This window comes from Xiphophorus couchianus, chromosome 14, assembly GCF_001444195.1.
Source record: "Xiphophorus couchianus chromosome 14, X_couchianus-1.0, whole genome shotgun sequence".
Lineage (NCBI taxonomy): Eukaryota > Metazoa > Chordata > Actinopteri > Cyprinodontiformes > Poeciliidae > Xiphophorus > Xiphophorus couchianus.
The window spans coordinates 8,634,294-8,922,651 of record NC_040241.1 but is presented as its reverse complement, the minus strand read 5'-3'; the positions used below and the strand labels follow the sequence as shown (position 1 = coordinate 8,922,651).

The window sequence follows — 288,358 nt, the reverse complement described above, 5'->3', positions numbered from 1 at the left end:
TCCAAACTCCCATCTGGGTGTTTTGGGGGTTTTTTACACTATAATTTCATGCTAAACACACCAGTCTGACTCTCCTCGCTCATTTTTTCATTCATGTTTGCATTGTTGACAACAGAACAAGACCCTGTAACGCGCTGCTGCTGTGAATGAGGTAACCCTCAGTGGCAGAGAGGCTTTTAGGTCAAGATAGGAAATACAATTTATCTGATTATGCAATATTAGCACCTTAAAATGTTCAGATTAACGTTGACAGTTCTAATATTTACACACATTTATGCTGTAACGTTGTTCACGGGGCATTAACAAATATTTTTACACAAAAGTTGACAGTGGAAAGCTTAGAGAAGATCCCTAAAGAGCTTCATCGCAGTGTTCAGTTAGCACATCAAGTTCATGGCAGGAATGCTCGAAAATGATTTCAAATTGTTGGAACTAGCCAATCAAAACGCGTCGCCGTGCTCTTGAAAGTTTCTCAACTTGAAGACCTGCAGCTCCGCAGCGCCTGTGACTGACTCATCCACATGATTCCTGCCTGAGAGAACTAAACTCATAACCGCAAACTGTCTTTTCATAGAGGGGTCGGGGAAAGCGAGAACAAAATGTAAATTTGGTGTCAGCGAGACCTGGGAGCTCGGCCGAGTGCTGACTCAGAGCAGAGAAGCTGCTGCAGCAGATCACCCCGCCAGCCTCCTGTGATCCTGCACGGAAACATGGAAATACACCGGAACCTCTGGGCCGCGGTACCTCCTCTGGCACCGTGACTCACAGAGCCGAACCGCGTTTAGCTTTGCACAAATCCGTCGCCAACTCAACCCGACGAATGAGCGGAAGAGAGAGAGAGAGAGAGAGCTGGGCTCAAACGCTGAGGCGTAGCTTGGAGGAGCTGAGGTATAAATGAACCTATCAAGGCAGAAAGACTTGATAGAGAAAAAAATGTATTTTCCCCAGAAAGGATCAGTTTCTTCTAGACTCGCTCTGTGTATTAGATAAAGGATCTCCAGATTTTAGTGATGATTCAATTAGCTTCATGTTTAGGTTTTTTGTTTAAGTTATTGGCCATAACATCAAGACCTTCAGGATGCTCTTCCCAGATAGAAAATCTCACTGAAAACCTGATTTTCTTTGACTTTTTGTCTTTATTAATCCACCGATCGGCGGCAGCAGGATTTGTGACCTGCTTTCCGAACCCGCTTGAAAAGCCTCAAGCTTCACAGCGACGATGAAGCGCATGCTGCTGTCTAAAGGAAACGATTCGAACAAGCGCCGATCAGAATAAATCGAGCTTGAAGATAATAATCGATGAAGTGTGAAGCGTTTTCTGAGCTGAAACTGAAATCATCCAACCTTTTATCATCCCATTCATTCATTTAAACCCTTTTCTGCCAATCAGTAACTCAGCTTTAAACGCTAACTCCAATACTGCAATAACAAAAGAAACGTGTGCATAAATGATTGATTCATTTAATTCACGTTACATTTTGATGTAAAGAAGAGTTTTGAATGAAAAGGAGGGTAAAGAAAAAAAATCCTGCATCGTCCAGCCAAAACCAAAATTCAGAGAACAAAAGACAATAAATAAGTAAGAAAACAGACACAAAGGAATGAGTTTATATGAAAAGACCTTCCTAACAATAATAAACAACACAAAAATCCAACATTAATGTTACTGTAATGGTCGTTAATTGATATTTATGGATATTATATATTTTCACTACCGTTTTAAAACCTTTTAAAAAGGTGTTAAAACAGATGGCAACAATATAAAATTAAATATCTGTTGTTCACATCGCTCCAGTTTCATTTATTGGATCGAAACCGATATGTTCATGCAAAAAAAACGAGAAGCGAATAAAAGCTGCAAAACAGCCAAAACAATGAACTCCTTTTAAATCAACCCACCTGCTTAGAGTTGCCTTTGATTGATGACAACTGGAACTTTTATCAATATATTTGATGCGTATTTGCTTCATAATTTTAAAAAATATGTGTGTTGTTTGTTTCATATTTGGTTATACTACATGTTTTTACGGTGTAAAGCAGTTTGAGCCGCCTTATTGTTGAAACATGCTAACTAAACTTGACAAATAATGTTGACAATATTCACAGTATTATTGGTGCATTACGGTTTCACTGCAGCCTCATGGGGTTTGGACTGTCTGCTCGAAAGAGTGGAAGAAAAAAACTGAAAAGCTTAATAATGCAACTTTTTGTCTCTGTCCAGGATATAAGTTATCCAAAATGGATAACTTAGCAGATCTTAGAAGAATGTCTCTTTGGAAAACCAAGCATAGTTGCTGTTTTTCTCTTGATCTGACTGTGTTTACTGCCACGCCCTTTTTTCTTAATTCACCTTAAGTTGCTACAGATCATTGATAAATACGGACACTGCATTTTTACGCCCTTTTTAAATTGCAACTGAGATTTTTTTTTTTTATCAAAAATTGATGCGATCACAGAAAGAGAAGGAAAAACTTGATAATGAAACTTCCTCATCTACTTTTCTACAGCACTGCTTGTTATTCTTCCCCTTTTTGTCTGTTTCCACACTCTAATTAAGCCACTAATAACTGCAATTTCTCTTAAAATGCCATGGCAGCAGTGAAGCGGGGGGGGGGGGGGGAGAGGAGGAAGAGTGATGAAGCACAGAGTCTGAAGGACCTCCTAAGAACAGGCACAGCCATGGCAACAAGTGACCTGCAGCACGCCGTTAAATGGCAACACGGCGCCATGACCGCTTCAGTCACATCAAACACACTGCTGCGTTTCTGTTGTTTCTTTCTTCTTTTTTTTTTTTTTTTTTACTTTCCCAGAAGCAATTTGTTCCAGGACTTTTAGTCGGGCATGCAGAATGGAGGTAATTTCAAAGAGAGCAATTACGGGCTGAATTGCTCTGATCCCTCAGGGAAAGAGAAAACGCTCAGAACCCGTCTGTTAAAGTGAGCGACTCTTATTGTGCGGTATGGACCGCCGCTGTTGAAGTGTGAGCCGAGGCTTGATGTGCCGAATGATTCAAGTCAGTGCACTTCTGAATACGTCTGCAAAGCAGGGGGCATTTTTCAGACTCAAAAACAGTCTCTCACAAACGAGGTGAAATCGTTCTCGCTTTATTCGTTACATTCACAATCCATCACCACGAGGCTTTGGAGCTCTGATTGTCTCCTGCTCTTTTTTCTTCTTTTTTTTTGTCCCAAGCCCCGTCATTCATTCACACTTTTTCACCAAATCAGAAAATATATATATATATATATATACATATCTTAATTCACAGATAAATCCTAAAAAAAAACAGGAAATGGGGAGAAATAAAAAGTGTCCAGATCAAAGCTAAAAAGGACAACATGGGTCAGCAAAATGACATGTTCTATAAAACCCTTCACTTTTCCTTGTTCTATTAAACACAAACATATTCTGTTACCGAAGGTTCACATTAATAAAAATAAAAGTTGCTGATGTGAATGTGAGATTTTACTGTAGATATTTTTATAGTGCCTTTCACATTTTTTAAAAAACAGAGGAGCACAACATCATGACCATTACATGTTTCCATTAAAAAGAAAAAACAAGGGCTGCAAATGCCTCTTTCAGACAATAGAGCACTTACAGCAAATCACTGCCAGGGAGAAATGTTTTATAAAAGAATAACTAATACAGGAAAAAAAAAAACCTGACACATTTTTAATCTGAATCCTAGTTAGACAAGAAATATTTCCACACGTCGGCTTTGATCCGATTCCTTACCTTCATCTCTATATAAATTACGCTGGACAGATGGCAGAAAATCTGATTCAGTAGTTCAGCTTTAAACCCTTTACACATATAATGCGATTACTCAAACGTCACTGTTTTGTACAAAACCTGCAGGACGCAAGGAGTTCAAAATTACTTCAATTTCACATTATGAAATGAAAATCTACAAAAAAATCCAAACATAAGATCATCTCGTAATTGTTTTTAAATTGTGAAATGTACTTTTCCCCCAAGCCCAGTACAGAATACGTTAAACTACAGACTTTATGGTTCGCTTTAAAAGAATTAGAGCGTAATTTTGACAACAAATCCAACAGGAAAGTAGTGATGATAAAGTTTCTAGATCAAATTGCAGCTCATAACATATTTATGTCATAATTTATCCACTGAGGACGACAAAGTCACAGATTGGAGCCCTAACAAACCAGCAACCCTGCCAGGGTTTAAAAGCAAATTCTGATTAGCTCAGTCGGCCTTCTAACTGGCCGCAGTAGCAAATCACCTTGTGTGATTCCAAAGAATTAAATTCTGGCAGTATTCAGACCTGCTCTAGCTCTGAACAACATTGGTTGGATGCACAAACGCATGCATCATCTCTCCCTTTTTTCAACAAGCTGTGTGACTAGATTAGTCTAATTATTACTTGTGAGCGGGACAGTGGTTGTAGAAAACATTACTATTGTCAAAGGAAGCAGGTAAAAGTCTCAGTTATCTACAGATAATTACTTAGTGTGCTTATTTTTTAGGGTTTGACCTCACTGCACTAACGTAGCCGTGTTCTGAATAAACTGTTACACCACTCACACTCTGCAGGTCCCTCTACAACTAGTTTTCACACAACATATAGATTGTCCCTAAAAATTCACTTCACGTTTACATCAACCACACTGGAATTTGAAAGGAAAGTCAGAAAACTGACTATCATTCATTTGGCTCAGACAGTGAAAAAAATTGTCGCTGCTAATTTTCTTGTGTGAAGATAGAAAGAAAACTTTGTTAAATCTATACATAGTTTTATATTTATGTTATTTGAGTAACTTTATACAAATAACGCCCAATTGTATATGATGGCATTTGCCCTTTAAAGTACAAAAGTGTGTCGGGTTCCAGAATTTTTTGTTTTTCTTTGTGAGTTTTTTGTTTTGGGTTCTTTTGCTGCTCCACCGTTTCTCCACCAGATGGTGCCAGAGGCTGCTTACCTGGAGAGGTGTTCCCACAATTCCACACACCTGTCTTCAATCCTCTCATTATCTCCTGGAGCATAAGAGAAGCTGACTGCCAGCACTTCGATGCCTGAGTGTTAGCCTTCCATGGTACTCTGAGCCCTAAAGAGTTAGCTCCCTGTGATCTAACAGAGCCGTACTTTCGCAAGTCTCTGACCTAGATAACAAGATTCATCCCTGTGCTTTCTTTTCTCGTAGATTATCTCCCTCTGAACGCAACTATGATGTGGGGGATCGGGAACTCCCAGCTATTAAGTTAGCCCTGGAGGAGTGGCGGCATTTGTTGGAGGGGGCCGAACAGCCAGTGCTGGTGTGGACTGATCACAAAAATGTGTCGTATCTCCAATCTGCTAAAAGGCTAAATCCTCGTCAATCCCGCTGGTCATTATTCTTTTCCAGGTTCAATCTTTCTATTTCTTACCGTCCAGGAACCCGTAACACTAAACTAGATGCTCTGTCCCGCCTTCCTTCCCCTGACGATTCTGAAAAGACTCCAGCCACCATCCTTCCTCCATGTTGCTGCCGTCACATGGGAGATCGAGGACCTAATTCGACAAGCCCAACAATCTGAACCAGTGCTGGACTCTTGCCCACAGAACAAGATCTATGTATCCACAGCCGTTCGAGTCCGGTTTATCAACTGGATCCACTCGTCCAAGTTTTCCGGACACCCAGGTATCAGCCGCACTATCTCCCTCATTAATCGTAGATCCTGGTTGCCATCAGTTCACAAAGATGTTAAAGAATTTGTTCTAGCCTGTTCAGTTTGTTCAAGAAATAAACCATCCCATCAGCCCCCGTCAGGTCTTTTACAACCATTACATATACCCAAACATCCTTGGCCCCATATTTCCATAGATTTTGTCACAGGTTTACCCCCATCTAAATGTTTGACCACCATTTTCACCATTATCGACCGTTTCTCGAAGGCTTGTCATTTAGTTCCTCTTAGAAAACTTCCTACTGCGTTTCAGACCGCCCAACTTCTTGTTAAACATGTTTTCCGCTTGCATGGCATCCCACAAGAGATACTGTCAGTCCGAGGACCCCAGTTTATCTCACAGGCTTGGAGAAATTTCTGTTCTGCACTTAATGCAAAAGTTTCTTTGACTTCTGGATTCCACCCACAGACTAATGTTCAGACTGAGAGAATGAATCAGGAACTAGAGTCGACCCTCCGTTGTTTCACCTCCACTAACCCTTCCGACTTTAGTCATTTTCTTCCTTGGGTGGACTATGCTCATAACAGCCGTGTTTCTGCTGCTACTGGTCTGTCTCCATTTGAAGCATCTCTAGGCTATCAGCCACCACTACTCTCCACCGAAGAAAATAACATTGCCGTAACCTCAGTTCAACACCATATCCGCCGCTGTCGGAACATCTGGAGAACCACCATCAACGCACTCAACAACACTGCTGAACATAATAAGCGCATTGCTGACCATAAAAGGACTCCCGCTCCCACCTACACCCCAGGACAGAAGGTTTGGTTATCCTCCCGAGACATTCCCCTTCACTCCATGTCTAGAAAACTCTCTCCCAGGTTTTTCGGCCCGTTTGAGATTGAAACCATCATCAGATTGTCTGCAGTTCGCCTTCGCCTCCCTGCCTCTCTGCGCATTCATCCGCAGAGAGGCCCGTCCAGACCAGCATGCTGCGCCCTCCTTCCGAGCCCCCTCCTCCCGAGCCCCCTCCTCCCGCCCGTGACATTGATGGCCATCTCGTCTATTGTGTCCACCGGATCGTGGACTCCCGTCAGCGAGGTCATGGCTGGCTGTACCTCATCGATTGGGAGGGCTACGGTCCGGAGGAGTGCCTCTGGGTCCCCGGGTCTTTTATTCTTGATCCCTTGCTCATTGAGGACTATCGTTCCTCGCTACCCTCTTGTTCTTCCCGGCCGCCAGGTGGCGACTGTTGAGGGGGTGTACTGTCGGGTTCCAGGATTTTTTGTTTTGGGTTCTTTTGCTGCTCCACTGTTTCTCCACTAGATGGTGCCAGAGGCTGCTTACCTGGAGAGGTGTTCCCACGATTAGACACACCCGTCTTCAATCCTTTCATTATCTCCTGGAGCATAAGAGAAGCTGACTGCCAGCACTTCAATGCCTGAGTGTTAGCCTTCTATGGTACTCTGAGCCCTCCAGAGTTAGCTCCCTGTGATCTCTTCCTTGACAAACATTTTGAGTAATTCCTCGTTGTCCTCTTTCTTCAGGTGGTTCCCTGTGAAGCTGTGGATTCTCCTCGAGAAGACCTACTCCTGGCTTTTGGATTTCGCTCCCTTCATGACGCCGTGGAACTTACCTACTGGTTGCCCGAGTTCCACCTCCTTCTCTCCTGTTTGATCCTCAGCGTCTCCTATTTTCTCCCCCCGGGCCGAGATCATCGTCTCCATAAGTAAGATCGCTCTAATTCATTCTCGCAGCTCCCATTTTCAAGAACTCAAAACTCACCGTCTCTCCTTGCTGTCCCATAGTGTGCCGACGCCTTCAAGAATCCTCCCCTGGGACCACATACACATTCGTTCTGATTTATCTTTGAATTTCAATAAATCGTCTTTAACTGATTTCCTGTTCTCCTGTGGTGTTCTGCATGTGGGCAAAGAAAATAGACCCAAACATGACAAAGTGTGTATTTCAATGCTTAGTCCTGTTTTTCAAATGTCTTTGCAAGACTTCAGTGTTATACACACACAAACCTGTTATGCTTTTGAGTACTTTCAAAGCATCTCAGTTTATTTTATCATCCCCATGAATAGATGCAATTAGCACAACATGTTTTAACACAAACTGATTCAAATACAATAGAAAATCACTATTGGCTGTCAGCTGTTTTAAAAGGTGAGTCCTTGTATGCATTTTCTACAAACATTTAAGAACATATACAAAGATGAGATTATCCTCTAATGCATCTTTGGTGGGTTTGTAAAATGAAACCGACCATTCGTCACTCTGCTATTACAGTGTTATGCACCTTCAAGAAATACAACATGTCTCTTCAAATGTAAAATTACTTCAAAAAAACAATATGCATTGCAAAACTTGAAAAATGAGGTCACCTGGTATATTCAAGGTCTTTTATATGACTTAAATATTCACACCCTTCTGAAAACATAAATTATAATGCTTCGTTTATGTGCTTTGTTATACGTCATGTAATAGAGTCAAACAAAAAAAAATATTGGGTGATTGGGCTCGTTAGAGCTTCAGAAGTGATCAGATCAGAATGAATATTTTATATTGCTGCTCTTTGTCTTATTCCATCTGCACTGCCTTAAGAGGTTTGCAGTAGACACAATGATAATGTGATGGAAATGCAACCTTTCCTCACTACAAACAAAAGGCGAAAATACAACACAGCACTGGGAATACTTGATCCCTGATAATAAATAAGACATTTAATGAACTCACACAAAATATATTTTTCGCCCTGTTTACATAGGATTAAACCAGTGTGGTAATTTGTTCTAACACCTTTTGAGCGATTACTGTTTGTTCCGCAGCTGCATTGCATTTCTCAGTGTTAAAATGCCTGTCCATTCCTTCATTTTACAGCTAAGCCCAAAAATATTCCTACCAGCAAGTTTCTTTTGAAACGTTGGAGCTAGCCAGCCAGAGTCCCAATTTAAATCTGATGGAGGAAGCCACAAATTTGGGTGATGGCAAGGAGGACTTCCTACCTGCAAGACTTGAAGATCATCTCCGAAAGGAAACGGCCAAAATACCAGTGGGTGATCAACAACTTTAGGAAGGGTTTACTAACTGTCATGCCAAAAAAAAGCTTCTATGTTGTTTGATAACTTGTCATTGTGTAATTAATTTATTATTTTATCAAGGTTGACACACCTATAACAATGTTACCATCAATCTTTCTTTTTATTTTTCATCCGAAACAAACTGCTTGTTGCGGGAATGAATCATTTTGGGCTTAACTTTTGTTTCCACTGCATCCTCATAGCTTACAGTGTTTAAAAAAAACATCCACAGACACAAACCCAAATGGCTCAAAGCTGGTTTTGTGGTAGTACACATTAGTCTAATATTCCTTACAATCATGTTTGCCATAGTGACACAAACCCACAAACCCACACACCCACACCCACACCCGGACTCCCCATACATACTCAAAATACCAGCCACGCTGTTGCTGCTCTTTCAACATGAGGCAGAGTCATTTCCGGACTCACATGTGCAACTCTTATGTAATCTCTAAAACGATCTCCTTATAACTTAGCATTCAAGTTACGTTAATGGTTCCTCTTGCCATGATGTAAATTAAATTACAGCTTAAATATGAGCAGACAACCGTTCAAGTGGATAAGGTTTGACAGTTCAAGACCCCAACAGGTTCACCGGCCAACCTGTCTTACTGGGTTTTAAGTCTGCCTTCTCTATTATTTCAGATTCAGTTCAGAATGAGCAGCTTTTCATTGGTCGAACATGTCCCCAATGAAAATGTACAAGTGTGTAACCTTAGAGCTTTTGCCATAGGCTGCGTCTTCACGTCTTCCCCCTGCGTTGTTCGTACGTAGGCTTCAGTTGGGGCAAAGATGTTCTGGCTTGATTGAAGAATCCATGCCTTTAATATCAAAAGATTATGAATCTTATTGCAATAGCAGCCATGTTCACATGTCAGTCTCCAATGCTGAAGCCTTCACTTCCACAGGGCTTGTTTGAAAGACGAGATGGCCAGTGGCATTTGGGGCCAAAGCAGATCTGGACAGCACTAAACCAAGACGTTGGTGCTTCTGTACAGATGTAGGGTATAACAGCAAGGGCGCCTGGCTGAGAAATGGAGAAAAGTATTCCAGGGGGAGGCAAGAGTGGTCAAAGGTTAAGGAGGCACAGATTTTACGCTGTCTCTGGGCTCTGTCTCTGTGTGAGTCATAACAATAATGGGTGGCCAAAACTCAGCATCCAGACATCTATGTAATGTCTGAGTGACTCTGCCATTTCTCTGCTCTCTCTCTCTCTCTCTTTGCTGCTTTAGGTTCTGGACCTTATAAAGAAGAAAGGTTAAAAAGGTGAACTCAATGTGGGTCTTCGAAAGCCTGACAGTTGATCCACAAGTGTCATTGTGTGTCCGAAAGACTTTAAGTAACATATATGCTAATTAGAAGGCATGGAAACCAGAGCTGAAGAAAGGGAAAATAAAGGAAAGTAATCGGATACAGAACTAGTCTGGTGCACACAAAGTACACTCTGTGCCTTACAACGGAGCAGATTATCAGTACCTTGTCATTTGTTCCAGGACTTACATCAACTGGTTTAATTTAAACAACCACTTTCACCTGAAACCAGCTGCAATCAGTTGCTGTCACCATAGAGTCTAGCTCCAGTTTAGTCCTTGCTATTTGGTTTTCCATCACTTTTACTGTTTCACACATCAAAGGAGGAGAATGTGGTTGAAGTCCAGACGTGGTTAACCCTTTGTCTTTCATCAGTCATAATAAAAAGGGTTTTCAGAGAGAAAACCCAATTTAGTTTGCTTTCCTAAATACAAATTTGACTCCCAAAAGGTTTCATTAATCGAGCATCATAGTCTTTATTTCTATCAGGATGAGTCGAAGTGTGCAGTCTGCTGGGCTCCGATGAGATTTTCACATTTTGCTTGAGAATTAAAGCCCTAGCTTCGTAGTTCCTTCACTTCGCTTCACGTTAGATTTGGACTCTGTTCCTGAGTCTGGGCTCTGATCAACAGAGGGCGCTGGTTGGCTGAGGCGGACCTGAGAATGCCGAGGCAGGGTTGTGCGCATGTGATGTTGGAGGATGTGTGACTTTTGTGGAGGCCGATTCTGATAACTTCGACGATGTCGCAAGGACTGGGAATGTAGAAGGATGCGCGTGTATGAGATCTCTGGCATGATGTACTTGAGGCAGTGCTCCTGTGCCTCATGGCTTATATTTACCGGGAGGTCATAGCCGACGATGTCGACTTTGTCGCTTGGCTGCCATGGACGGAGATCCTTGTTCTTGATCTCTGCAGCTGGGCGTGGAAGTGGCATTTTCCCACCAAAGCAACTTCTCATTAGCTTCTCTTGTACCTGTCGAAGAAGTTGGACCTCCTTCGCCACACAGTCTAGACCCAAATCTGACAGTTTGAGCCAGAATGAAGCATTAAAATACTCATAAAGATATGTATCTATGGAATTCCAGGCACGGATCTTTTCAGGAAGACCTGGAGACAATCGCTTCTTGGAACTTTCAGTCCGCATATTTAGCTTGACATACAGGATGTCCTCCAAATCCCAAGAGAGAAGATGGCGAAGAAGAATAAGTGACTCATCAAAGTATTCGGAAATCATCACTAGGGAGAACACTTTTTCAACCTCCGCAACAAAGTTTTGTGCATAAGCCAAGTCTTTTGATGGATGATCTTTGTCTCCACCCAAGTCGAAGGTCAAGGTGTTGCGTGCATACATGGACTCTACCTCTTGTGGCCTGTAGTAACGGAAGGGCTCCGCCAAGAACGCTTCCAAAGAGCCATTCGGGACTCTCCTGAAACTCATGCAGTGTCGGCTGTAGTATGTAAACAAGGATTCAAACATGGAGGCTGGTTCTCTCAGGATTGTAATGTATAGTGTATCATTTGGCATCAGGCGCTGCAATGCCGTCTTATTGAAGCGCATGTGGTTGGTGATCAGGTTTGGTCGCAGCGTGTGCAGATGGACGAAGTGAGAGGAGAAGGAACGTGGGTAGCAGAACTGATGACCACATGCTTGTACTGGCAACGCCACCATCAGGTTGTTGCGCTCTGCAAAACGGAACAGGATGTTCTGCATGGTGGTGCTGGCCGTTTTGTGAGTCTTCAGGAAGACAATGTTGGTGTGTTTCGGCTTTGATCCTGGGTACTGGTGAGAGCAGCCAAAGCGGAAGGCCTCCATGTTCCTAAAGGAAAAGGAAATGCAATTAATCTCAAAACTAGCAATTCCAACCAAAAATAATTCACTTTGGAGATATAATTCCTCTACTGGAGAGTATAAGAGGCAAAAGCAACGGTGTGAAAGAGGAAAAGGTGCAAAAACACAAAAAATAAATAACCCTAAACAATAAATTCAGAAATAAGCCATTGTTGCTAGCTTTCTGCAGTGCTGTTTAAAATTTTATGAAATCTTAAATTCTACAGTTCAGCATAAAAATTCACCTTTTCACCACAAACACTTGCAGGACAATAACAAAAATCAGTACAGTCCATACTCTGTAGTTTCTTTAAACCACAAAAATATATGATCACAGATTTTTAGATGAAATATGTTCAAAGTCATCGTTTGATGGTTGTTGAAGTAAAACCTATAACTTACACTTTAGCGACTGGCATAAAACATTTTTAACATACCCTTTAACACAGATAGCAAGGGTACATTGTTTCTTTTTTTATTTTGATTTTTTCACATATTGTTGGTTTTTACTTCAGTCCTCACCAGGTGAAGTGGCCCCCATGGTGCAGCAGAAGACTGACAGTACAGATGACAATGAGGGCCAGAAATATCTTCTTCTGCCACTTCATTTGGCCTGTGGAAGAAAGGGAGGGCCAGTCAGAAGATTGACAACAAAAGCAAAGGAAGTGCAGGAGTGAGGTGAAAATTATAGCAAGTAGAGGTGATAAAGAAGCAAACAACATGCCAAGAATGAGTTTAAAAAGGTTGAGGCTAAGAATGGAAAGAGGACCGAGAAGAAAAGACGAAATTGGAAGAGAGAAACCAAATAGGAGGAAGACATGAACAGTCAGATATGCATTAGTTTAGCAGGAGTCATTAGTAGAAAAGTAATGTGATCCGGCTTTGGTTACTCAGCATTAATATGTTGAATTATGCCATAATTACATCCAAAAGCAATAATTGTCCCATTTACTGTTACAACCTCTTGCCTCTTATCGGTCTGATACTAGAAAGGCCACACACCAGGTCCAAAGTCAAAGAATCAAGAGAACATGGATGGAGAAACTTTATGCCACTTGATTTATGCAGCTGTAATACTAAGACACCAATGGAACCTTGGAAGATCTCCAAACCTTTCCTTACAGCCTTTCACCTGCATAACAATGAGAAATGTTCTCTTCTTGATTACACTGTCCTGCCACCATCATCGTCAGCTGATAACAGTAGCTCACCTTACATCTTGTGTATGGCACTGGGGTTCATACACTGTAAAAAAACAACCTATAGAATTTACCCCCCAAAAACACTCAGGTAAGAATTTACAAACAATCTGGTTGGGTAAAATTAGCCAAATATTTTTACTAAAGATTATCTCAAGTCAACAGATTTGAAATAGCAAAATCTACCGAAGATTCCAGAGTACATTTTTATACTAATTACCTTTCAAATTTGTGTAATAATTATGCTTATTCGGTTTCATTGTTGATGTACCTAATAAGTATACCTAATAATTAATAAAGTTAGCCCCCAGAAATGGATTTTCAGACAATCAAAATCAGACCAACCTTTATTTAATGAACCACACGCTCAACAATATGTGGTCAATTTCAAGCAGCTTGAACTACGCCACATGTTAATAAACAAAATAATTGTAAAGATAAATGTCTCTTCAACAGTTTTTTTCACACTGCTACCCAACAGAGCTGCACAATCATTGGCAATCAAAAATCTAATTACCATTTGTCAAGTGCAACATGCTTTGGTTCGGCTTCCACACAGGACTCTGCTTCCCTCGATCACAATCCAATTCAAGAATACTTTATTTATCCCAAAGGGAAATTTAAATTTTGTTGCAACTCATTCAAATAAATCATTATCGTAGATGGTGATGGCTGTTGTTGAAAGGGCTCTGGTAGCGGACTGTATTACAGCGAATTTCAAGAAGCCTCCGACTGAAGACACTTGTTTTTCTAAAACAGTCTGGTGAACTGGACGTTCAGGGTTGCTCATAATATTCTTGAATTTTTGTAAACTTCTTCTTTGCATCATCATCTCCAGTGGCTCCACAGTAGTCCCCAGAACAGAGCCAGCCTTCTTTAACAGGTAGTTGAGCCTTTTTAGGTCCCTGGTTGTGATGCTGCAGCCCCATCAGATGATGCTCACAACAACAGACTGAAGGATCTTGGCTTCCTCAAGAAACCCAGTCTGCTCTGTTCTTTCTATGAGTCGGCTTCCCTGCTGAACACAAATCTTACAGCTACTCTACTTTTGCACCGACCCGGAAGGTAAAAGTCTAACAGATTGTGCTGAGGATGTGTGGGGTCAGCAGAGGAGCTTCCTGACCCCAGACCTATACAAGTCCTGAGTGGAGGGAAGGTCAGCGCTGATGGTCCCCTCTGCAGACCTGATTGTTCCTTGCAGTCCGGTAAAACCACAAAGTGATGGGAAAACATAAGAGACAGAATGGTGGCTGAGTAGAAGATGATGTCGCAGTAAGTGGAGTCTCTGCTGGGCCTTTTCCCAAACAGTGTAAAGTGTGAGGATAGTTCCCAAGAACCAGAAGTGATACCCAGTAGACAGTGTTGTTGAGGATGGTGAGCATTTTTCCTGAAGTCCACCATCATCGGGTGAAGTCTAAATATTAACAATATACAACACTTACCTCATTAGAGATAGAAATGTAAAATTTTTTCCACTTAAATTTAATGACAAGCAGTAGAAATGGGTCAAAACTAACATCAACATAGACGATAAAATAGAAGAAGATCAATTTTATATTGCGATAAATGATGATGTTGTTTTGAGACCATTTTCAAGCAATATAATGGTAATGGCATAATGCAAGAACACATTCTCAAAGATCACTAAACTTTAAATGCTAATAAACATTTAACACTGGAGTCGGGAAATATTTTAAATATCCCAAATAAACAACAGAAACAACAAATATAAACAAACAAAATGAGTTATGAAGTCCCTGTAAACAAAACAAAAAAGGGATTAGTTGTGACCAACACACCAGACTGAAGACTTTTGCCATGCAGTTTTTGGTAGAAAGAGAAAAATGATAAGTCCAGCAGATGGAAATTATTGAGCCTGTTTTAATTTATAATGCTATTAATTGATTAATTGCTTATTGTGACAGGCCTATTAATTTTAAAGAGTCAAAACTGACTTTGAATTCAGTGTGTGTCACTTATTCTCAGGTGTTCAGTTTATCCACTCCTTTAACATACGGTGCTTTATGTAGCGTTTAGAGGCTTTTCTTCCAGCTAATCTAAGGGATTATGAGAAAACAATGGGCTAAATCTACATGATAACCTTTGTTGTTAAGTTTTAACTGCAAATGTGGCTCAAAGTAAGCTATTAATTATAAAATAATGAGAAAACCATCATTTAAATAGTGAATGACCAAGAAGATGGTATTTCGTTATTGAATGTGACAAGAAATGTTTCTTTTTGAAGAATCTGCGGTGGGACGACTCTAAGAAAGTAGGAGCAGTATTTCAAGGGAGTAAAAAAAATCCCAAAATGTTTCTCCGATTAGTAAATATAAATAATTTTAGTAATCAATTGTAAAAGGAAAGTTTTGGGGGAAAACGATTATTTTACACAGAACGTCTTATTACAAAGATTCTACCCCACTTACAAGCCAGAAACAGATGACGTTTCAAGACGTGGATGAATGGACTTGATAGCCACATCTTCGCCGTCACTTAGCTTAGGAGAAAATTGCAAATCCTCCTTTGGAAAAATGACAGACCAAATTAATTGCGAACCACTGGGTAATGACTGCTGAGCAGTCGATCGGTGTTTGGCAGCAGCGTTACGCCGGGCGGAAGAGAGGCAGTGTCCGTTTCTGGTCCTCTGAGGAACTGGTTCATAACCCGGTGTGTACGTGCGTCAACGGTGGTAGATTGTCTGTTGGAGAGATAATAAGAAAATGGATTCGAGGGAATTTTGGCAGGCAGACCTTTCCCCCTCCGTCGACCTCATCTTCTCCTCCCTTCACCTCACCTCTTCCTGCTGCAGCATTCAGGGCCCTTTAATTAAAAACGGTCTGTCTAGGTAGCACTGAAAGAGGAGACTTGATCCCTTTGCTGGCAGACCATTGATTTAAAGGATATAAACAAATAGGAGGGTGTTGTTTCTTCATTGATCTGGTGATTAATCGAGGGATTTTCTAAAACCGATTAGAGTGGACTTTTTAAAGGATGGAGCTGATGCCCCATGAAATGCAAAACTGTCCTCTTGTTTATTGAGTTTTGTTAAGTAAGAGTAAGCAACAAGGGGGAGAAAATAATTTTACCTGAGCAATATAACGACATTCATAACCATTTCTGTCAAAACAACAATATTCATATTGTTGTTTCAGAAATAGAAACTATGGCTGCATAATAAAAGGATACAAATCAAATTCTAAAATACTAACTTGATCCCAGAGGGAAAGAAAATACAATGTATATAAACACAATAAATGTAATGGTAACTTCACTAAAGATAAATCCACATGTTTCTGTTTTCATCCACTTCTCCAACATTGCTGTGACCTTTATCATTTTTGATCATGTAAACAAACGTGTTCTTTGACATCTTTCATTGTAGAGTTTAGGAAAAAAAAAAAAGTGACAAAGGTTGGGAACACATAATTAATGCGTTGAGTAAAATGAATGAAAATAGAGGGGGTGTAACTAAGCCCGCCATCTATTCTGTCACATTTTAATTGAACTGTATTGTCATTCAAATTTAAAACTTAAGCATTAAAAAGTCGCCTCTAATTTTAAGTCGACTTTAAAACCTCCCCTTGTCTCATTAATGAAGCTGTTTTAAATAAAGTTCTTTGAGTTGCAGATTGGGGAGCAACACTGGAAACAAAGGGAGTCTCCTCTGTGCCTCTTTGATTCAAATGAAGCCAAAAATGGCTAAACGAATGTTACTAAGTCAGGAATCAATTACACTAATGTGTGTCATGTGAGGTTTTGCTTTCAGCACTTCAGCGGCTTTGTTGCTACTTGCTGAAATGACATTATTGGATTAGAATTAACGAGAGAACACACGTTTGTGGTAATTCAAGTAATTCAAACTTTTTTCTGCTGTTGTTCATGAACCACAAACTAATAATGAGGATGGTTTCTGTTTTTGCTTTGCTTCTTCTTTGTCTTCACCCCTTTGATAAAACGTCAGGATCTCATGCAATTTTGTACAAGAGTCTGAAATAACTACATCCATGCAGAATAGACTGATTCATGTAGCAGCACAACTCTGATCTCATATTTTCACAGGTTATCAGAAAAATGCCTATGTAAAGGGAAACTAACAGAAACGTCACGCTGAAGCCTAGTCATTCGTCTTGTCATGTGATGACCTCTGAGAGCTTTCATCGCAAAATCTCGTGTAGTTTCTGATAAAATCAGCTACCACAGCACATTTCATGCTCTGTTGCAGATTCAACGCGCACGTAAACCTCAGATTGTCTCCCAACAGTACATATGCAATGATAAAGCTCCCATTTGAAATGCGCTCGTTCTCATACCGACTGAAATAAAAATAAATAAAACAATAGAGAAGCAATCAAACTACCCATTGAGCATGAGGGGCTCAAAATGATCCACACAAAGGCAATTTTGTTTTACTTCTTTTCCGCTTCATATTAAGAATTTTGATTGCTAAACCACATATATATTCAACCAGAGTTTTGCAACTATTTTTCCCCGTAATCCTTGTCTCTGCTTAATATGATAGCTACAAAAGTAGCAAAAACTAAAGAATACTTCCTGGCAGCAAACATTAACATGCTGAAAAGGCAGAGGCCACAGCGCATTAGTCATTTTCAAACAGTTTTATTTCAATAATATTGTAATTTTTTTATAGTATCACCAAAAGTAATACTATAAGGCAATTCCAAGCAACATTCCAGGAACTCCTGAGGTTCAAAAAGTACAATAAGCAGATAAACTACTGACACTGGTTTTCACCCAGTGTCCTTCATATGTTAGATGAGTCTCTTCTCAGGCACATCTGAATCAAATGATTGCATTTCTGCCTTGGCTGCCATTTAGCACCGCAGAAGCTTTTCAACTACCTGTTCGTTCAAGGCAGGAAAACACCTCATCAGTAAACCTGATCAAAGAAAGTGATTTGCTGCCAAGTTACTCCAATGCTTTTCATATCACAATATGTCAATTCATTTTTTGAAGAATGAAAACTTAATCCCATTTATAAGACAATCCTGCAGGGTAAAAATAAAGAAAAGCCCATGGATTTTGCACAGTAGTTTGAGCCTGGTAATTAGCACAATGACTGCTGTTCGCACCTTCTCTTTTGCTGCTTCAAATGTAACCACATTCCAGTGTTAGACTCTTCACTTCAAGTGTTAATAATCAGGAGAAGTACAGTGCTGGAAGAACAGTAGTTTGCCTGGTTTTATATCCTTCAAGTATCCTGAGTATGCAAATAGAGCTCCTAGCATAGGACCGCAGGATTTTTTGTGACTGTCATCTGACGTCTTCACTCGCATCAACAAGGACTCTCAGTTTGCGTAACAAAATTACTGCAGCCAAAAGATTTCTCACATAACCAGATTTAACACCAGAGGGGAATCCACTCAGCGCCTTGCACATTTTGTCACGTTACAACCGCAAAGGATCTATGAGACAGATCAAAACAAAGTAGCCCACAAATGTGTAGTTAAGGTCATATGCAGACTCGTTGCCATGGCAACCAACAAACAACAGCCCCAGATCAGCAGAGCAAAGATTAGTTCAAGTGCATCGAGAATTAATACTTAAAAAAACCGCAAAAATATTTACCACACAAAAAATTTAAAAGCACCAAACAGAACATTCTGTCCGTTGCAGATTTGTTTTAAAATTTTCATTTTGCATCATTAGGAAGTGATCGCCAGAGCACTAGCGGTGGTTGATTAGCTAAATTACACACTTGCACTTCTGATTTTCTGTCAGAAAATCTATGTGGGTCGCCTTATTTTTGTGTTAATTGAACCGCAAAACTACGAACTGCACAGCAAGAGTACATGTTAAGGTGATAAAAGTTTACCTAGCATAACTAACCTACTCTCCACTTTCTTTATATATATATATATATATATATATATATATATATAAGCTTCTTTACTGATGTGTAAAAAAGCCTGTGAAATGTGATCCCTTTGGACCTTGTTATCTTGCTGCTGTGGCGTTGACAATTAGGTGACTGGAGAGAGCTACCATTTTGCCGACACCAGTCCTTCAGGAAGTTACGCCTATGATTCCAATGTTACGCAAGAGAAGAGAGCCAATCTTTGGTGGTTTTATAAGTTACTTTCCCACCTAACCTGTCATGAAGATTGTTTCCCAGCGTTATTGTCATACAAAGTTGTGAAGAAACAAGTCAGAGGAGTAATCACATTTCCTTACTAACTCTCTTTGTTAATGACCTCTTATATAATTATAGGAGTAGGTGCCTCAACATCAAAATGTGAGATCTTCTGATCTTGAAAAGTGGAGCTCAATGTGGTTCTACATGAATCTGAATCAAACAGGTCTTATCAATTGGAGGCTTAGAGGGAATCACAGCTTCTGTCTGCAAAGACTATTCCACTTTTTACTGAAACCCTTGGGTCTCTTTTCCACTGTCGTAACATTAATGCCTCCTCCTCTTTCTTTTTACTGATACTGCAAGTATTTTTGTCAATCTTACAATTACAAACTACACCCTGTTTTTCCAGAGCCTAACTGCCATGGCTTTGTAAGCTCCAGGCAGGTAAACTCACTAAATGAGAGCACTGTGGATGTATTTCAAGACAAAATCCTCAAACACACTGTTTCCTTGTGTTGCATCATGGGAAATTCAAAAGAAGTCAGATATGAAACCTCAGCAAGTCTGGTTCATCATTGGTCCGTGTCTTTTCAGGCAGTTTGTATTTTTGTTTGAAAAGACAAAATGAAAAAACAAAAATAGACTCGTTTTTTCGTTTATTAAACCAAAATTGGATAACGGCTCGGCTCAGCTCAACGAGCGCTGATTTTCGATTTTTCATGATTTCATTTTTGACAAGTGGTCTGACCTGGACGTTCTCTCTGCCCTGCACACTTGGCAATTAATACAAGTACAATTAATTTCATCATGATACCTTCACAGAGCTTATATTCTAACTTTGTTTTGTATTCAAAGCTAATGTTGGCTTCTCAAAGTAGCTTCTGATTCAGTTAATGATTACAGGGCTACTCCACCCAATTTTTTATAACCTTGAGAGTCTTTAATCTGCTCTAGTTTAAAAACTACAATTCAAGACGCTCCAACCGCGACAAGAACATTCTGCCATTCATACAAACCCTACAGTTTTAATGACTGGAATTTAAACTTTGACTGGCATAAAGGTTTTCCTTTGAATAGCATTAGCATACCTGGAACTAAATGCATAGATGAAGCTATGAGGGCTGCTTTGTAGCCTAAAAACATCTTTATACAACTTTTTGTGTCTAATTAATAGTGCATTTACCTCTATTTACCGCTGCTGGTTGCGCAGTGCAATGGAAGCCATCTTGCCGGTCCGGAAACGACACAGGTATGGCTGCAAGCTGCTGTGGGAAATCATGCCCTCGCGCTTTGGCTTTTCAAAATAAAAACTCAGGTTGATCCTTTTTTTCAGTGACCAGATGCCCGGTTTTGTTTGTTTCTCGCAGGAGCATTACTTAAACTGACTTGTGGTTGGCAGGAAATACTACAGCGTGACAAACGAACAAGCTTGTCTGTCCGCAGCCTGTATAATCTCTACGTGTGAGACGGCCCCTGTGTAAACCGGACAGAGAGAACTTCCGAGGAAGACCAAAAGGAAATCATGGAAATCGAAATTGATCGCTCGGGTGGTCAGTGTATTTTCAGGCAGTTAGTTTTTTTGTTTGAAGTGGAAAAATGAAAAAACAAAAACTGGTGAACAAATACCCTCAGGAAGATGTTGCATAGTCTCAACTGTCTCAAGTCACAGAATGAAGACGTCTGAGAGTGACTCCAACTTTTGCCTGACAGAAACGTCCCATGAGAAAAAAACGAAAAACGTCAACATAGTAATATGAGATTAAGCAGTCCTGCCGCGACAAAATTTAAGACGTGTGATTAATATATTTAAGGCCAACTTACGTTTTAAAATGAAGTTAAGCCATTTTAAGGCCTTAATTCTAGAGACATGGATTTAAAACTTTTTAAGGATGCTTTAAAAAGCATACACCCGCTTTTTTGGGAGAAATAGACCAAAAGTTCTCGCAAACTATTGTGAAAAGCTTTTGGACAAATACCAGGCAAAAGTACGTATATTCCTCAATTTAAAGAAAAATGATCAATCTTTCTCAATTATTGGCATTAATCCAATAGAAATCCTTTAAGTAATCCTAACTGACCAGAAAAGTTTAACTTTTCTGGGAAAAAAAAAAAAAAAAAATTTTCTATAGCGTATGTAGACCTCTGGTTTTAATTTCAGATATATGTATATTTGTCAGGCACATATGTGTTTCTGCATGAGTGGCAGTGTTTCCGGATCATTATTTGCCTGCAGGGTAGACTCCCCATCCACCCTCACAGATACAGCCTCTGTCTCACCCTGTACAACCCCCGAGAGAGTGTAATGAGAGAGGGTGAGAGCAGTGGGGAGACAGAGGTGGGAGAAAAGAGGCAGCAGGGGGAGAAAGAGAACAAGATTACAAAATGAAAGAGGCCTAAGACTAAGCAGGCACGCAGCACTGACAGCAGTCCTTTTAAGGAACGTCCTGATTGATAAAAATCTTTCTCATCACCTGCAAGCGCCTTAAACTAAATCCCTGCAGAAAGACGGAAAACATCAGCAGCACAATGCTGCCTTTGGCAAAGTCAGAAGCTCGTCTTCTGATTTCACTAATAATTAAGAGTGGTATCAACAGGAAACAAGAAGATAAGTGAGTTATCATTGTACATTTAAAGCTTTCAGGTTTTAATAGATTATGATTTCTAAGTATGTTTTTTTTTAAGTAAGCAGTATGTCTGCTACATTGGCTAGCTACAGTCCCTGTAACAATTTTACTACTTATAATTCAAGTAATTAAAAACATTTCAACAAAATGCAACAAACTCTGTTTAAACTTGTGCTGTTTCTGCTCTTTATCTACTGGGTAGTTATGCCCACAGGTCAGCTGTGCTTGTGTGTAATAAAACTCAGTTGGGAGCACTTTGAAAGGTTCACACCTTTTTCTCTGCAGTAATGCAGAGAGAATGCCGAGTGCTTTTAGAGCTTAGCTGTTTGTTTATATAAGGCAGGTCTGCTGAACGCAACTGAAGTTGAAGCGAAACAGCGTCCAGCCGTCGTCGTCACAATACGCACAAACACGTCAGCTAAAATCATAATTTTGCAACAATGTTTAAATACAAGTGGAGGGGATGTAACATTTCAGACAACCAATGAAGATAAAATAAAATTGTGCGTTTAAGTATGTAAAACTGCTATTAAAAATACGTAAGTTTTATACTCCGACTGCTTTGCAAAGCCATCTGTTTGTCGCCGAAAGCCTCCGGAGCGTTCCAAGAAGTGTATTTAACTGGAGAGCTTCGATTTTGCCTGCAACGGAGCTGGGAAACAAAACAGAGCTGCCCGCATGCTGCAATTAGGCTCTGATGCTGTCACAATGGGAGAGAAAGGAGGCGGATAAAAAGCCTTCTTGTAGCTGTGGAAGGACATTTAAAAGCTTGCTTAAAAAGCCTGTCGGCTTTCATCAGCAGGTTGCAAACGCTGCCGAGGTGGACAGAGGCAGGGTGGCCCGTGGTAATTACTATGTAAATGAGCCGCCGTGTTTGAATCAGAGGCAGAGCGGCACTGGAAAGCACTCCGACACAAAGTGATGGAGGATGCAGCTTCGGCGAAGGAGGAGGCGCGTGTCAATATGAACGCTGTGATTGTTTGCTGGATAACTGTTCGGTTCAGTGGATGAGGTTGACCGTGGATAAGCGAAGGAGCCGTTAGTCACAAATCCTGAAGTGGGAAGGAAAAAAAATGAAATCAGCCTCTCTGGAAAGCGTGTAGAAAGTAGGATGAAGTGCGCTGACTTTGGATTTGATAAACACAGAGGAGAAACACCAAAGGAGAAAATGACTCCCCTTCACACCGGCTTTGCTTCACATTCATCTACAGGCCACAGCAGGGGCAGGCGATAGGGACTTGGAGTTTTATCACGACATTTTGTAGTACTATTGTGACAAAAAATAATTATGATAAATTAGGTAACTGTATAGTGCTACAAATGCAAATATTATTCTAGAAAAGCATTCTTATTTAACATTTTCTTTGTCGGGATGCCAGTTACCTGAAGAAGCCCAATCTATGTCACTAAGCTGCACACAGTAACTGAATTTAATCATATTTTTGAATTGAATGATTTTTATTGGTGCTCTTATGAGACAATGGTTGGAGAAAATAGTAAAAATTAACATTCCCGATAATGCTGTCAGTTTGTTTTCTTTTAACATCATTAATTGGAATTTATCAAGACAACAATAAATCACAATTCTTTTCACAATATGAAATTTTTTATGATAAGTGATTAATGTCCATCGCTAGGCTAAAGTTCTCTCTGTTTCTGGTGCTACACTTTTTCCTTCCACTAAACTTAACATTAATGATCCTGCATATGAAGCTTCTTTAGTAGGGTCCGTCAGCTGGCCAGCAGCCTTCTTTATGCTTAGCTCATAAAGTAACATTAGATATTAAAATTTCACATTTTTTAAATCTTATGTAATATTCTCACTTTCTGAGACACTGAATTTTGGGTTTTCATTAACTGTACGTCATAATTATCAAAGCTTACAGAAATAACCATCTGAAATATACTTGTCTGACTGAAAAAGAAAATCACCCCAGCAAAGCAACTTTTTTTATTGAAAAACGTCGAGTTCTTTTGAAATTGCCGTGTTTCCATTAAGCAAATTTATTTTCGTGAATTCAATATTTGCGCCACAGTGTGGTAAATGGAAACGCTGCTTGGTTTTCCCTAGAATAATTACATTGATCATAAATAGCATCAGTACATCCAGTTCCCAGTGACAAAGGCAAACCGTAGCAGAGCCAGTTTTGCCTCGGTCCTTGCCAAGCCACAGTGGCAAACGGCTTGGCAAGGACAACAGATCATTTCTGATCACTGTCTGGCTGTGGTCAGGAGGGAAACAGAATAAATAGGTCACGCCCGCACGTATTAGATCAGTCACCTGATAATGACAAGAGAGATTTTACTCCTAAAACAGCATCGCACGCACAGTCTTTCTCCAGGGGTGTGCGCTGAATTCACGCTCCCTCTTTCATCCCATCTAACAGAGCAGCGATGCAGAAGCCGTCCCGCGGAGAAGAGACAGAAAATCACCTCGCAGTTTAGGTGAGGCGGCGCTGCGAGGTGTAAGACTGTTATCTGATTTAACACAGCTCTGCGCTCGTCGGGCCAGCGCTGCTTCTGCAAAACTGGTTTCTGACATGAAGAATGTGTGTGAGGGCAGATGAGGTTATGCACATGTTGCCACTGCTTTCATAAACCGACGGTGTCCTTGTGTGCCTCTATGAAAGTCTACTCCCTTGGACATGTGAGCTCCATCTGTGCTTACTTGCATCGAGGATGAATTTGTGTCCTTTAAAATTTGTGAATGCTGTAGTTTTTTTTCTTTGAACAGGGTTTTGACATATTTTTGCTCCTCTAAAGGGCATCTGGCAAAATCCTAACTTGCTTTTAGAGTCAGTAAGGAAAAACCTGAGTTAAAGAAGGTGGTGCACCCTGTGACCATTTGTTTTTCACTTACCGGTATTTCTTTAAAGATATGTCTGAGAAATCCTTTGACATCATTCACAGACTGCAAACAGAACAACTGTTCTAGAGAATTTAGTTATGGACAAGTGATCAAATCCATTAAAGACAGCTGGATCTTTTTTTTTTGCTAATGGACAAGCATCCCTAATTAAAGCATTTTTTTTGCTACCTCTTAAAGTGAAATCTCAACATTTTCCTTGTAAGACCAAAAGGTCCTGGAAAAAGTGAAGTACATACTGTATTTACAAAAAGAGCTTGATAAGAGTCTCAAACACAGCGCGGATAAAAGTCAACATTTGTGACCAAAATAACACGAGACCTAAACAGCCACATTTAGATGAAAGGAGACATGTTTGCTTAGCAACAAACCAAGGAACCACTAAGGCTCAAACCTTCCACAAATTGAAAACTGGAGCACCAGTCTCGGTCCAGAGTGAAGAAAGCCACAACGTCAACAAAGAACGCGAGGGGTCAGACAAAGAAATGCTACCGTTCCAAAATCTTGTCATTCAAGTCAAAAGTCATCAGGGAACATTTTGTGATCACATGAAGCATGGATTTAGCTATTTGAAAAATGTGACAAGAATGTGAATAGGGGAATTTCAACCCAAGAACATTGTGCAAACTGTCACATCATGTTGGAACGCATTTCGCTACATGTGATTCTGCTGTGTCAGCGTCTGGATGGTACAAGGGTGTTTTCACACCTGATAGTCCGGTAGAATTGGTTCACTTGTTACACATTCAAAGAGTTTCGCTTTCACACTGCACTGTCAAACAGCCAAGCCCTTTGGAAAAAGGGTCACGCCCCTCGCCTGTGGTGGTGTTGCACCAACAACCACTAGAGGGAACAACACCTCTGAAGAAGACACTGAGCCCAACTTCCTTCTTCATGAAATGTAAACAAAATTGGAGGAGCATCAGGTTTTATTTGGTAAAAAAAAATTAAAAAACACAAACCATTTTTCCCGCTAACGCTGGACTTGCACATACAGCATGTTTTGGTTGTATTTACCCAGAACGCTCTGGGCTATAGTCCACTTCCTGTTTTAGGAGGGTTCTATGGTTCGCTTGGCATTCACATGTGCATTCGAACTGCGCCAGATTTCGCTTCAGCCAAATCGAGATCTAGGTTTTTAGACTGACCACAATTAAATTTCTTCGGTCCACATTAGAGTTCACAACTCCCCAAAAGAACCTGACTTTCTAGGCAAATAAACTAGAGTTTAATAGCATTACCAGGGTTTTCGACCTCCCCCCTGAAGTCCTGAAAGAGGGTCAAAAGACCCTGGACTCTAAGGCTGAGACCCTGGACTCAGCCTTATTTACATTACTGTAAATAAGGCCAGTAATGGCACAAAAAAATGGTACAAAATCGCCTGTTCACACCTGCTTATAGGATGCTTGCTAAAATCCTTCAGGTCAGTCGACCCGTCTCTGGGCTCCAAAGGTAGAAATGTTAAATGACCCTTCTCTGGTAATGCTAGAGTTTAAACAGGGTTGATGCAACCTAAATGTGGTCACAACTTTAAGTTTCAACAAGAAAGTGATACTAAATGCACATCACAATTTGTTTCTAACAGGTAATGGAACCTACCAGGGGACTTCTAAAATGGGCTTGACATTTTATCATTTTTTATCTGCGAAAACTCTTTATGCATCATAAAAAAAAAAACCCTGCCGTTTTGCTCTTCAGAGGAGCTGTGTGTTTCTGCATCTGAACAGAGCTCTTTGCACTGTGCTGTCGGGATGCAGACAGCCTCTCTGTAATAGCCACAGACCCTCTGACCAGAAAGCGGATTAATTAAGAGGCCAGACAAGAATCCCCTCGGGTAGAACGCCGCCTGCACCTCCCCCTAATAGTGGTACACACCACAAGGCCACGCAGACACTAAATTAATTAATAAGTAAATAAAAGAGAGGGAAGCTGTGTGCAACATTCACTCACACAGAGATGCAGGTGAATTAAAAAGAAAAGCTGGTCTCAGTGGTGGGTTTTGTACCAATCAAAGGTACTTCAAAAGAGCCTTTATGCACACAAACTGGGAACTCAACACTCTCCTCATGTTTGTTGCATTCAACAAATAACTTCTTTGCCAATAATAATGCCGATTTATTAATAACGCCCACATGATCTGGTTGGATCAAAGGGCTGCGCAACAAGGTGAAACAAAGAACAAAAACCATGCATCATTAAGAATACAACACAAGAAAAGAGATGAAATGAAATGTAAATGAAAGTATGATAAAAACAGACTGAAGTATTTAACATTTTTAAAAACAAATTAAACACAGGCAGATTACAAGGCCGCAGGGCAAAAATGGGTTTTTAGAAGGCTTTTGATCTTCCTGAATGTAAAAGATGTGACAAAGGTGTTTAAAAATGGACTAATTTAAAAGTTGTGTTAAATTATTTAACCTTTTTAAATTATTTTTCAAGGAGTGGTTATTCTTGAACTTATTATTTAGAACTTATTAAAAAGTTCTAAATAATTTATGACAAACATTACCTGCAGTTAGACATTTGTATTCACATTTTATATTTTTTTTTACTCCAGGGTTTCTCCCAGTGTATTATAACCCAGGCTTTACTTGTTTTATTTTTAATGTTTGCATTTTTCAAGACTTTATAGTTTGTCTACAGATATTAATCTTCCAATAACACATAATTATCAAGTGATATTTTAAAATTTCCTGTCAACTTTAAACATTTTTTAACTCAAAAACACAACGGGCCGCTGGATGAATGACTGCCTCAACACCCAACCACCGGGCTTAGCAGGTTTTCTAGAGAAAACCTTATTTCTCCAATACTTAGTTAAATGACACATATGTGACAAAATATGATATGATAAATAGCTTGCAAACCTGATCCCTGCATTGTTTCTCTTATTATCTTCACTCCAGTGTTGATCGGTCTTTCCACATCAATTTATTTATTTCAATATTCTATTCTTACTTGATGATGATGATCTATTATTATTACTTTTGTGTTAGTATTATTACTATTATTTTGAATAAATGTACATTTTATTATTGTCTGCCATCAGTTTGTTTTATATTATGTGTAAAACTTGTACTTTAATTAATAATCTTTTTCCTGCCACTGTATATCAGATGAAATGTACTCAGACAAACTGTTAAATTTAATATATTCATATATATTTTTTTTTTACTGGAGTTAAAGTCCAGGAAAAGAAGAGAAAGTGTTCTCAGACAGACATCTGTCAGCACGCTTCAGCCTGTGCCGGTGCTCTGTGTCAATCGCAGTCCATCTACTTCCACTTCCCTCTTGTAAGCTGGTGAATAGGAGGTAACTGGATCCGGTAAAAAGGAAGCACTGTTTGAGGACATTTAACAAAAAAACCCCCTTCAACTCCTCTAACAATTTTCTTATAAAGGCAGGCAAGAACGAGTAATGTCTTTTTGCCGCGCTGCACCTCATTAGAAATCATCTCCTTAATATGTTTAATTATCCGATGTGGTCTTTGGCCAAAGTGGGCCCTGAAAAGGGATCTTCAGTATCTGATTTCTGGCTCATTCTATGTAACTGATTCTATAGATAACGTATCAAATAGCTTGTTGTTGCAAACAACATGAGAGTCGATATGCGACAAAGTGTGCTCTGACTGACCAGTGTCAGTTATTCTCCTGGAAGATGGCGCGGCGCTTGGTGGGGCTTTTTGTGCAGGGCGGGCCTTGTGTTTCCAGCCCTCGGAGGAGGTTAGAGTTTCCTAGAGGGGTCGTGAGAAAAAGGCCCACTCGGAGAAGAAAGGTTTTTGGCGTTAGCGCCACTCCGGAGTTTACGGGTTACAACTAAACATCAAGATCGGAGAAAGTCAAACCTGAAACCCGAACCTGGCTCGGTTACACTACGGTGAGAGGCATGACAGGGACAACTGAGAAAACATCAAAACACTTGCAATTGATTGAATAAATGAACTTGAACTTGATGCAGGACATATGCTCTTACCACCATCTACTCTTATTCTACCCCGAAAAATAATTAGCTTCGTGGAGCTCAGAGAACAGACTTTAAAAAACTTTCGTTAGCTTATAAGTGAGTGGCTTAGCACCAACATACATACACCACAAATCTGGAACAAACTTCCAGAAAACTGCAAAACACCCAAAACACAGAGTTCCTTTAAATCAAGGCAAAAAACTCACCTGTTTAGAGTTGCCTCTGATTCATAATGACTGGAACATTGATAAATATATTTGATATGTCTTTGTACCAACTGCACAGTGGCGCAGTTGGTAGCACTGTTGCCTTGCAGCGAGAAGGTCCTGGGTTTGACCCCAGCCCAGGGTCTTTCTGCATGGAGTTTGCATGTTCTCCCTGTGCTCCCAACCCCACGAGGGACAAAGGTGTTAGAAAATGGATGGATGGATGTCTTTGTTAGATGATGGCATTTTACAAAATGTAATGTGTATTACTTGTTTCATAATTGGTGACTGAATAATTTTTTTAATGTAAAATGCCTTGTTGCTGAAATGTTTTATACAAATAAACTTGACTAACTTGATAATGGTGTCAGTACAACATGTGAAGAACATTTTTTATGTCCTTCCTGGCTGTATGAAAAAGTGCGTCATGTTATGTCAAATCATTTCTGCTTCATTTGAAGGTACACCCACTCCTGTGTTAAACCCTGAGTGAAAATCTTTTAATAATGAGATGGAGAAATTTCAGACTGTGAAAAAATGTGAATATCCTTGAAAAAAAAGTCTTTTTTTTCTTACCATTACTGTGTCAAATCATTATCTAGCTGAAGAAAACCAGAAGAAATTTTAAGTGGCTTTGAAAATATTCATACTTCTAGAACTTTCCCACATTATGTCATGAAGGACCACAAAACAGTGCAGAGTTAGAAGTGTTAAGAAAAAAATGACGCTTATAAGTAAGTTTGGACAGTATGGCTGAAAACCGTGTCACAATATAAAGGTTTTGTATCAGTCGATACTGATAACTATTGATTAGTTTTTTGTTTCAAATATCTGAAATGTTGCCAAAGTGGTGGTGTGACCTTTCCTGTTTTATACAGTTTTCACTCTGTGTCATTGTTTTTTTATTTTTAAGCCAGTTACTCAACAGGTTGTTGCTAGGTAACCAAAGAGAGAGTGAGTTCATTGATGCCATCAACCTTGCTTAGCTGACCATGAGACGTTGAGACTTTAAAGCCTGTCCTCTGCCTACATCTCCCAGAATGCTGTGAGGCTCTGGATCGTAGTTCAACGAAATTAATTAATATTCTATCAAGCGTATTTTCTATTGATACTGATCACATGTCTATTGCAATATATGTTGTTATTGATTTATTATTTAGCCCTAGCAAAGAAATCCATGGTTACTCTGGGGGAGCTGCAGGATTCCACAGCTCGGGTGGGACAATCTGTTCACGGGACAAGCTGTGCATGGCACAAGCCTGGCTTTTATGGAAGAGTGGTAAGAAGAAAGAAATTGTTGAAAGAAAAAAATATATTTAAAATGTATTCTTTTGCTGAGCATTTTCAGAAAGGAGACACACCAAGCATTCAACACACGGCGAATTTGCATGGAACAGTGGAGAGACAAGGGGACACGTCACCAAATGTGTAGCCAAGGTCTGTTTTAATTTATGGCTCCGAAACAAACATCCATGTTGTTAATTGTACGTATGTGGAAAATTCCAGTGTTATAAAAACCAGATTTGAAGGAACTGATTGTATAATAAGCAATACCTGCAGTACCGTAGCAAATTTCAGGCCCTGATCAGAATATTGAGCTGTTTATTAGTCAATAATGAAAAAACTCATGAGACAAATATAACATTTTTGCTTTTAAAAAAGGATTTTAAACTAGAAATGGTGCTAATCTGATTCAGTGACCACATCAGAGTCAATACCGATGTAACAATTCTTCATTTGGTGTTTGATAGGAACAGCAAGAAAATATTAGTAATTGTCTTATAAATATATCATAATTTTATGCTCATTGAGAAAAAACACTTTTTTTGCTTCTGTACTATCTGAGGAGCTGGTAGTGACTGGATTAAAGAAAACTGTCACAACAGAGAGTTCTCGTGAGCCGGAGTTTGTTTACCAGCCCCAGCCGCACAAACTGAGCTGCTGTTGCCATTAATAATGAATAATGCATTTTCGGCAAGGCCATCCAGATACAGGACTTTTGCTCACATAATCTTCCTTTCCCCAGTCGGTTTTTAATCCACCGTCTGCTGGAATCTGGCTATCGGACATCTACAAGTAGATGAAAACGTTCGCACCGGGGGCGGACTCCTGGAGCCGGGCCCAAACCCCGACAAAACCCTCGTCCATCTGTCTGCGTCTGGCAGCGGGGGCTGCGGTCAAAAGCACACTTAGTAGTCCAACACAAATGAAAGCTCTTTTTATTTTGCACATGGGATAAAGAGCTCCTCACAATTAATTTTTCAGTAATGCTTTGAAGCCTCTCCTGCTGCAGAAACAAGCTCTCCTACAAATCACTAATACAAAAGTGACTCTTCCATCTGCTGACGAATTTAATCGGACCCGATCATATTTATCTTTTAGTTCTGAAATAGTTCACAAGCTCTTTTTATTACCCCTTTTAATATCACTTTTGAGCTAAAAAAAAAAAAAAATGCAGCTGTTTTTCTTTTGGTATGTATGAAAGGGTTTCCAAATTAAAATCAGTCAAATTCAAATTCACAAAATTGGTTTGTAAATGACAGATGGTAAGTACATGGTTTTTCACCAGTGTTACACATGAATATGGAATAGTTGCAGTTGAAACCAGATATTTAACCACACTGTAGAAAGAGACCTTTTTCGTAACGGTTCGACGTTAAATCAGACTAAACCTTTACCGCAGCATTTTAGGTCACATTGGGGTAACTTTTTTTTCACTATGTCCTTCAAATTCACAAGTTAACATACATTAAAATTACAAATAGATGTGTGAGAATAACAACATTTCCTGGACAATAAATTGTTCCGGAAATTATTACGATAAACAATAATATTGTTATTTTGAGACGATTTTCAAGTAATGTATAAAAGTATATCAGCAATGGCATGACAACATAAGTTCCCCCTCTCAAAGATGCATTTTGTAAAGAACACTTAACACTGGAACTGGAAGGTATTTTTTTAAATGTCATCAAAAACGATAAAACGGAGAAAAAAAAAACTTACAACAAAAACCAAAAATAAAATGGATTATCGTGTCTCTAAACAAAATTGCCCTTCAAAAAATGTTAATCACCACAATAATAATGAGCAAGCTCATTTTAATTTATCATTAAAATTAACTGATTAATTGCTGACAGGCTTAATTACAATGCATTTACACAATTTAAAAAAGCCCAGATTACGATCACATAGCTTCACAAGCTTCCAGCAGAATAATATGAAACAACTGAGTTAAATGGATGGAGGTACACCAAATATCTCAAACACAACACTTCCTTGTGTGACATCATGAAGAAATAAATTTAAAAAAGGAATCAAGCATGATACCAGAAAGAGAACAATGAACTCCACTGTTGATCCTTGGGGATCATTTTCAGATATGTAAACGTTCATCTATTCAAACTATTAAATGTACAATGACGGAAATATCCAGGTACCGTACCGTTCAGGAAGGAGATGTGTTTTTTGTCCCAGAGGAAAACATGTTTTGGTGTGCGCATCAATCCCTAGAACAAAAAGCAAAAGACTCTATTAAGATGTTGGCCGAAGCTGGAGAGAGAGCGTCATTACCCGCTCGACTTCTTTGTGGATGTGGGCTGAAAAGCCGCTCAACGACAAAGAAGCCAAAACTTCAAAAAACTGATTAGAGTGTGGAAATACATGCAAAGAAAAAAAACTTTGATTTTAGTCTGATGAAATTGAAGTTTAAGCGTTTGGCTGTAATAACAATTGATACAAAAATGTGAAAGTTTGAAACAGCATCCAGCTGGTGGCAAAATAGATGGCATAATCTGTAACCTTTCCCCAAGACATCAGCAAGGCAGATAAAGCTTAGGCACAAATACGTTTTCCAAATGGACAATGATCATAGGCATTCCACTAAATTAGTTACAAAGGGGCTAAAGGACAACAAAAACAATGTCTTGGACTCTGATCTCAATCCCCTGGAAAATTTATGGGAAGATTTGTGAAAGTAAGGTGGCCTACAAACCTACAAACCCACAAACTGGACTCGGTTACACCAGTTCTGTCAGAAGGAAAGGGCCTCAGCTCAAAACACTTAACCCAAGCCAGACAGTCCACAGGCAATACTACCAAAAATATTCTCTTTGCTTTAACATGAGAGTAAAAAAAAAAAAAGAAAAAAGGTTACTTGTCTATTTACAGATTTCAACTACAACCTCACACAACTTCTCAAACGTCCTCGTTTCTTGGGAAACAATGAGTTTAATTTCCCAAAAGTAATTTTTCTAATCAGTCTATTTAATCACGGAGGCTTTTTATTACCATCAGGAGCTACCCACACTAAGAAAGATGGAGCTGACCGGCCACCCTGAAACGCTGCAGTCATAACCGATGGCTTATGATGAGACGTGTGCACACAGGCAGCTTCCTCTCAATCCATGGAGGACCACAAAAAAAGACATCACTCACCATCTGTGCTCCAGTAAGATTGTCTCTTTATTTTCCGTGTGCGGGCTTTCATGTGAGGCTGAGCTTTGTTTTGAAAGCACATTTGACCTCCAAAAAAAAAGAGGAAAAACAAAGATGCTGCCCTTCTTTTCCCCCCAAATCCTTATCTGGAGGATTTCATTTTTTTTTCCTTTTATTTTTTTGTTGCTCATCACTTTTCATCAGTGCAAGTCCAAGTTTCATCTTACTTGCCTTGGCAGGTTAAATAACAAATCAAAGTGGATTAAGGAAGTCATTTTGGAAAAAGGAAAAAAAAAAGCAGGTTATCTGAGGGGGTTTTTTAACTGTGGTTTGTAGGATTTGTAGCTTCACTTGCAGTTAGTTCTGTGGTTAAAACGAACACTTTTTTGGGGGGGATTTCTTCCTAATTAAACTCATTTAGAGGTCACAGGATTTTCACTGATCTTTTTAAAAAATATTAATGCTCAGATTTGCCTTATCTGACCTCAAAACCCCCAAAACTACAACTTTAAAACCGCATCTTTAAACAGCTCCACTGGGACTTTGATGAATGGCTGGAGCTTGACTATATGCTATCTAATCTGACCGGTTTTGTTCTCGGCGAGGCAGTAAGCACTGCAGTCTGGCTCTGGGCCCTTAAAACTCAGATCCTCAGGGTCACCGTGCTCCTTGCAACGCACAGGACTGTATGTCTTTGTCTACTACTGTATAAATAAACAGTTTTCTCGGAGAGCTGGCCTTTAAAGGGCACCTAGAGTCTGATAACGTCTCACACCAGCTGCATGGAGCAAGAACCAATTCATTTTCTTTTATGAAGTTTGCCGTGCTTTTGGGTCTGGACGGGTTTTTTTGTAGCCTTGTGTTCAAATGTTTATAGAAAGGCCATAAACACAAACCAGCAAAAATGTTTGTGAACTGCGACTCTGCTGAGCTTATTATATGAACTAGTTGAAACGCTCTGAAGAATGTTTGTAAATGGCTTAATGGAGAAACGTTGTGATGACGTGTTGAAGGCGGAGTGTCGGAAAAGAGCAGGAGCTTCTTAAAGAGACAGAGGCCCAATTTCAAGGTGTCAAATTGAGAAGTTGAATTTTGTTTAGTTCATGTTTGATATATAGCATTTTGATAATAATGATATCAAAATGCTATATATATATATATATAAACTCAATATCTTACCAAGTATTTTCTCTGATTTCCAGAGCAAGTATCTCAGTACGCTTGAACTAAAACAAAACTAACTTTTCAGAAAGAAAGAAGAGTTTGTTTTCAATAAGTACTTTTTTTTAAAGTACTTATTGTACTGGCAGATTATTTCACTATTTCATTTTTCACACGTTACAAGTGAAATAATATTAAGGATTTATTGATTTAAAACAAGCTCTCAAGTTTTGTCTTATTTCAAGTGTAGTAGGATATTTGCACTAGAAACAAGATCAAAAATATTACGTAAGATGTGACATAGTTCCTTAATTGTGCTATAAAATGGAAAAAACATAAAACTGTCCCTCAAACTAGATATTATGTAAAGCTTATTCTGTATTTTATCGCAAGCTTGAGTCTAAATAACATTTAAATATGGCAGTAAATGTTAGGGCTGGCAATAATTCTTGCTTTTCTGTTTCAAATAAAAGCACTCCACACTTATTTGTTTAAAATTTCTGCGATATTATTGAGATAGAGAAAAACAATGGTATTTTTTACTCAAGGCTGACTGCTCTATCTCCTTGTTTTCAAATTCATTTCCATTTCAACTGTCTAAACAGAGAATTTATCACTCTGTCTATATTTTCAAGGACTTCTAAATAACATGCACTTGTTAGAACAAGTTTCCTCCAGCTCTTTTTATTTATTTACTTTTTCTTTTTTTTTTTTTTTTTGCTAACCTGAAGTCGCAGCGATGCAGACAAAGAGATAAACCAGACTGACCGGAGAAGCAGTGGACTAGTTGATGGAGGTGGAAAAAAAGACACACAATGATCAACCTAAATAGATAAATCTGGTCAGCTAAGGTGGTAAAATCCTCATTGGAAAAGACGAGAAAACTAGTACAGCGTTTTATTTATCGCAGATTGTTCTCTGATACCACTGCTTATCTATGTTACACACAACGTGGAACGTTCCTCGGAGCAAATCCATCTGTATCTGTTTAATCCTTACACAGACACAGGTGCTTCCCTACAGTGTTCAATAGGCCATCACAAGGCAGCACAGAGATAAACAATAAATACACTCAGACTCAAAACCTAGGTGGTTTCAGACAGTAGAAACTGAAGAAACAGCACATGCATGTGGCAACCATGCATCTTCATTCTGCTAAGCAAAAGTCCTAACAATTGCACCAACATGCAAACAAGATCTATACAGCATAAAATGGATATAAAAGACATTTACATGTAAATGTCAAGTGAGGAGACTTCTAAATAGAGTTAGAAGTTTTTTCTTCTAACTCTTTGAAGGATGCAAAGTGACAAAGAGCGAAGGGAGCCAGGTGGGCCGCCACTCAGAGTCAGCTTCTCTCCTATTGGTCAAGATTCGAGCTTGAAGTTGTGAAAGTTCTTTTTTTTATTGTTTATTTGATGCAACATTTGCCAGAAATTTATTGCAGAACATATATTGTTCTGGAAAAAGACTGAGCGTTAACAGATGAGGGAGAAAGAAGGGATGGAGGCAGGAGAGAAGAAAAAGGCACCAAAATTATTAAATATGCAACTAAAACAGTTGCAGGAAAGAAGCAACAAAAAGCAAAGCAAACAGTTTAGTGGTGCCGTCTCAGCAAACACAGAGATGATCTGAGCAATTTAACTGCTTACGACTATTATTTGAACAAAGCTGTTGCTATGGAGAGAGATGCAGCTGAGAAGACCGAGAACTGACAGAGAAAAGAGAGCCATAGATGAAGCTACACAGAAAGAAATGTCTTCAGCTACATGTGATAAGATATATAGATAATCTGACAAGTACTACTATGTATTCCTGAATACTTTTCCATGCTTACATGTAGGGTGGAAACGATTCCTCGAGTGATTCGAGTACCTCGATTATTAAGATTCCTCAAGGAAAATTCACCTGCCTCGAAGCTTCATTAAGTTATGTTTTATTATTTATGCACCGTGTTCCGGCCGGGTTGATATTAGCGTTGTTCAGCGCGCTCACTTCCGCCTGAGTTGTTGACGAAAGCTAACTGTTAGCAGCACAACGTCCAATTTTCAAGTTCGCCCTGGGAGGATTTTACTACGGAGCCCCTAAGGGGACATGGAGAGGAAAAAAAAAGGAAAGAAATCCCGACTTATTATCTCGAGATCCCGACTTATTATCTCGAGATCCCGACTTATTATCTCGAGATCCCGAGATCCCGACTTATTATCTCGAGATCCCGACTTATTATCTCGAGATCCCGACTTATTATCTCGAGATCCCGACTTATTATCCCGACTTATTATCTCGAGATCCCGACTTATTATCCCGACTTATTATCTCGAGATCCCGACTTATTATCCCGACTTATTATCTCGAGATCCCGACTTATTATCTCGAGATCCCGACTTATTATCTCGAGATCCCGACTTATTATCCCGACTTATTATCTTGAGATCCCGACTTATTATCCCGACTTATTATCTCGAGATCCCGACTTATTATCCCGACTTATTATCTCGAGATCCCGACTTATTATCCCGACTTATTATCTCGAGATCCCGACTTATTATCCCGACTTATTATCTCGAGATCCCGCGACATTTCTGAAAAATCGCGAGTTACTTTTTTTGGGGGGAAAGGCATGTTTTTATGCGGTAAACGTGGGGGAGTGTGTCTACATTGATTATGGAGGACGACTTATATCATTTTCTGCGGTCCAGAGATGTCCCAGAGGAGGATATCATGCACATGCAATTTAGCGTACATCCATCGGTAACCGTGAAGCTGTCCAGAGGACTGTAGCTGGTTATTAATGAATTCTACCAAAACTGCCAAGTCGGAAAAGGACTTGCGCCGAATGAGTCCCCGCGCTCTGAAAACTCTCTTCAGATGTCTCTCACTAATACTAAATCCATGTCTGCTGTCAAGCACTGATTTAATGTGTTTATACTCAAGCCCAAGCTCGAAATAAAAATCTATATATCTACCCCATGGGTGGGTGTCCTCCATCACTGTGATTAGGTCGTTATGTACTGATGTCGGGATCTCGAGATAATAAGTCGGGATCTCGAGATAATAAGTCGAGATAATAAGTCGGGATTTCTTTCCTTTTTTTTTTCTCTCCATGTCCCCTTAGGGGCTCCGTATTTTACCGATTCATGATAACGTCCGGGTTTTTGTAGTTTTTCGGGGGACCAATGAACATCCTTAAAATGACGGGAGCGATGTCTGGAGAACGGAGCTGCTGGTTCAGAGCGAACAGCCGGGACGAGCACGGCGGGATTATTTATGCAGGTGAGCGGATAGACTGAACACTGCGGACGGTTGTGCTTTAGATGCGTAGTTTTACAAACGAACCGGAAAACAAATTTGATATCATCCCTGTCGCCGGTAGATGTTTCTGTGTGTGACGAACGAAGGTGCCAAATCCCGTCGCTATTATTGCTGAACACAAAAGCTGTAAATGTCTGGGCAAGGTGAGAGTTCATCTATTAAAATGACTGAAGATGAATACATAAACCAAAAGCTGGAGTATAGACAAGCGTATTTGTCAGCCTGCCTCTTTATTAAGAAATTTAATATAATTTCAGATCTTTGTACAACTTTTCTTCAGGTTAACTTAGAAAATGAGCTATTATTGTTACAAGTTAATTTTCCAAAATACAGAAAAGTTATTCTTAGGGAAGCTCAAATGTGAAAAATTGGACTGATGTTGATATGCAATAGTAACACTGCTGTTATGTTAGATTTACCAATGTTTTATTTTTTTATCCGATTACTCGATTACTAAAATATTTGTTTACAACAGCCCTACTTACATGTATGTTTTTCCTTTAAGCTCTGAGTTATTTGGTGGAAGACATGATGCAGAGAAAACCAAACAGGTAGAGAGACAAGAGAGAGCAGCTAGAATAGCAACTAGGAAGGAGAGTGCGTGAATCCTCCTCATGTGAAGCATGTATTTCAAACAGTGAATTTCAGCCTCTCAGCGCCATATAAAGCATTCTTTGTCATAGCACTGCTGGTTACAATAAAGATATGACAAACTGAAAATTCACACCAGATAACAGGAGAAACCATAACATTGTATCACATAAATTAGAAAATGAAAACTGCCATTAAGTGTTATGCTTGACTTTTAAGCACTGATTTTTATTTTTTTTAAAAACTGTGAGCACAAACTGCATACTGTTGACAATCACCAGTGACAAAGATCAGGTTGAAACTAACAAGTATTTTAGTAACAGATTATTCTGACAATTTACTGACCAATCATATTAAAAAATGACACAATACAGATTTTTTCGTTTAACCACATAAGCCTTTAGAAATACAATAAAATATTGAAATGAGTAAGAGATCCAATTCCTTTTTTAAATAAGAAATTAAAAAGTTTAAAGGTAATTGAAAATCTTTATTCCTTTAGTGAACACTTGATTATTTGCGGCAAAGGATGTATCTGCGGCCAACTCTTCCCCCCCAAAAAACAAAAAACACTTCTGGCATCAACATGTGAAAAGCTTCGTCTTTTCTGCTCGACTTAACTTCAGTACTGTGTAGGGTTAATCTGTTGTTAATTTTGTGGATTAACCAGTTAATGATTGGATATCTAAAGGTGCTTAATAGGAGATTCTTTTCAGAATTTGAACTGGGTGAAGCTAAAACTAAGCCACCTGCGGAGTTTTGACCAAATGTATTGGCCTACTTACAGTATTTGCACAGTTTTAGCATTAGTGTCATTGTATTGTTCTGTCAGAAAATTGCCTTTTTTTTCATCTGTATACTCCAGTTAACGATTAATCAGTTAATCATTACTGTAAATTAGTTGGCGATTATTTCAACACTCGATTAATCACGATTAATTTGATTAATCGTTCTAGCCCTATAATGTTTTTTCTTTTTTTATATATTAATAAAACTTTTCCTTAAAACCAGTCCTGGCACAAAATCAAAGCAGTTTTAATCTAGAAATTATCCAGATGTAAGCAGTAGTGGCTTCTTTAGCGTACTCTATAACAGAACACCCTGTTATAACATGGCCTGTATCGCTACAAAATGAACATTTGTTAAATGTGATTATAAAATAATATCTGGCTGACGGACTCTGAAAATAAGTGTCATTAATTTAGATCTACTATTCTGCTATAAAAGAATAGATTTCAGAATATGATGAATAAAAGAATCCCCTCTTTCTTGCTGAGAACGGAGTTTATTGATCGTTGAGCTTGCGATGCGAAGCCGAACACGCAGAGAGCATTTCACGGGTCCAGAGAATAAGTGAAATGAGAAGCAGCAGAAAAAAAGGCAAATATCACACCATGAGTAAAAAAAAAGCCGAAGATGAAAAACAGAGATATCTCAGAAAACAGTGTCAAGAGAAGTGGAGTTTTGATGACTACACTGAGCCCTCTGTGAAAACTGAGGATGAAGAATCTGCATCTTCACATCCCAGACGAACCTCTTCTCTTTCTAGTGGATGAGGACGGCGAACTGCAGGAGGGTGATGGACTCCCAGCATGTGAAAGGTCTGACCTCGTGGAGGGGGTGTCAAGAAAATCCGAGCTCATCCCACTTCCCCATGCTAGAGATTTTAGTTTAACAGTAATAATAAAGTTATCTTTAAAATGAATCACTCAAGTGATATCAAGGCCCAACAGTAGACTTAAGTGTCAATAAAATAAATCTGGTTGTGTGTGTTGTTTTTGTCTCATGCAAACTTTGCTTTAATTCTACTTTTTTCTATCTAATCATAAGAAATCATAGTCAGTCAGAGAGAGTCATTAAACAGGAAAAGCAGGTTTCCTGGAAAAAGAGGAAGTTTCCAGCCTGCAGATTTATAAAAATAGCTGAGACTATTTTAAAGCATGAAAGTTTTAAAAAATTAAATCTAAACATTATTAGTAATTGGATAAGATTCAAAGTAAAATACTTATATGAATATTGGTTTACTTGTAATAATACACTTATATTTGTGGGAACTACAAGAAAAACAAGTAACTGTAACTTTAGTAGTAAATAATTAGAATCATGTATTATTCTTGGTTTCTTTTCAGAAAAACATCTGTAATAACTCACATTAAGATTATAATAAGAATAATTAATAAGTTATGGTTATAAAATCATAAATGAATGATAGATCAGAGAAGCTGAAGAAAATAAATGTGATATAAGTTATGGTTATAAAATTATAAATGAATGCTAAATCAGAGAAGCTAAAGAAAATAAATGTGATATAAATGTGATTTTGACATTAAACTTGAAATGGTGTAAGAAGGTGTAACTGCAATTAAACATCACTGATATGTTGGAGGTAGAGAGTAGGTGAAAGGTTGTGCAGGCAAGGGACACAGGAGGTTGAGCAACCCTGAGACATTGGCACAGACATCAGGAAATGTCTGTAAGACAGTGATGGATATGAGATCATCTGTCTAAGCAGACAGCAGGCGCACCAGGGGGGTGGATGAACCCTATAAAAGGTGGGTGCAAAAGAGGAACCTTTCGTTGGATCCTCCGGGCAGCTTCGAGCCAAGATCGAGATGGACAAAGAACTCTGCAGCTGAAGAAGAGCCGGGGCCACGGAGCCGGAGACTGTCCTGCACATGGAGACCAACCCGTCTGGCCCACAATCTGTGGCTTCGAATCGCACTTCTCTCATCGGCTGGGTTCTGACCCCAAAGACAAAGATGAAGACAAAGACAAGGAAGAAGAACTGGTGCCTTTTTTCCTGCCAGCACCAAGTCCTGTGTGACCTCAGCATCCATGCGGAGAGGAGGCTCATCAGACCTGCGGAGATCCTGGCCTTCATCGATCAACATCTTCCTCCTGTTGCAACACCTTCTTCATCATCGTGCCAGGTCTGGGGTTCGAGGCGCCAAACTCCGTCCGTCTCTCTCTAAGGTTCCCTTTTTTAGTTCTCAGTATCAGCAGTAGGGAAAGATAGACTAGATGATTGATTTTACTTATTTGATTATTTTTGCTACTGAATGAAGCTGTACTGACCCTTGCAAAAATGCCTTACTAATAAAATATTTAGCATAAAGAAAATCTAAAGATGTTGTGGACATTCAGTTAATGAGTCACCTTAAAGTTCTTTGATGGTTGTAAAATAGCTGTGATGTTTGATTCTGGAGAGGAAGAGGTGGAAAATGTTTTTAGGTTGCTGGTAGCCCATATTTAAAACCTCATACTTGGGACTCGACCGAGTCACTAAAACCTACCTGGTTCAATAACAAATGCAAGTTGCAAAATAGAGAACGAGCGACCGTTAACAGGTGTGCTCTGTGAAACTAGTTGGCTGTAGGCTGCTCAGTCTGGCTAATTCACAGGGGGAAGAAGGGTGGGACACCTGGATGTAGGCCGTCAGATAACCAGGCGAATCGTTTCTCGAAACCAGCTTAAACAGAGTTTACTTCAGTTCTGGACAGGGTAAATCCCAGCAGATTTAGGAAACTCAACGGACCCGTTAGACGGAGAGCTGGTAGCACATCTCCCCTCTCAGAAGAGGAAGTACGAGAGTGAGAGAGTAGAGACAGAAAGGAGGGGGGGGGTGTTGCGCAACAACAAGTGGCGCCCAACGTGGGGCCCAGTCCAACGGAGTAGGAGGGCCCTATGGCCAAGTTAGTAAAAACAGATGTGAGGATCTGAATAGCTCACTTGGCTTGTTAACTCTTAAGGAATAGAGTTAATGGTGACTGATAAGGCCGTCAGTCACAACCCTTGCAGTAACTGTATGGCATACAGGTGAGGGAAGGCTCCTACTGAGGATAAATGACCGGATCCAGACAGTGAAGCTAGTAGCCAACATAGTCTAGACCCATCCCTGCTCGAAGGCTAAAGAGAGGCTTTGGGGGATAGACAACTCGAACCGACAGAGAGACGGAGTGATGGATGATCACTTCGAGGAGGAAAATCTGGGGAAGAAACCGGAGGAAGCCGGCCGTCCAGATCGTTTGGAAAAGGAGGAGACCTCAACAGAACTGCATCAGCTTCTACACAGCTACTGTGACTCAGACCTGAAGCAAGTGGGGAAGTTGGTTCCAAGAATGAGGAACTGAAACATCAACCCCTGACAAAGGAAAGCTGGCTCACTCTTGCTGGAGTGGTTCGTGATGTAATGCTGACCAGACCAGCCAGCAACCATGCAGAGGAGACGGAGAAAGGTGTCATCAGCCGACGATGGATGAGGAAGCACACCGCGTCCTCCACTGCAGCCATCGAGAAGACATCCGGCAACAGAGGAACAAACACCAGCAGCTGACATCATCCCACAGACGCAGACATGGTTAAAGTCATCACACAGACCCGAGAGAAGCAGCTTGAGAGCGCGAGAGGGAAACAAGTAGCTCATCACAACTTATGGAAGAAGAAAGCAGAACTGAGGCTCCGCCCGAAACTTGAGGTGCAGCGACAAGGCGCACACCTGAGAAGAAGCCCTATGGAGGGGCAAAGATGACGACCTTTCGTGCCACTAAGAAAGGTTGTCTCTGCCGGTGTCGAGGTGGGACAGAACACCTAAGGACAGGTGGTCCTAGAGTAGCACGGGGAGCAGGTAGTACGGTGCGTGCATAAGGCCCTCGAATATGCAGGCGTGCTACACCCCCGTGAAGAACTGAGCAAGCAGGACTGCTGGATGTCCCTTCAGCCCATCCGATGCAGCTGTGTGACTTTGAGGTATGTGGTCGATACGCAGGGCACCCAGGGCAGCGGATGGAAGGTTTGTTCATCAAGAGCACAGTCCCATGGGGTTCAGTCTGCATGGACGTAGCAGAGCCAATGGGGACAACAGGAAAGAGAGGTGAGAAGTACCTCTTGGTGCTGATGGACACAGTGACAACTGCTAGAAGAGCAGGTCTTCCCCTGCAGAGGAACTCCGTTCACGTCACAGAAAGCAGGGAGGCGAAGACACTTCTCCTTTTTGCTTAGGAAGGAAAAGGGAAGTTGCAGCTTGAAGTGTCACTGAAAACAGGGCAGAGAGTTTGGATTAAAGCTCAAGATCGGCCTGCAGCTACGGGGATCAAGCTGAGATTCAACGCCCAAGATTTTGTAAAGTAAGTACTGAACTTCAACACAGTACTACTGATGAAGAAAGGGGTCCATGAGGAAGCAGTGCTCAAGCCAGTTCTTAGCTACAGCGAACCAGAACATTACGAGAAGATGGCCAGAAAATCAAGCACCATGCCATCCTACATTAGACTGGCCACTATTACGGGAAGGTTGCCGTTCAAAGAACAACTTCAAGGCTTTGGACTGGGAGGGCCGTGAAGAAATTGGACTATGCTAAAGAAGAACTCCTGTCACAACCTGATGGATTAAACTGGAAAAGGGGCTGAAGTCGTGAGGAAGAAGCGGCGTCATAGAAAATCACCAAGATCAATTCTGTAACAAGGCATTGAAGTCAGACCCAACACCTGGAAGGTATGGATGGAAATCTGTTTTTTAAAGAAAAGAAGATGCCACTTGTACACTGTGAAACATTTGAAGGTGGTTTAATTTGAAAATGAGAGTCCACCTGCTGCCTTGAAAATGTAGTTCAAGTCCACAAAATTGTTTTGGTTTTATCTCAGAAGTTAGTTTATGAAGTTGATTTAACAACAAGAGACAAGTTATCTAGAATTTTTTTGTCTTGAATTCTGCGTTTTACTTAATGCCTTAAATTTAAACAAAATAGTTATTTCACAATAGGAGGGAGAAAACTATTGTCACCTAGTAAAGGAGCAGACATTTCTCTGTTAGTTTCATTCACAATATTGAGTTAAAGTAAATGCCTATTTTACTTTAGAATTATTTAGATTTTTGTTTCAAATTGCATTAATAAAATTTCTGATCTGAAAAAATTTTTTGTACATCACAATGAATTCTGCTCAGAAACATCTAGTATGAACAGGGTTTTTTTTTTTTTTTTGATGACCTAGGAACTCTAGTTTATTCGACTCTTAGAGGATTGCAGAATGAATAAATGCTTAAAACAACTTACGATTAAATTTATCTTTAATGGACTCACACATTTAGATTTAAAATCTAAAACTTGCTGAATCTATTTGACTTAACAAATAGAAGATAGTAGAAACAATTGAAGACGGCTCAAATGTTTTACAGTCTATGTGTGTTATCAAACCAAACGCAAGCTGAATTCACCCCTCAATGCATGGCATCAGAAGCTTATTTTACAAGCCTACAAGCAACCGGAGGACTTAATTGTGTCCCACACGATGGATTGCATCCACAGAAGGAACTGTTTTGTTTTTGTGTTTTTTCCACCTTCATCACACTTCAACCTGGCTGTAAGTTTTGATGAACGGGTCCAAAGACTGCAGTTTTTTAATTGGACAATTCCTGATGCCTCTGACAACTCCAGTACCCCTTAACGACCCCAGCTATGGAATAGGATCATGATTACGGATAAAGCGTCATGATGCTTATGCTTTTTGCTTTGCTCTGCTGAACACCCAGAAAAGTTTTTTTTTTTTTGAGGCCTTCTGTCTCAGCCCATCTTCCCTAAAGAACCATTCCACATCCTGAAGAACCGACAGTTCATCCAGCGAAGGTTCCTGTAGAAGAATCAGAGCGATCCAAGTTTTCTTCGACATTCATCACCTCATGGGGGAAATCAAAACTCCAAAGAGGGGGTGTCAAGAGAAGTGGAGTTTTGATGACTACACTGAGCCCTCTGTGAAAACTGAGGATGAAGAATCTGCATCTTCACATCCCAGACGAACCTCTTCTCTTTCTAGTGGATGAGGACGGCGAACTGCAGGAGGGTGATGGACTCCCAGCATGTGAAAGGTCTGACCTCGTGGAGGGGGTGTCAAGAAAATCCGAGCTCATCCCACTTCCCCATGCTAGAGATTTTAGTTTAACAGTAATAATAAAGTTATCTTTAAAATGAATCACTCAAGTGATATCAAGGCCCAACAGTAGACTTAAGTGTCAATAAAATAAATCTGGTTGTGTGTGTTGTTTTTGTCTCATGCAAACTTTGCTTTAATTCTACTTTTTTCTATCTAATCATAAGAAATCATAGTCAGTCAGAGAGAGTCATTAAACAGGAAAAGCAGGTTTCCTGGAAAAAGAGGAAGTTTCCAGCCTGCAGATTTATAAAAATAGCTGAGACTATTTTAAAGCATGAAAGTTTTAAAAAATTAAATCTAAACATTATTAGTAATTGGATAAGATTCAAAGTAAAATACTTATATGAATATTGGTTTACTTGTAATAATACACTTATATTTGTGGGAACTACAAGAAAAACAAGTAACTGTAACTTTAGTAGTAAATAATTAGAATCATGTATTATTCTTGGTTTCTTTTCAGAAAAACATCTGTAATAACTCACATTAAGATTATAATAAGAATAATTAATAAGTTATGGTTATAAAATCATAAATGAATGATAGATCAGAGAAGCTGAAGAAAATAAATGTGATATAAGTTATGGTTATAAAATTATAAATGAATGCTAAATCAGAGAAGCTAAAGAAAATAAATGTGATATAAATGTGATTTTGACATTGAACTTGAAATGGTGTAAGAAGGTGTAACTGCAATTAAACATCACTGATATGTTGGAGGTAGAGAGTAGGTGAAAGGTTGTGCAGGCAAGGGACACAGGAGGTTGAGCAACCCTGAGACATTGGCACAGACATCAGGAAATGTCTGTAAGACAGTGATGGATATGAGATCATCTGTCTAAGCAGACAGCAGGCGCACCAGGGGGGTGGATGAACCCTATATAAGGTGAGTGCAAAAGAGGAACCTTTTGTTGGATCCTCCGGGCAGCTTCGAGCCAAGATCGAGATGGACAAAGAACTCTGCAGCTGAAGAAGAGCCGGGGCCACGGAGCCGGAGACTGTCCTGCACATGGAGACCAACCCGTCTGGCCCACAATCTGTGGCTTCAAATCGCACTTCTCTCATCGGCTGGGTTCAGACCCCAAAGACAAAGATGAAGACAAAGACAAGGAAGAAGAACTGGTGCCTTTTTTCCTGCCAGCACCAAGTCCTGTGTGACCTCAGCATCCATGCGGAGAGGAGGCTCATCAGACCTGCGGAGATCCTGGCCTTCGTCGATCAACATCTTCCTCCTGTTGCAACACCTTCTTCATCATCGTGCCAGGTCTGGGGTTCGAGGCGCCAAACTCCGTCCGTCTCTCTCTAAGGTTCCCTTTTTTAGTTCTCAGTATCAGCAGTAGGGAAAGATAAACTAGATGATTGATTTTACTTATTTGATTATTTTTGCTACTGAATTAAGCTGTACTGACCCTTGCAAAAATGCCTTACTAATAAAATATTTAGCATAAAGAAAATCTAAAGATGTTGTGGACATTCAGTTAATGAGTCACCTTAAAGTTCTTTGATGGTTGTAAAATAGCTGTGATGTTTGATTCTGGAGAGGAAGAGGTGGAAAATGTTTTTAGGTTGCTGGTAGCCCATATTTAAAACCTCATACTTGGGACTCGACCGAGTCACTAAAACCTACCTGGTTCAATAACAAATGCAAGTTGCAAAATAGAGAACGAGCGACCGTTAACAGGTGTGCTCTGTGAAACTAGTTGGCTGTAGGCTGCTCAGTCTGGCTAATTCACAGGGGGAAGAAGGGTGGGACACCTGGATGTAGGCCGTCAGATAACCAGGCGAATCGTTTCTCGAAACCAGCTTAAACAGAGTTTACTTCAGTTCTGGACAGGGTAAATCCCAGCAGATTTAGGAAACTCAACGGACCCGTTAGACGGAGAGCTGGTAGCACATCTCCCCTCTCAGAAGAGGAAGTACGAGAGTGAGAGAGTAGAGACAGAAAGGAGGGGGGGGGTGTTGCGCAACAACAAGTGGCGCCCAACGTGGGGCCCAGTCCAACGGAGTAGGAGGGCCCTATGGCCAAGTTAGTAAAAACAGATGTGAGGATCTGAATAGCTCACTTGGCTTGTTAACTCTTAAGGAATAGAGTTAATGGTGACTGATAAGGCCGTCAGTCACAACCCTTGCAGTAACTGTATGGCATACAGGTGAGGGAAGGCTCCTACTGAGGATAAATGACCGGATCCAGACAGTGAAGCTAGTAGCCAACATAGTCTAGACCCATCCCTGCTCGAAGGCTAAAGAGAGGCTTTGGGGGATAGACAACTCGAACCGACAGAGAGACGGAGTGATGGATGATCACTTCGAGGAGGAAAATCTGGGGAAGAAACCGGAGGAAGCCGGCCGTCCAGATCGTTTGGAAAAGGAGGAGACCTCAACAGAACTGCATCAGCTTCTACACAGCTACTGTGACTCAGACCTGAAGCAAGTGGGGAAGTTGGTTCCAAGAATGAGGAACTGAAACATCAACCCCTGACAAAGGAAAGCTGGCTCACTCTTGCTGGAGTGGTTCGTGATGTAATGCTGACCAGACCAGCCAGCAACCATGCAGAGGAGACGGAGAAAGGTGTCATCAGCCGACGATGGATGAGGAAGCACACCGCGTCCTCCACTGCAGCCATCGAGAAGACATCCGGCAACAGAGGAACAAACACCAGCAGCTGACATCATCCCACAGACGCAGACATGGTTAAAGTCATCACACAGACCCGAGAGAAGCAGCTTGAGAGCGCGAGAGGGAAACAAGTAGCTCATCACAACTTATGGAAGAAGAAAGCAGAACTGAGGCTCCGCCCGAAACTTGAGGTGCAGCGACAAGGCGCACACCTGAGAAGAAGCCCTATGGAGGGGCAAAGATGACGACCTTTCGTGCCACTAAGAAAGGTTGTCTCTGCCGGTGTCGAGGTGGGACAGAACACCTAAGGACAGGTGGTCCTAGAGTAGCACGGGGAGCAGGTAGTACGGTGCGTGCATAAGGCCCTCGAATATGCAGGCGTGCTACACCCCCGTGAAGAACTGAGCAAGCAGGACTGCTGGATGTCCCTTCAGCCCATCCGATGCAGCTGTGTGACTTTGAGGTATGTGGTCGATACGCAGGGCACCCAGGGCAGCGGATGGAAGGTTTGTTCATCAAGAGCACAGTCCCATGGGGTTCAGTCTGCATGGACGTAGCAGAGCCAATGGGGACAACAGGAAAGAGAGGTGAGAAGTACCTCTTGGTGCTGATGGACACAGTGACAACTGCTAGAAGAGCAGGTCTTCCCCTGCAGAGGAACTCCGTTCACGTCACAGAAAGCAGGGAGGCGAAGACACTTCTCCTTTTTGCTTAGGAAGGAAAAGGGAAGTTGCAGCTTGAAGTGTCACTGAAAACAGGGCAGAGAGTTTGGATTAAAGCTCAAGATCGGCCTGCAGCTACGGGGATCAAGCTGAGATTCAACGCCCAAGATTTTGTAAAGTAAGTACTGAACTTCAACACAGTACTACTGATGAAGAAAGGGGTCCATGAGGAAGCAGTGCTCAAGCCAGTTCTTAGCTACAGCGAACCAGAACATTACGAGAAGATGGCCAGAAAATCAAGCACCATGCCATCCTACATTAGACTGGCCACTATTACGGGAAGGTTGCCGTTCAAAGAACAACTTCAAGGCTTTGGACTGGGAGGGCCGTGAAGAAATTGGACTATGCTAAAGAAGAACTCCTGTCACAACCTGATGGATTAAACTGGAAAAGGGGCTGAAGTCGTGAGGAAGAAGCGGCGTCATAGAAAATCACCAAGATCAATTCTGTAACAAGGCATTGAAGTCAGACCCAACACCTGGAAGGTATGGATGGAAATCTGTTTTTTAAAGAAAAGAAGATGCCACTTGTACACTGTGAAACATTTGAAGGTGGTTTAATTTGAAAATGAGAGTCCACCTGCTGCCTTGAAAATGTAGTTCAAGTCCACAAAATTGTTTTGGTTTTATCTCAGAAGTTAGTTTATGAAGTTGATTTAACAACAAGAGACAAGTTATCTAGAATTTTTTTGTCTTGAATTCTGCGTTTTACTTAATGCCTTAAATTTAAACAAAATAGTTATTTCACAATAGGAGGGAGAAAACTATTGTCACCTAGTAAAGGAGCAGACATTTCTCTGTTAGTTTCATTCACAATATTGAGTTAAAGTAAATGCCTATTTTACTTTAGAATTATTTAGATTTTTGTTTCAAATTGCATTAATAAAATTTCTGATCTGAAAAAATTTTTTGTACATCACAATGAATTCTGCTCAGAAACATCTAGTATGAACAGGGTTTTTTTTTTTTTTTTGATGACCTAGGAACTCTAGTTTATTCGACTCTTAGAGGATTGCAGAATGAATAAATGCTTAAAACAACTTACGATTAAATTTATCTTTAATGGACTCACACATTTAGATTTAAAATCTAAAACTTGCTGAATCTATTTGACTTAACAAATAGAAGATAGTAGAAACAATTGAAGACGGCTCAAATGTTTTACAGTCTATGTGTGTTATCAAACCAAACGCAAGCTGAATTCACCCCTCAATGCATGGCATCAGAAGCTTATTTTACAAGCCTACAAGCAACCGGAGGACTTAATTGTGTCCCACACGATGGATTGCATCCACAGAAGGAACTGTTTTGTTTTTGTGTTTTTTCCACCTTCATCACACTTCAACCTGGCTGTAAGTTTTGATGAACGGGTCCAAAGACTGCAGTTTTTTAATTGGACAATTCCTGATGCCTCTGACAACTCCAGTACCCCTTAACGACCCCAGCTATGGAATAGGATCATGATTACGGATAAAGCGTCATGATGCTTATGCTTTTTGCTTTGCTCTGCTGAACACCCAGAAAAGTTTTTTTTTTTTTGAGGCCTTCTGTCTCAGCCCATCTTCCCTAAAGAACCATTCCACATCCTGAAGAACCGACAGTTCATCCAGCGAAGGTTCCTGTAGAAGAATCAGAGCGATCCAAGTTTTCTTCGACATTCATCACCTCATGGGGGAAATCAAAACTCCAAAGAGGGGGTGTCAAGAGAAGTGGAGTTTTGATGACTACACTGAGCCCTCTGTGAAAACTGAGGATGAAGAATCTGCATCTTCACATCCCAGACGAACCTCTTCTCTTTCTAGTGGATGAGGACGGCGAACTGCAGGAGGGTGATGGACTCCCAGCATGTGAAAGGTCTGACCTCGTGGAGGGGGTGTCAAGAAAATCCGAGCTCATCCCACTTCCCCATGCTAGAGATTTTAGTTTAACAGTAATAATAAAGTTATCTTTAAAATGAATCACTCAAGTGATATCAAGGCCCAACAGTAGACTTAAGTGTCAATAAAATAAATCTGGTTGTGTGTGTTGTTTTTGTCTCATGCAAACTTTGCTTTAATTCTACTTTTTTCTATCTAATCATAAGAAATCATAGTCAGTCAGAGAGAGTCATTAAACAGGAAAAGCAGGTTTCCTGGAAAAAGAGGAAGTTTCCAGCCTGCAGATTTATAAAAATAGCTGAGACTATTTTAAAGCATGAAAGTTTTAAAAAATTAAATCTAAACATTATTAGTAATTGGATAAGATTCAAAGTAAAATACTTATATGAATATTGGTTTACTTGTAATAATACACTTATATTTGTGGGAACTACAAGAAAAACAAGTAACTGTAACTTTAGTAGTAAATAATTAGAATCATGTATTATTCTTGGTTTCTTTTCAGAAAAACATCTGTAATAACTCACATTAAGATTATAATAAGAATAATTAATAAGTTATGGTTATAAAATCATAAATGAATGATAGATCAGAGAAGCTGAAGAAAATAAATGTGATATAAGTTATGGTTATAAAATTATAAATGAATGCTAAATCAGAGAAGCTAAAGAAAATAAATGTGATATAAATGTGATTTTGACATTGAACTTGAAATGGTGTAAGAAGGTGTAACTGCAATTAAACATCACTGATATGTTGGAGGTAGAGAGTAGGTGAAAGGTTGTGCAGGCAAGGGACACAGGAGGTTGAGCAACCCTGAGACATTGGCACAGACATCAGGAAATGTCTGTAAGACAGTGATGGATATGAGATCATCTGTCTAAGCAGACAGCAGGCGCACCAGGGGGGTGGATGAACCCTATATAAGGTGAGTGCAAAAGAGGAACCTTTTGTTGGATCCTCCGGGCAGCTTCGAGCCAAGATCGAGATGGACAAAGAACTCTGCAGCTGAAGAAGAGCCGGGGCCACGGAGCCGGAGACTGTCCTGCACATGGAGACCAACCCGTCTGGCCCACAATCTGTGGCTTCAAATCGCACTTCTCTCATCGGCTGGGTTCAGACCCCAAAGACAAAGATGAAGACAAAGACAAGGAAGAAGAACTGGTGCCTTTTTTCCTGCCAGCACCAAGTCCTGTGTGACCTCAGCATCCATGCGGAGAGGAGGCTCATCAGACCTGCGGAGATCCTGGCCTTCGTCGATCAACATCTTCCTCCTGTTGCAACACCTTCTTCATCATCGTGCCAGGTCTGGGGTTCGAGGCGCCAAACTCCGTCCGTCTCTCTCTAAGGTTCCCTTTTTTAGTTCTCAGTATCAGCAGTAGGGAAAGATAAACTAGATGATTGATTTTACTTATTTGATTATTTTTGCTACTGAATGAAGCTGTACTGACCCTTGCAAAAATGCCTTACTAATAAAATATTTAGCATAAAGAAAATCTAAAGATGTTGTGGACATTCAGTTAATGAGTCACCTTAAAGTTCTTTGATGGTTGTAAAATAGCTGTGATGTTTGATTCTGGAGAGGAAGAGGTGGAAAATGTTTTTAGGTTGCTGGTAGCCCATATTTAAAACCTCATACTTGGGACTCGACCGAGTCACTAAAACCTACCTGGTTCAATAACAAATGCAAGTTGCAAAATAGAGAACGAGCGACCGTTAACAGGTGTGCTCTGTGAAACTAGTTGGCTGTAGGCTGCTCAGTCTGGCTAATTCACAGGGGGAAGAAGGGTGGGACACCTGGATGTAGGCCGTCAGATAACCAGGCGAATCGTTTCTCGAAACCAGCTTAAACAGAGTTTACTTCAGTTCTGGACAGGGTAAATCCCAGCAGATTTAGGAAACTCAACGGACCCGTTAGACGGAGAGCTGGTAGCACATCTCCCCTCTCAGAAGAGGAAGTACGAGAGTGAGAGAGTAGAGACAGAAAGGAGGGGGGGGGTGTTGCGCAACAACAACAGGTATTGATCCAAATTCACAATGGAAGCCTGCACACAGCCGGACCAAAGTTCCTGTCGTGACCTTTTATGGAGGCTGGAAGGATTGCTGGAAGTCAGCAGAAAGTTTCAAGAAAGGCACACGGGTTGGGTGGAGTGTATCACTTTTATATGGTGCTTTTATAATGTTTCAGATCTTAGAGGTCTTTTAAAACCTGCGTGAGCTCAGACTAAAGCAGCATTTTGCTGGGAACATTAAGAAAGTGAATAGTCTTTTACTTTGTGCTTTTTTTTTAAACTTATGGCATTACTGTCTTAGTCAACAGGCACTAGGCTTCAATTTGCTGTCTTTATCCAACTAACAGTAATAAAAAATATCCTCAGCAAAGAGAAATAAATTGACTTTCTATCCGACTCCTAGAAATTGGATTTACTGCAGGATGAAATATCAAATTACTCAACTGAGAAATCATAAAGTCTATTTATTTATTCACATTTAGTTTCTGGATGTGGTTCTAAATAATTGTCTTTAATTGATTAGTTTAATTGATTGGTAGAATTTATAACTGATTTGTATGACTACATAAATCACTTGCTGATGTAAGACATTTCAAGCAAACTAATCAAACTTGTTATCCGTTTAGAACTTAAAGATGCAACTACAGGTATGTTGGGGGTTTTTTAAGAAAACATATCTAGACTGACTAAAACACAGCTGGATGATAGGCTTTGGTTTTCCAGATGAAGATTTTACAAATTAAAAAGATTTTAAGAAAAACCCTGCTAAATTGGCTTTGTGTTTGTTTGGGCTGATGACATCACAAAAGGCAGAAAAAGAGGACTTCTGACATTATGTGTTTGAGTTGGATTTTTCCAAACTTTAACTGGTATGAACCTGTTTATAAACCTGCTTGAACTTTTTGTTTTTCATCTCTCATGGTCTTTAACACTGAAATGCAATGTTCAAAAACCACTTTCGTGTGCTTTCCTGCTGACAAATGTATCTTCAATGCAAGCAGCATTCTCAGATACGGCTAGTTAGTTTTGCTGCACCCACACAAAAAGACCATTGAAGGGCGGATTTGATTAAAAAAAAAGGCAACATAAAGAGAAAGAAACAACAAAAATACAAACGGACAAAGCAAAAATAATAAATAAACCTGTTATCAGCTTCCTTTTACCTCATGTGATGTCACCAGACAAATGTGCTTGTGTGGAAGCTTGATTGTGGGAATTAAGATTTTTTTCACAATTAAATAATTTACAACAAAACAGCAAAAGAAATTTTAAAAAAAGGTCAATAACATGCTATTGTATAGTAGCTATAGGCTACTTGATTTTTACGGAAATGTCTAGGTACAGGCTTTAACTCACTAAGAAGTATAACCTCCAGGAGAGTAGATGGAAAAAGTCCAGTCAAGCTACATCTATACATAAACCCATCAACTAATGGAAAGTTTTCACATATGCGCGGTGGAAAATATTGAACAGTGAGAGCAGGGGGAGCCCGACAATAAACAATTTCTTGTTAATTGTCCTCCGGGTGCAAAGCTGATTTCCACTAATAATTTCTCCTTTTTGCAGGAGGTTCTAGCGGATTTAATGTTTAAACACAGGTGTTTAAACATTGAGGCGCAGGACGAACAAGCTACATCAATCATCACGCCACAAGCTCCGGGCACTGAAGGAGACGGTCACCATCCACCGACTGACGGCGCTCCGTGTACAACACAGAGAGTTACAGGACAAAATAAACATTCAAATTCCCCTCCGGAGGTCTCACTCCACCAAATCTGGGACACGCCAAATTGGGATTATTCTTTAGGGTAAAAAATCACTCCGCCGCCAATCTCAGGCAAATGACACGCATGTCCTCTGGAGGGGAGGAGAGGAGAGGAGAGTGTCAGCTCGGATCCACGAATCCGCTCTTATTCAAACTGCCCTCAAACGAGTTAAGTGTCCCGTTTTAAAAAAAAACAGGAAAAACACAAAAAAAAACAAAAACGAAGCAACACGTCTAAATGATCCCCATCGCGTGTCCCACCGGACCCTTCATCACATCTACATCACATTGAGAGCGGCTACAGCAGCAGACATGGAGGGCAGAGATGCTGTCATTACACAATGGGAGCGAACCGTTACCCACCTTCATCCCGCGGCGGCGTTCACATATAACGGCCGTGTGGCGGTGATTCCTCCCGCCGGTGCTGGACGTCCCTGCCCGCTCCTCTCCTCTCCTCTCCTCTGCTCTGCTCTGCTCTGTCTCCGGCTGGCTTTAGCCTCCGGTGCTCCCCCGGAGTGTGTCTGGTTATTGTTCGGGCGTCTCGGCTCTGACTCCTCGCAGCGGTTGCCTCCCTCTGACTGGGCTGTGGGTGTGTGTGTGTGGATGTCCCTCCGTCGTAAAGTAGCCAATGCGCGCGCGCTGGTGCTTGTGACGCGTGGTAGCGTTCAGTTGGCACGCGCGCTTACACGTTCACAATAAAACAGAGGCAGAAAAAGCGCATTAATACGTGAGGGAAAGCGAGGGAATACTAATCTAGTCGGAGGGGTAAAGTGTTAAAACCGAGCCGAAGTAAAAGGAAGGAGCTCAAATCGCTACTCAGGTTATAATTAAAGGATGCTTATTTAAAATATGGCCCGAGGGCGACTTGTAGTGTAGTAGCCGCTTTATTATTATTATTCCATGTTTTGCATATTTGGCTGTGTGATTGGAAATAGTACGTTTGGTTTGTGTGCAGTGGAGTGAATTTTAGTTTGTTTATTTTGTCTAGTTCTTTTATGTTTAAAGAACAAACAACCATGCACAGACACACCCACTGGATATCGCACCCAAAAATTATATTCAGTAGTAAGCCCGTACTTCAATGTATTTTTATCCATTTAAAACTTTACTTAAGTAAGAGTATAAAGATGAATAATTACAAAATAGTACAGTTAGGCAGAATAAACACCTTTTCTCAACATAAAGTTACTAAATCAAGACTTAAAGTAGTGTATATGCAGTGATGGCATAGTTACTTTGAAAAAGTAACTTTAATCGGATTACTGATTACTCCTTGAAAAAGTAACTTTAATCGGATTACTGATTACTCCTTGAAAAAGTAACTCCGTTAGATTACTGACTACTTGATTTGGAAAGTAACTAAGTTACATTAAAAGTAACTTTTTTAGTTACTTTCAGCAGCTGCTAACAACAACGCTGTGAAAATTACATTGATCTTTGCCAATATTTAATTGTAAGCTATTTTATAACGGTAACATCAACAATGTGTCTCCACTTATAAGGTTGAACTGAAGGGGAGATTTTTTAATGGTTACAGTACAAAAAAAAAACGTTAGTAATTTGTGCATGTTTTTGTGTGGTCCACTATTGTCTGGAAAACTAAGAAGGATTTTAACCCCCCCAGCCTCCAGGTTGTGCGTTACGGCCCTGCGTTTGGTGTCAAAGAGCAGCGCACAGAGCTCCTCCTGCGGCTCCACAACTCAGATGGCTGCTGCACAGATTTGTGACACTTATCTTAATATTAATAATTATATTGGCGTTTAGTTGCACAACTTTACGGACTCGTTCATTCATGGCTGTTTTCACGTTTATTGCTCTGTTCATATTAGTCTCGATGTTTCCAATGTTCTGGATGGCTCAACGTAATTGACAGGTAATATATTAACTTGACATTAACAAAGACACAGCGGGACGGATCATCCGGGAAACGATGGACAGGGAGAGCCTGACTAAAACTATCTGGAGGTCAGACACATTCTGGGGTTTATGTCTGCTTATTTCCAAGCCCAAATGAGCAACTTCACGTTCAAAAACGAGCTCAAAAAGCGCAACCCGCAACTTATTAAATTTGCTAGCAACTTTAAAAAAAATTTTAAAAAGCCCACAGCCGCTTATAATAATCGGACTTGGCGACAGGAACTCAGAATAGTTCCAGTTTTTCCACCCACAAAATGTAACTGTGTATATGTCACTGTGTATATGTCACTGTGTATATGTCAGATCGGAGTAAAGTAAATCCAGTGACAATATCTACTGTTTACTGTATATTCACTTGACCTCCACAAAGCAGGCTCAGCAGGTAGAAAGTAACATTAACATTTGCCACACAGCTTGTGTACATACAAGACATCTCACTTTAAGATAAACGGTAGATGTGTTTCTGCCGCATTTTTTTGGTTAAAACATCCATCCATCATCTCACACGCTTGTCCCTAGTGAGGTTAGGGGGGTTCTGGTCCTACCTTCAGCAGTCAATGAGCAAGAGAGGGGAGTACACCTAGACAGGTCGCTAGTCCATTGCAGGGCAACACAGAGACGCACAGGACAAAGAATCATGCACACACAAATCAACACCTAAGGAGAATTTGAAGAGACCAAGGTTTTACTTTTTTTGAGTTTTAAAGAGTCATATGCCATATCTGCAAATCTTGATTCAGTTTAAGGAAATGCTAATCGAAAGACTTTTAAGTGTGCCCCATTTGTCATCACAAAAGGCTCTTTGAGGTCGGTTTTCTTCAAAATAGGGCCAGTGTTTCAATCAGTTTTGCCGCCTTCTCTGCACTGAAAACTGTTTGGTGTGAACATACATAAGGACAGAGAGATATTTAGGAAGTGACATGTGAGTGATTCCCGGCAATGCTTGTTGCTGTAGTTAATCTCTGCAGGTTGAGCAGACAGGAAATGCCACATTATTGCACAGATATTATATTTGGTTCAGAGGAGCTGGAGGACTTTGTTGCCCCTGTGGTGCAGGAGGTTAAGGGATTTTCTCTGCAAAGACAAACGCTCCGATTTTAAATCTCTCTAGAAACAACATGGCTTATTCCTGCACGTGTTGTACTTGTACTAACTTGGATCGTAAAACACTTATAGTACTTGACAAATCTTCTCGGGCACCAATCACTGCTGCTTGGAGATACATTTATATACAACATGAGTTCAAATATTTATACTAATGCATCAGTACATGAGTTGTCAGTTGTGTGTGAACAAAAAAATTTTAAGATCTACGAGAATCCCGGAGCGTGTAACAAGACATTTCATTTAACTCAACACTAAAATAGACGATTACTCCCGATTAAAGCTCAAAACATGTCAACAGTTCAATCAAAGCATTTCTGAAAAATGTAGGACAGTGTTCTATGTGTGTGTGTGTTTCTGAAGCATTATTCTCGCAGGGCTTTGGGAATGATCCCAGGAAAGCGGTAGGATCATACATTCTGCATGCCGCCCTTGTTTTCACAGCATACACAATAAATATTAGAAATACTGTTTATTAGAAGCCAGAGACTCTGTCGTAAACTAATGATCTAATATAATAGGAAAGTCTTTAGGTCTACTTGCATGTCCTCTGAAGAGTAGAGAAGTGAAAGCAGAAGCTTGTTTAAATGTGCAGATGAATATTTAAATTTGAAGCAAAATGGGGTGTTTTGTAATTCACAAGCCCTGAAGGCAAACCTGAGAACAAGGCCTCCATGCATTATTCGAACCCTTTGTGTGGTAAAAGACTGTTTGGGATAGCTGAAGATAGCCAACCAACCAAGCAACAACCCTTTTCTTACCCCATTATTCTTAGCCTTGTAACTGAGAAAAATGGCTGTACATATGGAGGTTTACATATGTAGGTGGATTAAAAGGTTTGTTTGATACTTAAAACTAATATAGATTTTTTTTTCACATTTTGTGTTATTACAGTTAAAAGCATATATTTAATTGGGATTTTAATAAGGATGCACAAATGTGAACATTTGAGCTGATATCAATATCCGATATTAATATTGCTGTGATAGTCAATAACTAATACTTACCGATGACTTATTTCTCTACACTTTCAACACCTCAAAAAAACGACCACACAACCGGTATTGATTCTCTGTTTCTGTTAGATGCACCCAAATCCAGGAGTACACTGGCTGTACAGCGATTGTTCAAGGTTCACCTTCCAGCTTAAAAAAAACCAACCCTGAACATACAGGCAGAGCTCCCACGAAATGGGTTTGGTCAAACCATATTCATTTGTTTATGTGGTTTAGCAAAAGGCAAAACCTAAATTCAATTGAGAATCTGTGGCATGAAGTATTTAAGCACCTCATTCTCAGTCACTCCTTGCCGGTTCCTCTTGTCCACTCCTGTTACTTCCCGTCAGCCAGTGTACTCCAGGTTCTCATTGTTGGTTTTTTTTATAGTGTTGGATTATTTTTGTTTTACCATGGCTCTCTGTGATTTTTGTAAGTTCTGTTGATCATTTTTTACGTTAAAACTACAACTTAGTTGAAGTTCAAGATGAATGTGGAATAAAAATCAGTTTATATATATGCAAAGCAGGTAGATTAAAAACAAAGGTTCAATCAACTATTCACTGACGAGGTTGAAGACAAATGTAATACCAGGGTTTCCCTCAGTGTATTCTAAGCCTGGAGGGTCACCAGGCTTTACTTGTGCCCCCACCAGGCTAAACATTGCTTATTTATTTAAGTCTTTTTAAAATATTTGCATTTTTTCAGACTTTATAGTTGGTGTTCAGGTATTAAACTTCTAATCTTTCTGTAATACATAATTATCAAGTGATATTTTCAAATTTCCTGTCAACGTTAAAGATTTTTTAACTCATGGTTGGGGCTTATTAACCGGGGCTTATTACGTTTTCAGGGGAAAACATTGTAACACTTTATTTGTAAAAACAAAAAATGAAAAAAAATCATGCATCTTTTTCCTTCCCATGAACAACTGTGTGACTTTGCATTGATCTAGCTCACAAAATCCCAATGAAACACATGGAAGTTTGTGGTCGTGGTAAAATCTGAAAATCAATATCAGAACCTTTTTTTTTTTTTTTTTACTTTTTCTGCAGCGTTTTTAAAAATACCTGCATTGTTTTTTAAAATTGCATCCAATAAGAATCCCACAGGTCTATAGAACATGCGGTACAAATTTACTCTCCCTCTTAATGCCTTCCTTCCTGGTAATCCCGTAGAGATTGAATCCTGGAAGATGATTTCTTTTCATCATGCTTTCCTACACTCATTGCCTTTATTTTTTTACCCTGATGAACATTTTTAAAACTACTAGGTATAGTTTGGTTCCCCCAGTGCCCTGCTGATGTGCAAACATGCCAGAAAGATTGAGGAATGATGTGTGCTGCAATGACTTATTGAGCTGTTGTGTTTGGAGCTGCATGCCGGTGCTGCAGCGTTATTGGCTCTTCTGTATGGGTTATTATTCTTGGGAAGAACATTAGTCTTTTATGAGGCTGCACTGTCTTTTCTTCCTATTGATCCTCCCTGTGATGAAGTGTAGAGTTTGTCCACTGCTTGTTAAACACCCTGCCGCTATTACCATATTACACTTAGGATTTTTTCAGGTTGTTTGTTGGTCAGCAATAATGCACGACACCTCTTTGCTAAATGGGCAAATTTAGCTGAATGGGCCGATTTTTGATCGATTGGAGGATTTATTATCTGATTTAATGAAAGAGATTTATTATCGACAAGACTAGGCAATATATTACAATATTGAGTTTCATGAGACTGGACTGTGAAGGGGTGTCAAACTCATTTTCATTTTGGGCCGTTTCAAGATAATAAATGTTCTCCAAGACCCATTAACAAGCCTTAAAAATATGAATAAATACTCGATGAGTACTTCTTAACGGCCCTGTTTTCCTCTGGTCCAAAACAGTGCCATTCTGGAATCGTTTTTAGTGTGTGGTCTGTAATAGATCTCAAACTACTAAGGCAGCCAGCAATTCCAAGTGCCATTTTTGTCATGGTGAGTGTGTTAGAGGACAAACCAAAATGCAGAGAGGAGTTGGGAGCACGGCTCATGTTGTGGTTTTAACATAAAGAATGATGAGTTAAATTTACAAAAATCACAGAGAGCCAGGGTGAAATTAAATAATCTAACACGAAAAGAAAAACCCAACAATGAGAACCAGGGGTACAGGGATGATAAGAAGTAACAGGAGTGTATGAGAGGAACCGGCAAGGAGTGACTGAGAATGAAGTGCTTAATTACTGGGGAGATTGAATGCTGAACAAATGACCTGGGCTGATGAGCTAATGGGTTGCAGGTGTGAGTGGAGTGAGCAGGAGACAGACTGAGGAGAGGGAGAGAGAACGTGACTACACTTGAGAAACGTAGTAAAACTGGAGTAACAAAGAACAACAATAAACAAGAAATAATCATAACTAGAAGCACTAAGACGAACTGAAGTAAAGAAAAAGTGGAACAAGACAGCAGTAATCAAAATAAGAAACTAACACAAAATAATAATGAAAGTAGAATCAAATGAAAAACCAAAACAACTCAACATTTGAGTGATTCTAAAACGTTTTTTAATACCTGAGCACCCCTGGCCCTTCAAATGTCTGTGCACGCCACTGCTTCTTAAAGTTAAATAAAATTGAACAGCTTTTCACACTGAAGTAATTTATACAGATGAAAACTGCTTTGATTTCATTGATAAAATATTACTTAAGCACACAACCTTCATCTTTAAGGTTGTAAGGCAACAAAAATCTTTGAAAGGGATTCTGTCTCCTGTGCAGAAGTGGGGGTGTGCCGTGCTGATGCCGGAAGCGTCCCTTGACATGGTTCACTTCGTCTTCCATTCGAGCCATCCCAGTGCAATCAGCAGGCATGAAGAACACTCTGACTGGGCGGGGACATTACTTTGACCTCTGCAGGGACCCTATGCTGCTCTCTGGCCCCAACGCCCCTGCCCTCTGGAGCTGAATGGTTCAGTGTCATGAGGTCTGTGGGGTCTGATGTCAGTAAAACAGGAGAGAGGTCAGCTGAGCTCACTGTAATCATTTTCCTATACAGTAGTGATTTGCTAAGAACGGAAGTATTTGCACCCTGGTAAAGATATGCAGAAATCTCTAAGATGAAAGGATGTTTTATTGCAGAAGCATAATCTCACACTGAAAACTTTAGAAACTCAAATCCCATTTGCCAACAGGGAAACAATTAGCCTTTTATAACGTTTGACAAGATTGGAGCACACAGATTGTAGGCCGCCTCGCTCTTACATGCCATTTTAGACCTACAAACAACTTCTCTATAGGATTGATTTCAATGTTTTAAGATGGCCACAACAAGCATCTTTGCTGTTCTTGCCAAATTTGGCAATTTGAATCAAGTCATTTTCCATTCAGATGACCCATCCATCCATCTTCTTCCGCTTATCCGAGGTCGGGTCGCGGGGGTAGCAGCTACAGAAGGGAGGCCCAGACTTCCCTCTCCCCGGCCACTTCTTCCAGCTCTTCCGGGGGAATCCCGAGGCGTTCCCAGGCCAGCCGAGAGACATAGTCTCTCCAGCGTGTCCTGGGTCTTCCCCGGGGCCTCCTCCCGGTGGGACGTGCCCAGAACACCTCACCAGGGAGGCGTCCAGGAGGCATCCTGACCAGATGCCCAAGCCACCTCAACTGGCTCCTCTCGATGTGAAGGAGCAGCGGCTCTACTCTGAGTCCCTCCCGGATGACTGAGCTTCTCACCCTATCTCTAAGGGAGAGCCCAGCCACCCTACGGAGAAAACCCATTTCGGCCGCTTGTATCCGCGATCTCGTTCTTTCGGTCATGACCCAAAGCTCATGACCATAGATGAGGGTGGGAACGTAGATCGACCAGTAAATCGAGAGCTTCGCTTTTTGGCTCAGCTCTCTCTTCACCACGACGGACCGGTACAGCGCCCGCTTGACAGCAGATGCTGCGCCAATCCGCCTGTTGATCTCCCGCTCCCTTCTTCCCCCATTCGTGAACAAGATCCCAAGATACTTAAAACTCCCCCACTTGGGGCAGGACACCCCCCCTGACCCGCAGAAGGCACTCTACCCTTTTCCGGCTCAAGACCATGGCCTCGGATTTGGAGGCACTGATCCCCATCCCGGCCGCTTCACACTCGGCTGCGAACCGCTCCAGCGAGATCTGCAGATCACGATCTGATGAAGCCAAAAGGACCACATCATCTGCGAAAAGCAGAGATGAGATCCTAAGGCCACCAAATCGGATCCCCTCAGCACCTTGGCTGCGCCTAGAAATTCTGTCCATGAAAGTGATGAACAGAATCGGTGACAAAGGGCAGCCCTGGCGGAGTCCAACTCTCACCGGAAACGAGCCCGACTTACTGCCGGCAATGCGGACCAGACTCTGACACCGGTCATACAGGGACCTGACAGCCCGTATCAAAGGGCCCGGTACCCCATACTCCCGGAGAACCCCCCACAGGGCTCCCCGAGGGACACGGTCGAATGCCTTCTCCAAGTCCACAAAACACATGTAGACTGGTTGGGCGAACTCCCATGCACCCTCCAGGAGCCTGCTGAGGGTGTAGAGCTGGTCCCGTGTTCCACGACCAGGACGAAAACCACACTGCTCTTCCTGAATCCGAGGTTCGACTATCCGACGGACCCTCCTCTCCAGGACCCCTGAATAGACCTTGCCAGGGAGGCTTAAGAGTGTGACCCCTCTATAATTGGAGCACACCCTCCGGTCCCCCTTTTTGAACAGGGGGACCACCACCCCAGTCTGCCAATCCAGGGGAACTGCCCCCGATGTCCATGCGATATTGCAGAGTCGCGTCAACCAACACAACCCTACAACATCCAGAGCCTTAAGGAACTCCGGGCGGATCTCATCCACCCCCGGGGCCTTGCCACCGAGGAGCTTTTTAACCACCTTGGCGACCTCGCCCCCAGAGATTGGAGAGCCCAACCCAGAGTCCCCAGGCTCCGCTTCCTCAGTGGAAGGCATGTTGGTGGGATTGAGGAGGTCTTCGAAGTACTCTGCCCACCGGCCCACAACATCCCGAGTAGAGGTCAGCAGCACACCATCCCCACTATAAACAGTGTTGGTGCTGCACCGCTTCCCCCCCCTGAGACGCCGGATGGTGGACCAGAATCGCCTCGAAGCCGTACGGAAGTCTTTCTCCATGGCCTCTCCAAACTCCTCCCACGCCCGAGTTTTTGCCTCAGCAACCGCCCGAGCCGCATGCCGCTTCGTCCGCCGGTACCCATCAGCTGCTTCCGGAGTCCCACAGGCCAAAAAGGCCCTATAGGACTCCTTCTTCAGCCTGACGGCATCCCTCACCGAAGGTGTCCACCAACGGGTTCGAGGGTTGCCGCCGCGACAGGCACCGACAACCTTCCGGCCACAGCTCCGATCGGCCGCCTCGACAATGGAGGCACGGAACACGGTCCACTCAGACTCCATGTCCCCCACATCCCCCGGGACGTGTTCGAAGTTTTGCCGGAGATGGGAGTTAAAGCTCCGTCTCACAGGGGATTCCGCCAGACGTTCCCAGCAGACCCTCACAACACGTTTGGGCCTGCCAGGTCTGACCGGCTTTCGCCCCCTACCACCGGAGCCAACTCACCACCAGGTAGTGGTCAGTGGACAGCTCCGCACCTCTCTTCACCCGAGTGTCCAAGACATACGGCCGCAGATCCGATGAAACGATGACAAAGTCAATCATCGAACTGCGGCCTAGGGTGTCCTGGTGCCAAGTGCACATATGGACACCCTTACGCTTGAACATGGTGTTCGTTATGGACAATCCATGGCGAGCACAGAAGTCCAGCAACAGAACACCGCTCGAGTTCAGGTCGGGCGGGCCGTTCCTCCCAACCACGCCCCTCCAGGTCTCACTGTCGTTGCCCACGTGAGCGTTGAAGTCCCCCAGCAGAACAAGGGAGTCCCCAGGAGGAGCACTCTCCAGTACCCCCTCTAAGGACTCCAAAAAGGGTGGGTAATCTGAACTGTCGTTCGGCCCGTAAGCACAAACGACAGTCAGAACCTGTCCCCCCACCCGTAGGCGGAGGGATGCTACCCTCTCGTTCACCGGGGTAAACCCCAACGTACAGGCGCCGAGATGGGGAGCAACAAGTATGCCCACTCCTGCCCGACGTCTCTCTCCCTGGGCAACTCCAGAGTGGAAGTATGTCCAGCCCCTCTCAAGGAGACTGGTTCCAGAACCAGAGCCATGCGCCGAGGCGAGACCGACTATTTCTAGCCGGAACCTCTCGACCTCACGCACTAGCTCCGGCTCCTTCCCCACCAGAGAGGTGACATTCCACGTCCCAAGAGCCAGTTTCTGCAACCGAGGATCGGACCGCCAGGGTCCCCTCCCTTGGCCGCCACCCATCACACAGTGCACCCGACCCCTTTGGCCCCTCCCATGGGTGGTGGGCCCATGGGAGGGGGGGCCCATGTTTCCTCTTCGGGCTGAGCCCGGCCGGGCTCCATGGGTAAAAGCCCGGCCACCAGACGCTCGCCATCGTGCCCCCCCTCCAGGCCTGGCTCCAGAGTGGGGCCCCGGTGACCCGCGTCCGGGCGAGGGAACACCAAGTCAAAGGTTTTCCTTCATCATTGGGGTCTTCCTAGGTCCCTCACCTAGGACCTGTCTGCCTTGGGTGACCCTACCAGGGGCATGAAGCCCCAGACAGCATAGCTCCTAGGATCATTGGGGCACTCAAACCCCTCCACCACGATAAGGTGGCAGCCCATGGAGGAGGTTCAGATGACCCATTGGAAATAAATATTTTACATCCTGGTTGATGCCTCTAGATGTGGCTTCAACATTTCCAGACAATGTTCTTTCCTTATCATGATATCAATTTGCTAAAGGGATGGTATTGGGTAAAATTTACTTTTTTGAGCTTTACATTATGTTATAATGTTATTCCCTGGAGTACCGCTTTCATGGATGTTTGAGAAATCCCTGAATTTCCCGTGGCAACCATTCAGCTGTGCAAAACACCTTTGCTCCTCCTCAGAGCTTAAGTTTCTGAGCTTCCGCCTCGCAGAGCAGCCCTCAACCGCGACTCCCCCATTCAGCTCCTTCAGACTAGCCAGCAGCAATTAACAGACATCTGGTGAAACAGCGCATCTGCTGAGCACATCTCAGTAAAACATTGAAACATTATTAAAGGGTTAATAGGGGATCGCTGATTTAATGGCTTCCTGAAGCCAGAGTTTCAGAAAGAGCAGGAATTTTTAAAGGGACAGATGCCCAATTTCAAGACATTAAATTACGAAATTAAATTTCTTTTAAGTCATATTTAAGATGTTTATATATGTAGCATTTTTATAACAACTGACGTTTACGTAGTTACTTGATTATCCTATAAAACGGATCTATGTACCTGGAAAATATATAATATTGCCCCTACTGACCCTTTGTAATACGTCACTTAATCATTTGAGGTACCATGACGGATGTCGGAAGTGGGGAACGGGAGTATTGAACAAAGTTGTTTTTGTAGTTTACTGCAGCTGCAGCAGCATTAAATTTAATTTATTTACTTACTTTTTATTGTGTCTCTTCTCGCGTATGACAAGCTGACGACTCCTCTCAATATCGCGGACCTCCTGCAGAATGCGCATGCGCTCTTACCATATGTATGCTATTCTGACATGTATGGCTATCTGATAGAACACCCGCACTGACGCGGCTCAGGGATTACGTCACACGCAGCGCCGTGCGCAGTGCCCTAGTGCTTGTAAATTTAATGGTCCAATGAAGGAAATTTAAAAACAGGACATTTCCTCACTTTCTAAAAAAAACCCCGGACGCCCGGGACAGGACGTGAAATACAGACGTTTGGTCACCCTAGTTTCAATCCTTTCCTGTTTACATCCGGCAGCGCAGAGCCCTGTGACCATGTCTAAAGTGAAACTAACTAAATAAAAGCGATATTAGGCTGCCAGATATCTGTTTTTTTGACTAGCTTTAAAGGAGCGCATTGGTTGTGTTGACGTCAGTCATGATGGCGGAGTTCTGAAGAGCGTGACGTCACGTGCAAAGAGTCAATAAAGTGCAAAGAAATAAAGTAGTAGGTTTATAAAAAGATTTCCAAATGAAGATTGTCTGAAATTCATATGTTTATTTATTTGTTTTTTTCTCATGAAAAGTATGAGAAAGCGAAATTCATCTCTGGCTACGCCACAGAAATATTAAATAGGCTGATTTAATTGGGATGTTCCCAGAGAGAGCAGGCAGACAACACCCCTTCTCTCCTGAGTACTTGATTAACTCTGTCTTGTTCCAGGTGTGCTTTAGCATATGTATGATCTCTTAGGTTTGATTATTTGAGCCGTCAGCTTGGGGCCTGGTGGGTCTCAGCACACGGCTCTCCTCCATGAAGGGAACCGCGTCTTTCTCGCTCTAAAAATAAAGTGTGGTCAGCTTTGCTTCTCCGCTCGGTGACTGAAACAAGAGTTGCGACGTTCTCCCTGAGCATTTAAGACGGGTTTACAGCAGACCCCAGGTCAGTGGCTCGTTTATTGGTACAGATAAAACCTCCACTGTTCTGAGCACATCTGTCATCGCAGCCTGTCAGCACTTCTCGACTTGTCCCCCAATATACACGCACTCACACTACTCATTATCAACTTCTATTTTTTTCCCTTCCTCTTTTATGTTCTTTTTTCCCCACTTCCTCCGTCCACCCCAACTCAAATCTTGTCCCCAATCCACCCGAATATCTTCCCCTTTTCTCCTCTTTCGTTCCCTCTTTGGCTCCCTTCTTGGAGCTAAGTGCAGTGATTAGGTTTCACTTTCCAGCATTTTCTGTGAGTGTGAATGTGTGCGTTTGCAGGTAGAAAACCCTTCCCTGTCCCCTCAGAACAGAGATCAGTGTAGACTATCTAGTGGAGGACAGAAGTTTTTGTTCGTTTCCTATTTGCTGAATAGAGTGAGAGTGAAATGTAGCTCTTGTGCGTTTTGCGCCTGTCCCACGGCAAGCTCAGGCCTCTCGCAGCCTGTAGTCATGTTACTCAGGATGGCAGGTCAAGGGTCAAAGCCAATGAGCCATCAGATACAGAGGAGGCTGTGTTCTGACTGAGCAGCTGCTCCACGTACCTCAGTGTAAAACATTCGCCTCTAGGTGTTGTTTTGATGTAAAGGCATTCCTGCGCCGATGTAAACGCTACGTGACAAAGCACACCCCCCGTTATAAAACAGTTTGATTGAAATGGGATCAGAAGCCGTGTTTTAATCTGCAGATCAATGTAGTGTTAGCGTGCATTATGAGATTGGACTGTAGGACTCTCCGTGAATCAATCATCATTACTCTGCGTATATCTGCTCCTCTCTAGCTCACTTCCTGAGTGGCTTAAGCCACTGTGCTTTCAACGATTGTATGAAATGATTTCTCCCCTTTAAAGTCTACTTATGTTTTGTTTTTTTGTCACACCTAATTGTTTCAGATCGTCAAACCAATTTTAATGTCAGATGAAGATAACTGAAACAGACAAGAAATTGATCCAAAGGTAAGTGACTAAATCCGATGACTGACTGTGCCACCTTTCGAATCGAGTATTCCCATCAGCTGCCAGGCTTCACCGCCAAAGCCGGCATGTTCTAATTCAGCCACATTGCAAGATTTTCAAGCAACTTAATGACATTTAAGTCCAGACTTTGACTTGGCCACTCCTTTGACTCGTCCAGATGCAGAACTGCTGGTCTGACCCCCATCACTTTGCTTCTGATAGGCTTAAGATCTCAAACTGTACTGTTGGACATTCTCTTTCACAATTTTCCGATAGAGAGCAGAATACATATTTCCATTAATTACACCAAGTCACCACAACCCAGAGAAGTAAAGCATGACCGCTTGGATGAGTTGGTGTTGCGCTCTTGGAGATACAAGGAAAAGCGAAAGTGCTTTGAACTTCGAGAATACAGTTTAAAAATGTTCCTACTATAAATGTAGATGGCAAGAAAAAGTAATAGCGAGTAAACTTAGTAAAGCTGTACTGCTCTGGAAACTCTGGAGCACATTTTAAAGTAGCCTGACTACAAAGATGAAGCTTTAAAAGTCTACTTGTTTTGCCAAGAACTTTCTTCTTTTTTTTTGCAACAAATTAAATAGTCATTTCAAAACAGGAGTACATTATGTGCTCACTCACCTTCTCCATTTTCTGCTGCTGCAATGCATTTTGGTATACACCAATGGCCAATCCGCAATGTCACATAATATCCTTACATGTTACTTCAAATGAACTAAAGTCAATGTCGTAACTTCACAATTCGCCCAAAAGTTTAGTGAATTAATGAAACTTTGACCAAAATCGAGTTGTCTCCACTCATCTTTTTCAGTTACGTACAATGTTACAAATTACAATATATGCCAATACAATTTCCACCAGCTGCTTAAAAAATCTAAAATGTTAAGAATTCATAAACTTTCTGTAACACTGTTTGTTTGAAAGTTGTTTGACTTTTTTGTAAAGTTCTCCTTGTATCTTCTGGTTGTGTTGGGTGTTTTGGGTTTAATTAATATGTTACATTGCTTCCTGTCCTGGATTGTAAGTGATTTTCCGCTGAACCTCCTACCCCTGCAGTGTTTTTGTTTACTTTCCATAAATTCTATTTAACTTGTTTATTAGCAATTTCCTGTCCACTTGGTTCAGTTTTTTGGATTGTTTCTCCGACCTTGGAGAATGTTATCTCACAGGGGAGATGTGAGATACGTTTACTGTTTCTTTGTGTCTCCATGTGGAGCAACCAATAGCACAGACTTATCTAAAGAAATAGACTAGAAGAGAAGCCTCCACCTGCAGTGCTCTGTACGGTAACATTGAGTGTGATGGCAGAATATCTATTAAGTCAGTAGAGATTTTAAGATGCTGCTCCGTTTCACTGTGAATTCCTTTAATTAAGTGAATGAAGGTATCGGAGGCATTCCTTTTGAAGATTAAAACACAGTTCTGCACGGATCCAAAGGCGTCTTTGATATTTCCAGCCGTGTGATGAAAGGCATGCAAACTAGTTACGCTTTTCAGCTGACGGAAACTCAGAGGATGCAGCAACGAATGGGTTTTGTTTACATTTTGACCAGCTGCAAAGTATTCACTTCCTGCTTTTATTAATGGTGCAAGACTAGAGACACAGGAATAGATTGATCTGTATCTGTATTTGTGAACCCCTAGAGATATTTCTGCTGACATTTTCTTCATTCTTCCACCAGTGATGTGTTTCTTCCCTTTTTACATAAAACATTCTCTTTGAAATAACCATGAAGTTTATATATTCTCCTTTCAGTAGAACATATATTATTCTATCGATAAAATCAAGAAGGCAAGCCAGGCCCCAGAAGATCTGAAGAAGTAGAAAACAAAAATCAGTGACGGATTATATATTGCTGTATTGCTTATGATTATGATTTATTTAATAAAGCCTGTGTTAAATACATATCCAGTGTGTTTAAAAAACACCTTATTTTCAAGTGAATTCAAAATGGAAGTATCAGCTAGGTGCTGTTAACTAATTGCAATTTTACTGATCATCAGCTAATCTGCTCATATGTTTTAAACTGTTTTAAACCATTATCTCAGAAAAGTTACTGTTGCTATAAAGACATGGTTTGTTTTGGGGTTTCTCTTTTCTTTTTTTTTGTCTTTTTGGAACATTTGACTAGATTGGAGCATATGTGCGTTTTAACACAATGCTATGAAAGAAAGCCACCAGTAATGAAACTGTTACCACATATTAGCCTCTTCTTATTTTTAGAAGAATAAATAGGTTGTCTGGAGGTCTCTGAAACAATTTCTTTGTTTTTTGCACAATTGTCTATTCTGAAGAATGAAGGTAAGTATTAGCACAAACTAACTCTAAGGCTAAAAGGTCATCAGAAATGACCTTTCAGAAGGTGTTCTTGTGTGTTTATGAAAAATGTTATGTTTTCTCTTTTTGCTTAAGTATTAATTTCTGACACAAAACCTGTTCTCTTCCTTGAAAATGTGAGTGTGGAACCTTCAGGCATCTGGAAAACAGCTCCCAAGGGTTAGCAAAAATGTATAGAGGTTTTGCTATATTGAAAACTCATGACATCACCGTCTGGGTTTTCCCAACTTGTTTAAGTGTTATCATTTTTGATTCTTAAGGAACCAGTAAAAATAATCTCTCTTCAATTACTAGAGAAATTGATAACACTAACGGACACAAAACAGGTTTAGTCCGACTTAATGTAAGACAGGAAGGTGGAAAACCGCGGTAACATCTTAACACAATGCTAAACATCGTATCTTTGCAGTAACACCGAATCGACGCCTGGTGGAAGCAACGTGCGCGGATGTCTCTCTGACGTCACAAACATGGCGGCGCCCGTTAGCTTGGCCGGTAGGGTCATTTCCGTTTCCAGAAAACTCTGCCTTTTACTGACTAATTCAGTGTTTACCGCTCGGACGGGGACAGTGGTCCACAACATGGATACGGAAAGGCCAGCCAAGGTTCGACAGCGATGCTCATCACGCTTTTGCTTCGTCTTCTTCTGTTGTTTCGGAACATTTACTACTCGGAAAAACAAAACGCGCCTTTGTTTATAATACGCAGCCGAGATGAAACCTCTTCATTTTGGTGCCGTTTTGTTGCGCAGCTGCAATACAACCGTCATGCTCACACAGCCGCTGGTACAGATCAAAATGTCTGTTGTTACGTTTCTCCTCCACAGCTGGAGTTTGCAGTTCAGATGACGTGTGAAAGCTGCGCGGAGAAAGTTAGAGCTGCTCTGCAGGGTAAAGCAGGTGAGGAAGCTCAAACTGTGAAACTTACTGCTGACTTTTTTTTTTTTTTTGTAAATTGAAATTCTATTATTTCAATCACCTCCAGTGTTTGTGACTGTTAGCTTTTTGTGCCTACCAAAGAAAATGTGCTCAAAGAACTCCGTGCACAAGAAAGTCAGGCTGGTTTGTGGTGCACAGAAACCAGCCTGTCCTGTTTCTGTGTTGTTTTCGATGCAAGTCGTTTCTTACAAAGCATTTTTGCATTTCCAAACCAAAAGAATAAAATCAAATCCAAGTGATCTAAATATTTTTCTATGCTGACTAAAAAAAACATAAGAGATGAAGCAAAAATTCTTGGATAATTTCTGTTCTTGGATTTACATTGAAAGTGAAAATTAGTGACCCCAAATTACCAAAAGGAAAACGATAATAATTTAAACCTTTTTTAATAAAATTGGTTTTATTCTTTTTATTCTGTGGTGGTTAAAATAAATGTCAGCTAATCGACATTTAACAATCCATTTACTGAGCCAAAAGTTCATCTTTGTTTATGTGTAATACATATTCATTGTTATAATAGGGGCAGATAATATTCTTCCTGAAACAACATTGAGCCATTAATTTGTAATTGGCTTATTGTTAGAGACACATATTATTTCAAATGTTCCATTAAAATTTAACATTGCATGAGCTAATTAGGCATGCTTCATTTATTTATCGGTAAATATGTACTTAGGAAACATTAACTTGCAGACAATTAGCATAATTTAATAATTTCTCCAAATGTTTTAGCAAGCTAAACAAGATTTTGTGAGACCAAAGCTTTGCCTCTAAGTATCACCATGTCGTTAACAGGAATGGAGGAGAAAATAATATATCATTTGAATATTTTGTTATCATTGAAAATTCTTAAAACTACATCCCTGAACAGAAACTAAAAAGCATTTTTTTTTAAATCGAGCTAACTAACCATTAGCACAATCGCCATTTAAGCAGCTGGAACGCAAATTGCAGCCAAAATTGTTACCGTGTTCCTTGACAGTTTTTAGCTGTAAGACACACTGTCCAATGTGTATAGACGGTATTAAATGACAACAGTAATAAATTTCCATCCATCCATCCATCTTCTTCCGCTTATCCGAGGTCGGGTCGCGGGGGTAGCAGCTTCAGAAGGGAGGCCCAGACTTTCCTCTCCCCAGCCACTTCTTCTAGCTCCTCCGGGGGAATCCCGAGGCGTTCCCAGGCCAGCCGAGAGACATAGTCCCTCCAGCGTGTCCTGGGTCTTCCCCGGGGCCTCCTCCCGGTGGGACGTGCCCGGAACACCTCACCAGGGAGGCGTCCAGGAGGCATCCTGACCAGATGCCCAAGCCACCTCAACTGGCTCCTCTCGATGTGAAGGAGCAGCGGCTCTACTCTGAGTCCCTCCCGGATGACTGAGCTTCTCACCCTATCTCTAAGGGAGAGCCCAGCCACCCTACGGAGAAAACCCATTTCGGCCGCTTGTATCCGCGATCTCGTTCTTTCGGTCATGACCCAAAGCTCATGACCATAGATGAGGGTGGGAACGTAGATCGACCGGTAAATCGAGAGCTTCGCTTTTTGGCTCAGCTCTCTCTTCACCACGACGGACCGGTACAGCGCCCGCTTGACAGCAGACGCTGCGCCAATCCGCCTGTCGATCTCCCGCTCCCTTCTTCCCCCATTCGTGAACAAGATCCCGAGATACTTAAACTCCTCCACTTGGGGCAGGACACCCCCCCTGACCCGGAGAAGGCACTCTACCCTTTTCCGGCTCAAGACCATGGCCTCGGATTTGGAGGCACTGATCCCCATCCCGGCCGCTTCACACTCGGCTGCGAACCGATCCAGCGAGAGCTGCAGATCACGATCTGATGAAGCCAAAAGGACCACATCGTCTGCAAAAAGTAGAGATGAGATCCTAAGGCCACCAAATCGGATCCTCTCAACACCTTGGCTGCGCCTAGAAATTCTGTCCATGAAAGTGATGAACAGAATCGGTGACAAAGGGCAGCCCTGGCGGAGTCCAACTCTCACCGGAAACGAGTCCGACTTACTGCCGGCAATGCGGACCAGACTCTGACACTGGTCATACAGGGACCTGACAGCCCGTATCAAAGGGCCCGGTACCCCATACTCCCGGAGAACCCCCCACAGGGCTCCCCGAGGGACACGGTCGAACGCCTTCTCCAAGTCCACAAAACACATGTAGACTGGTTGGGCGAACTCCCATGCACCCTCCAGGACCCTGCTGAGGGTGTAGAGCTGGTCCAGTGTTCCACGACCAGGACGAAAACCACACTGCTCTTCCTGAATCCGAGGTTCGACTATCCGACGGACCCTCCTCTCCAGGACCCCTGAATAGACCTTGCCAGGGAGGCTTAAGAGTGTGACCCCTCTATAATTGGAGCACACCCTCCGGTCCCCCTTTTTGAACAGGGGGACCACCACCCCAGTCTGCCAGTCCAGGGGAACTGCCCCCGATGTCCATGCGATATTGCAGAGTCGCGTCAACCAACACAACCCTACAACATCCAGAGCCTTAAGGAACTCCGGGCGGATCTCATCCACCCCCGGGGCCTTGCCACCGAGGAGCTTTTTAACCACCTCGGCGACCTCGCCCCCAGAGATTGGAGAGCCCAACCCAGAGTCCCCAGACTCTGCTTCCTCAGTGGAAGGCATGTTGGTGGGATTGAGGAGGTCTTCGAAGTACTCTGCCCACCGGCCCACAACGTCCCGAGTAGAGGTCAGCAGCACACCATCCCCACTATAAACAGTGTTGGTGCTGCACCGCTTCCCCCCCCTGAGACGCCGGATGGCGGACCAGAATCGCCTCGAAGCCGTGCGGAAGTCTTTCTCCATGGCCTCTCCAAACTCCTCCCACGCCCGAGTTTTTGCCTCGCAAACCGCCCGAGCCGCTTCGCCCGCCGGTACCCATCAGCTGCTTCCGGAGTCCCACAGGCCAAAAAGGCTCGATAGGACTCCTTCTTCAGCCTGACGGCATCCCTCACCGAAGGTGTCCACCAACGGGTTCGAGGGTTGCCGCCGCGACAGGCACCGACAACCTTGCGGCCACAGCTCCGATCGGCCGCCTCGACAATGGAGGCACGGAACACGGTCCACTCAGACTCCATGTCCCCCACCTCCCCCGGGACGTGTTCGAAGTTTTGCCGGAGATGGGAGTTAAAGCTCCGTCTCACAGGGGATTCCGCCAGACGTTCCCAGCAGACCCTCACAACACGTTTGGGCCTGCCAGGTCTGACCGGCTTTCGCCCCCACCACCGGAGCCAACTCACCACCAGGTAGTGGTCAGTGGACAGCTCCGCACCTCTCTTCACCCGAGTGTCCAAGACATACGGCCGCAGATCCGATGAAACGATGACAAAGTCGATCATCGAACTGCGGCCTAGGGTGTCCTGGTGCCAAGTGCACATATGGACACCCTTATGCTTGAACATGGTGTTCGTTATGGACAATCCATGGCGAGCACAGAAGTCCAGCAACAGAACACCGCTCGAGTTCAGGTCGGGTGGGCCGTTCCTCCCAACCACGCCCCTCCAGGTCTCACTGTCGTTGCCCACGTGAGCGTTGAAGTCCCCCAGCAGAACAAGGGAGTCCCCAGGAGGAGCACTCTCCAGTACCCCCTCTAAGGACTCCAAAAAGGGTGGGTAATCTGAACTGTCGTTCGGCCCGTAAGCACAAACGACAGTCAGAACCCGTCCCCCCACCCGTAGGCGGAGGGATGCTACCCTCTCATTCACCGGGGTAAACCCCAACGTACAGGCGCCGAGATGGGGAGCAACAAGTATGCCCACTCCTGCCCGACGTCTCTCTCCCTGGGCAACTCCAGAGTGGAAGTATGTCCAGCCCCTCTCAAGGAGACTGGTTCCAGAACCAGAGCCATGCGTCGAGGTGAGACCGACTATTTCTAGCCGGAACCTCTCGACCTCACGCACTAGCTCCGGCTCCTTCCCCACCAGAGAGGTGACATTCCACGTCCCAAGAGCCAGTTTCTGCAACCGAGGATCGGACCGCCAGGGCCCCCTCCCTTGGCCGCCACCCATCACACAGTGCACCCGACCCCTTTGGCCCCTCCCACGGGTGGTGGGCCCATGGGAGGGGGGGCCCATGTTTCCTCTTCGGGCTGAGCCCGGCCGGGCTCCATGGGTAAAAGCCCGGCCACCAGACGCTCGCCATCGTGCCCCCCCTCCAGGCCTGGCTCCAGAGTGGGGCCCCGGTGACCCGCGTCCGGGTGAGGGAACACCAAGTCCAAGGTTTTCTTTCATCATTGGGGTCTTCGGGCTGCACTTTGTCTGGTCCCTCACCTAGGACCTGTCTGCCTTGGGTGACCCTACCAGGGGCATGAAGCCCCAGACAGCATAGCTCCTAGGATCATTGGGGCACTCAAACCCCTCCACCACGATAAGGTGGCAGCCCATGGAGGAGAGTAATAAATTTAAATGATTAAATATATTGCAAATATGTAGCAGTTGTTATGACGTTTTGATGGAGTGCTGCGTGTTTTGCAGGAGTAAAGTCAGTAAGCATCGATCTCAGTAAAGAGGAGGTCCTGGTTGAGACTGCGCTCACCAGCACGGAGGTTCAGTCTCTCATTGAGAGTACGGGGCGCCGGGCCGTGCTGAAGGGCATCGGTGGGTCAGAGCAAGGTGAGAACGACGGGAGAGAAAAAAAATCTGATGCCTCTGGGGGAAAAAAAAGAGAGAAAAACTGCCACAAATGTCCACAGAGGTGGTCTAGCTAAATAATTTAACTGAAGCACCAGTATGTCAATATCCACCTAACTTATTGTCAGCTGTGTATTTTTCAAACAATCCAGGAGTTTTGATACTGTGAGTTCAAAACACTGTAATTCTGCGAGCATCCGGACTGAAAGGAAATGTAAAAAATAATTCTATTATCCAAACTATAATAGTGATGCACGATAAACATACAATAACATCGGTATCGGTTCAGTCAGGATTACATCGCTAAAAGCCCAACAACAGAAAAAAGTAAAGACTCGCAGCAGCGATAAGGTCTGGACTCTGATCTCACCACAGCTCTTTGATTGTTGGTGTTTTATTGTACCCACATCTTATCAGCTCCTTCATTTTTACTCTAGCTTTGATCCAATAGGAAGTATTGGTACACTTCTCTCCTGGAGTGCATTTGGAATTGATTTTGCTTTTATCTATGAACTGCAGAGAAAAATTCTGGCTGCGTTGTCACATGCTGACATGAGGTCTACGCCCTCAGTGGCATTTCCAAGACAAGTTTTGCTTAAAAACTGAATGCAGCCTGTATTTGAGACAAGTTATTTTCCACAGTACTTTTGTAACAATAATAATGATAAAAGTATGTCAAACACTAGTGAGGCGAGGGCTAATTACATTCTCCTCGTCTGACAAGTAGGATGTTTGCAAAGATCCACCCTTTTATAATTACCTTACCGTTTAAGTGAATTGGATCAAAGACAGAAATGCTCATTAATGTCATGATATATATGTAGGCGGTTAATAGTGCAGACATGTGTGCTGTAATTTGTGACAGATCTCGTAAAAATGAATTATTATTATTGTTACAACTTATTTTAAACGCAGATTAGCAGATTATTTTAGTAGCTTTGGCTTCCAGTAAGGATGTGATCAAGATGAAAATAGACCTGGATCTGACTTTTCATCCTCTTTGACTGGGCGGCTAAAGACGTTTGTAGACAAATGATTTCTAAATGATAATTTGCAGATAACAGTAAAGTGAAAAACATTTGGATAAAACATGTTTTCCACTGCAAGTCTGAGCTGTTATGGAAATGGGAAATATTTAAACTCAAGTGGCTCCGTTTAAAAGAGGAAAAAGTCGAAATAAATCAGCTCTGACAACTCTTACAATGTGTGGGTGTGTTTAACAGATCTGGGTGCAGCCGTGGCCATGCTGTCTGGAGCTGGATCCATTCAGGGCGTGGTGCGTTTCTTGCAGCTGTCCAGAGAAGACTGCCTGATCGACGGGACCATCGACGGCCTGGAGCCCGGGCCCCACGGTCTGCACGTCCACACGCTGGGGGACCTCACACAGGACTGCCTCAGGTGGGAGCGCTGGCTCATTGACGACCTGTCAGGCGAAACCACCCCCCGCTGAGCGAGATATTTCTACAAATGCCTGATCTGACTTGATCCAAGGGAGACATTTGAAGATGTTTTTTTTTTTTATATAAAATGAAAATATATATATAGGTATAAACAAACAGCCATCCCCTGAAGAAATCTGCAAGGACGTATGAAAAATAAACTGACCACAGTGGCTCATTTAAATCCTTTTATTTATTTGATGTTATGATTTAAGTTGGTAAATTTGATCAAGAAAATTAAAAACCGAGCCTCCAGGTGAAGTTTCACAGCTCTGCGCCAAGTTGAGATTTGAGTTGCAAACGAGACTCTGAGACATTTTCTGAAGTTATTCAGTGGTATGATGCATCTCCGTTACCTTAAACGTCAGATCCAGGCGGTGAGGCCTCGTACGGAGGGAATCTCTTGTTCCCGCAGTTTGTCCCAGGTTATTTGTTTTACAAAACAAAGCTGTGGACATGAATAAAAAGATTGGTGATTTTTTTTTATTCCTCAAAACAAAATACGTAAGCCTCCACAAGGGGTTTTACGGCATATAAGCCATTTTATTCTCCTCATCCGATTAAACTGAGTTTGTCCTTCCTCTGCAGCTGTGGAGAACACTACAACCCATTTGGAAAACAGCATGGAGGTCCGGAGGATTCTGAAAGGGTACAATCCATTTGTCAACTTTTTTTTTCCTGTTTTATTTATTTATTTATTTATTTTTCCTCCCAAGCTTCCTAAACAGACTCGCTGTGTAATCCTTCCATTTTATAAGTGGATTCTGTGACGTGCTTCACGTCCACCTGGGGCAGAGCTGGTTGAAATGAAGTTTTGAAACAATAATAGGAAAAAGTACCCAGATATTGATTGGATCCTTCCTGGAATACAGCAAATGCGGTGTAGTTTTCTCAAACTGCTGTTCTGCTGTAGATTGTGAATGCAGCAAAGTGAGGAGGATTCTGGCTTCGTTACGTATCTTTGCTTTAACACTTCGTCTTTAGTATGCACAACGCTGAGGAAAAAAGGTTTGTTTGTGCATTTTTATCACAAATAAATGCTCGTGATTAACAAACTTTAATACCAGACAATGATGGCCTGAGTAAATGCATCACGTTTTCAAATGAGGGTTTTATTTATTAAGGAGTAAAGCCATCCAAAACAACCTGGCTCTATGTAAGAAGTAACTGACCTCCGTTGTAAAATCCGAAATCAACTAATTTGATCAATTTTTTATTCTATTTCACAAACCACACCCTGGCCTATTTTCTACCAGACCCTCAGCTTTTTATATTTACTCAGGTTTATTTACCTTTTACTTGTATTAAAACTTATGACAAAAAATTTCTTCTCTTTCTTGCAGGACTGTATTATATTTCTATAGACGACTTCCACTGTGTCATCTGTTTAAATCTTCTTACACACTCTGCGTGTTTTTGCAGCACGTAGGTGATTTGGGGAACGTCGTGGCTGGACCAGATGGCCGAGCTTCATTTAGATTGGAGGACAGACAGCTGAAGGTAACACAGGAGCAAACATGACATATTTGACAACGGCAGCACATGGAGCTAATCGGCTCCCCTTTGTCCTGCAGGTGTGGGACGTGATTGGTCGATCTCTGGTTGTGGACTCCGGGGAAGACGACCTGGGTCGAGGCGGTCATCCTCTCTCCAGGCTGACTGGAAACTCTGGTGATAGGTTCGTACTTTGAAGGTCAGACTGATGTGTAAAATGTTTGAAGAGGTGGACAGTGTAGCAGAAATGTTTTAATTTGTTGCTTATTCATCAACCAAACAAGGAACACCTGCTCTGCTCAAAGGTGCTTTATTGTTTTTACTAGATTTTTGGAAACTTTATTTTCGGTGTAATTGAAGTCATTTTTTTTCTGAAAAACGTTATCATAAGCGATTTAATGCTCGCCATGTGTTGGCAGTAGGAAGGACTAAATAAAACAGGAAATGTGGAGGTAGCGTTATCTGTGCTACGGGAGCAGATGTTTGAAGAAACATTCAAGCAATCCAGAATAAGAAGGTCACATCAATTTGTATGTTGTTAATGGAAAGCTAATAAAAGGACCGATTTTTTTCGGCAAAGATGTCATACAAATTTGTAGTTAAAAAGCTAAAGAGGATTTGACAGCGTAGAACAGGCAAGTTCGGTTATTACTGGTCATTTAAGAGTTAAACTTAATGCCAAGATTACAGTAAAGTAAAATCACAGTTCTTATGTCTCGAGGATATTGCTAAAGTAAAGTATCTAATAGGATTAACGCTGTAGGATATGAGGAAAACTATTGCTATTGCAATGACAATATAAGTTATGATTAGCCCACATTGGCCTCACTACTATTTTCTTTCCATCATTGTAATTTCCCCATTTTGGTGGCTGAAATTTATGAGTTGTGGACGTGAACAAGGCTGGCTCAACCATCGGGAGGATCCGGAGGTTTCCCGATGGACCGGCCTGTTTGCAGTTGGACTGGCCGGAGGTTAGAATGTGGGGGGGGGTTTGTGTTTTTTTTTTTTTTTAACTCCATAAAGCGCAGCACCAGACTGAGTCAGTATGATAGTTGTGCATGCTAAGGGGAGAGATGAGTGGCCCCTCGTAATTTGAAAAAGAAAAGAAAGGATGAAGGAGGAGTGGGTTAAAATAGCCAACATGCCAAAAAGAAAGGAGAAAGAGATGGGTGGGGCTGAAAGGGTTACGGAGAGGTAAAAGTAAGTGCAGGATGAAGCCAAATGAATTGATTTTTGCGTGGTGGAGGGGCCAAGGTCATGACGACACCTCACCAACCAACAGGACTACATCAGGCTAGCAAACGCCACCTACATCACTCTAGCGTCCCAAGCTTGGCACATAGTGTGTTTTGTGTTTTTATAAAAAGGCAGCCTATCAGCAATGTTGGCCCATATGTGCATCAATTATGAATCTGCTTGATCAATTAAAACGAGTCCCTGCTGTCTGACCGGGAAAAAGGCTCACATTTCTTCATTGCATTCGTTTCATTAGATTTTTTTTTTTTACCAGCTCAAATAAAGTCAGTAAATGACTTCCTGTGTGGTTTAGCGCTTTTCTTAAGTTGAATTTTGAAGTTTATCATTGTTTCTGTTGGGTAGCACATTAGGACGGTGTCAGCTGAGGACATTGTAAATGAGGGGCAGGATAATGGCAGCTGGAGAAGGAGTGAGAAGGTGGAGATGGATGCGGAGGGACAGGAAAAGGAGGTGGGAGAGGAAGTCGGGAAGCAGGAGCCACTGGGCGTTACGTCCCACGTTGCGTCCCGCACGATCCTCTTAAAATTCTGGTCCAAGTCAAAACAATTAAAAAAAATATTGATTTCCCTTCTAGCACGTAAATGAAGATGATCCAGAGTGGATTTTCTGCACACTCGCTAACCCGACGATAGAAACTAGTTTTAGTCATTTTGTTCATGTCCACAAATGATCTTTGATTACAAACTTGAAAGACTCACTATGAATAAACAAATTTTGCCAGATCTGTCAGGAGAAATTTAGGTCTATTTTTTTTATGCATCATTTGGTAAAAAGAGGGCGAGATGCCACTAAATGCCACTAAAAGAGGGCGAGATGCCATCATCTATTTTTGCTATCTAGATGAAAGTGATGCCATTTTCCTTTTGTTTACAGGCTGACTTTATTTTTTAATTTTGTCATTAAATACATAAACGCGCACAGTTTTGATTGTTGGAAGAAGAAAAACATACTGCAAATACAGATCTTTTTGTTTTGAAATCATGGTTCCACCTTCATCTGCTGACCTGCTGATAATTTTGGTGAACATTGCGATGATGACAGACATCAGTTCCGGTATATTCCTTCTTTCCTCTCTTTCTCGCCTGTGCTCCTATTATTTTATTTTGCAATTTTTGGAGTTTTCGGTTCATGACCGATGAAAAGTTGGCGCAGCAGAATAAACTCAATGCTGTTTAAAATATATATGTATGAAAAAAAAGAATGCCTAAATACAGTGGTGACATGGATGAGTTTGGGTTGTGACTGGAAGCATTTCTAGTGTCGAAACCCAGCTCTGATTTGAAAGATTGCAACATTGTGTAACAGAGCAACGTGGATTTGTAATTATTTATGTTTGACAGTTTGTTGCGCATTAATCCGATCTTTTATCTTTCGTTCCTGAAATTTTCTCTGTCACTTCTGTGATGTTCGCAGGCTGGCCTGTGGGATCATCGCCAGATCGGCGGGCCTTTTCCAGAATCCCAAAAAGATTTGCGCGTGCGACGGGGTCACGCTGTGGGAGGAGAGAGACCGGCCGATTGCCGGGAAAGGTCGGAGCAAGATAAACCCAGAGACGCCGGCGGCACACCTCTGAATCGTCACAAAAACATACCGCCTGGTGTTCGGACGCAGGAATTAGTGTCTGCAGAGACACAGGCTGGACATTTTGGTGACAGCGGTTCAGCTGAAGACTGAGCACTTGGAGAGTAATTTATAAAAGTCTTGAAATTGCAATAACCATGTCGTCCTCTGACTGCTTCTAATGCACAAAGGCAGGTGTGGCAATCATTATACTTGTCAGTGTTTCAAAGCTGTTATTTTGTAAAAGGTGGATTAGGAAAACCTCCTAAAGCATAGAAAAAAAAACACTTTCCTGCAGACCTTCCTTCAGCTCCAGCATTAGATAAATACCCATCCTCGTAGCATGTTCAGTTGTGAAGCTTCGTCGGAGAGTTTTGCTGAAGAGATTCGAATCTGGAACACTGACTGCATTTGGAGCGAACCCATTTTGCGTCTTAATCTGTTCAGCTTAAATCCGCAAGGGCGATGCGAGTGGCTGGAGTCGGAGATTAAAGGGGCAGCAGGGGGAAGTCTCCAGATTGAAAGGGCAAAAGGGGCTAATTGAGAGAGGAAGGCCTTTAGGGACTGCGCTCTCAGCAGTTTTTTTTTTCTTTTCTTCCAGCATTCAGTACGGAGTTTCTTTACTGCTGCTGCTGCCGACATCAGGGCCATAAAACTCAAGTGACATTCCCATTTCTCTTGTCTTGTGACATTTTCTTTGACAAATGAATGTATTATGATAACCAAACTACAACCTGCTTACTGTCGGTGTATATTTTTGCTTGATTAAAAAATCCATATCAGGACATGATGGTGTGTGATGTGTTGGCTATGTGAGTGCGTGTAGGAAAATTTGACATTGATTTTTTTTTTTTTTTTTTTTTTTTTTTTACAAATTGAGCATTTGTCTTGTTCTGCTGATGCCTGAATGGGCTTATTGAATGCCCTCCAAAATGCAAAATCGCTCTCTTTTTTTTTTCTCCATTTGTTTCTGTGCTGCAGTGCCATCCAAACATACCAGAAGTATTCGTACCCTTTTCCCATGTTTACAAACTATTTTTGTGGATTGGAAGGAAAAGAATACGTTCTTCTCAAGACATTGTACAAATAAAAATCTGAACACGTGAAATAAATTTTAATTCAGCCCCATAAACCATAGAAAACGCTCTTTTATTATTTCTTTATTTTGTTTACTGTAGGCTAATTCTACATGCATGTTTTTAAGTCGCATCTTGGTGTTGGACATTGTCCATTCTTTGTTACAAAATAGCTCAAGTTCGGGCAGATTAGACTGACTGTGTTTGAACATAGGTTTTCAAGTTTTGCCACAGATTCTCCATCTTGTTTAGTTTTAGACTTTGACTAGGCCTTTCACATCAAAGTGCTTTACCCTAAAGCATTCTTTTCGGATGCCTTCAAAAGACGGTGTGATTGTTTTTTTATATGGTGTCGACCGGGTAGGGAAATATATATGAAATATATGGGACATAACTGCAGTATCTGATATTAAAATCGGCCCAAATTTTCATATCAGTGAATCGCTACTAATTAGGTGACTTGTGGATGTTATTGGTACCACTGACTATATCAGAAAATCAAATACAAATCAATAAAGTTCATTTGGATAGCACATTTCAGCAACAAGACAGTTGAAAGTGCTTTTATATCATAACAAAATTAAGTCATAAGAAGCATACAGTCAACAACTGAGAAAGCATTAACAAATGTTACAGTTTGACCAATGCCATCATCAAACTCCTCATTTAACTCTAAACAGTCAGAGTTTGACTCTAGATTTAAAGGAGCTCAGTGTTCCATCTGTTTTGCAGATTTCTGGAAGTTTGTTCCAGATTTCTTTGTTACTCAACACAGAAACTGAATGCTGCTTCAAACAACTTCACATTGCATTACTCTGTGTCGGTATATCACTGGCTACTATGTCATTTTACTTTCTTAAAAAAACGAAGTGTGTTTTTGATGACAAAGTTTGATTTTATTTGTAAACTTTTTATGAAACACATTGTGGAAAAAAAAAAGAAGAGACTTTTACACATCATCAAAAGTCTATTTTTGCTCATATCCATCAGTCTTCTCTCACTTGTTGCTCTCCCTTGAGCCCAGCACAGTGGCTGTGAGCCATCCTTTTCCACTGCGGTAGCTGTAATTAACTAAGCATGCTTCCAGGAGCTGTGTGTGTGTGTGTGTGTGTTCTCGGGTTATTTCATGAGGATTCAGCATCCTCCGGGTGCAGCAGCAGCAGCAGCAGCAGCCCCCCTCCCCCCGCTGCAGCTTCTCCAGCAGAATGCCCGACGTTCAAACGGAAGCAGACGCTACCATTTTGAAACGCAGCACCGCTGAGGTAAGATGGTAGCTCCTTCGGTTTTAATCGCGTTTTTCTGTTGTATTATCCCCCACACAACCCCCCGCGGGCGGTAATCGAACCCAGACGGTGTCAAATAATACGCGTTTTAATGGGAAATGCCGGTTTAGGAGCAGACTGTTACTGGCCGTGTTGTCGCTCAGGACGCTCTCGTGCTGCAATGCACGCGCTCCTGTGCGGAAAAACGCGATTGTTCTGGACTACGTTGATATATTTTAGAAAGGCCGCTGCTCTGGCTAATATTAGGCGTTTATTCAGCTTTCGCTGTTATGTGAGGTGGGCTAAATGTGCGGGAACGCGTTATTCGCGTTGACCTTTTTTTTTTTTTTTTTTAACGCTTGTTTAGCTTTAGACGAACCCGCCAGCATTCCCGCTGCTCTCCATTCACAAGGAAACCTGGACAACCAGGCGTGTGAGCCAGCTAACAAACCCAACATGCGTCTTTTAAAAGTCTTTTTTTTGTTGTTGTTGTTGTTGTTGCGCCGAATAATGACGGCAGCGGTGAAAATGTGTTTACTCGGCGTCGTGCTGCGTCATCAGCAGCCAGGTTCCGCTCGGTTGTTCCACAATGGAGCCAGTGTTAATGCAGCCGCCATGCTGCCTGACTCATGCAGTCCACACACGGAGGGAAAATGCGCTTTCGTTTGGAGGAAGACGTGTATTTCTTTGTCAAGTTGTAACTTACTAGAGGCGAAACCAGAAAATAGAAATGCCCCGCTCTCTGGTTTCATGTTCCGCTTTGCCCTTTGATTTACAGCCCACCATAAAAGGCTGTTTGGAGAGAGGGGGGGAAAAGAGAGAAGAAAACGGGCCTGTTTAACCATCTGTTTTGGTATAAATTGGGGTTTTGTACATTAAAGGCAATGCTTAAAGCATAATCACAATTTGGTGCCATAAAAGTGGTTATTACTGTGAATCCAGGCAGACTTGATAAACACTGGCCTTCCTGAACTCCAGCCGCTCTGAGTGTGACTCATAGCTGTGGGGGAGATCAGTCTGCTTTTAAATAAAGAGGCCAGCTTACATTAAATCTTTCTAATCTGATCTCTTTTTAAAACAAAACGAAAATCTCCCCAGCTTTGTTGTATCTAATTTGACTCTGTATCTGTGGGACTTTCAAAGGTGGGTGTATGGTCTTTGTGGTTCTGTTTTGGTTTTTTTTTGTAAATTTGAATATTAATCTTGCGTCCATTTGGTTTTATCATTCGTTGCTAGAAGGGAGACCATATGTTATTTTTTCAGATTTATGCTAAACATTTAAGTTAATCTGATTGGATTAACAAAGTTGTTCATTTAAGAGTCTTAGTCAATCTTTCAGTTTAGTTTAATACAGTTCAGCTCTCCTAGTGAGACTTAGGGTGCAGGTATTCCACTTTGAATATTTGTCCTGTATTTGAGAAAAAAGAAAGGAGAAAAAGACGTTGACATCTGGAGTGGGTAATAATTTTCCTAAACGGCCACCTCTGATTGTTGATGGCTGAAGTACAATAATATTAAGATATGTTTTAAAATTATCTAAAAGGGATTTTAATTGAGTGAGATCTTAGCTTGTAGACCTGGGCTTCTTTTGGGCCAGGTCTATTCTTCTGAATTGAATTGCAATTGAACAAAACAATTAGTCATGTTTTTGTATTTCTGTGCATGTTAATCTGAGCTGTTATTCACAAACGGAGCAGCTTTACCTTTTACTTTAGAAAATAACTACTAAGAATAGAGCTGTGCAATATTACGTCATTGGATTAGGATATTGTTTCTTCCAACAATCTCAGTGACCTTTACTGTCTTGGATGCTGTCATTTGTGGTGAGGACATTCATTGAAGTGAGTTTACCAACAGACTAAATATCCTATTGGCATGTACAAAATATATTTTATTTCAATATTGTCACACCGGAGTGTGCTATTGTAGCTACACAAATGAGACGGTAAAATAAAAGCCCTTTCTGGTAAAAAAAAAAAAGTAAAGAAATGAACCCATTAGATTGATGCATGTTTAATTCCAGTCTCTGTATTGACCACCAGGCTAAGAATGATCCCAAAAATGTTTTCTGTGATGTCATATATCCTTAATTTTGTTATCAATTTCTTTACCTTTTAAAGTTTTGGTTTAATGGAAAAAGACTAGAAGCAGAGGGAAACAGAATACCATGTTTTGGTTGTCAACACCTGCCATTTTGGACCTTTCTAGCTAACCAGTTCATACCCATGTACTTAAACCATACATATCACTTTATCTACCTGTTCAAGTCTTTTATTCAGAATAATTGAGAAAAATATTATAAACTGCTCAAAACTCATAATTTTCTTTTTGTTGTATATTATTTTATATTACACAGATTTCAGTTGATCATGGCTTTGATCCCCTTTTGGGACAGTCTGAATGACAAAATATAAATTCTGATAAAAGCAGAACTGTTCGCAGCATCCTGCTGGTAGGTATTATTATTATTATTACTGGAGACACGTGTCTCATTTTCATATAGCAGATTGTAGAAAAACATGCACCATTTGTACAATATGTGCACCAAAACCAACATTCACTAAAATACGCCCAAAACTGAGGTTTTATGAATCTTAACTTTGAAATGCTTTCCTAAAAATCACAGTGCATGTGTAGAAGTGCTAAAACAGCAGAAAATGTAGGACTTTCATCTGTAGGATGTAGCTGTTACTGTCCAATTTATTCCAGTTTTATTTCTAGCATCAGTAACGTCATCCCTCCGTTTCTCTGCAGCGCTATGGACAAGAGCCACACAGTGAAGCTTTTTGTGGGAAACCTGGCTCTGGACACCACCCAGGAAGAGCTGTCAGCCATTTTTGAACCGTACGGCCAGGTTGTCAGCTGCAGCGTGCTGCGACAGTTCGCCTTTGTTCACCTGCAGGGCGAGGGGGCGGCCGATCGAGCCGTCCGGGAGCTCAATGGGAGAGAGTTTCGAGGACGGAATCTGGTGGTGGAGGAGTCGAGGGGGAGGCCGTTGCACTCCACAAAAGTGTTTGTGGGTAATCTGAGTGGGATGTGCACCACTGAAGACCTTAAGCAGCTGTTCCAGACATTCGGGAAAGTCCTTGAGTGTGACAAAGTCAAAGGTGAGCAAAATACCTTGTAGGTATTGTGATTTATCTTCCATCAATTTGTAGATGTACCACGTTTGGTTGTTAATATTTTTGATTTGTTTAAAAAGATTCCTTTGGAAGTTTATTTCTTCTTTTCCCTCATGTGTCAGAACATTATTTTATAAATTTGAAAGTTTGGGTCTCCCTTCCAAAGAACGGATATGTTTGTCCATTTCATGGTATAGGAAGTAATAAGTTGCAGGTTGCCTATGATTTCTGTAAGCAGTACATCGCTCGTTTCTGTAGAACTAGAGTCTAAAGCAGGGCCATCTCTTGAAGACTGGAGATAGCCACCATGCTATAGAGAGTCTGTTGAGGCCATTGTCATAGTGCCACGACCTGGAGCTTCTAACATGTCATTTTGAAGCAAATATAGCATTAAAACACCTTGACGGCCTTTGAAGGGAATGCTCCAGTTGATTCTCAGTATGTGGTTGTTTGATGTAATAAGAAGATAAACTTTTATCTTAGTTACTAAAGAAGTTGGTCTTGTACCGTTTTATGGTAGGATACCGTATTTGTTGTTCAATCTTCAAATCCCCAAGACAGTATTTTATTTAAAGCCCTGGTAGTTTAAGCATGAACATATAATTAGACTTGATATTATTTATAACCAATTATCTGACCAGTCAGAGTGAACTTGGCCTTTTAGATGTGCACTGTAAAGAGACGGGAGATAAAAGTATTTAGGAGAGGAGACTTTGTTTCTTTATTGAAGTTAAACTACTAATTAGGCACTTTAGTACTTTAATGTTTTTGTAGATGTTGACTTATTGGATTTTTAAGCTTATGTTTTCTCAGCTCTTGCAGTAATCTTTTAAACAATATCTATATTCCTTTTCCATTGCAGTATAAACCCAAACACCTTTGCTGTGCCTAACGATGATTATTTTCCGCAGGCTATGCCTTCGTTCACATGGAAAACAAGGAAGACGCTCTTCAGGCCATTGAGGCTTTGCACGGTACTTCGTTTAAGGGCCGGCCGCTGTCTGTAGAGCTATCCAAGGTCCAACCCAGCAAGCAGACACCCACAGGGAAAATCCCATGTGTTAACTGCGGGAAGCAGGGCCACTATGCTGGAGAATGTCCTGTGGGCAAGCCGTCTTTAGAGCAGTACCAGAGCCAGGCAGCAGTCCTGGCCGCTGCTGCCGCCGCAGCAGCCGGCCTGCCTCTGCAAGTTCAACAGAGCGTGCACAATTCAGTCTACAACACATCCACCTTTGACCCCACATACGCAGCTCTCACGGGAATCACCACTGGCACACGTACTGATGGAAACCCGGTGAATCCAGCTGTCTACGGCGCCCTTGCCAGCCAGGTATATGGTGCTAATGTGGCCAACCAGCTCTATGGGACCGTGGCGAGCCAGGCAGCTCTTACATCAGGCGCCACACAGGTGTACAGCTCAGTGACGCCCAATATCTATGGCCAGGTGGCTGCATCTCCAGCTGCTGCTGCTGCCGCCGCAGCGGCAGCTGCCGCTTACACAACTCCAGTTTACACCCCGACTGTAGCCAACCACCCTGTGTACCTGGCAGCAGCTCCTGGAATAGAGATGCCAGCAGCAGCAGCTACAGTGAACCCTGCTTACTCTGTAGCTCCTGCGATTTATGGTGCTGCCACCCCAGCCTACGCTCACATCACCGCCATGGGAGCAGCAGATCCAGCCTCAGCCCTGTTTGAGGCTGCAAGGCAGGCTCACTACTTTGCCCAAGGCCAGCAGGTTGTGGCTGATCAGCAGTCGGCTGCTGTGGCAGCCGCTGTGGCCAAGTCAGGAGAGAGAGACCGTAGTCCTTTACGCAGGTCGGCACCACTTCTGCCAGACCCGGTGATGAAGCCATTCATATACCAGCGGGCCAAGCCCCGCAGACCCTTGCTTCCGACACCAGCTGGCCGTGCAGCAGAAGAGGCGGTAGAGGCACCGGAAGACCCGATGGCCAGGTGGGACATGACTGTTGATGATTAAAGGACTGCATACTTCATCCGAAGCCGAACAGTCGACAGTCACGTGGTTTCAGCGCCTTCGTATTCGCACACACCTTTCTGACAACGGCACCGACCACCTGGGGGCAGACCCCGCACGCTTCAGTGTCTCACTCCTACGGAGCTAGTGCCACACTTTTCTCCAGACAGCCTCATCCTTGAACAACAACAGTATAATTTTCTCATAGGAGTTATTAACCATTTTCCATTCTAGTAGTTATTTAGTGAAGAATCGTACCAATGTACATAAACAGCGCTATCGGAGCGAATTTCCTCATAAAACATGGCAACAAACTTCTGGCCAATCACACAAGTCTTTTTTTTGTAAACTTTTTATACTTTTATTCTCTTGCTTTTCTTTTGTTATTTTGTTTGTATTTCCTCTAACTCATGTAAAGCATATGAATTGCCTTGTTGCTGAAAATGTGCTATGTAAATAAAATTATCTTACCTTACCTTACCTTACAACACTTTGCACAGAGCTCTGTCAAAATAGTTCGACCCAGGCCTGTTGTCGGGTTCGGCAGGCGAATATCTCTTTGCGAACAAACGACGCAATTTTTGTCAGGCGTCAACGTCAATGACAGCAGATTTCGGCACTCTGGATGAAGTATGTCAGGGCCTTTGACCTCCGCCGTCTGTGTCTGCTCTGCTACCTATGTCCTCTTCTCCTTAATGCAACCTATGCCTCTTGATTTTCACCCTTTTTTTGGGCTAGGTACTACGCCGAGTACTACCAGCAGTTGCAGCAGTACCCTCAGTTCCAGTATGCCTACCCATCGAACACAATGGCAGCCATTGCTGGCATGCCTGGAGTCACGGGAGTCTCCGCGATGTCTGCCCAGCCAGTCGCTACGCTGGAAGCCCTCAGGCCAGTGGTCCCCACTGCTGCTGCAGTGGCAGCTGCCATGGCTGCGCCCAGGGTGTATGAGCCGCCGTTGCCGCCGCCTACGCGCAAGGAGGCCATCCTCCACCGCCCCGAACTCTCCCTTCACACGCCTGAGCCCCCCTTCCGATAGTTGCACTCAACTGTCTGCCCCCGCCCCCTCTCCCTCTTTGCCCTGATCCCTCACCCCTACATACCTTTTCCACTCAAAACTTGACCACCTCTGTGTGTATGTGAGTGTGTGTGTTTGTGTGCCTGGGGACTGGCTGGGGGATTTAAAACTGAGGGCTGATGGGCTTAATAACTTGCTTTACGACGGGGCTGATCGGCTAACCTTGGTCCAGTTTGCATGACCACAGTGCAGCTTTGAAGACAGGCCTTCATCTATTTTTATGGGCATTCTGTGTGCTTTTCTGTTTTAACTTATCGTGCCAGTCTCACACTTGTGCCAGTATTAGACTGACTGAGTCAGTCGTTTCTTTTGCCTTTATTTCTGCAACCCAGTTATGATTTTCTAGGGCCAAATCTCCAGTAATTTACATCAACCATTCTACTTAGGCCTAGATGATCAGGTAGGGCAGCTAATTTGAAACCTTTTTTGCCTTATGTTGATGAGTATCAATTTGTAATGTTCTTAGATGAAATGTACACTTGTTGTGTACCAGCTGCATTGTACTGTGTCCAACAGAACCAAGGTTAAAGTATTTTGGGGAGATTGTTTGTCCTGGATGTGATATGGATGTTGTACGTGTGATTGCGTGAGACGTGCGGGCTCTTGATTTTGCAGCGCACAAACGCAGCGGCAGCAGCTAAGTCTGCGCTTTGCAGAGAAAAAAAAAACAATAAACGTAAAGCACACATAGACGTACTGTAATGTTTATTCGTATCTATCCTCGCCCCCCTTCTCTGAATCTCATCCTCACCTTTAAACTACAACACTGAAAGACACTGCTTCACCTTTTCCTCTTCCCAACTACAGCTGCCTACCTCTTATTGTAAATTTCATTGTAGATTTTACTCTGTTCTGTACGTCTCCACACATTTCACCCTATCAGCAATTGCAGCTCCATGTAAAGCTACATCAGTTCAAAGTCTGGGTAGCTGGATTTAGTTTTTTTTTTTTTTTTATGTATTGTATTTGGTCCTCTTTCATGTTCAGAGGCCTTTTTAAAACACAGAAAAAAGTGTAAATAGTTTGTTTCCAACATTATAGTTTACATGTGATATAAGTCAACCTATGGGATGTGATGAGTTTTCAATGGGAAAAACAATGCGCAACTACTGAACAGGTTTACAGAAGATCTTTGGATTGCATCCTTTTAGAAACTATTATATGTGACAAGGTCAGTCATGTGCCTCAAAGCCTTTAGTGAAGTGCATTAAGTGGAGAGATCTCCCATTTTAAGTGCTTTTTAAAAAAATAATAATAATTTCAACTAAAGCAACAGGAGCCTCAAAGCTCAGAATCCAGAGGGCTACAAGTGGTAAAGCTTCCACGCCTCCTACTGGGTCTGTTTATTGCAAACGTTTTTTTTTTTTTAGAAAAGCCACAAAGTGAGCCTCAGAGGTTCATTATATAAGCCTTTGGTTTTAATCAGAAACAGCAGTGATAGCACCAACGAAGTGAGAGATGGGGCAGTGTCTTCCAGTGGCCCCAAAATATCCACCATTTCTCCATCAAACGCCAGATCTGCTTTAGATTCTGATCCCAAAAAGCATATTTGAGAATGTTTTTAGTTTACTTGTCAAGTCCTCTGCAGTTCCTTGCAAAAAGAAGCATTTCTACCTTTTGCAATCTTGTCACTTTACAACCATGAGTGTTGATGTATTAACTGAAAATGAGCGGATAAATTTCAGCACATAATTGTGAAGTAGAATGAAGAGACTTCATGGCTTTCAAATTTTTAGCCACAGATGCTCAGTTAAATGTTGGTCGGGTCAGTGTGAGACATAAATATGCTTTGATCTAGTGTTCTACGATTGCCCTGTATTTGGCTCCATTCATCCTTCTGTCAACTCTAATTAGCTGCCCTGTCTTGACTGGAGAAAAGCATGGCCACAGCATGATGCTGACACCACCATGTTACACTGTGAGAATGGTGTGTTCAGGGTGATGTACTTTCGTTTAGTATTTTTCCCCATGCACAGCATTTTGCATATAGGCCAAAATCGGACATTTTGGTCTCGTATGAACGGAGCACCTTCCTCCTCGTGTTTGCTGTGTTACTTGCATGGCTTCTTACAAACTGCAAACTGGACGCATTATGGCTTTCTTTTTGACCTTCTTCCCTATAGAACAGATTTGTTTAATAGTTGTTTTATCAACAGATTTTCCCATCTGAGCTGTGGCTCTCTGCAGCTCCTCCACAATAACCAATGAGCCTCTTGGCTGCTTGCTGATCGGTGCTCTCCTTGTCTGGCAGTTTAGGTAGGCAGGTTTTGCAGTCGTGTTGTATTCTTTTTACAGAGAAGCTGTGTCTATGATGGGATTAAATCAAACAGTTGTTTACTGATTACCAGACTTCTGCGTTGGATTTTATGAAGACTTATGAAAGAGAATGTGGTTGAATATAGAGGTGTCCTGATTCCATACTGACATGTACCAAAAGTCCTCCACCCAAACCTGTTGGTTAATAATAAATGGGTCAGTTGTTCTCATATCAATTGTTATTGACTATTGTTCTCTGAGTAACATCACTTGATCAAACCTTTTCTAACATTCCTAACGTAGGTTTGATTCGTGCTGATATCGTATCGTGTCAGTACCCGTATCAGCCAATACTCAAAGCTGCAATATCGGTATTGTGTTGGAAGTAAAAAAAACAAAAAACCTTTAGCAGGACACCTCTGGTTGATTATAAATGTTCAAATTTTTATCTTTACACAAATCCTGTCCTTCCACTTTACAAATTATGTTCTACGTTGCGTTGATCTATCACAGAAAACCCCAATAAATTACACTGAAGTTAGTGGTTGAAAGTGACAAGATGTGAAAACGTTTTAGTGGCATGCAGTATGTTTGCAAGGCACTGTAGAGAGGGTTTATGAATTATTTGGATACTGATTTATTTATTTTTCATTTTTTTCTAAATCTGGAATTGGATTTCTTGATGCGTTTCACATTGATGCCAAAGTCCAGAGTGGTGACTTCCATCCATTTACAATCAGCCCTTTTGTTTTGCAGCTAGTATTTGACAGCAGACCAATGCACAAACAGAAAAGACCTGAAATCACCCGACTGCCTCATTGTTTCCCGCTTCCCCGCTCCTTCTGTGGTTTTTAGTGGTTATAAGTGACTTTTGCATCTCAGAGTGTAATCTTTCCGTGTCGTATATACAAACACATACCGGTTGCATCCTTTGTAGAATTATGTGGTTTGCAAAATGTTTTGTTTGCCATGTATTTTTTTAGAACAGTATTTTTAATTTAGCCTTTTTTTATATATAGAACAGTGAAAAAAATCAGCATGCCTTTTATTGAGAAAATGTATACTTTAAACCTTATACTGATAATAAAGAATGTTTGGCTGACTACTGTGGTGACGGAAAGCAAAGGGTTTGGACATTTCGCCTTCTTCCTCTTTATGTTCCTCTCCATTATCTGTCTCTCTTGTGTAAAAATGACCACCAGACTCATTTGACTGGGGACCCAGGGGGAGGCAGGTGTAGATGCTGGCCCAGCTATGCTCACTTTGGTCAGGGTAAGTCCGGGTAGGAGCTCCTTCCTCTCTCCAGCCTCTCAAATGAGAATATCCCAAATTTAGAGTGCTGAGAGCGGCACCTAAAATTGATTTTCATGCGTAAGATTGCATTGTACACAGTGAAGCTGCTGCGAGGGCTGGGGAGAGGCTCACAGATAGAATGGCCTGGGTGCATTTTGATCTGTGGAGCAGTCCCTGTCTTGGGGTTTGATGGGTGTGCGTCTGGTCTGGTCCAAGTCTGGTCTCTCTCCTTGCTGCACCGAATTCTCCCTTTTCCGTGTGTCTCTGTGTTCACTAAGCTCTCAGACCTGCATGTGTGATAATCTGTAACTGTGCCGCAAGAGAAAAAAAAACAGCCCAATTCGACAGTCCAGCTCTGAACTAACTATCTCAACTGAATTAGGTCACCGTGCTACCTGGAACACCCTGTGTGCTGCCTCGCGTGAGCCGTGGGGACGACTTTTAGCGCGACGCCACCGCAGTGGAAACTTGTTGTCTCTCTTTCTCTTCACCACCAAGGTAAATCGACTAAATGCAAAAGAAAGAAATCATGACAGCACTGACATCTCTTCTCCCTAATTGCCCCATCCCCCTCCTCACTTTCCTTTGACTGTGGCTTGACACAACACTCCTACCCCTCTTCCTTCCCTCCGCCATTACTACCTCCTCTTCTCTTCCCCCCTCCCCCGAGTCCGTAATCTCTCTTCTACTGCATCGGCAGTGTTTGTACCTGTAGCCTGGGTCTTCTCCTCACTGGGAGTGATGGGCCGGCTGGGGTGGGGCAGGGTTAAGACCCCTTAGGAGTGATCCTGTCCTGCATCAGCATATTGAGGTGCCCTTTGTTCGGTTGTTGTGTGAGCTGGCGAACAATAAATGCGATGTGTCAGGGTGTGCGTGAGTTTGAGTGTGGGTGCTAAAAAAACGGGATACTTTTTGGGCGCCATTTCATTGGTCAATGAGGCTTGGCGTAAGTGGACACACCCCAAACCCTTCCCCTTGCCAGCTAATCAACTCCTGTCCACCGCCGTATTCGCCGCCCTCAATCCTCTTCACTCTTCCTTCCTCCTCCTCTCCCTCCTTCACCCCCCGCCCCTGCTCTCCCTCTTTGCGCATCTCCTCACCTCTCCGCCGTCCACGCACACAGCGCTTTTTGTTTTTTTACCCGCCGGCACCGCCGCCACCTTGGATCTGGGTTCCATCGCTCTGGCTTGGACTCAACTTCCCAGAATCATCTACCTGACCCAAAACACCTCCCTCCCCACCATCCACCTTTGTTACCATAGACGCCCTGGCGTGCCAAAAAGGACTATGTATCTGTGGCGGCCCTCCTTTGGACTTTGTCCTGGGACACAGAGAGACTTCAGAGCTCGAGGAATTGCTTTGCTACAACTGTTGAATGTTGGTTGTCCATAACATGGCTCTGGCAGGGGATGTGAAGGCAACGTGTAATGTAAAGCAACTTGAAACAGAAGATTGACAGTTGTCAGTCAGAAACGTCCTATAGGAAAGGCTCTCAGGCCAGACTGACCTGTAGATTCTCATCAATCTCAGGGTTCCTATAGGACTTTTCTGTCACATGTCGTCTTAGTAGCTTGTATGTGTACTTACTCACTTTTAGGGAGATCAATCTCTGGACAAGGTTTCGGTTAACTTGTCTCGCATTTTCCCTAAGAGTTTCTGGATGGGAGTGATGCTCCCTTTATGCCTAACGAGCAAGAAAGCACAAAATATTAGAAAATTTGATGGGTTGATTGAGGTGAGTTCTTGGTTTAGTTTTGAAAGCGTGGATCATATCCAACAATAAAAGGGTTAAAAATCTATTTTCGTACACAGGCCAGTTTTATTGTAATAAACCTAAACCAGAATAGGGCCTCCGTCCCAACCTCCTCTCTCCCCACTGGTGCCTCCATACCTTCTTCTTCACTCTCCTAGCTCCCCACTAAAGGCTTCTTCTGGTGCTTGTGAGTCTGGGCCTTCAAACATGCTTGGGTAAATGCAGTACTGCATCTCTAGAAAGGAAAAGAAAACCCTGCTTGTAAATCAGTTGCAATGCATCGCCCGCCAAAGCTCACTGCAGCCCCCGCCAACCTACTCCCACACCCAGACCCCACCCTCTGTCCACCTCTTTGTCTGTTGTTGTTTTAGCTAAAGAAAAGTGCATGTGCATATTACACACGTGTCAGTTCGTTATTTTGAGTGGGATCCTGAAGGTCATGTCTGTCCTCCTGCAGGGGATAGTATATGGGAAATCCAGATAACTGCAAACTGGTACATGTTTTTTTTTTTTTTTTTCATGCCAGTCCTATGAAGGGCCAAAAGTGCCACAATCTAGTAAATGTTATATTATTAAATAAATACATTTAATAAGCAAACAATGTGTTCTATGTACGACTTAAATATTTACCATTCTACTACTATTTTTATATTGAATACTTATTTTTAGATATTAAATGTGAAACTCATTGATTACAATTTAAAGTTAGTATATGTTAAAATTATACAGATTAAAGTTTGTAATTTTTCACAGTTCCAATCCTTCATTAATAGACTCATTAGGACCATGAACTCTAATTGGTTAATCGGCAAATGAGACTGTTGTTCAGACCAATCACCTTTAACTAGAGAAGTGTTAGCCCCGCCCTCTGACCAATGATGAAACGTATTGATGATGTGCTGCATAACTTCAGTATTAATTCCAGTATTTCCAATTTGAATACTTTATTTTACTTTTTTTTAACTAATTAATTTGAATATGGCACTTTTGTCCCTTTATAGATCCCAGTCTGCTATTAAAACTTTTTTTGTGTGTGTGTGACTTTTTAAGCACAAATTTGAATGGGAAAGGACTGATGTACATAACAGCAGTGGCAAACCTCAAACTTTTTTTTTTTCTTCATCTAGAGAGGGCGAACTTGACAGAAAGCGGTGTAGTTTTTACACACTATTGCTGCAAGTATTATTTACATTTTTGATGTTGCTCAATGAACAATTAAAAGCAAATAGCTGAAAAGTCTAGCGAGTTTAACACAAGCTATTTTATGACGAAAACTCAACATGTTTACATCGGTCAGATCACTCGTTTCAACCGTTCCCAGCCTCACAAGAGGAGCAGTAATGTAACCACTGAGCTTCCTAAAGTAGGTTAATGGACCAAGCTTACTGTAGTTACATCAGATGTTTGATTAATTACTTTCTAAATCACTCTAGATTCCAAAGACGTAAAGGGTGACTTAGTAATTTGCTATCTCAAGAGGGTAGGAATGTGGATATGCTCATTTCAAAGCAATTAGCGTTAGCACATAACCGAATGTTAGGGGATTTCAATTCCCAAATGTTAGCTCAGAAATTTCCATCAACATGTTTACTGTGAATGACAAATCCTGATATAGATACAAGTTATATTGTATGGTTGTGTATTCATATATATGCCTTTTAAAGTGTATTTCTGAAAAATGTATTTTTTTTTTGTTTTTGCATGCAATTTATGAATAAACTTTTTTTTTTCTCATAACGGTGTCCAGATCTGTTATTATTCCAACTCACAACATTAGGATGTAGCTGAGAAATAAATGGTGTGAATGTAATTTTAGCTCCTAAGATGATTTTAGAGCTGCTGTGAAGAATATGAACGGTAACAGATAAACTAACAAAGTTGTAGATAGTTGTGAAGTGGAATGAAAATAATAAATGGTTTTCACATTTTTCTTAACAGAAGAAACTCTTAATGTGTTGAGAAATTTGTAATTGACCCTTTTTTTCCATCATTAAGGGGGAAAAAAGTCCAACCAAATCCACCTAATTACTGAACAGGGTTCACTTGTGTAATCTAGTCTCAGTACAAATTTGAATCCAGCTGTGCAGGACTCGGATGTTTGAGAACATTAGGGAACAAGAAAACACATGACAATAAAAACAGGTAGTTAAGGGATAAAGACGTGGAGAACTTAAGAGTACATTTAGATTACAAAACATTATTTCAAGTTTACGTCAAAGGGATGTATCCTGTCTTCTGAAAATTAAAAGTACATACATCCATCCATCCATCCATTTTCTGTTCACCCTTTGTCCCTAATGGGGTCGGGAGGGTTGCCGGTGCCTATCTCCAGCTACGTTCCAGGCGGGAGGCGGGGTACACCCTGGACAGGTCGCCAGTCTGTCGCAGGGCAAATTAAAAGTACATCACAACTCCAAACAGGGTTGGTCACTTAAACTGGCAGGCTGGGTATGAGTGCTATGGTAACTGTGGATGTGAATTTTAAAGCTCAGTTTGGAATATTTTATTTTTTACATTAGACCAAAACTGAACTTTTTGAACTTCAAGCAAAACACATGTGGAAAACTGACGCTCACCGTCCCCAGGGTAAAACAGGGTGGAGGCAGCATCATGCTGTCCTTTTTTTTTTTTTTTTTCCATCACAGGTGATGCATAACCTAAAAACTTGAAGCTGTAGTTGCAGTAACATGAAACACTTCATGGAGTAAGAATACCTTTGCTAATATTTCACAAAATGAGGAACTGTCCATGTTCATAACTGCATTTAATTTTTGTCTTAATAGAAAATTCTATATTCATTGTTTCTTTTTTCTGGTGATGTTGCATTTTATAAAGTTGTTTGACGCTTCATAGGCCTGAGTTTACCATTGAGGATCACTAACAGCGACAGGTGCATTACACGGGCCATAAACCCCTCCGTGTTGAGAGGAGGCGTAATTGACAGAAAGCCAGACCACTCACAAACCAGTTATCCCCAATTGCAAAGTTTTACTCCGCCTATTCGGCCTTTTTAGGCTCAGAACCTGACACCCAAGCTGTAAGGACCCATACTTATTGGGGTGCTGTCACGTGTGCTACTTTTGACCAGGAAAGGAGCACCGGCCAGCAGGGTCTTCTGTTAGTGGGCACCACCTTCGCACAGCCACCTCTCACCAGAGGAGTCTGGTCTCCGCAGTCCCTAACTGCCTCTCCCCTCGTCGTCTCTCGAGCTGATCTTTTTTTTTTTTTTTTGTCACTATAAGCTGAGGGGGACTTAGGAAGTCCTGACAGAGGCGGAACGATGACAGCTGTCGAAACCCAAATGACATATAACACCTCCTATACGATCCAACATGAAGATGCGTACATGACCCAGGAGGAGGACTGGGACAGGGACCTGCTGCTGGACCCTGCCTGGGAGAAGCAGCAGAGGAAGGTAGGGTTGGATGTGCCGCCTCTGCTGCAGCGGACTGTAGCTTGTGGTGCCGTGCGTAATTGCGCACAGATTCGCGCATGCGCTTTACGCTCACATAAGCGTCACCGAGTGGCATCTCTGTGTATTTTATCATTCTGAATGGCGTTTGCTTTAAAATGACTAACCTGGTTATAATAATGAACTTTTTAACAGCCCAATATAAGATGGCTCAGCTGCGCCTTTGGTGTCCCCGCACCTGGCACTTCAGTCCCACTGGAAGCTGTGTGGGCAGATATTTTAGGCTGTGGAACTTTCTCAGTGTTGTCTTTCAGTTACCCCTCAGTGCCTTGCAGACTGTCTAAATTTAATACCCACCCTCCCATTTTTTTTTTCCTTTGGCAGACATTTAAGTCTCAACCGGGAAAATTACACGTTAACCTTTGACACTTTTATCAAAGTGTCAAATCAGTTCAACAACAACAAAACAAAAAAAAAAGCAAACTAAAGTTGTACTGAAAACAAAAGTTAACCCACTAATATTTTTTGCTGCTATTAAATAAAACGGCCCCCAAAAGTAGAAATATTTGCAATACTTGTGTATTTGGAATTGAACTAATTAAAATGAGCTATTTAGGCAATATATAATACCCTACAATTTCATTAAAAAACGTAATTTTACCTCGATATTGTTAGCCACACGAAGCTAGCTCCGACGCTTAGTAACCGATCACCATGGCAACTCACGGGCCTTGCGTCATCTCCGCACAGGTGTGTTTAATGAGCTAGGCGCTCCTTCTGACAATCTGAATGAAAGCACAACCAGTAAATACAGCTTTATTTAGTTTATAAAATACTTTCCCCGGTATTTTAAACAGTTTTTTGAGACATTTTTAATTTAAAGTCAATTTCTTGTTTGCTAGCTTGATGTTGCGGTTCTACTTGCTACCTGCTCACTGTGTTTGATGGCGGGATTTTATGTAGGAGGGACCAGTTCCTTGTTCCACCCAACAATTCCTGGAGTCCGAGCTGAAAATAGCTTTTGAGAAATTCATTACTCATGGCTCAGGAAATACCATTAGGGTTTATCTCGTTAACAGCGCTGGACATTCTGGCAAATATCAAATTATTATCAAATTTATAACTGCTATGTTCAAAGTGATTTAATTCCAACATTAGGTTTGAGCTAACTGGTGTCCAGCTACGTCACAATTAGTCGACATGCTCAGTTTGAAAAGAAAATAGTTAATTAAATCAAGGATAATTAAAAACAGGTTTTACCAAGTTTTTATTACACATGCCATAATTTTCAAGGTGTGCAGTTTCAGAATGGTGCTGTGAAGCCAGGCCAGATTTTGATGCTGCAACTTCTCTGGGCTATTGCCATTCACTATATGTTATAAAAACTTATAATGCAGAAGAGTTTTATATCAAATTTAATTGCTCCCGATGTACGAGCCAGCATTTTAAAATTATGGACACAAATTTTGAAAGTAGCTGCTTGTGTATCAAATCGGTATATTTCCTTGCACAGGCAGAAGTTGGATTTAATTTCCCTTTGGGATAAATAAAGTTGTTTTAGATAGAACTGATTATGGAGTGACTCACTTTCAGGTTTAAATAATTAGTTAGGAATGTTTTCTTTTCTGTTTTTGTGGACATAAATTTCAAAAATATACTTGTATCCAATTAGAATAAATTGGCATATCAAAGATATAATTTAGGACTCATCTTTCCATCTTTTTACTGCTCATTTATGCAGCTATAATGGATACATTTTATAATGGGACTGTAAGTAAACACAGTTGAAGCCTCTTAACACAATTTGGATGACTTTTCCACTGATCGTATTCTCTTATAAATTTGGGTGATTACAAATTTTGCAATTGTCCAAAACTGTTTGACTTTGTAGTGCTAATTGTTGAAAAATATTGCATAAAGTTGCAAAATTAAATACAAAATTTATAAGTGACAGAATTTAGAGTTCCAGTCACATATCTATCTATCTATCTATCTATCTATCTATCTATCTATCTATCTATCTATCTATCTATCTATCTATCTATCTATCTATCTATATGCTGCCGTTTAAATATTTAAAACTTTATTCATTACTTTTTTTTGTCCTTGAAACAGCTGTTTTGTTTATTTCAAAGCCGGGATAAGACAGACTTTTTCTATTTCAATGGAAGGCACATCCACACAGCTGCTTATTGCCACTAAGCTGTGCTGGTGCCAGAATCTAATTTTCCCGACATAAACGAAAGGATTAGAATTTTTAAAAGGCATTTTAATAGCAAGCAGGCAAGTTTAAATGACTTTGACTGCAGCGAATCTACAAAACCTTTCTGTCCATGTAAAACGTCCCCCACCTACCGAGCACAGTGACAGGCTGAGAGACCTCAACAGATGGTGGTATATAGACCTGGGGTTGGTTTCACCTACCTCCAAATAAACATCGTCCTAAAAATACTTTTTTAACTTGCTTGGCTCCAACTTCCCTCTCTCCGCCCCCTCCTCCTTCTTACCTTCAACTTTTACTTTTCCTTCTATCACAGTTGAACACTTCGGCATGCCGCAGTTATTGGAATATGTTGTCATAAGCTCTGTTATTGTATTACGATTGGCTTTGAATGTTCCTTAGTGAAATCTCAATAGCAGAGCTCTCAGTGTTCACCTAGTGACCTCTCAGGCGAACAAGTCATGGTACTCCACGGCACTTCTCGGCATGTAAAATCCAGCTTAAGGCGCTGATATCAGCCTGTAAATATAGCAAGTGCATCATTTTGCAGTGTAATGAATATGAAAGGAAAGCCTTCCAGCACCTGTTGTCTCTTCTATCCTTTAAATTCAATGGAAAAAAAAAAAAGAAAAGCCGACCAGCATTTGACGAGGCAGTAAAGTGTTTGTCAACACACAGTGATGTCGAATTCGATACCAGACATTAGAAATGACACACACTTGGACATAAATGCGCATCCAATTTGTGCCCACCTCTGACTTGTGGATCAATTTGTCCCCTCCGCCCCCCATGAAGTGTCTGTTTTAGGTTGAGAAGCACATGATTCACGACTTGTTTTGGACGAGGACTTCGGCGTAATCGGAGTTGTCAAAAATTGTGTGAGAAATTGCATGTGGTAAAAACATGGAAGGGATGCGGTGATGAGAGCTGACTGCATCTCATCTCAGCAGTCGTGTTCACTCAAAGCAGGCGCGGTCCTAGAAACAAGAAGGGCCTCGTTTGTTAGGCTGATTTATAAGCTTAGGCAAACAAGCCACTTAGACGGAAAAAAAGTTCGAGAATCCTCAGAGCTTACTGACGTCTAACCCTCATCCTGCTCGAGCACATCTGCATCAAAGGTGATGTCTTGAAGCCTGATCAATAGCTGGATTGATCAACTCTCACTGCACCTGTAGATCTGAATCCCGACTGTTTGTTTGGACGCTTTACGTTGGATTCTTTTAGTATTTGATAATTTGTGTCATGAATCAAACTGATGGAGCCAAATGTCAACACACCAGATGAGTTCGGTGACTGAAGCCGTCTTCTGTTTCACATTGTTTAGGAGTTCAGCTGTTATGTGACTAAGTGAACGTCTTGCTGCTTGGTATAGCTTGTTCTCGCAATAACCTAAAAATATCCATTACAGAGTTATCAACTGTCTTAATGGCTCAGCCAGACTATTAAAATGGCGAAAGCTAAGTGTGCATATACACAGACCGAAGCACAAATAGAGACGGTTTTATGTTTAAACAAAAGAATAGGATACCTTAAATAATCATTATAGCTGTTTACATAATTTAATGGGGTTTTTTTTACAAAGAACTATAAGCTTTTTTTTTCTTCAGAAAAATGCTCAAAACATAATTTCTTCTTCATACTATTATCATTAACTAAATCAACGTTTTAGCAATACTGCCTGTTTAAATATTGTATTTTAAAATGGAATAAATGGATACTTTTGTTAGATTAATCAAACATTTCAAAACATATTATTTTGATCTTTGTAAATCCTTGTAAATGTTAATTGCCATAATGCGTAATTAGTATGCAGTTTGTGAAACCTATAGGACCAGTTTAGTTTTGCCGAGTTAAGATTTCCCGTCGATCTCGGTTGTTATTTCTCTCCACCACCAAAATGCATCTAATCACATCTAACATCGGGCTTTTACACGGCGCGACTGAAGGAGTCAAAATGAGTGATTATCATCATCTTTAAGTGATATTTAATTACACCCATGTGATACTCACAGAGTATTCACTTAGGCTAATGTAATTTCCCTTTGTGGTAGCCGGGGTGATGCACAATCAAATCTGTTCTCATTTAATCTTATTTTGCACTCAGAACCGCTCGGCCTGCTGTCCGGCGGCCCTACAGAGTTATTGATCTATCGCCTAATGAAGCACCAAACAGCAGAAAAGCCACTGATCCTCTTCTGTTTACCCCAGGAGGGCTGATTGTGTTGATGTTTTTGCTCTCTTTCCCCCCAAATGAACGACAGCTAGAGACACATGAAACTCTGGCATGACAAAATCCCTTTTATCTTCTCTACTCCTGAAGTCTTGTTTTACTTGACAAATCAAGTAAAACAATGATGTCTTACTTGATGTCTGATGTCTAACTTGTAGTAGACATCAGGGCGAGGGCATACATTTTAATAGAGAACAAAATATATTTTTATATAACTGAAAGGAAAAGTAAGAGAGTAATTAGCATCCTTCCATCTTGCTTATTTTGCAGCATTACTGCAGACATTTCTTAGATTTGCTTCGCTGACTTGTCAGTCCCATGTGTGCCTCATTCCCATAATGCATCTGGGAGTCACGAATCTTGAGTCTGTCTCATGATTCACTCACTCAGGTGATACCAGGCACTGTAAAGACGACATAACCCCTGCTGAGTCCATCTTTGAAGCGCTCCTCATGTTTCTTTCAGCAGAAAAGCAGAAAAAAAAAAGTAGAGTTTGCAAGTTAAGAAGATGACAAATATACAAAACTGAGAAAAACTCATCGGGATCCAACTTTAAGTTCAGGAATAAGATTGTAAAGCTGCTCTAGTGGCACAGTCAGATACCGGATTACAGAGGTAAACAAACATTGTTGAACACCAATATTATTATCTCTTTTTTAAGTAAACATCTCTCCATTAATATAATATTGTCATTATCTACAAAGTATCAAGTATAATAGTATTAGTAATCACACTGCAGCTCTTTCTGTAGCTGCGTGCAGAGAGCATCTGTATGAGGATCCACGTAAGTGGAGAGTCCAGAGAGTGTGCAGTCAGATCAAATAGCAGTTGCTATTCCAGAAGTTGTGTCCATGTAGGGAGGCTTCTATAATCTGCTCTAGAGCAAAGCACAGGAGCCCTGAGAGACCGTGGAAACAGCCAAGGAGAATATACAGGCGTATGACATCTTCACTGTAATTTACAGTATTTTCTACAGGCATGTAAGTGGCGTGTTTGTATCTATGTGTCGTGCGGCAGTGGGTTTTTTTTCTTTTCTTTTATGAGGATTTGATCTCAGTATATAAAAACAGAAAGTTCTTGCAGAGTGTTGTAATGGCAAAAGTCGACACATGATACGGCAGCAGTGTCAGAATCCATATGGTGAAAGTACCACTGATGAATGATGGGTAGTCAGAGCGTCCATCTTGATTTGATCACAGCGTTTCTTTGGGCCTGTAAATAGAATAGAAGGCTGAGTTATTGAGCTTTACTCTTAATGTAGGCATATTTTTCTGCAAACAAAAAACCCCCTAAAAATAACATATCTCAGATTGAGATGCTGTTTGTCTTGGAATTGGAGACTTAAGGAGAGCGAAATGCACCCAACACACGATTCATGGTCAAACATCCACAAAGCATCACCTGACATATGAATGATGTCAAAATTGCAGACAATGTTTAGGGAGTTTAGATTTTTCTTGCAGTGTAACCAGCTAAAAAAAAAACATATATACTTTGCAAACATCAAACTAAGTCCATTTGCCTTATCAGAAAGAAATGTAAACACTGTGCAATAAATATTTTTAGGATGAAAGTAGAAGAACTCACCACCTTCCAACGAAGTGACGAGTCTCCGGTGATAATATGTGCTGGCTACCATGCGTACATTTTGAGACGTTTTATGTGGTTTCGCATTACATTTAGGAAAATTTACAACTTAGAACCTCCGTCGTGATAAAAGTTGATATAAAAACTGGTGACTTTGGAGTCATTTAGAGGTGATGCAGAAAAAGCTTGAGCATGAGATGACCTCTTTTTGGTTCAGAAAAAGCATCATGAGGTTCGTTCCTGTCACTTTTGGTCCCTCTTCTGGCTGAAATGAATGCTGGGAAATGTCTCAGTTGCATGTTATTATATACAGCCTTAGATTGGTTTCACACCTAGGTCAAGGTTTCTGCTAAGATGATTTAGCTGACCCCGGATCCGCTGGGCCTGCGCCGCCTCTCAAAGAAACAAAGTAGCCTCTACTGAAATTAGACACAGCCCTCCTCCCAACCAATCGCCAAAGTCAGGCCCAGTGGCTGTCACATAAATCCCCCACAACAATTTACATCAGTTTATCTGTCCGGAGGCTGGCGCTCATTAAAAGACAGCGACAAAAGATTCAACATGCTGCTGCCGTCAGCAATAAACCTTCGCGCTCACCTTCAGTCGCCGCCATCAATCATGCTGTCGGCTAATTCCGCAATTGACTCCTGTAACAAAGAAACTAAACGCAGTATGAGAGCGAATAATGGAAGATAAGGTTGTGGCATGTGAGGCTTTGTGTCCAATTCAAGCTGAAAGGGGTTTTTTTTTCTCTCTTTCTGCCCCAGCTGGCATTTTGAAGGAACATTGCTGAGAGAAATGACTCAAACGGCTTGTCTTCCAAGTCATTAAACCACAAAATGATGACAAGAGAACAAGCTCCAGCTTAAAGGGCACATAACAACTCTTTTGCAGGTCCTTTATATTGTGTTCTTTGTTTAGAAAGTTTTGTCGGAAAGTCAAAGTCCCTAGAGGCTGATAATTCCTTTCAGTGTAATTTAAAGTTCTAAAAAAAATTTAAACATGCTAGCACGTATCTAGCTTGTGTTTAACGGCATGGGTAAATGTGTGACTTTAAATAACTGAACTTTTCAGCAGTTACTTTCCAAAGCCTTTTTTTTTTCACAACATCTTTAAAGCCTGGACTTTGTCAACTTTATTGCATTTTCTGAAAGGACTGAAACGGCATGCGGTGGGGGAAGTCAACTCGCTGTGATGATAACTGACTTATGTCACACTTAGTGGGCTTTGGCGCACGAAGCTGTGTTATAATAATGACAGGTGGTCTTTGCTATCAGTCTGCCAAACAATTAAAGGCATAAAACACATGGTCCACCTTGGTGTGGTACATCTACATTGAATCACATCATGCTTGTTATTATTTTTTATTTTTGAGTCTTTTTTGCAAGGGTTTCCAGGGAAGTTTGTTGAAACAGAACAACTTACTGGGATTCAGTGGAGGTCGATCGCTTGGAAGCCGCAATATGAAAAAATCTAAACTGACAAGGTGTTTAACCCTTCAGATGGAGAGATGTTTGCCACACACTTTAAGCATGAGTTTCTCTCCACACTTCCTTTGGTTTCATAATGCCGACTTAAATTTTGAAAGCCCATGACACAATCTCACCAGGAGGTTGGTGAGATTGTGAAGGACCAGGGTTTCATCTTTGCGGTTTTATGGTGAAACTGTTTTCTAAAAAAGGTTTATGCATCAGCTAATGTATCATTCTCAAAATGATCTCCACCTAAGTCAGGGCTCCACCGACTTTTATTTATTTATTTTTTGTTTTGTTTTTGGCTATGGTTTATAATTGTGTGACATGAGCGCCAACTTAAAGACAGCGATTATGGCACACGTTTGCGACTTTTGCGCATTTCGTACAAGCGCTCCTCAAATGTTGCTGCAATGATCTGTAACATTACTAAATCTCATGTTACATTATGCGGCTGCTCAGTCTGTGTTGGAAGAGATACACTTACCTCAGCATACCAAGCGCTTGGAGTATCTCCAGTGGCAGAGCAGTGTTACTCCTTTTCTGAGTAATTCAGCTATTATTTGACCTCTTAAATTTAGTAGCATGTTTATAAAATATATATATATATATATATATATATATATATATATATATATATAAACAGATGTTCCCCAGAGGTTCAGGAAAGCATCATCAGAAACTGATGTTGCATCAGAGTTAGCTTAATGCTATATTACATCACCTTTTGATCAACATATTTTTCTTCTTTCTTTTTTTTTTTTTTGCTGCAGCAACCTATGACTTGCCAACTTAACATGGTTTTATGATCCACATCTGCAGCCTCTCTAATCAGTCAATACAACGGAAGGTTTCACGCACTTGTTGTGACTTTGGGGTCACACATTTTACGGCACAATCTCTGGCTTCTTTCTGTCTGTTTTAACTTGGATTAATTCACGCCGTCCTCGGCCTGCCTTCGTTCTTGCACCTCGATTCCCGTCGGGCACTCCGGGTTCCTGAGAGGAGCCAACATCTGCATACGCCTCCAGACACGCTGCTCGGAGCGTGACTGAATTGCTAAATGTCGGCTGGCATCATCTGGCTGTGCAGCGGCCCGGAAACGTGTGGCGGCGCAACAGCGACACGACGCAGCCCTCCACGAAGCCGCGGCAATTAATACGAGGGTGAAGACAGATGGTTGCGTCAAAGCGAGACTGCCAAATGCCGCACCAATTGTTTCTCTGATAAGTCGGCCCTCTTTGGAACCACAGGTAAAGCTTCGTGACATCGCTGTTCTGCTGTTTAGGCGTCATTGTAAAATTTGTCCTAAGATGTTAGATGCCTACTTAAAATTGTCAAAATACATTGCTGGCTATTGGTGAAGCAGGTGTTCTGACTTCTCTCCTCCATGTGTTTTAGATCCTAAAAATATGTTAAATTGAGGGAAATGGAGCAGAGAGTACAATGGCCTAAAGACATGTCCTAATTTTCATATTAAATTGCTGCCGGTGCTTGTTTTCAGGCAGGAATATCCTTCCTGGAGAAGTGGGTTTAAAAGGTTGTTGTTGTTCTGCCCTTTAAATATGAGTAATATTATTATTATTAGTAGTAGTATATCAGTTTGCTTGTTGGTAGAGGAGCATTATTGTCTATTATCATATTTCACACTTGCTCTCATTCCAGCTCAGATCAACGCATCTACTGTATATCTCACTGGCATCTTGCACAGGGTTTACACACACCCATATAACACCCCGACACACAGTGGACCAGAATAAACAAGCTAGGCCTTTTATCCTCTGAACAAAGACATAAATCAGCAGGTTTAGGCCCGGACCTCGCTCTACAGGCCGATTGCTGGTCTTGCTGTCGTCAGGGTCTCTGGCTTTAAGCCTATTAATCCTCTATAAAGAAGAGAAGGGGTGATACTGAACTGACTTGCAGCTCAAAGCGAATTTGGTAACGGGAAAGACTTTTTTTTGTTTAAAGGATAGTTTTATAAATAAGTGCATTCTGCCACAACCGGCTCTTTCAGGCCATTCATGATTTTTTATGATCCGAAATGAAAGTGAGTTTAATGTAGACAACGTACTTTACCAATGCTACAGTCATTTCAGCCTTCATGTTAAAGTCTTGCTCTCTCTCACAGACATATTTTCTCCCTTTGACTTCATTTCAAACACTGTCCTGATTCTAAAGATAAACAACTTGAGTTTTCTTAGGGCACTAAAGAATGTTTTGGTCGCTGTGACTTGGAACGGTGCATCTGCATAAGAGGAAGGATTTTTGGGTGTCTGACTAGCAAGTTAAAGGTTAGAATTGGACAAGAGGAAAATTATCTGATATGAATAACCAGCAAATTTCTCAGAGCATTCCTGGGATTGTATTAGATGATAAAAAAAACAAAAATATTCAACCCATACTTCACAAATGTGACCAAATTATGTTCCCCCAAGAAGAATATGAACTTAATTTTAGTAATTTGATGATGGCAAATTGTTATTTAATCCTGGTTTTCCACTTTTATTTTTCCTTCATCAAATTTCAAGTTGCTCTTTAAAAATAGTCGCATGAACCCAGAAGGTGTAATCTATTTGCAGTGAAGAAGAAATATCGTTTCCCAAATTCATGAATCAAATGCGATGGTATTTTTAAGAAAAAAATGGAAGTGAGTTCAAGAGGAAGGATGTTTTCCCCAAAATGTTTTCATTTCACCCGAGTTTAGAGATCCGGGTCTCTCTGTAGAGGTGGTGAAGGTGTGAATGCAAAGCCACCGAGAGGAAGAGCAGTCAGATGGGATTCCTGCATTCTGGGACCACCTGTTGTTCTCCGCAGCGCCGCTCGCATCGTCGCCCCGTCACTTTATCGCCTGTTAAAACGCAGCGTGAGCTCAGGGTTTCAACCTGCTGCTTCCAAGGGAGCTCTGACACAACACAGTGACGTCACTTTGCACAAATTCATGACGAGGAGTTTTAAAATCTGTCAGGAATTATTTAGACATGATTTTAAATAACTTTCCCAAACGTCATTACGCCGTCATTGTAATAATAATAATAATAAAAGAAACAATTTAAAATTTAATGGAAAAATTTAGCGTCTGTTCTGACTCAAATTAAGCTTTTTTTGTTTTTTACAACATTGAAGCTCAAATGTGAAGAAGTATTTCATTATTATTATTTTAGCAGATCATTCTATTTCCTGTTTTGAAATACATCTAAAGATTAAATGGCTTTTTTTTTTGCTTCATAAGTTTTTATGTCTGAATTTAGAGTATCAAACATACTAAAATATATAAACTCAATATATTTTGGTGTCTTCAGGAAATCAGTTGAACATATCTATTGCAATCTATTTCTACAGCTGCTTGATTGAACATGTACTCCACCAGCTTGCTAAACACTTTAAACCACCCAAAATAATCACACAGTGACAGAAATCAAGGAATCACTAAAGCACATGTATTGCTATGAAACAAAAAGTATTTACAGTATTAGTCATCAAAAATAACATTTTTATTGGTGACATGCTGAAAATGCACTGTTTTTAATAGTGAAGATCCAAAACATTTAACTGGCAGCATATAAATTAAAGACAACAACTGACCTAAGAAGGAATAACAGAAAATCATGAGGTGCTTTGCAGGCTCTCTTCAGTTGCTAGGCTGCAGGTTTAATCGTTTTATTTGAGTCTTCCCTCTTGGTATATAATTATAATTACCACCAATTACCAATTACCTGGACACATGTACTGAAAACCAAACCATTTCCTAATGATGCCGTAAATTGTGAAGCGTACAAGTGGCGACGCTTGTAGAAAATGTTTTGAATTTGCATGATGTTTTGCCGAAGCAGTGAATAAATCTGCACAGGCTGCGTACTGTGAGCCGTTACTGCGAGTTCACGCGAGCAGGCCTTGAGTGCAGCATGCGTACCTAGTGTTTGTGTGAGTGTTGAAGACGGCTGGACAGGATTTCTGAACAGGTGTTTGACTAAGGTAGCTGGAGACCACAAGGTCAGCCATGAAGGCAAACTATTCTTACGCTGGTACAGAGTCATAAATACTTGACTTATTATAAATAAATTGCAAATGCTTGAAATGCTGGCCGTGAGTACTTTTATATATGTGCGTTACAAAGTTGAGTCATGTATGATAGAGTTATTGGCTCTTCTTTATACAGACTGTAAACGTCTAATGGAAAAGTTTTACATCCACTTGATATTCTAATTTATTCTGCCCTTTTACTGAAAAGGTTTTGATTCAAGTTGGTTTAATTTACAAAAATAATCTCTCTTTCTACCCAGTGTGTCCCAGTTGTTCCCTTTTTAAAACATGTTCCTGTTTTAAAAGAGCCTTAGCAGTGACTTTTTTTTTTTTTTTTCGCCCTGAGGATGTAAGTGTACCAGCTCTTTAATCAATTGAGCATAAAGCTATACATCTTTAATGATAGCTAAATGTAAAAGTGGCAGACAGGCCTCTGTTTAATGCAGCTATGTTTAAACCAGAGCAACATTCAACCAACACTCGTCTTTAATTAGACCAACCGGCTCAGACCGAAGGTGTTAATTAGTGAATAGATCTACGGTGGACATTTAGAATTAAATTTAAAGATCTCATTGTCTGTTTTGCAGATCGTTTATGTAATAATCTATCTGATTAGCACAAGTTTAGAGGTGGAGTTATTTTACTGTCAATGTAGATTTGGACCTGTAATTGCAAAGATCGCCTTGATTTATCTGGGGTAAGACTCTGGTCTCATCAGATCAGTCTCAGAGGACAGACACACACACACACACACACACACACACACACACACTGAGTCAGCACTGTGTGTCTAAAGGGAATGATCAGCTAGGAAGAGACAGACTGTTTATGTATGCTTTCCCTGTTACTGGGTTAATATTAGGAATGGTGTTAGACATATCATCACTGTTTGGTAAGATGCATCGCCAAAAACATTTGCGATAAAAAAATATTTTACTTCCAAATCACTTTTAAAAAATATATAAAATTAATCCCACCTCACATTAAAATGTTTTTGCGACTTACACTTTAACATACTATGACCAATGCTGTCGTTCCATTTTATGTAATTTTTTTTAAAAATTCGCTGTCAATATTTATTCGCACAGTCTGCTGTGGTTGTAGCTGACGGATTTGAGTTACGCTGTGACAAAACTAAAGCCTTACGATGCTTTAGCGAACAACCAGAAGCATACTTCCTCCCTTAAATTGTCTCGTTTTATGTTTCTGCAGTTATATTCACAATGTCCTATGTTACATTGAGAACATAACTTCAGAAACAATGTCTGTTATCCATGCGCCCTGGTTAGTAAAGTGCATATGTAAGGAGTTGCTGTTTGAAATCAGGGTTTAGATTAGTTGCCTACATATTATCACTAACTGTTATAAGGTTTAAAATAAACTTTAGTCTTAATATGTTGAGTATAAGTTGCTAAATTGAGTAATTGGTAGAGCTTTACCACGTTGAATACTCTAACAACTCCTCAGAGAAATCAGAAAGTCAAGCTAGTTAATTTAAGCTAGCTCAGCTTTATTTGTAGGAGAGATTTTTAAACATTGCACTGTCACCCTCTGACGTCTGAAACTCGTAAAACTCCTACATCTTCCTGAGACTACAGCCATGACGTCTTCCAGCAGCTCGGCGGCTGCGTCATCCCTTTGATAGGCAGGCGAGCGAGCGACATCATCAGGAGCCTGACGCCTGTTCTGATGTGAAAGAGGAGGTTGGGTGTTCGTGTCAGCTGTATTGAGGGTCAGTAGCCCTGATCTTTCTTTGGGCGGCGGCGGGGGACGCTGTAGTTATGTGAGGCATTCAGCCGAGCCACCATGACCTCATTTTACAAGATGGACCTGCAAAAAAAAAAAAAAAAACAGGCTAAGCTAAGTCAGACCGACAGGAGTGGATAAACAGGAAGGAAGTGAAGACAAGATGAAGCAGTGGCTTCACGCTGGTGGACAACCGCAACTAAGACAACGAGGCCGGAAAATGTCAAAGACGTAAAACTACAAGACTGATCCCTTTAATGTCAGTGAAATAGAAGCTGGGTGTTTGTTGGTCAGCTCTTGTTGCTTTGTAAAAACACAGAGACTATGTTTAAACTCAATTCATTGTTTTCCATTTCAAGAGTAATTAAACACTTTACTCCGGTGAGATCAGTGAAAGGTCGACCCTTTTATAATTCCTTTGTTTTTCTCCCCCCCAACAGAAATCTTATCTGATATTCTCAAATCCATTCCTTCCTTTCCCCCTGCATCGCCTTCCTGACCTTCCTCCCCCTCTTCCTCTGTCTTGTACTTTTACAGTTCACCTCAGGAATCCTGCCTTCTCAGCTGTCCAGTGGTGTCCCATGCCAACCCAATTTAGCCTCTGCCACCTCCGCCTCTTCTTACGCCTCCTTGTTGCTCCTTTAGCTCCTCAGCCTCCGTCCTCAAACACCGCCTCATCTTTTGGCGAGGGATGGGTACGGGGGTCTGTGGGCTGGATTAGCGGCCTGTCTAAATTTGGTCATGCATGACAAACGAGCCCAGCACCTGCTGGTTGGACAGACGGCCTCTCCTCCTCCTCCTGAGACCCTTACATCAAATTACACTGGAGCCTGGGAATTCCTGTCAGTCCGCACGCTAAAAGTCTCTTTAACCTTTAAAATAAAAAAAATTGGGAAAGATGTTCGGCATGGTTCAAACTTGAAAAAAATATTACTTATACTGCTGGAATAAGTCAAAACTATCCCAAAAGCTTTTTGAGTTAATACATACTGTATGAAAATACGATCAACAGACAATAATTTGGACTTTAATCCGAAGAGTTTCACATTATTACAATCAATGCAGCGAGAAGGTCTTGGTTTTTATACATCGACAATCAAATTGTGTCCATCAAACTCATTTGACAGAAATTATGGGATTTTCATGATTTTCCTTATCTTAGAAGTATTTCCTAAATTTAATTTAGTTTCGCTAAAAAAAAAACTCTACTTCATCACAATGGCATATCTGACTTGTATTTTTGTGCCATTCAAAGATACTTAAAGATAAAATACGTGACTTTCAACAAATAGCGCCACATCTTAAAGATTCTACATAAACAGCTCAGGAAAACATTGAAGACACCCCTTACAATGACCAATTTCTCTGATTTAACTTTTTATAGGTATACGTTTGAGTAAAATGAACATTGTTCTTTTATTCTGTGAACTACTGACAACATGTCTCCGAAATACCAAGCAAAACGTTAGTATTTATTTGCAGACAATGAGAAATGGTCAAAATAACGAAAAAGATGCAAAGAAAACAAGTTCATGTTCATTTAGAAACAACAATACAAATGTTTTAACTCAGGAAGAGTAGAGAAATCAATATTTGGTGAAATAATCAGGAGGTTTTCAATGGGATTCAGCGCAGTGGGCTCTTCATTTTTTCCAGAGCTATATTCTCCATACTGTGTCTCCCACTTCTGTGGATATTATCAAAATTTTATTCAAATTGACCACACTGACTCAATAATAACATTAAGTTATCTCCGGTTAAATATGCAGATGTGCTCTGATGAAAACTAATTTAAAAACAATTTACGCTAGTAGACTTTGGATAGGACTTTGAACTTTCAGCCCAAGATGGTCAGGAGATCATTACTGATGAGGAAAAAGAAAATAATGCAGCAAAAGTAGCTTATGCTTTCCCGACGCAGTAGCGCATTGTTAACTCCACACCCTGCATCCCAATAACGTCAGTATTCATGACACGGTTTTGATGTTTTGCTCCTGTTCAGACTCAAACGAGAGCTTTCAGATGTTTAGTCTTTGTTGTTTAACCTGTACAATTAAAAATGTTTGACTCACAAATCAGAACAATGCTGCCAGTAGTCCTGTCAGCTCTGCAGTTCAGCTAAATTTGAAAACAAGAAAAGAAAAAAGCTTTTCTTCCTGTACTGAGAAATGTTCTTTAACCTCCTGATCCGTTGTCGTCTTCCGTCCCGTCACTTTGATCTGTCACCGCGAATATATCTTTTTTTAACTTTCCCATGCGCCCTGTCTCAATGAAGATGCCAAGTAGAGAAACGAGGCTACAAACATACACCCAAACGCCATGTATCGACGCTTGGCTTTTTTGATTTCTGCATTTCCCCACAAACCCTGTTTCAGCTCTAAGTAATACACGCCGTGCGCCTCACTCCACCCACACATTCATTTCTTGTTAGGCATTCAGCTCTTGCACTTATTCCGCTTCTACTCCCCCACATTCTCCAAACACTGCCAAAATTTCAGCTCTACAGTAAAATCAAAAAAAGCCCAACCACGTCCACAGTCTCCTGAATTTGAACTTGCATATCCTGTTTTCAGATTTAAGCTAAACACCATGAAAGCCTCTTAGAAAAGCCATTTAGCGAGTGATTGAATGGTCTAATGCACATGTGTCAAACTCAAGGCCCGCGGGCCACATGTGGCCCGCTACGTCATTTTATGTGGCCCTCTCCCCCCACCCGTTTTACAGCCCCATTGATTGACTTAAAATACGAATTGTCTACAAACTACATCTCCTATAATGCCTTCCGATTGCTACCACCCAACATTACGGCTTCTCGCCACTAGAGTGCAGCAGAGTCACCTCAAGCTGATTATTAATTTTCCCAGCAAATAAAACTGAAACATCGACAAGCTAACAAGCTAAAGAGCGAAGTCCCGTGATGTTTCAATCGAGGATTTTTACCGTCTACTGCCCCTGATTTGATGCCGCAGCTTCGACTCCATGCAGGTCGTGTTTTGTCCATGTTTGGAAGCACCTATCTGTGCGAACAGATGTTTTCAATAATGAATTTAAACGAGACCAAGACCAGATCGCGAACCTACACGCCATTTTGCGGGTTGCCACAGAATAGAACTAAAACCAGACATGGACGAACTGACAAGGGGAAAACGGTGCCAGACATCCGGCCAGAAAACATTGGTAAGTACGAACAAACTAAATTTAAATAGAATGAATGTAAAACCTGCCCTGCGACAGACTGGCGACCTGTCCAGGGTGTACCCCGCCTCTCGCCCGGAACGTAGCTGGAGACAGGCACCAGCGACCCTCCCGACCCCATTAGGGACAAGGGTGAACAGAAAATGGATGGATGGATGGATGAATGTAAAACCAAAACTCAGTATACTGGAATATGCATATAGTTTATTGATTTTGCTTGTTTGTTGTGTTTATTTACACAACACAACACAATGAGGATGTGTGTGTGTTGGTGGCGGGGTGAAGAGGATCAGCTTTGTGTTCAAGGACAGGCAACATCACCTCATTGTTTTGTTCTTATGTGAAATACATGTTCGCTGTGTAATAAATAACGAACAAGTTTTGTGAATGAAGTTGAGGGTTAATATCAAAACTTGTTTTTATTCTTTGTCTGCTTATCTTTAAAGCAGACAAAGATTAAATTTCCCAGCGAATAAAACTGAAACATCGACAAGCTAACAAGCTAAAGAGCGAAGTTTAGCTGAGCAGTTTAAAAATACTGAGCATATTTTTAAACTGCTCAGTTTAAAAATATGCTAATTTTTAAACTGAACAGTAATTTTACATCCATGCAAACTCAAATGTAATATTTAAAACTTGAATACATAAAATCAGTTATTTAATAATATGAGGTGTTTAATTTATTTTTAACATTGTATTTTCATACATTTATGCTAGGGTTGCCCAAGTCTAGTTTTCCAGACCCACCACTCTGCAACTTTAGATGCGTTCTTTCTCTAACACACCTGGATCATTGACTCATTCATAGGCCTCTACAGAACTGAGTTGCTGCTAATGAGGGAAGTCAACTTTTTGTCTGGGGTATGTTTTAGCAGGGACGCATCTAAAAGTTGCAGTCTGGAGGACTGCACTTGGGCATTCCTGATTTATACCGTCAATGTGGCCCGTTGAGGGTGGCCAATATGCTGAAGTGGCCCTTGGTGAAATTGAGTTTGACACCCCTGGTCTAATGGAACCAGTAAGCCGTCACTTATGTGCACGACTTTATGCAATTAGGCAGTTTCAGACAACACAGGAACATCACTACATCCTGCTCAGTTTATACAGATAATGAACTAATAAGTAGAAAATGTAGAATTACAAAGACACAACTTCTGCTTATTGCTAAACACAACACACAGGGCAGAAAATAGCTAGATACTTTTTTTTAGAATAACATTTCTGATTAGGTTTCTCCTCATTTTCAACTTTTTCACTGTTGACACGCACTAGAGACACCATCACATTAAAAATAACCTCAGATCAGGGTTCCCCCCAGTGTATTATAAGCCTGGCGGGCCACCAGGCTTTACTTATGTCCCCACAAGGCTTTGCATTGCTTATTTAAGTCTTTTAAAAATGTTTGCATTTTTTTTATACTTTATAGTTGGTGTTCAGGTATTAATCTTCCAAAAACACATAATTATCAAGTGATATTTTCAAATTTCCCGTCTGCTTTAAACATTTTTTAACTCAAAAACACCATGGGCCGCTGCATGAATGACTGCCGAGCGCAACAACCACCAGGTTTAGCAAGTTTTCTGGGGGAAACCTTGCAGATTATACTTTAGTAAATAGATCAGGGGTCTCAAACTCCAGTCGTCAAGGGCCGCTGTCCTGCAACTTTTAGATGTGCCTCTGCTGCTCCACACCTGAACAGAATAATTAGGTCATTAAGGCTCTGGAGAACTGATCTACACTAGGAGGAGGTAATTAAGCCGTTTCATTCCAGTGTTTTGTACCTGTGGCACATCTAAAAACTGCAGGACAGCGGCCCTTGAGGACTGGAGTTTGAGACCCCGGAAATAAATCCTTTGCCAAAATTCACACTTTAAGTACTCTCTGTCTATTGTAATTTAAGGTTCAAGCCGATCCATTAAGCCAGAATTATTCTTATCTATAGACTGCGTTGCTCTGAGGCAAAGATTCCCAACATAGTGTGAAGCTAACCAGGGAAAAATGATCACTTTGTCAGTTCTTTCTTTGCGGCTCGCCTCCTTATGTTGGGGTGCTTTTCTGCAACTGGAGGTGAGAGATGAAGGACGATTACAGTTAAAGATGAAGGACATGTACATTTTCCCCCCTTATTTCTTATTTATAATGAAATGATTTATATTTTAATGAGAAAATTGCCTGAAAATACGCATAGTGTCGACAACACCTGCATAGTGGAACTGAAAACGGCTAAACTTTGGGTGTCATGGTCTAATACACATGTCAAACTCAAGGCCCCGGGGCCAAATCTGGCCCGCTGTAGCTTTTCATGTGGCCCTCTAGACTCAAAATTACATCAATAAGTCCTTCCAGTTTTTCACAAATCTGCAAAATTCTCACAAAATCAACAGATTCTCCACATTTTTTTTTTCAGATTTTACAGTAAAGTTTCTCAAAATTGGTCAGAGACATGGAGTTTAAGTGACGCTGCCTCAGCTTTACTTGATGTCAAGTTATCGTCTGTAACTGATACGGCGAGTAACAAAAAGTCACATTTAACACATTAGACCAAATATCATAAAAATTCCTTACAAACGTTTCTAAATTGGCACCACAAAATCTGTAATGTGATTTTTTTTTTTTTTTTTTTAAAACACTAAAACAATAAAAAAAAATCTTGGAGGAACATCTATTTATTGATAATTTAACAGTTTATTTAGTTTTATCAATACATCCTGGCACAACTGGCCCTTTAAGAACATTCAGATATTTGATGTGGCCCAAAATGAAAATTAGTTTGACAGCCCTGGTCTAAAATATTATGTGTTTGAATTTGGATCAAGCTTGTAAAATCTTCCCCAAAAGGCCGGACTTCCTGAAATGTTTTTCAAAAACTAGTAACAAAAAACACACAAAAACAATTGTTGCTTATTGTGTTGCGAGTGGTGGTGAACAACTTAAAACGCTCTCAAAGCCTTGGGAAGTGTTTGTAGATGCTTTCTTGTCTTTGACATTCTTGAGAAAAAGTTTGTAAAATTAAGCTATAGCTTGAGCCAGATCGTTCAGCTCAATGTTGTTTTTTAAACAAGGTGTCCTTAAAAAGTCTCAAATTCATAACTTTATTAAAAGCATCAATCGCAGCTCTTAAATTTTGTGGTGACTTTTTCATCTCGTGCATATCATAGTTTCACAGGATGTCTTCATTGCGCTCTGTGACTTGTGGCGGTTGAAGCTAACACTAACTGCTAACATGCTAACATGGCTAACACCCTTACTAGCTAGCTAGCTTTTTAAAAAAAAAAAAAACTTTATTTATTATAATAAACAACAATACAATTGTACTGTGAACAAAACTCAGGAAGATAATAACAATAATTTACCAGGGGGAGCATAAAATAAAGCAAGAAGACAAGAAAACGACAATCAATATAAATATGTATAAAGGAAATAGCACAAATTGTGATATGTGTGCCAGATGCTAGCTAGCTTTTTGTGTCTATCCGGGGTAATAATGGGCTTGACACACAGGGAGCGACGACTGACGGCGACAGGTGAAAGTTGAAACAAGACACACCGAAGTCGCAAGCTCACGTTTGCACATCTACGTTTACGAGCACAAACTTCCCCGTGCGTTAGCGTCTTTCTTTTGTATGTAATCTGGACTCTGAGTCTGTAATAAATCACTTATTATTATTGAGAGGCAACGCTGCGTGTCGATTCTTTTAAGCGGATATTTATCGCCAGTTGGCCGGAGGACGTTCGTTTTCACTTCCGCTACCAACTCTTAGAAGGCAGGATACATTCTGTGCAAAGACAAAATAAAAACTTTTAAGGTCGGCACCATGGGAGGGAATATGCAGTGGGAGGATGAGAATAACAAAGACGCTGCCAAGAGCCGCAAACAGGCAGCAGACATTTAAATATTTTTGCTATGCGTGATTGTAATGCAAAACCCATCTCCTATGTTTATGGTTTTGGTCTTAAATTTCATTCAAGGCGGAGTTAAAAAAGTTAAACTGGATGTATAGAAACCCTGTAAAAGTGGTTAACAAAAAACTTCACTTGAGGTTGCATGAAAACCGATATGTGAGTAAACATGAGCTGTCATAAACGTCAAAGTGTGTTTTCCCTTCCACTGACTGCGAGGTCTCAAACAGTCTCTCAGCAGTTTTTCAGCCTGGTCTTAAAAAATTCACACCCAGCTGCTGTGTGAATGTTTTGCTTTGTTTTTCTTTTACCTGCTGCTTCTAGACTGCAAATTGTGTGTGTGAGAGAGAGAGAGAGCGAGCACAGGCCGTACAGTTGCATGGGCAACACCTTACGCCTCACCATGCGTCTCCCTTTCAGACCTTCACAGCTTGGTGCAACTCCCACTTGAGGAAAGCTGGAACACAGATCGAGAACATTGAGGAGGATTTCAGAAATGGCCTCAAACTCATGCTGCTGCTGGAGGTCATTTCAGGTGCGCCTCATTACAAACCAGCTCGTCCCTTGAGCCTCCCCTCATTCCTGACGTTGTATTTGGAATGGCGCCCCAACCTTCTGTCCGCATTGTTTTTACAAAACAGAAAATAATTCAAATCTGATTCAGAATTACTCCTGTATTGTTGTAAATGATCGACGTGTCTTATATAGAGTGTTTGTCTTTCAGGCGAGAGGCTGCCCAAACCCGACAAAGGAAAGATGCGTTTCCACAAGATTGCCAACGTGAACAAAGCTCTGGACTTCATCTGCAGCAAGGGGGTCAAACTGGTGTCTATTGGTGCAGAGGGTGAGGGTCCCATCTCAGGGTTATTGTTCCTGTAACCCCCCTTTGCAAACCTACTAAAAAAAAATAGGATCATTTAAACTTCATGGAAGTTGGAAGATGTTTTTTTCTTTCAATTGATTAGGGACTGCCTCAAGCTGAGAAATATGTTTTAGCGATGTCAATACTGTCTAATAGTTTGTATAGGAAAAGAGCAAGTTGCATTAGAGCATAAGTTAAAAAAAACAAAACAACCTTTAATGCATTTAGACTGAAGCGGTTACATTAGAGTCGTGGCGATGTCAACATTGACACCTGATTCAGGATTATTGACATTTAGATCTGATATTTTGGGGAGATTTACTGAGTTTGTTGCTCTGAGCTGATGATGCAGGTTTGACCCAATTCCAGTTTCTCTTTAAGAACTATAAACAAAACTGAAAACTTCATGGATTAATTTGAATGCAACTGTGTTAAGAACAATATGTTTGTTGCAAAAGGAAACAGTGATTTTTTTTCAAAAGCAGACCGATGTTTCTCTCTGTGTCGCTGAAATCTCAAAGATCTATAAAATAATCCAGTTTGTGGGACGGGTACCCATAGAAATAAAAGGCAGCGTAAACAAAAGTTTGGATATCTCTGTTGGGAGGTACATTACAGCTCTTTTTTTGTTCTGTTTGCACATTTCAGAATGTAGAAGTGCACATATCTCAGGAATATTGCTTTAGGTCCTTTCAAAATGCATAACAGACAACATGCGACATGATAAAGTTTGAAAGCTCCTAAAGATAAAAACCAAGAAAACTTTGCTGCAGTTCGTTCTGTCACTTAAAGCTTCGCCTGAATGAACAGCGAACATGTCCAGAAGAAAATACAATTTCGTTCTAGAAGTTTCTTTCACCAGTTTTGTCTTCTCTAATTGTTAACATTTCACTGATGTTAAATAAAGTCGAAAGCAGTTTTCCCCCCAGTAACAACTTCCAGACCAAACAGTGTTTTTGTTGTGGTCACTGGTCGGGGAATAAAATTGGCTTTTTAGGTTCTGATCATCGATCCAGGCTGGTCGAGCGTAAAATGGACCGATTATGGTTTCACCCGTTTTCCCGTTGCATCTCAAACACAGTGACTTTAAAGTAGCAATAATTAGCTCTGCTGATGCTAAGCTACCGCATTAAATATTCAAAACTTAATAAAGCAGCAAGGAGATATTTAGTTTAGAATAAAATAAAAATATATTTATATATTATCTGACATTTTCAGTATCAAACAGAACCAGAAAGAGTTACAAAGGAGAAGGATCTCGAAGTCTCTGTGTTTTCTTCTTTGCTCCGTTTGTGTGGACAGAAATTGTCGACGGTAATGTGAAGATGACCCTTGGTATGATCTGGACCATCATCCTGCGCTTCGCCATCCAGGACATATCTGTGGAAGGTGTGTGTGTGTGTGTGTTCACAGAAAGCATTCAATTCACAAACACACACCTGCTGTTTGAGATACATCCCACATAAACAAGGCAACATGTTGGGGGAAAAAAAACTATTCATTTTAAACAGTAACTCCTGGTTCTTAGACATTTCTGTACTTGTGTTCCTACTCTGACGGTTTGTTCTGCTTTATTTGTTAATTTCTCTCCCTCCACTATTTCAGAGACCTCCGCTAAAGAAGGTCTGCTGCTCTGGTGCCAGAGGAAGACTGCCCCCTACAGGAATGTCAATGTGCAGAACTTCCACATCAGGTTAGTCCGCACCGCCCCCCTGTGGCACAAACGGGCTACTGCACTCTTAACATCTCATCTCTTCCTCTTTATTGTGTTTTGTCGTCTTTTTTGGGGTTTTGGGACATTTTTGCACCTTTTTTTTTACGTACAGCTCTGCTCTGTCTCTATGACCTGATCTACTCTCTGGGTTGTTTTTCTTCTCTTCCTTTGTTGCTCAGCTGGAAAGATGGCCTGGCGCTGTGTGCCCTCATCCACAGACACAGACCTGACCTCATTGACTACTCCAAACTGAGAAAGGTGCTCCTTCTTTTTCTCACTCTGCCTCCATCTTTTCTTTCTTACAATCATTTCTTCCCTCTGTTCTTCTGTTCCCTGCTTCCTTCCATTCCTCTTTCCTGTCTCCTTTTGTTTCCTTCCTTCTATTTCTGTGTTGATCTTCTACGTTTTCAGCTTCATGTGTAAATGGAATATAAAATCTGACATATATGGTCTGTATTTGTGGCTGCATATGTGCTAAAAATGCTAGTAAGAACACAAAGCGCAGATGAAAAACAGAGGCGTAGGCAAACTGTGGATTTGTTGAAATTCCAATGATCAGTTATATTGCAGCACTGCTTCAGTATAATCACATATTTTGAGTTTTAACAAAGTTCATTTGTTCTCTCTCTTTTTTTTTAAACCATTTTGCATCTTTCCACATAAATCTGGATTAGAGCTTGCACCATGTTTCAATGAGAAGTGTTTTTAGCTAAACAGATACATTGATCAGATCTCGTGTAAGTTCTAGTTATTAACATTGTTTAATTAACATTTAATAACATTTAATAATTACCTTCCTTCAGGACGACCCCATCAGTAACCTGAACACGGCCTTTGAAGTGGCCGAGAAGTTCCTGGACATCCCCAAGATGCTCGACGCTGAAGGTGAGGCCGTGATGGAGAAACCGACCGAACTGAGAGCGAACATGTTTACTATGGCACTCTGGTGACGTCGGGTTAAAACATACCGTGACATTTTCCAGAAGGAAGGACTACTCCTGTAATCCTGAGCAATCGGACACAAATAACCAGAAAACGTTTAGCAGCGTTTATTAAATCAGAGGATTCCTTCTGAGAGTCAGGGAATCATGTAAACAAACTGGTATTCTTCACTTTATCCACTCAGCTCTCATTTTAGGTCAATTGGATTAGGCCGTTTTTCTGGGGGAAAAAAACATTTAAAATGAATTGAATTGGACCTAATGCAATGTTTTTCAAACAATATTGTGTTTTCTGTAAAGCTGTGTTATTTTTAATCTCTCTTTTTTTTTTTTTTTTTTTATCTCCGTCAGATATCGTGAACACACCCAAACCTGACGAGAAGGCCATCATGACCTACGTGTCCTGCTTCTATCACGCCTTCGCCGGAGCCGAACAGGTCAGATTTATTTTTTCACTTTTCACCTTGTTGCTAATAATACAACCAAAAGTATACATACTCACTTCTAGACTGAATAAAACCATTTAGGCACTAATCTGCGAAACCTCAACCGATCACACTGAAAGCGAAATCAAGTATTTTGGTGTTGCTATTGAAGTGTACATGCGTGTCGGTGCGTTTCACCTCCAGGCTGAGACGGCTGCTAACCGCATCTGCAAGGTGCTGGCTGTCAACCAGGAGAACGAGAAACTGATGGAGGAGTACGAGAAGCTGGCCAGCGAGGTGAGAAACTTCTGCAACCAACTCAGAAGAAGACTTATTTTGTTTTTTATGGTTTTTATAGAGGCTTAAATTCAGGATTAGCGCAGCTGTAGCATCAACAAGCCAAGTCAAGTCTCTGTATTTCTAGAGAACGTAGATCTTTACTTTTGCGGTGATTTCTAAAATGCTGCCAATATTTCTACATCAACATGATTTCTTTGAAAAAACACTGAGCTTAAAACAGAGCGACTTTGTTGTGATTTCTTCAGCCTTCCTGTTATCTCCTGAAGGTGTTACTCTCTTGAAGCTTAAATTATTTGATTCAAGATAACATAGTAAACATCTTACTGCTTCTAGAAGTGGAGTCTCTCCGTCAGTAGCAACATCCATACTGAAGAGTGTTACAACGAGTCAGTAGCTCTTTGGTGATATTTGTAAAAAGATTGAGGGTTTGAGTTTCGATAAAGCTAAAAATGTTCAGGTTTCAGCAGCAGAATTATTTTCATCTTCTTAATTTGTCCTTGTTATAAAAGCAAAGTCATTTTATCCTCAAAACTTTTATTTTTCCCCCTCAGTCATCTCATGTTATTTCATTTGACTTGACTGGACAAACTGGATTAGCTTTTATAAAGACAGATTAAATAAATGCAAAATTAGGTCTGCAGATAATAACAGTGTACCTCTGTGTTTCTAAATTAATTGGAAAGAGATTTTTTATTTCTAAAGTCCAACTCAGAGGTCAACTTTAACAAAGCGTTTACGGTGGAAACTAAAAGCACAAGTTCACACGCCGAGAGAAACCCAGGCAGAAGAGTCTTTACTCCTAGCAGCAATTTAATTCAATTTCCAAACCACGCACGGCAGAGATGAGAACAAAGCAGGCCTGTTACAGACATGATCCCCGTTGTGTCCAGCTGTTGGAGTGGATCCGCCGCACCATCCCCTGGCTGGAGAACCGCGTGGCGGAGCAGACCATGCGCGCCATGCAGCAGAAACTGGAGGATTTCCGCGACTACCGCCGGGTGCACAAGCCGCCGCGCGTGCAGGAGAAATGTCAGCTGGAGATCAACTTCAACACTCTGCAGACCAAGCTGAGGCTCAGCAACAGGCCCGCCTTCATGCCCTCCGAGGGCAAGATGGTGTCGGTGAGGACGACGCAACACCTTTCACTGTTTTTAAGTCCTTTTAGTTTAAATGCATACTCACTAATGCCGTAATAGTCCTTGTACGTCCACAAGAACAGAACACAGTCCACAATCTGTGATGTTACCAACATGTAATGAAAGCGTATCCCTCTCCTCCAGGACATCGCCAACGCCTGGAAAGGTCTGGAGCAGGTGGAAAAGGGCTACGAGGAGTGGCTGCTGACCGAGATCCGCCGTCTGGAGAGACTGGACCACCTGGCCGAGAAGTTCAAGCAGAAGTGTGGCATGCATGAAGCCTGGACTGCAGGTAGGAATGACAGGAACAGAAACCCTCGCCGACTCCCATACCTGCCGGCGTTGAAGACTTTGCTAACTGTTTCGTTTCAGGCAAGGAGGAGCTTCTGTCTCAGAAGGACTACGAGTCGGCTTCTCTGATGGAGATCAGAGCCTTGATGAGGAAGCACGAGGCCTTTGAGAGCGACCTGGCCGCTCACCAGGACAGAGTGGAGCAGATCGCCGCCATCGCCCAGGAGCTGAAGTAAGACGCCGCAATGTCCCAACAGGATTCTGCTGCTACCATTAGCAGAATCGTCCCATAGGAGGGACAGAGGTGTTAAGAGTCGTGAGATGTTGGGAAGGATGGAGAGGACAATCAAAGTGTGCATAAGATGAGTGGAAAGTGTAGTTATGCTTTCTAGAGAAACCTCTGAGTGTGGTGCTGCTTCTCACAACTGAATTTTTCCTTGTATTCCTGAAACAATCTCTGAACTTTTAGACAGTGTTTGAGATGTCTAACAACATGGCGGATGACAGAAGGTGTAAAAAGTCACAGTTGGGGTGCTGATGTGGAAGTTCTCCACGTATGGAGGCCTTAGTCCTCGTGGTGGTGGTCGCAGGTTTGATTCCCGCCCTGGCGACATTTGCCGCATGTCTTCCCTTCTTTCCCATCGGACTACTTTCAAATAAAGGCCACTAGAGCCAACAAAACCTTTAAAAACGTCACAGTTTGGCTTTCAAAGCTTTAGGACCATGTATAAGGTCAAGAAAAGCTAAATAAGATCAGATCCACTTATTTTCAGGAAGTGGTAAAACTGCAGTGCATGATGCTAGATTTATATTTTAAAACATGAATCAAACTATAATATCTGTAGTCAGCTAAACTTACTGATGCGATCTCATTCAGTGAGCTGGACTACCATGATGCTGCTACGGTGAACGCCCGCTGCCAGGGGATCTGTGACCAGTGGGACAACCTGGGGACCCTGACCCAGAAGAGGAGGGACTCTCTGGAGGTAAATAAATAAAAAAAACCCTAACATATAGAGGCTGCAAGTTATCTTCATATTTAGATGTTTTTGAAAACTGTTGCGTTTGTGTGAGTGCAGCGTGTGGAGAAGCTGTGGGAGACCATCGACCAGCTGTACCTGGAGTTTGCAAAGAGGGCCGCGCCCTTCAACAACTGGATGGACGGAGCCATGGAGGACCTGCAGGACATGTTCATCGTCCACAGCATTGAGGAGATCCAGGTGCTCACTTGTCCTCCGTTTCCTTTTTTCATTTGAGACATTGCTGTGCAAATGTTTTCACGTCCAACTGGACTTTTTCACATGGCGTCAAGTTAGAAGTACAAACATTAATACATTTGAAGTAGATTTTAAGTGATTGACTAACACAAAGCAGTGGATATCTTTTGAAGTGAAAGGAAAATTGGTTTTGTTTTTATTTTTTTTACTTGCATTTGTATTCAGCTTTATGTCCCCACAAACAAAATCACCATGGTGAAAAATTATGAGACTGGGGTGTTCATTCACCTGTTGGTATCTTAAAATGTCTTAAATTCATGTATTTATGTCTTAAAATTTAAGACATTAAGACATCTTAATGTCTTAAAATTTAAGACATTTTAAGAACAAACCAGGCTTGTTGCAACTGAGCTTAGTTGTTCCGTATATAAAATAAAATAATTTTTTACAAAATATGTTAATCACAGCTCTCATATTTTGTTGTGACTATTTAATATCATTTACTTTACATAGTTTATTTCCATTGCAGGACTTTTCTGCCAAGCAAACGTTTGTATTTGTTATTGTGCGTTAACATCAGTCTGCCAATGGGGCTAGCGACGGAAATGTATCCCCCTGGCTACAATCTAATGTATTTACATGTAAATGTTCAATAATAATACATATTGTCCCAGTTTAAAAAACTAACTTGAACAAGATGCAGCAAAACATCTTCATCCCCTTCTGTGACTCGAAGCTGTTGAGGCTAGCGCTAACTAGCTGCTAATATATCCTTTCTAGCTAGCTAGCTAGCTTTTTTGCATCCATTTTCTATAAAACGATCACCAGTTGACTGGATGATGATGTAGGATTTTCAAGGTTGTGCATTTCACTGAAAATCAGATAAAAAATGACAATCCAACTTCTCTAAATGAGAAATATTGATTTTTTAAAGAATGTTTGTGTAAATATTAGCCTTTTTTCTTCCCCTCTTCTTCCTGCTCTCCAGAGTCTGATCACTGCTCACGACCAGTTCAAAGCCACTCTGCCCGAGGCCGACAAGGAGCGCATGGCCACCATCAGCATCCATAACGAGATCCTGAAGATCGCCCAGACCTACGGCATCAAGCTGTCCGGAATCAACCCGTACACCAACCTGAGCCAGCCGGACATCAACACCAAGTGGGAAACTGTGAGTCGAAGCAGACGTTTCCCCAGAACCAGAGTCTCGCTCAGTAAAGAATGGGCGATTAACGTGGAGGGTAACCGCTTTAAGTCGCATTGTGCAAACAGGAAACGTGAGCCGATGCTGTATCTCCGTGCGCTGCATTTGGTCATCCAGCTAAAAATAAGGGGTGCATACCAAGCGAGGGGTCAGAAATAGTAGCTGCAAGTTTAGATTGGACTGATACAGAACGCTACAGCATGTAAAACTGTCAGGTGAAATGAGAAGAACCACACTGGACTATCTGTCAGATTTGGTGGAGGGAAACGCGCTACAGACCATCTGCGACAAGAAACGAGAAAAGATGCTTATTTTCTTTATATAAATAAAGAGTTTATTTCATCAATCATGTTCCGATTTTCATAATCACTCAATTGATTCCACATTTAGAAATGTGATTATTGGTGAAAATGATCAACATGTCTACTTTTAAATGACGTTACGTTCTAAAACTGGATTTTATTATGCAGGTGAAGCACCTTGTACCCCTCAGAGACCAAATGCTGCAGGAGGAGGTGGCAAGACAACAGGCCAACGAGAGGCTGAGGCGCCAGTTTGCTGCCCAGGCCAACATCATTGGACCCTGGATTCAAACCAAGATGGAGGTACAGCAAAAATAAACTGTGTACAGTGCAGTCAGTCCAATCTGGAAAAACATGTCTTGATGGAGAAAACCAGTTTGGATTGATTTTTATGTTCAAATTTCAATCATCCATCTGTAGATCAAAGGTGAAATTTAAGGTTTTAGGGATTTTCTCTACTATCACATGTAGAGATGTGATAGTAGTTTCACTGGTCTATGTGCAGTAGACCAGTGAAACGCCTCATTATCATGCAAACACAATAGGTGACAGCGTTCTTAGCATTCTTCACTTCCTTGACTCATCCAAACATTTTTTGGTCACTGGACGTTGTTGTCACTGTTCTCCACTCGTACAGGAGATCAGCCACGTGTCTGTGGACATCGCCGGCTCCCTGGAGGAACAGATGAACAGCCTGAAGCAGTACGAACAGAACATCATCAACTACAAGTCCAACATCGACAAGCTGGAGGGAGACCACCAGCTCAGCCAGGAGTCGCTCATCTTCGACAACAAGCACACCAACTACACCATGGAGGTCCGACGGCAACAGCCTCAACTTCGTTCACCGCCCTCTCCGTTTGGGCTTTACGTCCGTCATGCTAACGTTCTCTTCTTTTCTCTCCGTCATAGCACGTCCGTGTGGGCTGGGAGCAGCTGCTCACCACCATCGCCAGAACCATCAACGAGGTGGAGAACCAGATCCTGACCCGCGACGCCAAGGGCATCAGCCAGGAGCAGCTCAACGAGTTCAGGGCCTCCTTCAACCACTTCGACAGGGTGAGGCGGCCCACTCTGGGAACATCCTCTTCTCTTTGTGGGGCTGGATCTCAACTTTGAGTGCTGTTGAGTTGGCTCAACAGTTCTGATTTTTGTCTGCAGAAGAGAAACGGCATGATGGACCCAGACGACTTCCGTGCTTGCCTCATCTCCATGGGTTACGATCTGGTCAGTGCAACCAGTTCAACCACAGACGGACCTTTATGGCCTCCTATGCTTGTTCACTCAGATGCTAAAGCTCGTCGTTGAAGTCCTCCATGTTTTCACCGACAGGGTGAGGTTGAATTTGCCCGCATCATGACCCTGGTGGACCCGAACAACACCGGCGTGGTGACCTTCCAGGCCTTCATCGACTTCATGACCCGCGAGACAGCAGAGACCGACACTGCGGAACAGGTCATGGCTTCCTTCAAGATCCTGGCTTCAGACAAGGTAAACGACACGGAACCGGCAACGCCCTCCTGCAGGACAGGCTCACTGAGGTTACTGTATGAATATAATAGTTCACTGAGAAACTGGAGTCACACTCTTTACTAGAGATGGGGAAATGCCGCCATCTGGTGGTTTTACAAAGTCCTACATGAATTTTTGTTTAACAGTATTAAAAATGGCTTAATATCTGGGAAAGTGAAAACATTTTTATGTGTTTTGGCCTTTCATCCATAAAAAAATGTAATTTAAATTAAATTTTCCCTTGGAATTTAAAAACTGTTTTTGAATTTAAAAACTGTTCAATCTTTCTAAAAAAACTCTGCATTTGTGTTTTCATGTGTACATGGGAAAACTGGAATGTAGGACATTCCAGTTCGCAACAAATAATGCTCCAACATATCCACATACTTGCTTTGACATGATTCCCAGTCGACATTGTCTTGTATTTTCACAACTTTATATACAAAAACACATTTAAAAAGTTATTTTCTTGCACTAAGTTCAGTGTGTTACAGGAAGTTGTGGTTGTTTTGAAGCATTCTGATTGATTAACATAGGGTTTAGCATTGTGCTATACTGCCCCCTAGAGGTTTGGCATGCTTAAAACTCTGAAACTGATCATGTGTGCATATATATAATTTTAAATGACGAGTCGGAGATATTCGATCTTATAAAGACCCGACTAAGTGTGAACAAGGTCTTAGTGGTTTTCGATGGGTCTTTGTTTACCCATGGGAACAAATATCCTTGTTGTTGTCCAACTTAGTCATTTTAGAGGAATTAAGAGCCTAAAATCACAATTTAAAATGTTCTAAGTTTAATAAGTTGTGCTCTCTGACCGAGGCGGCAGTTTCTTCTTGCTTTTCTAAGTCGCGCGTTGCTTCCCTCTCCGCCCTACAGAACTACATCACAGTGGACGAGCTGCGCAGGGAGCTACCGCCCGAGCAGGCAGAATACTGCATCAGCCGCATGACCAGATACATCGGAGCCGACGCTGCCCCCGGCGCCCTGGACTACATCTCCTTCTCCAGCGCCCTCTACGGAGAGAGCGACTTATAAACCCAGCCGCTCCCGCCTCGTGTTCTCCTCCTCCTCCCCCCGCCCCCGGCTTCTATTTCTCCTATTTGGAGAAAGCAATTATAAACCCTTCCACTGTCCCTCTAAATGCTTTGTCCTCCTCATTTTGTCCCCCGCTCTTAAATCTGAACGTTTTCCCAATGAACCCCCTCCACCCCAGGAACACTCCTGAGAGAGGAGGGGAGCAGGAGACTTTGCTCAAATCTTAAACTGTGTTAGGTTTGAGTTTTATGCAGAGAGAGCCAGGTATAGCAGCGAACGTATGAAAGCAACATACGTAGATTATACCGGCCTTAACAGAGGAGTAAACGAGAGGGTTACGTTTTGAGCAAAGCCTCCCGCTCTCCTCCTCCCCATCTTATTATTCTTTTTGTAGAAGGGTAATTAAAGAAGAAAATGTGATTAAAAAAGCTGGTTGGTCCGTTGGCTTGGTTGGTTGGGCATATGTGCAGACGCATGCTTCGTTTTAAAAGTTTAGAAAAACGCCGCCTTTTGAGTCGCCGACTCTTCCTTAATCACACCGAAACCCAAACAAGCGCCTGCAGGAGTCTGTCAGCAGTCAGGGACTAAAACGTGTCAATGTGAAGTAACGACTGTGAAACCTGAACGTTGGCAGAAATTTACTTTAACCTGGAGATCTTAAGTAACTCAGGAACTTATGAAGGATGAATGAGAGCACCTAAGCAGAGGAAAAGAGCACAAAGACGGCCATGGCTTGATGGCAATTTAGGAGGAAAAACAGAAAGACGACACAGGAAACTAAAGGAGCAGAACGACTGACACGGCTCCGCTCTTCCTGCTAGAGGAAGGCGGAGGGATGTCAGCAGGGAGAGAGTCAGGAAAGTTGTGAACAGTAAGGATGGATGCTGCATGTGGGACCACAGCAGGCCCGCCGCTGAGGAGGAGACTGAGGGATTGGTCCCATTTCCACAACAAAACATCGGCCATAACAATACTAATAATCAGTGCGAGTCGACTCCTCTGTGCATGTTCAAGGTGTTTTTATCTCATCTCCTCCCCTCATTCTCAGTTATTTCTGTCCATCATTACAGATGCTTAAAAAAAAAACACCACACATTCAAACAGCTACATTTAAAAACAAAGCTGGAATAAAAAAGTATAATTATATTATTAAACAGCAGTTTGTGTGTTTTTCTTCCACGATTTCAGACTCTTCGACTCATCTAAAAATTATAATAGTAGTCTATGGCTTAGTTAAAACTATATTTAAATGACCAGCACTTACCACAGCCTCTCATTTGTCCATATAAAATAATAACAATAAAAAAGTCTAAACGATACAAAAACAGCTCCAGCTGTGTTAGTTTCTTTTTAATTCACATGTCCATTTCGCTGCTGGAGTCCCAGCAGAGATGGGAGGGAAACATCAGGCCTCTTTCCAGAGCGAAGCGACTCCAGTGCTCCTCGTCCCCCTCGTGCGTCAGATACCTGCAGCCCATCCTCAGCTCGAACTCCCTCAGGTCGCACCACAACTGGAAGTTCTGCATATTAACACAGCGAGATAAAAACCACATTATGTATCCAGATATGAGATTCAACTCTGTATTTTATTGCGTTTACTCTTATATCCATAAATAAGCTCCAGCAGTTATTGAATTAGCATCCAGAATGACAACAAAAGGAATTAGATCAGGGCTTTTCAAAGTGTGAGGTATAGACTCCCACCGGGGGGCGCCAGAGTTCTTCAATGGAGAAGAACAGATGTTTTAATAGTTTAATGTTTTCTGAACATGTCGTTGAAAATTAGAATTTCTTCTCAATCTACTTATCTGCTTAATTAAAAATAAATATACGGCATGAGGGGTTAAAAATAGGTCCAGAAAATTTAACTATGGTCATTCAGACAAGTTCATCAAACCCACATCAGAGAAAAAAATTATTTATTTTTAGTACCTAAACATGCAGAGTCTAGGCCAAGCAAAGTAAAATAAAGGAGGTATGATCATAAATCTATTTCTAGATTGAATGTTTATGGGCTGGATCTGAAGATGCTCCACTAGTTGTTAGGTAGTTGGTGCTAGCTTACGATGCTATAAGAAAAAAAAACACAGCACTTATAATCTTTAAAAGAAGAAACAGAAGTGTACAACGACCATTTTTAAGCATGAATGGAACATCAAGTATAGCCAGAACCCTTAGGAAGAAATGAAAATTGATGTTTACTGACACATCCGACCTTGAGTGGACTAGAACCGTGTTGCAAATTGACAGAAATGTCGTTTCTAATTTGATTCAGAGTATGAACGCACCTCACGCTGTTGTTGTTTGTCAAAATAAAACTATACGTCATCATCCTTCTGCTTCAGGGTTACACATTACTCTGTGTTGATCTGTCACATGAAATACCTGCAGCCAGGAATGCCCCAGAGCTTTTCCCACGGTGTACCTGCGTCTCACAGCCACCTGCAGCAGGTTGTTGATGAGGCTCACAGCTGCAGAGGAAGCAAAAGGTGGAGTCAGTGTGGTTTGACTCTAACAACACAACCCTCCTCTGACTAAACTTAACAGAGGTCTAGCAAAAACATCAGCAAACGTGTGATTAAGCTTCCAAAAACCCAGACCTTCCAGTGAGATGTTGGCCCAGGGCTGGCGGGGGTACATGAAGGCGGCGTTGGTGATCTGCTGGCGGATGTCCTCGTCCTCGTTGAAGGGGAACGTCCCGCTGAGGCTCACGTACATGATGACGCCCACGGACCACATGTCCAGGGAGCGGTTGTAGCCGCTGCTGCTGATCACCTCGGGGGCCAGGTAGGCCGGAGTGCCCACCACCGAGCGGCGGAACGACTTCTCGCCGATGATGCGCGCGAAGCCGAAGTCGCACAGCTTCACCTGAGGGAAGGGGTCGGCGGAGACCAGCAGCACGTTCTCTGGCTTCAGGTCGCAGTGGGCGACGTGTTTCAGGTGGAGGTACCGCAGCGCCTCGAGGATCTGTTACAGCAGGGGCGACGCCGATCGTGGCAGAGTGACCGAATCATCGAATCAACTCAAATACACACAAGAAAAAAGATCTAGCAAAGATGTAGAGAGAAGGTGTAGAGTTATGGCTGTACCTGTATAACCAGGAACCGAGTGATGCGTTCAGGGAGCCGGCCCTTTTCACTGGACAGAATCATCTCCAGCATGTCTCCGTGGAGCTTCTCCATGACTACGAAAACATGTCTGGACGTTTCAAACATCCCTTCCAGCACCACAACTCCATGGTGGGACAGATTCTGAGCAACAACACAACCATGACTCAATCTGAAAAGACGTTCCAGCTGTGAAGCACTGGCTGGAGAAGTGTAAACACCTGCAGAATGGCCACTTCGTTCCTCAGCTGTCTCTCCTGTTGGGTCGGGAAGCGGGTCTTGTCGATGACTTTGATGGCGACCAAACGGCCCAACTTCCTGTGAGTACCTGGAGGAGGAGACATCATTTGGTGAATGGAACTCCGTGGGTTTACTGCTGTAGACAGGTAAGAGAAAAAAAACCATCAAGATCCCACCTTTGTACACGACTCCAAACTGTCCTGAACCCAGAACTTCATCTGTAAAGATCTGATACACCGAGCTGATGTCCTGAAACACACAAACGCAGCGCTGAGCTCTGGAGTGAAGCAGGAGAAGCTCTTCATATGGCTGGTTGAACAGTCACCAGCTCAAATTAAAGGCTTTTTAAGACCTATTAAAGATTATTCTGAATAAAATTTAAGACCTTTATCACAAATTTACAATAGAAATTCAGTGGACTACAACTATGAAATTGCTGGGGTCTTTTTGTGACTCTTGGCAGCAACTTTGGGCTTCTCACACAATGGCATATGCTAGCTGCTAATGAACCACATGCTAGCTGCTAATGAACAATATGCTAGTTGCTAATGAACCATATGTTAGCTGCTAGTGAACCATATGCTAGCTGCTAGTGAACCATATGCTAGCTGCTAATAAAGCATATGCTAGCTGCCAATGAACTATATGCTAAACGCTAAAAGCTTGTTTGCTTGCTAACTAGCTGGCTAGCTATCTTGCAGGTATTGTCAGCTTGTTACCATTGTTGCCTTGAGTCGCAGGACAAGTGTTGTCTGCAGTGTCTGCACACAACTCAAGCTTTTACCTGATAGAAAAGTCCCGCAAGAAAAATCTACATAGAAAATATAAGATTAAATAGCCCTGCCACAACAAAATGTAAAGCCCATAACTGATGTATTTAAGGCCAACTTACATTTTCTTGAATGAATTTAAGACATTTTAAGGCCTTTTAGCGAAATGAGTTTAAGACTTTTTCAGGATGCGTGGACACCCTGTTGAACATTAAAATCAAATTCTTACCACACCGACTCCGTGCTGGTCTTTATCTGTAACCACAAGCATGTAAAATATGTCAATACCTTTACGGTCTTCCAGGACGCAGAGCTAAAACACAGTCGTTGACTCACCTTGGTGCTCCTCGCCTGGTCCTCTGCTGCTCTGCACGGGCATCAGAGCCTGACAGATGGCGCTCTCCCACGCCGCGCCGTCTTCACCGGCTTGCACACAGAACACCAGCGAGGCCGTCACCAGCTCAAAGGAGTGCAGGTCGGTGCCCGGCAAGGAGGGCATGGCGAGGTGGGCGGGGCCTCGCACCTGCAGCACCTCTGACAGAGGGATCTCCTGCAACAGGGGAGGACCTTAAGTTTCCACTAAGGCGCTGAAGGAGATTTGGAAAAACGTTGTCATGTTGTAAATTCTACCTTGTAGTACTTGGTGCTGCTCTCATTCTGGTACAAAGTAATGGTTTTCCAGTCCAGGATCCAGTAATGACGTTTCCTCTGAGGGCAAGAAAAAAAAGGGGCAAATTTTTCCCTAATTTGTCCAAGAATATTCCAAGAATTTACTCAAAGACGACACAAAAACCAAAATAAAGAGCATAAAAACAGAGTGGGGACAGATCTGTCTCCGTCTCTCTGTGCTGCAGTGTCACTGAAGTTACAGGACAAGAATACGATTGATTTTATTTGCAAAACAGAGATACCCAAAGTATCATTTTATCTGCTTGTGTGAGTGTAAACGGGCAGCAAAGACTAAAATAGACTGTTATGGACAGAAATCATTAGCTGGAGGAAACTTTACAATGTTATTCCAGAGCAACATAGTAGATTATTTTTGGATGGGACCTAATTTCCGCGTCTACGCCTCATTTTTCAATCCAACAGGGATGCTATCAGCTGGCAGCGATGCTGAGCAGCCGTTTCTCACCAGTGTGTCTGTGTTGGTGTGGTGCAGCAGCCAGCCCTCCCTCAGGACTCCTGCCGCTCTCCTCTTAGTGTGATGCGCCGACTGGACGAGCCTCATCAAGGGGATGTTGCTGCTGAAACAGGGGCTGGAGGAGGACAGCAGGGTCAGGAGGAAAGAAGAAAATAAAAACTAAAACAATCAAGCGCCACACTTTCTACATACGTTTTCATAAAAAAGTTCCAGTTAATTCACTATTAACATAGGGGAAGTGTTGCTGCTGTGGATTGGTTCTGAATAGAAAACACGGGGAAAGGAAAAGAAGGAAGGACAGAATAGAAGGAAAGCAAGCAAGAGACAAAGGAAGGAAGTAAAGACGGGAGAGTTGAATGAAGAAAGGAGGAAAGAACGTAAGAACAAAGAAACAAGATAATGCGAACATTTCTCCAAACTCTTGCTTTGGAAGAAAATACTTCCACCCAGCATAACAAACCAATAAAGACTCGTGGCACAAAGAAACTGACTACATGCATGTGGTTATGTGGGTGATGCGATATCTGACATCATCAGGACACAGCAGCGATGACATCATCTTCTCTCTAACCTCATTGGCTCTCTCAGCAACTCCACCTCCACCATCTCCGGCAGCGAGTCTCCGTCGGAGGACATCTCGTCCTCTGAGGTGTCTAGTGTTGAGCTGACGAGCTCCGACTCGGCGTCCTCTGAATCCTGTGGGAAGCTGTGAGCGGCCGCCGAGGAGTCTGGGAAGGCGACGCCATCTTTGTTACTTTACAGTCTTTGTTACAGTTGAGATCAAACTAGAGAAATTTAGGATCTTCGGCTCATTTCACATCAGTTAAATTTCTAAAAATGTTAGCGATTCAGTGGGGTAAGGATTCTCAGACAGTTTTAGTAGAGGTGTGCAATACCGGACATTTTGGCATCGCTCCGATACCAAGTATCGCCAATACCGATACCGATACATATTATTCACATTTAATAAATCCTCAAACTTCTGACTTTTCTGCATTTTTGTGATTGATTGTCTTTGAGTAGGACAGAATTTAAATAGTTTATAGGTGTCAACAAAATACTACTAATAAAAATATATTTACATATAAACAAATCAGTGTCTATTGTTTTCTAAATAAAAATGTGCAACAATAATAATTTTAGAGCAAATCAAAGCACAATCCTTTTTATATTACAGTTGAGAAACTACAATATGAAAAAAATATGAGGGAATCTGAAACTGAAGTATTGATCTTATGGTGCTAGTATCGATCTGATACTGATACTGACTTGGTATCGATATTATTGATATTTTGCACGATATCACCTCTAGTTTACAGTTCAATACATAAATGGGTAATTTTATCCTGCGAAGTAAGCTAATTTAAAGGAGCTACAAAACATGATTAATTGTTGTCAGACATAAATGAGGTAGAAAGTAAAATTTTTAAAAAGTGAGGTGTGTGTCTCACCGTCCCCGTTGACGGCCCTCCTCTCTCCCGGACAGTCTCTGGGGACTAAAGGCTCGCATCGCCGGTGGCAGTTGAACCTGCAGTCTGACGAGACAAAGGCAGAGGAGCCGCAGCCTCAAACCTCAGAGGAACGACGCAGGAAACTTCAGCCGCTCTCAGTTTTCCTGATTAAAATTCATGACTTTGGCGATATTAGACTCAGACATGTTCATGCATTCGAGTGAATTAGTTATGAGCCATCTGCTGCATCAAACGCGACAGGACGAGCGTTTGTGCATCTGCCTCACTGGAGCTCACTGGGAATCCAAACAGGACTCGTCAGAATCAGTCTGGACTGGAGCAGAGCGACGAAAACCAGCCACAAAGGAGAATAATGTACCGATCAACAGGGGCGGGTATAAGGAGGAGGGCGAGGGGAGGCAACTGCCCCACCTACAGTAAAATCATACTTATTAAAGCTAACCTTTGTTTTGTCCACAAGCCTCTCGGATCCTTCAAATTAAATATTAATTTACCAACAAAAACAAACAAAATTGTTCTCAGGTTAAAGTAACAATACAAATGTTACTTCAACATATTTTTACTCAAGTAAAAGTAAAAAAGTGTGCGTCCAAGAATTACTCAAACGTGAGAAAGTAAATGTTAGAAAGAGCAATGAGTAACTGTTCAATCATAACTTGTTTTTATATTCAGAAATTATGTCACTGTACTGAACAAAAGTAGAAGGTTAAGTGCAAATTCTGGCATTTTAAAGGCCAACATTTGAAAAATGCTACCTAAAATTTGTACCTAAAACTTCTTTGTTTTCTTCCCAACAACTAGTGGTACAACAAAAAAAGTCCTTTAGAGTTTTGTGGGCTTTAGGTTGTCTCCATTCACAACTGGGACTTCACTCCCTTGATCCAAAAACTCAAAAGTTTTTGGATCCACCACTACTGAACAAGAAAGTGAAAACTTGAGGAAAAAGAAGTTCATCTCAACAGGGCCGATCAGACATTTACCTTTCCTCATGATTTATTTAAACAGCACTGAGTTAAAAACATTGTACTGAGTTCATACGGTTTGTTTTTATTTCTCCCTTCTCCTTTGTCAAAACTGTTGTTGCTACAAGAAATATGTGTACCTTGCAATGCCTGCTCAAATATGTCTGTTACTTCATGTCGGAGATAAAACCGAAACAATTCAATATTTTTTTATTGTTGAACTTTTTCTTAGCTGTTCAGAGAGCCTTCCTCCTCTTGTCCCCTGTACCTGAGCACTGCAGTCCCTGCCTGAAGAGCCCTTTGAGCAGCCGGTGGCAGTACTGGCACACTGTGGGTTTGGTGTAGCTGTGGATGTGGAAGGTGTGGGGGACCTGAGGCCTGCTCTTGTCCCCGAGCCAGACGGGCGGCTCGTTCCACGACGGCGGCCTGGACAACGGCTTGGACAAGCTGATCTACAGGGGGAAGTTTAACACGGATTAAATGAGTCGAGACGCTACAGGAGGGGGAAAAAAAACAACAAAAAAGAAAAGAGGCAGGTACTGATGTTACCTCCTCCAGGCTGCCTCCGGCCTGACTGGACAGAGAGTGCGTGCGAGGCCTCCGAGGCGGGAACAGGGAGAAGCTGGTGCTGACCTGCCGCCGGATTCGACTGCAGTCGTTGGGCAGCAGGAAGGCGCAGCGTTTGTGGAAGTCTAAACCGCATCCTGAAGAGACAGGAAACCGTTCTTTACGACCTTTTTCACGCTTTGTCACAACTTACTGGGCCATACCAGCACAAAGCAGCTTATAACGGCCACATGGACGGAAGAATTACATTATTTTCAGTTTTTCTTTTCCTATTCGGCTCAGTTTACTCTGCAAGCTGTTCTTCAGACAAATAGAAGCTTCAAAGAGACTCAAAAGATTTGATCCTGACGTGGAGGACAGTCCCTCCAGGAAGCTGCAATCGCAGCTATTAATGCAAATTCATCGTTCGTAATTTTTACGCGACTTGCAATTTTCACCCAACATGGCAAGTTTTCCTCAAATCCGACCAATCACCTTAAAGTTTTCTGTATTTCATTCTTTTCTGACCAATCACTGCAACTGTGCTGGATTTTGACCAATCCCTTTAGCCTCATTATAATTTAGCTCATTTTCGTTTTGGGCCAAATCAAGCTCTTAAAGGGTCGGTTGTGCCAGAATGTATTGATAAAACCCGTTCACGCCCTGTTAAAATATCAATGAATTCTTAAAATTAATTAATATTACTGAACATCTTTTTAGTCCCTCTATAATTTTGTGATTCTTTTTGTAATTTCTTTGCAAGTGTTAGTGGTACTAATTTGGAAATATTTGTTATATTTGCACTTATTTATGACGGCAAATGCCGTTATTACTCGCTGTAAAGATCTGACATCAAATAAGGCCGAGGAAGCTTTTTAGTGCAAGTAAGAACGTTTTTGACAATTTTTGAGAAAAATCTGGAATAAACACTTGATGTAATGATTTCTTGATTTTGCGTGAATTCCCACAATATTTCTCAAGGAACTGGAGGGACTGATTGATATAATTTGGCAGCAAACATATAAACATATAAACACCATCTATAAATTTAATACCACAACAAAAAAAATAATATTTATGACACTTAAATCCAATTTGCATAATAATTTGGAACACGGTGTAGTGTTTAGTCTAGAACCTAGAGGGCCACATAAAATACGGGCCTCAAGTTTGACACATGTGCTGTAAACAGTTCATGTTAACTTGAAGGACAGATTAAATGTTTTTTTGCACTGTCAGGATTTTATTTGTATTAAAGGTGTCATTTCAAGAAGGTCCTAAAAAAGTGTTTTTGTCCCTCTAAATATTGCTAAATATTAGTTTTTTTAAAATCATGGTTACGTGACACGATTTCAACTTTTTTGTAAGATCATGTTATGCCAAAAAGAAAACTGTATTTCTGCAACTCTGACCGCAACAATCGCAAAAAAACAAAAAGCAAACAAACAAAAAAAACATTGCAACATCCGTTAGCGACGGCATTATGAATAATTTACTTTGAAGTTTGTGGTTTTAACACGACAACGTGCACAACTTGTCGCGCTACTGCTAAAGCGCAGCAGCTGCTTTAAAGTGAGCGACGACGGTTTTACCTTCACATCTTAGTCCCTGTCGCACGAGGCCCCACAGCATCTCCCCACAGTGGTGACAGAAGGTGGGGGTCCGGTACGACTGGACCACCAGGGAGTGTGGACGCATCCTCATCTCGGCCACAGAGGCTGATCCTGGAAGAAGAACAATAATAATAATAATCATAAGACACAAGAAATAAATCAGACATCCATTTTAAAAGGAAAAATTCTTGTGTTACCCATAAAGCATAAGACAGAAAGAAAATAATTTTTGTTTTCTGTCATCAGCTTCTAACAAACAAAACTCTTTAATCCAGAGGAGCTTCACAGGGTGTGCGTCTCCGTTATCTTTATGGATTAGTTATTTTGTGCTGACCAGAGAATCAGAGGCCTGGCGGCGCTTGATTGTGGGATTTAGTAGCTTTGTGAAGCATAAATATATGACGGACAGAAACACGGAGGAGTCGGCGGCTCTCAGACAAGCCGCTGAACGCTACGAGGGAAGAAGCAGCGGGAACGCAGATTCATCACGAATTCAAACATCGGTTTCACGGTCCTATCCGCAGCCGTTTATAAATGAGACTCTGGTGAAAAAGTTTCCCACTTCCAGTGCGACAGAAACAAATCTGTTCCAGAGAGGGAAAAAAAACAACAATTCGATTGAAAAAACATGATTAAAAATGGCTCCTTTAGATCGACTTTCGATCTTCAGTTATTTTGAGTTCAAGCCGTCAAAGGAGGATCTTCCTGATGTTTCCTTATTTGGATTCGTGGTTTGCAGTGGCATGCAAAGACAATTTGGGGGCCAGAAGCTCAGGTGGTGGGGGGGAAAGGCACCTTGTGCTGTAAATAAACAGTTCATGTTAGGACCGATGTGAAATGTTTGTGTTTGCCTTAGTAGTGTGAGATACATGTTTTAAATCAACAGCTGTATGTAGTCTGATGCAGATGATCAATTATGTTAAATTCTCTACATTCTCTAGATTCTTAAAACAATCTGATTGGTAAGAACAGAACAGAATATTTTGATTCTCTCAGGCAGAAAGACAAAAATATGAGGCACGCAAAAAGACAGGCCGCAAAAAGGATTTTAGAAGGGCACTTTTTTGTTCAGAGGAAAATGTTTTAATTGAATGTAATCAAAATAACTATATATTAACTTCTAAAATTAAACACTTACTTTAAATTGTTGCCAGTAAGTCGACTAATACCATGCTAATCACGGCAGAATTAAAAATTATAAATACATTTTCAAAGAGCTGCTGCATGGACTAAAGTTTATATCTGCAGAAAGTTAGCCAAGGTCTGTATATGAAAAGATTTTTACTCCCCAACAGATTCCTTTTGTTTTTCGTAACTCTTAAAAATAACATTTTAAAAGTGCAAGCTAATAAAATACAAAATCCATTTTTAACTGAGGACGATGAAACCAAAATTGAACCTTAAACCTGATTCTTGTTTGCTAAAAGTATGAGGCTGAGAATCAGCAGAAGAGCGCTGTAACCCAGAGTGAAACACGGAAGTGTCAGCATCGTGATGTGGGGTCATTGTTTTCAAACAGAACTGGGATTCTTGACTAGTTAGGTGAAGTTATGATCCAAACGCCAGTCAAGCTTGTCCTGAAAGCCTCCTGCTAGAACGCTGCAGATGAAAAAAAATCTTTTTTTTTTTTAGCTGAAATTTGAGTCTCAATTCCTCCAAACAAGGCTGTTGAATTTTTGTCACCTTTGTCAGGTCATACTTTTATAACGTGTATCATTCTAAGACACATAAATGTGTCAGACACACAAATGTGAGACACATAAACGCTCAGATAAACGGTGCCGTCAGAAACACAACGACCGCCTCTTCCTCTAAGCAATCGAATCTGAACGACCCGACGTCTGACCTGCGACGACGATCTCGATCAGGTCTCCGTCCTGCAGCTCGTCCTCGTCCGTCAGCCGCTGCAGCAGCTGCTCCGAGGCGGGTTGGTGTCTGAACAACAGGATCTTCTCACCAGAGCCCACCACGCTGCAGTCTGGAGCCTGCACACACACACACACACACACACACACACACACGCCCACACACACACACTCTGCAGTTTCACACCGATTCAGCCACTAAACTGTAAACTAAATGTAGAAACACTGATTTTCCTGCAAAATGTGACGTTTTCTCTCTGATCAGTTACATTAAAAAAAATAGACACAGAGAGCAACAACTGAGAAGTTATGAATGAAGAGCCACTAAAGAACTGATCAAAGCTGCAGAAGGAAGATCAATCATTTACTTTTATATTAGTTTAGACTGAAAAATGTACCTGAGCTGACAAATGTGGATGCTAGAATGTAAACACGCTAAATTAATTCATATTTTTTAAAACTGGATATTAAATTCACAATAGCACCAAAAGTGCTTGCTAATATTTGAAGTTGGTCCATCAACCCCAAAAAACGAAGCATCCACTTTCACCAAAATGATCTAAAAAAGTTAGAAAACATTTTAAACAAAAAGACAAACTGAAATGCAGATCTACTGGAAAGAAAAAATTCACCCTTTACATAGAGTTCTTCACAAAGATAATCCAAGTAAATAAAAGGATAGTTTTAAAAAAAAATAGTTATGTTTTCTATTAAAGCAAGAAAGCAATCCAAAGCAACATGGGATATGTAAAAAAAAAGAAAGAAAAAACTTCAGGAGAACCTGTCTGATAACACAAAGTAGGCCAAAAATGCTTGAAAAGCAGCACATCATGTCCAGATCAGAAGAAATTCAAGAGAAACTGCAACACAAATTATTATCAGTCTCAAGAGAAAACAGGGAAAACACCAGAATAATGATCCTGAATCCAATGGAGGTGATACGGGGCGACCTAGAACCGGCCGTTTACATCTACAGCCCTTCCAACGGGGCAGATATAAAACAACACTGCAAGGAAGAGAATTCATCCGCAGCGACAAAAACAGACTTTAATCACAGCCAACGGCGGTTTTGACTCTTATTGTCTTTAGTTTTCACAGCAGAGTAAGTCTAACGCATTATTGATGTACAAACAGGAAACTAATCTTTCAAGTTACTAGTTGACTGACTAAACTTTCTAAAATGCCAGTTTTCACTCTGCAAACCAGGGAGGTTAATCATGCAAAAACAAAAAAAGATAAAACATGTTCAGCTTTGCAGCTTTTCAGCAAAACATGACATTTACTCCTCCTTTCCTGCACACGCTGCTGACCCGATGCCCGGAAACGTGAGTTTATTTGTGTGTGAAAGAGGCACACAACCAGCCAGAAGTGTGCGCGTGTGTGTGTGTGTAGGGGTGGGTGTGTGTGTGTGTGTGCTAGAGGGGAAAGGCTGTGGTTGGAAAGTTTTCTGCACTCTCACAGACCACACAGACTCTGAAGCAGCATGAAAGACCAGAAACAGACCAACACCTGCAGCAGCTCACAACCTGAGCCGCAGCGCCGTAAACAGAAAAGCTTCGGAGGAGAACGCCGGACGATGTTTGGATTTAGAGTCGAGAGACGGAGGGAGACGCAAACCAGACCGACGCAAGAGCAGCAGCAGCAGCTCAGGAGTAGAAGCTGCTGCTGCCGCCGCCTCTTTAAATGAGCGGGGTCGGTAGACGCAGCGTCAAAAAGCGACGGCTCGTTTTGCAGTAGCCTACACATTTTTCCTTCGTGCATGCAGGAGCTGACCTTTTAGAGTCCACTTCCTGTCTGCTCTCACTCTCAGAACAACAACCGGGTGGAGCTCAGTTCTTTTGATTCATAAAATGTTTAAATCTCGACTAAAATCCCCAGAATGTCCAGCAAACGTAAGTCTCAAATGATCCACTAGTTTAAAGACATTTTTCAGCGACAGTCCCCGCCTCGCTTGACCGGTAGATGTTTGCCTCCGGTCACCTTTCTCTCTATGACCTCGGCCGCCAGTCGGCGGGCGTGGCGGTAGCTCAGGTTGCCGGGCGGGACCCGAACCATCTCCCTGAACAGCCCCAGCTGGAACTGGACCAGAGCCGGCGCGGTGGGACTGAAGGGAGGCTCCGCAGACATGGATGCACAATCTGTGGTGGGGGAAAAAAAAAACAACAAAAAAACGCAGAAGAATGAGCAAATTTTATACAAATTATCAGGAAAACGATCAAACTGAAAAGTCAAATTATGTCTAGTTAAACAAGAGAAACTCACAGATTAAACTGTTTCTATCATTTTTACGATCACGGCTTTGACTGCGACCCAAAATTCAGTTTCTCAGAAATTTTGATTACATCAGAACAACAAAAAAATAAAAAATTTAAATTAAATAAATTAGTAAAACATGAACTGTTGTGTTCTGCCCAGTGTTGCAACCCACAAAAACGTGTTGAAAACTGCTGACTTGGCAGTCACCTCCACATAGAGTGTAAACCACAAGAGGGTTAACGTGTTGAAGAAGCTCGCAGATCACACAGATGGCAGTGCCATATCCATACACGACAACGGAAAGTTCAGTGGAAGGATAACATGTGGTTGGGGAAGGAAAGGGTGCAAAGGCAGCAGGGATGACTGCGGTCTTGAGAGGACTGTGAAGGAGAAAGACTTCTGAAGAGTGTGCCACAAAAGCCCACCAGAAATACGTCCAGTAAATCGCCACCTGACCACCTCGTTTAATGACCTGAAAATTAAAACACTGAGGGACGTTGAAGCCTTTCAGAATCACCAGATCCAACAACGTACCCGCAACCAAATATTCAGCGCCAATCCTGCGCAGTGCGTTTTCAGATCAAAAACTAGCGTTTCTGTTTCAGATTTCCTCTTGCTCTGGTCTTCTGTACTAATGCCGTTTTCCATCCACTCAACTTTCCATTAAAATATCTGTGTGCAGCAGTCAGCTTGTTTAGCAGGCTTTCTCCTGTAGGAGGGACCACCACACAGTCAGCAGGCCTCTCCATGACTGACATAACACCAGCAAAACATTTTGTTGATTTAAATTACATTTTTAATGCTCTTATTTGATTTTCTTTTATTCAGACTGTAGTTTCTGTGGTGAACAGCTGTTAATAACAACAATAATAATAATAATAATATAGTAATAACAGCTATTATTATTATTATTATTATTAACGCTGGTGGAACTACATCTGTGTGTAATATATCTTTAATATTTCTAATTTGTTGTTTTTACATTTAATTAGCGAAAGCAATTCAGTTCTCAATGATGTTTTAGTCTTATTGAGAATTGCTCTGTTGGTGTAGCACAGAGTCAGGAGCTCACAGATCTTCTTTGAGATCAGAATATCTACAATTAGAGTCGCAGATACGATCGCAAACAGAAGGTGACATTTTAAGCATCTCTCTTCCTTTAGAAGACTTAGAAGACTTCTGCTTTGCGTTGCAATAAATGAAAGTAGCCTGGCAGGTTATGAAATGCAAGAAGTGTCAGACTTCTTTCTCTTTTTGATTCTTCAAATCAAATTGAAAATAGTAAAATATGAACAAGAACCTCGGGGCAGTGGTCCTTACTTTCTGATCCTGCTTCATTCATGCTCCAGCGTTTTGTCGTCTCGACGACGCAGCCGATCAGTCAGTCCATCATCGCGCCGCCGACTCCTCTGCGAGACGCGCTAGTGGGTCTGGTTTCCTCTCTGCGGGGCTCGCCTGTCGGTGAGACAGGAAGTAACGCGGAGACACTCCCCCCCGCTGCGAAGGCTGCTTCAGCGCCGCGTTGGTTAACGCCCTCAGACCGAGCTGCAGGAATTACGACTCAAAACAAGACGCTTTGAAAACGCTTTCACGCACAGGGAGCGAGTTTCTGGACAGGAAGGAAAGGAAGACAGGGATGGCTTTTTTTTTTTTCTTGCTTTTTTTTAAAGTGGAACTTGTCGTCTTTATTGAGCCTTTCGATAAAACACGTTTTACAGGAGCATCTCGACGCTTCCACCACAAAAGCATCTTTCAATAAACAGCAGATTGATATTTAAAAACCGTTGCGGCTTCTTCTTTTTTTCCCCCCTCTCTCCTGATAGCAAAATATTCTACTCATTTCTGTGAACGTTTTCTGATCCGGGTCTCTGCAGAATAAAATGTGATTAATGCAGTGAAGAGCAGCCTGGTACGCGGGAGAAAACCGGTAGCTAACGATGATTTGTACACGGCTACAAGGTGTCGTGGTGGTGTCGACGTAATACACTGTGAACACACACATGTACATATATATATATATGTGTAAAGGTCAAACATTGTACATTATTTGCTGCTAACATATAAAGCACTTTGCTTTTCTGTTCAAAACCTTTTCTTTTTCTTTTAAAATCACTTTCTGAATTCCTGCAAAAGTCCCAACATTCAGAAGCTGATAGGATAAGTCAGAAATACAAATGTTATCCCACTTCATGTACATTCTGCTTTGGTGGATTGTTTTGTCTTTTTTTTTTTTTTTTGTTCCAGTTTAGCACAGCAATCCAGTGAAAGTCATGAAAAGCAACATTCAGATAACCAGTAGTGTGTACTTTCAAAATAAAAGCTCACAGTAGCAACATTAAAAAAAAGAAAGAAAAAAAAAAACAGTCTAAGGTAAATTCACAGATGATGGCTCATTGACTGTCGGACACATAAGGGTGGAAAACATACCACTTAGGGTTGCTTGGTGCAAAATTATACATAAATCATTTTTAAAACGGTGACATTTTGTTTCCATCCCTGATAAAGATGCTAAAAAACCTTCAAATTCATTTCTTTTACTGCAGCAGTGTAATCTCACACAAACAGAAATAACCAGTAGAAGAAATTATAGCAAAATGAGGAACTACTTTACATACATTTTCTAATTTTAGGTTGCTGTAAAATGTGGAACTATGAATTAGTGATTAATAACTTCCTGTTTCCAGGGGGTATTAATATGGCGTGGCACAGAAGTCGATTAGACTGAATGAGATCATCTTGCCAGTAAACGGAGGAAGGTAAAATATATATTTGTAAAACTCTTGGGGAACAGCATTAAAGATTGGCGCCTCGTCTCCATGGCAACAGTTACACAAAAGCCTGGAAAAGGGCCTTTTCTGTCCTACTCTTACAAATGTAAACGTGGATTTTAACAAATGTTTGTCTAAAGCAAAACGTGACAAAGTAAAACAAGCACTTCCCTGGTAAGGTAAGGTGGAATATGAGTCATGCTGTGGGCTTGTTTTCCTACTGCAACGTCTGTGGGCAGCTGGTCTGACTACGCAGCACCATGAACTGACACTTTCACTGCAAAAACCACCAAAGTATTTTTGGTCTAGTCTCTTTTGAAAATATATCAGTACATTTGAATTAAGAGAAAACTAACTTTCAAGTTACTTTTCAGTTGTAGTCATAGAAACGAGGGTTTGTTTTAAGTCAGTAATCCCGAAATATTGATGAAAAAGTTAGAGAACAAAAGATTTTTGTTCCACCTGCAGATCATTTCACTTATATCTGATACTTTTCCATCAGTATTAAGGAATTACTGACTTCAAGCTCCTATTTCTTGCTCCAAAGTTACTTGTAAGTTAGTTTTGTTTTATTTCAAATGCACTAAGATATTTTCATAAGAAACTCGACCAAAAATACTCGGTTAAGATTTGGTGTTTCGCACTAGCAGGATGCTGCTGCAGTAAGAGGATAATTCATTTTGCAGTTTTTTTCACATCTTCACCAGGTTGACAGCAATGTTTCTGAAAACCGAACTATTTACAGTAAACACACAGCAGCTTGTTAAACAAATCGTATATGAATGTTTAAAGATTACCTTGGATCTCCCCCTCCAGTGATTGTTACCTTCAACTCACTCTGACCTGAGGCCCCTCCTGATTAGCTCCGCCAGGTCTTAAAGGGTCGTTTTCCTTCAGAATAAAAGCTGTTTGGTATTAGTAGTAGATTTTTAAATTTCTTTTCTAAAATATTCGACTACATTTTCTTTTCCATTTGACTTCCTCCGTAAATAAACCACAAAGTAATGAAGGATTTTCTGCCCTGAATCTGGCCACTAAGACATTATCTCCAGTTTAGAGTGAAACCCTGACAGCTAAATTCAGCAACAGATGATGGATTTATGAGCGTTTTTAATATTTGATGACAAGATGACGCAAAAGTCACATTTTCTGTACTTTCCTTTTGTTTTCCCCCACATATTGTTCTCCATCTGTTCCCAGTCTCCCAGTGTTTTTCCAGTTAAGTCCCTCCTTAACCCCATAAAGTGTAAACAAAAACAAATCGAACTAAATACACAAGGAAAAGTCAAATAATTTAAAAGCGTTCATACACATAAAAAAAAAAAATCACGAAGGCAAACAGTTTGAGGTTGAAATGGTTAGTGCTTATGCTTCCCTAAAAGGTTGATTGTGTTCGGATGGCACCGCGGTCGCCGGTGGTTACGTCATGCTACGTGTGGAATATACAAACTGAAACGCGTCTCGTCGAACGGAAATGAACATCGCCTTCAAAACGTCGAGTGTCTGCAGAGGAGAGACTGGGCAGAAACCGTAGAGCTACTGGTTGAAAACATGAGGCGTTCAGGTGCAGACATTCCACTTTCTAGTTCAGCAGCATGCTCGTAAGTGTGTGTGCGCGATGCTATTCAGTGTTCTGGTCGATGGCGGCGGTGTGTACAGCGATAGCAGCAGTGATGACATCAAGTGTGGTCATGTCTCTTTGTTGTTGTTGTTGTTTTTTTAAGTGTTCCTTAAAATAAAATCAATAGAAGCTGCTGCTCAAACCGAGGTAAACAGCCCCTTCCTGTTCTGTCCCCGCCTCTCCACTGTGTCTAACCAATCAGGGAGCTGCGTCTGGTCAGGTCCACGTTGCTGGAGCTGAGTCCTCTGCTGTCTGAGAGGCCGGAGTTGGCGTCCTGGAAACGGATCGGTTGGTGTTAGCTCGGGATCGGTCCAGTAGAAAAACAAGCAAACACACCAGGTTTTAACGAGAACAACGTGCAGAAACAAAACCTGACCTGCTCTCCTCTTGTCATGTAGTTCATTCTGAACTCAACCTTCATGGAGGTTCAGCAGATCAATGCACTGATTACCGATAATTATCTTTTCACTGAAGATCAATTTCTAACTCAGTTCTTCTAATATCATCACCAGGTATAATTAACTCATGGTTTTCAGCTGATCAGGATGCTGCTTGTTTAAATCGACTTTAATAAATTGGGAAACTGAGTTTCCAGTCATGCAGTTAAACCGTCTCGCTGCACTACGGCACTTTAAAAAAAACCCACAGATTCAAAGATTAAAACAACAAATGAAGGTAAATAAGAAATAAAACGTAAACAATAAGCAAAACATAAGCAATTAGTAAAACAAAAGTAAGAATTAAAACATATGTAACACGTAAAACCTTAAAAAATAAAATGCAAGTAAGTAGTAAAGCAAAAGTAAGAATTAAAACAAAAGTAAATCTTAAGAAAGGAAGACAGGAAGGAATGTAGCTGCATCTTTTTCCAGACTGTCAGAGGTTTGGGGTAAACCATCTTTACCTGCGTGGTTTCCTCGGCGCTCTTGTTCAGGAAGTTCAGGGAACTCGCTCTTTTTATTCTGTGCAAAAAAACCCCAAAACAATAAAAACAACACAACAAGATTTCTGTGTTGAAAAACATAAAACTGAACAGCATCGACTATATCCTGAACCAATAAGATATTCCAAGTTGACCCAGAATCTCAGCTACAAACGTTAAGTTCTAACTAATGACCTTGTATCATCGGAATAATCCTCCCACACCGTGGAAAAAAGGCTTGCCTACAACTGATTGCCTCTTTTTTTTTTATTTTGCTTGAATCATGACTAATAGATTGTATCTGAGTCCCACAGCTGCTGCCTCGTAGCTCTGCTCAGCTGTGGTAAAACCAGATCAACACTGAGCAGAGTCTATTTTTAAATATTTAATTATGCCACGTGCTCCTGACGGACACCTTTACTCTCAGACTTAAACTTAAACTTTGAAACCATCATGAATAAAATTTACAACCTACATCGCCACAAAAATGTATAAACTTCATCCAGCCAACTCGCAAGAAATTTGGATTTATTCATTGTAGATAAAAAAAAAAAAAAATCCAAAACCTGTTAACATATTTAAGGCCAATTTACTTTTTGAAATACATTTTTCCACAGAGACAATGTTGTATTTACCCGGGGTTTCGGGGTTCCTGAGGTCCGCTGCCCTGCAGCTTCTTCACCAGTATCTCACTGCTCCTCCTCAAAGCGTCCCGGATCTTTCCGATGGAGCCGCTGCGACGCAGAGACCCATTACCGTCCTGAAGAGAGAGGAAAGAAACCAACCACCAGGTATGGAAATGAGATGGAGGTCTAAAAGATTCTCTGTCATTTTTAGAGGGTTTCCTACAACAGGACTATCTACAGATTGATATGTTCTAGGGCTGAAACGAGTCGAGTACCTCGATTATTAAGATTACTCAAGGAAAGATTCCTGCCTCGAAGCTTCATTAAGTTATGTTTTATTATTTAATGCACCGTGTTCCGGCCGGGTCGATATTAGCGTTGTTCAGCGCGCTCACTTCCGCCTGAGTTGTTGACGAAAGCTAACTGTTAGCAGCACAACGTCCAATTTTCAAGTTCGGCCTGGCAGGATTTTACCGATTCATGATAACGTCCGGGGTTTTGTAGTTTTTCGGGGGACCAATAAACATCCTTAAAATGACGGGAGCGATGTCTGGAGAACGGCAGCTTTTCTCCTCTCGGAGCTGCTGGTTCAGAGCCAACGGCGGGATTATTTGTACAGGTGAGCGGATAGACTGAACACTGCGGACGGTTGTGCTTTAGATGCGTAGTTTTACGGATGAACCGGAAAATAAATTTGATATCATCCCGGTCGCCACTAATGGGCGGCGAAGCGCATCGTGACGTTACATACCGGGCAGATGTTCCTGTGTGTGACGAACGAAGGTGCCAAATCCCGTCGCTATTATTGCTGAACACAAAAGCTGTAAATGTCTGGGCAAGGTGAGAGTTCATCTATTAAAATGACTGAAGATGAATACATAAACCAAAAGCTGGAGTATAGACAAGCGTATTTGTCAGCCTGCCTCTTTATTAAGAAATTTAATATAATTTCAGATCTTTGTACAACTTTCCTTCAGGTTAACTTAGAAAATGAGCTATTATTGTTACAAGTTAATTTTCCAAAATACAGAAAAGTTATTCTTAGGGAAGCTCAAATGTGAAAAATTGGACTGATGTTGATATGCAATAGTAACACTGCTGTTATGTTAGATTTACCAATGTTTTATTTTTTTATCCGATTACTCGATTAATCGTAAGAATAATCGATAGATTACTCGATTACTAAAATATTTGTTTACAACAGTCCTAATATGTTCTGTCTGCGCTTACTGAAACTGTAAACTCTAGCATGGATGTTACCCCGTTCCACTCTGCGGACTCGTCGCCCTCGTTGTCTCCTCGTCCCCCTGGTCCGTCCCTGCTGTGCCGCCTGTCGCCCCCTCTCCCCGGTCCGTCCTTCAGCAGCTCCACCACCTTACTCTGGTTAATGGCGTCGATCCCCTGAGAGAACAAAATCACACAAAAGATAAGGAAAAACAACAACAATAAAAAGACTGTAAAAGTTGAACATTTCACAGAATAAACACAAAGCTGGTGTCTGATCTTGGCGAGATTTAGGAGCTTCAGCTGTAATTCCTTCTGAACTACTCAGGTGATGTAACTAAGAAAGCAGCTAATCTGACGACAGTAACTCAAAGAGTGTCGAGTGTCGAGCATTGAGTGTGTGTTGTACCTGTTTGCGTGTCTTGCTGGCACACTCCTCAAGCGTTTCGGCTGCCTCCAGTTTGCCTTGACGACGGTACAGCGCTCCCAAGCTCTTCAGGGTTGTGTTCACAGTTGGACTACACAAGAAAAAAAAACCCAAAAAACCCCAAAATGAACAAAAATTTTTGCGTTTTTAAAAATTATTTGGCAAATAACGATGCCTGAATTTAAAAACAATGAGTCGTTTTCACTATTTTTGATGACATCGTGGGGTCACTCCCTCATAAAATGAAGGCAATCAGGATGTAAACAGGTTGGTTGTGGCGCTATTAATCAGCCACCACTTTGTTTCCTTTGGGAATTTTTATGTTGTGACACACAATCTTCGACTTTATTCAAAATGTAAAAAAAAAACAAAACAAGAGAACATTACATTCAACACCAACCAGCCTTCCTTGAAACGCATGTTCAGCTATAAAGAAATATCTTAAAAGCTCCCTGTTTGTGGAAGAACTGAATCAAATCTGTGCTGGTGTCATGCATTATTCTCGTTTTGACCGTTTCTCACCTGTCCACCTTGCAGGCCTTGTACCAGCTCCCGTACTCCACGTACGGCCCAGAGTCCTTCTGTTTGCTCTGACGCAGACGGAGAGAGAAACACACAGGCGGAAACCAGGATGAGAACAAGCAGAGAGCAAAAGAAGCCGAGTGCAAAACACGAGCCCGCCAATCAGCAACTCAAAGCGTCTTTGTTGTCCTTTTCAGGCCATTTTTAAAAAAAAATGTGGCAGCAGGCGTATCAAAGGTCAACGTTAATGACTGACCTTGCTTTCTTCCCTCTCCTCTGCGTGCATCCAGATGGGCTTATTGTCATCTACAAAATGAGACGAGAAAAAACCCAATTAGAAAACATTCTAGGCTCGCTGCTAACAATTATTTTAGTGACAAAATATTCTGGCAATCTATTTTATTTTTTTTTAATTGGCACATTCTCCAGATTTGTCATTTAACCAACTAAACATTTTTATACAATAGTAGAAGTACATTAAAAGGTGCAAGCAAATAAATAATTAATTTTATTTTTAAGTAAAAAACACCCCAAACATTTCATTGCCTAACATGCGATAACATCGTTCCTGTAGTGTAAACTTGATTATTTGTGGCAAAGAATGCATCTGCAGCTGAAAACTGCTAACATCAATATGTGAAAAGCTCAGCTCCTTCTGCTCAACTCAACATCAACACAGTTTAAGGCGGATCTGATGATTAGTTCTACATTAACCAGTTAATAACTGGATAGCATAAAGATGATTAATGGTAGATTTTTTTGAACTACGCCACTTGATGAGTTCTAGGAAAAACATATTTACAGAAGAAGAAGGTTGTTCATCATAAATGCAAAAATGTTTATGTGTTTTTCTTAAAGTTTTGGCTTAATTACTGCTTTGAATATGTCAATCATTTAGCAAATTACATGTTTCAGAGTCTGCATAGTTAACGATTAATCGATTTCTAAAATTAGTTGACAATTACTTCAATAATCAATTAATCACGATTAACCGTTTCAACCCCAAATCCTTCCTGAAAACCTCTCTATGGTTTTTCTCAAATTACACATAGCAGTCATTCATAAAGCTGCGGCTGAGGTCCGGTCTGGTGCTGAGCGTGTGGGCAGTAGCGGTTTGTAAAGCCTTGGTTTGACAGAGAGGAGGGAACCAGGAACATAAAGCAGCTTCGGTATCACAGAGTAATCCTCTGACCTGCTGGGAGATCATGGTGATAAAGGGATCAGTTTTTCTTTGGTATGGCCAAAGACAAACACGAATGTATTGTATTGTTTGGCAACAGAAACGAGACAACAACAAAAACTAACAAATCTGCGCTTAAAGGGCTCGACGCAGGTTAGGCGATGTCGCGCCCTTGAGTAGACGAGCACATGCAGGCCTGCGACGCGACACGAGTTGAGTAAGGCTAAACTTTTTTTTGCTGTTGTCGCAATCGCGTCCTGAGCGTCGGGTGGAGATGACTTTTGCTTGTCGCTCTCCATGTATCAAGTTTATGACTGACATAAACAGATAGCTAGCTAATTAGCTAGCAAGGGAATATTAGCCGCAAGTTATTGGTAGCTTGAACCGCCTCAAAATGCAGCGAAGATGTCAGCGCACGACTCAAACTTTTGCTTGACAGAAAAGTTTTAAGAGGAAAAATAACTGAATACATGAGATTTAATAGTCCTGTTGCAACCAAATTTAAAACTTATTAGTGCATTTTTAAGGCCTTCATTTTAGATGCATGAAATTGAGTCTTTTTAAGGGCTGTGAGCTGAGCTGCTAGCTTAGCTGCTGATGGTTTCACTCACTGTTGACTGATCCGAACTCCTTCTCGTGTGCTCTGGTCAGGATCTCTTTGTACAGAACTTCTGCATCTTTGAACTTGCCCTGCTTCAGGTAGCAAGTGGCCTAAAGGGAAACGACATAAATCAGTGCGCTGACGGGGGTTGCCTTGGAAACTAGACATGTTGTAGAGAAAGGACATAGAGGAGGTAAGGAGGATTCAGGACGCTGAGCTGTATCTATCAGGTTCCCACCAGGTTGTTTTTGGTCCTGGCCACGCTGGGGTCGTCGGCTCCCAGTTTGGACTCGAAGATCTCCAGGGCCCGTTTGTAGTAGTACTCCACCTCGTCGTACTTGGCCTGGTTCAGGCACAGCAGGGCCAAGTTGTTCAGCTGCTTGGCTACGTCCGGATGGGACTTCCCCAGCACCTGAACACAAACAAACAAGACATCATTTGCATCAGGCTTTCACTCAAATGGAAAACAAATTTAAGAGCAGCACTGCTCTCGTGCCCTTCGGTGCTGTGGGCCCTCACCTTCTCTCTGATGCCCAGGGCCCTCTTGCAGAGCGGCTCGGCCTCCTTGTACTTGCCCCTCTTGCCAAACAGCACAGCCAGGTTGTTGAGGGTTGCAGCCACCGCCGGGTGGTCCTTCCCCAGTGTTTTCTCTCTGATGGCTAAGGCGTCGTTCAGAAGGTGAGTAGCTTCCTTGTATTTGTTTTGGTCCCTGGAAACACAGCAAAAAAAAAAAAAAAAGGCTCGAGAGTAGTAAGAAGTTTTTATAAACATAAATCCATCAGCTCACCTATACACCAAGGCCAGGATGTTGAGCATGGTGGCAACGTCCGGGTGGTCGTGTCCGGACGACTTCTCCAGATCCTCCAAGGCCTGCTTGCACAGAGGCACGGCCACTTCGTATCTGCCCTGGGAGGCGTACTGAATCACCAGGTTGTGCAGCGTCCTGAGACGATTCGGGACCTCGTAGCCCCCCTGCTGGGCTGCCGCCTCCCCACTGGGCTGGGCTGGAACAGAACCGGACAGAGTCACAAAGAACTTTGATTAAATTCACTTCTTTCTTCTTCTTCTTCTTTTTTTTTTTTATACCCTAAAACATTTAGAAACAAATTACCGGCCATTAAGGTGTCACTTTAGATCTATTCTAGTAATTAGTATATGCCGTGTAGTCGTTAAAGTGCTCTAAAGTACTACAGCTTTTTAGTACTGTGTAGTACTAAAAGCTGTACTTTTAGTACTGCACAGACTGTAGAACCTGTAACAAGTACCTGTGTTAATTACAAGCGACCCAATTACCTATATCGGACATTTTGCTAGTTTCAGTTTTTTAAACACTAAAATACTTTTAAAACTACTTTTTAAAGGACAGTTTTGTGTTAAATTTAAAACCAATGTGAATTTAGAAAAATAAATTAACTGATGTTCTCAAAACCTGATTTAAATTTGACAACCTATCTTCATGTTTTTTGCTCATTTCTCACAAGAGATAAAAACAAACAAACCAAAAAACACTTAGAACGCAAAAGTTTATATTTATGGTTTTTCTTATCTCCACTCTTGGTGTTACGGTCAAAAAGTGCCACATAAAATAAACGGTGTTGATCGACCGTTTGCTTTGCAAACATCAGCAAACAATGTCAAGAATTATTGAGCGCACGTATTTCCGCTTTACAAGCTGCATTTCTTTCCCCAGAATGTTTTACATGTGCTCTAAATTGGCATACGTCGGCGAATTGAAGGCAAAAATGGCTGTTTGAAAAGGTTGCAAACCATTGACTTAGAATTTTCTGATCTGGAAAAATGGGACTAAATCATTCAGGATGGTCGGATGCAATGGCGTGACTTCCATGCATAAACAATTAATGCTCTGCAGCTCTTTGTGTGTGCAATATCCTATTAAAAACGATGCAGATCACAGCTACCTGTTCCCTGGTCATCGTCGTTGGGGAACAGATCATCCAGGCTGTCCTTTGAAGAGTCTCCTCCTCCTCCTCCCGTTCCCTTGCTCCCCCCGGAGCTCTGGCTCTTCTCCTCCGACAATGAAACGTCGTCATCGATCTTCTTGATCTGATTCATGAACTCCAGGTGCTTCTTCTCCTCCTCCAGCTGGGCCACGCACTGCTCGCTGCGCTGCAGCTTGTGCTGCGTCTCCGCCAGCTCGTCCCGCAGCCACTGGTTCTCCTGGCAGAGCCGACGCACCTGGGTGCGCAGCTTCTGCTTCTCCGACTCCACGGCGCTCAGGTGGTTTGACAGAGCGATGATGACCTGGGCGACAACGAAAACGGAACGTAAGCATCCGCCGAGAGACGGAGGATTGTGGAAAGCTGCCGACTGGACCAGAGCCAACCTGCGCTTCTCCCAGGCCCAGCTCGATGTCCTCCAGGTTCTTCCGGAGGAGGCCGGATTTCTCCTGGGCGATGGGCGGCTGGGTGCAGTCCAGCAGCGAGTTGAGCAGCTGCGCGTGTTCGCCGCGCAGCGTCTCCAGGCCCTGCATGACGGCCTTCGTGTTGAGGACGATCTCATCTTGGGTCAGGCGCTCCAGAGCTTCTTCACGCGGATACACCATGGTGGACATTGCGTGGTTTCATGCACACTGTCCACAATGTGATTGAAAGAGAACTTTATTGTACAACTCTGTTTATTTATACTTCACTGCTTTGTGAAACGATATACGCTAGCTGATGGAACACTCACGTGTAGTAGGTAAAACAAAATAAACAAAAACAACCGATTGCACAATAGTTGGTCGGTATCGTTACGATTTCCAGCTTAACATACTTGTTTATTTTTGACCCAAATCTAAGACTTTTTAAGACCATCATGAAAGGAATTTAAGAGCTTTATATCCACAAAAATGTACAAACGTAGTCTGGGAAACTGGAGAAAAATATGCACTTATCCACGATAGTCGCAAAAAACACTAGCTAGCATGGGTATGTTAGCTTTGAGTTACCGGTAGCCTCATGCGTCTCAAGTCACAGAACGCAATGAAGATGCCAAACTTCTGCTTGACAGAAAAGTTTAAAAAAAAACAAAAAAAAAACACACAGAATATAGAAAATTAAATAGTGCTATCAAGACAACATTTAAAACCTGTGATTAGCATATTAATCACAGGTTTTACTTTTTTGAAGCCTTAAAAGTTAGATACATAAATTAAAGACTTTTTAATAATGTATGGACATCCTGTTTAAGTGCCGTGTTTGACATGAGTTTTTTTCATGTATTTTTTGGCCCATAAACGCACCATTTCTATACAGAAGTCACTTAAAAAAAAAAAAGAGGCTCTGTTCTCATTTGCATTTCTTAGAAAACTGTGTTTTAGGTGACACATTCCTCATTATTTAGTTAATCTAACATATCTGGGTTTTCTCGTACAATCCACAGACTAGTTTTGACTGCTGAAAAGACATTGAGAGTGAAAGAGAGACTGTATTGGATGCTGCGAGCCATTATCAAAACTTCAGACGGTCAAAGCGCTCAGCTTCAGGAGCAGGAAAACAACTTTTCCCGGACGTTTTGTCTGCTCATAATAAACCGGAACCGGATTGGAATCCACTATCAACAAGTTGTATAAAAATCGAGAGACCAAACATGCTAATGTTATGTTTGCACTTATGCTAATTAATTTATATGCAAATGTCATCAGTAGGAGACAGGATCGTAGCCGTGTGTGGCAACAAAATATCTATTATTGACCAGATAATAACTTGCAGATTACGGAAGATCGCTGATGAGAATGTTGAGTGGTATCCAACACTGCCCATTTGACCAAATCCCACTGATCTGAATGAGGCTTCAGATTCTTACTTGCAAATCCCCATTCTTAAATATTTTAGGCCGGCAAAAGGGACAAAACATCCCGATCAAGGATTCCTAACGTGAATGAAGATTTTATTTAGATTAAACACGATAATCAGATGCAGGGAATCAGAAAATGAATATGCAACACATGTGATTTCATAGCCTGCATTATCAAAAATAGTTAGAAAAAACTGTTTAATAACAAATTAAATACACAAAAAGATTACAACAGGCACTTTGTTTGGTTATAATTGCAAAAATGGTTAAAAGCAGCAGGAACCGGTTTCTACTTTATCAGTGGGTAAGAAATAGTTACACTGAAGAGAAAATGATTGTGTGTGAGAGGGGATGCATTAGTTCACTTGTCCCTAAAGCAGATCACTCAGTACCTGTGGGCTACAAGCTAACACGGCATCGGTCAGGCACCAGGAAGTCCAGTTAAAGTGAGAACTGATCCACCTTCAGAGAAGAAGACCGGTAGAGTGCTAAGAGACGATACAATTCACACAGCGCATTTAACTTTAACCACGCCTGTCCCTGAAAGGATTCAATGTAGAATTTTAAATGAAAATAAAAGAGAAATTAACTAAAAATGAATTTACTAGGTAGAAAACTTAAGTCTCTTGGGCATCGAGAAAGTTAAACCCTACTTGATGTTAAATTAATAACACTCTTGTTTGGATGCTGTTGCAAAGTCAAAAAAGACAAAAGGTTCTACTTTCTCAAAAGATTTAGCTGTGTTACGAATTGTGAAAACAAAGTGCGAATTTAAAAAGGCAAAGACAGTTAAAAATTTCACCTCCAAATAGTTTTCTAAAAGTAAAAACTGATTCCTCCTCCTCCTTCCCACACACAGTGTGACTTTGGCTTTGTTGCTCATTTACATACTTAATGTTAAAAAAAAGAAGGCGAGAATAAAAAAATTTCAATGCCATAATGTGGTATTTACAGCGACTTTGAAAATAGCCATTTGCAGGTCCAGTCAGAAAAAGAAAAAGTTCTGCATTTTCCTATAGTAGAGCTTGACCAGTTCAGTCTTTACATACGTGGTTCTGATTCCCAACTTGATTACTTTGTCTCCTGCATGTTCATTAGTAGGAAAAGTAGTTATTAAACAACAAGAAACAGAGGAATGTTAAAATCTGTGCCTAACGTCTGTCTGATTTTTATTAAAACAAAATGCTAATTCTTAGATTCTTAATAGTTTTTTTTTCTTTTATCAGAAAATAAATTATTTTTCTGTATTTTAAGCTTTACATCAGAGCCCATCAAGAAATAAAAATGGTTCATTTTACTCGCCGACTGACACCTTATGAGGTCAGGACACATGTCACCACTCCGGTACATCATCATCATCTGCTCTCCGTTCAGCTTGTAGATACTAAACAGCTCAGTTTATAAAGGCACATGCTGGTTATTTCATTCAAAACAACAAAAATAAACAAATGATGAAGAACTGCCTGCTTATTATAGCTAGGTTATTATGGACTATACTCTCTATAAGCATTCTCTTAGTATTTTTGTTTCATTTTAGAATAGGATTCATAATATATTATAAAACTATCATGTCTTCAATGTGAAATCCCAGTTACTGACTCGAGTGTCATGACTGACATTAATTGGAGCAGGACCAGACTGTGCAGCATCGTTTTTGTTTTTGCTCCAGCTTTGATGCTGGAGGTGCACCTGCTCTCCTTCCTCCTCTCCTCTTCTCTCCTCTCCCTCCCTTCCTCCTCCTTGCTGACTGCAATGCACCACTCGTAACGCTCCCACTCTAAAAGCCTGTCGTGTTCAACCCTAAAAGCCGCCGTCATGTCACGGAGCTCAAAGAAAATCCGCAACACGACGACCGTCTCTTTATCTGTGCGTGTTTCGATGCTGCCGTGTTTTCAAGGCCAAATGGCCGGAGGATGACGCAGGCCTGCGGCCGAGAAGGGCGGCGACGGTTTTTGTCTCTGGCAGCAGATGAGTGGAGGTGACCGACGAGGACAACGACGTGACTGAGCACTGATACAATATCTAGTTAAAATAAAAATAATAAAAATAATAATATCCCACAGTTTGATGAGTCACATCCCGACACTGAAGTTGTGTGTAAACAATGAAGGCCCGACTTCATAAACAGAAAATAACTCGCTTTGTATAATCCAGGCCACCGGATGAGACATTTAACTCCAATGTTTCGTTATTAAACGTTATAAAACATGAAACTTCATTAGCGGCGCAGTTCGCATATTCGCAAACGTCGCCGCTTGGATTCACTGTTTTTACCCAAACTCTCGGTTTAAGTCGCCGCATATTCTTCTTTTATATTTATATATTATAAACAATACGACATGTTCGTTACCTTCATCGAAGAAACAGCGACGCTTCCCCGACGTCAGAACAAAGCGGCTGAATAATGTTGTGATGCTCCAGAAACGCTCGAGGCAGGCAAGCTAGCTGATGCAACGCAACTTCCGGCGGCGTTCTTCCAAAATAAGACTCGCTGAAAGTTTAACTGAAATTAACTGAAAGTTCTTCAGTCCATTTGTTAACTTTAGCCTCCAAGTTACGTTTAGGTTTTTCTCTAAAAACAGCACGTTAACGTAAACTCCTTTACCAGTCCTCTCTAAAGGCCCACCACATAATGGCCTTTACATTGTCCAATCAGAGCTGGGCAGTTGCTCTGACTATCTGTGCTACCTCGTCAGATTTTCCTAGGGTAGCACGGATAGATAGCTCTGTCTATCTGTCGGTGCTCCGCGTCTAAAACCTCTACAGTGATGTTGACAAACCGAAAACTACAGCAGGCTGTGCTAATGTTAAGTATGATCATTGGATAACATTCTCTGAGTGACTTTGAAGCTTAGGAGTTATGCTTAGTAATGCATTGGTGAGTGAATGAAATCCAAACCTTTTATGGTTCGTAAGATATCAACATTTGTTTGGAGGCATCGTTTACACGGTGACTACAAAAAACATGCCACATGCAGGACTAAAAAAACTACGTCAAAAGGTCAAATTATTCTCAGGTGTTAAACAGCATAAAAGCTGTTAAACTGCCCAACTTCAAAATGGCCGCTGCCTTGTGTCCTCCATCAGGCCTGAAACTGGATGATTGATTGCCATTGATAGGCAGGACCTAAAACATCCACTGTGAAACACAACAGACATTTTATATTGTAATTCTCAATTCTGCCACAGGATGGAGCGGTTTCCCCCATGGGGTGAAAAATTCATAAAAAGCTGAATATTACAAAAAGTATGAAGGTTATGAATACCAAGAGAAATAGCCGGCATTAGGAGAGCAAGCTGGATAGTATAAAAGTTGAATGGTGAAAATAGAGCAAAGTATGCAGAAGAAGAAGTGAAGCGAAATTTATGGAGCAACCAGAAAAGTGGGACTCAATAGTGTGAATGAATGCCTACAGCAGTGGTCCCCAAACTACGCCGCGGGCCAGATGCGGCCCGCCTCCACATACCAGAGTATTTTCATATATGTGCATTTTTATTTGATAAGTTGGACTTTTGCAATAAAATAAATGTTCCTTAGTAATGAACTTTATTTATTATTAACTACTAGTTAGTAACTATTTTATACATGCATATAATTGACCCTAACCCTTTTTTTTATGTGGAGAACCCAGTGTTATTTGGTTATTATTTATTTCATAAATAGTGTTATTTCCTGACTTTTGTTCTCTGAAGAATCCAGAAAAGGTTATTTGATTGTGCTTTCTGAAAAACAATACATTTTTATGTTTAGCACTCTTACAATCGTCACACTTTTTCTGTTACAAACTGACCCCGGCCCCCCATCAGAGAAGGGACAAGTTATGTGGCCCTCACAGGAGAAAGTTTGGGGACCCCTGGTCTACAGCTTTCATTCACTCTATTAATAAAAATGTGTAGGGGGGTAAAGTGGAGGGACCAATGGTTCCCTGGCCCAACCTGTTCTGGCGAAGCTGCGCAGGTCACTTCCAGTTCAGACTTGTGGGAAAAATGTATTTAATCCCCACAGATTAATTTTTTTCATATGCTCACTGTGTGCTATTATTACCCCTAGCAACAGTTGCCATGCTGCTGACAATGATGTCATCAGCATGACTTCAAATGATGTCTGTGTCATGAGGCCCTTCTAAGGATGCCTTTGTGATAGAAAAATGTACAGATGCATAATAGTAATAATGGCAATTTTAATAACAATCGGACATTGAGCCATAGAATAATTACCAACTCCTTACCAATGTACACAGATAATTTCTTCTTAATTAGTGTTTAACCATTACTCTCTGGGATAAACAGTTAATTTTCCCTAGTTAGTATGGACTTCTACAATACATACCTTACTATAATTACTAATTTCAGTTGTAAATTAAAAAGGTAAAAATTTGTTACTTTCATGCATGAATTATGATCCTTTGTGTCAGAATTTTTTTTTTCCATTTTTAAAAATTTTTTTCTTAAGGCATAAAAAAAGGTAGGAATTTTTTTTTGTAAAAATAATTTTTTTTATTTTCTTTTTTTATGTGATCAATTGTAATTTTGTCCAAATACAAAGTTGTTATTTGAAAAATACATCAGTAGTATTGTTCCTTAGGGGTTATCTGATGTCACAATATTTTTTTTACTTGCAAGAGTCGTCTACAGTAGAAGAAGGGACCGGGTCGGTTCTCATGCTTTTTTGTCTGTCGGCCATATTGGATTTAACAAAAATAATTTCTTGCATTTGCAGCTGATGGCCAGTAGTTGATGGTATATTTTATGATGCATTAGTGTCCACTTCAGTGGTCTGTGTGCATTTATAACATAAAAATCCACAGGAAGCACAAGAAAATGGCTTTTAGAAAGCTGTCCACTGCATGAAAGGGTTAAATTAAAAACACTTTAAGGTTCCAAGATTTGCAGACTTGAAATCAAATTAATAAATTGTGTGAAAATGAAGTTGCCCCCAATGTTTATCTACAAAGTTTAACATTGTTAAGCTTTAGCCACCAGTGGTTATCGTTACGTCTGATGTTTAACATTCAGTGTTGTCGCGGCTGTTTAATGCTGTCTGGGATGTTTGACTTTATACTTTATATTTTTAGAATAATTTAGAGAAACCGCAAAATTTTACATTTATTTTTTTATACTGAAGATTTTTTTTATTTTCAAAATGTAAATTTTTTCTAAGAACTAATACAGTTTTAGAAATAAATTGAGAAACCCTAAAACTATACGAGGGATAAACTTGCTTTTTATATTTTCATAGCTTAATACCAAACTGCTGCTCCAGTATGAATAATAAAAAATAAAAAAAATTACACAGCTACAAACGAGGAATATCTTTATTTAAAAAAACAAAACAAACATAATGAGCACTTTCACTGTTGACCCCACATCTGTTCTACCGACAGACGCAATCATGGAAAAAAAAGCAGTACTACAAAACATGTAGAATGAACAAAAACATAACTAAACAAAAATATATATCAAGTACTATCTTGTATGTACAAGCATAATAGTTGGTTTATTATAACTGCTGTTATAGGCAGAAGGCAAAAAAAAAAAAAAAATCGCTGCTGAAGAAAAATGGTATGTGCAAAATACTCTTCACAAGTCCACAAGCTCAGGAGGATCTGCTCTCAGCAAAACCTCTTCAGGCAGAAATCGACTGCTTTGAACAAGCAAACCTCCTCCCCCGTTCCTCTGAGGACAGATGGCCGATTTACAAGCTGCGAAGGAACGGGGGACAGTGTGTTTTTCCCAGGGAGGTGAGCCTGTGGAGGCCTGGTGAAAAAGACATATCTGCTGATCACACACAGAGAGAGAGAGAGAGAGAGAGAGATTACAGACACACGGAACGGCTCGTAATCTCCAACCACAGACGGAGGAACCACGGCGACAATCACTGGTTGACACAAACACAGAGGTACAGGTAAAGGAATCACTCGCAGCAACAAGTTGACGACTTGCACACAGAACAACCAGCATCTCCAAGGAGACTGTAGGAAACATTAGGTGATGAGGCAATTTGCCGTTCGCTGAAATGATGGTAAACACTGTTTTGGACAAAATCCAAGAAAATATAACAAACAAAAAATAAAACCCCTGAAAATATTACTATAATATTTAACACGTTCATTTTTGAGCAGTATTCAGTGAGATATTTCCAATTTACATCGACCTCTGGCCTCCCTCTGGGGGTGCAAACAGAGGACTGATCAATAAATAAGAAAACTAAATTGTTGCAATGACCTCAACACAAAACATTTTTGACAAGAGTACAAATTGTTGCTCTCAACTGGGCTTTAGGTCATAAATCTCCAACGGTGATGCAAAAACACTGAATTTCATTCCAAATGCACACATTTTGTCCCAATTTCTCAGATTTACTAAATCTTTTAACAGCTTAATCTAGACTTGTAAGAAGTGGGAACAGAATTGGAGAAAGTTGTTAGAAGGCATAATGGTGTTCAAGTTTTAGGCTTCCCTGTTTTGGTGAATAATTCTCTCACGTTACCAAGAATTGACTGACCAGTTTGGGGCAGTGAGAAGCAAGCTGAATATTAGTTTTTAACAATTGTCTTGCTGTTGCTTTGTGAACATAAAAGATATCTGCATAATTTAACAACTAACAGAGTGACAAAGTAAATAAAGGTACTAAGGAAGATGGGTTATGCAATTGAATGCTACTTCAAGCCGACCAGTTAATTTGGCTAATTTGGTTTAGCTAGTTTTAGCTCGTATAAGAAGAATTAAATTACTTTGTAGGACACGTTATAGCCAAAACTATTGTGGGTATATCAGCTTTTTGATGAGTAGAGCTTTGAAATATGTATAGTAGAGAATGAAGATGCCCTGCTGTGGTTTTGATCAATGCTCTGCACTATGTTCAAGCCCCTACGCTGGTTGTTTGTGTGCCGTCCGTTGACTACAATTTGTTCAGCCACTTTTTAAAAATTGTGACCATGAACATTCAGGTGCTTTGAATCTTTTACAACGATGCTCACAGTGAAGAAGAAGAGACTGCACTGGCTGCTGCAGCTTCTTTTCGGTCTGCTCGTTGCATCTACGAGGATGTGGCTTCAGGGAAAACTCAGTAGAGAGCAGCTGAAACAACATTCATTAAAATGTGTGACAATCAAGGCAGAGCGCTCGGTTTCTAAAGCAGAAGGGTAACAGCTTTTCAGTATCATTTTATGTGTAGACAATTAACTGGATTCACACTGAAAGATGTGACCAGCCAAGCCAAAGCAGATTACAGATGCTAACCTTAGCCTAGCCCTTCAGCAAACCTGCCTACAAAATCTGCAGAATCGTTTTTGGGACAAAACATCTGTTGGCGTCAAGAAAACTGAATATTGCAGTTTATGACACTAAAGGACATCATATGGTGTGTTATTTTGCTGTACTTTAAAGTTACCCAGTTTTAAAGCCTGTACACAGCATAGAGTTGAATAAAGTGTTAGTTTGGTACTGTGTACAGCCGTATACGTTTTCTTGAATGATTTAAAAAGATAATATTAAACAAAACACACACATTGCTTGAGTTCAGAACTTGAGGATCCAAAACTTGTTTCCATTAATTTGCTACCAACTTTAGATCTTGGCTGTTATTATAATTTTTTTTAATTTAGTGTAGTTTTCCTTTGAAACAAAACATCAGAGCCTAGTGTTGCTGATGCAGCTTCAAGTTCGGAATGAAACTTTGAGCTCAGGTTTAGTTTGAGCAACATCTAGGTCAAATCAACAGTACAACAATATCTGATGGACGACTAAAACCGAGCCGCTAACGTGCAACTCTCAATCAAAATGAAAAAAAATAAAAAAATAAAATAAAATAAAATAAAAAAAATCAAGTTCAGGAAGACTGGCTTGCCAAAATCATAGTCTGTGGGATATTTCATTTCTAAAACTCAGTGAAGAGCAACCAAAGAAGATACATTCAGATATAAAGAATAACTTATTAAAAATCGATCAGGAGGAGACAGAGTGTGATCTGTGAACTGAGAAGATTCATACATCAGGTGGCGCCAAACAAACAAAAAAAAAGACACACGCTACCGACATCACAACTGTAACACTGTAACATCAACTCAGAGAAAAAAATATAATCCTCTCTATTGTCAAATAAACTATTTTAAATAAAGAGATCAGCGTTAACACTATTTTAAAAAACTATTTTCTGTAATACTTCAGTGGCGATGGAGAGTGTCACGATGTAGACGACACAAGGCGATGTGTGTTTCCTAAACATGTCACAAGTCAATCGTTTGAATAGATAATCATATTTGGAGAATTTCTATAGTTTATATTTGCTGGATTTATATTTATTTATTTTAAAAAAGGTCAACCCCAGCATTTTGCCTTGTGTGCAGCTACAACGTGAACAAGATGACCACTGCAGCTTCTGCAGCCCTAATCAGATAATCAGTGATATCGATAATCACCACATCACAAACACACACACTACACGTCTCCCAGCACATTATAGAAAACTGTTTATCACACTTTTTGATTACTGTTATTATCTTTTGAAACCTTTAGGTTTTTCACCATGTCGTGTTTTATTCGTCACGTACACATTTGTTACCTCTTACTGTACAGTCGAGTCACTAATTACCTCACGACGTCCTGGAGAAAACAGACCTGCACTCAAATAACTCAATGATTTCCCCCAATACGTTGTCATTAGGAAGTCTCAGGGGAAGTGGTGGATGCGCACAGACTGATATTTTCTTCAGGTCCGTTTTGTTTTTACTGTTGCCAAAAGAAACGTGGCATACTAAATCAAGCTGACATTTGTGCTTCTATCTAGAAACGGATACGGTAAAAAAATAAATAAAAGCACACTTTTTTTTTTTTTTCTTCACATATTCCCGTCGATGCTGTCGAAGCATGCATTTTGTTCTTAGCAGTTGTACCTGCTGCATATTTCGTCCGGTTATTATGCTTTACCGCCAGCTGAAGTCATTCAAATGGTCCGTGTGTGTTCAGGAGTGCATAGCGATTGAAGATAAAGAAAAATGGCACGTCAGATTTACCACTACGCGTCACGATACGGTGTTAATAGGAGGGAAGGTTTTACTGGTTTTCACAAGAGCACTACTCTAAAATAAAAGACACGTCGCCCTTGAATCTATGTAGTTTTTTTTCTTTCTTTTTTTTTTTTTTTGGCATTTGAACATCTAAATAGTTTTGTTTTTTTTGCAGGAAAAAAAAACTGCTAAATGGAAGCCCTTGAAATGGAAAAGAAAAGAAGTACATTAGTGGATAAAGTTTTGTGTAGAAATGACTTTTTCATGCCTTTTGAGCGATGGAGCCTTCGTGGTTTGACTGCCCATGCAAACTGAAGCGGAAGTGACCGTTTCTGGCACGCAGGTTGTGTGTCGATCAGGTGGTGTGATGAGAGAGTTTAGGGCTTAAAGTGGGTTGTTTTTTGTTGTTTTTTTTTTACATGCTGCTGCATTCCTTAAAACGGAAACATAAATGGCGGCTAGCTAATAAACTTGTGCTGTGATATCCTTGTAAACTCACGCATACACACACACACACACACAAACATTATGTACATTCACGTGTGCATGCGCACCTAATCAGCACACACACACATAAAAAAAGAGCATTAAAGTGACTTGTAACAGCGTTGCACTCCAGCACCCTCCTCCTCCTCCTCCATAGAGAAATAAGACGAATGTGACTTTTTTTTTCTTTTCTTTTTGGTGGAATAGAAGAAAGAAAAATGGTCCGGCTGCTTGCTCCCCGTCTTCTCTGCAGATCTTTTGTGCAAAAAAAAAAAAAAATGGGGTGAGAAGAGAAGAAAGTCCGGCGAGGTGGAGGAGTTAAAGCTCGGTCCTACGACGGGGGCTTGCTGTAGCCGAAAAGTCCGACCGGTAGGTACTTGACGTGAGTGGGCCACTGTGCGGCCAGCTGGAAGAACTTGACGTCGTTCCACTCGACGCCATCTATGGACACTGGAGGCAAAAGAGGCGGGGAGTGAGTGAAATGCAGACGCAGATAAGCGACGGCAAAGGCGGCGCGGTCGGGTCACCTTTCAAGATGGTCTGCTGCTGCTTCGCGGAGCAGATGAGGCGGCTGATGCCCTCGATCATCTGGCTCTTGGAGTCCATGTCCTTCTCTCTGGGCTTCTTTCCCAGGAAGATGGTGGGAACTGAAGGCAACGAGACGAAAGGTTTAAATGTGAACCTAAATGACCGTAATTACGTTACGTAATTTAATTGGTGAATAAGAAGTGTAGGGCTGAAACAATTAACCGGATTAATCGTGATGACTAGTCAGCTAATTTAGTAATCATTAACTGGAGCATACAGTCTCAAAAAAGGCAATTTGCTGACAGGACAACAAACTCAGAGCAGATATTCAGTAAAAACTGTACAAATTATATTTTCCATTTCAGATGAAAAACCTTCTTTGTCTGCAAATATGTTCTTCTCAGAAGTCCTCAAGTAGTTTCACCATGCTTGAATTCTTAAAAAAATAATCCTATTAAGCACTTTTCCTATCCAATTATTAATTGATTAGTAGAAAAAGAGAACAAAGATTAATCCTGCACCGTACTGATGCTAAATCAAGCAGAATGGGCTGAGATGTTGACGTTAGAAGTATTTTTTTAGCTCCAGATGAATCCTTGCTACAAATGATCCAGAGTAAATTAAAGAAATGCTGCATTATAACATTTTAGGCAATTAAATGTTTTTCTTTTTTAAAAAAGGAGTTGAATTTTTGGCTTATTTTCATCATTTAATGTTTTTTCTAATATTGTTTAAAAAAATCTTAAGCTGTTAAATGAAAAATATGCAGAATGTGACAATTATTTATCTGATCATCAGATTAATCAAAGAAATAATCAATTACTAAGATAACTTTAGTTGCAGCCTTAAAGAAGTGTTTACTAATTAGGACAGATGTGTATTTTTCCTGCTCCATCTATCTTCCCTGCATTTAGACTTTGTGCATTTTTCTTTCAGCCAGTGCTGTCAGCTTCAGCTCCAGCATCTGTGAAGATCAAACTTCTAATTCTGAATCCTTCATGTAAGAAATATTAAAATATTCACTTAGTTCACCTAGAATTTGAGACTCACCTTTCCTGACTGCACAAGCTTTTTAAAAAAATGATCCAGGTTCAGATATGATCATGCAAAAATGATTGTAAAATAGAAAACAAGAACCTCGGCTGACCTTTTTTGTTCTTTTCCTTGGTGACCACGGTCATGGCCATGGTGTTAACCAGGGTCTGTGGGTCGCTGCTGCCCCCTCCTGGTAGCCTGCAGACCTGCAGTGAGCGGAAGGCGCTCTTCAGCGTGTTCTTGCAGCCCGTGTCGCGTCGCTCGCCCTCCCGCCGCTTGTCCGCCAGCGAAGCCAGCCAGTAGTCCACCTGCAGGCCGATGGCGTCCACACCGTGAGGCATGCTGGGGCTCCTGGGAACAGAAAGACGTCATAAACAAAAACAGAAACCAACCTCACACAGCACCCTGCACATTTATCTGCTCTTCAATTTGAGGCGCCACACTAGCTTTTGTTAATTTAATTTCTAGCCAATTCAAAGCCTGCTCTCTTGTTTAGAATATCTGATTTTAAATCCAAACAGTCGTCGGGTGAAATGAAGATTTAATCAGATTAATCGTCTTACCCTTGTACTGTGAGGACGCTGCCCATGGATGGGGACGAAGGGGGTGTGGCTGCCTCTTTGATCAGTCCTGAGGGGGAGCCATGAGACGGCGGAGACGTCGACGGGACGGCCAAGCTGACTCCAACACCCTCCTCTGGATCTCCTGGAAGAAAAAAATATTTTTCCCCGTAGACGTCAGCTAATTAGGGTTGAAGTGGATCGTCTCTGCACTCTTTCAAACTCTTTAACAAACCCTCACCTGTCGGAGAGCTCGCAGATTCGATGAGGCCGACCTTTACGACCTGGAAAACAACAGATTAGGATTAGGGCCGCAACTAACGATTATTTTAGTTGATTATTCTGATGATTAATTGATAAATCTGGTGAAAAATAAATTACACATTCTGTTGATTTTTCATTAATACTTTAGAAATCTATTAAAAGATGGAAATAAATAACTAAATGTGAATATGTTGGTTTTTTTTTTTAGTTTTTTGAGTTTCGACACTCCAGTTAATGATAAATTGGTTACAAAATTAGTTGACAATTATTTCAATAATCAATTAATCGTGTCAACTACAGTTTTAGCAGAAGATTAAAATCTCACCCCGATGAAGGGGATGAACTTCTGGTAAGATTCTTCTTCCCGCCTGAAGTAGAGATGAAAAAAAAAAGAATACAAGTCAGGTTATTTATGATAACCTGTGATGCTTCCATGTTTTTTTATTTTAAATGTTTTTATTTTAGGACCTTCACTCACGTTTTGTGCTTGCAGGTCAGCATTGCTTCTGCGATGGGCAGCTGGTGAGTGACTGAGGCGCCGCTGATGTACTGACTGATTCTTCCAGAAATGTCCAACTGATCTGAAGGTCAAAGAAGAAGACTATTCAGGCGTGAGATCTGCTGGAAGGAGAGGCTCGATTTGAAGATCTAAGTAGCGGCTATTACCCGTCTGAGGCGGCTCAGAACGGCTGAACACGTCTCTCCACGCTGCGTCCAGGAAGGAGGAGCTGTAGCGGTTGTCAAGGGATCCAAGGTGTTTAGCGACTGGATGCGATCCTGAAAAAGAGAGACAAACAAACTGAGCACACAGAGTCACTTTTAAACCTTTTTTTCTGAACGTTTTAAGGCTCATACTGTTGGTTGAGCCTTCCTCACCCAGAGGAACCACCAGGAAGCGCATGTGGTTGAGCCAGTCGGAGGTTTTGTTCGCCAGCTGAGTGACGAAGAACTGCAGGATGGCTCCCAGGTAACTCTGGCTGCCCACAGCCACCACCTTCACCGCTCTGGGCATGGAGGAGTTACAGTTACAGCTGCAGGGAAACGGGAGACAGAGACAGAACGCCGTGTAAACTTCAACAGCTATTCAGTCTGATCAGCTTTAAAGTATGATTTCTGAAACGATTAATCGGATTAATAATGACTAATCATAATTAATCTATTAACAAGTTAACTCATTTCGTAATTGATGAATTGCTAACTGGAGTATACAGACGCAAAAGGGGCCATTTGGTGAAAAATCTAAATATTCAGAACAGTACTTCAACTATAAACCTTTTGGATTTAAGATAAAACCCCTTTGCCTATAATAATATGTTTTATCCAGAACTCCTCAATAGTTTTAGCTTCACTCGCTTCAGCTTTACTAAAGAAATGTAATGAAATGTTTATTTTCATATTTAAATAAATGAATTAAATTGTTTATTTGCGTCTTTTTAACGTAGTTCCAATATTGAGCGCAGAAAAGCCTCGGTGGTTAAATGAAAAACTAGCAGAATGCGCCATTTTTTATCAGAATAATCGACTAATCATCAGAATAATTAATAGATTAATTAATCGCTAGTTTCTGCCATGGACTAACAGATTTTATTTTAAACTCACAACTTCTGTATGCGTGTGAGCACAGCAGAAAGTACCGCCTGGATCTCAGCGGCTGAACACGTGCAGACCACCGGGTGTCTCTGTCCTTGAAGCTGTTCTGCAACAAACTGCACCAGAGAAACACAGAAAAGGTAAAGCTTGCAGTGGAAACAATGAGCACCATGTTGTTTTTTTTAGGGGAACTCTGAAGGTTACCTGCCCTTGCCAATCTGTGGCGTTGACTAAGATGAGGCTCTCAGGAAGGGCAGAGTCTGATAAAATCTGGTTCAGCTGATCGTACACGACTTTCCTCAGAGCCTACACACACACACACGCCCCCGCACACACACAAAGAGAAATATCACGGGTTTAAAATTCCCCCCACAGAACCACATTTACTCTTCAGATGATTCATCTGCACATGCATAATTTATCTCTGAGCTCCAAGGGATCCTGCATCAACAGACTGCCTGACTTTTCTTTACTTTTAGGAACGGTGCACTGGTAAAAAGAGGACAAAGAACAAAAGCAGTTGTTTTATGTGTAAACCCCACATGGGGACACATAAAGCCTGAGGGAATAATGCTGCCTACGATAAGAACCTGGAGAGAGAGAACAAAAAAAAGTCATTAAGATTCTGATGGGAGAGGAGAGCTAATCTTTTACCGCCGTGCTGTGTCCCAGCTCCGGGGATCGCTCTGAGTCGGAGCTGTTGGTGCGTTCGCTCAGAGGCTTGGACAGCTGCCTCTCCTTCATGGGCGTGTTGCTGCTGCGCTTCTGCCTGGGCGTGTGGCCTCCATCCAGTCTGAACACAAGAAAGAAAAAAAAAAAGATAATAATAAACCAAAGCGGAATCAGAACCTGGGCAGATTAAATCACAGACAACAAGATCTACATATTTGTACACTTTTAACATTTAGCCAGGCTGCAGCCACAAACGTCAATGTAGTTTAGTGGGTCGTTTTATAGGTTACCTTGGAGATGCTATAGGCTGCATTTCATTTTTGCTGCTTTTCAGGGGGGTACGGGGTTTCTCTGCCACAGACACTGTAATGCAAGGGCCAACTTCGGCAAAAAGCTCCTGGTCTGTCAGCTCCTGCAAACGATTTTTAATTAATAAAGTTCTAAACAGAACTAAAAAAAGGCGGGGAAGCGCTCGTACCAGTGTGTCCGTCTCTGATGGGATCTCGTCCAGATTGCGACTGCGGGAGGGTTTCATCTTCTCCAGGGGAGGCTGATCCCCCTGCTGGGAAAACGAGAGGAGCAGTCAGATCGGCTTAATGAAAAGTCAACACCGTAATGAAATAAACACACATTTATCATGCAACCAAGGTATTCTGCTTTAGGAAGAAAACATCATTAAAAAAGCAAGAGAACAGAGGGGATGTCTGCAGGATCTTGAAATCAGAAGGAGGTAGGAAAGCCAAGTCTCCATTAATTAAAGTGAAAGCAGTTGTTTCTTTTTAGTGCATGTTGTATAAACAGGAACGCTGCAGTTGATGCTTTTCTACACCAATGTAAAAAGAGAGGCTGTAGCAGAAGACAGCAGGGAGATGCTGAACTGAGACAGACAGACTGAATCCTTTCTATTAGGCAGATGGTGGCTGTCAAAAAGGCTTACTGGATTTCTGAGTCATTGAGAAAACGCTGGAAGAACATTTCTCTCATTATTTATTCTAAAAAGGCTTTCTAAAAGCTTTGAAATGTGGATTTTCCCCCACATCAAGCCAAAGTTATGTTTTTGGTTTTTTTTTTTCACGTTTTGAACTTCATGTGATTCTGGATTCTTATATTTAAATTTGAATATATAAAGAACATCAATCGAGCTTTGTTGTTGACTTCCTTTAAGCAAAAGTTTAAAACCAAACACAAGATGCTGAGGTACTTACTGGACTGAACGTATCTCGACCCAGACTGCCTTTACTGTTTAGACTGCCGATCTCCGTCTGCGAGCTGGACTGAGACATTCCTTCAAAGAACGGCCTAAACAAAGGAGACATGAAAAAAAAAGATATTTTGTTTCATTTTTCAAGATTATGGCAAAGAACCTGCAGACAGGAACTGAAATATTAATATGTTTTTTTTTTTCTTCTTAGCGCAAGGACACCTACTGCAGACAGGATTCCTTAAATATTTCTTCAAATAAAACATGCCAACAGTGAAAAACCCTCACAGAATACAGATTACCTGCTGTCAAAAAATTATTGAAAAGGTTTCAACATTTGGTCCTGTTCCTTTCATCGCTCAATAAGGAATAATTATTGGGATTTGTCTCACAAACCCAATCTTTAGGATTAGACAACCAAACAATACATTTTAGGAAAGCAGATTTATTTCACGAATCTACCAAATCTATTATATGATTTAATTTAATGTATATTAAATATTTTTCTCATGAAATTTGATCAGAGGAGGTAACTGGTGCAGATCAGATAATCTCAGGCTTTTCACTATAAGTGCAAGTAGTGTTTTTCACCAACAGGGGGAGCTCTGAATTGCTACTGAAGGGTGAAAGTCAGAGTGTAGCTGGTGTTCAGTGTGGCTTCTGTTGAATCTATTCAGTTCTGTATTTGAGCCACATACATATATTGCGGTTTTGGAGGCCTACTGAGTTTGCACTAAATTTGCTCCAGGATTCTTGAGTACATTTCCTCCCAGTCCCTGACGGTGCGTAACACTTGCAAGTGACACTATGGGGGGAAAGTGGGTACTGGAGAAAATCTTTGGGAGCAAATATTACCTGAACATGAAGAAAAAAAAGAGCGAGCGGTTATTTGATACTCTTCCTGGTTTTCATTCTGTCGCAGTAATAATATCAACACAAAGACTTCCCCAGTCCCTCCTAAATATCGCGTCTCTCTTGTTACCTCAGCTTGGGTTTGGGTGTGCTGAGGATGCTGTCGGTCTCCTCCATCTCCGGCCCGCTGTCGCTGGGGTTGTACATCTCCAGGCTGTCGTAGAGCTCATCCAGATCCTCCTCCACCTCCTGGATCTGCTCCCTCGACACGTGCTCCAAACCGAAACCAACCTGGACGAGACACACACGACACAGACACTCTCTGCAACGGACTTTTAAGTTTTTATCGCATCGTATACCTCATATACTCACATCTATCAATAACAGACATACACAGAGAAGTGTTAAGGCTGTGAATGGACCAACTTCCATGAGAGATGGTGCCTTCCTGTTAGCAGGAATGCTTCCCAAAAGTAATATTCGCAATAAAAAAAAACTGATTTGCAAAATTAACATTTTTTATTTGATATTTGTAAACTGTTTCTCTGGACTTAACACTTCTTCCTACAACAGCAAACTGAAAGACAATCAGCTTGGTGATTAGAAAAACAAAACAAAAATCAACCAAGGTGCAATAATCCTGAATTGCACATAAAGTGTTGGAAAAAAAAAAGTGTGTAAATGCATAGACAATGCCGGTTTTGGATTTAAAGATGTATCCACATCTTTATGATTGATGCTTAGTTGCTCATGTTGTTTAGTTGTTATGGTATAGCGACCTGATTTTTGAGAGAAATGGAAGATAATTTTTTCTTTCTTCCAATTGCTTCTTTTAATTCAAAACTTTTGTTTTTATCAGCATGTGGCACGTTCATTTTAAACTGCAAATGAAATAAATTCAAAAAAGTACAGACACCAAAAACAACTTTGAGTACGATGCAAAACACACATTTGTCCATTTGGATGCATCTAGAACATGTAACGCGCTAAGCCAACAGCCCTTTGTCCTGATAAGTTACTCTTTTGTCTTTTTTGTCCTTCCATCGATTTCTCACACATTCCTGCAAGTCAAAGATAAATTGAAAAACGCGCCGACTCTACAGCAAATAGCACCTATAAACCTTGCTGGAAAAAGCGCAAGAGGGCATAAAAGAGAAAAGAGCAGAGAAGAAGAACATACTTCATCGGAGACTTTAAACCTCTTCAGCAAGGCGACAAATTTCTGCTTGATGTTGGGTTGCTGCGAAGGAACATGAAAAACAAAGAGCAGAATAAGGCACTAAGGACATGTATGTTCGTTTTATGAGTGTACGAAGGAGTGAAAGAGAGAAAAGATAGAAACCGGCAACATCTAAGGTCACTTTTCATGCTTGACGACTCAAAGCAACACTTCATGGAAACAGCATATTTTAGAGGAGGACATTTCTGTGTCGGGTCTTATTAAAGTCAAACATTTTGGAGCGAGCAAATTATTGGGGTTGTCTGGTTAACGCCTTTCGCCGCAGATGTTTTGGCTGAATTATTGCAAAGCATATTTTATTTATGTAACATTCAAAGCCATTTGGAAAAAAAGGGAGACATGGTTTATGTAATATTTAAAAGGAATGAGTCAGCGGCTTGTTTTTAACCCAAAAAACAGGCGCTTTACTCAGACCCTGTTTAATTGTAAAAATAATAACAATTTTCTCTTCATATTTGTATTTTTTTTCTTGTGACTTTTGCAACAGCTATTTTTCAAAACATCTCTTTCAAGTATTTTTATTTAAAGAGGCAATGCACAATAATTAACATGAGGAAAAGGTTTTAAACTAATGTATAGTTCCTGACAGGCTGACGGGATAGGAACAAGATTTAGTCATTATAGTTTATGATCGTTAGATAACAAAATGACAAGAAATGTATCAAATAAGGGAAAATTCAAAACCTAAATAAGAAAAAAAAAATACCAAAATAGATTATTGCTCATCAAACACAGCATCTTAGATGCCCATTAAAACAGATTTCAGAGCACTGAGTGTTAGAAGTATTTTAGACTTTAGACCATTTTACAAGCCTAAAGCTTAACTATATTGCACTCTATAATGCATAAAACACACACTGAACTGTTTCGGCAAGCTTAAAAAAAATCAACTTCGCTTGTAAAAACACACTAGTCTGCAGACAGAAGTTGTCTAATTTAATAAAATGTTCATTTTAGCATATTTTAAAATTCATTTTCACAAAACTGTGAAAATGATTTAAATTGAGGATGAATATGCACAAACTACAGTTTCATATTGTTACATAAAGCCTGGTAGACTGTGTGGAACAACAAGAGGGAATCTGGCTGTTATTTTCATTCCCATTTCATAACAAAACTCCAGTCAACAAACGTTCATGTTGGTATTTATACTCATGAAAAACTATGACATCCCTGGCTTCAACTTTGCCTGAACTTAACCTTAAGCAACCTTCACTTTTAATGTCTTAACCTTTTGTTGCAAAGCAGGACTAAAGGGTAAAAAAGGGACATCATTCAAACAGGTAGAAATGTAGCGATAACCTTTGGGTAAAAATGTTCAATCAGAACAGCAAGACTACATTAGCATTAGAAGATTGAGTCAAACTAGGTTTCAGAGAACTGGAATATTTGAAAGGTTTTGTGCCAACTTCCTGTGATGAAAAGACAATCAACTTTGTCTTAGAAAATGTGAGTTTTTTTTATGAGTGCTTCAGAGGATAGATGTGGCGTGCAGACAGTAAATTCAACATGTTCATGTTTTGTTATCGTTTGAGGTGTGTGAGCTGTTCATTATAAAACACTCTGATACTCCTGCTACAACGCACACACACAAAAAAGCGTACTACTTCTTAAACTGCAAACAAGCGTTGTTTGTGCTAAAATCTGCGTGCTACGAGTGGGCAAGACTGTACCCGCTCAACGCAGGATTTGATTATTGTTATAGGTTCTTCTTGTGATTTGTGTAAATCTGTTTTTATTGTTTTGTATGAAAATTGGCTGGAATGCCGAGCGTGGAGAACGAGCGGACCTATGAATAAACCATAAAGGCGAGAGAGGCGAGATGAGTGAGCCGATAGGAGTCAGGGCGGCAGGGGGGAGGAATAGGTTCGTGGAGTCAGTCAAGTCAAATCAGATTTGTTTGAAAAGGCTACTGCGCGAATCGGGTTAGCCGCAAATTGCTTTAGAGACAAAACAAGCCAGGAGACGGAGAACACGAGCGACAGGGGGCGGAAACGAGAGCGAGGTTCGTCTTACCCTGGTGCTGCCGGCGTTGGGAGGGAGCTTACGCCGCGGCTTCTTCTTCCTCACCTCGTCGTCTTCGTCATACAGATACTGAGGGCGAATCAGACAAGCAGAGGTTACTGCTAAAGGATCACATCGTCAGTTCTTTGAGTCTTAAAATGTGCTGTCTTTCCCTTCTGAAAGTAATTTTAAATCGTCTTACTGGCAATGTAAGAAATGGTTCGCCTGCAGTCAATACCTTGTGCCAAAATGGTAGCACTAACTCTTCTTTAACATTTCTTATGGTTGGAGAACACATAGTGAGGCATCTTTGACCTTTCCTCTTGGCACAGTCTCTCTACATTGCCCAGAGTCTTGGGTCTTCTCTTTTGATATCCTCTCTCTATTTCACCCCACAGGTTTTCACGAGAAAGGTTGTCTTGCGAACAGTTTCTGAGTAGCTTCGTTTTGAATCATTATCCTGCCAAAACATCCGGATCTGTATTAAATATGTCCTGATATTTTAATGAGTTTATGTTGCCATGAACTCTAGCAAGGTTCCCAGAATCTTGGCATCAGGGATTCCCGTGAACATGGTGTGCTTTTCCATATTTACTCTTCGTTTCTTGCCAAGCCCAACCAAGCACAGTTTTAGTTTCAGCTGACCAAAGCAGGCGGTTCTTACTAAAAACCCAGTAGAGGTCAGCAAACGTAGTTTCTGGGCATCATTCTCTAACAACTGGTTAGCGATTGGAAGCAACAAATGGTAGTTTGTAGACTTGCTCACCTTAAGATGACTCTTTTTGCTGTAATTCTCCCACAGTGAACTTTGGGAATGTTTTACCTCCTTTACCATTCTGCTCACCGAGCCAGCAGGATGTGGCGTCTCATCCAGCAAAGCAGCCCGAGGCTAAAAGCCACGGGCCAGTAATTTTTACAGCCATGGATTACTAATTAGAAGTTAATAGGAAATTTTATCAACTAAAAAGTCACGTATGAATGAAAGACAAACATTCTGTCACGTTTATTTGATAGGATTTATTTGGGGTACCAACAATTGTGTCTGTTTTGAAAAAAATGAATAAATCAATAAATGTGTTAAAATAATACCTTAAGATAAGTCCAAAGAAACAACTACATTAGGTCTGTGAAAATAATCCTTTATGGGAACAGAAACTATTGTGATAATGAAAAAATGATGGCATAAACTACTTATTACTTCGTTTTCAGGTAACAGTTTGACTGTGGCTGAATGGAACAGCAATCAAAACGCCACAAACATAAATATTGCTACTAAAAAACATTCCATTTGTAATATGCTTCTTTAAGACATTAGTCACATACAGAAAAGTAATATATATCACTAAGCTGCACACAGTAATGGCATTTAATCATATTTTAGAAATTAATTGATATTTATTGATGATCTCATTGAACAAAGTGGACAAAATACCAAAAATCAACAATAGAAGGAGTTTTTCTTTGGAACTCAATAAATATAAAGTCCTTATAAGAAACGCTTCATGATATATGATAAACAATATGATAAATGCAAATCCCTACATGAACTTAACCTTAATGATTAATGAATGTATTGTCCTGGTTATTTCTGATCTGGACACGTTGAGGTTTATTCCCATATAAACCCAGGAACCAAAAGAAGGAGTTACCACCTAAAGGCAGCAAATCACACAGCAGGGATTTCATACAAAAGTGAACGCACTGCATTGTGGTTATGGTACCAGACCACATCCATCCACCTGCGGATGACTCAGCATTGATTGCTCACCATGTCTATCAAATCTTGCTTTATTTTTCTAAATGTTAGCTTAATTTCTGAATAGAAACCAGTCGTTTTCCCCCCTGGGAAGGAGGTATAAAAACACCTGATATCTTCTGTAGTTTAACCCTTTTCCTCAGCCTCTCCTGAAGATTTAATGTGCGTCTCACTCTGACACCCCCAAAGAATGAGGAGACGATGGAAAGGAAAGTATGCCGCTGCATAACTACCCCACCCTCCATTCATCCTTTCGTTTCTCTCCATCCCTCTACCTATAGTCTTTTTAATTTGCCAACACAAAGCTGCACCGCTCCTGCCTGATCTCCCTCTGCTGTGGGTCTGGCCCCGATAGCCACAGATTCCCTCCACATAGTTCTCTGCCTCTTTGTTTAGCCATTTTGTTTCGCTCTGAAATCCAATTGGGGTACATGTCTTTTTTTTTGCATTGCATTTGCTTTGAGTGCTCAGACTTCAGAGTTGTTTTTGAACAAGAAATGAACGTACATAGTTCTGGTAATATATTGCTGAACTTCTTGGTGAGCTACGGTTAGGATTTGTCAGAGTAAATATATATTTATTGTTTTTTTACTGAAACACACCTGCCCATGAATAGGGTCGTCGCTGCCCTCCTGTTCGGATGAGTAGCTCTCTTCCTCTTCTTCAGAATAATTGTCAATGTCTGGGGAGCGATCTAGAGAAAGCAGAACGGATTGTAACAGCAGCTGGAAGATGAGAGCAAAACGGCAGAGCTGTTTCAATTTTAAAAAAGGAACGACCAAGTTAAAACAAGCATCCGTACCAGACATCTTCGCTTTGGGTCCCTCGTGGTCGATGGGCTGGCTGGACAGGGAGTAGACTCTGATCTCGGCGACGGGGACAGAAGCATCCTTCAGCTGGCTGTGGAGCCCCAAAACCTGGGCCCCCTCGCTGGGGTGCTGCATCACCTGCAGGGTGACGGAAGAGGGAAGAGAATGAACAACATCGTAGTTAGTTTGTGAGTTCCACCATTTATCACATTAAGCTTCAGCTTTTTTTTGGTCAAAACACAACTTTGTTCTTTTACCAACAAAGTGGAGGTCACAGTGCCTTGCAAACGTATTCACACGCCTTGAACGGTTCACCAATTTTGCTGCTTTGCAACTGCAAACTTAAATATGTTTTATTGGAATTCTATGTGGCTAGTAATGAAAATGATTAATCGTATGAATCGTGATTAATCATTTATTGAAATAATCCTCAACTAATTTAGTAATTGATTAATTGTTAGTATACTGACAAAAAAAAAAGCTATTTGCTGAAATAACAATACTCAGAGCAGTTTGCAAAAATATCTAAATTTTTCATGCAATATAAAAAAATAAAAATCTTTGTAAATATGTTCCAACCAGGACTCCTCAAGTAACATAGTTTAAGCTTTTCCCAGTTCAAATTATGTACAAATAAATAAATAAAAACAAAAACAAACACACATAAACCCCCACAAACAAAATCCCTTTGGCTATCCAACCATAAATTGGTTAATCCTAAAACAGTCTGGCGGGAAGAACTGAACTTTTTGTGCTGATGTTTGAAGTAGTTTTTACCTGCAGATGCATCTTTTGCTGCAGATGATCATGCTAACACTAAGGAATAAAATGTTAGCTTTTTATTTTAAAAAAAGAGTTGAATTATTTGTTTATTTGTATTTTTATGCATTTCTAATCCTGTATAAAATAAGCTTAAATGGTTAAATTAAAAATCTGCAGTTGCAATTTTTATATGATTAATGGCCAAAATAATCAGTAGAATATTCAACTGCTACAGTAATCTTTAGTTGGATCCCCAAATGCGATAAGCAAACACAAAGGAGTGAATAATTGAAGCGGAAGCCAGATACGCCATTAATTAGAGAAGCAGCTAAAAGGCGCATGCAACTTTAGAGGAGCTGCAGATATCCACGGCTCATGTGGGTTCACCAGTTGAAACTGAAATCTTTAGTCATGCATTCTGGAAATCTGGTCTTTACGGACAATAAATGCCCACTGTCCTCCATCCTCTAGCTGTGCCTCTGTTCCACTGATTCAGATTGCTGCATTGCAAATTAATGCAAACCAAAACAAAAGTGAAGAAAACACAAACAAGCGATACATAGATTTTCCGCATGTCTGCGGGAAACAGCGGCATTTCTTCCTTTCCGTTTGGGAGTGTGTGTGTACTGAATGACACCCCGTCTCTCTCAGCAGTCTGGTCACACTGACAGAGTTAATGAAGTCTGAGCAGCTTATTATGGAGACAGCCGTGGCCACAGATTAAAGAGAGACATCACAGCTATACATCCATCCGCTTGGCTCGCTGGGTGCCCTTCACATGTATCGAATGCTGCCAGGAGCTCGGAGAACCTTGCTGCTGTTGCTAATTTTAACCAGTTTTCCAAACCGAGGAACAAATTATGCAAATCTGACAAACCGCACAGACGCACAATGTGCATAGTTAATGAAAAATACTCCCAAACATCCGTCTGCTTTTGTTGTTGTTGTTTTTAATTCACCGTCCAGAGGCCGGAGTCAGTGATGGATCTGCTGCAGGTTCGTTCTTTGAAAACGACGGCAGAGCCTCTTAAAAATCCATTAAATTTCCACCTCTGCCTCGGCTGCTTTAGTCCATTACGCTGAACCGCAGCACGTAACAAATTCTCCCCTAAAATACACTTTTTATCTCGCCGATAATTGCGGCATTTAAAGTAAACCTCCCTCATTCTTTTTACTACTGGCACAGTGCTAACGGTGAAGAAAAAGCAGAACAAAACAGAGGCACAGATAGCCGAGGCTGCATGGAGCACGGCAATAAAGAACAACCTGAGCTTCGCGCGGCTGAAAACCTCTTAAAACTGGGCACAAAATAATCACTTTTGATATGATTTGAACTTAAATGGAGCAAGCAATTACAGATGTTTAGGGTAACTACCTTTCTGAATCAGGTCAGTGATTGAGTAATCAAAATATTAAAATTATTTGAAAATTTTCCTTCCTAACTTCTTAGATGTGCATATATATATATATATATATATATATATAAAAATGTCTGATGTTTTTCTATGTGTCTTCCTATAATGTAAATGGCACACACAAAAAAGGATTCTGAAATAAATTAAATATTTTCCTGCATTTTAAACAAAAGTAATTCTTAAATGGCGGTTCTATTTAATTAAAATGGTATTTCATTGCAGCTATCAAAACCCAAATCTATGAGCCGTATCCATCGAACGGTGACTTGCAAACATTACAATCGTCAACTCTATTCATTTCATGAGGATTTTATTACTTAGAACTGAGAAGTGGGGGTAATCATGTGGAAGTCTGGGGGAGTCCAATTTAAAAGTTTGCCATTAAAGGGACACCATGAAGATTTGGAAGAAGGTGCTCTGGTCAAAAGACACCAACATTGAACTTTTTGGACAACATATAAAACCATGTGGGCATTACAAGAACCATATCATCTGTACAATGAAACATGGTGGTGGCAGGATTATGATGTGGGTTTACCTTCAGCAGGAAGAGGTTAGTCTTAGTTGATAGAAAGATGGATGGAGCAATCCATCACAAGGCAATACTGGAAATAAACTTGATAGGAAGTTACCAACGACTTGAGACCGGGGCATAGGCTTAACACAAGAGCATGCCACACTTTTCAGATTGTATTTGTACAAAGAGGTCGAAAACAATATTGTACATCCTTTTCGTCCCACTTCACAATTCTGCTTTATGTTGCGTAAAATCTCATTGGAGTTCATTTTTGTAGCGTAACGCAATGTGGGAATGTTCCACAGGCTGTAAACATAATGAGTTCAAGCCTTTCTTGCAAAGCGAGTTCACATTTGTGGCTCTTGCCCTTTGTGGAACACTTTGCGGCCAACTTGTCAGTTGAAAGAGCTTCATGCAGAAAATTTGCCTTTATTTTATATGCAGAGTCGGCCGGAGGCAGAAAGCAGACAGTAGAGTAACCCTCCATTTAGGAGGGGGAAGGCCTCCCATCCGAGCTGACAGTGGCATGTACGATCTGAGCTTATGCCGCTCTTGTAGTTTCATGCACTTGAAAGAGTCTTGGCTAATTTTAGAGCACGTAAACATCCTCAGGAGCATATCTATTACCTGATGAAGTCTGCATTTTTCCTCTTTTCTGGGCTTTCTGAGCTGCGATCTGAGATATTACTATTTGTTCAGGAAATTTCCTGCAGTGAATAATTTTGACTTTTACTTTTACACCCGGCCTCTGAAAGCAACACCCAGACATTTATAGGAAATAATGAACCTCCAAATGCAAACACACATGTACACCCCAACACGCACACACACACGCCCTCACACACACACACAGTAGATCCAATCCCTTTTGAAACAGCTTCACATTGCAGGAGGGAGACTACACAGGGAGCTATCGGCAGAGGAGACTTAAACCTAATTGGAAGTTTGATGTATGGTGACATTTGTTGAGGCCATAAAGAGACAGCCAGGCCAAAGATTGAAAACTGCCATCTAATTTTTAGTGCCCTAGCTTGAATTGAGTTACGACAAAGGTTAGCATTAAATAGGTTTCAAGAGGCCGGAGGTAATTGAAATTCTCCAAAGGTAGGAAGTGGAGAGAAGAAAGAAGTGGGTGTAGATGACAGTATAGCAGCAGCCTTTGCCGTGGCTTAACAGGGTTTCTGAAGGTTTCACTGACTCAAATGTAAGACTTTATAAGACCGCTAGGAATGAGAATTAAGATGTGTATCACGACTGAAATGTACAAAAGAAAATGGCATAATTTGTACTGTAGTTGTGTCGAACATTTTTGCACAGAATGAGAATGAATGTAATGTAAGAACAAATGTAACATTGTACTGGTTGGCAACAGAAGTTTGCTAGCAGCTGTGATGGAACACAGCCAAGACGAATGTCGTTCAGCTAATTGGCGATGATGCAAAAATGCTAACCTGCTAGCCAACGCTTACTAGCAGCTAGTTAGCGTTAGCCTCAACAGCTTCCTGTGACAGAATGTAATGATGTCTTCGTGTGACTCAAACCTTTTGCTTGACAGAAAAGTCCTACAAGAAAAATAAACTAAATAGAATATATGTCCTGCGACGACAAAATATAAGACCTGTGATTAACGTATTCAAGGCCAACTTACATATTTTCTTAGGAATGTAATACATTTTGAGGCCTTAGTTTTAGGTACATACACCCTGATTAAGTGTCCAAATTGACCAATGCTATGTTGCAAATGTGAAATAAACAAATGTATTATTTTTAAGTTCAATTTTCAACAGCAAAGTTCAAAGAAATATTTATCCATCGGAATGACACTGCAAAAATCATTTTTTCAGACTCAAATCTCCAGTTTTCAATTATTTTTAGCTAATTTTATAACCACATAAAAAAAACTAAATGTATAGAGAATTAATTTCTGATAATTCTACAGACATCAAGCTTGACATGTGGATGGTTAGATGGGCAGACTGATAAAACTGATACAGCTTTAATAAATGGAAAGAACTAAAATCATAAAGATAGATTTTTTTCCAAATTGTGTATGAACTCTTTTATTAATGGAAAGCATCATAACATAATATTGACATGTGCCAGAAGCTCCACGCCAGTCAAGTATCATCTTTCAGAATATTTCAAAAACACTTCTCAGGAAAAATGTGATATAAAAATAATACAGCACATGGCAGAAAATGTAAATATTGAAACTACAAGAAAATCTAAAAAAAATGTAACAAGTCAAAAAAAAAGATCAGCATTCCTGAGGCGCCTCTTCCTGAATGCTGAAAAGTGACACATTCTAAAATGAGCGCTGAATATTTTAGGGTATATCTTATACCCTAAAGAAATAATAAAACGAAAGAGGAGAATCAGAACTCTACTGTCTGATTTTGATTGTAATACCTCGGCCATGTTGATGAGCCCCAAAGCCAGGGTCTTGTAGCCCAGGATGGTCCGGTTCTTGTATCTCTTCCGCCGCTGCAGCATGATCTGAAGCTTGTTGGCATCCCTCTTCAAGAAATGTGGGTACTGCAGATACAAACACACACACACACACACACACACATACGCGCACACACCCACACACCCACACACACACACACACAGCTTACAGGTGAGCAGATTAACTGCTATATGGGTACATAGCGATAAAACAATTACACTGATGCCTGAATAATTAGATGGATCTTAATGGGTTGTTGCAGGAGACTTTATCACCTCCTGAATTTCTCCATGTTCTCCCCCAGCACCAAACCACTTAGTCACATCCAAACTATGACATAACCTGGCATTAAGGATCTCACCGGCTGAACTATAATTGGAACAAACTGGCTCCTGGAACAACGTTGAAAGCCATGACAAGACTCTGCTGCTCAGTTTTAATAGGCTTCTCCGCTGCTGCAGCGCCGCAGACGCTATAGCCGGTTTAATGTATAATGTATAATGTCTGGCTCAGTGAGCACGCCACAATCCACAGGGAGACACTCTCTGACCTTTTCGCAGCGTTCAGCACCGGGAGAATAAGGATGGGATGATTTGGAGCAGAAGAAACGCTGCGGGGAAGTAGATTAACCGTTCTCTGCGTGAGTGCACAGAGTATATGTCAGAGAGAGGCAAATGTGCATGATCTCCATATAAATAACACCGGATTTTTTTTTTTTTTTTTTTTAAGTTTGGAAAACCGCAGCCGACTGGTCACACTACTAGCAGGTGCTTTTTTTGTTTTCGATGAATAACCTAGTGGGGGGGCGGCGGCTCCCTGATCGGTGTGAGTGTTTGAGTCTGTACCTGCAGGGAGAAGGTGAGCTGTAAGTCGGTCTCCGTCAGTCCTGCAGAGGAGAGCAGGATCTCGTTGGAGCGCAAGATCCGTTTGGAGCCCTGATGAGGAGACGGAAAGAGGAGATGAGTGAATCTGAAGGAAACGATTTACAGTTGCACAGAGAAGGTCCTAAACTGCACAATAAAATTTAGTGGAGAGAAACAACGCTGGAAAACAGAATATACTGGCTTATAAAGATAGAAAATGAGGCAGACATCAACAAGAATATATCAAGAAGAGAAAAGTACAATGCTTTGAAAAACTAAGACAGACAGAGAGGGAATGTTTTTTAGCACATTGTCAATTTAGAGATACAATCTTCAGTGTTTTTTTAAAATTGGGATTTAGTGTTATAAAGCAACAAAAAATAATGAGTGGAAGTAAAATGATCTGTCTTCCAAACATCTTTGATAATGCATATCTGAAAAGTGTGGCATGCTTTACATTTTATTTTTATGTATGCTCTCCGGACCACCTTTAATTGCTCCTCTGGAGATAAATAAAGTTTTTGAATCAAATTTAATTATTATTTGGCCACTTTTACTTCAATATGGTTACATAAATTCCAGTGCGGTGCTTTGACCAACATGCAAAATGTGAGCAACAACCCAAGTCTGAAGCTATGAGGGGCCGTTTAGGACAAAAATTACGTTTTGTCTCTCACACACTACCAAAAAGTCTCGCATACTCCAAAAAAATAGCCACGCACACTCCAAAAAATTACGTTTAGTCTCTCACACACTACCAAAAACTCTCGCATACTCAAAAAAATTACGTTTTGTCTCTCACACACTACCAAAAACTCTCGCATACTCAAAAAAATTACATTTTGTCTCTCACACACTACCAAAAACTCACGCATACTCAAAAAAAATAGCCACGCACACTCAAAAATTACTCACGCACATTCAAAAAATACTCAAATTGCGTATACACACACTACTAAAATGTCACACACACATTCACAAACGTTAACTTTCTCGCTCACATACACTACTACCAGCTCGCGCACATACACTACCAGCTCGCGCACATACACACAAACGTTAACTTTCTCGCTCACATACACTGCTAACAGCTCGCACACACACAGACGTTTATCTCTCACATGCACAAGACTAAAGTTGAACACACACACAGTACTAAGACTCGTTTTATGTATGTGTGAGAGCGAGACTCTTTTTGAATGTGTGAGAGCGAGACTCTTTTTGAATGTGTGAGAGTTGTCACGGAAGAGGCGGGGCGTAATTTTTGGATCAAACTGCGCATGCGTAGATCCTAAACTATAAGTTTCGATTGTTGACTCACTGTATGTTCTATTACTTAGTATATTTGTGCTTTTAAATATATATAGAACGTTTAACTTTCTTGTAGATTAAATGTGCTATAGAAATAAATGAATCTGATTGATTGATTAAAAATAGCAAAATTGCTGTAGTACAATCTGTCCACTGGGTGCCAGTATTACAGGAATTATTAACCGGCGCCAACTAGTGCCGAAGAAGAAAGAGTTTGCTATACCGAACATGGCTAACTCTAATTGTTTAAAATGGCAGCTGCCTGACCAATTCTCTCTCGTTTCGAATTAGAGTTAGCCACCCAGTGGACAGATTGTACTACAGCAATTTTGCTATTTTTAATCAATCAATCAGATTCATTTATTTCTATAGCACATTTAATCTACAAGAAAGTTAAACGTTCTATATATATTTAAAAGCACAAATATACTAAGTAACAGAACATACAGTGAGTCAACAATCGAAACTTATAGTTTAGGATCTACGCATGCGCAGTTTGATCCAAAAATTACGCCCCGCCTCTTCCGTGACAACTCTCACACATTCAAAAAGAGTCTCGCTCTCACACATTCATAAAACGAGTCTTAGTACTGTGTGTGTGTTCAACTTTAGTCTTGTGTATGTGAGAGATAAACGTCTTTGTGTGTGCGAGCTGTTAGCAGTGTATGTGAGCGAGAAAGTTAACGTTTGTGTGTATGTGCGCGAGCTGGTAGTAGTGTATGTGCGCGAGCTGGTAGTAGTGTATGTGCGCGAGCTGGTAGTAGTGTATGTGAGCGAGCTGGTAGTAGTGTATGTGAGCGAGAAAGTTAACGTTTGTGAATGTGTGTGTGACATTTTAGTAGTGTGTGTATACGCAATTTGAGTATTTTTTGAATGTGCGTGAGTAATTTTTGAGTGTGCGTGGCTATTTTTTTTGAGTATGCGTGAGTTTTTGGTAGTGTGTGAGAGACAAAACGTAATTTTTTTGAGTGTGCGTGGCTATTTTTTTGGAGTATGCGAGACCTTTTGGTAGTGTGTGAGAGACAAAACGTAAATTTTGTCCTAAACGGCCCCTCATATGAAGCTGTCCTTCACCCTGAGCGTGTTATCAACGCTTGCCACACTTTTCAAATTTGTGTGAAAACTGACAACCAATCCGGAAAGGAAACAAAAGTGAAATTTGTGGATTTAACATGACAAAATGTGATAAACAAGTTTGTAAAGCCGTTTTATTTTGACATTTCTGATTTCATGTACGTTAACTTTACCTTCCGCCCTGTCTGAATCAGCGGCCAGCTAGAAGTAAGGGCTACACACACTAAGAAACAAAGCCTTTCAGCTCTGCTATGTCTCTGGGTAATTTAAAGTAAGCGTCCTTGGCAGAGTGTCGGGGAGGAAATGCATCCAGACCCAATAACCTGCCTGGAAAAAAACAATGAGAAACTTTCCAGAAGGAAAAAAATACGAAAACAGAATACTTTTTTTTTGTTTGCTCAGCAACTTGGAAACATCTGCTGGGCTACTTTTTTTTTGGCTCTCTCAATAGAAGAGCTCAAGTCTTTTAGTCCTATAATTGGATTCTCCTGATTAAAGCGGCAGACATAATTGCTAAATGCAAGCTACAGTAAGTTAACTAAGGAGAACCTTGTTTGTAAGATTTACAAAAGACATGGCCATTTTTTTTCCCTCAGAGTTTTCGCCTGGTGAGAAGTTTGGAAGTATACCGCAACACTTTCTTGGTTTCGACCCTGAAGCTGTTGCTGCCGTCGTACCTGCAGCTTGACGGCGATGACCACCGAAGTGAGATCTTTGTCCAGCTCCTTCAGCATGATCAGCTTCTTCAGGGTCAGGTTGAAGAGCCTGCAGGAACAACAACAACAACATGAGATCAAATCCAATATTCAGCGTACTCATGGCGGCTTAGCCTGAGTTCACAGCAAAAGCGAAAATGATCAACAAGCCAAAAGCGATCCATTTGTTCCCCACAGAGCCCAGCCCTTTGAAGAGGTTCTTTGCGAGAGAGATTAACCACTTTGATGCCACTTTTATCAGCCTCCCCTTAGATTTCTGTCTGGCTTATTGCTTCATTTATACCAGCGGGCATCTTCTGACTGGAAAAGAAATTGCAGCATTTTCTGAAGTAAAAAAAAACAACAAAACAAAAACAAAACTGACGTACAAAAAGATGGATTCTTATTTATTAGATTATCTAGAATTGAAATAAGGACTAATTTTCAGGATGAGTTGCTCCAATCTTAAAATTGGGTCAGATTGTTTTTTTTTTTTACATTTACAATTCAGTTACAAACTTGGCAAAGATGCACCTTTAACAAGGTCTACAAAATATATTACAAAGCTATATAACCACTGAAAAAAATACATCAATTGATTTTTATTATATTTACTTAAAATAGAATCACAAAAAAAAGCATAATTGCAAAGTGTAAAAAAAAAAAAGTACAATGTTCTTTTTGCAATCATATGGGATGATTGGACTTTGACTAGACCATTCTAACATATGCATATGCTTTGATCTGAATCCTTCCACTGTAAACTTGCCTGTATGTTCAACATTGTCAGACATAGATGAGAAAATTTGTCACCTTGGTTACTTGCCTTTTATTTCATAATTATGTGCCACTTCTTACATGGCGGTTAAATTCCACTAGTAATAATATTTTTAAAAATGTTTCTGGTTATAATCTGAACAAAGACACGCTACCACAGGTCAATTCAACCCCCAAGTTACTGAGATTATGAGACATTTTTATCCTAAACACATGAAACTCACCAAGTGAAGCCTTAAAGTCTATATCTGTTTAATTTCAGGGTGAAGTCTAACAAACTGTTCTGCTGCGGTGCGGAGATTTTAATTCCTCCCTCCGAAGAAGCACGTTTGACTCAAATGAAAACTGAAATTAAAAGGAGGCGTCGAAGGCGGCTCAGCAGTTTATCTGACGACAAGATGCTGCAAAGATTCTCTCCAGCCCACGACTCAGACTGAAAATAGTTTTGCTATTTTTGTTGGCAAGTTAAGTCTCTTTTATTTCCCCGACTGAAGATGACAATTAAGTCAGAACACCGCGAAGCAAAACCCTCGGGTTAAAAGGAAATGAACTGAAGGCCAAAGCCAAGCTGAGACACTTGAACTGTTCAAAGGCACAAAGAGGAACGTCTTCTAAGATGTACTGTAAGAGCTGAAAGTGAATCAGACAAACCCGAGCTGAGGAGTCAGGGGGTCAACAGTGAGGAGCGAGACAGAAAAAATACACATAAAATCATAAAGAGAAAGACTGAAAAATCATTACAGAAAAGATGGGGAAACCAAGAAATAAAGGGGGAAGATTTTAATTTTAAGTATTATGTATTTATTGGTCTCTTTATTGTTCACTTTCTTAGTCTTGCTGGCACTTATATGTTTTTGATTGACAGGTTTCGTGTTTTTAACCTCCATTGGTTAAAGCATTGGAATTTCGCATCACACAGTTTAGATAAATATTAATCGCTGTTATTTTTTATTGTGATTTGCTGTACAACTTAATTGCCCGTCGGGACATGAATAAAGATATGAATACGAAGCCGTCAGACAAAGAGAGAACGAGACATCAAAACCAGGAGAGATAATAAGAGAAGGGGACATGGCAATGATGGCTGACAGTCTGAACAATACGAGAAATAAAAAGGAGGGAAAAAAATACTCCTTTTCTTTTGCCTTAGAAGTAACAAAAACAACCAAAAGACCTACATGGATACATCACCCAGAGATGAAAAGGTCACATGATGACATATGTGGAGAACTTCTGAAACCCAAACACACGGAGTCAACATTAATAACCGCTATGAAGATTAAAGGCAGAGCGAGTGGACAGAAAACTCACTCTTTTTCATTCAAAACACATCTCTCTCAATCCTCCGCTGCCTCTCATCTCACCCAGACCTTCCAACAAATCCTCTCCGCTCACCCGCTTTCATCCCTCTCTAAGTGCTCGAGTTCCACGCGCTGAAAGGGGCAACTTTTCTTCGACCGCTGATGAAACCGCTGAGACGACTCAGCTGCGCACACTCTGAGCCTCTCTCCTTGAAGCCGAGGCTTTCCGGCTCATGATAAAAATGGACAACACAAAAGGGGTCTGAAGCTTTGAATACAATCAAATCAATTTTTGCTTACTGATAGAGACGGGGAGAGTTAAGTGTGTATCCAGCACCGGACTATCTTTAAGGTGCTTCAGTTGGGTTGTAGCACTGCATCATGGCTTATGGGCATTTCTTCCAACTCTCCATAAGCAAAACACCTTAAAACATCTTTGAAGATGGAAAAGTAAAATAAAAATCACATATTTTAAAAACCTCAAAGCTATCTTTTACAGGATTTCTGCAGGTTTCACCAACTTAAATTTAAGACTTTTTAAGACCAGTATGGATAAAATTAAAGGCCTGTTTCACAACAGAAATGTACAAAAACACTGCACACTTTATATGATAGCAGTGCCAAACGTTTTTGCATTGAATGTCCCAGAGTAAAGACAAATATCATCCAGCTAACTGACGATAAATTTGCACTTACTCCTCATAGATGCAAAAACGCTAGCTAGCTAGCAGGGCTATGTTAACAGGTAGTTAGCGGTAGCATCACCGGCTTTGAGTAACGGAACAGAATGAAGATGTCTGGATGCGACTCAAACATTTTTCTGATAGCAAAGTCCAGTGAGAAAAATAAACTACATAGATTGTAGTTTGGAGCAAACTGTCCAGCAACAACAAATTTAAGATCTTTAATGTCTTAAATTATGTATTTAAAGCCAATTCACATTTTTTATGTAAGTGTCTTCAAGGCCTTGATTTCAGATATATGACTTAAAATTTCTTTGATGTTTTAAGGATACGCGGACACCCTGTTCAAGTATCAGGCTCCAAGTTGTAGATTAAACCCAGGATTGAAGGCTTCCCGACAGACATCTGTTTAGGTACAATAAATCTTCCAGTTAATATTATTTGCCTTATATCATTTCCATTTTGAGAGGCAGCAAATGTCGTCAGCGGAAGCTGCTCGGTAAGATTTTTTTCCATCAATCACAGCCCTGATGAGACAGTTCATGTTTACGAGACTGCGGGAAGCTTCATCAGGCTTCACAGCTGAGTTATCGCCGCTGAAAGTTCCTGAAACTCCTTAAAAACTGGATGTTATTGCTGATGTTAAGCATCTGAAATGTTTGCTGAGTCAGAGATGGAGAACAATTTAAAATCTCTGAAGAACATCTTAATTTATTGCAACAATTCCAAGTGGTGTTGCACATAATTACTCCAGCTATGAGTGATTGGATGATGTAATGGCTGGTAGTTGCGATAAAAAAAATTGGCACATTCTACAGATTTTACATTTAAGTCTTTTTTATACAATATTAGAAATACAATAAATAAAACTAAAATAATCAAGTTATTTTTTATAATAAGAAAATAAACATCTTGTTGTCTGAAATGCAACAGCACAGCATTCTGAACCAGGTGATGCTAAAACTTGAAAAGTTTTGGTTATCTTAAATAGCCAAATAGAATATACTTATCTTAAATAAAAATGTATATGTTTTCTTAGTTTTTAATGCTCTGAATATTATTTTGTTCTCAGCATACATACTCCAGTTAACGTTTAAACGATTACTAAATTAGCTGATGATTATTCCAATAACCTATTAATCACGATAAATTTGATTAATCGTTTCAGCCCTAAAGGCATGTCATCGAGTTAAATATAAATGTATTTTGAAAAATTCCAACTATGAGTTAAAATTGATTTCCAACTTCCCTTGGACTTTTTTTCTTTTCTTTCTCTGTAACTTAAATCTCTTCCCAGCCCCCACTGCCACACAATCGGAGTCTGGTCACCGAAGCCACTGGAGGGGAATCGCATGGTAAAGGTCAAAACAGTCCGCCAACACTTCCTTTATGGTCCAGTTCTCACTTCTGGCTTGTCTCCTCAGGATCCCGTCACGGCGCCTCAGCGGCAGCCACTGCACATCATTATCAATCAGAACAAAAGAAATGCCAAGGACAGCTGAGGATGACTCAAAGACAGATGAATCATTGTCTGATGACAGCGGGAACAGGAGCACCATCCTCGCGTGTGGAGGGTTTTGACTGGAAAATGCGAACCCAGGTTCTTTTTCCTTTCTTCCGGCACCAACAATTACGAACCACCTCGTACACAGCGGCGATATAATTATAGGCTGCAGAGTGTAATTGGCGAAAAACAACAAACCCATTTGTCTTTGTGGGAGCAAAGCTAATCCAGGATTTTGATTAATTCCCAACAGGACTGAGCCCTGTCGGAGCCAAATCTATTTTTCATGCAGATAATTGGATCCCAGCCTTGGATACTGATGGTAAAACTCTGCAGTTGTTGGTGTGCAGCAAATCTATTGTTGCCCTCTTCCAAGGTTCTTCTCTTTGTTTTCTCTCTTTCTTCATCTCCATCTGTTTTTTCTCTCTCAATTTTGTCACTCGGAACGGAAATTTGCCTACACAAGACGTCTGAAAAAAGTAAACAGAAAGGATTTTGGGTAGATTTCGGGTGCTGTCCAGGGACATATAAGAGGAAGAACTATCTCTGTTTGGATCCACGTGATTTCTTGCAACTCATTGTTAGAACAACTGTCAACAATCTGATGGCCAAACCACAACTACCACAAGTGAATGGGAACATAAACTTTTGCTGAAGTTCTTCTAATGGCTACTTGTTCGACTCCAAAAAAGTAAAATGCTTCCCCTGAAAATCGTGTGTTTACAGTTTTTCCTTAGAACACATTAGTTTCACTTCCTCTAATGACAATCTGGAGGATTTTGCAAGCTATAGTTCCAATGAAACAGTAAACTAGAAGTACACTAGATTTGGGGAAGCTTATTAGGGACAACAGTGGAGAATAAAATTGTTTATGCTCATCAAAAATAATTCCTTTTGATTAAATAATGTGGATATGAATTAGTTCTCTGGGGTTAAATCTGAAAATGAACGAATTGAGATTTCTAAGCTCTGAAGGGTTCATATATTGAGTTTTAGGTTTTTGCATCAATCAGACTTCTCCCTCTGAAAATAACTTAGTAATGGGTACTGAGATTTTGTGCTGATTTGGTTGAGTAAGGTAAATCTGGGTGTCATGATGACTATGCCAATAATACAAAATATTGGAATAAAAACACTTGAGTTTACAGTAGATGCCAAGAATTTATTGATCAATAAATCAACCCGGTGCATCAGGTGTTAGTCCCTTCACTGTTGCAAGTCTTCAGCTTTTATCTTGTCAAACCAGGTCACTTTTTTTTTTACAGGCTGCACAATGAAAAGCAAGCACAAGGGAGAGAGCTTGCTGAAGAATCCATTAACTGTGTGTACGTTTATGTTGTTTACCGACTGAATACGTTTGTCGTAAAAAAAAAAAAAAAAGAAGAAGAGAAAAACTCTCTATAAATCTATAGGACAGGCAGAAAAAAGGCCTCCCAAGTCTGAATCACTGCAGCTGAATAGATGCTTAATGCACCTTTGACAGATAACGCCTCGTATTTTCCCGGCAGTAGCTGATATTTGATTGTTTATTTGTTTAGAGAAAAAGGCCTGGGCAGATGAAACGAGGGGGCTGAAGGAGGCAGAGAACGGTTCGATAATGTCTGTGGGCAGACTGACCTATGATATTCTAGAAAGGCCCGTCTCTCGAGAAGCAAAAACAGCATGCCTGCCCAAGATGAAAAATCCAACACACACTCTCGAAAAGACAACAAATGACATCTAGTGTGTGTCATAAAAGTAAGACTTATTTAAATGATTTATTCTTTAGTCGTGGCATGTTTAAATAATGAACAAGAGTACCCCTGGTATAACAAGCTTCAAGATTAGCAATAGACTTAGTTTGTTTCTCTTATAATTTAATCAACTAGATGGAAAGGAAATGCTAATTTTAACTAATACGCTATATATTAGGTAGCTTTTCATGCCTAAATAATTCATAGAATAAGAAGGGAAGTGCTGTATCCTCCAAAAGTACTCTTGAACCTCTTCACATCTTTGTCAAGCTACAACAAATAAACTTACATATTATTAAACTCTAAAAACTGTTCTTTGTATTCAGTCCCATTCAAAGTCCAAAGCCCAACTTGATCTAGGACTTGATTGCTGTCCATCAAATCTGACTGAACTTTGATTATCTTGCAAAGAAGAAGGGCCATAAATGTCTGTCTCTAGATATGCAGAGCTAGTAGAGCCATACCCCAAAAATGAAAGGTGGTTCTACAAAGTACTGACTAAAAAGAGCTGAATACAAATCCATACCAGTCTGATAGACTGGTGACCCTAACCAACTTGTACAGTGCAAGGTCTTGCCCACTGATCACTAGAGGTAGGTACTCTACCTTGTTAGAATAAGTGCGTATAACAATGAACAGATTTTTTTAGTCAACTTTATCTTTTTTTCTCCCTTCTATATTCTCTTTGCCTGTCATTTTTCTTCTTTACGGACTGTATTTTCTATTATCGCACACCAGCCATCTTCCTCCTTTCCTTCCTTCACACTTGATCCAACTCTTGTCAACATAACTTCACCTCTTCCCTGACTTAAAGACTACAAGAAGACAACTGCTGTCCTCCCTCCCTTACATAACAGTAACTCTCCTTCCCCAAAGCGCCTGCTTCATGTCGTCTCCTAAAGTAACACGCCGTTCCCTCAGAGGTGCTGATCAACGGCGGTGTCGGGGCCCGTCACCGTCCAGCCTTCCCCTTTTTACGAGCTGCTTCGGTTTGTCTCCTTCAAACTCATTATTATTCCATCACATGGATTAGTCTGTACGGAACACAAAGCCGGGCCGAGGCCGTTTCTCATTCGGACAACAGAGCAACACACACTCACTTAGGTCCAATGTCTTACAGATGATAGAACGCACAAGTTGCGGTCCAGATAACAGAAAAAGAAGTCAAAGTCTTCAGCTTAAACCAGTTAATTAAAGCAGTTTACACAAGTAACTCCAACATAGCACTTAAAGCAAGTAAGCTACATTAAGACAGAGAAGTATTTACGTCAAGTTATACCAAGGCTTTGAAACAATGCATATTCAGAACAGCTAAAGTTCTCAGTCATATCACTCCTGCATTTAAAATCCTTTAAATGAGGTACGAACGGAAGTGCTAATGTTAGTATAGTTTTCTCCAGATGCATGGACAAAAGAGCAACACAATGCTGCCCCTCCCCCACCCGTCACTGCACAATTAAATAAGTTAAATAAGGGGAAATTTAATGATCAAGGTCACTCACTGTTCTTGAAGAGCAAAGCATACATCATTTTTCCGACATCAATGAGTAAACATTAAACATTTCCTTCCCAATTCAGCCCTATCTACCACTGTTATTTCTATGAAATATAATAAAAAGGTACAAAACATTAATTTACTCTGCACAATAAATACCTGATTAAAATACTATAAAATTCAGCAAATGTTTATTTTATATATTTGCTGACAAGATCAAAATAAGAATAAATAAAAGGAAGTCAGAAGTGTTAATTTTAGTCTAATGATCAGTTTTGTTATCTTAGTAGTAGGAAAATGACTCTCTTGTGTTTTGACAAAAAATTGTCAAACCACATTATACAATTTTTATTTTTTTGTTAATACTGTACAAATCTGATATTACTTTAGGTTGACAAAGAAACTCATGTTTAATGCCCAGTTATTGCAGGCGTATAATTGTAGAAATGCACAAAGTTTGGCAATATGTTTTAGAATAATCCAGCGAAGCAGCAACTTCAACAGTATCTCTGATTACCATTTTAAACTTCACAGTTTGTTGATCAAGTTCTATAAACCCTTTAATGGGAAAAAAACAATTCATTATAGCTAATGTCCAGAAAAGAAAGAAACTTTAGAACAAGACGGGGAAAAAAAAAAGACCTCCTTCAAAACCGTCATTTAGAGCGCTGATAAATAACTTCTGCTGAAGAGCACATTTGTGAGTTCGCCATGAACCTTGAGCAGACAAACATTTCATTTTACGACAAACTGATCCAACTCTCAAGGTGAGCTTCATTGCTACAGGATAGAAGTTGTTTTCACCCCCAGACCAAACAGCATTCAGCTGTCGCTTAGGGAGAATGTGTGAATAAAACATGCTGAAGAGTTTCATCAGGCTCCATGTCATAATTACACAGAACTCAGAAAACATTGTTTTTAGTCCAATCCACATAATTATGGTTACCACTGGTTGGATGGTATGTGATGGTTTGTTGCTAAGAGAAATAAAAGTTAAATTTATGAAAGATATTTTGGAGTTGTTGACTAACAGCTTGTGAAGTCTTAGTGATGCTCGAAGACATGATGTCCTTCCTTGCATGCTCAATTCAATTTTACTTTTGAACTACTGAAAAATTATATATAATCTTCAAATTTCACTGAATAAATCATTACGTGCATGTGCTTGTATATGCAACACGACAGACTTTTTTTACTTTTATGCAAAAAACAGTAACCGCTTTTGTTTAACAAGGTTTAAAAATGGAACATTTATTTCAACCCTGCGGCTCGCACACAATCAAAAACTCCTAACACATTAATTGCAAGCGCTGCCCTTATTAAAAAAGATCAATGACTTAATAATATTCATATTAGACTGTATGCGGTGTGGGATCTGTGTAAACACCTTTCTACTCACTCTGCCTGTGCTTCACCTCGATTGAAAACAACAAGCTAAAGGCGTTAAAAGCAAAGAAAATTACTGTTTCACTAATTACCATGAGAAAATCTGCCAAACACATGCAGCCAGACACTAAAACAGCAGGTAAACCAACACTGACAGAAAGCATAGTTTAGGCTTTGATCCTCGGCTGCTGTGCGTTTGTCTTTGAAAGTGGATGTGTGTGTGTGTGTGTGTGTAAAGCTTAAAGTGAGAGTCAGAGCTTATGTGGCTCAGAAACCTCTAATGGGCAGCTTTTGATCCTTGAGGGCATCAATAAGTTCATCGGCAGTCTCCACAACAAAAGTGAACACACAAGGACTCATATAAATTAACCTGCCCATTAAATCCAGAAAGCACTCCGACAAAGAGAAACACTTTAATCAAGGCAGCGACAGAAAAGAAAACAAAACCAAAAAGAGTTTCGACTGAGTACGAAAGGAATAAAAACTACGACAGAATAAACATCTAGAGTGGATGCTTACAGGCAGCCAAAATAACGAGCACTTGGTTCATCACAAACATTCCTAAAATAGCTCCTGGCTGAGTGGATCCAGCCTCTAAAGATGTCAACATAGCTGGGCAGAATGCATTTCCCTCGCTGACTTTTATAAGACGTTTTTATATCAGATGACATAACTTATGCCAGGCTCTCAGTCTGTATTATAACCAAGTAGCATGAGGAGTAGGACTTGAGTCTCTAAAACATAAACAGATTCTGTAGCTGCTAGCTTGAACCGCAGATTGCTCATTTAGCCAGAAAGGATTCTGCAATTAAGGTAATAACTTAGATGAAATTCTGAATAGCTGCGAGTCCACGAGAGCAGAAAATGGGGCCCTGTTCCTGTCATAAAACTTAATGTTCCCGTTGGTTTTTCCAATTTGTTTTCTTTTTAATATTAGACAACCTATCAAAGGATGTTAAAATACAGAATACAAAACAACTTGTCTGTGGCGATCAGTGTTGAGGACATGATGAGGACAGAATTAGCTTTAAAAGCAGAGGGAGAATTAGGGCGCAATACACACTGTTCAAAACACCAAACAGCAAAAACATGCTCTCCAAATAACTAATTTATATAAATTAACAGTGCATTACAAGCAAACAAGGTAACCTTTTAGCTTGGGTGGACATTTAATCATATTGTTTATCATTTATCATAATAAATTTCCTGTCAGGATAAGAATCTTGACTTATTGTCACAATAAATTCAGATTAACGTTTGAAAAACCAAAACTTTGTTGCCAGGATTGTTTTTCACACTGTTTGTTCATTGAGAGTATTAATAAATACCAATAAATTTTATGTGACTGGTGTCTTAAAGAAGAGTATTATAAACCGGCATGTTTTTTCAAGAGTAGTATTTGTTTGTGGGGATTTACAATCCAGTCATGCAGTTACCTACAGGCAAAGTAATGCAGAGATATTAAAGCCATGTTTATTATTACCACAAAATACCATGCTAAAACTCTAAATCCATATTGTACACCCCTATTGTTTAGGTCTATGAGATTTTTGAATGATCTTATCTTGAGTGTGAGAAAAAACCTCAGATAATTGTACATTTCAAGAGAGAATAACGTCAAACATTACATGTTTTGGGAATTCCTCTAAAACCTCTGGAGATCATTGGGCAAAGAAGGACTCTTCATAAAATACATCTCATAAAACTGAGTATCCTCCTCATAAGATAGTTTTAAATGTCTTCTATCAGGGGCTTCTTCTAAATTGCTGTAATACAGGCTGCTACAAAACATCCTCCCTTCCAACAACCACAACCATAAGCCTCTACAACAGGTCTTTGAAGAAACTTCCTTCCTTTGTTTCAATTCAGTATGGATCTCGTTTTTAAAGCCACGGTTCAGTGCTTATCCATCAAGGTCAACAAAGAGGTGGGCGATGAAATCTATTTTTCGATGCACTGACATTTTGACAATTTTGAATCCTTTAACATTTTTAAATATTTCTAAATGAGCTGTTGCTGAATGTAGCAGACAAATGGCAGATCAGTGGAGAGATTTAGCTTTAGTTACAGAAGAAGTGAAAGTACAAATTCCTTTCAATCTCTCTTCTCTGAACAACGGCACGCAGCCAAATTATTCTACATTGGCAGCAGGGTGAATGTAAGTAACTGTGTCTTTTCTTGTCTAAATTGAATGTTCGACCCCTTTTATTCCTATCCTCAATGTCAGCTAGGACAGACTCCCCACTTTTGCAACCTTTCACAAGATGAAGTGTTTACAGATAATGGACATACAAACAAGTAAATCAATGAAGTGCCATCATTAAAGGCAAGGATAAGCGTTCTCCTGTATATGGTAGGATAATCTGCATTTTCAGCATCAATACATGCCTGGAAAACACTAAAATCACTTTGCGGAACAGGACAGGATGGACATTCTGTTACAGTTCGGGACCCCGGGAAGGCCTTCCTTCATCCGAAGCCCTCTCTGATGAACTCCAGCCAGGCTGCAAAACAGAATGAGTCAGAAAGCTCGGCAGTCTGCTCTGCTTCTCTTCCACAAGCCTCTGACAGTTTTGTGACAAACAATGAGCTTCAGGAGGAGGCCAGGGACTGGGGGAGGTTTTCTGCATATCAGATACTTGTGACACGGGGGGGAGAGAATCTGTGAGGCTCAGGCATGGAGCATTTGGCAAAGGTGATTGCACATCGTCGGGCTTGGAGTGTACGTGCAAGTGCAGGTGTTACAGCCTGAGCAGGTGATTGGGATGCTGGTCACATCAGCATTCAGACTCCAGTGAGGCTCAGGCTGCCCTCCATCCTCACTCGGAGTGGTGCAGCAGATTAATGCTGGAGTATCGGGAGCATTCTCCTATTTATGAAGACACTTTTTATAATATCTTCTCATGGTTAATTTGCCAGTAGTCACTTAATTTCCTCATGTATGTCTTCACTTAGCTTTGTATATTTCAACTTTAACTGTATTGCACAGCCAGGTGAAGGATTACATATGTGTTGGTCCAGCCTAGATATGTATCATCTAGGCTGAAATGATTAATCGCGATTGTTCAGCATAATTGTGCTTAATTCGTTTAATTGTGATTAACCGATTATTGAAATAACCATCACCTAACTTAGTAATTGATCAACTGTCAACTGGAGTATAGACTTATGAAAAGGTGTACAAAATCTATACTTCTTAGATAATAAAAAGAACATCTTTGTATATAAACATAAACCACCCAATAATAGTGTAGTTTTAGCTTCACTCCATTCTAGTAGACACTTTTTGTTATTCAATTATCCAAAAGATAAACAGATTAGCTATGTTATTGCATTTTAGGCAATATAATGTTTATTTTCTTATCTTAAAAAGCAATTTAATTATTTGTTTGGCATTTCTCAAAGTGTTTCTGATATCGTTTAAAAAGACCATAGTTGTTAAATGAAATACCTGCAGAATGTGCCAATTTTTTAGTCCAATTAGTTGATTACTAAAATAATGGTGAGTTGAAGCCCTAATCCAAAGAGAAGTTTACATTCAACAACTGTGACTCAGTGTGGAATAGAAAATGAATCATAAGACAGACTGGGCATTAGTGCCGCATCTGGCTGGGCTCGTTTATTAAATAGCTCATTGTTATTAAAAAGTTATATTCAGAAACGCAAATGTCAGGCACAGGTGGGAAGAATCCATTCAGAATGGTCTCTGACGCATAAAGTCAGAGATATTGAGGTAATGTTTGATAAACTGATTTGTTGCCAAAAGAACCACAGCTCTTTTTTATTCTTCTTTAACCAACCTACTGAAATCAGCTGGAAATGCACAATTTTGTGTCACATATCTGCCCCCAGAAAATGTTTAATTAAATCTGTTGAATTAAATGCAAGTCATTCCCGATTAGAGAGCAAGCTGTTGCTGTTTCGACAACTCCTTTAAAGAATTCAGCACCATAAAAATCAATTCAAAGCAACGTTAGATTGAAGTCGGATAGTAAGGGTTGTCTTCTCAAAAAAAAATTTTTATGTGATTGTTGAATCTTTAACCTTCAGGATACTCAAACTATAGTTAGAGAAAATAATTTTGGATCTTTTCCTTTTTATAGACGTATCTGATCAAATTCCTCCCACAGCTTTTGAGACAGACTTCAAAATCAATCAGCACAGTCTTGAGGCATTGAAGGTCAAAAGTTATCAAAGGATTTTTCGTACATCAAAGCGTGTGGGCGTGGCTTAGTGTCAAAGTCTGACTATTTGCCATAAAACATCAATAATTTTTACATACAAGGTCACAGCTGTATCAGACTTTCTATGTCTCACTACAGACCAGTCCTGATCACATTCACATGGTCAGTTGGTGACATCACCTTAGCCCCGCCCACTTCCAACGGGAAGTCACCTGTTTTTTCTGATGGATGTCTTACTTTTACTCTTTGATTCATATAGGTTTAAACCTGTAAACTCTAACCCTAACCCAATCATATAATGACATGATGAATTCTGTTATCGGAACAGTGTGGGCGTGGCCAAATGGCGAATTTCAACAGCTTGCCGTATGCATACAGTTGTCTCTAAATCGTACATGTGTCATCGGCAGAGGTGGGGACTCGAGTCACATGACTTGGACTCGAGTCAGACTCGAGTCGTTAAAATCACGACTTGAGACTTGACTTGAAAAAATGCTCAAAGACTCGGACTTGACTGACTTTTATGCCATTGACTTGGGACTTGACTCGACTTGAAGCTGTTTACTTGAAAAGACTTGATATTTTTTACTCAGTCTTAAAATTTAAAACACATTATTTATAAAGTGGCGTCATTAATTAATGTCACTCATTCCGTATCAATATGCGCAGACCGTCACTATGGTTTTCCTCTCTCCTTATGTATGTATGTGTACGTAGCTGCAGCACAACCAATCAAATTAACAGGATTTGGACGTTTAAAAAAACGCGGCAAAGCTACAGAGCTCAGGGAACGAAATACGAAATAACCGCTCGAATATGCTAATTTCTTTTGGCTACGTAGGTTATGAACTTTCGACTAAAAAACGAACTGCAACTTGTAAAACATGCAAGAAGAGAATATCGGATGGAGATGCCACGACGTCCAACTTTGTCCGGCATTTGAAGCTTCACAAAGATCGGTAGGTGGCGCTTTTCTTTTGCTGTAAGATAGCTGACTTTAGCTAACTTCGTGTTAGCATGTGTACTCCGGGTTAAATTGGTGATTATTTACCATAAATCCGGTCCTTCAAATGCCTCCACAAATAATGTGCACCGTGTTAGCTCAGGAAGCCGGTAGATAGTGAGCGGGGCTCCGGAACAGAAAGCAGATCCTGGACCTGAACACAGGGAACAGAGTCTCTCTGTCCCATCATGATGATGAGCCGGGTCTAGTATCATCTAAGGATGGTTGGTGTATTTGAAGACATCTACGTTGGGAAATTATATTGACAATATATTGTTTACTGCAGTCAGTGCATTAAGTCAACTGCTTTTGACTTAATGCACTGACCGGCGTGACTGTCACATGTCGCACAGAACCCATTTCCAAGTAGTATAGCTTTGCTGGGAAAAAAAAAAGAGACCAAATACAGTGACTGTCCCAAATAAATTTTGTGTTTAGAATATCTGTCCCATATTTACGGAGGACTGAAACTAACATATTTAGAAATAAAAGCAGAAAAATAAATGCACCAGACCTTCCTGAGTTTACTTGTGATAACTTCATTTATACTTATTTCATTTTTTGAAAACTATGATTGTTGTAGTGTTGATGTTTATTTATGAATAGAAGGAGTAAACTGAAGTCAAATGTAATTCATGAAAGGCTGTAATTTATTTTCTGACATCTGTTTACTTCTGACAGATTTGAAGAATACCAGATGAATAAGAGGATCACAAATGAACCTCAAATACATATTTTAAAAAGAACAAATGGTCTATTATTTGAATTTTATGTATAATTGCAAATTATAAAAAAAAAATAAAATAAAAACGACTCGAAATGACTTGAAATTAAAGGTTCCTGACTTGAGACTTGACTCGACTTTTGCCTGTCTTTACTTGAGACTTGACTCGGACTTGAGGACAGAGACTTGAGACTTACTTGAGACTTGCAACACAGTGACTTGGTCACACCTCTGGTCATCGGATTTGCACCAAGCGTTTTTGATTGACTTTTGTGAACCTCTAACGTGCCCAGTAGCATTAAATTGTAATTTGCCTCCACTGTGACTCCTAGGTTATTCCATCGGCTATATCTCCTTACTACATCAGTTGTTCTGCACCACAATTTTTGTGCATCATCAGGGAGTACTACTGAACACTTCGATGTGCACCGCCTAGAAGACAGGTGCAGGAACTGCATAAGAGCATCGGCGGTGGCGAGCGGATGGCATTGCTGAACCTCCGGCGGTCGCAGTGAGTTCCGAGCGGAGCTGAGCTGCGAGGGCCGTACGAGGCTGCTTGCAGCTTTAATTCTCTGTTTATTTTATATAACAGCTATGGTTTAAAAGTTTTACACCAACTCCAAACTGTGTGAAAATGCAGAGGTAGAATGGATTTTTTATGAAACTGCCTCGATCTCGACTCCTGACCGCAGGAAGAAAGGAAAGAAAAGAGCAGCAGCTCCAATCCTGACATATTTTATGACCATTTTAAAGCGGTTTGGCTCTAAAGTTGAATTTAAATCACTCCTTACTCTAAGGAAATCTATATGAATTAAGCGAGATGTGTTTCATTTAAAGTAACCATGTGCATACAAACAGCCGCGGTGTGTCTGCCTCATTCAACTTAAAATCAGCCATCCTGGACAGAAGCATTTGCTTTAATCTCCATCTCAGAACATAAATACTGACAGATATTTTAGCATTAATGGTAAAATTCTGTTAAAAAGGATTTGACAAATATATATAAGGACGGTTTCTCTCCTGTGAAGATGCAGAACGAAATCATCCATGCTTCCTTTGATTGATGACTTCAATAAAGATTGGTGGGTTTTATTATTTGAATGCAAACTCAGTAAAAACACTAAAATGCAACTGAAGTGTGTTTGACAAAAAAACTATCACACAGGATTGAGCAGTGTGTTGTTATCACAATAACATTGTACACAATATGCATTTAGCAAAGAACTGCTTTGCAATTAATCAGTTGCTAGAATTAATTATGGTAGTTTTAGCCAAAACCATAGCAAATCATATGTTTTCAGAGTATTGTGCCTCCCAACTGACATGTAATTTAACAGGAAATATTAACTACAGAGTATAAATTGGAGGATTAATGGATATATACAATACCGAGGATACTGAACCAATGAGAAATGCTTAGCATCCTCCCACAAAAATGCTCTAGCTTTAGTTCAGATCATCTGAACACTTCTGCTTCCTGTAGTGGATACACAGGGGGAAGGAAAAACTCCCCCCAAAAAGTCCTTCCTAGCTGTGGAAACGTACCCAATATGTTCAAGCAGCTTAGCAGCATTAGGATTATTTAATGCGCTCCTGTTTTAAAAAAAGTTGTGTGGTTTTTTTTTTCACATAAAGACCATAAAGCCGAATGTTTTATCCAAGGTTATCACACTGAGAATCTCAAAGCAGCACAACCCAGCATGCAGCTAATCATTTTGGGTCTCCCAGTTTAATATCTGATCCTAACTTCCTACTTAGCTTCTAAAACTCTAAATCCCTGAGCAATATCAGTATCCTGATGCAACCGCACTCAGCAGAAGCTGCTTTATGAGGCAAACCCAGTGGATGATATCAACATGCGGCCACATCACAGCAGCATTAGCAGCGACAACCCATTGGCATGATATCGCTCCCCCGTCACGGTGCTGTCCCAGTTCGCGTCTGAGCAATGTTCATGCAAACAGTGCACAGCCTCTAGTCCTGCTGACACACATTGCAGACTGATGGCGCTGCCTGCTCATCACTCACTACGCGGGGAAGCAAACATCCACGCTGAGTCGCAGCTTATTATGGTGCAGGTGATCAATATTTATGAATGGTTTGGAATTATCTCAGAGGCTGACAGTGGAAAGGGAAATTAGAGGAAAGAAGCAGAGCATCAGTGTATGGCAACCCAGTCCTAATCCAGCAGCTTTTAATATAGTGCGTATTGATCCAAGCTGTGTCCCTCCATGTTGTGAAACTGCAGTCTGTCTGACTGAATGTCTGCTGGTTAGGTTAATATCAGGGATTCCTCTACATGTGATTATTCGGCAAAATAAAAGCCGCCACATTGTTAGAATTAGGTGTACAAAAAATATACGTTAAGACAACGTAAATATCTGAGATCTACATATCTATGTAGCCTATATTTGAGCACTTATTCTAGTCATAATCAGAGTTTGAAATTAATTTAAATATCCCAGCCCAACCCCGCCAGCTCCTGACTGGCTGTGAAGCTGGCTACTGTGAGCTGCGTTGCTCCCAGGAATGAAGTAAAACTAGGGAGAACAATTTTACTGAGCAAAAAGAGCAAAAGAAATGTACCTAAGGAAGGTAAAGTTAAATGCATTTTAGTTCAAGCCTGTGAAAACTACCCTAATATTAAAGTATGTTGCATTTGAACAACTGTAAGTAGCTAATTAATATAGTTTGGCCTTCATGCGTAATGTTTCAGATATGTTTTGAAAGCTCCCCAATTATGATATTTAGTCTGGAGTCATGCCTGAGAGAAAACCTTGAACATTGCAGATAAATAACAGTGAAGGTTCCAATCCATGTTCAGGAGCTAATAAACCCTTTGGCTTTTGGGTATATTGAGACATAAAGTAACCACTTTCTGACTCCATCATATTAGGATCCCACTAGCTGCTGCTGTTATTGAGGCTTGTAAAAGAAAAACTGCTTAATGTTAATAAAAATGCAGGTGGCTTTGATCAGTCATAAATAACAGTGGAAATTTGATGTGATGTTAGCTGTTGCTCATTATGAGAATATGTTCATTTTGCATTTTGCATGTAGGCCAAAATCTTTGGTTTTGGTACAATCTGACCAAAGCACCTTCTACTACAAGTTTGCTCAGTCTCCTCCATTGCTTGTGGCAAATCTCTTATGGCCTTCTTTCATATAATTGTTTTCTTCTTGCTACTTTTCTGTAAAGGCTAAATTTGTGGAGAGCATGACTAAATAGATTAATAGTTTTCTTGTCGACTTTTTAGCTCCACCAGAGTTACTCTTAATCCTCTCCTAAATCACAATAAATTACACTTAAGTTTCTGGTTGGCGCATGCCAAAATGTGTAAGAGGCTACTGGCCATACCATCTATTAAAAGGTTTAGGAAAGAATTATTCTGTTTGTTTTCAATATGAATAAACTGCATTCTATGGAAAATCTGAACATTCATGCCAACCAAGTCCGTCATTCTGGGGACTAAAGGGATAAAGATGATGCATGGAACAGGCAAACTGTGCTCAGGTGTTCATATTTCCCTAACCCTGATATCATAAGAGGACTTTTAATAGGGCCTCCTGGGATTAATTTGGATGCGTTCATTTACAAACATTAATGTGTCCTAGAGTTTCCACATACTTCTAAATGGCTCCACCGGTGTGGGTGCGTGTGTTTATATCGTACCTTAAGGAGCAACCGGGCGGATTTTGATGTATAAATTTTAAAATCACATACGGCTTAAACATCAAAACTCATGTTTGTAGCTAATTAGAGACGATAATTCATCATGTCTGTTAATGTGTTTTATTTATATAAAATTAAATTAGTGGAAGCAACGTCTGAAAAGCAGAACAAAAAAAAAAAAAATTACCTTCTTGTTTAAGAAACCAGCATTTGTTTGAGTTAAAATGGGGTTTCGATGTAAATGAGTGTCCTCTTGTGATTTAACCTACAAATTCCAAGGCGGACAAATAATAATAGATGCAAGTATCACCTTGATACAGAAGGTGAGTTCTTTTATACAAACAGCAGACAGTGATTACATGAAATGTCTTTTCATTAGCTAATGGAACCGCTCCTAATCTTTCAAACCACATCTGCTTTTTGTCGTTTTGATTTTTTAGACGTCAGCTGTGAGGACAATCCAGTAAAAGTGCATCGTAACTTACCGACTATAAATAAACGAGCTGTGTGACATGAGTGTCAAGCAGCAACTGGGGCCTTGGTTGTTTATCAGAGACTCTTGTCATTTAGTTTTTTTTATTATTATTATTTTCAGACATGAACTGAAGCCCTCTGTCATCATGAAAGGCTTTTTCTCCAGCTCTGTGGCATTTCACTTTTTCAGTGTCTTTGTGCTTGGATGTGAAGGCGGGAGTCAACATTTGCAAGTCGGATCTAATAATAAATCAGCCAGCTAGAGGCTGACATTAAGTCTTTCTATGCGTGTTGGAAATTCACTAAACAAATGATTCCCTGAGAAGCAAATTCATGCACATTACGGTTCCTTAAAACAACGGCACAATTTTCAACAATACAAAACTCCTGTAAGTGTCTTTCTAGTGTGCTTCTTGCTGTGCCGTTTCCCTTTTTTTGTCTTTTTTTTTTTTTAAACTCTCTCAAGCTGTCCACCACTGTCTGCCAACAAAAAGCAGAGCTAGCTGTACCCCTGGCTGTCATCTCATGCCCACTCCCTGCCACCTATTCAAGGCCTGTTCCAGTTTTCCTCTGGCTATCCACAAATCTCCATCTGTCTCTTCTGATAGCACCACTGTTTTCCCTCCAACCCAAAGCCCTGCTCTCCCTTCTGCTTCTCGTTACTTTTTTAAGTCAACTTTTAGTTTCGGTTTGATGTCGAACGTACCAGTTGCAAATGTGTGCAGTCTAATGCAGTCCATCAACAATGTGTCCTGAATTAGGGCTGCAACTAAGGGTTATTTTAGCAATCGATTATTCTGACGATTAATCGGATTTAAAACATGTCACATTCTACAGATGTTTTTGTTTGTTCACTAAATTTTTTTTAATGAAATATAAGAAATAAATTAAAAGATACAACTAAAATTCAAGAGCAGCATTTCTTTGGTGCATTTGAAACAGGTGAAGATAAAACTACAATTTTGGGTAAAACATTTGCTAAGATTGTTTTATCTTCAATGCAAAATGTAAATTTTTGCTCAGTTTTGGCTTATTTACTGTTCTGAATATGTTTTTTTAGCAAATGGCCTTTTTGAGTCTATGCTTCAGCTAACGATTAATCGTTCACTAAATTAGTTGATGATTATTTCAATAATCAATTCATCACGATTAATTGTTTAAGGCCTATTCTGAATAGATGTTTGTTTCAGTCTGTTGTGCCTCCATTAGCCATCTTTTTGTCTCCATTTATTCTTAAAAGCATAGAAGCAAAAACATGGATGAAGAATCAGTGTTAGATTATTAAATTAATAAGATGAGACAAAGCAGGATTTCATAGGGCAGGAGCAGTAACATTTAAATAACAAAGATTTGATTTTTCTAAATTATAGGTTGCCAGTCTTGTACATTGGCTGAAATGACAAACAGTATCAGAGCAGACATTAATGGATATGGTACAAGCAGCAGCACATTGGAACTGAGTACATAGGAATAAAAAGACAGGAAAAGCCATCTGTGGAATAATGCATTGTGCAGACTGGAGTGTAAATTATGTTTTCTGTCAAGCTCTCATCTACGGAAACGTGATCTGAGTCAAACTGAACAAACTGATTTAAGAATCCAGCTGGGGGAGTGAAATGCAGCCTACAGAGATGGAGGAATAATCTGAAAACTACCCAGCAAAAAAAAAAAAAAAAGCAACATGCACACACTACACGTGATAAATGGACACTTCTGCAGTGATTCTATGATTGGTGCAGGAGGTCCTTTGTGCTTACAGAAATAATGAGCTGGTAGAGTAAGCTGGAGTGCCTTCCTGAAATTAAAAAAAAACACTGAGTGGGGCTGCATAATGGCGCAGTTGGTAGCACAGTTGCCTTGCAACAAGAAGGTCTTTCTGCATGGAGTTTGCATGTTCTCCGTGTGCATGCGTGGGTTCCCTCCAGGTACTCCGGCTTCCTTCCACAGTCCAAAAACATGACTGTCAGGTTAATTGGTCTCTCTAAATTCTCCCTTGGTGTGTGTGTGTGTGTGTGCATTGTTGTTTGTCCTGTGTGTCTCTGTGTTGCTCTGCGACAGACTGGCGACCTGTCCAGGGTGACCCCGCCTCTCGCCTGGAACGTTAGCTGGAGATAGACACCAACACACCTCCTGATCCCGCTAGGGACAAGGGTGTTAGAAAATGGATGGATGGATGGATGAATAGAAATGGGTGTTGATATTTCACAACAACTCTGATCTAATCCACCATGGCTTCACTTTGAGTAATTTTTGATATTCCCAATATTAAATAATTTATTTTAACTTCTACAAGTTTCACCAAAAGTACTAACAATGCTATTATCGATTTGAAAAATGACCAAAAAACAGAATCCGTGAAATTGGACACAATATACATCACAGCCGACTAAATTCAACAAACGTCTGCCTCTGTGCCAAAAACACTTTAAACTCTGACCGCAGCACTGTTACTGCGGATAAAGACTCAAAGTTGGGTATTTTCAGTAACACAAGGCATATTTGTTAGAAGATTTAAGAAGGTATTTAAAGATAAGACAAAAGTGTATTTTCTAAAATTCACTGGGGCTGTGAAAAGGTAAGAAAGAGCAAGACTTCAGCAAATAAGATGGACAGCTAGTTACATCTTCATTTTACAGGAAAATCAAACTGCTGGTTTTAAAGCTGCACTAATCAGGCTAATTGTTAATAAAACAGTTTCCACTTTGTGTATTAATGTATATTATGCTGTATTTGGTGTTTAAACGAATAAAATAGCACATGTAAGCATTTTTAGAGGAATCTTGAGTATTCGATAGGGGTGCACTGATTGTAATTTTCTGGCTTATTGCAGAATCACGTGTAAAAATCCACCAATCACCGATCTCCAAAAATGAAGGAAATCAGCGACGATAGATCGACTGTCCGATAAATCGGTGCACCCCTAGTATTCAAGCATTTTACCTATTTGGGGGCAGCTGTAGCCTCTAGCAACCCCCACAGACACCGAATAGCCACTGTATCGTACATTATTCTTCCAAAAGGAAAATCTAAATTTGCAGAAATTGTCTTGGATGGTAAAATCTGACAGGTGCATCTCCTTGTAAAAGGAAGAGCTACGGATGGTCATCGTTTATTGACAACAGTACTTATAAATGCAAGCAGAAGAACAACAACTACTAGAACATCATCACAACAAATGCAGTAAGGTCAGATGTGAGGCTATTCTCAGATTCAAGTTCTAACTGACAAGTTGGAGGGGAAAGAAATACAGTCTTGCATAACATTTATACTACTATAGCCCGGATAATATTCCATCAAGGTAATTCTTTGCGACTGCAGAGCGGCACACACTGAAACTGTGATGCCGATTGTGATTTGATCTGGCGGACAGTTCCACTTGACCAATGACAAAACTCCTCCGAACAGAAAGTTGCAGCTTCTGATTCATCTGTGGAAAGTTTATTTTCCCTGTTTTTTGAAATGCCACCACAGTCGATAACTTCAAACATCAAAGGTGTGAAGATTCCCAGACTGTGTCGAGATATCTGAGCGGCAACCGCACAAAATCCCCAAGACTTTTTACCCTCTGAGCAGCTGGGCTTGCGTGTACACACACACACACACACACCCCTCCGCTCTCGGAGCTGCTTGTGCCTGCTTAGCATTCGGTGATCTCCTACGCAAGCATGTGTGTGTTCATCGATGAATAAGCACATCAGTCTGCCAGCACATGCGTGTGGGTGCTTCAGTGAAAAAGAGTGTAAATGTATGTGTCAGTCTGAGAGCGTGGGCGAAACAGACAGAGAAACAGAGTGGGTGATTGAACGCTGGCATAAGTAGGTTACAGGTTGTACACAACGTAGTTGCGGTCTCCATTCGTGCCACTCAACCACATGAACAATGTGCGCTATATGGGCTGCTGAATGTGGCTTTCCTGTGCAGCTACATGTGTGTTTTCCAGTGACTCATACATAACAGCAGCAGTTAAAACAGATGAACTGAGTGTGTGTTTTTTTGCAACATGTGTAGACTTGAACTCTGCCGTGGCTCTCCACTGTGTGCTTTTGCCCACAGCAGGGGGGAACTATCTGAGCATGCGACTGCGTGTAGGTGGCCGCCCGATTCAGTTTTTGATGTTTTTATACGGGGATATCTAGTACGCGCATTTCTGTACGTGGGCGGCAGCTGATGCTGGGTTCTGAAAGAGATAGGAGTTAACTGTGCGCGCGAGTGAGTGTCTTTTGGGAGATGTCAGCTGACAGTCGAATCCAAGGAGGAAGAACTTGGGATGGAGAGAAAAACGAGCGGGTCGTTGTAGAGTGATAAAAGGAAAAGTAAACATCGGTAATTGGTATCCAGGAAGGGAAACCTTGCAGAAGAAGAAAGGGAGGAGACAAAAGAAAGCACAAGTTTTGAAAGAATCTTGAGCAAAGTGAATGTGTTGAGTCACAGCTCATGAATATAATGGTGGTGAGTCAGTGAACAGGAAGAATGGAGCAGAAATGGAGCAGAGAGAATATATGAAGATGAATATGTTTGCACACTTGCCCCAGAGGGTATTGGAAGCATATGTACACTTAACATGTAGCTTTGATCCACTTCTGGACTGGGAAATAGAAAAAAACCAAACAAAAACAGAATCTCCAATCACAGCTCCACTACACACTTACACAAAGCAAACAAGGAACCCTTTTCTGCAATAAACAGAAATGGGTTTCTTTGAGCAATAACGACAAATTGCAGCGAATGGCCTGAACTCAACCTGTGGAACAGCAAAGTAGGATAATCCAAAATGACACAGACCTCATGTTGTGTTTAAGGGCATGTGTTTCCTGTTCATTTGAGGAAAAGAGGACAAAAAAAAGTCTAACAATGTGCTGACAAGAAGCCAGCTTTTTCATTCTGCCTCTGCTCAGTGTAGCCACGAGGCTGAAAGATGATAAAGTTACATTTTCAAACACTTTCTACACAGAAAGATTATCAATAACAATAATAGACCTTATACTGAAATCTTGATTTGCTGGATTTTCTTTATAATAGAAAAATCAAAAAATCTAAAAGATAAACCAACCTTAACCATACTATAGGAAACAGTTCATGGACCAGCACCATGAAGCTAGACTAGTGACTTTTGTAAATTTTTGTAAATTCCAGTTTCGAAAAGCCAGTTCACTTTCTACCTAGGTCTGTCACCATGGTAACCTATGATGGTAACCTAACTTGCTCCAGAGCAGGTCAGAAAATACAAGATGTCAACAACTTACATGCATAAGAAAAAAATAAATAAATAAAAGTGGTGTCTGAGCAGTTTCTCTTATCTTCCCTTCATTGAGCTAAACTTGAACTTTTCACTGTCAGCTGAAAAACTTTGAGAGAGACCTGTCAGCAGAATTGATATTATGTACCCACAGAGACTGATTACACTTAAGTTTGTTCCTGTTTGTAACATTGATTGGAAGTCAATGCTAATTACATTTCCTAATGAAAATGCCAACCTATTAAATGATAAATTCACTTCTCAAGAGTCAAAGTGCAGAGTGCATCAGACTCTGAAGGAGGACTTCTATTGTCCCTAGTGAGCAAAGTTTATTATACGTTTATCGAATATCTGGATCAGTGGCTATATATGGGCAGATGCCCAGAGCAGCATCAGAAAGGGTCTTGCACTCAAGTACTAAAAAAATAAATAAATAAATGTGCACGATATATGCAATACAGATGCAATTAAAAGTCTAGGTGCACATGAATCAATCTGTCTATGACTGGATGAAACAAAATGTTGAAGTATAACCCAAAATCACCGTTACTTTTTCATTATAATTGAAAAACAAAAAGCAAAAATCTTTGAGAGAGTTGCCTTCAGCGTGTCCAATCATTAACTGGAGGTTGGTTTGAAGTAGTGGAGGCACAGAGTCCACCAATAGAAAACATCCACCGTCATCTTTAATATCACACGGTTTTTCTGGCCGTTTGCAAACTGAGACTGAAAGAAAAAAAAGAGCGAAAAAAGGAGGATGCTAAATAGAAAAAAGAAAACGTTGGGCATCTCCTCTGTTTTTGTTATCTCGAGAGTGAGCGTACTGTTAATTGTCTGCTTTGTTTCACTGATATTCAAGAACTCCTACGTATATCATATTAGCTTGTGAAATCCTTCCTCACAAAAGCAGAAATAGCTGCTGCATTGTTGTCCTCGGCTCTCTGATAATTACGTTTTTGGCAGACGCATGTGACAAAGATTTGTTTCTCCTTTGAACCAAAAAAAGTCATTTCAATAATAAGAGTGTATTTTTTGTGTTATTGGGTGTAACGGGCGAATTGACACTTTGATTTAGTAACGGTCCAGAGCATTGTGTTGATTTACTGTGGCCTAAAGAGGCAAGGCCATGACGCAGCAGATCTGGGAAGGAAGCCATGACTAAGTCTATGATAACGGATGAAGCTGCAGCAGCTCAGAGATCCAAAAATTGACTGTAAGAAGACAACAGCAGCAGCCACAAAAGTGCTCTTAGAGGTGGAACCATCGGATCTGTAGGAACCATAAAGGTGCCTTTGAGAGGGAGAAAGACCAGGATGGAATGATTGGAGAATAGGGTTTATGTCAAATTTAAGACTTTTCAAGACCATGATGAAAAGTCATGGTCTTGAAAAGACATATATCATGACAGAGACATACAAAATTAAATCAGGAAACCAAAACTGTGACATTTCTGGGGTCTTTTTGTGGCTCTTGGCAGCTGCTTTGTGCTCTCTGGCTAACTAACTAGCAAGAAAATAAGCATTAGCAACTCGTTAACAATAGCCTTAACCACCTTAAGACGAAGATGGCTGCGCACGACTAAAACTTTCAGCCAATAGAATGGTCCCACTAGAAAAAAAAACCTACATAAAATGATAATAAAAATCCTACCACAAGAGTTAAGACCTGTGATTAGAGTCGTTAAGGCTAGCTCCATTTTCTTTAATGAATTTAAGACATTTTAAGGATGCGTGGACACCCTGTGAGAAGGTGGACAGAGCACAAGACAAATTGCCTAGATTTAGCTTCCTGCTGACATCATCAGCAACATATGTTCCTATTGCAATGGAGAGATAAAGGAGAGAGGTAGAAAATTGAAAACAAACGGAAGCAGGCAGGAGAAAGGTGATGAAGTGTGCTCAAGAGGGAAAATGAATGGTGTGAAGGAAAAAAGAGCACTTGGCGCAAAGCTAGTTTCTCCATCAGCTCATGTGTCTCTGCCCCAGCTGCTCCCCAAACCTTTGCTAAATCATCCTTTGATGTGCTCCCTTTCCGTTAAACCCACTTTTTTTTTCTCCCTCACCTTCATTCAATCCGACCCATCTTCGCTCCTCCTCATAGACTAATACTATTCTCTCCTCTCACACCATCTTGGCTCTCCCACCCTCCCCCCAGACTTCTCACTACATGCCCTCCTCACCCACCTCCATCTGTCTAGCTTCATGATCCGTGGATGATTTATACAGATTTTCTTTGCCTTCCACTCATTCAGACTGAATATCCATTTGGTGAAAGCGCCATCATTCAGTGTAAAATAACCCTCTCTTTAGCCATAACTAATCACTTTTAACTAATGCCTCGTATGATTTTCAGCTATGTTAGCCAGTAAGCTAAATGCCAAATATGTAAATCTTCTTTATCATATACAACATGATCTCTTGGATGGATTTTGTCCACTATAAAAAGGGGAAAAATTGATGATTGATGGTAAAATAAGTTAAGCACAGCTCAAACGTCTTTTTTTTTTTATTTTATTTTATTTGGAGCAGTGATCTCCAATGTCTGATCTCTAGGATTAAAGTCCTGCATGTTTTTGGTGTTTCTAAACACACCGCAATCAAATGATTGGTTAATTAGCAGGCCTCTGCAAACCTCGATGACAGACTGAGGAGGTAATTCAGAACCAGCTGTGTTGGAGCAGAGACACGTCTCATTGGGTGAATAGGACTTTTCCACTAAAATGAGGTTACAGTGCTTAACCAGTTCAAGTGAATGTTTGATTCTCCTGCTGATGAATTATGAAACGTTTTTTATGTTAAAAAAAACATTTCAGCAGACCTGCAAATGTACTGGAGACATACCGACGCTATAAATGTTTGTATCCTGGATCAAAATTAGCCATTTTGACTGTATCGGTAATTGTAAAGAGACTTTGGGGAGGAATTTTTTTATTTAAAAAAAAAAAAAAGTTTTCATATTCAATTAATAAATAAAACTACCATTTTGTTTGGTGTGTGAACACATCAATGAATGTGTTTTCTAAAGCACGTTGTCCAACGTTTAGTAAAAAAGAAAAACACAGTTGATAGTTAATAGTAAAGAAAATTAGAATATGTTGGTGAAAAGGGGAAAATATGGCGATCTGCGTCTAGCAATAACAGCCCCAGAGGTAATCGTTGATTGGTAACAGTCTCGCAAACTGGAATTACACAAATCACACTACCTTCTGATATTAAAGGGGCCAAAACATACAGTCTAAAATGTCAAGTGGAGGAGATGAAATTAGCTGGTTAGATGATTTGTGTTTATACATAAAAACAGACACAAAAATCTATTATTTGTCTTCTGAAAGATTTATTTAAAAATACCTGACCTCGCCCCTATTTAATTACATAACTGTCTTTGCACGCTATCACCGACACAATCATTTGTGGTGAATTGCTTGTGCTGTTCTCAAAGCCAAGCTCAAAATTAGTCTGTTGTCGTCACCGAAAGTCAAACCACTCCTTCTGACTGAGCCGATTCTCGAAACCAACATCAATTAACTGGGACAAGGCCGAGCCTTTTTGGAAGTCCCTGACAAATCTGAAGTGAGGGCAACCTCTCAGACGTCTTGAACTCAACCGACCCTTCACTTCATCATCTCTCGTCCCCTGAAGATCTATGTTCCCTCTGTTCCCATTTCCTTCTTGCTCGAGTCGTTCTTTGCCGAGTTTCTGCAGAGAGTAGAAAAGTCACTCAGCTGACATGAGCTGACACATCGCCTGAAGCAGGGACACCATGGCAGGACGTACGGAAAGAGAAAAGTTAGGCATGATTCAATAGAGGCTGCAAAGGAGAGAGTAAAACATAGGAAATGTAATACTATGGCATCAATGAGTGACGACATGCAAACCAACTAACACACAAGCTCAACCACTTTCCGATCCAAGTGTGCATGACCTAATTGAACGACACAGGTGAGCAATTCTCTGGATGGTTGTTCTCGGAAGCGAACACAGACCAACAAGAAACTTTATACAGTTTTTATTTCCAAAACAAATGTACAGCAGAACCCTGACTCAACATCTGAACAGGCAATATTTACTTTCCAGTGCCATGAAAAGTGTGTTTCCTATAACATATTCCTACTACATCACAGCATTGCAGTTGGATTTTGATAAAGCCACTCCAAAACCTCCATTCTGGTTTCTTACAGCCGTTCAGTGATACATTTTCAGGTGTGCTTTGGATCATTGCCCTGCCTCTAGGATTTTCTACTCAATGACAATTTATCCTTCCATCAATTACAAGTCTCAGGTTCCAAAGCAGCTGTAGAACATTAGCCTACCACCACCGTGTTTAACAGGCACAACCAACACAGCAACTTTTTCCGGAGATGCTGTGTTGGTTCTACTTCAGATCCAACAGGAAGGACTCTTCCTAAAAAGGTCTATTTTTATTTGTAGTCCACAGAATATATTTGTTCTTTTGCGACTCGTTTGTCTTCACTGAGTCTTTGATGCACTATGTGGATCAGCCATCAATGTTTTTTGTCTTGCCTTATAACCTCAGTGATGAGTCTGTCTGAATTTGTGTCAAACTCAAAAGCTCATACTGCAATTTCTGCTCTTTCAGCCTTCTTTATGTTGGCCAACAGGTTCTAAAGTACCTTCTTGGTTCTATAGATCTAGCAGTAGTAAGAGTTGTGCATGGCTAGTGAAATTGAACCTAAATTGTGATAAATCCTACTTGTTCAATAATATAACAAAGGGAGCAATTATTAGTTCACATACAGCCATGGAGGTTTGGACAGTCTTTTTTCCTTAATAAATTAAATTGTCACTTGAAAAGTACTTTTGTGTTTACTTAGGTTTTATTTGTGTGACAAATCTGATGATCTGAAACAACTAAGTCTGGATTTTTTTTCTTTTCTTAAAAAAAAGCAGTTTGTGGTTACTTGATCAAATTATTTTTAGACTAAATTAAGAAACTGGAAAAAACAGGAAGAAAAAAAATCTGCACTGTTGAGAGGTTTCTCTGACACTGTAAAAAAAAAAAAAAACAACTAAGCAGCCACCCAGCAGTTTGTGCAGTTGTGCTCACAGCCCATAAACAGAACAAAACAAACAGCTATGCCTGTTTTATCAATATAGTGCAGCGCTGATGGTGGGTCAGAAAAGAAGGTGACTGTTATCTACAAACATTGTACAAAATTCAACAAACATTATTGTAGTTCTTAAATATAGGTGATGACAGAAATTGCAATAAAAGCATGTGCACATTTTTCCATCTGCACAGAACAACTCTGCATGGCAAGCAGAACTAATTTGACAGAAACTCAATGCAACATGTGAGAGAGAGAGAGAAAGAGAGAGAGTACTTATTGCATCAAACATGTAGTATCACAACACCTTTATTTGCAGAAAGCAGCTGATTGAGCACAGACACAGATCCAAACACAGCGAGGTGGTTTGTTTTGACTTCTGTATTCATGGAGCGTTCCGCTCTAAGAGCTGTCAGCCTACATAAACATACAGGATACAGAATATTTAATTCATAAATGGAAATTGTTTTGAAACGGACCCAAACATGTGATTGTGGGGTGAATTGAGAAACCCACAAAGCTTTTTTTTTCTCCTTTTCCTCAACAACACACTCTGCCCTCCTTCCTGTTTCTAAGATACTTAGTGTCTTGGGAAATCACTTAATATGGTTGCATAAATCACCACAAAGAAGGGCTTGGTTTTGTCATTTAGAGTAATTTAGAAGCTCAGAGAAAGTTTTATCATGTGAAGAACTGCCCTGAGAGAAATGTGTTTAGCTAGTATGAGTTTTTGACAGTTCAGCTCCCTGCAGCTGTGGTTTGGTTGGCAATAGTTTGGCCTGTTGCGTGCACTAAACCGAAGCTCTTCTGTAATGTTAAAAGAAACCAACACCCAAAAATAACTTGTCTCCCAAAACAAGTACTGTCTCTATAACAAAATCGACCAATTCCAGTCTTTGAGCACTGCTGTCCTACATGTTCAACTGAATAGCTGAATTATCTCCTCAGTCTGTCATTACGCTGTCAGAGAGTTTTTGCTAATGACCCATTCATTGAAATCAGGTTACTTCAAGAAGGGAAGCATGTAAAACACGCAGGACGTCGGCCCCGAGGACTGGAACTGCAGACCCATGCTCTACAATGCATCTCTGTGAGGAAGTCCAACGCGATACAACCCTCCCATTACACTCGGCCCAAAGTGTGTTGTTTGATACAAGAGCAAAATGTTGCACTTTAGCTTAGCATTTATGCAAACTTTACCTCGCTCCATTCCTCCCTTGTTTTGCAGCCTGTTTCCGTCTGTCGTCTCCCTCCGCCGCGCTCTACTTCCCACAGCCACAGGCAAGGACACTCTGTGGCTTCCAAAGGAGGGCAACCTATGCATACACATTTACTCCAACACATATGTTGCATATTTAACCCTGTCAAAGCTCATTAGGTCAGTCTGCGAGAATTAACCAAACGGATCCAAGAATTTAAAGTGAGCATGTACTCTATTCTATTTGTGTTTTTTACATTTGCATTTTCTCATTCATGTCGGGTTTTTGTGTCAAGTGTTTACGGTATAAGAAAGAAAAAAATGGCCCACCAGGAGGCCTGTTCTAGTTTGTTGATAGTGAAAATAAAACATTCTTTGATAAGATCTCATTCCAGGAATGTCGGACAGAACCCCCTCTTTGCTATCACACATACACACACGTGCACACTACTACCCTTCATTAAAGCGATTACAGATTAATGAGCACACCGCCTGCCTAATTTAGTTTATCTTGAGACGGTGAAATGATGCCATCGTGGCTCGATGCTCACTGGCCTGCAAAGCAGCGTTCAGCTGCGCTCCCGCTGGGTTGATCATATTAGGTTGTCAACCAATCAATCACAGCTGTTCCTGCCCAGATACAGCCATCATAAGAGGCAGAGAGATCATACTGGCATTATGAGAGGAGCGTGGCTTCTTCCTAAACAAACTTCTCTTTCTTTCACCGACCCCAACGATCGACAGATGAACTGTCACAGAAAGGCATTGCAAATATACACATCACCAGTAATACTTACACGAATGCACTGTGTCAAGGTCAATCTGTGTTAAATGCATTACAAGCTTGTGTTAGCATCTAGGGGGAACCATATGTAAGCTGAGCTGAAGAGGATTAAAGCATATGCATGCATTATCTGCATGCATCACATGTACAGCAGCAGCAGCACTACGGTAAAACCTGCTGCAACATTTCTGGAACGCTGCACAACTTAAAAAAACAAAACAAAAAAAAAACAACAAAGCTTTGCAGCAAGATTAGAGTCTAACCAGTCCGGCTTGTTGTTTTCAAGCTTTCATCTGCAACAAGCTCAAGTTTAAAAAGGAGGAGAATTTTTCAAACGTTATCCGCTCTCAGTGTGTGTGAGATCATCCATCTTTTGTCAATATGTTCTTTTATGTAACTCTATGTTACTGTACCCTTTAGTCTTAACACATTACATGAAAATGAGGTGAATGTAAGTGACACTGCCCATGAACATGAGTCACAACAACTTGGAAATGATATTATTCAATGTGTGTGTGTTTAAGCTGCCATATGGGAAGCTATAACCCTCCCGTCTTAAGCAGTGTGACCTCTCCAAGAAGGAAAAAAAGCAGTGCAGCTCTCAAATATGCAAACCCATATTAGAATACCGCAACAAAGGCCTGCTCAGACCACAGCGTTTTCATGACCCTGATCAAGTCCAACCTCTACAGCTCAGCAGCATGAAAACAACTCTGCTAAATTACATTCTCAGCTGCTTTTTCTTTTTAATTCTGTGGACAAGAAACAGAAAGCAGCCATAAAGCCAAACAACCTCTGTTTGAGTCCAGCTGGTTTCTTAAACTCAGCAGCTGTCAAAATGTCCCTTTTTGCTCAGAATTTACATTAAAGATCTAGTAATGTATTGCAACTTGAAAAAAAAATGTCTAAGGGTTTTGAGTATTCTCTAGCCCAAACTCAAAAATCCAATATTCTTTTGATCATTAAATGCACCGTGTGTAAGCGCCATCAGGCCATACTTACAACAACCTGACGGTCCTGGCATTAACATTGCCACATTAATCGCTACTGTAAGATGATCAAGACAGTTGAAAATGTCAACTCTGTAATGGGAGGTAATCGGAAATATAGAACGCTGTTCTTATATTATTCTTGCATGCAGCAAGAAAAAAAAAGACATACCTCAGTTTTAAAGTCATCCTTATAAAAAGGCTGAAACTCTTTATCATGAATGAAACCTAACTGAAATTTTACCAGGATGCCCAAGATATGGTGGGGTTTTATCTGGTCACATACATATTGCATAAGTACAAAATAAACAGCCTGAAGAATCTCTCCACATAAAATTAACTTAATTACTGAAAAATATGACGGCATAAGTAATTTTAGAAGGAACAACAAAGATATTTCTGTTGTTAAATAATTAAAATTCAATGAAATATTATACTAATGACTAAAGGGGCAATATAAAGCTCAAAAAGTGGATTTCACATAATACTGCCCCTTTAAATTGTAACACATCATTATAATTTTGTTGTAATGCCTTGTTCTTGCTTGAGGCAGCACCACTGGATCTCCATAGAAGTCTGTGACTCCAGCAGAGAAACTCAACACTGTATTTTTTATCTTTGGATCTGAGAGCAAAGAATAAGAGAGGAATGTAAAGACATGAAGCTAAGTTGTTCGCCCAAGTCAAGAGTGTAGAGGTTGTGCTCCATTGGGCTATAAAACCACTCTGACTAGTGTGTTAGAAATGTTTTTCCCCCTCACCTCTATCTGACTTTGCCACCTTGAACATTTCAGTTCTAGAGAGGTCCATGAAATTGCTCTCATTTGGGAGTTCATGCACAGATAAGCATACCAGTAAAACCCTTTAGTGTGTGATGGCAGGGTTTACAACGACAAGGAGTTGACAGGCATCTGTGAATGTTTTCACACGCGTCCGTTTAGGATTGCTGGAGACAATTTGCTTTCTGGAGAAGCAGCATTCAGCTTTATGCACCACAAATCTGGAACAAACTTCCAGAAAACAGCAAAACACTTGAAGCACTGAGTTCCTCTAAATCAAAGCTAATAACCCATCTGATACAGCTGCCTTTGATTAGTAGCAGGCGGACAAACATCAATATATTTTATGTGTATTTGCTTGATGAGGGCTTTTGACAAAAAGTAATGTTTATTGCTCGTTTCATAATTGGTTACTTATGCTTTTATGGCGTAAAGCACTTTGAACTGCCTTGGTGCTGAAATGTGCTAGTCAAAGAAACTTGACTTTTACTGGTTAGGTGTTTCAACTGCAACAAATTTAGAACTGAAGGGACAGATGAACTCCTCCGGCCAAGGGATAAACGGATGATAAATGTCAATAATGTTCTCAAATTAATATTACGTTTCCCTGAGGACTGACTCTGAAAGGTTGCGAATAAAAACAGTAGAAGACAGAGAAGAAGAGAAGATTTTATATGCTGCAACACTTCAGGCTAAGGCACACAGCAAAACTCAGAACTCAGTTGAGTACACGAACAAGCAGAAATGAGGCAAGTGGCACAGCAAGCGTTTCTTAATGATCAACCCTCCCTGAGCGAGTATGCATGTGTGTGTGTCTATATTCTTGCATAAATGCAACAGCCTGCTGCTGCTCTTTCCATCTCTTTCCATTTGTGTGCGCACACAGAAGACCGTGTTTTTGGGGGTAATGCGATGCTGACACTCGAGAAGCGATGCGTGACCACCAGCTATTGTGTGGCAGAGCAATTACTGCAAACCAGTCAAACAAATGCACGATGTATAATTCAGAACATCCTGCATTACAGCACAGCGTTTCCTCACGCCAGCAGAATTCCTTACCAAAGCTCTGGACTCATTTTCAAAGCATTCAACGGCGATGTCTTAAGTCCAAGGCTTTCAGCTTATCCTAACTATTTAAACTACTGGTGTTATGAGGCACAAATGTAAGAATTCAAACATAACTTATTTTTTAAATGAAGAGGCTAAAATAGCAAAACATTCTCTACAGAAATTCAAAAACAGTAGAGTAAGAAAGTCAATTAAATCAATTGGAAAAGGTCTTAGACTTTGGGAACCAGTGAACCGAAGCGAGAGCCGTAATCCACAACTGGAGAAAAAACATTCAGCAGTGGTGAACCTTCCTCCCAAGGGAGGCTGGTCAACCAAAATTATTCTGGTGATTCCACCAATAGGTCACATGACCACCCAGAACATCATCTCCCAGAGCCGCAGACCTCACTAGCCTCCGTTTAAGGTCCAGCATTCAAGATCTAACAATAAGAAAGAGAGACTGGGTAAAAATGGCATCCGAGGCCAAAACCGCTGCTGACCAAAAATAACATACAGGCCCGTCTCCCGTTTGCCAAACAACATCTTGTTGAGTCCCAAGACTTTGGGGAAATTGTTCTGTTGATTCACAAGACAAAAGTGGACCTTGTAGGAAGGTGTGTGCCATGTTACATCTGACCTAAAATTAACAAAGCATTTCAGAAACAAGCCATCAAACAGAAAGTCAAACATAGTGTTGGTTTTGTGACTGTTGGATTCCTAAAGACTGAAGGAATTGGTGGAATCATGAATTTTGCTCTTTAGAAAATGAAATCATCACTTGAAAACTGCCTTTTGTACATAGTCAGGCTATCTTTATCCAAAACTATAAGTTGCTTGGTAATCTGAGACATTTTAAAGTAAATACAGAAGAAATCTGTAGGGGAGTAAACACTGTCGCAGCACTCTACATCCAATCCCCAAGTTTGTACTGAGTGTATCCAAGAAACCTTGCTCCATTTGTGTCACAACCAGTGTTACTTTTGCAATGATATGTTGGGTAAGACTGGCAAGCTCATGTAATATTACGTAACACACCTTTAATAGCAGACACTTGAATAATGTGTCAAATTCTTGGTCAAGCATGTATTTTTCAAAAAATGCTAAGAAACTACTTCATAAAGAAGATTGAACTAAGTTGCTTCATCATTTTTTAAATACACCCAAAGTTAGCTGGTTCATTTCTTCTATCGGATCCCAGTCTGAAAGGGCTGAACCACTGATTCCAATGTCTGAGGAGGTATGGGCCAGTGTGAGACTCATGACATAATTAAAAGAAAAGGTTTTACTGCAAATCTACAATAGTAAACGTGCTTATCTCTAATTAATACAATAAAGCAACAATTATTCCATCTGATGATGGAACATATTAATAGTAAATATACGTTAGAAGATCTTGATGCGCACAAAAAAAGGTGCAGTAAAAAAAAAAAAAGAGCAGTAAAAAGGCAAGGCAAGGGCAAGGCAAGTTTATTTATATAGCACTTTAAAACAGTACCACTGACCAAAGTGCTGTACAATCACAAAATTAAACAAATAAAAACAACATTAAAACACATCAAAACCAACAATGCAGTGACGTAAAACACTCTATATAATACATAAACATACCCAGATAAATACAGAAAAGCAGCATCTCAAACCGAATCAAAGGCCAACCGAAAAAGGTAAGTCTTAAGAGCAGATTTAAAAATTGCTAAAGAGGGGGCCTGTTTTACCAACATAGGCAAAGAATTCCAAAGTTTGGGAGCTGCAACAGCAAACGCCCTGTCTCCTCTCTGCCTCCTGGAAGTCCTCGGCACCTCCAGGTTCATTTGGCTCGCTGATCTAAGAGCTCGAGGAGGACAGTGTATATGTAACAGCTCAGAGAAATAGGAGGGAGCAAGGCCATTTAAAGATTTAAAAACAAATAAAAGAATCTTAAAAGGTTGCACCTTTTTACTGCTCTTCATAGAGCAACACTAGGAGTGTATGGTAATAGCTGGATAAATTAACAGGCATTCTGTTCAGCTGGACACGGCTGCCTAACAGACATGTTCGTTGTAGTATTTGAAAATATTTTCATCTTAATAACAGTGAAGGGGAGATGCTGCTGCTGTAGTTTTTCCAGCATGAATGTCTGTGTTCTTTATTTTTCTTAGACCAGAAATATTTCCCAACAGCTGAATCTGTCCTTCTTGTAAATGACTCTTTCAGTCAGGAGACAGGAAGTGTGTAGCAACATTATAGCAGAAGGCGCCTTACAGTATTGAATGTTTTAAACAGACAGAAAGAAATTTAATCTTTCTGGCACTTTCTCTGGCATCTCATTAGAAAGATTTCAAATTGTTGATTGGAAAATGTAAAAAGTTTTGAACCAACAACTGTTGTTGAGTCCATACCAAAAATGTTTCTTCCTGAACTATTTTAGGGCAAGAAATAAATGTGTAAATTAGCTTCCTTTTTATCTGAAATGCAAAATTCTTGTCTAACTGGCCACCAAATGGTTAAACAACAAAACAAAGATTCAGTTTCCATCTCAGGATTTGACTCGCGGGAATCTTCCTTCATCTTGTTTTTTATTGTTGCTCAGGAACTGTCTTTAAAGATGGAGGGTTTTGAGTTCTGCTCCTGGGTTCATTCCTGACATACCCGATGCAGAGCAGCAGCACAACGCCACAGAGCTAAAGTAAACGCTGCTGGATTCAGGAATCCGAACCATGTGGCAACGACTGCTACGGTCGACATTCCGCATGACAGGAAGCACATCCGAAAAACTACTAATCTTTGCTCTCTCTATATTTGTGAGGTGAAGTGTCAAACGAGGGAGCAGAGTTTCTCTGCTCATCCCTTGGATTATTTGGCTGCAAAAAATTCACCGCCTGAGGTGAGGGATGCGAACCAATGAGCTGAGTGGGGAAGAAGGATGCCAAGCACTACTTGCGAGAGTGTGTGCTTGTGACACTGCAGAATGGAAAAGCAGACACCAAGAAGAAGAATCGCCCATCACTTCTCTAAGAATTAGCGAATGTGGAGCCAGAGAAACAATCCCATCTGCTGTTTGGGGAGACAGAAAAACAAGGTTGGGGCTTCTGATCGGGGAAATGACCTCGGATTGAGTTGTGTTGTAATAATCGTTTCTAGATCACCTGCAAAACAAACACTTGAGGTTTGCTCGTGCTTTGTGGAAGGATGATATTATCTCCCGCTGTCTGATATTTCCTGTTGATTGACAAAAGGCAAAAAAAAAACAATAAAAGAAAAACATTTATGTGTAGATATTCTTTGCTGTTTCTTTTCCCCCAGTTTCTTTTATGAGTGTGGATTTGGAGGAGGCAGCTGAATACATGTGTGTGCCTGTGAGGGAAATTTCAGCCTACAGCACAGCGTAAACAACATACCAAGTGGCATTTTGGGTAGGCAGGAAGAGGTTTGAGCAACAACACCTCGACCGAATATGAGGGGAGCTGTCAGTACTTGCTGCAGTAGCAACGAAAAAGCGACGAGAAAGTTAAAATGCTTACAGAAATGTATCACAACATCTGATTTGGATGAGTGTTATTTCAACGCTGGCAGCAATGTTTCTGTAGCTGTTTCTGCAGCCCATGTCTGTGAGAAATCCTATTTAAATGCAGATGACAGAGACTGCTTCTCCTCCCATCCCTGTCTCCATTTCTCTCCAAACCCCATTTTCTTTTTTTTTTCTGACTGAGTCTCTGTGTAGCTGCAACTGCAGCCGAATCGAAGTTATTTGACGGACCATGGCGACTGCGGGGAAAAGCTCCCAAAAAGCAAAAAACAAAACAACATTTTGTAATCCAGTTTTAGGGCACGACATATTCCAAGCCAGCTGTGTGCATTTGCACACCTACTTAAAGGATAAACCGTCTACAAAAAGAAAATAGGTGAGGAAGTAGGATGTTTAAAATGCACATAGAATGATGCGTGATTTATTCACGTGTGTACAACGTAGCCACAAACACACGCATTTTGCTAAAAAGCAAAAACACACCCTTGAGGCTGTGTCTCAAACATACTAATGGCTCAAAGCAAGCTAAAGAAGCAACATTAACAAGTCAGCTTTACCCTTTAGGGTGATAATGAATGCAGTGCATTTAAATGCCGTCGGTATTCCCACTTGACTTTCAGTTCACTCCAATAACCTAAACATCAGGGCCTGCCTCCACATGTGATGTTCCACCGAAAGAGGAACATTTTGTGAAGGAAATATGTGCTAGTGGGAGTTTGAAGAGCTGCTTTACTACAGTAAATTATCCAGACAATTTTGAACTTGCCCAGACAATCAAAAACTCAAACATCCAATCTTTATCACCCATTAGTAAAGTCAATGCAGCTAAAAGCTAACAGGTTGCACTGAGAGCAACACTGTTTTTTTTTATGTGGAAGTTGGTTCTGGGGGAAGAAAACCAACAATACGAGACCGATGTTTAAAATTAGTAATGCTAACCGCACTACCTGCTACTGTAAGATGCTTGAACACCTTGAAATGTCAACTCCACTATTATTTTAGCTTTGTTGTCAAACTGTAAAACTTCCTGTTTTCAGAATTTGCTCTCTCTCACACACACAGTGTGATGTCGCCTCCTCTCTTTGTGTAAACAACAAATGACAGGAAGGATGGAAACAAACATTTCCAGTGCTGTTGATTAAAAATGCAAAGATCAGGCTCTTCCGGGTTTTTGATGAGGGAAGATCCACAGATTACCATTTTGATCCATCACCGACTGAGTCATAAAAATAAGAGAATAAAAGTGCACAAATGTAGTGGTTATGTCATACATTAAATCCAGAAGACTTAAAAAAACAACAACAAAAAAACCCAACTCAAAATAAGCCTACCATTAAGTCTGTTGTAATAATATATACAGCAATTAATTGCATGATAAATTAAAACGGGCTTCATAATTTTAATTTGCCTGATTGTTTTTCTCATGCCTCTTCTTCTACCAAGAACTGGGCGACAAAGTTTTCAGACTGGTCTCAATTAGCTCCTTTGCTAAAGGGCCATTTTGTTTTGAGACTTCAGTATCCATTTTATTTTTGTCTCAGTTATGTTGTTAATTTACATGGGATATTTAAGATCCCAGATTTAGTGATAATAGCTCATTAGATATTCTGTCGCAATAAATAAGAAATCAATTGATTGCACAGTAAATTAAAACGGGCTGAATAATTTCTATTTGCATGATTTATCATTTTTCTCCGTTCACTCACTCCTTCCACTAAAACTGACCTTCAGGTCAGTGCGTTGGTCTCAACTAGCCCACTTTTTGAAGGACAACTTTGTTTACAGAGACTTCACTATTCACTTCATTTGTTGTTTTGTTTATTTACTTTGGATATGAACTTAAAGTTTATTGATTTTTGAGAATGTATTCCTGCATTATTACACCATTACATTACTTGAAAATGATCTCAGAACAACAACATTATCGTTAATCGCGATAACTTCTGGGACAATTTATCGTCCAGCAGATACGTATCAGAGTTCATTCTGCTCTATGGCATGTTGATGAAATGGAAATACTAGAATTTTTTATTCATTGTGACGAATTTAACAAAAACAAAACACTGTTTTCATCAGCGCTCATATAAGAAAAACTGGCCAATTCCTATCTCTGCCCCATTGACTGGGGCATCTGTGCTGTTATCAGCAGTCAAAGTAACACACAAAACGTAGATTGGTGATCAGTGCTTCATTAGTATAGATTTTCACAAATCTATAGATAATTTATTATGAGCTTGTATGTGCATTAAAGTTTGAAGATGACATGAAATCCATAACCGTCTGTCCACCAACAGCACAGCAGCGTTTCCATTACACAGCACCTTAGACCTGGAATTAAATCCCAATTTGTGGTGCAAGGCTATCGATGAGGCATTGTAAATATGGGTCAAACCACAGAGCATCAATCTGATGCATCTTTTTACAGCTCACACAAGAAAGTGCAAAAGCAGAAGATTTCCATTGAGAGACAGACTCTGGACCGCGTTCCCTCAAACAAAGCAACACAATTCAGTCTGCTGTCTGGGAGTGAGCTTAGGTGGGAGAAGGTGTCTTGCCTCCAGTGTGACCTTGCTGCATTGCCCTTATGGACACACACACACACACACACACACACCCACACACACACACACACACACACACAAATCAAATAGAGCCACTGCTGCCTATAATCAGCATGTGGTAAAAGACAGCAGATAATCTGTTGAAAACATAGCACCTCAAATCATTTTAGTTCTCCTTTGTTTACCAGAAGCCACCAGTCTGTGTATTTACTGCCTCTGAACAGTTGCACAGCGAAGAAGTCTTCATTTCTTTTGTGTCTGCAGGAATCAAACGTCTGGCAAACTGAAGAGTGGCACAGAAGAAAAAAAAAAACCTTTGCAGCTGCCCCCACTGCACAATCATATTGAGATAAAAGATAGGCAGGAAACATGCCTGTTCGTGTTAGCTTTAGCAATAAAGCTGTAAATGCTACCGGGCATGTGATTATTATTTTTGTTATTAGAATTGGTGGTCGCCAGGTACATTAGAAAGTGCAGGAGTGGTTTCCTTTTAATGTGAGCCGAAAGGTTAACTCTACACAACAGCAACAGCCATAAATCCAAAACGGTGGCTCTCTAAACTAGGCTACACCTGGTGTGTTTGTGTATTTGCAACCTTCCAGTGTAAACACAGACTGGGTCATTTCCCATTCACAGCCAGCGCAGAAAACGACAAGTCATTGCCCCCCCACCGCCCCCTTTTTCGCATACCTCGGCACGCAGCTGGGCGAGGATCGGTCGACCTCCCAGGTGGCGTAGAGGTTCATATGGACGGGCCGGTTGGAGGTGATGCTGACCGGCTTGGAGGGCTGCATGTGCGGCGAAGGGACGCCCCCAGTCCGCGGGAGCCCTCCTCGCTCCGACATCCTGGAGGCTGAAAAATGGGGGGTCTTTCAGTCGTATATAACGATAGCGGTGGGGTATGAGTCGTCCTTCTTGAGAGTGTCGGTCCTCCTCTCCTTTGTAGGGTCTTAAAATGATCTAACCTCCAACCGCAGCAGGCGCGTTGACGCTCGCGAGCGCTAACGGAAAGTTGTTCCGTGTGGCGCTAATCAACGGCAAACAGTGTGAAACATGCCCGACGTTTCTGGCGGAGTTTGTACCCGAAAAGCGGGGAGAGCGAAAGGCTGTCGTCTCCGTGCTCGCTTAAACTTCGCGTCGGCTCTTGTGTGTGCTCGGCTCCGGGTGTTTATCGGTGCAGGAAGCGGAAATTTGTGACGGTGGAGTCGCAGAGTGAGCAAGAGGAACAACAACGCCTCTTCAGTCTGGGGAAGGAGCGCGGCTGTCAGAGCACGAGCCCCACTACAGATGAGCTGACCAATAGAAAGCCTGCATGGTGTTATTGTCTGACTAAACTACCCGCCTCATTTATATATATATATATATATATATATATATATATAGTACAGACCAAAGGTTTGGACACACCTTCTAATTCAATGGGTTTTCTTTATTTTCATGACTATTTATAAGGCAATAAATCCCACTTATTAACCTGACAGGTTGACCTATGAAGTGAAAACCATTTCAGGTGACGACCTCTTGAAGCTCATCGAGAAAATGCAGAGTGTGTGCAAAGCAGTAATCACAGCAAAAGGTTGCTACTTTGAAGAAACTAGAGTATAAGGGGTATTTTCAGTTGTTTTACACTTTTTTGTTTAGTGCATATTTCCACATGTGTTATTCATAGTTTTGATGCCTTCGGTGTGAATCTACAATGTCAATAGTCATGAAAATAAAGGAAACTCATTGAATTAAAAGGTGTGTCCAAACATTTGGTCTGTACTGTATATATATTAAAACTACTTTGGTTGTATGCAAGAAATAATACAACCGGGGCTATGTTATTAAAGGTAAACCACAAGAAGAAAAGAAACACTTTAGCCTTTTCATTTTGATCAGTATGGGGAAGCAGTTCTACTGTAGGCCTTAATTGCTCCCTCGCTTTAGTGTTGCTGGGAAGATCTCCTTTAGTCATACAGTGAGCTCTAAGTAAGCTGGCCCACACAAAGGTGCAAAACCGGTTAGTTAAAGACATGCTGTGCTTGCAGGTCATTTCAAAGCTGTGCTGTAGTTCCCTATTGGCTATCAGATGTGACATCAAGACGTGAAGGGAACTCCATACTTGTGGACAGGTAGGGGAAAATTTAGCTGGACTCTTACTGATCAATTAACATAAAAGAAAAAAAAACCTCACACACTGCCTCTTTTTTCCCCAGAATTACCTGCTCAGCCCCACGCAGCTTTAAAATCAGGTGCAGCATTTCAGCCCTCAGGTGACAAAGGCGCGGCTCTGACTACAACCTCAGAATCTGATTATGAATCAGAAGGTGACCTAATGACAACGTCGCAGGCTACGTCACATGTGGCCGTCTGCCATCGGCTCAGCAGATTATCACAGCTGTGATCAGAGAGCTTACATCAGCCTCATGTGTGTGTTTCTGGCAGCCCGGGGATGCAGTCATAAGAGGGGTCTAATGAAGGCCTGACAGCCATATGCTGCATATTTAAACACCGAAAACAATATAAAGGAAGATGATTGCAAATTGTTAAACATCTACTTTGAATTTATTATTTATTAGTGCAACAATGCAAAGATCAATTATGTTTTTCTTTTCTGCAAATGACTCATTATGTGTTGTTTGGTGTTAAATTGTTAAATTTGCAATTTAACACTAACATGTCCTCAAAAATGCCTTACAAATAGGTTATACATACTTTATTACACATTAAATGCCAAACTTAATCCAGGTAAATTCAACTGTTTGAGCTTTGCTCAGTAAACAAAACATAAGCCTTTTGATTTTGGTATGTTTGAAGGTGATATGAATGAGCTTAAGCACATTCTTCCCGCTGCTCTTTTTAACATGCTTTTCTTACTACCAGAAGTGGCTGCCACTGATAAGCAGATTAGACTCAAGCAGATTAAAACATGGTCACGGGATAATCCTGGGCCAAATTATACGCAGCGCTCCAAATCTGCACAGTCATCAAGTGAAAGTACACAGAGTCAATATACATCTTTGCTGTGTCTTATCCAACAAAGTAACACTTTAAAAAAAGATGAAAAATCATGCAGTTGGAATACATAGAGTATTGATAGGGGTGGCTGGATTTCTTTTGGTGTTGGTGCAAATAATGCACCAATACAATTTGAGTTTCAGTCACAAATCTGAAACGTGCACCTTTCAAGTGCATCAAGTAACATTTTACAGCTCCAATCCCTGTAAAAGCGACAACAGCTGATACAGTTACAGTTATAATCCATCAGCTGCACTGTTTTGGCACTATGGGGAAATGTCGCAGCCCATTTCAGGATGGTGCAAAGCGTTGGTTTCTGAGCAAGGCTGATGCTCTGCGTGTGTGGGTTTGTGCCAGTGACCGTGTCAACATGCAGCTGCTCCACTTATGTAGGTCACTGTGCTTCCCAGGCTGGGGCACGTGACCGCCGTGTTCAGAGTCCTCTGCTGCCACCCGGCGGAGGGAGCAAACACTGCATGCAGCTTGCGGCAACTTCTGTGAAAATCCATTTCAGAGTTTTCCTCTCTGACTTTCAGATGCTGTTTTTCACAGCGATTCCACACTAGCCCTAATGAATTTATTAATCTGTAATCAGGTGATTAGGTATTATGTTAGAGATAAGCAATTATTATATTTGCTCCTCTTACAGATTTGACCTTATTTTCTCTTAGAAGAAACCATAGAAGCTTGAGGTAAATAGTTATAATCGCAACACTAAGCTACAATGACATTGATCTTAAAACCCCCCCATAAAATAAGCAAAACTTTGGTTATTTTTAAGGTAGCAAAGTTGCTTTGAATATTAACATTAAGTCCCTCCTCCACATACAGTGTAAGGTCTTTAAAAATTATTGTAAATAATTATAAAAAAGATAAGTTATCTGTTTTCAAAAGGTTATGTAACATGTGGCTTTAAAATTTTATTTAGTTGGATTGAGGGTATAAGTGTCTAAAAATAAGATTAAAAGTAAGGATTGTAAAGGCTAAACATACAAAATATATCCCAAAATAACGATTACTGAAATGTCGATGTTTGTGACATCACATCATTTATTTACAAAAAAAAAAACTGAAGGAAAAAAAAAACCAAAATGGTGGAAAAATAGCCCAATAGACCTAAAAAGTACAAGTTAAACAGGAAATGCACATGACACCAATTACATGACATGTTGCCAGACGACATTGTTGATGCAAAAAAAAAAAAAAGGGAACAAAAAGTCGGTACTGATCTAAACAGTCGATTGGTGCTGTTGTGTACATCCTCCGAAACTGAAACCGGAGCACGTCTCTCTCCGTTTCACATCCTGCTGCGGCCGGCTCGGTGCGGTGCCTGCTGTTGGCGTTTCTCTAGAACTTGAACTCTTTGTACTTCTTGGCACCGCCTCGTGTGTCCTGCGGCTGGGCCTTCCGCTTTTTTTGCTGTTTCGAAACAAAAAGAGGCGAGAGCGGAAGCAGGGGGCTATTAATGAAAGTCCACCGTGATGTAAAAATAAATAAAATAAAACAGTTTATGAACCTTCTGCTTGGCGGCGTGCTCGGCCACCATGTCGCTGAAGTCCTCCTTCTCCACCTGGGCCTGCTGCTCTCTGACATGCTCCTCGTATTTCTGAGTCATGGCCATCGGGTCCAGCTCCAACTCTTCAGGGGCCAGGGCCACCTCCACACCCTGCGACTCCTGCCCTCCACCGGTTTTGCGTCCAACCTGGAAGCAGCAGAACGTAAGATTATTATTTTTTTGTCCCCAAAAAGAAAATGACATAAGGTGAATTTCTCAACCAAATAAGGCGGGAGGACATTGTTCTGAAATCCATCGCGTCTCACCCCTGTCATGTCGTAGATGTGCGTTGAGGCCATCATGGCCGCTCCTACAGCCCCAGTTCGTCTCTCTGGTAGAACGGTGAAAAGCTGCGGTGTCTCGTTTCTACAAAACAAAACAGGTTTTTTACTTATTGCTGTGACTTGCAAAAACATTCAACTCTTAAAACTTTCCTCCCCTTCGTCATGATACAGTCAAACTAGGATACATTTTTATTAGAATTTTTTATTTGGCCTCAGATAAGCGACGTTTGACGTTTCAGTAACGTTTTGTATTCTGCCCCCCTTATTTGGGGTTGGGGGGAGAATACAAAAGCAAGCCACACTTTTCAGAATTTCATGTATAAAAAGCAAACATTTTACTTACATTCTAACAAAATGAATCACTTTATGCAGACATTAAAGTATATGCAAAATACAATAAAGTTTGTAGTTACGACATGTTAGAAAACTAACACTAAACATCACCCAACACGGTGATGGCAGTGTTATGGTGTGGGGACGCTTTGCCATCTATTTGTCTTTCCACTTCACAAATATGCGCAACTTTTATGTTGGTCTATCAATAAAGAACATTAAAGTTTGTGGTTGTTAAGTGAAAATTTGCAAAATAGTTCAAGGTATAGTTGCAAGGCACTGTAGTAACTAATTCAATTACAACTTTAAAAAATATTTTCCTAAAATATTCTATTTTTATATGGTGAATACAAAAATGCTTTTAGAAGATTTAATGCTACATAGAACAGTGTAATGGAAAAAGATGAATCAGCTGCTGATGTGACTAATGTATAACAAGTCATTTCAGTTCACAAAAAAATGTATTGAAAAATAATTATTTGTAATGCAAATTGTCAAAATAGTACATATATGAAGGCAGCACAGAGTGATCTACCAGCTAGGAATTGTTTTTAATGCAGAAAGACAGGGATACCATTCAGTATTTATTTTAAGTCACGTTATTCTTATATAGTGTTCAGTACAACTCAACATTATCGCATATCGCACTTTATGCTAATATTGTGCAGCCCCATTAATCCCCAATAAATCTCAAAGGGCCAATTTATTCTTTAGTTTGGGACACTTTAAAAACCAAGCAGCGAAACGTTGTTTACCCTGAGCAAGACAACTTTACCTCTGGAAATGCATCCATAAGAACAACTGTGTCTAATTTCTGACAAAATCTCATCAAAAAAATGGAAAAGGTGATACCAAATTAAAACAGCAGCGTAGCAGCGACACTCACCCATCCATGGCTTCCTCGATCTTCTTCTTCCTCAGCTCGATCAGCTCTGGAGTCTCCATGCCGGCTGGTACTGAGGAGATGCCTCCGGGAGTGATTAAGCCACTGGAACGCACAAAACCAGACAAACGGATTAGCTCAGTGTATCCGTCTACAGGCCAGTGGGGGTTTTTTTATGCTGGGATTAACAACCAAAGAGATCTCAGAAACTCCTCCAGATAAACAATAAAGCCACAGGTCATTCATTTAGGCGGTAAAATCTGCTTGTTATTTGTAAGGTCAACTCTGTGATAAAGACAGTAAGAAAAACAAAAAAACTGGCTTCGAATTTCACAGCTTGCTGTTAAGAATCATCTAAAATGTCAAAATGATACACAGCAAAACAAAAACATGTTGTTTCAGCGCGTTAACACTTCCATGCTTCAGAATTTCCTCCCAAGAAATAGCGAAGCGCATATTTACATCTGAAATCCCCTCAAGACTCCTCGAGAATCAGGCGTTCGCACTTCGCCGACACTTGATTACATTTGCATGCTGAGCACCTGTCTGCTGGTGTGAAGAATCCGGTTTCATCTGGCTTCTCTTCGTCGCTCTCCTCCTCCTCTTCCTCCTCCGACGACTCCTCATCCGAAGGCTCCAGCTCCCCCCACGGCGTGTGGTCCACCTCTTCCTCCTCCGCCTTAGACTGGACGCAAAAATCACACTTGCCTGTTAGCCTGTGCATGAAATTTTCAACAGAAACTGCAAATATTACATATATGCAGTAAAGAGCTTCCTTTTTATGTATAAAACAAAAAGACAAGCAGTCAGCATGTGTTCATATATTTAAATTTAAACCAGGAATTCTAGATATTGACATCAACATTGAGCCCTCAGGTAGTACTTTATTACTCTTTGTCGAAAAGGACAAAAATTTAAATTCTTGGAAAAAAAAAAAAAGAGGAATATCTCAAAATTATTTCAGAACAGATGTCTTAAGTTTGATAACTTGATGCCACGGTTAACAAAAAAACAATATAACAAATGGCTGGATGGATTAAAAAAGTCTATTATGCAACAAATTCATCTAAATGTAGCCTTTTATGCATTCATGGTGTCTGTGTAATATCTCATTTAAAGTTCAACTCTTTAAGGAAATCAATCTTCACTTTAATTTTTCCTTTGATTTTCGTTAGTCTTGGTTAAACTAACAATGAAAAATTATAAGGATTTTAACCTATAGAATGACAATTTGATTAGTGGCACTAATGTCTAAATTAAAATACATATTTTCCATATAAGACGTGATGGCTAAATAGTTTTTTTTTCTATTTTAGTTTTTAATAATTCTTGATACTTTAAAAATATGATACTTACTTAGCAGCTGATTTAAAATCAGATGCTACAAAAAATATTTGCATGCAAATAATGCTACTGATTTAAAGTCTGTTATAAACCTTTCATTTGAATTGTGAATACTTTCAAAAGGGTTTCTTTGACTAAAATGAACATAATGACACCAGGTGGTTAGGATGTAAAACAACAAGATTCAACAAAGGCCACCGTAAATAGATTTTGTCCTTATTTACTTTTTAATGTTAAGATTTCTGCTCTATTTTGGAATTTTCTTTCACTCGGGTATGTATATATATAAAAAAGAAGAACCAAAGCAGATGAGGGTGTTCTTTTCAGTTCAGCTCTGACCTGGAAATCTGTTGCATTGGTCCCAAACACGTCGCCGTACAGAGGTTTGCCCATCTCGTCTACTGGGGGCTTCCCCCACCCACCGGCGTGGTAACCGAACGTGCAGTTCTGACGAACAGAGACAAGACACACAGCACATATCAATAACCACAATCATTTTTTGGGGAGAAAAAAAAAAATTGCATTCTTGTATTATAAAGCCTTATATTTTGACCAAAATGTTGAGCATCCAGCATGTTTGTATTTTTTTACCTCTGGGATTGGGGAGTTGAGTCCGGGGATCTTGAGGTTGGGGTAGGAGGGAGGGGGTCCGTACCTCTGCATGGCGATCAACCAGGGAGGCGGCACCTTGTGAGCGTTCTGGCGATAAACGGGCGAAGGCAACAAATTATCACAGAGTAAAACGTGTTTGCTCAGTCAACAGTAAAACAGGCTCTCTGTTTGCCGGACCCGCTGAAGGGGATAAAAAATATGAAGCGATAATCATTTTCACTGGCTATAAAATTAGCTACACGAGTAAATATTTACTGGACTTTTATTAACAGTTATCTTGCGATGTTCCTTGTTAGCGTGTTGGTGTGAACACGCCGTGCCGCGTCTGGGGAAACAACATGCATTCTTACTGCCTGCACATTAATTAGAGCAGCAAAGAGATAGAATGACACATAAACACAACAGTGTGTCACATCTAATAAGTGTTACGCCTCTCATCTACCACCACTTAACTACGAAAATCCCTTGTAAATTTTGTTACTTTACTACAACAAGCTTCAATGCGTCCAAGTTGGGATTTTCTCTTCGAATCCATAGAATAATAAGAAAGTTTGCCCCCATAACCTGAACACATCTACTGAGTGAAATGTTCATCAAGTCAGAGTTGATAGAAAGATGGATGGAGCGACAGTTGCACCCAAACTTATGCACACAGAGGTAGATTTAAAGTAAACGTTTATTTTACCAACAGGAAGTAATGATAACATTTAGATTTTTGCTTAAGCAGCAACCCAAATTGGAACATAAAAGAGAATCTGCAGAGGAAGCTAACCTCAAACGATTAATCGACTATTGAAATAATTGTCAACTAATTTAGTAATCAATTAATCGTTAACCAATTACTTGGCAACAGCAGTAATTAAACCAAAACTATACCAAAAATTAAAAAATATATATACATGTTTTGTATTTAAGATGAAGACCCTTCTTTGTCTGTAAATCTGTTCTGCCCAGAACTCAAGTGGCATTTTTAGCTTTACCCCGATTGAAATTCTGTAAAAGAAATCCCCCATTAAGCGCCTTTTGAAATCCAATTGTTAATATAAAAAAAGAAACCCATTAGTAGGCAGCATTTTTTTTTAGCGGCAGATGCATCCTTTGTTCACTAAACTGTTCACTAAAGGAATACTTTATTGCCTTTTAAATAATACTATTTTATTCTCCTATTCCAAAAAGTAAAGTATTTGAATAATTTGCATCTTTTAATGAGTTTCTAATGGTGTAAAAAGTCTTAAATGGTGAAATGAAAAATACGCAGAATCGACCACTAAAGTAAGCGTTAGTTGCAGCCCTAAAACATTAGGGTGACGGCAGGGAGCTTTTCTATCCTAGATAAATCTTCAAAATACTGGCGAAAACATCCAAAAAGCGTCTCAGCAATAAGACGTTGTTGACCGCTGTAATGTCGGCAGTTTGCTATAATAATTAGCGAGAAGGGAATGAATAATTTAATATTTTTTAATTAAAACAAAAACAGTTTTTATTTTTAAAAATTGTTCTTCCCGCCATGCTTTAAAAACTTCTGAGCGATGCATGTCTCATTTCCTATCAAAACACTATGTTTTATAAAATAAAAAAATTAGAACAAAATCTGCCAAGAATGGCTAATTTTGGATTTAACTATAAAGAAAACCTAATTATTTAGCAAAGTGTGTAATTTTATCCAAATCTATCTTTCATGCTTGCAGGGTGATTTTTGTGCAAAATTTCTACTTTCACTTTAAACTTGTGCTGATCTCTAAGTTTTTGCTGTAATGTTTCTGAGCTTACAGGTCCAACTGGCATGCCCAGAGCAATCCGCAGCTCATCTGACAAATCTCCTGGCTTTTTCTCTTTCAGGCGGGTTTCAAACTCTTTACCCTAAAAAAAAAAAAAAACAAGAAAAACACAATTAGTAGTAATTACCGGCCCAACATAATGACAAATATAAAAAAGAAAACGCTAACTTTCAACCTGATAACCATTCAAATTTCCAAATGCCACTGCTTAGTATATTTATTTATTTTTTAAATAAAAATTTCACATCTCCAACATTCCAGTGTTTTTTTTTCATATGGTGTCCTCTATAGTTAATAGAAATAAAATACAGTCAGCCAAAAATCTCTTAAAAAGCACCCATCCTGGAATCAGTGCATTTCTAACGTCCTCAGTTCATCCCTGAAGGAAGGAAACTGTGTTGTACCTCGTAGTAAAGGTCTCCATGGATGGTGAGTTTTGGTTTGATTTGCCATTTGAAGAAAGCATCGTGGAGCTTCTGGTAGTCGATGTCAATCTTCCCCATCTTGGGTCGTACCTTCTCCCTCATTTTGGTTTTCATGGATTTGGCATCCTCCTAAATAGACGTTCATGAAACATTAACGCCGTTAACAACTCAACGCACTCTCAGCTAAATCCTTTCTCCAAGAGCGCCGAGGGCCACCCACCTTCTCCTGCAGGGCCTCCCTCATCTCCTGGATTCCTGTCCTCCGGATGAACTCGGGCAGCTCAAACGGAGGCTTCTCGATACCTCTCTTTCCCTGCAGGTACTTTCTTTTGAAGCACCAATGGCGCGGCACTGGCACCGTGTTCCTGGTGGCCTTTAAGTGGACCAGCAGCTTGGGCTCCTGCGCCGTCACATCATGCATCTCCACCACGTCTGGACGGGCCACCAACTGTGGAAAGCATCAGGAAAACCAACAGAGATAAATGTAGGATCGTTTTATTCCTACAAGTAAATAGATCCAAAGCATTCCCACAAAACAGGGATGAAAGTGTTCAAGCAGACGTCTAGTCACAGATTCAAGTCACAGTCGTTATGAGTTCATTTAAAAACGGTTGGGATTCACCTGTTTGAGTTCAGCCACCGTCAGCCTGTTCATCCTCCTCAGCTTCTTCTTGGACAGTTTTGGTACATCTGGTTTGGCATCCTGCAGGTAAAAACACGGTCCAGATGTTCAAAACAAGCAAACATAAATAAATCACTTTTCCGCCAATGGACAGTGTCCGTACATCATCGCTGTCGTCGCTGTCCTTCCTCTCCAATTCGAAGCCTTTTTTCCGCAACATTCCGACCGCCTCCTGCTTTTCGGCCTTCTCTGGCTCCTTTTCTTTCTCTTTCTTCACGTCGTCAGTCAGCTACGTATAAGGAAAGAGAGGATAACTGCTATATAAATTAAACACTAAAAAGTAATTCGACTTCTAGTCTAAATTATGAAGCTGTTGCAGTCACCTTAAACGCTTCGAAGATCCTCTTGAAGAAGATGAAGTTTGGGTCGTAGATCTCCGGCTCTTCGGTGACGTACTCGATCTCCACCTCTGGGTCTTTTCCTTTGTCTTTATCTTTGTCCTTCTCTTTCTCCTTCTCGCTGCCTTCCTTCTTCTTCTGCTGCTGCTGCTGTTGTTGTTGTTCAGCTTGCTCCTTCTTTTCCAGCGCTCGCTTCTTCTTGCTCTTCTTTTTGCGGTTCCTGCGTTTGCGGTTTTTCTAGTGAAAACATTTAGTTTGTAAATTTTTGTTGTTTTTTTTTATTGCTATTCAGAAGAGCAGATTGTGAAGGTTAAAAAAAACTCACATCTTTTTTAGACATCTGGCCGTCTTCCGTTTCAGACATCGCTTGAGCGGAGGAATTGTTAGCATCCATCTCTCCGTCATCGTCATCCTCCTCTGGAGCAACAGAGGGTAGATGATGACATTTAGATATTTTAAAACGGTTATGTGTTCAAATGTTTTAAACCAGATTAAGTGTTGCCGTATCTCCCAAATACAACCTGGCTGTGGTGTAGTCTTTTCTTTAATTATGTTTATTTACGTATCTCCACCATGTATCTAGAGAACATAATCACTGAGAAAATAAGATTATATATATATATATATATATATATATATATATTTGTTTTTCTTTTAAATCAGGACTTGATCATCTACCAGCAAGATTACAACTTTCAACGCCTTCATTAAAAAAAAAAATCTCCAGATTTCATTTTTAATGTGATTTTAATCCAGATTCAGCCACTATACTGTTTCATACGACTGAGTACCGTATTAGACATAAGATAAAGTTGCAATAACAGGAGAATAAAATAATTTGAGAATAAAGTCGAAATATGGAAATAGTCGTGTTACGAAAATAGTCATAATGTTATGACTTTATTCTTGCATTATAACCGTATAAAGGTGTTCTTGAAACATTACAACTTTATTCTTGACTTTTTATTCCGTTTTTTATTTTCTTAATACAGCCCTAATACTCTGTCGTACTTTGAATGCGTCACTTATTAGTTTTAGATAAATGATCCCATTTGTTTTGAAATGTTTTGTTAAATCAAAATAAAGGAGCAAACATCCATCCGCTCAAGCATCATCATCATCATCCTAACCAACCAGCTTCCCTCAAACACAGAAAAAGCAACACACAAGCTCCTTTAGATCAAACAACCTCTTCTCACCATGCAACCAACATCCAGCCCAACTAAGGTTGCAGTCATTTAATAGTTTAGTTTATTATCCATCAAATAATTCCTGGATTCATCAATTAAGCGGATAAACCGGTGCTTTCTTCGTCTGTTGAAGATTTCTTCCATGATGGTAGAACAAAAAGTTTTTTAAATCTGCCAAGGGTATGAATAATTTTTTAGCTCAACTATAACTGTGGTCTGATCGGCTCAGAAGAGAACTTGATACTAGGCTTGAACAGTCACGGAAAAATCCAGAATCCGATGTATCGTACTTCCTTTAATGACCCAGATGTAAAAGAGTTACATCCCAGATTTAAAAGATTTGAGCTGTAGCGACCGAGCCAATTATTCAGAAGGAATATCCAGCAACAAGGATAAGAGAATCTCTTTAATCAGCGTTTCTCTTTCAGCAGCAGATAGCTGTGCTGACCTGGTGCATCAGTGAGCTGCTCCTGCCTGATCTCCTTCAGCTGGAGGATCTTCTCCAGGACCTGGGGGATTTTAGGCCCGCCGACACTTATTTCCTCATTCTGCCAGAGCTGGAAGGGTTTAGATTCAGAGACTTTAATCAAGATAAAGATAAATCACAGACTCCACTTTCAACCAGCAGGCTGACAAGTTCTCCCAAATGAAAAGAGAAGTTTTTAGTTTTGATAAACAACTTTTAGAGTTAAAAAAAGGTAGCAATTTGAAGAAGAAGATATCTAAAAATTAGCATCCAATAAAAAGATAAAATCCAAAGGAATGCCTTTTTTTTAGCAAACAGAGGATTCATTTAGAACCAAAGCTTTTGAATTTGTTGTAAAAAAAAAAAAAGACCTCATACAGGAGGAAATGATGCGTTTACCTCCTTGTTATCTTCTCCTGGAGGAGGCGGCACCCTCTGCTTCTGAGGGGGCAGCATGGTGACACCAGGAGGAAGCGGACCTCGAGGATCCAAGATTGAAACTTCACACGGAAATCACAAGGAAACATTCAAACATGATCATTACATTCTGGACTTTGAGACGGCGTCTTACAAAACTACTGATATCTCTTTTTTTTATATATATTATAACCTAAAAGGGACAAAACAAACAAACAAACAAAGAACAAGCAAAACACACCCGTGGGCAGGGATCTCGTCTGCATCTTGACCATCTCCTGCTGCCGCTCCTGCTCCAACATCACCGCAGCCTGACGCAGGACGAGATTAAAAGATAGAGAGGAACAGCAGCAAATGAAGAGGTGCATGTGATCGTGACAGATTTGAAACGGTTACATTATGTCCGGTGTTCTAAAAGGTTCCAGTGGGCTACAAACGGTCGGTTAAGTTCACCTGCTGCTTGGCCCGTTCCTCCTGCTGTAGAACCATGGCGGCTCTCTGCTGAGCCATCTTCAGCTGGTCGTCCTGGGACAGGCCCGGAGGCGGCAGGGGAGCGTGCTCCAGGCCCATGGGGATGCGGGGCGGAGGGGGGGCTCCCGGGGGCATCATGGGCAGAGGTTGGAGCATGCTCATGCCTGGAGGCATTGGCGGCATGGGCATGGGGGGCATGGGTGGAATCACAGACATCTGAAGGGAGGAAAGATACGGAAAATGAGAAAAATACATATATTATATAGAAGCTGCTTGATTATTTTTTAAAAATTTGACTTGTTTTTTTTTTTTAAAGTAGATAAGCAGCCCTGTAGCTGAAAATGCTAAACAGGCCTGAAACGATTAATCGAATGAATTGTGATTAATCAAACATAAAAATAACTGTCAACTAATTTAGTAACCGATTAATCGTTAACTGGAGAATATACAGACTCTGAAAATGGCTATTTGCTGAAAGAACACCACACACAGAGCAGTAATTAAGCCAAAACTGTACAAAAAAATAGAAACATTTTGCATTTCAGATAAAAAAACATTCCTTGCTTGTAGATCTTTTCTCTACCCAGAACCCGTCAAGCAGCATTTTTTGCTTCACCTCTTAAATACTTTAAAGAAATCACCCATTAAGCCATCTTTTGCTATCCAACTATATTAATCAAAAAAATAATAAACAGATTAAAAGACAGTATGTGTTTCAGTTGCAAATACATCCTTTGCTACAAATGGTAGACTAAAGGAATGGTTATGTTATTGCATTTTAGGCAATAAATATTTTTATTTATTCAAAGATCTAATTGAATTATTTCCTAATGAAAATATTTTAATTAGTTTCTAATAATGTGTAAAAAGACCTAAGTGGTTAACTGAAAAATCTGCAGTATGTGCCAGTTTTTAAAATTTTTTTTATCCGATTAATTGATTAGTCGCCAGAATAATTATTACTAAAAATGCATTTAGTGGAAGCCCTAGTGCTACAAATGTCCAGATGACATAATAGCATATACTGCTGTTACTTATAATTTATGCATTAATATTTATTCTAAAAAGTAGTCAAAGTAAAAACACTGCAAGTCAATATCAGACCAAACTGTGTTTTAGAGTGAACAGGTAGTCTATTAACAGGATGTACACAAAGACTAAATCAGTGTTTGTCAAATCTTGGACATTTTGAACATGCAACACGTTTCCAACCCATCATAGCCAAATAAATGAACCATTTCATGTTCATTTGAAATGGTTCTTTACATTTCATGTAAAGAACTCACCTGAGAGGCCATTTTGTCATCATTTGGTTTTGTAAGGATGATTCCAGTCTGCAGATTCAAACAAGCACAAGGAATAACTTATGTCAGACACCAAATGACTAAATGAAGAGGAGAATTTAAATTTGTGTTACAACAAACCCCACAAAACAACCGGAGGCCATCATTTCTTGTTTAAAGGTTGACGGTTTGCTCACCTGGATCATGTAACTTTTCAGCCTGTCAATGAGCTCCTCCCGAGGACCTGGACGAGAGAACATTTATATTAATCTTAATATTATCCACCAGATAACGTCTGTGTAACGAAGACGTAAATAATCATTACAAAAACCGCGTGACTAATCCATCCAACAACTACTCCTGAAAGTTAGCAAATGCGCACAAATTAAAGTGGATGCTTCACTAAAAACTATCATGTTGGCTCAGCTTGTGCTTTAATCATCCCAAATTGGATCGGAAAAATGATATATATTCTAACTACTACGAATAATGCGTTCAAGATGATGTAAACACTCTGCAGGCCTGGTGGCAGCCCACCTCAACGGAAGCACTGCGGCTAGCAACTGGCTAGCCAGAAATGAGCTAAACACGCTGCTGATAAAGCTCCATCTCCGCGTCTTTCTTACCCATGTTTGGTGCTCCGAGCTCGGCCAGCTTGGCCTGGAGGTCCGGGTTGCTCCATGTGTTCAAAGCCGCGATGGCGTTCCCCAATTCAGACGGGAGAGCCTCCGCGACCGGTGTTCCGTCGGATGCCATGTTGCGCTTCTCTCAGTGGAACAACGGCGGCAGCTGAGATAACGCGAGAACTCGAGAGAAGCCCGCTGGGACATGGAGTTTGAAAGCGACAGGTGATGTATAATGTTAAGCCGCTAGATGTCAGTGTGGTGCATCATTTTAGCTTCAGATTTTTAAGCAAACGCTATCAGGTTTCCATTCTAAAGCTCAACGAAGTTGTGATGCTATGCAGTCTGAGAAGTTGGGCATTATAGATTTCCCCCTGCGCTTAATAGAGGTAATAAGATGCTTTTCAGATACATATGACTTGTTTTATACCTGGAATATTTGTTGCTGAAAATCTCATATCCAGATACATTTTCATTATTATTATTATTATTATTATTATTATTATTATTATTATTATTATTATTATTATTATTATTATTATTATCCATTTGCTTTTACTTAGGCTTATTGTAGGCTACCTATTTGGGTGGTAGATACCAGAAAACAACAGAAAAGCAGCTAATAATAAAATTGAAAAAAAAAATAGACGCACATTGGGGTTGTTTACAAATATCAAAATGGATTTATTTTGCAGTGTTTTATCTCTTCATACAGTCGACTGGCCTTACTTTCGATAAAACAAGCAGAAGGAAGAAGTGGACCAGAACAAAGAGGCTGTTTATCTATCTGGCTTTATGAAAGTGAATTCCTCTGAGCTGTTTTATGAGCGTGCAGTGCGCAGGCGCAGTGCAGAGGGGGCCGCTCCGGGGCATGGGAGAGGCTGCAGGGCGTTGCTAAAAACGCAGGGGTACAGATATTTAAGAAAGCGGCGTAAGCCACGCAAAACATGGACAGGAACAGAAAAGCGTCGAGTGGCCAACTGAAAGCTAACTACTGTACTTTAAGGAAACGGGCAGAGAGGTAAGCTTAGCACGAATTTTCTGAATCTGGGCGCTGCAGTTGCATTTTATTGCGGTGCGACGATTAACGGGCTGCTTTTTGCCCGAACTTTCTTTACAGGAAGATGTTGAAATTTATGGAACGAATTTGAAAACTTCAAAACTGTCTTCTGCTGCAAGAGCAACATTTGTTTCCAATTGTTTTTTTTATTAAAAACTTTACGACCAAAAATAAATAAAAAAAAATAGTCCGAACATATTTCCGGGGTTGTTTCCTTCTATGTCATGACTTGTTTTCTTGCGCACCTCAAATGAGCCACGGATGTTTATTTTGATGACACTGAAACAAACAGGATTATCTTAAGAGTTTGATTAGAACTTTTGGACATGTCCTCTTCCGGGACCCTTACTTATCTATGCGAGCCATATGTTTGCTTAAAAAAAAAAAAGTTAAACAAATAACAAAACCGGCATTAAAGCAGCTGCAAGCGAGCAGAAGGAAGTTTTTTTTTTTTTTTTTTTTTTTTTTGTACTTTGCAAGACCAGTTCGCCCACTCTTATCTTCCGATTAGATAAAGATAACAATCTTTCTGGATACTCTGAGTGTCTGGTTTCTCTGCAGGTCTATTTTCTCCAAAGCATTTCATAGATGTATCAGTTCACTGTAAGCAGTGTTTGGAATATGAGCTCTGCATGCAGAAATACCCCGCGGGCGGTCAGATAGCTCATTCATTGCTCAGACCCCTCGTCACATTCATACAGTGTTTATGTGCATGCTGCCCCTGGCTTTGCGGTGGGAAGGAGGAGGATGCCTGTTGGACTCTGACATGCATCAGCAGAAAAGTAGTGTCATGCTGTATTTTGATGACTGGGGTTGGCCTTGAAGGACTTTAAGCTGCTCCTCACACAATAGTTCCTCCACAAAACTATCTGTATCACGGTATGTAGAAATACAGCCTCCTCTAATTACTCTTAACTGGGTTCAGACTGCAGATGGCACCGGGGGAAGGCAGAGTAGTTTATCGTACTGTCACAACATGGTGACATTTTTGAAATAAAAGTGACATATTACAGTGTTAATCTCCAAAATGTTACTATTTTATAAGGATGCGCTGATTCACTTTTTTACATTTCCGATACCGATGCAGATATCTGAGGTTTAGTATCGACCGATACCGATCCGATACAAAAAAAACATCACTGAGTTGACTTGGAATGTTTCTGCTTTTAAACGTGGGAATAAATGTACTGAATTGCAAATTTATTTGCTAACTCTGCGCCGGTGCAGCACACTTTAATACACCGATGAGCTTCACGAACTTGGTCAAACATGTAAAAAAAACAACACAACTTTAAATTTGTTTGGTCATTAAAGAATGAGAGCAATTGGTTGACTACTTTGGTCCAACATGTAAAAATAAACTGTAACAAACCCTTTTCAAATGGTTCAAACAGTGCAATTAGGAGTAGCAAATATAATGCAAATTAAATACTAAAGCATGTCGTTGTTCAGAGAACAAAGTATAGAATTAGACTGGATAGATTTGCCTCTATGGATCCCGATACTGACTTTTTTTTTTCAATATTGGGGGGGGGGGGAAAAGGAGCAGGAGTTTCCTAAAGAGACGGAGGCCAATTTCAAGGCGTTAAATTGAGAATTAAAATTTCTATTAAGTTATGTTTTATATATATATATATATATATATATATCATTTTTATAACAATTGTTCCTAGATTGCTATAACATGACACAATGTGCCTGGACTATACGTAATGCTGCCCCTTTAAGGTGAGGATAAATCTTTCTTTAGGGAAGATGTGCCAAAAGTCACTCAAAATTTGGCTGAATCTCTTCAATATTCCCTATGTTTTACTAAGATTGCTACTGAAATGTTGAAAATCATGGTTGGACCTTTGTGCTGTTTGGAGTGCAGCACGTCCTTGTTTTTTGACTAACTAGGCCCACTAACTGAAAGTCCTTTGTTTATCTCCCAGTAGAACCACAAACAATTTGGTTTCCTTCAGGGGGATTCTCGTTTCCACCCAGCTTTGTTTGACTCTAGTTGCATTCATGCGTTAATATGTCACTATCATGTTGTCACTTCCCATAAATCACGCCACGTGCAGTGAGGTGTGACACTGTAGCTTTCATGGGAGAGGAAATAAAATATTCATGATATCCATATTTAACTTATGCTGGGCAGAGGTCATGTTGATAACATGCAGCGGATATAAAATCTTCTGCATGTTCTGGTCTGGTCCTACATATTATAATATTCCGATTTGTTCCTGATTTTTTATTTATTTTTTCATTATTGTCACTGTCAGGCTTTAAAACAAACACACAGACGACTTCTTCTCTGTTCAGACAGCAGCACTGACATATCTTCTGCATATTAAACACCCTGAATCTACTAGCTGCTGCTGCTGAAGAACAGCCTCAATTTTCAGCTCTGTTGTGTTTTCACATCTCTGCGCTGCTGGGGTGACATTTATGATTATGATTTGTATGATTAATTTAGTTTCTCAAGACGGGTTACAATAAAATATTTAGAATGTTCGAGTGTATAGGGAACTCTTTATGTCGTCTTGTTTTTCTACGTTTTAGACCGGGAGTATTTAAAATGAAGGTTTGCTTTTGTGAATCGTCCTGATTTGCTTGGTAGATTGACAACTGTAAACTTTTCCATCTTGCCTTTAAGTTGTATTTGCAGAGAATATGTTGTCCTAAGAAAGATCCTTCCTCCTGGGCTCACGGTCTGCTGCATCCGTTGTAAAGAGTGCTTATTCTGCTAAGTGTTGGTGTGTTATCACCCGAGCGCTGTAAGTGCCGTCCTATAGCCTTATGCGCTCTTAAATTATTTATGGATGACACACATAAAATGAACAGCATACCTGCCAGTGCCGTTTACTGTAGGGACAGGAATGAAACGACCGGATGGCTTGTAGCAGCACCAGTCGGGATGAAAAAATCCCAGAGCCGATGTTTACTAAAAGTAAAAACCGATGCCAGATTTTTCTTTTCCTTGTTGTTGCGTTTAGAAATGCCATTGCTTACTTTCAAATAACACCAATAGGTCGTATTCTGGTGTTTACTAAAATAAACACCAGATATTTCTGCAGTATTCTGGAGTTTACTAAATTCTTCAGATATTTTAAATTCAGCGCGAAGTGTCTACAGTACACTGGGAGTCGAGAGCTTGTAGGTTTACCTTTAAGAAGAAAAAAACGTCACGTCTCTTGAAGTCATCATGGAGGAATTTTGGGGCTGTTTTTTATGACGGCGTTTTTTTCACTCTAGTAAAGTTTGCAGACACTCTTTTGATGCTCCGCTCCCCATTACTGCCTTTCAGCCAAGGCAGATGTTTTCCCCTTAATTATAAAACTTCCTTGTATTTATAAGTCACACTGCTGCATAGTTGCTGTTATGCTTGTGAGCACTAATTCTGCAGGATGACTCAACTATGTTAGCCCACTTGATATTTACCACTTGAATGCTTCAGTCTTTTGGCTACAAAACAAGCCAAAATTATCAGGCTTGACAGACGTCAAGTATGAGGTGTTTTGTCCTTTGACAAACACAGTGCTGTGTATTATGACCAAGCGCATCTACTTTGACCTCATTTCACCAAAGGGCAGAGTCTTATTGCTAAGTCAGACGCAACTTTGAAAAAAATCCTCCTGAATACTTTCTATAAAGTATATTCATTCTCATGGTTACCCTTCCAAACAAGCTACACTTGAGCTTTAACACGCTACAGAAGATATGTAAAGTCTGAGGTATAATTCTTGCTTTTCTTGCGTGATTTCTTTAACCATCGTATAGTTTATTGTCACAAATTTGTTAGCAAAGTCTCACTGAAGAATAATTAACTTTAAATGGTTTAGAAACAGATTTATAAAACTTCCCAGATTGATAGCCAGGTGCTGTTGACCTCCTGCTTATTGCTGTTTTCTTGTTTTCTGACACTGAATATCTTCTAGACCAGTAAACAATACGGATGGTCATTTAGCATATAGTGAAAACTGCATTATTTTTGACTTACTGTCACAACAATTTCCTGTAATGTTTAAAATTATATATATATATATTTTACTGTTTGTTCCATGAGGGCGTCAATAAATTTGAAAATATAATAAATAAATAAATGTAAATGCCTGCATCTTAGTAATGCAAAACACACTTCTTCTTTCTGTGACTAGTGTGCTGAAGAAGCCAAATAAAATGGGCATGCTTTTTATGGGCAACATTTGAGTTTGTGGGGCTATGATAGGAATTACCTAAAAAGATTTAAAAGAGGTTATAGTTTTTATCATTATTACAAAAGTATTATAAAATCTGGTGATAAAGTTTTAGTCTTTCACCCACCCAAGTAAACAATCCTGTCCCAATTTATAAAACTCTAGAATTGCTTTCTTCCCATGAGTATAGGTGTAGCACTGATGCTAGCTCTTGTTTATTTCTACCAACAGTTGTAGAGGAGGAGCGTTCTCCTTTCTGTTTGGACTCACGGGAATCTGTCACTGAAGCGGGTCACTGAAATGGGTGTGGCTCACAGCGGAAACTGTTACAAAGTTGAAGAAGCTTTGCATTAGCCAATGGTATCTGCTTTAAGCTAAGCTGCTGCTGTGCCTGCAAGGTAAATGTTGAAACAGGAAGTGGTGCTGCAGAGTTACAAAAACAAACAAGCGTGGTGTTAAAAATAAATGGCCGCTTCTTTTGTCGCTGTGTTTTCGGCAGCTCCAGTTCTGTCGAAATGTTCTGGAGCGTTTTTGACACTTCATGGTTCTGCTTGTTTAAAGATTCTGAGAGAGCTTTTGCTTGTTCTGGTGCCATGCACAGTTCTCACAACAAGCACATCTCTAAGCCTCTTGCACACTACATACGCTCCCCACAGAGCGGCTGATCTAATTCTCGATGCAAGTTGTTTCTGATGTTTTGTCCACGTTCAGCGCTGCTCCACAGGAGTAGCACAGATTTGTTTTTGTGTCTTATCTCTTCTGGAAGGCAAGCAGTGGTTAGCTGAAACGCAAACTGATCTGACTTAAAAAAGAAAAATCCTCTGCATGTTTCAGAGAAGCTGTTTTAGCTGCTGCCTTAGGAGATGTACATGTACTTGTTTCTCTGCATTCTTTCTGAAATTCTTGTGTGTTTTATTCATTTATTTTTCTTATTCCAGGTTTTAGCAGCTGGTGCTAAAGGGACAAACCTGACACCCGGTCAACACACATCCTTTTGCTGCTCCCGTTCACTGGGGTCTGAAGTGAGGACGCCACGCCTCTCCCATCAAAAGCTTTGTCATTTAGAGATCCTCCGCTTGTGGTTGCTCAATTCTCCACTCATCAATACTTAATAGCTTCCTAATGGCAACTTGTGCTTCCTTTTAATTTATGATTTGGGCTCAAAGCGATCACAGCGCCTCATCACATTTACACAAGTGCTGCCCGAGTGCTTTTTATAAAAGGCTGTTGGTGCAATAGATTACAGCTGCCTCCTGAATAATTGGTTGCTTATTATCGCCCTATTTTCATTTTTGAACAACCGTCATAAAAAAGAGTTATAGTCAGCCGTCAAGATGGTGGAGGCCCCCATTTTTGCCACAGGCATGGCCGCCAAGCTCAGGAATCAGTGGGATCGCGACGGCGGCCTCGGACAGAACGACAACGCGGTGAAGTTTCTGGGTCAGGACTACGAGTTTCTCAAAGCGCAGTGCCTCCAGAGCGGGACGCTGTTCGAGGACAATCTGTTCCCCTGCGCCACATCGTCTCTGGGATACAACGAGCTCGGCCCCAGATCCTCCAAGACCAGCGGCGTCCGCTGGATGAGGCCCTCGGTAAGAAAGGGGGGAACCTCTGGGTGGATCTTTACCGTGTTGTTGTAGATGCATTAAGGGATGGGATGGTTAGTGTTATTCGTGCTGAATTTGAAGAATGTTGGAAATGGAGACACAAGTTTGAGTGATATATTACTTTTCTGAGGTGGTCAAAAGTCAACTCTGAGCTCAACAGTGTCTAAAAGAAGTTTCACTCCTTCAGCTTTTTGTCACGGTACAACCACAAACCTTAAAAATATATTAAATTCAATGAAAATGAATCAAATGTATATCTGACAAATCCACTGGTATTTAGCCCCTTGAGTCAATACTTTGAAGAACCACCGGTCACTGCTGTTAGAGCTGCAAGTCATTTTTGAAATATGTCTAATTTCTGCCAGTTCTTCCAATTTCAGACATAAATGTAAGGCCTTTATGAATATAAATTTTCAAATATTGCTTCAAATACTCATTTGGATTTAGATCTGGCCCGTTCTCTATCGCATGATACTGCTTTAATAAACGATTACGTTCTGGTTGAATGTTGACGGTTGACTTGCCTCAGTCTGTAGACATTTGCAGCCTTTAACCAGTTTTCTTCCGAAGAGTCTATAAATGTATTTCCATCCCCATTACTTGATGCTGTTCTGTAGACTTATGAGATCTTCAGCTGGATTAATACTGAGATTAAGTTGCAACAAGAGGGATTCTACACACCAACTTGGTAACTTCTGAAGTCAATAGTTGCATGGCAGACGTTTTAGGTTGCCATTGTGTCCAGTTATCACATAATAGCCCAATTAAAGACATTGAGAAATGTGTGTGAATAAATAGGAACATAAGGTGATCACCTTAAATGCTTATGATGTCGACTGCCTGATCACATCTTCTTCAGTAACAAATGGCTGTTTGCATTTTTCTGGCACCTCTTAGTTTCAGTGGACGTGCCATGGTTTAAGACATAAACTCTTTGCTTAAACTAAAAACTTTTTTATCCAGCAATTATTGAGCAATGTAAGGAAATAACAGCTTTAATCCGTGCTCGCTGTATTGCCCAGTATGAAAAATAACACTGTTTTTGAAAAGCTTAATGTTCAATCCCAACCTCAACAAAAACAGAGATGTGAATTTTTTTTGTGTGTGAGAGCAGATAATGACTTTGTAGTAGTTTTGCGAAGTCTTCCCCAGGATTATTTGATTACCCCCTGAAGCAAACTTTGCCCACAGTCATGACTTTCATCTGTTGCCAGGCAACTACACTTTCAGAGCCGAGTGATTGGGGGTTCTTTCCTCCAGTTTAGTGAGTCTGCAGCAATTTTCTCCTCCTTTTTTCCTCCTTTGCTCCGTTCCTGCCTCCCGTCTCTGATTAACTCCTCATAAATACACCAGAGCTCTCACTGTAGTCGAGTATTTCAAGAGAACTCAGTGTGATCACAGAAGCCCTGAAGACGGCGCGCTCGTCACCATTTTCTCTCCCCACGAATCGTGACAATCTTTCAGTTTTACTGAGCCAAGAACTGTGATCCGATTCCCCCAGGGTCGTGATCGTCTTCGTGACTGCAGCCTTTTATCGCCTCCTGCAGCTTTCGTTTCAGTAGGCTGACCAAGAGTTTATGTCCATAAATATGTCATGGATCTATCCAAGGCTGTCGTCTCTAAGGCGTATCGTGATCTCAACTATGTAGAAACTTCAGTGTTTCTTAATATGTTATCTGGTCTGTAATATTTACTCCGTGTTAACTGGGTCAGGGTCGTCACGCATCGCCCCAAAAACAATTTTAATGTGTGATGGTGGTGTGTTTTCTTGAATCCTTGGGTGGGTTAAAAACCAGCGTTGTCAATCAATTTAAAAGATTTAATCAGATTATTCACACTGTAGCATTGCAGTTAATTATGATTAATCACTATACTTGACTTTGTAAGCTTGGACTGTGGAAAAAACGGCAAGTTTAAAAAAAATCGTCTCAAATCAAACATCTCAACTTTCTAAGTTTTTATATTCGGTAAGATTTAAAAGAGATCGATCTGTTTCAAATGTAAATTTAAAATGTTAACTATAAACTGGTTGTGCTTCAGTAGGCTACATACCGCTTTGGTTTTATCCAAACGTCCATCACGGTGGTTTTTAAAGCGAAACTTGCCTCCGACTCTCCTTGCCCATCGTTTCACTCTCATTTGAGACTCTTCACGGCTGACTGCAGCACAAGACCGTGTAACGCGCTGCTTTGAACTTAAGAGGATTTTGAGTCAAAATAGTTCATACGATAAATCTGAATTATGTAATATTAACTTAAACGTTAGATTAAGTTAAGGTGTTAACGGTAACAAACATTTTCCAAATCCCGCATGTTTCACAACAGACTAAAGTTGAAAGCTCAAAAGGACATAAAGCAGCTACTGGAATATTTCTAAAAATGTAATGTTTTATTACATTTATTGTTTTGCCTTTGTTTATGTTCCTATGCGCCACACAGAAATAGCTGATGTGCATTAGTATCAATTGAGGCTACTTTTCATGTAGTAGGCTGCATGAATTTATGTGTTCAAAAAGGCAATAAAAATTTCCATCCATCCATTTTCTAACATCCTTGTCCCCAGTGGGGTCAGGAGGTGCTGGCGTCTGTCTCCAGCTCACGTTCCGGGCGAGAAGCCGGGTCACCCTGAACAGGTCGCCAGTCTGTCGCAGCAAAAAAAAATAATTTTATGTTATTTATTTATTGTTTTTTACATTGTAATCATGAAGAAACCACCTGTTTTGGCTTTGATTTGCTATCGACAGGGTCATGAGAATAAGACAAGCTGCTTTACTTTAAAAATGAGTTGCTAAAATAATTTCTGCTTTGTGTGTTCCCAACAGGAGTTGTGCAAGCAGCCGGAGTTCATAGTGGACGGAGCGACTCGCACAGACATCTGTCAGGGATCCCTGGGTGAGTACTGGTGGGACAGCCACTGTTTCACCCACATATTCCACATACCTAGAGAAGAATCGTAGAAATTTACATTATTTCTCACTGTGTCGGATAAATATTCCTCAAAAAGACTCATGTCTCCTGAACAACTGGTTCAGGTGTACTTTCTGTTGGAAAGAAAAATAAAAAGCACACAGTTGGCTGCAGAAGTCCAGGGTGAGGACAAGTCAGCACTGACCCAGAAGTTCCTACTATGGGAAAGACAACAAACAGTAACCAGAGTTAATGGCAGCAACAATCCCATCAGTGACTGAAGGCATGGGGGTGTGGTTGTTCCTCTCTGGATCGCTGGGAAGATTATGTTTTCTTGTTTTATCTTTTTATCTGCTGCTACGTGTTTTCCCCCTACATCTGCAGTGTGAGTTTAAATTAACTGCACCAGTACTAGTTGTGTTTTTGTTCTTTTCTTCTTTTAAATCTGCGTCATCTGATCCCTTAGCGTAGAAACTTACCAGCCCCACATGAAATTTTGCTTTACAGAATTTCAAGCTCCTGGTCGGTCAATGTTTACCTATAACGTGTCAGATATGGAGTTCCTTTCCTCTTCTTTTAGCGAGGACATAGATGGAAAAACTTCAGTTCTCAGCAGGGATTCCACTTTATTCGGAACCAGAAATTACTGAAAGCTATACTTTCTCAAAAATATTTTGTATTTATTTATCCTTCCTTCATTCCCCTGTATATTCTTATACTTTTTCAACTGTTGCGTCACTTTCTCCTTTCTCTTTCTAGTTTCCTTCCTCTTTACCTTTCGTCTTTGCCCTTCCTCTTTTTTATTTCCTGCTGTCATTCCCTGCTCTTTTTTTAAACTCCTCTAGTGTTTGCCTCTCCTTCCTTCCTCTTTATTATCTTGTACCTTACTTCCTGTTTCTATTGTTTGTCCTTCCTTCAAGTTCTAATTTTGGCTTGTTTGATATACAAAAATCCACAATAGTTTGTATTTTGTAATTTAAAACTTTATAAAGTGAGGGACACTTACTTTTTATATTTAGGTTTATTTACTGTAACGGTGGCTTATGAAATAGCAGTGAACACCACCAGGTGATGTTTCTGACCACGGTCCTGACTGGGCTGATGTGATCTGAATCACCTGCCCTTCAGACAGCATGTCACAGAAAACGGATCTTCCCCATTCTAACTTTGAACTGACACACTCAACTCAACTTTATCTAATCATCATGTATATTTCAGTTTTTCTTCAGTGTTATTGTTCCCCTCGCAATGTCTTAAAAAGGTCAGGCCGGTGTGAGAAGCGACGCCGACCATTTCCCGATGAAGCCGTTTCGTTAAAGCCCCTTTCAGCAGAAACAGAAATAGAAACAAAATTATTACCACAAAAATGTATCTGCTTGGAACACATTAATAATTAAGCACAGAAACTTTAAGAGCTGTTTTCTTTTCCAATGCCGGGGTATGTTGTGCTTCTGTCAGTGGTTCTTTGTTGAATAAAAGGAAAATATTACCAGCACAGCTTGTTATTTCTACATGAACAGCTCTTAGTTTAAAAAAAAAAATGCAATCAAGTTCTAGATTTAGCTACAGCAAAGCAAATGGAGACGCTAGTCGAGGCATGTGATGCGGATGTGTAAAGGTGTTTGAAATCCAGATAATAGCTGATGTTTAAAAAGAAGAGCTGTTCTGCAACATGTCGGAGGCTGAACAAAAGCTTGAGCTGCCATGTGTTTCGACATGAAAAGTGTCAGTCAGGGTTTTCTTTCTCTTGAATTATAAAGAAACTGTTGCATGACGATTGAGCAGAAGTGGCTCCTGTAGCTGAAGCCACAGTGTGATTCTTGCTATTGCTTCTGAGTTTCAGTGCTAATTCGAAGCACAGAACCGCAACTGTTTATAGAAAGTTTTTTTTTTTTTAGTAATTCTGCAGTGACTCACTAAATTATTCACACACCCTTAATGTTTCAGATTAGAATCGATGTACTTTTAGCATAATTATACAAAGTGCATACACAGCTGAGTTTGTGTGTTTTTGTTGCCCCTCTTTTAATCAGCTACTTCTAAATCGTCCAGTTCAACAAGCTGCTTTCAGAAATCCTCTAATTTATAAATTACCTGGGAAAAAAAAAAACTGTTGGGTGCTGTAAAAAAATGGTCACACGTTGTCCACCGATACCACAGCCAGAAAGGTTCAGCCCCACATGCAACGAACAGGTTAAGATCAAATCATATTTAGCCCAAAGACTTGCAGGAAGAGGTGCAGCTAAAGGTGCATCTACAGTTTTATGATACAAAGGTAGGCTTGTCACAATAAACATTAAATCAATGAATCGCATAATAAATTAAAATAATCTCGATAATTCCCATGTGCATGTTTTATCGTTTTTCTTTTTCCTCTTTCTTTCTACCAAAATTGGTCTTCAGTTTGATGCTTTGGTCTCAATTAGATGTTTTTTTTTTGAAGGACAATTTAGTTTCTAGAATCTTCATGGTTCATCTTATTTGCTGTTTTGTCTATTATTTTGTATATTTAAAATGTCTTTAATGTTAATTAGAATTTAAAGCTTATTGATCTTTGAGAATGTGTTCTTGTGTTATCGTGCCCTCAATATTATATTACTGGAAGGCGGTTTCAAAACAACAACAATATTATCGTTTATCGCAATGACTTCTGGGACAATTTATCGGCCATCAAAATCTGTAATCGTGACAGGTCAGTTCAGAGGCGGCTGAATGCAAACGGACAAAACTCTTTACAGAATTTTGATTGTAAAACATTTATTTTAAGACTGCAGTTTTCCTTCTACTTCCTGGTTATGCACTACTTTGTCAGTCTAGCACAAAAAAGAGAAAAAGTTTGTGGTTGTAACAAAACGTGAGAACAATCCACAAATATACTTTTAGAAGTTCTTTAAGACGTGAAGTTGAACTGAGCCAGTTGTAAGTGTATCGGCTTCATCCATCACTGGAGGAAGGTGAATTGATTATTTTTTACTGTTGTCGGTTTGCAGGAGACTGCTGGCTGCTGGCGGCCATCGCCTCGCTGACGCTGAACGATAACCTCCTCCACAGGGTGGTTCCTCATGGACAGACCTTTCAGCAGGGTTATGCTGGCATCTTCCACTTTCAGGTAACGGCTCCACTTCCTGTGTTTACAGAAAGAGCGTAGACGACCCCTCCATTTGTCTGTCGCAGACCTGTCTTAGTATTTGATCAATCTTTCCCTGTGTACCTTCAGAGCAGCACAAAAATATTTTGCCGCCAACAGCTTTCCCTGTTTCCATGTTCTACTGTGCAGATTTTCTATTTTAAGACACTTTTTACCCGCTGGGATTAAAATACTAGGGAGGATAAATGTGGAACATTTCTGACAGGAGGCATAAAATAATATTTATATCTCCCACATTTTATTGAAGGTTTTAAATGTGATCAGAATAATTCCAGTATAATTCCCAGAAGCCATGGGAGCTTCTTCGGTTTTGAAGGCGGTGGCTGACTCAACCAGATTCCCCTGCTCAGCGGAGCGCGTGGGAACTCTGGTTTAAGCTTTTCATGGAAATATTTGCCAGGCAGGTAAAATGGCTTCCAGGAAATCTTGAGGTTGTGAAAGATGTTTCATATTCTCCTTCACAACAAGATTAGCACTTCTTCTAGAAATGCAGCCTTGTTGAACACGGTTCCAAAGGTCATAGGTCAAACCTGATTTAAGTGTGAAGGTAGCCAGAAAGCTGCGACTCCCTTAAATGCAAATATTTTTTTCAGTTTTTGTCTTTCTGAGCTGAGTTTCAGCAAGATTATCTTGAGCATGCCGCACCTTTTTACACTCACTGGCACTTGTGGCAACTGTATCTTAAAAGCCTTGACATGAATTCATCTGTTGCAGTAGCAAAATGTCACACTGATTATCAATAACATAAAACCAAACCTTTAACTTGCATCCATTTACTAAATGAGGGGAAAATCCCGAATAAGGAAATTATTGCAAATAATCAGTGTCACACTTATTGCCAGCGCTAACAATCCTCTTAAAGTATATTTACATGAATAGTGAACTTTTCCTGTTATTGAGAACACCCAAAAGCTTTAGGAAGTGATGTCATTTTTTTTATGTTTCTCTGAGCTAAATAAGTGGCAACAATCTGAGAATGACGCTCTGAGTTAAATAACTTTGAGTGAAATTGTAATTTAATCAACGGGACGATGTAAGTTCACAACATGCAAAGAGGAAGTTGGTGAAGGAACTGTGTCGTTTGAGTTGTCGGACCGGACGGCATTGATTTTTAATCTCAGGGGTTTTGAGTTTCCAGAATGTTTTATGTTGGTGTGAATTAGAGATTGTTTGACTTTGTGGGTGTGTTCAGCTTCAATTGTTCAGAGCTGTGCTTAGAGATCTGATGTCCGTTCTCCGTGATTCAACAAGCAAAATAGCACAGGACTCAGAAGAACTGTCTCACCTGTTTTTGTAAAAGATTTTTTAGTTCATTTTAATTGGACAGACATCTTTGAATTATTGTCTACACTTACCCATATTTATAGTCTAAATAAGGCTTAAAAACGTTAAAAGAACTGAAACTCCAAGCAATTTAGATTATATTTCTGTAAAGACTGATTTATGTATTTATTTTTTTCATTGATAATTTGGCACAGCAATATTAGCATGCTAGCAGACTAGCTGGTCATCCTGGGAACACAGTCTGCTCCTCATTAGTTTAAGCTAGAATGGCAGTTCCCAGACTTATTTTAGCATGTGCAAAGCATCTCTTGGGAGTTTATGGAGATCTGTCTTAGTGGTGGCAGGGTAATGGTGTCTTGTGTATTACAACAACTAGGCCTGTACATAGCTTTTCAAGGTTTATTGTATATTTTCACACCAGCTGCAGCATGAATTGTGAGAATCATGGTCAGAGGTGTGTGTTGCTCTGCTCTCGTGTCGCCAAGATCATTGAAGTGCTGGTGGGATTTCCTCCTCCTCCTCCACAGCAGCAGCAAGATTGAAATCGGTAACTGTTCAGAAACGTCCCACATGAATGAATGAGAGGAATTCAACAGAACGTTTGGAACCATTCAAGCACAGAGGTGATGATTCTTGTGGCCGTAGCAGAGAGGGTACGACTGTCAGGAAGGCTGCAGTGGAAGAAAACTATTGAGCAACTACTACAGAGCAGCGGCTAGATTTTAGCTTTGATATTAAAATCTATTTTCTTCATTGGAGAACATAGGATAGCGTTAATCCTCCTTTAGAGCATTTTCATTTACCTCAGATTTTCTTTTATTTGATTGAACACGGTGGGCAAATCTTTCCATTAATCTCTACCTGCTCAGAAGAAGATGCAACTCTAATTGAGTCTTTTAGCAACTTTGATTAATTAAACCACTGAGGATACAGTGTGTAGATCAGGTCGTTGAAATCTAAACCTCAAAAATTGACCCTGAAAGGTATATTTTAAATAATGGTTTTCACTCGGTTTCAGTTCTTTTACGTTTAATGCCTAACTGGGCGATTATGGGGTCTTTGACTAAAAAACACATCTCAAGCACAGATATGAACAACAGTACATGGCCAAAATAAACAAAACAAAATGACGAAGGAGGGAATAAGAAACCAGAATGCACCTAGTCTCTCAATAGGATTTAAAAAATAATTTCTAAATCAACAACTCTGGGTGAAGTCGAATGAACTCTGAGCAAATCTTAAGGATGAAAAATACATTTTAATAGATGTTTTTGCAGTTTTAGTGATTTCTCTGAGTTTATTTGGGTCACTCCTACGAAAGGAAGCTGATCCAGTCTCTCCTGGTTTTTAGACTCCTCCATTTGGAGTAGGAGGTTAGTTATTAATACAAACAGTAGTTGTTTGATTAAAAGTTTGTAAAATCACTAACATCTGTCTGAGATCTGTGAAAAATATAAATATGAAATGGTGTTTCAGCAAGCCTTACTGAAAAACAAACAAGTTAGTGTAGCGAACAATTGTAACAAGAAGTGGAAAAGAATACCGTTTTTTATATATATTTTTTGTTTAGTTTTTTTAGGATGTGTAATCATAAGATGTGGTTTAATCTGTGAAAGAAAAACCATAAAAGCACATTTCCGATTTGTTTTCAGAGTGCCATCTGATCCTGTCAACCAACTTTTATTTATTTTTTTGCTCTGTTTTTGACAGATCTAAGAGTTCAAAGCGCAGCTTTTATGTCTCTGCCTCCTATTTTTACTTTCCAAATCACTGAAGATAATCAGCCTCTCTCTTCCACACCCAGGCAGTCAGACAGTGATAATTGCCACCTGTAATTAAATTGCTGTTTCATAAATAATAGAAACTGTTAAATGTTAAAAGATGTTTTTTTTATGTGGTGCACTTCTGCAGGATCTTTCAAGCTGATCCTTCCTTCTCTCTCTGACCCGGTCATGCTGCTTTGCAACATAATTAACGAATCTGTTCTGCGGTTACGCATGGATGCAGCCGTTGGGAGGTGACTGCAGCTTATCAGTTGAACTTTGCTTTATTGTGTGCAACAACAATTACATGTAAACTGCAACAAGAAGGCATCTGTAGCACTGACACAGATCTGGGCTTGGTTTAAAAGGTCTTATCTTCAGAAAGCTAACAGGAAGCGAACACATGGTCAGTCCAACATGGAGTTTTATTACAGCAGAGGTTTACTCTGTTTCCGTATGTAAGATATGACTGATGCCCTTCTTTGTCTGATAGATTATTTGAATAAGCTTGTGGTTTATTATTATTTGCATGTTTTATAACTAATGATTGTAACCACAGCCTGCATTAAAGGAGTTGTTTTGCAAATAGAGAAGCGTCATTAAGTAACAAATATCTGGTTGCTTTACTTCACTTTTGTGCTAAAAGTGCTTAGAAGTACTGCAAATTTGACTCTTTAAAAAACACAACACTTTTATTGTCAGTGTTGTGTTTAAGAGTCAAAGTCACAAATGAAAGCTACAGTTCACAAACTCCCAGATAAATAAAGATTAACCAGGCTTAAACTGTGGGTTTGCACTTTGTACTTTGTGATGATTTTGCATCAAATTTGAAGTGATTTTAAGGCGCTAACTGAGAGCAAAGCAGATGCAGGATGCTTACTTGGCCTATTGTGAAATGAAAAACTGACACAAACTGCAGTTTTAGAAAGAGGTTTCTCACCGTAACTGCATGTCCTGTACATTACGCCAATGTTTGGCTGACACACATCCGAAAATACCTTTAAGAATTATGGCCAAAAAGTTGATCTTGCTCTTTTGGGAGATTTCAAATGTCTTTTTGCAACATTTAACTTGGTTTAGCTATTGTTTTTTAAAAAAAACAAAAGATCTTGCCAGCTTAGTCCACAGCCACAACATACAAAGAATACTAAAGATTATCTCATATACTACACAGCCAGCACTTGTTGAAAATTTCTGCAGCTCATCAAATGTTGCTGTAGGCCTTCACGTCATCCACTTGACCAGTTTTTGTCACCTTTCCTTCGGTTTTGGAGGTTTGTTCAGTTGTTGCTAATGTCTCTGCTGCGCCAGATAATCTCTACTTGATTATGACTGTCTGAACAGTGTTCCATGGTGTTGGTAATGCCTGGAAAATATATATTTTTTACCCTTCTTCTACCTAATGCCTTTTGCCAATGTGATCCCACTCATTTGGAAGGCGTCTCTGATGTTTTACTAAGATTAAGTAAATGACAGGAAGAGTCTGCTGGAACAAACTATTACTTTATGTGGGATTAATCAAATGACATAATGTGTCTGTTGAGGCCTACTTTACATTAGAGTGTGAAGGTTAATTCTGAATAAAATTAGATCCCCAGCTAAATGAGGGTGTACACACTTATGCAGCTACCTTATGTTCAATGTATTTTTTCCTCTTTAAAATAGTTGAGTTTTGACTTTAAGTTAGAAGTTGTAGCTTCCGATTTTGAAGTTATTCCTTTTTAAGAACTATTATAAACCAGAATTAAAAAAAATAATCATGTAACATAGAAAAAGACTTGCAATATTTACTGGTGCATCAATACAAATGCAATGCACAGTAAATACGGCCACACCTGGAACGGTCCAAACTTAGCTACAGGGCTACTTCAGTCGTTATTTTGATCCGTTTTCAAACTGCTTCAGACAAAGTTGTGTCTCTTATGTCTTTATTTCTGAATTTGTTTCTCCGGCCATTTGTCCTTGTAGCACCAAAAGAGGTTTATTTTACACTTTGAAGAATCTACAATCTTCTGCCTCTTTAGACATGTTCTCTAAAAGTCTTGCTCTTCACAAAAAAAAGAAGAAATGAGACGGAGAAAATCTGGTTGTATCCTTTGTAATAACTCCACCATCTCAGCTCGCTGGGTCACTGAGCCCTTTCAAGATAATTAGACTTTTGATCCGCTGGGCGTTTTGCCAGCTGAGGGGAACAGAGCCATCCCAATGGAGGGACGACACACTCACTCATCAGTCGCATATAGCATGCACAGTCACAGAGATTATGTCGAACGCGAAATAAAACGGAGCTCCGTCAGGGATCCCTTCTATCAGCCCGTTCAGTCATGAAAACCGTCGGAGCAGAAACGAGTAGACAAACAACCCAGCTGTCTCTGCACATTCCCTACGTAAGCCCACACGGTGCAGACAAACGTATAAAACAAGGCGGACTGTGGTCCTTAACGCTTCAAAGTAAGTTTTAAATGTAGCTTTTAACGGTCAGAAAAAGGTGATTTTCTCTTTTCCCGGGTGTGCGGTTGTTTCATCCGGCAGAAAGATCAATAAAAATCATCACGAAGTGGCTCACAGCTGCTATATTACACCTCTGTGACCAGACAGTGGTGCACTGCAGAAACATGTGCTCGTGTATTCATTGTTGCTTTACTAAAGTGAGGGGGAATAATGCTCCAGCTTGCTCAAAATGTCCTGCAAATGCATGTTGCGCTAAATCTAAACACCATACAAAAGCTGAAAGCTGAACACCATACAAATGCAAAAAAAAAGCTTCATGTTTTGTAAAACCTGCTCTACTTCCATAATCCTTTCTTTGGACTTCTACTGTTTTTGTTACCGGGTCTTTGTTTTCTTCTGCATTTGTGCGCTGTCAGATCTGTCTTGGATTTTCCTTTTTGTGCAAGTTTGGATCCCTTAAGCTTGCGGATAAATTACCCTGAACTAAATGAGTCATCCCAAAACGTTACGAGTCCAAGCTGCGGGGAGTTGTACTCTGTTTTTTTCAGTGAGAAGGCAGAAAGGGGGAAAGGAAAAAATCAGAAACAAGGGGAGTCTTGGTCAGAAACAAAAATAAACTGGAGCAGAATCCTTTAAGATATTTGCAGCAATGCACTTTTTGCACGGGAACGCCCATTGTTGAATAGTTTTGAGGTTTTTCCCAGGTTCAGATGCTAAACTTCCTGCAAGTCACGACACTGATCTGGTTAGAGTTCGTTTTTTTTTTTCTCTCGCAGCGTGTATGGGTGGCGTTCACACTTGGCTGTTCCAGTCTGAAACTGCAGTGGGCCGTATTGTGGCACAGTTATTCCCAGAACTGATCTCTGCTTTGCATGCATGTTGTGGAAAGTTTCTGCTGCACATTAAAAACAGATGCTGACCAACAAAAGTGGGCTAAATGCTCCTGGATGCAACGTGATGCTGGTGCGCACTCATTAGCTCTGTGGTTAAGCTAAAAAGACGGTTCCCCAACCTCCTTCCTCTTTTCTTTGTCTCTTCCATTGGCCTAAACAATAAACGGAGTTTTTGTTTTCCTGGAAATGCTTCCATTGTAAATGTATGCAGTTCAGATGTCAACACAGGCAGGGCTGACTTTACTTCATCTTATTCTGAGGTGTGTAGGTGACCGCACTGATAAATGACACATCTCTGCATGACGAATGCTTGAAGTGACTTTGGCTTCTTTGCTTTCTTATGAATTCAGGAAATAGGTATTTTTTTTGTTTTGTTTTTTGGGCCAGTTGGGACACTTATTGCATTGAACTTTCATACCCAGATTCTCCCTTAATATTTTTTTAATTTGGAAAAAATTTAAATAAAAGGCGAATATGTTCTGACGGCAGAAGTAGCTGGCTCTCTCCAGTTGTTGCTGAACATTTCATTTTTGCACCATTCCTCGTAATATGACGGCGGCACATCAAAAATGACATGCATGGCTGACTAATGCGACAGAACAAAGCACAGTTAATTTCTTTATGTCCATGTAAGATGTTTTTCAATGCTTGGTCATATATGGCAAGAAAGTAACATGTCTGACACCAGCCTAACCTTTTACTGCAGCTAGCTGCTACAAAGGAGGATGTATGTGCTGTTGGGAGTTTGTAGAGGTGTAGATTAGTGTTAAAAGGAAAATCTTGTCAGAAAAAACTCCCAAGCCACCGAATTCACAGGAGACAAAATTTGGGCTTACTGAAATGCAGTTTTTGCTGGAAACACTTTTTTATTCCTATATCAAGCTGGTGTGTTTTTAGCTTTTTAATTGGAGAAATTTCTCATGTTTGTTGGGGCTTTTTTTCTTAGTAGTTTTGTTTTTACTTGCCTTCATTTGGAAAAATGTTGGTGTATAATGACCAGCAGGATTCTAATCTGACTTGGATAGGATTTTTTAGTTATTTATTTTTTTTGTGAGTTGGTTTTTGTAGCTCCTTATCGAGTCTGTGGTGATTTACACTACGGTGAGACAGTCTTGCAGGCTTCATTTCTGATTTGCACCCACATGCTAATCTATCCAGCAGCTGAAGAGAAGTGTATGTGAACTGGTGAAATTCCAGACATCGCCTATATGCTTCTGTGTTTCTGCAATAAATCTGAAACAAATAATTTAACCTCTATGATTACTCCTTTTGTGAGGATAATTTTAATTTCACTATGTCACAGCAACAAATACATTCAAGCAGAATGCTTTGGGTCTGCATCATACTGACCCCTGCTGGACACCAGTCATTCAATCAGGTGTCTTTTCTCAGAAGTGAGCCTATTTGCATCTACCTGTAATGCTTTAATTAAAAAGAGGTGAAAACAAAACCAATGCCTGTTTGTTTTCCCGGAAAACAGGATCAGTTATCTAAACACATCAGCCTCTAGGCAAACTATTTCAGAGAAATTGACTCTGCCCTCCTCTTTGGCATTTTACATGCAGCACAGAAACCTGTTTGATTTGTAAAATGATTGCTGTTACACACATACTACGAAAAGTTCTAACTGTTCCTAGTAAACATTAGTAATTTCATTTGTGAACAGAGTGAGCAATGTTGTTTTCTTTAACTTGAGTTAAACCAGAATATCTTTTCTGGTTTTGTATTATTAATGCTTTGTATCAAAAAATGTAATCATTTTTGTTTTTTTAAAACCTTTATACACACAAAAATGCGAAACATTTATGTTGCTAACTTGGCTTAGTAGACTGACTTTGTGAAGTACTCACTCTAAGTAAGCTTTCTACAGATTCAGCAGAAGTATTAAAGAAAAACCTGCATGTTATTATTGCAATGTTCTGAAACTGTGCAGATGTTTGAATGAGAATCTGTACAAACAGTCCAGACTCCTTTTAAAAGAACATGAAATCTTTCTGCAGCGCTGTGTTTTCTAGAGCTCTCTGCTTCCTCTCTTGTAATGCAGTTCTGGCAGTTTGGAGAATGGGTGGATGTGGTGATTGATGACCGTCTCCCAGCGAAGAATGGGAAGTTACTGTTTGTCCACTCCGCAGAGGGGACTGAATTCTGGAGCGCTCTGCTGGAAAAGGCCTACGCCAAGTAAGAACAAAGTTGACAAATCCACATGCTGATGCACAATCATACATTATTGTTGCAAATCCCTTTTCTTTTTTATACACTTATCAGGTACAGCTTGCTAGTACTGGGTTGGGTCTCCTGTTACTTACAAGAGAAGCTTTCATGGCATTGATTCAACAAGGTGTTGGAAACATTTCACTGAGATTTTGATGGATTTGGATCCAATTCTCTCTACTCTCTAAATGTTGCTACTGAAATGGAGATTCATCGGACGAGGCAATGTTTAGCTGTGTGGATCGTAGTTTCTTGTTGTACCCACTGTGGTCTTCTGCTGCTGTAGCTCATCTACTTTAAGGTTCAATGTATCATGCGTTCAGAGATGTTATTCAGCATACCTTTACTGTAACAGGTTGCTTTAGTTATAGACAGCTTTCTTAAGCCACTCTCCTCTGACTTTCGACATCAAAAACTAATTTTCACCCACACAACAAATTCTCACTGGATATTTTCTCACTTCAAGTCTGTTCTATGTAAATCCAAGACTTTGTTTTACTGAGAAATCCCAGTAGATTAGAAGATTAGAAGAGGGCCGAGCTTCTCGCATGTTTTGAATGTGACTCTGCTCTAACACACGTGATTGAAACAATTGTGTTGCCTCCTCTGCATGCCATCAGGTATTGCAGGAACCTGTTAATTACACAGTCTTTTAAGTCAGGTGTGTGGCAACAAGGAAAGTCCTAAACCATGCAGAATTTTCTTTTTTTGGACCACTAGTCCAAAAAACATATTTAAATGCATACAGTATGTCTTGGAATTAATCCGTCGTTATTTGTATTGACAAGCAATTGAAAATGTCTACCAAATAAACTGGCTAGCAGCTAAACCTTGTGCTAGTACAAACTTTTGAGAATAATTGCTAAACTATGATTATTAGAATAATGCCTTATTTTTTAAGGTTGCAATCTACTTTTTTTTTAAAGAAGTAAGATAATTTAAATATGTTTTATTTTAATCTAAGCAATTTTATGGTTCATAAGTCTTTAAGGAGAAAACAAAGAGCAGACTTTGTTGTTTAATATTTGCAAACTGACAGCTCAGCTTTAAAACTGCTCTAGTATGACACCTAGTGGTTGTCCAGCATAATAAATTGGTCATGATTGGTCCTTTTAATTAGCATCACAGGCTGCTTGGTTGATGATTCGTTTTTGTGTGTGAGGTTAAATTTTAGATATTTAAGAATTAGTTTCTTTAAAGTGAAGCATGTTGTATTTAAATTTGGATTTCTTCAGTAGCCTTCAGCCAAACGGATTGTCTTATCAGGAATTTGAAGCATGATTCAAACATTTATTTTCTCTTCTGGCTACAGTTTCAACCTCCTCCTTGAATATCTCAGGTCTGGGAACTAACTGTTGACAAAACATGGTCCAGATGGTAAAATGTTTGATGAGACACTTGGCTCTTTCTAAAGGAGTTCAATGACCAAGAGCTGCAGCTGCTTCATTTGACAGCTGTGCTCTCAGCTGTACTACTGAGATGCAGTATTGTTCATATAAACACATGGCCGCCAAGTTTACACAAGTTCTCATATTAGTGCAATGTGAACATGAGACTGCAGCAGCAAAAGCTGCAACTGTAGTTTATTTAAACTTTAACATAAATAACGCAGCGTGAAGTGTTTCTACTGTTACCGCCTCTCTTTTCCTTGGAGACCCAATTCATGCACCAGAACTGCTCTGGTCCGCAGGCTGAACGGCTGTTACGAGGCTCTGTCAGGCGGCAGCACATCAGAGGGCTTTGAGGACTTCACCGGAGGCGTGACGGAGATGTTTGAGCTGAAGAACGCCCCGCCGGACCTCTTCAGCATCATCGGCCGAGCCGTCGAGAGAGGATCCCTGCTCGGCTGCTCTATCGACGTCAGTACTGATCGTTGACTTGCGCTCAGATTCAAGATAATGTAGTTTTATCACAGATTCTGAAAGGGATTGAGTTTGTTTTTCTCAAACCGTCTTCTAACACGTTTGTGTCAAACTCGAGAGCTGGGGGCCAAATCTGGCCCGCCATAAGTTTTTATGACTCTAGGGTGACAAAGTAGATATGAAAATCATAAATGATGTACTTTTTTATTTTAATTTTTTTAAGAGGACACACATTGAGGGAAAGTAAAAAATTAATCCCCTGATTTTTAAAAACTTTTTACTTTATTTAGGCTAAATAAATATGAATCAGAGCTTGATATGGTGTCTTGTGTGTTTATATGCATATAGAGATAAAGAAAACAAACAAAAACCCAAGAGATTTATTTTTCACTTTTCCTCAATGTAAGTTCCCTTTAAAAAAAAACGTACAGAATTATGACCTCATAGTCTAAATATCTTCTTATAACCTATATTATGATATTGTAAGTGTTTGGGGTGGGAAGCAGATTTTAGTTGAAGCCACTAGAGGGCAGAGACGCTTACACAACCGAAGCTGCCAGGAATCCAGTGAGTGAAAGGCTTTTGATCAGAACCTTTATTTGCAGACAGGGAGCACTGAACTCTGCAGCGAAGGACGTTCTGTCTGGTAAATTTGCCTTCCGATACTTTAGTTTGGGTATGACGAACCAGCAGTCTGACAGGTGGAAAAAAAACGTTGGACCTTTCTCCAAACATGATGAAATGGTGAATCATTGATTATCAGAATGTTCTTTTGCACTGTTGCGTTGCTGCAGTTGCATCACAGCAGACGTTTGCAGGTGTGAATAGTTCAGAAACGAGAGCTCCAGAAAACGCCTGCTGTAGTTATTGATATTTTTTAGTCGCCACAGTAATAAATCTGAGCTTGTGTCTGCATCTCACAAGACATCACATGCACTGCTGATTCGTAGCTTGACCAAACATTATGAGATTTCCCCGCTCTAGATAATGTGTCGACAGAGACAAATAAACCATCTTAGTGACCTTTATTCACAATCCATGCGTTGCATTGTCTCTTTCACAGATCACCAGCTCAGTAGACATGGAGGCCGTCACATTCAAGAAGCTGGTGAAGGGCCACGCCTACTCTCTGACTGCTGTGAACGAGGTGAGCTGGAGGATGTGGGGGTCGGGATCAGGGATCTGTCACAATAACCAATGTTGCTGGACGATAAATTGTCCCAGAAGTTATTGCGATAAACGATAATATTGTTGTTTTGAGACCATTTTCAAATAATATAATAGTAAAAATGTAAGAAAACATTCTCAAAGGTCAACAAATTTTAAATTCTAATGAACATTTAACGCTGGAGGACATTTTAAATATCCAAACTAAATAAAGCAACAGGAATAAGAAATAAAATTAAGTGTGAAGCCTGTAAATAAAAATTATTCTAAGTGCTAATTAAGACCAGCATGAGTTTTGAGCCACATACTGTAAAGTCTGGCTTATTGGGAGTTTAATTGACCTCATTAACTAATTTGAAATCTTGGCCTTTAGTCATTTATTAAAAACAAAGTGCAATCTGAGCTCGGGGTTCTGAACACGCTGTGCAACAGATGTTTGTTCTGCAGCATCAGGGATTGCTTCGTATAGTACGCACAGAGCAGCAGACTTCGGGTTGTGATGCAAACGGGTCGCTTCCTGTTTATGAAGGTTTTGTGGCTTGAATGCAGCTGTTCGTTTTAGGTGTATGTACTCTACCTGTGGCAACTCTAAAAATAAACACGAGCGATGTCTTTGCCTGAAGGTGGTGTACAGAGGAAACCCGACCAAGCTGGTCCGCATCAGGAACCCCTGGGGGGAGGTGGAATGGACCGGGGCCTGGAGTGACAAGTAAGGTCTTCCATAGACGGGTTTGTTTTTACTGCTTTGTACCTTTGTGGTGTAAAGCTTTTTTTTCCTCGGTTGAGATTTACAAATCTTGCTCCCAATGTGATAAAACTGCATGGTTGGGGGGGATGTAGATGGGAAATTAATGTCAATATTAAAGAAATCGCTTCTTTCCTAGTCGGGTAAATTGATGTTGATGTTTATTTTTATTTAGAGGCTGAACCAGTTCAAATATTTTCAGGAGTGTATACTGGGATAAATTTATGTTTGGCACATTTAGTTATTTATTGCTTGTAGATATCGAAAAGGTTAGCTGAGTAGCACAGGAGTTAGAAATGTTATTGGTAATCATCAATATCACTCGATATCGATAATTATCCAGTTTCCCGTCGATCTGTTGTGCTGATTTTCTCCCTTCACTCCACGGCATTTTGTTTTTAAGCGGTCACAAACTGCTTAAAATCTGCTGCGGCGCAAGTTATTCAACAATTGTTGCTAGGTAACCAAAGGGCGAGCGAGTTAGTTGATGCCACCCGCCTTGTTTAGCTGGTTGTGACAATCTGAGTGGCTAAGACCTTACCTCTCTGCCTACATCCCCCAGAATACTACGCAGTTCTGGATCAAATTTCAATGAAATTGATTATTCCATCAGATGTGTTTTCTATCGATATTGATCTCGAGTCTATAATGATGCATATTGTTGTTGATTTATTTCCCAGCTCTACTGAGTAGCATTTTGTCTCTTGAAAATCAACAAACAAGTGTTTTTTTGTCTTTCCCACTTTCCTAAGAGGAAGTGACTTCTGGGAACTAAATTTAAAAAACTTGATGGTTTATATATAATATCTGAGATGGATCTTAAGTAGAAAACTAAGCAGTGCCGTCTATTAAATCTCCGTTCTTTATAAACTCTTTAGCTCCAGAGAATGGGACTCCGTGGATAGCTCCGCCAGAAGTCGGCTTCAGAACTGCAGTGAAGACGGAGAGTTCTGGTGAGTCGAACAGAATAGAGACCCAGCCTCGTAAATTACTTCAATGTTTACACCTGCGCTAAGACAACGGCCCGCCTTTGGACAAGGTCATTTGAGCCAAACTTATTTCCGTCTTCCAGGATGTCCTTCACTGACTTCCTGCGGGAATTCACCCGTCTGGAGATCTGCAACCTGACGGCGGACGCCCTGCAGGACGGCCGGATGAAGAAGTGGAGCACGTCGCTCTTCGGGGGCGAGTGGAGGAGAGGCAGCACAGCTGGAGGCTGCAGGAACTACCCAGGTACTGACCGACGAGGACGGAGACGACTGGTAGAGATGAGATGGAACTGGGCCCAGAGATTGTAACTGGATTTTGTTGCCACATTTCGGGAAACAAAACGTTCATCCAAAAAAATCTCCCACGTCCCATGTCAAGAGTCTCATGGTGTTAAACTTGATTAATGGAAAATGCTAAATGGTTCTTTTATTTGTATAAACTTTGTTATTTTGTTGAAAAGAAGCTGTTGTAGAGGGATGTGGGGAATATTTGGACTGTTGTCTGGAAGGAATGTGGACAAGTGACTCTTATTAAACAATAATCAATGACACAGTGCTCTCTTTCCAAAATATTTTTGGGAATTCTATTCATTCATTCTTTTTTTTTTTTTGTTCTTACCATATTTTTCTCCTGATTTTAGAAATAAACATCTGAATTCTCATTTAAGATTTTACACATGAATAAATCATCATTATGAGTATTGACCTGCAGTTCTTGTGGAAGGTGCTCAGGCTGACCTTTTGCCCTCTCGCCTGCAGCGACGTTTTGGCTGAATCCTCAGTATAAGATCATGCTGCAGCACCCTGACACCCCCGGCAAATCGGACTGCAGCTTTTTGGTGGCGCTCATGCAAAAGGACCGCAGGAAGAAAAGACAAGAGGGCAAAGACATGGAGACCATCGGGTTTGCTCTATATGAGGTCAGCAGCGCTCTGGACAGATATCAATTTCATTTTACTTTCTGTCTTTATTTGAATAATCTTACTTTGTCTTCTGTCTCTTTTCACAGGTTCCAAAAGAGGTACTAGTCTACATATTTATTTTTCTCCAATGATTATTAGTTTTGAGGCCAGATTTCAACTTAGAAGTGAAACGTCAGATATGAAACTTCTCCACAGTCTCTGCGTGCATTTTTAAAGGACGGCCATAAGAAAATGCTTTGCCGCCTCTGAACGTCTCTCTTAGTTCGTGGGAAGCTCGGGGGTCCACCTGAAGCGAGACTTCTTCCTCACGCACGCCTCCAGCGCTCGCTCGGAGCAGTTCATCAACCTGAGGGAGGTCAGCTCACGCCTGAAGTTGCCCGTCGGGGAGTACATCATCGTCCCCTCCACCTTTGAGCCAAACAATGAGGGCGACTTTGTCCTGAGAGTCTTCTCCGAGAAACCTGCCGGCTCTGAGTGAGTGACGCTACAGGTTCTGAAGAAATGATGCCAACATTGTGATAACTATCATGTTTTTATTTTTTATAGTTGAGCTCATGCAGAGCGAAATGTTAATCAAGGGTTTCCAAAAACACTCTTTAATGTCTATATAGAAAAACATACATTAATTTAAATTGGAATCATCGTGCACCAAGAAGAGTAAGATCATCTGAAGACAAAATACAAAATGTTGACCCCTTATTATTTACAGTTATGTAAAAAAGAAAGTAAACAATGCAGTGAAGCACATACAATTGATGCAAGTTAAATTTTGCTAGCAAAATTTCCAGTCTGTGGTTTGTAGATTATTTTACTCAGCAGTGTGTGCGGTTCATTTGTAGCCATAATTATCACACTTGTTTCAAAAAAGATATAGCAACTCAAAGTGTTTCTATTACAATCCTTGGTTTGTGTCGGTTTTGCATCAACAGGCGTTTCGGCTGCGATCAAAACAGAAGCAGGTTTATTCCAGTTTTATAAAATCAATTTTCTAAAACTAAAACCTCTCAAGAAAATACTGAAATATTTGAGGGAAAAATACTTAAGAAAATGTTTTATTTATTTATTTATTTGTTATTGACTGACAAAATATTTTCAGTCACTTTCTTTTATAGTAACTTTCTGCTCCTGTCCCAACTGTTCCTGGTATTCCTGTCATCAACATTAAGCTTTTTTTTTTTAAATTAAATACTAATTTCAATATTTGATATATTTACCGGCTTCCAATAACGAAAGCATAAAGATCTTACCTAAAAACCAACTTACTGGATATCTTGATAAGAGGAAGATTCTAACATGATCCAATACTGAGAATAGTTTACTCATTATTGTTCGTTTCTGAAATTCTTTGGTTTCATTGTCACGTTTTGCATCTGTTGCCGTCTACTGAATAATGTCTTGCAAAAATCAAAAGGACATAACTTATTTTCTCTTCTGGCTGTCAGGGAGCTGGATGACAAAGTGGTTGCAGATCTTCCACCAGAGGTGAGAGGAGGCGATTGATGCAATCAAACTACAAACTAAATTTATATTAAGAAAGTGTCATTAACGTGTCTGTTGCGTTTCAGACTAAAGTTGATGAGAGCCAGATTGACGCAAGCTTCAAGAATCTCTTCAGACAGCTGGCAGGCAATGTAGGCACCCTATAAAACCCAGTAACTGTGTTGAACTGGCAAAGTCGTAATTAATTCAGCTGAATTTTGTTTGGCCCAACAGGACATGGAGATCAGCATGACTGAGCTTCAGACTATACTGAACAGGATCATTGGCAAACGTTAGTCATTTGAGAAAACTATTCAATCTTTTTTGTTTTATTTAAATCTGTCTTGTCATTTCTCTAATGTCGCTATACTGTTTGTTCACCAATAAATTTGCTTTTCTTCTATCACCAGACAAGGACCTGAAGACGGATGGCTTCTCTAAAGAAGCTTGCCGCAGTATGATAAACCTCATGGACGTATCCTTGAGAACGAGATGAAATGTGGACCAGAGTTTTTCCCTCTTCTGATTGAGCTGCCTGGATCTTTCATTTACTTTCCATGTTTTTTAAAATGCCAAATGTTCCTGAACGTTGTAACTCAGGCGGACGGGAGCGGGAAGCTGGGCCTGACAGAGTTCCACGTTCTCTGGGAAAAGATCAAACGATACCTGGTGAGATTCAGCGTTAAAGCCTCGGTCACTGAGCTCCAAACCACCTGAATTTAAATCCCTAATCCAGACTAGGTGGTTAGGGACACCATAACTGACCACTGCTATGGATCCAATTCCATGCTAAAGTATTTACCCACAAACTAGAATTTATTTTTTATTATTAATCTGATGCATGTGCCATCAGAAACATGGCACATGCATGTGAAGCAGGATGAAAAGGAAAAATGGTTTTCAAAACATAAAAAAAACATAAAAAGTTTGGCTCAGCCAGTTAGTTTTCTGCCACAAGACATTTTGAAATCATGTTTTGGTGAAAGTTGAATTTTTCAAATCTTAGTCCTTCACCCCTGACAATGACTTTCATCTTATTAGTAAAAGAAACTAAAAAAATTTGGAGTACAAGACTAATAGATGTTGTCTTGATGTATAATCCCTCCTGGGTTTTGGATCCCATAGTTACAGTGGTGACTTGGCTAATTCTCTGAGTAAAGCTTTCCTTCCCTGGTCACAATTATGCTGTACTTTTTATAGGTCTGTCATGTAAAAGCCCAATTAAATACTATGAGATTTAAGGAAACATGACAAATTAAGAGGAACATCAAAAGACTTTTTAACACTTTTCCCAGATTCAGGGTTTGCTGAAGCACTAATGACCAATTTCTAGCACAAACATTTTTTCTCAAAGTATTAAATGTGTATATCGACAACCCTTTTTAATAAAATTGAATGGTTTTATGTTTAACTGCTGTCTTTTCTTTTCGTCCTCTGTCTCTGTGTACTTCTACCTCATCAGACTATATTCAGACAGTTTGATTTGGACAAATCGGGCACCATGAACTCCTATGAGATGCGGATGGCCCTTGAATCTGCAGGTACTCTTCTGTCTAAAGGGGAAGAAAAAAAATCAACTCTTGAGCTGAGAAGCATTTTAACCCTTTAGGACCGTTTTGTCCTCCCCGCTAGGCTTCAAGCTGAACAACCATCTGTTCCAGCTGATCATCCTGCGGTACACAGAGGAAGACATGTCCATCGACTTTGACAACTTTGTCACCTGTTTGGTCCGGCTGGAGACGATGTTCAGTGAGATGCTTTAATTTTACCCCTTTAGTGACCCAAAGAAAAACCCAATATTGGTTGTATCCCATCTCTCTTTTGAAAGAAAACTACCCAGGAGGAAAATCTGCTCTGGTTTCGGTCTGTTTTTAACAGAAAATGTAAGATGCAAACGGTTTTCTACGCTTTTGTCTCAACAGAAACATTTAAAAACATGGACACGGATGGAGACGGTCAAATATCCCTCAACTTCTTTCAGGTAGAGCGTAAACTCTGAATGGCATTTTAATTCATCCTACAAACAAACTGTATACCTGTGTTGTATTCATTTCCTGCTCTCCTCTTTCCACAGTGGATTACTCTGACCATGTTTGCCTAGAGATGAGTGGAGTCCATGAACCACATCCCACTGCAACTCCAGGCCCATTATTCCCAGATGTATTTCTTTTTTTACATTTTTACCAGTGCCTTCACTGCTCTCTTCTCCTCCAGGATGCTCTCTGCTGAGGCCTTGTGTTGCTAAAACAGACACACTTTGTGATTCCAGTGCCTGTATCGGAAATGTGCCAATTCTTTATTTGTTGCATGTTGCCAAATGAACGGAGCTCTCTTGTTGTAGCCTTGGTCACTCTGGGTGCTACTGTTTTTGTTTTGCTTTTTTGTTTCTTTTTTACCCTTAAGTAATGCTGATAAACTACATAGACATTGAAAAAAATTGTTGGCTGTGTCTAAGTGGGTGGACACAGGGTTGTGCTTTTGTAGCATTTTTTTAATTCACAAAATCTTTAATTTTTATCACCACACATCATGGGGTTTTCTTCCACTAAGACGAAGATGCTGCAGTCATTTGCTTTAGTTTGTAATGACCACCTGTGCAACTCGTGGTCATTTGGAAACTTTATAAAGTTTTTTCTCTCTTCCTCGCCTTCTCTGATTCAGAAATATTAATGCTTCTGCTGTGATTTCTTGAAATTCAATAGTGCAAACATTGCTCTAAAACCTCAAATTTTAAATGTTAGGAATTATTGGTTGATATCTTTCTCTCATACTAATCCCATAAAATCTGTTTTTTGTTGTTGTTTTTTTTTTTACGTGGGCCACGGCCCAGTTGTTGATACACGTTGTTTAGCCATTTAGCTAATTAGCGCTTCCAGCCAGTTGATCAAAGCTCTGCAATTCCTCAGTCACTTCTGACTGAAATGAACAGTTCAGATAATCCGGAGCAGGGTTCAATTAAATAAATATAAATGTTTTACATACGGTAGATAATTCCCTTGGCATCTTTGAGAAAACTCCGTTTTAGCGCTGACAGGTAGCTAGAGAGGGGCTAAGACCAAAGAAGGTTTAAATTCTTGGTCTAAACTTTTAAAGCATTTCATCTGAGCGCTATTACAAACCTTCTTTAGATGAGCTTTTACCACAAAGGCAGTGTTGGTGTGCAGTCAAAATGAACTATTTGAAAAACTTTTTGCAAAGTAAAGCATGTTTACAGTTTTGCCAAACCTTCAGACATGCATGTGATTATCTCACACAAACAACGATAAAGACTTAGTGTTCATATAAATGGCCGACATTCTTCAGATTGGAGTTGTTTTAACTTGGCACACGTCCTGTTGTTGGCATTATTTTTGCTCTGATTAGCTTGGAAATCTTGTTAACTTGAGGGGGTGTGGGAAATGTTTTTATTTTTCACCAAAGCATAATCACTTCTCTGTTTCTTGCAAGATACTTCACTTGTAATGTCTGAACGGTAACGGCATACTACTAAGTTCTACACCGTTATGAACGTTTAAAAGTACTGAAACCTTTTTTTCATTTTTCTAAAATATATTTTTTACAATACTTAAGACCTGGGTATAAAACTGCAAAACTTTTAGTTTTCCACCCTCTTAGTTGCAGTTCAAGTATATTTAATAGTGAGTGATAAAAATCTGGACCAGCTGAGAGAAGAGTCTGTGTTAAACTTTGCTTTGCAACACCTCAGTCCGTTGATGCAAGCAACAGAAAATGAGAGCAAGCATCTAAAAATCATGCCCAGCATTTAACCTAAACAAATATATGCAATATTATATTTTGGATGTTTGTAGCAGTGCTAATGGCCTGGCTTGTCAATGTTGATGTCTTGTGCCATACTTCTTCTACTCTCTTATCAACTGAGGTCTGGTGGTTTTCACACTGTATCACAGAGAATGTTTTGACTTCAATATATCCGGTCCTGTTTAGCTTTTATTGTATACATGCTCATTGTTATGCATGGCATTTTGGACTGTTCTGCAATATCCTGGGGGGTGGGACGACCTTTAACCTTTTTGTAACAGCTGGATTTTTATACTCTGGCAAAGGGATTATGTCAACGTATTTCATCATGAAGTGTGAGGTGAACTTGAACATTTTTGCAAAGCGGATGGACAATGTGTGCATGAAGTGTCAAATGTAAAAATGATCTGCTTTTAAGAATGGGGTTCTGTTTTTTTATTACTACTACGATGGGAGCAAGATTTTGAGATCATGTGTAATGTTACAACATTAAGCCTTATTCAATATATACAGTATATCATATGGGGGTAAAAAAAACCCAACATGTTTGCCATTTAAAAAAAAAAACAAAAAACATTTTGTAAATGGAAGAACGGCAATTTGTGACCTGCGTCTTTAAATCGTTCAAACCAGCCCCTTCATTTTTGCATCATTGCTGACGCTCTGACTTTTGCAGCATAATGCTTATGCAATGTTGTGTAAAGTTTACACAGGGTGATTTTCCTCCGGGTCACTTTGAACCCATCCATCATTCAATATTGTGGTTTACATCGGTGCTTTCTGTCAACTCTCTACACACACTTTATAAATAAAAATGAGCCTTTGAATTCACCGTCACTGAAGTGTTTTGTTTTCTTAAAGTTTGAAACGGAGATCACAATTATGAAAAAAAAAAAAGGTCTTAAAATTTGTCGCAGTGCCAGTCAAGTTCATCTGTCATCAAGTTTATTTATACAGGTCATTTTAGCAAAATAGCAATTCATAGTACTTTACATGATAAAAGTTTGTCACCAAAATATTACATTGCAGTGATAAAATAAATAAAACTAATAAAAAGTTGCAATCCAGACTAAAGCTCATGATGATCCAGTTAGTAATCAAATGCAACTCTGAACAGGAGGTACTGAAACTCAAAGTTTCTGTATTTATTTTTTCAGTTTTCTGGATGTTTGTTCCAGGTTAGTTATGCATTAAAACTGAATTCTGCTTCTCCATGTCTGATTCAGATTCTGTGGATGCAGAGTAGTCGACATGCACAGGCCTGAGTGGTCTGAAAGTTTTATGTGATAAAAAATTATTAATGTATTTTGGTGCTTTCAGTTATTTGCAAACTGACAGAAGTGATTTTAAAGTTTATTCTTTGAGCGACAGTGAGGTCAGTAGGACAGAGGCGACGTCCCTATTTTCCTAGTTTTAGTAGAATGTGAGCAGGAGCATTTGGATCAGCTGATTTTTATTTTCATTTTTTTTTAAGTCAGTTTGGCTGAATGTGAACACGTGGATTTGTTTCTCTATATCTAGTCCTTTAATCCTGGAAATGTAATTCACATGATAGAAGGCCGACTTTGTAACTGTCTTTATGTGTCTCTGAATGTTCAGGTTTGACTCCATCACCACATCCAAATGTCGGTTTTGATCTCTAGTTTCTGGCCGTAATAACTGAAGCTGTGGGTTGACTCTAGATCATTCCTCTTTCGATCCAAAACTAATTACTTCAGTTTTGTTTGTTCAGCTGGAAAAACATCCACACGCTGGTTTTTATTTTTATTTTCCAAGCATCCGTTCAGCGTTTGAATGGAGTTATTTGTTATCTGAGCTATCGGGAGAATGTAAATATTAAATAGAAGGAGCCAGAGGATTGAACCTAGCGATCGTTAGAGCCTGAACCAGCTTTCCCCTTTGCTTCAATAAAATACCATTGGACAGCAACACGAGCTGCTTTTACTGAAATTCATTCTTTTGACATCAACCCACAAGAGTGTTTGTTTAATTTTTTTTACTTGGATCATTCCCATGGATGTTATCTTGGGCTTCAAGTTATGGAAGCTGATATTCCACTTTTTGCAGGATTTCTCTAACAAAGAGCTTGGGAGAGTTTGGCTATGAGAGACAGCAAGACGAACGGTCTGCATACAGCCTTGTTTGTCGCAGTTCAAGTTTTAAACTTTTTAAGTATAGCTCCTTTTGCATACATTAGCAACATGAAAGCTTGTTTTGTTTGCCTTGCTTGAAAGCCAGGTTCTCTTGCCTTTTACATTTTGAAGAATAGATGAGACAAAAAAAACTAAACACGGGCTAATTAAAAGTTGAATTTAAAAAAAAAAAAAAGCATAAATTACAAACGTTCTTCAGTTAACATTTATTTCAATGGGATCGTTAAAACTATAAAACAGGTAATTTAGTAAAAACAGGGTTTTAAAAAATGTTTTTTTTAGGGCATTTGCTTTCCTTCTACTTCACAGATCTTTACCAGAAGGGACAAATGCAGCCACCATCCATACCCCAACTACCCGCATACACAAGCTGAACATTTTAATAAATAGCACTTTTAGTAGCAACAGTCGTTAAAAGAAAGAAAAAACAAAACAAGCAGTAAAATACCTGGTACAATATACACGTTTCAACCAAAAAAAAAACCAATATTAAGATCGGTACAGAAAATTTATAATCGTTAAGTTAAACTGTAGTTATTTTACAAGATGATCACATAAGTTAGAACAAATATGCCTTTTTAAAAAAAATACAAAACAGAACTGAGAAGTGACTTATTATCGAGCCACCCTTTAGGGGAATGTATGTCCTGTAGGCTCAGAGACACATGTTTATGTCATATTTACACAAAATCCCACAAAAAAAAAAAAAAAAGGAGTCTACTTTAGGGCAGGAAGTATTCTCCTTGGCATGACGACCTACAACCTCGGCCAGGTTTAAATGTCCTCAGGTGTTCCCCGTTCAGATGTAATTGTTGTTGGGCTCAATCCGGTTCACCACGGAGGAAACTAGCTGCTCCATCTGTTCCGCTCGCTGATTGCCCGCTTGAAGGACGTCCTCGTGGTTGGCCTTCTCCTCGCTGTCGTAGTCCGTCACCGCCAGGTTGGTGATCAAAGACAGGGCGAAGACGCGCATGCCGCAGTGGCGGGCGACGATCACCTCGTGGACGGTGCTCATACCTAATGATGATAATTAAAAATGATCTTATTGGTTGGGAACCATAAGGCGATTGTAATCTGTCTGGAAGCTTTCAAAAGGTTAAGTTGAAACTATACGCCTCTCTAAAATTGCCCTTCCTTCCTGGAAATTGGGACATGTGATTACACTTATCGGCTACTTTGAGATGGTATCTTTATGTAGCTCAACTATCAGCAACCTTGCTTTAATAAATGCCAGCACAACTGAAGTTTATCAGGCTCTGCAGATACGACCCCAATAAAACTCCCAAGGAAGTCCTGAGAATTCCCAAATTAAAAGGTTTGTCGCGAGTAGAGGGCCCTTAGTTCTTCTAAACGTGCCGCTCAGGTGATCGTTGGAGTTAGTCACCTTTATTGGTGCCCTATAAAACATCATTATCATTCACAAATATCTACTCACCAACTGCATCAACGCCCAGCAAGTGGAGCATTCGGCACTCTGCGATCGTCTCGAATGACGGGCCACCCAGCACGCAGTACACTCCCTCCTTCAAGAAGTCTCCGTACCCCAGCTCCTGTCCTACTTCCATGGCCAGCTGCTGCAGGTCTCGGTCGTAGGCGTCAGACATGCAGGGGAACCGCACGCCAAACCTGCGAAGGGAGGGGAAAAACAAAGGTGCACCGGTGAGCAACAACATTCTGCAAACCATCCAGTGGCAAGTCAGTAGATGTAGGAGAGTTGTGTTTACCTTTCATCATTGGGTCCAACCAGTGGATTGTTGCCGGCGAATCCCGGCAGGTTGATGTGGTCTTTGATGATCATGATGTCGCCCACCTTAAAGTCTTGGTTCAGGCCTCCGGCTGCGTTGGTGATTACCACCGTCTGGACGCCAAGCAGCTTGAAAACGCGCATAGGCAGAGTGATCTGGGAATAAAACCAAACCACAAACCTTTGTTTAAAGTTGGCTTGGATGCTTTTTGATCCAGATTCTACAAGAAATCCAAGTCGGAGCAGGACAAGCTTACCTTCTGGATCGGATAGCCTTCGTAGAGGTGGAAACGGCCCTGCATGCAGACACAGGGTTTCCCCTTCATGGTGCCGAACACCAGCCTTCCCGCATGTCCGTGCACTGAGGAGAAACCACAACCGGCCTGTAAATAATCGAGCAGCACATGGCGGTCGGTGGCCTGTCTGCGGGGGTTTCATGTGACCCGACTCACCGGTGCTCTGAGGGAAGTTGGGGATGTCCTCGTAGTTGAAGGCCACCTGGTCCTTTAACAGATCGGCCAGCCCTCCGAGGCCCGAGCCGCACACGATGCCCACGGTGGGGCGCATGTCCGTCTGCGTCAGCAGCCAGTCAGCAGTGGCCTTGCAGTCCTCATAGCTCAAACTGGATGGGGTCGGCACAAAAAAAGGGCAAAGATTAGCATGAGGAATGAGCATAAAGTCGACCAATGAAGGAAAAGTGGACGACTTCAGGCTGAAGGTTTAATCTGAGTGAAGCTATTTATAAATTCTGACCTTTTATGTTGTTGCTCACATCAGATCCACTGGGTAATGCGTTACACCTAATTTTCTTATATTTATGTTACATATAAAATATCTGCTTAAAAATATTTCAACAATTTAGTATATTCCACTAAATTCTAACCTTGAGTATTTTTATTTCTACGTGACTTCACTAGAGATCAAATTAAATGTATTAAATGTCTTTAAACTTCTAATTTCTTTGGCCCTGAACACATAAGCGCATGTCTGTCTCTCTGTGCCATCCCCCACTAATTATGCCCACACATTCCTGAACCCTATTTTTTGCTCCCCCCGTCGTGTCCAGGAAGGACCCACGTGTCCAGCAGAATAAGGAAAGCTATTTATTTATTTATTTATTTTAAATGATCACTCACCCCTTGTTTGACTCTGGAAACATTTCGGAAGATTGAATTAAAAGTCTGGTGAAAATAAAAAGGGAAAAATTGGACTGTGAGCTCCAAAACACGGGGGAAAAGTTGATGAATAATCGGTGAATCTTCAGTCTTTGAAAGTTTCCTTAAGCATTGCGATCCCCTGGATGAGTTTTGAAGGTCTGTCCTGTTCCTGCTTCTCTCGCCGGGTTTATATCGCAGACAGACAGCGCGCTCCTCCCACGCCGTGAATCACGCCTGAGGAAGCTGCAGCGTCATTGGTCGAATAGACGCACCTTCAAAATAATGTACGCAAAAAAAAAAAAAAGAGAGACAGAGAAAAAAAAAAATCGACCAAAAAATGTCCAACTCAGTTCAACCCTACCGTACCCCACTCCCTTTTCAGCAGGAGCGCCAGCAGAAACATGTGCACACCTCACCGTTAACAGGAAGTCGTTTCGCAACTTTCACCGCGTTGCTACGTGAATGATCAATCGGGTCTTTATCGACTTGGTGCGCGTTGCTTTTTCTCGGAGGCGGAACAAGAGAAGACGGGAGGATTCAGCAGCAGGACATGGGAATTGTTTTGTTTTCAGCAACACGTGGTTTCTGATTCATGGTCGTGTTGTGAAAACATTTTGTGCAAAATGTTATTTTCCATTATTTAATTTTTTTATTATTTTATTTTTATTTATTTATTTATTTTTTTTTACAGACTTAGTGCTTTATCACACAAGTGTTTTATGGGACCATTTATTGACACTTTCAACACGCAAATAAAACACATTTCTTCTTAGTTTTCTTCATGATAACCTGATATTTATGATTCTGTTGTGTATTTATATTTATATGCTGCCTTACTTACTTACTTACTTATGAGTGAGCACAGATTCACCGATTAAACAAATATGAGTTGATAAAAATGTAAATACTCTGTACTAATATTCTGAATGGTTCTAAAACAGCAAATGCATTAATTTAAAGTTTTCTTGATGTCGTGCCTTAATTGCTTCTGTCTTATAAAAACACACAAGACGAGGATTTTTGTTGTATATTTGTTTTACAAAAACTGATCTTGAACATATTTATTAATGCCAATAGATCACTATGATGATCTGGACCAGCAGTCTGTGACTTTTATTATTCAACGAGCCTTTTCCTCTCCATTCAGCTAAAATAAAACTTGTTTAAAGCCACAAATGTTACATTAACGTTTCAATTTCTAAAAAATAAATATAGGAAATTTGTTGTCATTTTTAAAGAACCACAGTTTCATTGGTATTTTTAATTTGTTGGCTGAAAAACAACAACAACAACAAAAAAAGACAGGATGGATGTATTTTCTTCATGTGGGAAATGAAGCAAAGTTAAAGCACGTTCCAACCTATATGACAGGAGAAATGTAAAGAAAAAATATTACTGGTTACTTTCAGCGTTAAATACAAAACCTGATGAAGCTTTCATTTCTCGCATCTATTTTTTTAAAGTTTTTTTGGTCGGTCTTAATTCAAGTTATTTAGAGCCATTGTGACTCATCTGTTGCCAGTAAGTGTTCAGCTATGTGTTCAAGAAACTTCCTGCTTGAAGTCAGTAAAGCAAAGAAATTGCAAGTCAACAAGTCATAAAATGTTTGAAGGAACGTCATAAACCTTTCTGAGCTGACTGCCACCCGGTCGGTCAGAACGTCCTTTATCTGATTTACAGTTTTGAATAAAAATACAACAACAGGAGACACTTTTAGTGGAAGAAGGAAGAAAAGAAGGAGCTTGGAAGTTTGTTGTGCAATATGAGTTGACAGTCTGTTTGGGGAGTAAAATAGCGTGAACTTTAAATATGTTTGTTTTTTCATCAATGTAATTTTTTAAAATTTGCATTCAGAGAAGTTTCTCAGAGAGATTTTATGTTGCAGATGTCATAGCTTTTCCGAAGTTTACCACAATAAAAAGCTAAAAGATTTATCACGACTACTGAGAGTTGATGACTCTGAGGTGGAACCATCATCTGCAGTTCCCTCATGGTGAGCTTCAGAGGTTTCTGTTGCCCCTCCTACCATCCTGTTCCCTGCATTCGATGGTAAGATTAAACTCTGCAGTTTGCTGATCTGACTGTAGATATGGGAACATTTTATATAGTGTTTTTTCCTTGTAGCTGTTTGACGTCCAAAGATCACAACACATTTCTCTCAAGGAAACAGGAAGTCATGGAAACTAACTGGAAGTTCAGAAAATACGCATCAAATAAATAAAAAAGGAACTACAAATAGAAAAAACAAATGCTACAACTGCATCGCAATGAATGCCTTCAAACTGAGGGTTAGATAAAAACGACAACAAAATCTCAACGTGGGACTATTCCTATGAAATAAAAGATGAATGTTGTTGAGGTCTTCAACACATCTTTCCTGGGATCACTTCAGTTTGACACAGTCTGAGTCATATTTTATGTTGCAAAACCTCCGTTTGCCACAGTTTAAGATTACATGATGCTAAAGACGAGAAGACTTGATGGAATGATGCGTGACAATGATGCAGCCCTGTGAAATGGTAGAAGAAACGTTTTACATCATATGGTGAGTTCATGACTACCAGTTGACGGATGCATTCACCACTGGCTCACCTCGGGGAATGCGTTGCTAAACGGCAAGTTAGAGACACGGAAGTTGCAGTGAAACGCGCTGAAATCAATCAGTGGGTTAAAATAAGACTCAAAGCAAATGGTTAAGTTGCTTAAGCTGATCTTTATCGTCGTTAAATGGCAACACACTGGTGACACTGATGCAGCGTATCAAGGACTCAAGCAATGGTGAGCAAACATGATAGGTTTATTTTAATTCCTATCTAGCAAGGATTCAAACCAGTCGATTGTCTTTGTCTTTTCTGCAGAAAATGAGGGAAGATCCGAGACGCGACAAATCGCTGTAAAACACTGTCTTGGATCAACTCTGCTAGATCTTTCTCTGCATTTCTCTTTATTGTATAGAAAAAGGAGGTTGGGCTTCTTCACACAGAGAATTGACCAACCGTCTTTACATTCTGGCACCGCCTGTGGACATGCCCTTACAAGGGCATGCGACTGACCACAACTAATCAATTACAGATGGAAGCTGATACCACAGGAATGTCAAAGTCTCTAGCCTCCAGGCAAACATCCTACAAATGGTTAATAGTATTTCACAGAAGAAAAGAAGTCAACTAAACTACACACAAAATAATAATATGAAAACATAACCTTTCAAATAAACTCACAAGTAAATGAACTTAGATAATTATTCTAACAAAACACGCCACTGTCAGAGATTGGATAGCTGCCTATTACACTGCTGCAAAGTTTGAAATATCTCAAATTTTAGTGGCATGTTACGCTCCAGTCCAAGAAAATATTTGCATTGCTGCTGATAATTTACATACCTACCTACAGCTTGCCTCTATCACAATGCTCAATTGGACAGAAGTCACATGTGGTGTACCCCAAGGTTGAATCCTTGGGCCCCTCCTGTTTAATAAATACAAACTCCACCTGGCTCAGGTTACATAAGAAGTAATGCGATTAGTTACCATAACTACGCGCATGATGCACAGCTCAGCATTACAATGTCATCAGGTGACTCCGAACCCAACCAAATACTGAACAGAAAGAAAGAATCAGTGTGTGAATGTGCCACAACTTTCTGCAGCTGAACAAAAACAAAACTGAAGTTATCATCGTTGGACAGGAAGTTATTACAGCCAGAAACCAGCGATCAGGCCGAAGATCTGGGAGTGGTGATGGACTCTGACCTGAACCTTCAGAGCCACATAAAGACAGTTACAAAGTCGGCCTTCTGTCACCTGAAGAACATTTCCAGGATTAAATAACTAGTGTTCCAGCTGGATCTAGAGAAACTCATCCAGGCTTTTATTTTTAGTGACTTAGTGTCTGATTCCTGCAACAGAGTCCTTACATGTCTGCCTAAAAAAAAATCAATCAAACAACTGCAGCTGATCCAGAATGCTGCTGCTCACGTTCTCACTAAAACCAGAAAGACAGAGCACATCCCCCCAGTTTTATAGTTTCTGCATCCCCAGAACCAGAACCAAGCATGGAGCAGCAGCGTTCAGTTTTAATGAACCACAAATCTGGAACAAACTTCCAGAAAACTGCAAAATTGCCAAAACTCTGAGGCTAACCCCTTTAAACAGAGAGTTGCCCCCCTGTTTAAAGTTGCCTTTAATTAATTACTGGATCAATATATTTGATGCATATTTGCTGGACGACCTTGATGACGACTTTTAACAAAATCTAACGTTTATTGGTTGTTTCACAATTGGTTACAGTATTATGTTTTTATGTTGTAAAGCACTTTGAACAGGCCTGTTGCTGAAATGTGCTGTGCAAATAAACTTGACTTGTTTGAGTTATGGCTTCCGTATATCGTCTGTTATTCCTATGGAAAGTTGTTAACTCTCACCTGATAACACACAAAGTTCTTTGACTTGCTGACCTCTCCGCTCCTCCCCAGGTGAAGCAAACACGCCTCCGGCTCAGCCAATCAGTCGGGGCCATCTGACCAGCAGTCAGAGGTTTCGTTCAACCTCTGAATGACAAGGCAATAAAAAAATGATCCCACAGCGATGGACGGGACGAAACAGGAAAACCTGCAAATCAACATCTGGTTAGAAATGTTTGTTTTTATTTTTGAATGTTTCACAAGCTGAAGGAGGGGACGATGAATGGAGTTTAAATTGGTTTCCATAAAATCTTCTCTGTCAGATTTGTTACTTTAAATCAGTTCTGCTTTAGCCCGATGGTTTGCAGAGGCCACATGTAAACAAGCGCTGTTTAACACACACTGTTAGCGTTGCTCGACCTCGCATAGCCTGGCCTGACATGCTGCTGATCACACCTCTTCCTCAACAACAGATTCAAGGCAGCAAACCGATTGGTTTCAGGACAGCTCCTTGGCAGCATCTCGCACATTCTCTATCCCCACAATCAGAAAGCACTTTGGCGTCACATGTCAAAACTAGCGGTAAACGTTTAATTGCAGCTATTTTTTTTTATACATGTGCTTTGGGACTCTATTGAACCACCAAACGCAGATGGAGAAGCCATCTTGCCAAGAGGTTGCTGGACCCAAATTGCAACATTTCTTACATTTTCAGCTGCTGCAGTTTGCATTCACACTGCTCTGTCAAACGATCCAAACTAATTCAGAGGTCTGTTCCCCTCCCTGCCAGTGGTGGCGCTGCACCAAGAACTACTTAAGGAAACGGCACAAGTGGTGAAGAGTTTTTTTTTTTTTTTGTTTGTCAAATGTTTGGCGTGACAACGGGAAGCTTTTTTTAAATGTTTTTTTTGAACTTATAAAATAAGATTAATTAAACTTTTGTTGACATTTAAGTTGAAAGAATTACTTTTTAAGTTATAATTTTGCCTACATTTTTGACAGAAATAAACAACATAACATTATACTGACTTAGCGGAGGTAGTGTGATGGTCTGGGGCCGCATTACTGTTTTCTCTTATGAAATTAAATCTTTTTCTTTTGAACTACATTTGTCTGATATTTACATTTACTTCATGAACTGAAACTTGACCTGCAATATACTTTTGGTGAAACATTTAAGTGACAAACAAAAAACAAACAAAAACAAATAGGGAAGACAAATATATACATTCTTTAAGCATACTTTAAGCATTCTTCCTTTTGTATTTTGGTCACCGACTTTAATTAAACATGCTTCATTGTGGCTTTATGATAAAAAAATAAAGGTAACTACCAACAGATTACTTACTGGAGGATCAGCTTGGCCTGATATGAGCTCAGAATGACATCCGGAGAAGTTCAAACAAGCCAGAACAGACTGAAAGCTGCTGCCATGTTATTTGTCTTTATCTTTCTTTGTTTGTCCGTTCTGTTTGAGGTCAGACACAAACCTTCCCGTTGAGCACGCGCTGCAGTACCACAGAAGAAGATTCCTGGTAGCCTTGACGATTCTCTAAAGTCAGGCGAGATTTCTTTTCTCTCCAAAGATACCCAATAACTTCAAACCAACTCATCCCAGGAACACTTTCACAATTTTTTAAAATAAATTAGGTAGGTTCAGCAAGCAAGGTGTAAAACGGTGTATCTCACATTATTACTTGTGGTTAAATTCTTGCATATGTGTCTTTGGAAAGGCTAAAACATTAAAACCAGCTTTTTACTCACAAAGGCACCAAAAGCCTTTAAAAGTCCTCAACGGTATGTTTGCAAGGGAAAAAGGACAGTTGATCCGAGCAGAAAATGTTACTCAAAAACTGTTTTGTTTAAATTAAAGAAGAAATATGCAAAAATATTATTATGTATCACATGGGTGTGGTTCATTTAGCAATTCTTTAAAATACATAAATCATTTTTTGAGATTCAGACAGATTAAACA

At 40.4% G+C, this 288,358-nt stretch overlaps 10 protein-coding genes and 2 long non-coding RNA genes across 19 annotated transcripts; 5 read left to right on the top strand and 7 right to left on the bottom strand.

Annotated features, from left to right (window-relative positions):
• Positions 1 to 10,483: 10,483 nt before the first annotated feature.
• Positions 10,484 to 54,871, bottom strand: gal3st3 (galactose-3-O-sulfotransferase 3). 4 transcript variants are annotated; one of them, XM_028038667.1, is made up of 5 exons: positions 54,600 to 54,871; positions 32,266 to 32,329; positions 15,491 to 15,762; positions 12,385 to 12,475; positions 10,484 to 11,851 (listed from the first exon to the last, which is right to left on the bottom strand). In XM_028038667.1, exons 3-5 carry the CDS (start codon positions 15,543 to 15,545, stop codon positions 10,582 to 10,584), a joined length of 1,416 nt encoding a protein of 471 aa, XP_027894468.1. In that variant the 5' UTR covers positions 15,546 to 15,762; positions 32,266 to 32,329; positions 54,600 to 54,871; the 3' UTR covers positions 10,484 to 10,581. The 4 variants fall into 4 exon arrangements, with proteins under 4 accessions (XP_027894468.1, XP_027894466.1, XP_027894467.1 ...); XM_028038665.1 differs by lacking the exon at positions 15,491 to 15,762; XM_028038666.1 differs by lacking the exon at positions 32,266 to 32,329.
• A 15,656-nt stretch (positions 54,872 to 70,527) lies between these two features.
• Positions 70,528 to 82,204, top strand: ccs (copper chaperone for superoxide dismutase). The gene is made up of 8 exons (XM_028038190.1): positions 70,528 to 70,685; positions 70,907 to 70,979; positions 75,506 to 75,643; positions 76,885 to 77,059; positions 77,689 to 77,749; positions 78,523 to 78,600; positions 78,675 to 78,778; positions 81,268 to 82,204. The coding sequence occupies exons 1-8, from the start codon at positions 70,551 to 70,553 to the stop codon at positions 81,425 to 81,427; spliced, it is 924 nt and encodes a 307-aa protein (XP_027893991.1). The 5' UTR covers positions 70,528 to 70,550; the 3' UTR covers positions 81,428 to 82,204.
• A 1,390-nt stretch (positions 82,205 to 83,594) lies between these two features.
• rbm14b (RNA binding motif protein 14b) lies at positions 83,595 to 96,665 on the top strand. Of its 2 annotated transcripts, none has more exons than XM_028038188.1 (4): positions 83,595 to 83,752; positions 86,507 to 86,859; positions 87,786 to 88,827; positions 89,588 to 96,665. In XM_028038188.1, the coding sequence occupies exons 2-4, from the start codon at positions 86,511 to 86,513 to the stop codon at positions 89,886 to 89,888; spliced, it is 1,692 nt and encodes a 563-aa protein (XP_027893989.1). In that variant the 5' UTR covers positions 83,595 to 83,752; positions 86,507 to 86,510; the 3' UTR covers positions 89,889 to 96,665. The 2 variants fall into 2 exon arrangements, with proteins under 2 accessions (XP_027893989.1, XP_027893990.1); XM_028038189.1 differs by lacking the exon at positions 83,595 to 83,752 and adding an exon at positions 83,858 to 84,895.
• Positions 96,666 to 98,300: 1,635 nt separating this feature from the next.
• Positions 98,301 to 131,111, top strand: actn3b (actinin alpha 3b). The gene is made up of 21 exons (XM_028038182.1): positions 98,301 to 98,644; positions 119,436 to 119,550; positions 119,740 to 119,859; positions 121,180 to 121,266; positions 121,483 to 121,570; positions 121,771 to 121,849; positions 122,395 to 122,476; positions 122,884 to 122,969; positions 123,162 to 123,254; positions 124,148 to 124,378; positions 124,538 to 124,685; positions 124,766 to 124,916; positions 125,562 to 125,670; positions 125,764 to 125,904; positions 126,890 to 127,072; positions 127,576 to 127,710; positions 128,045 to 128,224; positions 128,320 to 128,466; positions 128,569 to 128,634; positions 128,740 to 128,898; positions 129,799 to 131,111. The coding sequence occupies exons 1-21, from the start codon at positions 98,510 to 98,512 to the stop codon at positions 129,955 to 129,957; spliced, it is 2,694 nt and encodes an 897-aa protein (XP_027893983.1). The 5' UTR covers positions 98,301 to 98,509; the 3' UTR covers positions 129,958 to 131,111.
• Positions 111,664 to 112,973, bottom strand: LOC114157306 (uncharacterized). The gene is made up of 2 exons (XR_003598120.1): positions 112,463 to 112,973; positions 111,664 to 112,004 (listed from the first exon to the last, which is right to left on the bottom strand). It is a non-coding gene; the product is annotated as an uncharacterized LOC114157306 (long non-coding RNA).
• On the bottom strand, positions 130,960 to 145,445 carry prkd4 (protein kinase D4). Of its 2 annotated transcripts, none has more exons than XM_028038184.1 (16): positions 145,233 to 145,445; positions 143,657 to 143,814; positions 141,658 to 141,796; positions 139,791 to 139,922; positions 138,202 to 138,356; positions 137,921 to 138,104; positions 136,670 to 136,753; positions 135,790 to 135,946; positions 135,210 to 135,333; positions 134,705 to 134,782; positions 134,411 to 134,624; positions 134,304 to 134,329; positions 133,047 to 133,553; positions 132,558 to 132,924; positions 132,343 to 132,428; positions 130,960 to 131,477 (listed from the first exon to the last, which is right to left on the bottom strand). In XM_028038184.1, the coding sequence occupies exons 2-16, from the start codon at positions 143,801 to 143,803 to the stop codon at positions 131,313 to 131,315; spliced, it is 2,565 nt and encodes an 854-aa protein (XP_027893985.1). In that variant the 5' UTR covers positions 143,804 to 143,814; positions 145,233 to 145,445; the 3' UTR covers positions 130,960 to 131,312. The 2 variants fall into 2 exon arrangements, with proteins under 2 accessions (XP_027893985.1, XP_027893984.1); XM_028038183.1 differs by having other exon boundaries at positions 145,253 to 145,445.
• Positions 145,446 to 148,392: 2,947 nt separating this feature from the next.
• Positions 148,393 to 160,105, bottom strand: klc2 (kinesin light chain 2). 2 transcript variants are annotated; one of them, XM_028038185.1, is made up of 14 exons: positions 159,972 to 160,105; positions 156,168 to 156,413; positions 155,743 to 156,085; positions 154,611 to 154,827; positions 154,343 to 154,532; positions 154,062 to 154,235; positions 153,834 to 153,933; positions 152,299 to 152,348; positions 152,043 to 152,110; positions 151,503 to 151,611; positions 151,100 to 151,270; positions 149,879 to 150,003; positions 149,226 to 149,283; positions 148,393 to 148,595 (listed from the first exon to the last, which is right to left on the bottom strand). In XM_028038185.1, the coding sequence occupies exons 2-14, from the start codon at positions 156,393 to 156,395 to the stop codon at positions 148,512 to 148,514; spliced, it is 1,917 nt and encodes a 638-aa protein (XP_027893986.1). In that variant the 5' UTR covers positions 156,396 to 156,413; positions 159,972 to 160,105; the 3' UTR covers positions 148,393 to 148,511. The 2 variants fall into 2 exon arrangements, with proteins under 2 accessions (XP_027893986.1, XP_027893987.1); XM_028038186.1 differs by having other exon boundaries at positions 151,130 to 151,270.
• A 2,813-nt stretch (positions 160,106 to 162,918) lies between these two features.
• pacs1 (phosphofurin acidic cluster sorting protein 1) lies at positions 162,919 to 230,080 on the bottom strand. The gene is made up of 24 exons (XM_028038261.1): positions 229,506 to 230,080; positions 188,695 to 188,782; positions 185,615 to 185,704; positions 184,730 to 184,855; positions 179,620 to 179,764; positions 179,420 to 179,511; positions 177,074 to 177,151; positions 174,998 to 175,057; positions 173,948 to 174,108; positions 172,970 to 173,063; positions 172,243 to 172,326; positions 172,055 to 172,176; positions 171,747 to 171,885; positions 171,297 to 171,398; positions 171,102 to 171,208; positions 170,379 to 170,533; positions 170,169 to 170,279; positions 169,981 to 170,083; positions 169,828 to 169,870; positions 169,480 to 169,522; positions 169,242 to 169,383; positions 168,791 to 169,029; positions 167,643 to 167,762; positions 162,919 to 167,565 (listed from the first exon to the last, which is right to left on the bottom strand). Exons 1-24 carry the CDS (start codon positions 229,658 to 229,660, stop codon positions 167,447 to 167,449), a joined length of 2,718 nt encoding a protein of 905 aa, XP_027894062.1. The 5' UTR covers positions 229,661 to 230,080; the 3' UTR covers positions 162,919 to 167,446.
• Positions 230,081 to 230,550: 470 nt separating this feature from the next.
• Positions 230,551 to 233,021, top strand: LOC114157820 (uncharacterized). The gene is made up of 2 exons (XR_003598278.1): positions 230,551 to 230,929; positions 231,014 to 233,021. It is a non-coding gene; the product is annotated as an uncharacterized LOC114157820 (long non-coding RNA).
• On the bottom strand, positions 232,846 to 244,632 carry sf3b2 (splicing factor 3b, subunit 2). Its single transcript, XM_028038981.1, has 21 exons — positions 244,503 to 244,632; positions 244,074 to 244,120; positions 243,880 to 243,927; positions 242,576 to 242,809; positions 242,364 to 242,433; positions 242,105 to 242,205; positions 241,688 to 241,796; positions 240,375 to 240,466; positions 240,035 to 240,286; positions 239,815 to 239,940; positions 239,652 to 239,732; positions 239,250 to 239,477; positions 239,009 to 239,158; positions 238,597 to 238,686; positions 236,806 to 236,913; positions 236,554 to 236,661; positions 235,413 to 235,555; positions 234,874 to 234,975; positions 233,637 to 233,736; positions 233,332 to 233,517; positions 232,846 to 233,234 (listed from the first exon to the last, which is right to left on the bottom strand). The coding sequence occupies exons 1-21, from the start codon at positions 244,630 to 244,632 to the stop codon at positions 233,163 to 233,165; spliced, it is 2,577 nt and encodes an 858-aa protein (XP_027894782.1). The 3' UTR covers positions 232,846 to 233,162.
• A 735-nt stretch (positions 244,633 to 245,367) lies between these two features.
• On the top strand, positions 245,368 to 277,764 carry capn1 (calpain 1). The gene is made up of 22 exons (XM_028038123.1): positions 245,368 to 245,520; positions 250,679 to 251,332; positions 254,169 to 254,238; positions 257,244 to 257,362; positions 265,837 to 265,970; positions 267,694 to 267,862; positions 268,929 to 269,012; positions 269,656 to 269,741; positions 270,656 to 270,730; positions 270,850 to 271,010; positions 271,526 to 271,686; positions 271,776 to 271,787; positions 271,952 to 272,163; positions 273,132 to 273,171; positions 273,255 to 273,320; positions 273,403 to 273,460; positions 273,579 to 273,643; positions 273,769 to 273,837; positions 274,631 to 274,709; positions 274,801 to 274,917; positions 275,091 to 275,149; positions 275,243 to 277,764. Exons 2-22 carry the CDS (start codon positions 251,075 to 251,077, stop codon positions 275,267 to 275,269), a joined length of 2,121 nt encoding a protein of 706 aa, XP_027893924.1. The 5' UTR covers positions 245,368 to 245,520; positions 250,679 to 251,074; the 3' UTR covers positions 275,270 to 277,764.
• Positions 277,765 to 279,271: 1,507 nt separating this feature from the next.
• Positions 279,272 to 282,266, bottom strand: pnp5a (purine nucleoside phosphorylase 5a). Of its 2 annotated transcripts, none has more exons than XM_028038124.1 (6): positions 281,961 to 282,266; positions 281,277 to 281,446; positions 281,082 to 281,185; positions 280,805 to 281,007; positions 280,516 to 280,706; positions 279,272 to 280,097 (listed from the first exon to the last, which is right to left on the bottom strand). In XM_028038124.1, the coding sequence occupies exons 1-6, from the start codon at positions 281,981 to 281,983 to the stop codon at positions 279,880 to 279,882; spliced, it is 909 nt and encodes a 302-aa protein (XP_027893925.1). In that variant the 5' UTR covers positions 281,984 to 282,266; the 3' UTR covers positions 279,272 to 279,879. The 2 variants fall into 2 exon arrangements, with proteins under 2 accessions (XP_027893925.1, XP_027893926.1); XM_028038125.1 differs by having other exon boundaries at positions 280,805 to 280,980; positions 281,961 to 282,229.
• Positions 282,267 to 288,358: the final 6,092 nt, after the last annotated feature.

Excerpts from the sequence above, each read along its gene's own strand:
- gal3st3 (XM_028038665.1), bottom strand. Across the intron at positions 12,476-32,265 it reads ACACATCTCCTTCCTGAACG|GCCAAATGAAGTGGCAGAAG; the intron begins GTACGGTACCTG and ends TTTCTTCCACAG. Across the intron at positions 11,852-12,384 it reads CATGGGGGCCACTTCACCTG|GAACATGGAGGCCTTCCGCT; the intron begins GTGAGGACTGAA and ends CTTTTCCTTTAG.
- ccs (XM_028038190.1), top strand. The coding sequence starts at position 70,551 with ATGGCGGCGCCCGTTAGCTTGGCCGGTAGGGTCATTTCCGTTTCCAGA. Across the intron at positions 70,686-70,906 it reads ATACGGAAAGGCCAGCCAAG|CTGGAGTTTGCAGTTCAGAT; the intron begins GTTCGACAGCGA and ends TCTCCTCCACAG. Across the intron at positions 70,980-75,505 it reads TGCTCTGCAGGGTAAAGCAG|GAGTAAAGTCAGTAAGCATC; the intron begins GTGAGGAAGCTC and ends CGTGTTTTGCAG.
- rbm14b (XM_028038188.1), top strand. The coding sequence starts at position 86,511 with ATGGACAAGAGCCACACAGTGAAGCTTTTTGTGGGAAACCTGGCTCTG. Across the intron at positions 86,860-87,785 it reads TGAGTGTGACAAAGTCAAAG|GCTATGCCTTCGTTCACATG; the intron begins GTGAGCAAAATA and ends TATTTTCCGCAG. Across the intron at positions 88,828-89,587 it reads CCGGAAGACCCGATGGCCAG|GTACTACGCCGAGTACTACC; the intron begins GTGGGACATGAC and ends TTTTTGGGCTAG.
- actn3b (XM_028038182.1), top strand. The coding sequence starts at position 98,510 with ATGACAGCTGTCGAAACCCAAATGACATATAACACCTCCTATACGATC. Across the intron at positions 121,571-121,770 it reads GTGCAGAACTTCCACATCAG|CTGGAAAGATGGCCTGGCGC; the intron begins GTTAGTCCGCAC and ends TTTGTTGCTCAG. Across the intron at positions 123,255-124,147 it reads ACGAGAAGCTGGCCAGCGAG|CTGTTGGAGTGGATCCGCCG; the intron begins GTGAGAAACTTC and ends CGTTGTGTCCAG.
- prkd4 (XM_028038183.1), bottom strand. The coding sequence starts at position 145,274 with ATGAATGAAGCAGGATCAGAAA. Across the intron at positions 143,815-145,252 it reads GAATGAAGCAGGATCAGAAA|ATTGTGCATCCATGTCTGCG; the intron begins GTAAGGACCACT and ends CCCCCACCACAG. Across the intron at positions 132,925-133,046 it reads CTCGGTTCCTGGTTATACAG|ATCCTCGAGGCGCTGCGGTA; the intron begins GTACAGCCATAA and ends CTGCTGTAACAG.
- klc2 (XM_028038185.1), bottom strand. The coding sequence starts at position 156,395 with ATGTCCACCATGGTGTATCCGCGTGAAGAAGCTCTGGAGCGCCTGACC. Across the intron at positions 152,349-153,833 it reads GGAGTTCGGATCAGTCAACA|ATGACAATAAGCCCATCTGG; the intron begins GTGAGTGAAACC and ends CTCATTTTGTAG. Across the intron at positions 148,596-149,225 it reads GCGCCGAGGAAACCACGCAG|GACGCCAACTCCGGCCTCTC; the intron begins GTAAAGATGGTT and ends ATCCGTTTCCAG.
- pacs1 (XM_028038261.1), bottom strand. The coding sequence starts at position 229,660 with ATGTCGGAGCGAGGAGGGCTCCCGCGGACTGGGGGCGTCCCTTCGCCG. Across the intron at positions 179,765-184,729 it reads GGCTCATCAACATGGCCGAG|GTGATGCAGCACCCCAGCGA; the intron begins GTATTACAATCA and ends GTCACCCTGCAG. Across the intron at positions 172,327-172,969 it reads GTCGAGATACGTTCAGTCCA|CAGGGGGATCAGCCTCCCCT; the intron begins GTAAGTACCTCA and ends TCGTTTTCCCAG.
- sf3b2 (XM_028038981.1), bottom strand. The coding sequence starts at position 244,632 with ATGGCATCCGACGGAACACCGGTCGCGGAGGCTCTCCCGTCTGAATTG. Across the intron at positions 239,159-239,249 it reads GGGAGGCCCTGCAGGAGAAG|GAGGATGCCAAATCCATGAA; the intron begins GTGGGTGGCCCT and ends ACGTCTATTTAG. Across the intron at positions 235,556-236,553 it reads CCAATGCAACAGATTTCCAG|TCTAAGGCGGAGGAGGAAGA; the intron begins GTCAGAGCTGAA and ends TTTTGCGTCCAG.
- capn1 (XM_028038123.1), top strand. The coding sequence starts at position 251,075 with ATGGTGGAGGCCCCCATTTTTGCCACAGGCATGGCCGCCAAGCTCAGG. Across the intron at positions 251,333-254,168 it reads TCCGCTGGATGAGGCCCTCG|GAGTTGTGCAAGCAGCCGGA; the intron begins GTAAGAAAGGGG and ends TGTTCCCAACAG. Across the intron at positions 267,863-268,928 it reads TGCTCGGCTGCTCTATCGAC|ATCACCAGCTCAGTAGACAT; the intron begins GTCAGTACTGAT and ends TCTCTTTCACAG.
- pnp5a (XM_028038124.1), bottom strand. The coding sequence starts at position 281,983 with ATGTTTCCAGAGTCAAACAAGGG. Across the intron at positions 281,447-281,960 it reads TTTCCAGAGTCAAACAAGGG|TTTGAGCTATGAGGACTGCA; the intron begins GTGAGTGATCAT and ends GACCCCATCCAG. Across the intron at positions 281,186-281,276 it reads CAACTTCCCTCAGAGCACCG|TGCACGGACATGCGGGAAGG; the intron begins GTGAGTCGGGTC and ends GTTTCTCCTCAG.